This window comes from Cylas formicarius, unplaced genomic scaffold (assembly GCF_029955315.1).
Source record: "Cylas formicarius isolate icCylForm1 unplaced genomic scaffold, icCylForm1.1 PGA_scaffold_7__23_contigs__length_41026272, whole genome shotgun sequence".
Lineage (NCBI taxonomy): Eukaryota > Metazoa > Arthropoda > Insecta > Coleoptera > Brentidae > Cylas > Cylas formicarius.
The window spans coordinates 39,506,586-39,794,943 of record NW_026844352.1 but is presented as its reverse complement, the minus strand read 5'-3'; the positions used below and the strand labels follow the sequence as shown (position 1 = coordinate 39,794,943).

Below are 288,358 nucleotides of genomic sequence, written 5' to 3'. Positions count from 1 at the left end.
ATATATATATATATATATATATATATATATATATATATATATATATATATATATATATGTATATGTATATATATATATATATATATATATATATATATATATATATATATATATATATATATATATATATATATATATATATATATATATATATATATATATATATATATATATATATATATATATATATATATATATATATATATATATATATATATATATATATATATATATTGGAAGCCATCGAGATTAACAAAATGAGACATTCAACGATCAATTAGATTTAAATACCTCTCCATTATTAAACTTAAATTCTCACAACAACATTAATTAAGGTTTTATTGTCATTTTTCGGTATATATTGTAGCAGGTAGTTTGTAAATATTACATTTGATAAAGACACGGTGTTGTCGAAACAATTCTCAAGTGACTATATATATATATGTAATTTCGTGAAAATCTCAGCTTTTAGTTCTTATTTATTTCATTACGATTCGGATTACCGACAGGATCGATTTCGCGCTGGTAATTTAGTTTTCCGGGTTTCTCGCTATCGCAATAAGCATAGCGTCCGATCGTTTCTTATAATTAACTCAACTCCCCGGCAAATTGGCTGCGACGCCCTCTAGAGAGACGATTTGTATGTTGTTTGCTGACGTTTGAGATTGATCGTCTGAAGAAAATTACGTTCTAACAGTTCGATATTGCTATTTGATGATTCTTAGGAGCAGCAAAATACAAGCTAAACACACTAATATAACGATAAACCAATGTTTGACGTGATATAAGTTTTTTTAGTCATAAATACACATAGCGTTATGTGTTGGTCAATTGACTACTTCCTAATTAACTATTCAAATTCGATCAGAATATCTACAATTCCATCATTATATATTTTACAATAAATTGTTTTAATAATTTATAATTATTATTGTACTCTCAGAAAAAATCACATTGTAATAAATCAACTCTTTTCCACCATTACACCAATCGAAGTACAACATTTTCGGCACTCTTGAAAGCATGTTGACATTGATTTGTTTATAAATTATCAGTTTGGTCACTTTAAAACATCGACGACTTTCTTTTTCCCTGTATTTAATGTGTTGCGTATTTGTTTTAAACGGAATCATGTTCAAAACAAGTTATTGCTTGCTTATGGTAAACGGATGTTGATGTCTTATAATAATAAAAATCTTGTATTTGAAGTGCCTCAACGTTTTATTAAAAAGCATTTATTTATTTATCAAAATTGATGTTTTAAGTAGAAAACTTTTGTAATGACATTAAAACTGTTGACATTAGCTACCAATAATTGAAATATTATATGGTTATCATGATTATTAGAATATATTAATCACAGCTATTTAAAATGCTTATAAACTACTACACTTTTACTTACTGTTTACTCTGAAAATGGGAGGATTTATTTCTCCTTGATTTCTATCAGTCTCTTTAAGGTTGTTAATAGTATATAATGCAACAAGTGCGGTAAACGGCATTTGACTCACAAGTTTATTTGACACGAGCGGAGCGAGTGTTTAATAAACGAGTGAGTTAAAAAGTTTACCGAACGTGTTGCATACTATACTTTTTCTACGACCGTTAGTTTTAGGGTACATTTTCGCAAAACAACACGGAATATATTCACTGGCATGACTGTCAGAATTGACAAACGTCAAAATTCAAAGCGTGGGAAATATCTCCGAAACGCAACTGACGTGGTAAAGCGTCGCTTCCCGCGCTCTAGATCGGTGCGTAATTACATATTTTACAGACGGGAGTAGAAAAAATTTTTTCAAGTTCTCAAATCTTTGAATTCGAAATGTTAGCAGAGAAACAACGAAATAACATTAATTTTTCGTAAAATACGATAATTTAGACGAAGATCATCAGTAACATGATACTCACTAGACGGTTTGAACCTTGTCGAGTCCCACCCGCATTTCTCCCGATTATACAGCAACCATTTGCACGTTTTCCAAGGCCCGAAGTAGCCTTTCTCTGAATCGGAACCATCTGGAAATATAATAAATATTTATAAAATTTAAAGTAACTACTTGGAGAGGAAATTCAAAAAACCACCCATGCTGACAACTAGGGGAGTGAAACGTTATGAAATATGGCAAAAAGCTCGGCCTCAATAATCAAAGCCCGGAGAATAATTCATGCTTAAAGCCTGCCATGCACTACGAGGCATGTCCGGCAAATTAAAATCAAATTAATTCAACATGGATTCTATTCTATCCGAAAAAATCCAAGTATTTTTTGCAGGACATTAGAAGATTCTGCAGGAATTATAAAGTCACAGGTCCAAACGATCTTAAAAAAAGAAACACACACAAATTCAAGCGATTTCACTTTCATCTGGGGCAAGATGTTTTATCATTGAATTTTTGAATATTTTCATATACATTGGATACTCGTTATACCTTCCATTAACGACGTTAAAAAACGAACACCCGGTACGTTTATAAAAAATGTCGAAACCTTAAATCAAAGTCGAACGGATCGAAGTGAACATTTCGATCTCTGAGGGGAAAACAAAACGCGGCTGCCCACGAAACTTTTCCAATTACCTGTGTGTTGCCGAAACGAAGTGTGGGCAACAGCGTCGACGAGTCATTACGTCAATCGACCTTTTAACACTCGCTAATTGGTTTTAACCGGCTACCGAAAGTTCGGTTTGCCTCTGACGGAAAAGGGCACCGCGATAACACTTAAAATAATAGTAACAATAATAAGTTCCAATTCGGACATTAAAAATTTCGGCCGCCAGGGGGCGTAATGAATGCTAAACGCGATTTTCTGCAAAAATTTCTTATATTAATGACACTTAGAGCGGACGCTGTTTTAAAGCTGAGAAAACCATCCATCCTAAAACCAATGCGAGAAGCAAATTCGAACTATATAATGACCGATATCTCCTTACAGCAACGTTAAAGGAAAATATACAAGGAAATATGAAACAAACATGTGAACTAGGGAATATAAACTGAGAAACGCGGATACAGCTATGAAATGTAAACAAAGGGCTGTCAAAAGAGTTAGAATAATAAATTAAAACACAGAAAAAGCTATGGAAGCAGTACATAAAAAATAGTAGAAAAGAACAATATGAGAGACACAAGGTAAAAAGAAAACAAAGGAAAGAGAGAATCGTAAGCGTAATGGAAGAAAATAAATCGAGAAATGAGAAATTATTCCTTGAAGTACTAAAATCCTTTGGAACAGAGACAAGATATGACGAGTTGCAAATTAAACACAAAAAAGAACTTGAAAAAATTGTTGGGTGGAAGTGAAGAACAATTGGAAGACAAAATAGAAGTAATTTATGAACTAATCAAAACTAATATTTTTATTTTTAATTTTCAATGAATGTTATGGGCGTATAATTTAAAAAACAAAACGATATTTAACGAAATAAACATAATTGGACATTCTGAATAAACAATAATTTAGATACATAATACCAAATCCCTTAAATCTGTGAATTTAGTTTTTACTAATCAAAGCTAATAATTTTCATTTCTAATTTTAAATAAAAGAAGATTCACATTATACGGATTAAATGGAAACGATATTTAACAAAGGTAAAAGGTATTTGTTTTATCTTGAAAATGTTTTGCGTCCCCTAGATCAATAAATAAGCAAAATAAATTCTCTCCTTTTATTCTGTTAGAATTTTTTTCAACGTTTTAAGAGCAAAAAGTTTTGCACATTGAAAATCATCGAATCTGTTCTGAGAATGTACAGCAAAAAAGTGGAGTATTAGAGTCCTACAATTTTACAAATCGCCCTGTATATTTTAAAATAATTTTAAATTGTTTATTTTATTTTTTATTATTATTTATTTTATAACTTTTTATTTAACATTTTTCTCAAAAGCAAATAATAAACGACTGACAAACTATTTGGACACAATGTATAAACAATAATTTAGATACATAATAGCAAACCCGTCTAATAAAATTAAATAAAGAGGAATCACATTATAAGTGTATAATTTTAAAATGGAAACGAAATTTAACAAAGGTAAAAGGTATTTCTTTTCTTTTGACAATGTTTTGCATTCCCTAGATCGATAACCAAGCAAAATAAATTCTCTCATTTCCTCACATTGAAAATCATCGAATCTGTTCTGAGTTTGTACAGCAAAGAGAGTCCCACCAGTTTTTTTTATTATTATTTATTTTATTTATTTCTTAACATTGTTTATTTAACATTTTTCTCAAAAATAAATAACTATGACAAATTATTTGGACATTCTGTATAAACGATAATTTAGATACATAATAGCAAACCCCTGAAATATGTGAAATTAGTTTTTACTCGCTAATAATTTTCATTTCTAGTTTTATATAAAAGAAGATTCACATTATAAGTGTATTATTTTAAAAAGAAAAGGATATTTAATAAGGGAAAAAGATATTTTTTTTAATCTTCACAGTGTGTGCTAGGTCTATAACTGTGCAAAATAAATTCTCTCATTTTTTTCCAACGTTTTATCCCACATATTTATGAATCGCACTGTATATTTTAAAATAATTTTCTTTTAGTCTCATCTATAGATTTTGCATTTAACAGTTTTCTCCAAACCAAATAATACATTATTTTGACAAACTATTTGGTCACCCTGTATAAACAAAGATTTAGATACATAATAACAAACGATCTACAGTTCCACATACTTATGAATCGGCCTTTTTAAATTGTTTCTTTTGGTCTGATCCATAACTTTTGTATTCAACATTCTTCTGCGTCAGGAACAACAGAACTTTTCCAGAAATCCGAAAGTATATATAAATGTTTTCGGAAACCGAATATCCTGGATTTAATAACTCGGCTCGTATGTCCAATTTGAAACTTTAAACTTACTGGCAGTGCGAAATTTCACCCCCGGCGACCGATATTTCACTTGCTTTCGGGATGCGAAAGAAAAACGAATAAGTCACCCCTTATGATCACATCTTTACCGATCCCGATCGCCCATTTGGTTACCACTTGGGTTTCTGTTGGATTAGTTATCGTGCTAACTGGTCAAACAATTTTTGGTTAGGAATAATTATTTTGCCATAACGGGTTGCCGAAAAGTACCGAAAAGCTTAAATGTCTCCAATACAATGTTCCTCAAAACCTAAAAAACTTGGCAAATGAGTAAGATCACGTCAAGTGGACCCCCCATTTACCACATTTATATTTATTTTTTATAGGTACTTATGATGGAAAATTGACCCCTCAAACGATTTTTTAAAATTTTGATTTTAACAAACTTTTTTTTTATAATTAAAATTTTAAGCGCTTTTAATTAAAAAACGGATTAAAAATCCATATACATATTAATATATTAATTAAGAATATATTAACGAATTAAATAAATTTTTATTTATTTATTGAAGATTTTATCAGAGATAATTTAAAACAATAATACAAAATATTATTATAAAACAACTTTTATTATTACTTATGTTATTTTATCATAATTATTATTAATAAAAATTTTTTAACAATGATACAAGGAATACTATCAATTTTTTTAATTATTTTTACCAAACAGCGTAAATTTTGAAAAAAATTATCAACTTTAAATTTTTAAAACTGTTATGGTCTATATTTATTTTTTCTAGGTAATTTAGTAAATTATAATTTTTAAATTTACTAGTCAACAGCGAAAAAGAAAAACCGCATAATAACAAAATAATTTCAGAAGTCATTCCAGTCTATTCGTGACGTAAGTTTATACGCAAAGCATGAAATAATTATTAAAAATAAAAACAGAAGTGATGTTGAGTTGTGTTTTCTTAGTTAATATTTTAGTATTATAATTTTTAATTGTAATAATAATATTTTCTGTGATTTAAAATGGGCCTAGTGAATTATGAAATTATGTGATTAAAAAATTAATTTTAATTATTATTTAAATGTAATTTTGCCAATAAAAATGATTTTGGTGTTGATGCTGATTGGACTGTTTTCGCTACGTCTCATTTCATTATTACAAATTTATCTATTACGGTTGATTTTTAATACATTTTTTAATTAAAAGTGCTTAAAATTTTAAAAAATCGTTTGAGGGATCAATTTTCCATCATAAGTACTTATAAAAAATATATATATAGATTAAATTTTTATGATCAAGTGGTAAATGGGGGGGTCCACTTGACGCGATCCTACTCAAATACAACATTTTTTACCAAATATTCTTTACACAGTGTATTCACGTCAATAGTGAAGAGAAAACTAAATTTTCCGATTAGGTTTTTATCATTTTCTGGCGTTCGTTAAAGAGATATAATATAATAAACAAGATGGCGTCGAGGGATTTTATTAGATCGTTCATCCTGTATAATCAACAGATAACAATTTGGGGTTACGTTCAGATACAAAACTTCATTATTCCTCGTCACCGACTTTGTTAAGCTATGTGACCTGCCCCTTTCTCTTTAGGATGCGACAATAAATTGTTTCCCTAGTAACCCTACAACCTTGTTACATTCAAAAATGTGAATAATGCCTTTTTAGCTGTTAGTTTTGTTAGAGAGATAGGTTTAGGTTTTTTTTCCTCTAGGTAAACAAAAAAACAGAATGTAGAGTTGGTTTTTTTTTCGAAGTGACGTATAAAACAAAACACTATCAATTTTCTGACATGCAATATTTTTAAAAATGGAACACCCTGTGTATTATACATGTATGTAACACACTTTATATTTTAGCCCACTCACACAAAATGGGAAATATTTATATAATTTCAAAGAGTGCCGTGGATGACTGCAACTACAATAATTATCTACATATTAAAGTAGAACAAAAACACTAAAAATGACAAGCTACACTAAAGTAAAAATTTCCCATACACGTTGCCTCTTAACTGATCGATTGATTCTGAAATCCTTTCCCGAAATTCCACAAAATTCATAACAGTTAGGTGGGGGCTGTTGGCTGGCCAAACCATAGATAGATAGATAGATGATAGATCATTGTTCGTAGCAAGTCATGCAAAGGAAAAAAAAATTAAATATATGCTAACATAAAATTATATATAACGTCTTAATATACTAAATCTAGACATACAATGTATATAGCTTCACAATAAAACCTAACAGGACAACAAATAAAAAATAAATTTATATGCATATAGCACAGAACAATCCTTAAAATACAATTAATGCACAACGCCCCGCAACACGTCATTACCGATGTTTTCTTCAAAAAAATCACCAACGCTATAATAGCCCTTACTTAGAGGAAAACTTTTAATTGTATATTTAAAATGCTTTTCGTTTAAAAGATTGTGGCCATGCGTTATAAAGTTTTATATAAGGAGAGTTTTGTTTTGATTTCTGCAACCTGTGTCTCGGAAGCACGAGATTATTTGCACTCCGGGTGTCATACCTCAAATCAAAACCCCTCGGCAGAGTGTATCTCAAGAACACTTTGAACACATGAAACCGTCATTATTTTATATTTAATAAACAATGGCTTACAGTGTTCGTTAAAATTTGAATTTGTAATTGTAGTGCCTTTTTTTGCATCCTAAATATTTTAATGGCATAAGAGGAGTTACAACACGGTATGGTGGCATAGTTTATACGCGAGTATATATATATATATATATATATATATATATATATATATATATATATATATATATATATATATATATATATATATATATATATATATATATATATATATATATATAGTAAGTAAGTGGACTTCAATACAAAATACAAACTCACCATTCTGCGAAGTTGACGCAAAAGAAAATGAATATTTGAAAGATTTTTACTTAGCGCGCCAATGTGTGCTGACCAATTCAGAGTGTCGTCCAAGGTAACGCCCAGAATCTTGCATCCCTTGCCACATGTTCACCTACTGCTACTAGGCACTAATAAATTCTTCTTTAGCTTCATTAAGTTACAGATTATTTGCCGAAAACCATGCTTTGGCTTTAGATAAAGTATATGTTTCAATATTACTGAGGGTATACTCTCAAATATCATTTATGTATATAATAAAAAGGAGGGGTCCCAGAACGGAGCCCTGCTGTACTCCAAACTCAACACAAGCCAAATCAAACTTATTATTCTCTACGCTTACAAACTCTGGTCCATCTGTTAAATAGGACTTAAAAAGTTTGAGTGGAACACCACGCACTCCATAAAATTTAAGCTTGCTCAAGAGAATCTGATGAGAAAGCATTTGAGAGGTCGCACTGTGAAATCATTAAGTGTTCCCCCTTTCCAGGCCCCCGACCATGTCCTCTACCACCCTCATCAAAGCTCTAGAAGAACTTGTTTCTGAAACCAAACTGGGCAGAGTCAAGTAATTGATTTACCTCACCAAATTTATATAGCTCTCTTCTAACAGGATTTTAAAAACTTTAAAGAAAACAACAATGACCATCTGAGGGTCTCCGTTTTTAAATATTGGCGTTACTTTAGAAATTTCAAAATTACTTGGGAATATTCCTTCAGTAAAACACCAATTTATCCAACTAGTCAAAGGTTCCATCAAAATATCCGCGGTCTCCTTGAGTATTGTTCATTATTGATGAAAAAACTTCTTCGGGGGTTCGTACGAAACAAATAAAAAAAACAATCGGTGCCCTCAAACCCTTTAAAAAACAAGAGCTGCCCAATGTTGAATTTGGAAGATTTTGTATGATTTTATTCGCAATTCCACTAATACTTATAGTTCCCTATCTAACCCCTGGGATATTCCATGTTAAGAAAAATTTTAACTTGCACACATGAGAGGAGGGGCACCGTCTTGCTGCCATATAATCAGCGCTGATAAATCTTCTATATATTGTTCTATTTGGTGCCCTAAGAGTTGCAAATGATTATCTCCAGGTAACTTTTGATGTATAAATATTGGACCCGAAATATGTCCAACTATGACTCCACACCATACATTAATTAATTGGTACCCCTGGGTTTTTATTTAAGTATTTGTCTAGGATTATTTAAAGACCAATATGGTGTATTTTATCTATTATAACCTTTTCTTGTAGTGTTTTTCAAAAAATTATTATTCTCATTATGTCTATATAAAAAATTAAAACAAACTGCATCCTCGTTTGACATTGTTCCGCACTTAGTTTTTGAGTTTTACATATTTTTATTTGTCAGTCAGGGCACTCTTTGAAATCATATAAAAATTTTCTATTTTTGCGGATTTGTCAAAATCATGGGAACCAAAATATAAAAGTGTGTTTCATCATTGTAATCGGAATAAGATATTCTATTAAACACATATAATATATATTATCTACGCAAGCCCAATCTGTAGATCGAGGCGTACCGCAAGGTACAGTCCTTGGCCCTGTTTTATTTATCCTTTTTATCAATGAACTTTCTGCTCACCTGCCTAGTTTGGGTCAGAGTTCGCTGACGACTGTTATCAAACTATCAATACAGAATATTACTCTATGGTATTCCGTTTTGGGGAAATTCAAGTCATGCGACATCTGTTTTCAAATCCCAAAAACCAGTCCTAAGGGGTATTGTTGGAGTGTCGCCGGATAGTTCGTGCAGGCCCGTCTTCCGGGAGTTTAAAATACTGCCTTTAGCGTGTATATTCATATTAGAAGTTTGATTATGGGTTTATAAAAATAAAAATACCTTACAAAAAAAAGGATATCTCCACGACTATAATACACGTAACAAAGACTGTTTCTCTATAAAAAAAAATAGACTATAATTTTCAAAAAAATATTTTATTATTAGAGTCTACAATAGACTGTCCCGAGAGCTAAAGAGCCGCAGTATAGTAACCTTTCTTAAATCCAAACTAAAGTTTTTCCTGCTAAAAACCTGTTTTATATGTCACTTAGAAAAAACTTTTAGTTTTTTTATTTATTACATTTTATTATTATTTATTCGGGAATTTAGTGATGCGTCTTCTGTTTTTGTTTTTTTTTTAAGGATAAGTCTGGAAATTACCCGAATAAAGTATTTTTATTGTTAGTATTAGACAAACCGGTTTCGTGATATGCGTCTGTTTGCTGGAATAAAGTTCTGGTAAATGTCGGATATTTTTATCGGAGATGGTTTTGAAATGTACGCGAACTCTGTCCAACGCAACTATAACTGTACCTCGAATTCGAACAATCGTCGATCACAATGCATGAGCGTCCCACTCGTGGAATTTGCCAGGCGTGACGTCTGACAGTCGCGGTGTTGCCAACTGACTCCAATAACAATGATACACGGCTCAAAGAGACCAAAGGAACAAACTTACTTAACCTAGTTTCGAAAGGCGTGGAGTAATAAAAAAATTGATAATAATAAATTAATAAAAATAATTTTAATATAGGCGGCGATGAACTAAACATATGAATCTCATTTTCAACTGAGATTTAATTGTGTAAATATCTCTAGAGAAGTTAGTATATTAAGTGTCTAGATAAAACTGACACATATAGAATTGAGAGAGTACAAAAAAACTATTTGCAGTCAATTTATGGTATAAGAAAATATTATCCAGTCTCACACAAACTACAGGATGCTAAGTGGTTGAATATGCAGAATAGGCGTAGACTACACTTCTTGTAACTCACATGTAAGATAAATAAGCAATAAAAAGCAATAAATGCACTATATTTTTGATCGTATTAAACTAAGTTTCCGAGAGAAATGCAAATGGCGAGTGCACCGAGAACCGGTACGTACAACTTTAACGGCGAATAGGTGGCAACAGCGCTTCCAGCCAACGCTCACTTCGCGTGAGATCCGAGCGCCGATTCAAGGCAGACAACTTACGAATAAAATATAAAATAGGAATGCGCTTTTGCCCGTTTCTGTTCCGATTGCGCTTAAAATGCATATCGAAACTATTTATAAAAGGAAGCCTTGGTTACGAAAGCGATTACCTTGTTGGTTATTTGTTTCGGTGGACGAAGCGTATGAAAATTGCATCGAAACGCCGGAGCTTGTGTTCGAAGATCGTAAGCCCGGCGGACCTACGTCATTTTATCGCGGTTGAAATTTTGAAGATGAATAGTATAATATATGTATACAAAGGTATGAAAAATAGCAATACGCATATGTGTTCTGTAATATTTAATTATTTTATATACATATTTTAACATCTACTTAGGAACATTTTGAACAACGACGTAGGATCATTTTTAAGTTGACGATATGATCCGTCTGTAAGAATATCTTGAATCTTTTCCTGATATTCATTTGTGTCCATGATCACGGTAGCATTTCCTTATCTGGATTACGATGTCTGGATTGGATTTTAGAGATTTTAGGGTAATGCGTTCAGGCTTTTGATTTTTTAAGAATTTTTCAGTTTCAGTCAAGCTCCGAAGAAGCCAACGGGATGATTGGCGAAACGTCAGCAAGTTCGACTCAGTAAAAACCGACACGGGAGGAATCCAGAAGTTTTGTAAAAAGTATTACAGTAACCTGTAGAAGTTTCTTTGAAAAATTACTCTCAATAATATTTATAAGCGGCGTCTTTGCTACTAAGCGTATTAATTATAATTGATGTCGAATTTTAGGCGGCGTTATGATAAAATTTAATGAAATTGGCTCCGGGAAAAATTACCCGCTTAATTGGATTAAGCATAACGCGCGGAGCCGGGAAATTAATGGAGTTTTTTTTTTTTTGGAAAACTTTCCTCGTAACAATGGACGTGCCCCGGATTTCGCGTGTTTTCCACAACACAAAATTCCGCGGAGTCCGAAGCGATAAATAACAAACGAGTGTGAAATTAGGAAGCGGAATGTGGATTGAGATTTAATACATTTATTCACTTGTTGATAAATGAACGCAACTCATATTTTATAAAATCATTTTTCAGACCAACACAAACGTAAAAATATTACTACAAGTGAAAAGTAATACGCGACTGCAACGTGTCGGACTCGCTCGAGTCTCGTCGGCTTCGCCTCCGTCTCGTCGTCCGCCATCTTTTCAGCCTTGTTTTGGTTGGCGGTATAAGGCATACGGCATACATTTTGTGTGCTGCGGTTACTGTTTTCAGTGCTTTCATTTCAGTTATTTTTTTGTTGTATTATTATTACTAAAGAACTAATAATTAATGTAAGCAAAGCTTTATGAACCATTGTTGGGTGGTCTACTAAAATCATGCCTTGTTTTTTATTATTTTGCTAGGTCAGTGAACTTGCAATGAAATTCAATTGGTTGGGCACGAAGAAAAAGGAGAAATGTTCAAAATTAAAATTGGAGAAATTAAGACCTGGAAATTAGGTATTATGTTTTTTAAAAGTAAATATGACGCAAATGTAATATAAATAAAGTATAAGAAATATAATTTTATAAAATACATATTATGGTGATTGCTTAGTTGACACTTTTTTAAGGATTGATTGCTGGACCGAGTTAAGATAAAACTAACTTTTTTGTAACCCATATACGTTTTAGATAACATATTTTTTTTCGTTTCGTATTTTATTGCTTATTTTTTGAAAACAAAAATAAAATCCGTTTTCTTTTCATGTCTTTTGAGCAGTTAAATTTAGGTACATGTGTTTTATCGGTTGAATAGAAAAAAAATCGCTACTTCCGAGGCAGAGTACTCTTCCGCAATTTACAGTTTTCTATAACGATGTAATGGTCTATAATTTTTAAGAAGCTTCGTATTGTCGGTCTTGCGGTTTCCTTCGTAAACAGTTTTATCCTTTGTGCAAACGACGGCCGTGGAAAAATCCCGGGAAAGATGGCTTTTATTAAAGACGGCCCCTTTGTGAACGACGTCCGCTATGCCCTCGTCTAAGACGTTTCGTGGAAATTAGGTTTTTGTGGGCGAGTCACTCTCCAAAGTGAAAAATGACATGGATTCGGAAACACTAAGTTGTCTGCAATTAAAAAATAAGTTTTTTCAGAAATAATAATAACAAAATTATTATTATTATTATTAAAAAAATAAACTGTTTATGAAAAAGTAAGTAGTCGGCACCTAAAAAATAAGTCTTTACAAAAATATATACTGCTTCGCAAAAAGTAAGTACTTTGCAAGTAAAAATTATTTTTTTCCAAAAATAATAAAATAAACTGTTTTCGAAAAAGCAAGTAGTCTGCAACTAAAAATTATTTTTTAAAAGAATTAATAACTATAATAATAACCACAATAATTATAATAATAATAATAATAAAATAAAACGTTTTCGCAAAAAGTAATTATTCTGAAAGTAAAAATTGTTTTTTTTAAATAAATAAAATAAATATATTGAATAATTTTTCCTGAAGAATAAATAATAAATGAAATTTTTGGAAAATTGCCGTACTAGTTGACGCAGTAAATGATATAAGTGTGGTGATCATTTATAAAGCCCTCGTTTAATTTTTTTATTTTATTTTTTATTTATATTATGATTATTATTTATTAAGCTATTTGCAAAATATATTTTTTAAGGAACACCCTGCATATTGTACGCTTAACAAACTCTCTTAAAAATTCTGCAAATTTATAATACGTTCTATATTCAAATATAAAGCAACATTCAAAAATGCTCAAATGTTTTCATCAAAAAGCAAAATTTTTGTTTAGAACCGACACAACAACATTAATTAATGTTTTATGGTCATGGTAGTTTGTAAATATTACATTTGAAAAAGACACGGTGTTTGTCGAAACAATAGTCACGTGGAAATATATAATTTCGTGAAAATCTGAACTTTTATTTCTTATTTATTTCGTTAAATGGATTTTCATGAAGTAAAAGTCACCTCAGTTCAATTTTTCCAAAATATTGTATTTTTGATTCTGCGTATACCCCTTAAAATATCTATAATCAGTTAGACCTGCATTGACTGTTATAAAGAAACGACAACTATTTTTTCCATTTCACCGAAACTGACGTCTTTTAACTCCTGAAAACGTAAGTCGATTTGGCCAAAACCAACGAACTTCCATTTACGTTATTTACGCATTTTGCCTTTGGCCAAACCGTAATCAAAAAACAACACGGGCGTTTCGCCGTAATTATGTTTAATGACAATTAACCGCACACTCGCAACTTGGCATTCCACGGCCATTTTTAATACCAGTTCGCGACGTCATAGCAATCGCTGACTCATCACAAACTGCACCACAACTACCTGTTTCACCGCCACGCGCAATTAGCACGGAAATGTTTTGATTCTGAGTTCTTGCCGGACAAGTTTTTAACCAATTATTTATTTAAACAAAAAGCAAGCGAAAAAAGGATGAGACTTTTGCACTGTAGTGATGTATAAGAATTTTATTTAATCGCTCCTTTACTCTGTCCTGAGAGAAAAAAGTTAAATACAAAAATTGATGTTTTAATACACTTGAAAACTGAAATGGGTTTTTTTTAGTGACTAAGTGGAAGTAGTTAATATTTAATGCTCCGACGTGTCTGTGGTGAAATAGTATATTATGCAACAACTGCGGTAAACGGCATTTGACTCACGAGTTTATCTGACATGAGCGGGGCGAGTGTTTAATAAACGAGTGACTTAAAACTCTGCTCAAAAACAGAAAATGTGCCAACTTTATTATGCATAATGTCGGAAAAGTTAAAGACGAAAATTCATTTCTCATTTCACGGTAACCAAATAGCCTTTGTTTTTTTTTTGCTCTTCAACAAAGGGCACTACAAAGTTTTATTTCAAAAATCATCGAACCACGTGAAACGAGAAACGTCATTTTAAATGTAACTTTGGTTTTTAAATATTTTGGCAAAGTATGTCATTAACACACCATAGTATATTATGCAACAACTGCGGTAAACGGCATTTGACTCACGAGTTTATTTGACACGAGCGGAGCGAGTGTTTAATAAACGAGTGACTTAAAACTCTGCTCAAAAACAGAAAATGTGCCAACTTTATTATGCATAATGTCGGAAAAGTTAAAGACGAAAATTCATTTCTCATTTCAGGGTAACCAAATAGCCTTTGTTTTTTTTTGCTCTTCAATAAAGGGCACTACAAAGTTTTATTTCAAAAATCATCGAACCACGTGAAACGAGAAACGTCATTTTAAATGTAACTTTGGTTTTTAAATATTTTGGCAAAGTATGTCATTAACACACCATAGTATATTATGCAACAAGTGCGGTAAACGGCATTTGACTCACGAGTTTATTTGACACGAGCGGAGCGAGCTTTTAATACACGAGTGACTTAAAAAGTTTACCGAACGTGTTGCACATTTTCGTAAAACAACACGAATACATTCACTGATATGACTGTCAGAATTGACAAACGTCAAAATTAAAAGCGTGGGAAATATCTCCGAAATCATCCGTGGCTCGGATTTATGGGAAACGAAACTGACGCGGTAAAGTGACGCTTCCCGCACGCTAGTAGTATATAATTTATAATTTAATTCTGCATCGTTTCATGTATATAGCTTTTTAATTTGAATTACTTAAATTAAATTTAAAATCAAGAAGTGTTGCGAGTAAATAGAACTTATAACTAATTACAAAACGAATTCTGCATAACCTCCATCTTAATTCTTTCTACCTCTCGCCGAATGATCATTTTTAAGTCTGGAGTACTATTACACCTAGTACATGGAAAACGTTAATTTAAGTTTCATGAATTTCTGAGAAACAAGTAGAAAATTCCGATTAAGTCAGAATTTTAGGATTACTGAGATAAGTGTCCCGCATGGGAAATGTAAATCCCAACATTTGATTTGAAGTTCTCTCATTGCTATTACCAAAATTGTTATTTTTTAATAATAGTTTTTATTGTTCTCCGTACCTTTTGATTTTTAAGTATTTATTTAAAAAAAAGATTGAACCCTGAACTATTTATTGGCAAATAAGTCAAAAACCTAGAGTGTTAGCGAAAAATTGAAAATTCTTTCAGATTGAAGAATGTCCATTTTTTATTCGCAATGTCCCTTACTAGTGAGTCAGAAATTCTGACTTGTTTTTCAGAAATTCTTACCTATGTGTCAGAAATTCTGACTGTCTGTCAACAGTTTGACATGTTTCTTCGAAATTCTGACTTATGCGAGAAATGTTGACTTGTCTCTCCGAAATTTTAACTTAACCTGGGACGAATACTCAGAATTTTCGTTTGCCATATATTCGGAGATCAAGTTCTTTCTATTCAAGATGTCCTATATAAAAGTCTACTAACAAAATTTTTTTCTCATAGAAGCGTAAAAATATCTATATAGTTTAACAAAAAATATATATTTGCGCTTCTGTATAATATGGGCGGGCTATCTTGGATATGTTTTTTGTTATGTTGGTACACACCCAGATAGCACACAATATCCCCAGTATATCCGTCAATGTCCCATTCAAGTCGCATGTCGAGGATATTCTTAGGACATACCTTAGCATATATACTAGGAATGTACTGTAAAATACATCCCAGGGATATCCTCTGAACGGATAGCTTGCGGATTTACTGTACACGATATACCACAGATGTCCTCTAAATAGATGAGGATATCCCATTGGGCCATAATGGGAACATTCAAATAGAAACCTAGAAGTTAAATTCTGAACAATGAGAAAGAAAATACTTAGTTTTTTTCGATTTGCTACAGAAAATACGTATTCATTTAGGAAAAAAAATTACAAAAACGTAAAAATAATATATTTGTTTATAAGATTTGACAACAGTGCTCGGCTGCAACTAATGACGCAAGTACTTGCGATCGTGCCGTGCCGGACTCGTTCGAGTCTCGTCGGTTTCTCCTCCGTCTCGTCGTCCGCCATCTTTTCAGCCATGTTTTTGTTGGCGGTATACGGTATACGGCGTCTATTTTGAGTATTTTGTGTGCTATGCTTACTGCTTTCAGTACTTTTATTTCAGGTATTTTTATGTGGTATTATTATTACTGAAGAACTAATAATTGATGTAAGTAAAGCTTTATGGTAATATATAACATAAGATTTGATAAATTCTAAGCTGAACGAACCATTGTTGTGTAGTCTACCAACATCATGCCTTGTTTTTTATTATTTTGCTAGGTCAATGAGATGAGATGAGATGAGATATCAGAACAAGCTCTGACCCAGCTGATTTCAAATGAACTTGCAATGAAATTTTATTAGTTGGGCATGAAGAAAAAGGAAAAATTTTCAAAATTAAAATTGGCCAAATGAATACTTGGTAAGTAGGTATTAAATTAAATTAAATTAAATTAAATTAAATGTAATGTAAATAAAGTATAAGAAATATAATTTAATAAAATATACTGACTTATTGAAACCTATATACCTATATTATACGTTTTAGATTACATATCTTTTTTGATTCTACACTTCTTTTCGTATTTTTATTTTATTTATTTTATTTTTGACAACAAAAATAAAATCCACTTTCTCTTCATGTTTTTTGAGCAGTTACATTTAGGCATACAAAACTAAACTAATTTTTTATTTAAGCAAGCAATGTTAGAAAAAATAGTCCAGTTAGTATATTTTTTTCTTAAAATGGATGTCAGAATTCGCCCCCAAAAACAAAGGTATTAATTTTAGGAATAACCCTGCATAATTACAATTTTCACATTAAAATGGTGGTTGGGTTAATTCATGAAGACGTGTTTCCTATTTTTTAAGCCTTGTTTCCACGGCCATAGTAGGTACCATCACGAGCAAAAAAAACTAGGAAAATTTTTAGGTAGTAGTAGGCTTTTCCTGTCAAACTGAAAAGTAATATTTGTTCTAGTTTCTTTTTGAGCGCGAGAGTACCTACTCTCATTAAAGAGATCTTACCAATGAGAGTTTAATGAGTTTTGTATTTAATGAAATGAAATAAATAAATGTATACGTACCTACATCATAGTGGAGATTCGCATCTAAGATCACTTTCATGAGAGTACTAGCAGCGTCAAGTCAAGCCTTTACGTAAAAGGGGGATGTAGGGATTTTTTTAAACATATAAGATACCAGTCTCGTTCTTTTTATTTATTTTGTTATAAAGTGCAGATATATAAAACCTGTCTTTCTCAAAACTTTTTTTTTTCAGATGCGGATAAGATGGCAAACACACCACAAACATCAAAAGAATGCGAGAATTCAATAGCTGTTTGGCTGAAAAGAGCTACTTTCACCAAACAATGACAGAAAACCTGTCAAATATTAGTTATTCTTTTTGAGTTTAGTTCAAGATATAGTATCTTACTCTTTATTTCAGATACTTTAGGTTAGGTAGTTGTATATTTTTACTATATTATATACCAACAATTTTTTCATATTTGCAATAGAAAAAAATGTGTATAAAATGTGTTTTAACAACATTATCAATCGGCAGTCCTTTACCATCAAAAGCAAAATTGAAGATTTTATATTAATTGGGAAAGACTTGTGCATTTCAAATATCGATTATTATTTCAGTGATGACTTCACCAACCATACCCAATAAGTTAATTCCATCACACGCAAGTACCAAATACTGAGATAGAATCTTTGTAGTCGTACAACCAATTGGACTAATGGACTTTACCTTTCCAGTATTTCTCTTAGGCTGTTGGAAATAATATTAATTTTGATGAACAAAGAAATACTTTTTGATAAAACTTAAGTCACCTTAGTGTTTGAACACACCTCGTATTGAAGGAGATTTGTGAATATAATTTTATGACACTTTATAACGAAAGAAACGAAACTGCTGATTTGTGATCAGCTGGGGCCCCCACAGTTAAGAGTGCAAAATGGTCAAGTACGGTTAATAGAAGAACAACTACACGCCTTATGTTTCTTTCATAAAGTTTAGGGAAAATGTGAGTCCTTTCGCAAAAAAAAAAGAAAATAAAAAAAGGTACTTGCAGAGCTCTTGTCTAAATACTACTGAGTGTTAAAAATGAAAATATTGCGTTTTTTTACAATTTTACAATTTTTTTTTAAATATTTTTTGGTGAGTTCTTCTTTGTGCTTTTCATCTTGCACAGACTCGATATCCATAAGTTATAAATTTTCTCTTTACTTTTCGTTTTCTCCGATAACTGTAGTTTGTTTTCGTTGATATGTATATCCTCTTAATATAATTATAGTTTACTTTATAACAATTACACTGATCGGCCCCGGAGAAAAACAAATTCAAAATGGGCGAGCGGAAACACCTGAGTTGGAAAATTTTACAATACTTTTAAGTCCGCAACACCTGCGTACTCGCATAGGAAACGGGAAGAGGCAATCGGAAATACTAATTGTGCTTTTCCGACGACACATCGAAAAAGTAGAACAGCGCGTATCTCGACGAAAAATCAATTTCTTTCCACTCTTTGGAACGAGAACGGGAAACGTATCGATCCGCCTTTGTGTTGGACTAATGCTGACGTAACGCGCGGGTGTGTTTTGTTTATTTCGTTTCATTCATTTCCAGAACCGATGGAAATTGAATTAGCCGATACAACAATTTACATCGATGTTCCATAAAGAAAAATATATTTTTTTTAATTCAGGCTACTTGGGTTTTTCCGGTTTGAAAAAAAATATTTCATTTTATTAAAAGTATATATTTGTGAATGTGATTTTTTTTTGAAATTTTAGCAGCTTGGTTTCACCCATCGATCTGTATTTTTTCGCCAGTCGTATTGAAATAATAGGGTTAGAACTAATATCGGTACATCAGATTTGGATAACGTTACTTCGGGAGTGGCACAGGGTTCAATTCTTGGACCTCTGTTGTACACATTCATGTGCTGATGATATCCAGCCGTAACACACATTTAAATCAATTCTTGGTGCTATAAAATTGGAGAACGCTTATCTGTAATGCCTTTAGCTTTATAAGAATTATATTAAGTTCGTTTCTAGTAGTTAGGATAAAATTTAAGGTACAAAAGTCCGTGCCCTAAATAAATTAATATTTTACTAAAAATGAATTTCTGGACTCTTATTATACCTTATTCAGTTAGCTTAAGCTTGACTTAGCGCCTGAGATGTGTAACTATATTAGTTTGCATTGGTATTAAGTAATTTTGTCTAGATCTTGTACAATCATTTAAAATATCTCGATACAGACTGTTATTATTCACAATTTCACAAGTTTTCTGGCCCTTCAAGCTGACAAGCTTTCTGATGATATTAAAAATGGTTTTCGTCGTGAATTCCTCCACTGTCTAATATACCTGATGTTTGAATTGACGAGTAAAATTTAGGGTCTAGATTTTATTTTTTCAAGATTTCATGTCCAAAATGTAGCTTATTTCCTGCTAATTTAAGGTATATTGTAGACTTGTTCTTTCATCTTCGCAGATTGGCGTTGGTTCATTGTGATAGTACGTTGTTGAGTCTCGTATGTTCATAAATTTGAACCTCAGCGCCTGATGTATTATACCAGCAACTCTGTTACGTCTGTAGGGTTTTGGGCGGTAATACAAGGCATCCAGCCAGAAGGTGATCAAAATACTCTCTCTTCTCTAGACACATACGACATCTATCATTCAAGCAGGATCTCTGTTCTGTCTACCCTTGATCTTGCAATGCGGTTATAAAGCCTTCTGTTTCGAGGAATAAACTTCCCGTTCTTACATGTGTCGAAGACGCAGTAGTGTCCATCTCCTCGCTCTCCAGCGATAAACAGTAGTCCTAGATGATACATTAACCCATATTATACCAAGCATAACAAAAATAAAAAATTACTTCAATCAACTGTATGGAAAATTGTGAATAATCCCATTTCAGCGAGGCGATGCTGACATTTTCTCGAGTGTAGATGAGAGTGATCAAGATATAATACGGTGTAAAATTTATCAGTTATACGAGGAACAAAGCGTAGATCTCTTAATTAGGAGTCTTGAAAAAGACCTTATGGAAGTGTATTCAACACATGGGTTTTAGAATTAAAAAAATTGACAAAAGGCAAGTTTTGATGGAATCTTATAGAATTCGGCAATGGCGACTGGAATATCTAGAAAAAAATAGGATTTGTAGAGAACAATAAAGGCCAATTATTGGATGAAACCTGGTTCGACACTTATGATACCCCGGAAAAGGGTTGGGTTGACTCAACTGAAAGTGTAAAACAAACGGGCCATCAAAAAGAGGTAAAAGAATAACTTTTTTCCATGCGGGCTCTAAAGATGGTTGAATTCCAAATGGACTTTCTATGTCTGCGAAAAATATTAAAGATTCTTCTCTGGATTACCATGAAGACACCACCGCTGATTTATTTGAAAGTTGGTTTAAAAACATTCCTCCTAATAGCATAATTGTAATGGACAATGGAAGTTATCATAGTAGACAGTTGACCAAAACCCCTTCCTTGTGTGACACAAAAGCAACAATCCAAAACTACATGTATAATAACGACATTTATTTTCACGAAGATTATACCAAAAAGCAATTAATTGAGGTTCTACAAAGCTTGAACCTACAAGAGGAATACGTCTGTGATAATTATGCAAAAAATCTAGGGCACACAGTTTTGAGGCTTCCATCTTACCACTGTATATTTAATCCCATTGAACATGTTTGGCACCAACTGAAATCTGCCATTCGTAGTAACAATATTTTTCCCAGTGTTAACTCCAATGTTCTCAAACTTATAGAAACCACAGTTTTTAACATCCCTCCACAAAGTTGGGCAAATTCTGTTAAACATAGAAAAAGCAGAACAATCGTATATCCATATTGGAAATAATATAGAACAAATAATAATTAGAACAGGCGATAGTGATACTGATATATTATGTGAAAAAATTTAATTAATTTAAGTAGGTAATAAAAATAATTTGTAATTTTATTTTAGATTTAAACATAAATACATACATAAATAAATATTGTTTAGTATCTCTTTTAACAAAACCCAAAATAATTAAATTCTAAGCAAATCACGGACCAGTTCGGTCATATTTCATTCTCACAGCTTGCCCGGGTCTTTCCGTAATTCGTATCAGTTAGTCACTTTCCCATATCTATGAACAGACTTTAGATGGGACTTTTCTATCCCTGACGGAGAGAAGAACCACGTTTGGTTCCGAAGGTCTTTTACGAGAGTTGGCCGGAAGCATTGAAAATTTGCCGAATTTTTTCTTCTAAAACGTCTCGTTTTACCACGCCGATTTCATCGCGAGGATAAAAGTGAATAACGGTTCCGTGAAAGTCTGTAAGAACAGACGAACAACGGGTACGGTAACAACCGTTCGTTACATCGCTGCGTAAAATCCGATTTGACTGGTCGGGAACCCGCGAAGGAACATTGTTAAACGGGAAAAAAAAAACGAACGGCATCTTCAGGGCAGCGAGTGCACTGTACTCTGATAATGTAATAATAAATGTAATTTATTACAATCATAACATGAAAAATAACTAAATTAAAAAAAAAGAAAGATAATAATAAAAATAAAATAAATAAATCGATAGGATAGTGGAACACAAATAATAATAATAATAAATATTGTAATAATAAATATTGTATTGTCAATATACAATATTGATATTTTTCAAAACAAATTAAATAGCTACTCTACTGAGCCGCTAAAGAACTACTTATATAATTGGTAAATTGCGCACTATTTATTGAAATAAAAAATAGATAAACAACAAATAAAATATGAAAAATCCCTGCAAAATCGGGAGAACCATAACTCTACTACACGCTACAGAAAATGCAATCTAAGATAAAGAATTTGATAACTCAATATAATCCCTTGCTAATAACATAATTAGTAAGACGTTATTTGGAAAACTGTATTTGTAACAAATTATCTTTGTACCTTTTTTTAAATGAATATAAATTTAAGCTACTGAATTCCGGTGACAAAGAATTATAAACACGAATTGCGTTGAATGTGAAAGATCTACGAAACAAGGCACTCTGATGACGTGGCATCGTTGGTCTGTATCTGTATCTTACATTCACAGAATGGATAGTACTCCTAGGAGTAAGCCGCTCTCTCAGCAAAGTGGGTGAATCGAGGTTATGGATAATTTTCATTACGAATATGTTGAAATGAAGAGCTCTTCTTTGTTCCACTTTAAATCAATTAAGTTGCAGCAGATAAATGGTCATATTTTCGAAGACCCATAATAAAACGAACTCAAGCATTCTGCAACCTTTGAATACAGCGCTTACACTCGTTATCGATAAAAAAACGATATACTACATCACAGTAGTTAAAATGTGAGAGAACGAGTGACTCACATAATTGTTTCCTTAGTATAAAATTTAAAATATGCCCGTTACTAGATAAGATTTTTAATGAGAAATATGCCTTTTCAAAGATATTTTCTAAATAATCACGAAATCTTAGATCACAATGTATGATCACCCTCAAAGTCGTTGCTGAATCGACACCGGAAAATTTAATATTATCTACTTATCTAGCTTAACTTTAGTTTTATTTCCAAATATCATTAAATGCGAAGTTCACTAATCCTGTAAAGATCTTGATTTATAAACACCTCTGTATCCATGCTACTATTAAAATCAAAACAGCAATACAAAATGGAACCTTGCGGCACCCCAGCGAAAATTTCCATTTCTTTCTAATATCTGCTATCACAGTATATTTTCTGATATCGATTTGAATAATCGTTCACGATCGGCAATAGTATATTACGCGACAAGCGCGGTAAACGGCATTTGACTCACGAGTTTATTTGACACGAGCGGAGCGCAGCGGAGCGAGTTTTTAATAAACGAGTTACTTTTTCTACGACCGTTAGTTTTTGGGTACATTTTCCCAAAACAACACAAATACATTCACTGACATGACCGTCAGATTTATCTCCGAAAACATCCGATCGCTCCCAAATCCGTGCGGTAAAATCCCGGAAATGTCCGAAGTGACTCGGATCCGTGGGAAACGAAACTGACGTGGTAAAATGTCGCTTCCTGCACGCTAGATCGGTGGGTAATTAGGCATTTTACAGACGGGAGTAGAAAAAATTCTTTAACCAGCAGAAGACGAAGATCAAGTGGAATAACATTTATTTCAGGCATTTTTTTCGATTATATACGGGGTTTTCAAATTATAAGTAAAAATCTAAAAGACCTAAAAAATTATTCTTTTACAGAGTAAATTATTAGCCGCAAATCAAAAATCGTAATTAACATTGCTAACATGCGGCGCACTGCATGGTTTCAGAAAAAACTTATTTTCTCGAAAACCATTTACTATTTTCAAAAAATTCTTGGACCAGGAAACGTGGAAGATCCAGGGCTATAACTTCTACTCCGAACATTGTTTGAATCATATACAGGGTGTGTCGTTTATGAGCAAAAAATTTTAAAGATCCTAAAAATTTCCGTTTTTGTGGGTAAATTGTTGGCGATAAATGAAAAACCGCAAAGATAATTTAAGGATAATTTTATTTGAATAGTATCGTAAGCTGTGTCGAGAGAGAGTTTCAGGTTTCGTCAATTATACAGGACGCGCGAGATATAAGTTAAAAAACTAATTAATCTTAAATTCAACGACAGATTCGTCAACCGATGTCTCTGTTGATGGAACAAAATGTTCTTTGAAGTGCTTGCCCAAATAATCTGATGGACTAAGAGTTTGGTCATTTAGAACGTTTTCATGCAAAAAAAAATTGTAAAAATCGTTCTCTTCTAAATACGCAACAAAAAAAAGGTATTTTGGCGTTAAACTGTTGTGACCAATACTCTTGGATATCAGATAAGGTTATTGTACCCATATTTAGAACAACCCCAATAAATGTGGTAAATTCTGTTACTGTAGTATCTCCACGTGTGCCATGAAAAAGAGCATGAAACATTACCAGGTTGTGTTATGTTCCCGTTTCCTTCACAGCTGCTTGAACTTGATGGTAGAGGTTTGGTTCTCTGTCTTTGAGTAACTATAATATCACTACCACTACTAGAGTCACTTTAGTCACTAATATTATCACTATTCAGGCGCGTCAATATAAAATTCATCGTCGCTACTTCGCAATCTATTTTCAACTTGATCTCGTAAAGATTTCTTGGGAATTTGAATTTTATACAAAAATAAATATCATGTTATCTTTTATTTTTACGTGAACATGTCATCAACGAAGGTTCAAGAAAGCGATTTAGAAATATTAGAATTGAGCGTAGCTCATGACAGACCGGCCAACCTGATGTAGTGATAAGACATGGTGCAAAGGGTTAAAAAGTCGACCACGGGATTTTCCTTGTAAGCTGGCCTTTCTCCGATCTTTAAGAGTCGCCGAGAGTGGAATTCCCTCGTGGGCCGTTAAATACTTAAATATTCAACGGTATTTAATAGCAGCAGGACAACGCGATTGTAACATTATGACTGCCTAGTTTGCATTGGACTACTTTTACAATAAACGAACGTATGGGAATACGAAACCATTATCCGCACAGGAAGTGAGCGTACAGGGTGGCCGTCGCAGTATCCGACACGCTTGGTCTATTGCGTCTGAGATAAGTGGAAGTAATAAGAAAGAAAGAATCATATTAATATTATTAAGGAACCGGTGGTATTAGCGAATTTTATGAACAACTTTTTTATAGAAGCTGTTGACAATATTAAAGAAGCCATCTAACATGCACAAAAATTCATTTCTAGATGCAATTGGAAGCTTTCCTGAAAGTATGTGCGTTAGACCTTTCTCTCAAGAGGAAATATCGAACTTAATAAAAATAAAATAAAAAACAAAAATTCTTGCCTTGTGCCTTTTGTAATATTCAAAAAGTGTAACGACTATATCCTGAGTCCATTGACCTCCCTGATAAATGATGATTAACAAAGGGAGAACAGGTAGATCCACCCAATTATTCATTCTATTCATTTTGGGAGCACGCTATCAACTCTATTGAGTCTGGAGAGCGCCCTGCTGGGATATTTTGTGATCTTAGCAGGGTGTTTGACTGTATAAACCACGAAATTCTTTTCAATTGGATGGAACAATACGGAATTCGTGGAATAGCTCTGACCGTTCTTAACAAATCGTAGGCAGCTTGTTCAAATAAAGCAAGTCCAATCTGTAGATAGAGGCGTACCTCAAGGTACAGTGCAGGATTACCTATTGTCAGCACCATTGGTTCTCCAACATATTCCCTAGCGAAATGTCTGCCTCCTACACGTAAAACTGATAATATTCTCATCTTAATGTTTCTCTAGAGGTATTAATCCATTTGTCCCTATGATTGGTATTGTCACATCCAGGAACGCTTATTTATGTGTAAAGGAAAGATATATGACTTCAAAAGTTAACAAAAGCGGTACATATATTTGTATCACATGTTCAAGTAAATCCAAAATAGTAAAAAAAAATATTTTGGATTTGTATTGCCATTTTTGTTAAGTCTATAGCATATAGATTAAATCGCAGAAAACGTACATTGGAAATACCCTTCTTTGATGTAATAAATAAAAAAAATATTCAGTTTGCCATAGTTTCGTTCAACTTATCCATAGATGAACAAATGGTACCTTACTTTGACCGCCATTCCTGCAAAATATTTATAAGGGTTAAGCCAGTTCGTTTTTGCTTCAAGTTTTGGTGCCTTTGTTCATCTGAAAGGTACCTATTTTATTCACTTCCATCTTACATCTTATGTGCCCTAAAACATTATTTAATGTTTTTTCCTAGTGGTTCGTTTACGCACCAGTATTTTTTTGTACGTTTCGAGTTTTTATTTTTTTTTGACACATGTAATGTATTCTTAAGTGCAACAAAATAAATAATTTCAGAGCAAAAATGTATTTTTTTATTTTTTTATGGTTATGATAATATGGATTATCGCAAAATACAATTCACCACAACCTCCCAAAGCAACACCACACTTGCTACTATCATACTACTAGCAAATCAGAAGTTCTTAAGAAGTGTGTCCAAAAATATCTCAACATCTTCGATGCTGAGAGACAAGACAAAAAATATCAAGGCTCAGAGAACATGAAAGATTCTTGAGACAACAACAACTAAACTGGATAAAACTGGATAAATTTCGAGGCGAGCTCCTCCCATCTCAGAATCTCCAGCATTGGAAAGTAATGTCATTAAATTTTGCACAGTTTGAAGACTTTTAGCGCATCTTTTAAAGACTTCAGTATCGCTACAGTACGCAATACAACGAGCAGCTGTCGAGCAGAACCGACTAGTTTGGCGCCATTTTTCCGACCTGTGCGAGCAACTCACCGTACAGCGTGTCAAAGTAGCCCCACATAGGTATCCCGACTGCGGTGGCACCCACGACGAAGCAAACGAATCCCAGTACCGCCACGCATGTCGAATACAAAGGCTTTGCATCTGCCATGTCACGTCTTCATCCTCACAAAGCGACGCACAAACCGGACAATAAACTAACGACTAGACCGCGCATGATTCCTCGCACAAAAACAAAACTCCTCAAAATCGATGGACACTGACTAGGAAACGCGATTTTTTCAGCTTACATCGCCGCTACGTGGCTACGTCCTAAGTCGCATTAATAAACTAAAGGCTTGTGTCGCGTCGAAACCACCTTTGGAGAGGTGTGCCGCCGCGTAGCGTTGTGGTGGGGCCCACTTTCCACGCGGAGAGCGGAGCTGTTTCGCCATATGCCGTTGACTCGCTCGGAACACGTTTTGAAGCTACGCACACGTGGTCTATCAACGAAAGCGTTATTTTTTTTTCACGCCGGTGGATCCCAACAGTATTTAGACCGATTCGGACGGCCACGTATCTGGCTTTGACGGATTGGTGGCTTTTACTCGAAAATCCATTTAACAAAATAAATAAGAAATAAAAGTTCAGATTTCCACGAAATTATATATATTCACGTGACAATTGTTTCGACAACACCGTGTCTTTACCAAATATAATATTTACAAACTACCGAAAAATGACAATAAAACCTTAAGCAATGTTGTGAGAATTTGGGTTGAATAAACGAGAGATATACATTTGAATGTCTCGTTTTGTTAATCTCCATGTCTTCCTATAAATTTAATTTTCTACTTTTCGTGGCCGCATGTAAAATATCAAAATCAAGGTCAAAAATGTGTTTTTCTGTGTTTAAGTCTGTAGCATAATTAGAATCTAGACTATTGTTTTTAAAGATCTACCTGTTTGTCCAATATAAATTTTAGGACATGATCCGCATTTCAAAATTCGTTTTATTGTTTTTTTAAAAAATTCCTATTGTGTTGTTAGTTCTGAAAGCTATTTTTAACCAACATTTTAACAAATATTTTGATACTTTTTCACTGGGTTCTCCTATGTATCTAACTGTTTTAAATTATCCGTGTTCTGTATTAGGTTTCGGATGAATAGAGTTTTCTGTTGTCTCGATTTGTTTTTTATTTATAATTTTATCGATAATGGACGGACTGTAGCCGTTGTTCAGTGCAATTTGTTTAATGATATTCAGTTCTTTGTTGTAATTTTCTGTTGAGAGTGGCGTATTAAGAAGCCTGTGTATAAAAGAGTGAAATGCAGCCGTTTTGTGTGTATAAAGGTGATTTGAGCTGTTATGTATGACTGTGTCCGTATGTGAAGGTTTATGGTAAATGGAAAAATCTAATTTGTTTCGCGTTTTCGTAATAGTTAAGTCTAAAAAATTAATAAAATTATCCTTTTCAATCTAGATAGTGAATTATCTAATGAGTTACTGTAATTTAATTGCCTATCCATAACCATAACCATAAACCATAAAAAAATTTTACTTAAAGGATGTTCTTGTATGATAATTTCCCAATTATCTATAAAAATCTCGGCTAACAAAGGACTAAGTGGGTTTCCCATAATCAAACCTTCCTTAGAGATGTAAAGTTGTCCATCAAATTCAAAATAATTTTGGTCTAAAGATACTATTAAGCAATGTAATAAATCTTGTTTCACGTGTTTCCCAGTAACAGTGGAATCTACTAAATCTATCACATCCATAGATGGAATACTGGGAAATAAGTTTTGTACATCAAAAGACAATAATGTTGCCTTAGAAGGGATTTTGGTATCTTTAATTGTGTTGATTAATTTAAAATAATTTTGTATTGCAAATTTTGATTTAAAATCTATGTGGAACTTTAAAATATTTATTAATTTTGTCTAAGAAACTAACCAAAACTAATGAACAAAGCAAGAAAATGACATCATCCACGTATCTATACCACCATAGAAAACTTTTACTTAAAGGATGTTCTAGTATGATATTTTTCAAATTATCCATAAAAATCTCTGCTAACAAAGGACTAAGTGGGTTTCCCATAATCAAACCTTCCTTTAAATTCAAAATAATTTGGTCTTAAGATACTATTAAGACCTTTATTACATATTTTTGTATGAAGTTTTCTTTTTATAATCGACCCAAAAACGGTCCCTTTTAATATCTACATTCAATTACAAAACAACCTGTATAAGAAAAATTAAAGCACTTATTACTCGTAGCACGTGGAAGTTTCTTTGTAAAGGTGTAATTTCTTATATGATTGTTTTCTGACGAAACATCCGCCGCATCGGTGAATTAATTATCTACCTACGTGACTTATTATCACCCTATCAGACGCCAAATTCCAAGCTGGAACAAGAACGCGTCCCGAGGATTGTTTCGGGAAAAGGTCGGCTTTTGTTTTATTTCCATTGCCGGGGCCACATGGGAATTCGTCCCGGCATCTGGTAAACGGAATTTTGGAACGTAATAATTAAAAGTTGAGGCGCCGGATCCCCCGAAATTCCCTTCTATTATTATCAAACTAATTAAATTCTAAAACAATCCCAAACACGCGAGGGCGCCCTTCTAATCTAGTTTTCATTGATTACGTACCAGGATTTGTTTGTCCCTGGTCGATATGACACAAGTTAACTATACAGTGGGTCCTATTTAAGATGAAGACGCTCCTACATTTTATTAACTTCCGAAACTTTAGGTAATAATCTTGTTGCATTGTACGTGAATGACCACCCTTGGATAATCACATTCCAAACCAATTGGTCACTTTCTTACATCTATGAACAGACCATAACTATTGGAGTGAGGTAGGTTTGGATATCTTCTGTCGTTGTTTCCGGATGTAGTTTCGTGACATGAAAGCTAACAGGCCTCTCGGCAGCCTGTAGTTTGCATTTGCTCGTATCATTCAGACTTCCTGCCAGAGGTCTTTTTTCAGACGATGTAGTTCTACTCGATCGCCTTGAAGTATTACCGTCTAGTCCGGCAACAGTTAAAGCGCTGTGGATGTCTATCGCGACATCGCTTTTGGTGACAAATTCGGGACAATGCAACGAGATTTTTATTTTTAAAAAAATGTTTAAAATCAAGAAAATATTTTTTTTTAGAAATTAAAAGGAATTAAGAGGAATCAGTGGCGTACCATCAACGCCTGCCAAAATATACACTGAAATCTTGTTTGTGCCACTTAAAATTCGAAAGTTACTGTTGTTTCCGCTCGAACCGGAAGTGCAACCAGTGATTGACATATTGCCAAAAATTCCCACTTTCTTGAGTCACCCGGTATATAGAGAAAAGGATCGGGCCTAATATTGATCCCTGCGGAACGCCTTTATTGGGATACAATAATAATAATAATATGTATTTATTTCTGCATATCCATACTTTATACAAATAACAGTTTTCTTTTACAAAACGAACAGTGTTCGAAGTGTTTTCGGAGCGCGAGCATTGAAGATGCCAAGTGAGATTTTGGCGAAACGTCTGCAGGATTCCATATATATATATATATATATATATATATATATATATATATATATATATATATATATATATATATATATATATATATATATATATATATATATATATATATATATATATATATATATATATATATATATATATATATACAGGGTTTTTCACTTAAAACTCCGCACGCCAATAACTCCAAAACGAAAAGAAATATTTAATTTATGTAAAAAGTAGTCAAAGTGTGGGGTCAAGTAGATATTTCCTAAAGTTTAAAAAAATTGACGCCTGCAAAGAGCTGGGCGTCGCGACGCGTCGAGAAATTATTCGATTGCAAAGACTTTGGAAATACGCGCATACAAAAGTACATATTATTTAAAAACTTTTTTGTCATTTACTCAAACTTATTTACTTTACCCCTTTCTAAGTTATACCGATTTAAAGTAAACATTTCTTAATTAATAAAAAATGTGATTAACGCTTATTTTTACAAGTATGCCATGAATGTTAGTTACTATGGCAACCATTGTTATCGCCGTTGTTTTAAGTGCAATTACAAACAATAGATTTCAACTATTTTAGTATGATTTTATTTATTATTTTTTATCGATTTAGTTCTGATAACATGATAAATAAATGAAAAAACAGTAAAATACCTACAAGTTAATAACCAAAATTATTATTGCAATTAACTACATAATAAGACATTTCAAAAATTTTGTTCAAAATTATGTCCATCTGCTCGAACACAACTATTAAAAACTTTTAACAGATGAGCTTGGGTCACTTGTAGGAGAGTCCTTCTTGTGATAGCGGCACACGCTGCACTAATTTTGTTAATGAGATCAGCCATATCTTCGATAGGTTCTTCATAGATAACGTTTTTTAGGTAGCCCCAAAGAAAATAATCTGGTGGTGTAATGTCCGGGGACCTCGCCGGCCACCTTACCGGTCCATTAGTACCAAACCATCTATTGGGATATTCTCGGTTCAAATACCTCGTTACTATTTGGGCATTATGTGCAGGCGCTCCATCCTGCTGTAGCCACATATTCATTCTAGTGTCAAGAGGCACTTCTTCTAATAGTTCCGGAAGTGTAGTTCGAAGAAATCTTAAATAGCGATCTGCATTTAAAGTTCCTTTGTAAAAGTAAGGTCCAATAAGGAATCCATTTAATATGCCGCACCAAACATTGACACTAAAAATTCGTTGGTTACCTCTTTCTGTAATCCAACGAGGATGGTTTTCGGACCAAAAACGACAGTTGTGTCTATTAACGATTCCATTATTTTGAAATCGACTTTCGTCGCTCCATAAAATTTTCGAGAGAAAACTTGCATCTTGGCTATACAAATCGGACAATGTCGCTAAGTAATACATTCTTCTGGCATAATCGCCTGGTTCTAGTATATGAACTAGTTTACTTTTGTACGGGTGAAAAGAGTTTCTATGTAGAATTCTCCACGAAGAACTTATGGTAACACCGGTATTTTCTTTTATCTCTGATAGGGATATCTTGGGGTTATTATCAATCTGCTGAATTACAGCAGCAGTATTTTCATCATTTGTAGCCGTCCTGTTCCTATCTCTTTTAGGTTTTATGATGCTGCCATATTCTCTTAAGTTTTTACATAAACTTGAAAAGGTTTTTGCATCGGGGACTCTTCTATGCGGATAACGCCTTGCGTAAACTCTTTTTACTTCTCTACAATTGCATCTGCATTCTCCAAACACCAGTAACATGTCTACTTTTTCCTCATTGCTAAATTGCACCATTTTCACATAATAATTCTTAGTTTTTTTTTAAACCGAACAAATTTGGATATTTCTTGTGACAAAATGTGACAATTTTTTGATACAGCAATAACAACTTACGTTTGTAATTGCACTTAAAACAACTGCGATAACAATGGTTGCCATAGTAACTAACACTCGTAGCATACTTGTAAAAACGGGTAAAGTAAATAAGTTTGAGTAAATAACAAAAAAGTTCTTAAATAATACGTACTTTTGTATGCACGTATTTCCAAAGTCTCTGCAATCGAATAATCTTTCGACGCGTCGCGACGCCCAGCTCTTTGCAGGCGTCAATTTTTTTAAACTTTAGGAAATATCTACTTGACCCCACACTTTGACTACTTTTTACATAAATTAAATATTTCTTTTCGTTTTGGAGTTATTGGAGTGCGGAGTTTTAAGTGAAAAACCCTGTATATATATATATATATATATATATATATATATATATATATATATATATATATATATATATATATATATATATATATATATATATATATATATATATATATATATATATATATATATATATATATATATATATATATATATATATATATATATATATATATATATATATATATATATATATATATATATATATATTTTCACGTATTGATTCACGGATGGAAAAATGTGATGACACTATATTCCGGGATATCATCCGTTCGCTCGTTGAACTCCGACTGGAATCCTGCAAATCCTGCATCCGACTGGAATCCTGCAGACGTTTCGCCAAAATCTCACTTGGCATCTTCAATGCTCGCGCTCCGAAAACACTTCGAACACTCACACACAGTGCATCAAAAGTCGTTATCAGCAGAGAATTTCGTGTTTCTCTATTAAAAGTTGCTGTAATGAAATCGTCCTGTTTCATTATTTGCCGAACAAGGTGTAGGAAGAAATGAAACTCAGCGCGTTTTAGGCCAATTGATATATTAATCTAGATATAATATTGACAAGATCCTGAACGACGTACATGTTCGTCACACACAGATGTCAAAATTACAACAGTTACGTCGTATACCCTAGAAACTAAGTGTATGAAATATGTTTAAGTCGGACTTGCGGACCTACTGGGGGCTTGGCTGGAAAAAGGCCGCCAGTAGGAGAGCAGCCGAGACTGGCTATGCCTCTAACGTATGGACAGCTCCGCGATGGATAATAACTTGGCCAATTTCCGCGCCTGAGTCCGAGACGTTCCGTTCCGACGATCTTCCAATGCTGGAGGATCGTCCGAACTAGCGGTCTCATCCGAAGTGATCCGTCGAGACGATGGTACCAAAGCACTACACTTTAGGTCGATCGAAAATAACTATCTGGTTGGGGAGGTGCTCCGGTACCATCGCCAGGTGGTCTGGTTTTACGTCTTAGCGGTCGTATTATCCCCATTTCTGAAACAGTCCCATCCGCTGGCATCGACAGTTCGCCCCCCAAAGGTTACACCTACAAGAGCTGTTGTAACAGCAATCGTTGGGTCGGTGGTCGCAGTTGCCACCCCTTCTGACACATGCGCGTCTGAAAAGGTAAATTATGGAAGAAGAAGAAGAACGTCTGCAAATGGAAACCAGAAGTCACAACCACATCCAGACGGCCATCAAGAGGGGGCCCAGCAAGTTTATTATCTCTCGTTGGTTGGAGAACAAGGTGAATACGAAATCGGATCGAAGGTGTTGGGAGAGGAAACGTGGTGAATCTTCGGGTTTGAAGTTATATTTCTTAAGGAAGGACAACAGTGCCAAGTGTGGGATTACTTTCAGCCTCGTTGCCATTGGAAGGTTTTTGATGGAATGCTTAGTATCTTTAAGGTGGAAATTATTAGACAGAAGAGAAAAGGTAAGGGTGTTTTAATTCTAGGTTCAGTGACTCGTGTTGAGATAGCTATAGAGCTCTGTAAACAAGAGAGTTGATAACCGATGATTTTTGGCACCAAGGTCTAATTTTCTATGGATAAGAATATCTAAGAATGGAAGGTTGTTATTAGTTTCCAATTCAATGGTAGAACGTATGGTAGAGTGTATACAGTTATAAGGTATAAGAAAAACTACTAAGGTATCTTCACTGACCACACATCAAAAGTTCTAAAGAAGTATAACGTCAAAACCAGATTTAGCACAAAAGACAAAATTTCATTTGAGACGCCAGGAGTTTAGAGCATTCCATGCATATGCGGCAAAGAATACATTGGAGAGACCGGACGAAAAATATCAACTAGGCTCAAAGAACACGAAAGAGCCATACGACTAAGACAAATAAACTCATCAGCTGTTGCCGAACACAATCACGAAACCGGAAGGACAACAGTGGCAAGCGTGGGATTGCTTGTGGTTTGTGATGGATCGCTTAATATCTCCCATATGGTAATTATTAGAGAGAAGAATAGATATGAGGTATAAGATAATTTTACTGATATTTCCGCTTAATTATGACTGGGCCTCCCTCGAACACATCACTACAACATTCACACGTTTATAGTGCAATACTGTGTATTTTCTTAATACGAGGCACGTTCAAAAAGAAAGGTGACTTTTGTAATTAGGCGTTCGATCTTCGATGTATTTTTTGTTATGTTGGTACACATGTCCTTAACATATGTTCACAGTTTTCAAAATTTACTCTTTTTTTGTTCGACAAAAGTGTCAGACGTGTTTTGTATGGTCTGCTGTCAAAAAAAAAATTAGTTGTGTAAAAGCAAGCAACAAAACACTTAAAATGTTGATAACGGCATATGGTGAATCTGCTTGGAGCAAAAAAAGTGTAAAATCGTTGAAGAAGTGAATGAAATGATGTGGAGATATCGATAATGATCAATAATGATCCTGATATCCTCAAAAAGCTCATAATTGGTGACGAATCATAGGTAAATCGTTATGGCGTCGAAGCCAAAGTTCAGTCTTCTCAATGGAAGATTCCAGAATATTCCTTGAATATAGTGGCGTAGTACGTCAAGAGTTGTTACCACAAGGTATTACGGTCAAGAAAGAGTATCATCTTGAAGTTATGCGTGGGAAAGCAATTAATAAATTTTACATCACGGTAATGCACATGCTCAGTCTTTTTGGCAAAAAAATAACCAGAACAATGCTTCAGCCGCCATATTCACCGGATATGGCCCACTGCAACTTTTTCCTGTTCTCAAAACTCACGAAACCCATGGGTTTTGGAAAGATGTTTGGAACGATTGATTAGATAAAGAGTAAAAGAACGCTAGAAGTACTTAAGGCTATACCAGAAGTGCTTCGAGGACTACAACTTTTTTGTAAAACTTAAAGGTCATCTTACTTTTTGAACACCCCTCGTATAACTAGGATTTTTTGTGCGTGCCAGAACGTCGACTACAAATCAAATCGTATCGCTCTACATACCGAACGCAAACACTCAAAATATTTAACGATGTCATCTTCAAGATCGATCTGAAATAAGGATGGCACCGTTTCAGTGCTCATTTAGCCTCGCTTAGCTAGAAAATAACACAACCAAAAAGGGCAAGGAAAATGAACACGGAAAACCCAAAAAAGAAATTGGCACATTTGAGTATCATTTTGAAATAAGCAGAAGAATGAGCTCAAAAAAAAGATCAACTAGACATGCAAAAATTATTGGAAAATAAAAATATATACAAAGAAAAAATAAAATAATATAAACTAATAACAACTTATGTCTGGAATCCGTAATATTCTGTGCAGAAACAACAGGTAGACCTATTGACTAATCCTTTAATTTCTTGAATAAAATTAAATCTCCAAATGATCTGTATGATTCGATTACTACTTGCCTTTGGTCTAAAACTTACCTGGAGACGCACATTCAAAAGATCACGCTTAGGACAACAATTGCACTAGGTAGATGCAGAACAATGTGTGGAAAGAACTGGGACTTAAACCCAAAAATGAGCAGTAGTGAGACCAATGTTAGCGTATGGGGCGATTGTCTGGTGGACAAGAACCATGCAGGGGGAGGCGATAAGCCGGCTGAGTAGCGTGCAAAGGCTAGCTAGTCTGTGCGCTACGGGCGCCATGAGCACAACGCCCACTGCAGCGCTGGAGGTCCTACTGAACATCCCACCAATACAGATCTATATACAAGGGGAAGCAAGATCCTCAGTATATATATTACCGCAAGGCCAGTCCCCAATAATTGCTGGACATAGCACGAAACATAGCAAGCTTTACTTGGAGGTAAGGGCGGACAATGTCCTAGGGCTGCCTACGGACAGCACAACCCCTAAGTATTGCTTCGTTAACCACTACAGGACTCAAATCCCAGAGAAGACTGGGAAAACGGGCCACCAATCCAGGCAGAAATAACCTGGTATGCTGATGGCTCAAAAACTCAAGAAGGAGTAGGAGCCGGAATATATGAACCCAGGACGAAAAGGAAAATCTTTATTCCAGTCAAGAGGAGATGCATTCGAAAGCTGAGCATTATCCTAAAGAACAAAAAAAAATATCGACGGTACCTAAAGGACAGAGTTTTAACCCATTTCACTCGCATAAAATAAAAGAAACACAAACAGCTTACGCTAGGCATGAAATTAAAAATAAAAGAACAAACACATAGATTAGCAACCACAGATATAAGCTGAAATGGAGATTTTCCGGGCACAACGTTAGAAACGATGATGAAAGGTACATAGGTACAAAAAACATAGCAAGGGATCGAGAAGAATGGATACAATTAGGGGAGGTATAAATTCATTATTTGACGAAAGAGACTGAGTGTAATTATTATTATTCTTCTTCTTCTTCTCTCTTTCACTTTGAAATTTTTCATTTACTTATTAATGTTATGGCAAATATCGGGTTTTATTTAAAAAAAAAAAGTCCTTGAAGATGACGCCGTTTGATTTTGCGGTTCCAATCACATCGATGTGGTCATAACAAACGTTAAACTCAGCGAAAACGAACGTGGTGAAAGTGCGTGCAACAATTCTGTCATTTTGCATACTTCTGAGCGGGTCGAAGATAACCGTCGATGTCGTTCTCGCTGTAATCGTTCTCGGTGGCTTGCGGATAGCCCGAATCTGCAAAAAAAGAAAGAACGTCACTGTCCCGGCGCATCCGCCACAAAACTAACAAGATCGCTTTCGAAAAATCGTCGCTGCTGTCGCAAGTTGTAGCGCGTAGCGCGAAGCAGTTTTTTATTATAAAAGGAAAGACCTTCGCGGTTTCGTGCGGTAAAGGGACGCATTGTTTTTCTATCGTGCTCCTGCGGACCACTATGGAACTTTCGCAAAATCGATGTAATTTAATTGCGCATGCACCCTGTATAAAATGTCCATCACAACTTGTCGAACTTCAAAGTTACAGCAAACATCGGTAAATATTAAAATTAGTACAAATAATAGCGTTGTCGTAGGATATTTTTTCAAATATCTCGCGCCCTGTATAATTGACGAAACCTGAAACTCTCTCACGACACGGTTTACGATACTGTTCAAATAAAATTATCCCATCTTTAACGGTTTATCATTTATCGCCAATGATTTACTTACAAAAACAGAAATTTTTAGGATATTTTAGATTTTTTGACAATAAACGACACACCCTGTATATGATGAAATCATTGTTTGAAGTAGAGGTTGGAGCGCTGGATTTTCCACGTTTCCTGGTTCAAGCATTTTTTGAAAATAGTAAACGGTTTTCGCGGGCGCCGTAATAATCGATGACGTCATCGCGTCTTCACAGCCCACGAAATAAAGATTTCAATATGGATTTTTTCAAATATCCCGAGCAGCGTATGTGATAGACGAAAGCGAGGTTGGCCTTTGTCAAAATTTACCAAAGTTAAATGCCGGATTATGTCGTCAAAACTGTATATGGAAGGGCGAACTCTACCTTTCAACAACGTAAGTATTTCCTGTCGCTAAACTTGAACCATCTCATTTTTATGAACCAGCAGCGCAAGTTCCTGAAAATTATTAATTACGTAGATACTTATTATGTCAATGCTTTTCGGTATTTCTGGAAGCATCAAAACCCATCATGAAGTTAAAATTTATGCGCCGCAGATATGAAAAAAGTTTGAAACTTTTCCTCTTTCCAAATGAATTTGTGGCTCTTCTTCTTTGCGCTTAAACTCGATAATCTATATAACTTTTTCGCGTTATTTGGATCGAAAAAATCCATTCATTTTAATAATTACTTTTCCTCTCTTATAGGATGCGTTTTGTATTCAATGAATTATTTTGAACGTGACTTGGATAATTTCTGGATTCTCTAGGAACAGTTAAAAAAAATGGTTTTGCGGAGTGTGCCAGTCTTATTTTTAAATTAGGCTGCAAATCGTAGCCATCTTCTGACCCCTTAACAGAGGTAAAACAAGTTTTAGAATTCTACCCACGTAAATCGTTGTCCAATATCAGTGAACCTTTATTAATAACAATCCCAGATAGCACACAATATCCACAGTAAATCCGGTCAATGTCCCATTCAAGTCGCATGTTCCGGGACATGTCGAGAATATTCTTAGGATATACGTTAGCATATATACTAAGAATATACTGTAAAATACATTCCAGGAATATCCTCTGAACGGATAGCTTGCGGATTTACTGTACACGATATACCACAGATATCCTCTAAATAGTGGGAACATTAGAATAGAAATAAGGGATAAAAGAAGTTCAAATATGAACAACTGAGAAGTAAAATACTCAGATTTTTTAGATTTGTGGTGTTTTGGGAGACATTTTATTGGCAACGTTTTTGCGCGCGTCCATATCAACGTCAGCGTTGGCAAGTTCTAAATAAAAAACGGAATCAAACTTTCAAATTCAAATTGTTTTTATTATTTGTTGACACGAACGACACGACAAACGCTTTTTTAATAAAAATACCACAGAAAATACGGATTCATCTAAGTATAAAAATTATGAAGACATACATTTTTTTAAAAGATCCCATTTGGCAACACTGTTCGGCTGCAACCAATGACGCAACTACTAGCGGTCGCGCCGTGCCGGACTCGTTCGAGTCTGGTCGGCTTCTCTTCCGCCTCGTTGTCCGCCATCTTTTCAGCCTTGTTTTTGATGGCGGTATACGGTATCCGGCGTCTATTTTGAGTATTTTGTGTGCTGTGATTTCGTTTCAGGTATTTTTTTGTGGTATTATTATTACTGAAGAACTAATAATTAATGTAAGTAAAGCTTTATGGTAATATACAACATAAGATTTGACAAATTCTAGACTGAACGAACCATTGTTGGGTAGTCTACTAAAATCATGCCTTGTTTTTTATTATTTTGCTAAGTCAATGATATACCAAGAAAACCTGTCAAATAGTTATTCTTTTAGAGGTTAGTTCAAGATATAGTATCTTACTCTATATTTAAGATACTTGCTCTATATTTTTGTTATATTATATACCTATCATACAAAAATGTGTATAAAGTGTGTTTTATTAATGGTATCAATCGGCAGTCCTTTACTTTTACCATCAAAAGCAAAATTAAAGATTAAATATTAATTTTTGTAGTCGTACAACCAATTGAACTACTGAACCATTACCTTTCCAGTATTTCTCATAGGTTGTTGAAAACAACCTAGTAAGTAAGGTATATCTATATAAGATCTATAGCCTCACAGTCGGATATACTAACGACGTCTCAACTTGTATAACTGGATATCCTTAGTATATCCTAACAAACATCCTACGAACATACGTATCTGATACTGTGGAGATGTTTTAAGGATGTCCCTTAGCTGAAGCAGTATATCCCTAGGATATATGCTATGTCCCGTCAGATATCCCGAGTACGTCCTCGTGCTGTTTGGAATGGGCAATGAAAAACATTTTGTTTAAACTGTATCGTAAATTATGTGGAAAGAGAGTTTCAGGTTTCGCCTATTATACAGGGTAGTCGAGATATTTGAAAAAATATGAGAAAGTTTGAAAAAGTTTGCCGTAAGTTTGAAGTTCGGTGAGACGTGAAAGTCGCTTTATACAGGGTGCGTGCACAATTGGAACAAGAATAATCGGATTTGGATTTTGTCTGTTCTCTGCTCTCCGACGAAGTTTCATAAAAACGCGAATAACTTCAAACTTGAGCTATGCTCGTGAAATTTGGGTTGATTTAAAAAGCCCACGGGGCTCATTAGCTTATGAGAAATGAAAAGAAAAACGTTTACACATATTGTACATATTTTCCACATATTGTAGATATCTTAAACTTGCAGCTATCAACTTCAGATCTGACAGGGATATAGAAGTCTATACCCTCACTTAAATTTTAAAAGCTGAGCACCATTAAAATGTGGAAAGTATTTCTAAAAAATTTTTGAAAAATTTTTTTTCGCCTAGTTTGGCTTTCACAAAGAACTTATTTTCTCCGAACAAAGCGAAAAATCCGAGACACTTTTATTTAAGCATGTTTTCGATTGTATAAAGTGTTTTTCAATTATGGACAAAAATCTAAAAGATCCTGAAAATTGTTCTTTTCGTTAGGAAATTATTAAAAAATTAAAATTATTTAAATTACCAAAATTCGTGAAAAATATGGCAATTTTATTAATACAGTCTAATAGACAGCTTCGAGAGCTATAATTCTTATATTTATGGTTTTCGCCTGTGACACACGGTTCTAGCGATATTTGAAAAAAATCGCACTCAATCTAGACGTCATTTACTATTACAAAATACTGCATGGTTGTAGAAAATAAGTATTTTCTCGAAAACGATTTACTCTATTAAAAAAAATTATAATTTTTACTTGTGTCATTTTTTGGATTATGGATAAAAAAAACATTTTTGTAGGTAAATTGTTAGCCTTAAATGAAAAACTCTTAAACATGGGCAAATTTGTTTTAAAAAGTGTCGTAAATTGTGTTGAGAGATAGAGAGAGAGAGAGTTTCAGGTTTCGTCTACAACTTATACAAGGTGGACGAAATATATGAAAAAATATGACTGAAAATTACTGGTATAATTTTTTTTATTTTCGAAAGTTTGCCGTAACTTGGAAGGAAGAGCACAATAAAATTACATCGATTTCGCGAAAGTTCCCAGAGAATTCCCATTGGTACACAAATGATCAGTATGATTTTTAGATTTTCGACTGTTTTTTCAACATTGCTATGAAACACGATAAGTAATCGAAATTTGCAGCTATCGTCTTGAAATTTGACACACTTATGGAACCTGGCTCCGTAGCGAAACCTATTGAAACTGAGGTAGATAGGAGGTCGGGAAGTATTTTTTAAAATTTGCACAGCAAATATCGAAAAAATTCTTGAACCAAAAGACGAGCGAAATCTAGACCAAAAGCTTTTATTTTTGATGATTTTTTAGGAATGTACAGGGTACGTCGGTGATTTTGAAAATAACTGAAAATTGGGCTCCCTTTATAATGATAATTCACTACAACTAGAAGGCTGTGATTCAATTGTCAATTTCTTTTACAAAAATGTCAAATTGGCAGCTATCGATTACAAATTTGACGGAGCTCAACACTAGAAATCGAGCACAGTCAAATTTCACCAAGCATTCTTTTAAAAATTTAGATTTTTTTTGGGTTAATTTGGCTTCTAGAAAAAAAATATTTTCTCGAAAACCGTTAACACAGTCGTCAAAATTTTTTAACCAGGAGACGCGGAAGATTGGGCACTGTAACTTTTATTTGAAGCACTTTTTCGATTATACACTGGGTTTTACCATGTAAAAATTGTTTGTTGGTTCTCTGTTCTATGATGTCTGTTCTCAGATCTCTCTTCTCTGTCGACGCTCCATAAAAATGTGAATAACTTCCGAACTTCGGCTCCTTTTAAACCACTGGACACATGTTTGTGACAAATGGAAGCGATCAGATATTGGCGTCCTTCATTTTTGTTGCGATTTTCGTCCGTTTTTTGTACATCGCTATCAAAACACGATAAGTGTCCGAGATTTGAAGCAATCAAAATTATAACAAATATAGAGTTTAGTTCCGCAACGAAGCCTATTGAAACTGGGGTGGGCTGAGGGGTCTGGAAGAAAAAAACGAGAAGACGCGGAAGATTCGGCTCGACAAAATTTTATTGCTGAAAAATTTTCAAAAATATGCAGGGTACGCCGCAAATTCAAAAAAACTGAAAGACTGTACTTCGGGTGCCAGTTTCTTTTGCATGACAATGTGGTCCACATAAACAGCCAAAAATTTTTGCATTTAAGGTTTTCACCTGTTGCGCAGGGTGTTCAAGATATTAAGTGCTATATACGAAAATTAACAGGTGTCTTAAATTTGCAGCCACCGACTTCAGATTTGGCAGAAGGGTAGAAGTTCACACCCGCATTTCACCTGTTGAAAAAGGACTTACTCAAGTCTCGCAAAGTATTTTTTTTAATTTTGTTTTTTTTTTGGTATATTTTGCCTTCCAGAAAAAAAATGTTTTTTGGAAAACTATTAACCCGATCGGCAAAATTTGTGAACCAGCAAATGCGGGAGATCCGGGACCACAACTTTTATTTCATTTTCATTTTTCCATTATATACAGGGTTTATCAATTATAGACAATCTAAAAGACCCTAAAATTAGTTCTTATATTACCAATTGGTTTAAACTGTGTTATAGGCCACATCGAGAGCTACAATTTTTGAGTTTACAGTTGTCGTCTATCACATACGCTGTTCGAGATATTTGAAAAAATCGAAATAAAAATCACCATTTCTCGCCCTTAATCTAGACGCGATGACGTCATTTACCAAAACAAGTATTTTCTTGAAAACCGTTGACTCTATTGAAAAAAAAATCATATACCAGGAAACGTCGGAGATCCAGAGCTATAAACTCTACTTCGTACATTGTTTGAATTATATACAGGGTGTGTTGATTATGGGCAAAAAAATCTAAGACATCCTAAAAATTCCCGTTTTTGTGCGTTAATTATTGCGGATAAATGAAAAACTGTTAAAGATGCGACAATTAGATTTGAACAATATCGTAAACTGTGTGGAGAAAGAGTTTCAGGTTTCGTCAATTAATTATACAGGCCGCGCGAGATATTGGAAAAAATATATCGACATCGCTGTTATTTGTACAAATTTTAATATTTAACAAAGTTGGCTGAAACTTTGAAGTTCGGCGAAGCTTGAAAGACACTTTATACAGGGTGTATGCACAATAAAATTACATCGATTTTGCGAAAGTTCCATAGTGGTCCGCAGGGGCACGATAGAAAAACGATGCTTCGCTCTAGTACAAGAAACCGCGAAGCTCTTTCTTTTTAAAATAAAAAGCTGCTTGGCATTAGGCGCTACGAACTTGCCTCTACCAGCTTCGAAATAAATCTTTTTTTGGTATGTTTCTGGTTATTTTCAAACGGAAACATGGTTGAATATGTCTGATCTGCATTGAGGACCTTCGATTTTCTAACTTCACGCCCAAGTTCAATAGTATCTCTTTCTATTGCGAGAACGTGTCCTTAACCAACCGAAACGTCAAATGACAAACAAAACAAACGAGAATCGGTAACTCACCATCCTCGAACAGAGGGGGAGAGATTGAAGAGACGTTCGTCAGCAGCTCTACCAAAATCAGCACGCAAGACGCCAGCAAGAGCCAGCCGCACCTCATCTCGTCGGGAAGACGGCCAAAAGCAAACTAAAACAACTTGTAGCTGGCGGACAAATGAGCGACGCCACCGTCGACTCGTCTCTTCGAGAGCATGCGTCCATATACACGGCCACCCACGACTTTAATCGCCCTTTTTGTGTCACTCGAACGCGTCTGGATAATTATTATCCGCCCCGAAGTGACACGCGGGGTCGCGTTATTCATTTGTTTATTTAAGAAAAAAAAAACAAAACCGACGAAAATAAATAACGACTAAGATTTTCACGAAATTATATATTTTTACATGACAATTGTTTCGGATAAATAGAGTTTACTGTTGTCTGGATTTGTTTTTTATTTATAATTTAACCTATAATGGACGGATTGTAGCCGTTGTTCAGTGCAATTTGTTTAATGATATTGAGTTCTTTGTTGTAATTTTCTGTTGAGTGGCGTATGAAGAAGTCTGTGTATAAAAGAGTGAAATGCAGCAATTTTGTGTGCATAATTTGTCCGTATGAGAAGGTTTATGATGAATGGAAAAATCTAATTTGTTTTGCGTTTTCGTAATAGTTAACTCTAAAAAATTAATAGGGTTATCCTGTTCAATCTCGATAGTGAAATTTATACGTATCTATACCATAGAAAACTTTTATTTAAAGGATGTTCTAAGTGGATGATATCTTTGCTTGCTATGTTGGAAAGAACAGACAATTGAATCCTTTTTTAAATTACATTAACTCATTACATAATCGTATAAATTTCACTGTCGAGTTTGAACAGGATAACTCTATTAACATTGTTAAAAAAAAATTAAAAAATCGTTTGATGGATCAATTTTCCATCATAAGTGCTTATAAAAAATATATATAGATTAATTTTTTATGATCAGGTGGTAAATGGGGTTGATTACGTAACTACACAACTGCTCTGACTGGAGTAAACCTACACGATTTCGCAAATCTAAGGTAACCAAGGTCCATAAAATGCACGAGATACGACAATTATCACAGGTCGATCTTTCATTCCATCGGTGAATTTCAATTCGAGATAGTTCGAGACACGTGGGGTCTTGCAGTTATCGGCGAAATAGTTTTGTGTGACGTAATATTCGATGAAGGTATGGAGAAACTTACGCGATACCGGAAACTGGCACACATGTAACGGGAGTTGGGAGTCGATTGCGAACCACAACTTTTGTTTCAGGGTTGGGAAGTTCAAAAGCTTTTAAATTAAAACGTGTCGTAACTCGCGTGTCGGGTAAAAAATTGAGCGAAATTGAAGTAGGAGGGATTCTTTTTACTTTTTACGTTGGCAGGGTAAGGCAGGTGTAATGAAAGGTAAGGTGTAAAATATTTATTTTCCCAAAGACAACTGCAAAATGGTATGAGAGTAATCAAAATACACGAAAAAAAAATTCGTCCAAACGTTTCGGATAACAACAATTTATTTAAACTTTTGTCTCTTAACCAACCTAAAATTCGATAAATTGTTAGACCAGGGAAGTCAAACTCGCGGCCCGCGGGCCGCATGCGGCCCACTACGAACATTTTTGCGGCCCGGCCAATATATCCGCAAATAATAATAAATACGTGTGAGTAGCGTCCGACGATAGCCGACGATAGCCGAAAGTAGCCAAACACATGGTCTCAGTTCTCTGAACATAGTTTTGTACGATATACATGAATTAGTGCAGGTAATCGGAATAATTTTGTTTTAATATTAATTATAACTTAATTCATAGTACTCTCATTTATTTATACCGTTATTCCGTTTCTCTGGTAAGTTAATGTTAACATTCATATTTTATTAATTTATATATTTTTTTTATACATTTTATTAAAATGTATTATTTTTTCTTAACAACAGCGTATTTATTCCAGCCCATTGTATTCAGTATGTCTGTATTAAAACCAAGTGGTAGTAAAATTAAACGAAAAATCATTGACGAACATAGGATATTCCAAGAAAGAATTTAAGTAATCAGATTAAAGCAAAAGCATCTAATTTCGACAGTCTCTCCATTGCCTGTGACGAGAGCACGGACATTAGTGGCAAAGCTCAATTAGCAGTGTTTCTTCGTTCTTGTGACAAGAATTTTAACATTTTTGAGGAATTACTGGAATTAATACCGATGCCTGGTACTACCACAGGACGAGATATATTTACTTGCGTTTTTGAACTTCTGCAGAAATACGAGCTACCTTTGGCAAAATTAAATTCTGTCGCTACAGATGGCGCTCCATCAATGACCGGGAAAAACAAGGGCTTGGTCGCATTACTAAGAAAAAAAATTAGTGAAATTCACGGTTCAAACATTCATCATTGTATTATACATCAAGAAGTTCTATGCACGAAGGTAATAAACATGGAGAATGTTTTATCATATATAAAAAAAGATCTCGAGGCTTAAATCAGCGTCAATTCACTGCTTTCTTAAGCGACTTAGTGAATATTCGGGTTTGTCCTACTATACCGAGGTACGTTGGTTATCTTGCTCCAAGATTCTCAAACAATTCTGGGATTTGAAAGAAAAAGACGTAAGTTTACTTTCCGATCCAATATGGATACAAGATTTATCTTTCTTAGTTGATATAACCAAACACTTAACCGATTTAAATTTATCGTTACAAGGGAAAGATCATATTATTACGAAAATGTTTGACATAATTAACAAAAATGAAGATTTGACACACTTCCCGACGTGCAGCATGAACAAAACGAGTTTAGATGAGACTTGTTCGTATCAAAAATACGCAGAAAAAATTGCAAATTTAATAGCTGAATTTGAAATGAGGTTTAACGATTCTAGTTAACTCGAAATTTTTATTGTTTTCTTCGATTTTCTCATAGACTCAGTACCAAGCCATATGCAAATGGAGGTGATCGAGATTCAATGCGACGCAAATTTGAAAGAAAATTTCATTCAAGTGGGCGTGCCTGAATTTTACAAATATTTACCAGCCAGATTTGAAAATACTCGAAAATTCGCATACGAAATTATTTCCATGTTTGGTAGTACTTATCGGTGCGAGCAGTTATTTTCAGTCATGAAAGGTAATAAGTCTCCTATTAGAAACCGTATCAATGATGCTCACCTTGGGTCAGTGTTGAAAGTTATCACTGCAAACACAATTTCTCCAGAAATAGGAAAGATAATTGCAGAGAAGAGATGTCGAGTGTCAGGACGTAAACATTAAATTTTTCTTTTTCGTTTAAAAAAAAAACAATATATATATATATATATATATATATATATATATATATATATATATATATATATATATATATATATATATATATATATATATATATATATATATATACAGGGTTTTTCACTTAAAACTCCGCACACCAATAACTCCAAAACGAAAAGAAATATTTAATTTATGTAAAAAGTAGTCAAAGTGTGGGGTGAAGTAGATATTTCCTAAAGTTTAAAAAATTCGACGCCTGCAAAGAGCTGGGCGTCGCGACGCGTCGAAAAATTATTCGATTGCAGAGACTTTGGAAATACGAGCATACAAAAGTACATATTATTTAAAAACTTTTTTGTTATTTACTCAAATTTATTTACGTTACCCGTTTCTAAGTTATACCGATTTAAAGTAAACATTTCTTGATTAATAAAAAATGTGATTAACGCTTATTTTTACAAGTATGCCATGAATGTTAGTTACTATGGCAACCATTGTTATCGCAGTTGTTTTAAGTGCAATTACAAACAATAGATTTCAACTATTTTAGTATGATTTTATTTATTATTTTTTATCGATTTAGTTCTGATAACATGATAAATAAATGAAAAAACAGTAAAATACCTACAAGTTAATAACCAAAATTATTATTGCAATTAACTACATAATAAGACATTTCAACAATTTTTTTCAAAATTATGTGCATCTGCTCGAACACAACTATCAAAAACTTTTAACAGATGAGCTTGGGTCACTTGTAGGAGAGTCCTTCTTGTGATAGCGGCACACGCTGCACTAATTTTGTTAATGAGATCAGCCATATCTTCGATAGGTTCTTCATAGATAACGTTTTTTAGGTAGCCCCAAAGAAAATAATCTGGTGGTGTAATGTCCGGGGACCTCGCCGGCCACCTTACCGGTCCATTAGTACCAAACCATCTATTGGGATATTCTCGGTTCAAATACCTCGTTACTATTTGGGCATTATGTGCAGGCGCTCCATCCTGCTGTAGCCACATATTCATTCTAGTGTCAAGAGGCACTTCTTCTAATAGTTCCGGAAGTGTAGTTCGAAGAAATCTTAAATAGCTATCTGCATTTAAAGTTCCTTCGTAAAAGTACGGTCCAATAAGGAATCCATTTAATATGCCGCACCAAACATTGATACTAAAAATTCGTTGGTTACCTCTTTCTGTAATCCAACGAAGATGGTTTTCGGACCAAAAACGACAGTTGTGTCTATTAACGATTCCATTATTTTGAAATCGACTTTCGTCGCTCCATAAAATTTTCGAGAGAAAATTTGCATCTTGGCTATACAAATCGGACAATGTCGCTAAGAAATACATTCTTCTAGCATAATCGCCTGGTTCTAATTTATGAACTATTTTACTTTTGTACCGGTGAAAAGAGTTTCTACGTAGAATTCTCCACGAAGAACTTATGGTAACACCGGTATTTTGTTTTATCTCTGATAGGGATATCTTGGGGTTATTATCAACCTGCTGAATTACAGCAGCAGTATTTTCATCATTTGTAGCCGTCCTGTTCCTATTTCTTTTAGGTTTTATGAAGCCTTGGTTTGATAACGGAGAACGGAAAACAGAAAAAAAAATGTTTTTTTTTTCGACGCTGATGATTTCTATACCGGTTGCGGTCTCCTAGGACCTACCGATGTCGAGATATAAGTTTCGTTGCCAAGCGAAAAATAGATAAAACCGAATTTTTCGAAAGTATACAAGAAGAGAACGGGATGAATGAAGTTATAGATAGTATTCCTTAAAGTTATTGTGTACCTTCTTTGGCCGACCACTAAGTATAGTCTGGCGTGCAAAGTTAAACCCTAAACACTTCGGAAAACCCTTTGGGACACAAAAGTCTTATTTCAACTTGACATCTAGTTCACGAGATCTTAAACGCCCCGTATATTGATCAGTTAGATGAACTAAACTTGGAGCAATTTTCTTCCGACTACTAAAATTAGATTCCGCTATTGTGTTGCTGCCTCATTAAGCTAACGAAGTTAATACCGTTTGCGAGTTGACGTCTTGGAGAACAAATTAGTTCGTGCGCGTCTCCTTAATCGAATTAAAATCAACTCAAATAAGTCGCGCTTAAACGGGTCTCAGGTTGATACGTTAAGCGACCAACCTAGTCTATCAAATCCTTAAGCATCGTGTCACCTGTACTTACCTGTAAGTCTATCTCGCATATCCCGGGACGGACTAAGACAAATTAAGCGGGGATTTGATCGTAGTTCCCCCAAAATGCGACGGGATTTAGAATGTTTAATGGAAAATCGACCGTTCTGTTTTACGTTACTTGACAAAGGTGATCCTATTTGATGCATTCGCAGTATAGTGTGCCTCAATCTTCAACCCTCCCCAATGAAACTTTTACGATGTTATTACCTATTGTTATTGGCTAAAACCATTAAAAACAAATTTATTCTGACTTGAATGACAAGGCGGAGGTGGGCCAGGTATACGAGGTTAGCGCCAAAATTTCCCGGCCTGACATAGATGCAGCTCCGGCGAAAAAAAAAATTAAGTCTTGCGTCGAATAGTTTTTTATGGACAGCATTTTAAAAATGTCGCAAATAACGCAAATTGAGTATAGAGCAGTCATAAAGTTTTTGACAAAAGAAGGGTTAGCACCTACAATTATTAAAGACATACTGAATGGTGTGTACAGCCAAAGTTCTCCTTCTTCTTCTGTAGTGAAAGAATGGTGTCGAGTGTGTGCGGTCTGTCTTGGAACTCTGTGGGTCGGAACCGAAGCCTGTGAGAGAAACTATTGTAACGAGAGATGACCCTCTATCGAAAAAAGAATCAATGGAGTGGCGTCGTAAGTGTGATGCACCTCCAAGAAAATTCAGAGTTTGCCAGTCAACAAAAAAGGTGATGGCCGCGATCTTTTGGGATAGTGAAGGAATTCTTTTGATAGATTTTAAAGAAACTAATACCACTGTCAATGGTAAATATTACGCAACATTATTACATAAATTGCGAGACTGCATACGCGTAAAACGTCGAGGAAAACTGACCAGAGGCACGAAAATGCACCTGTCCATACTGCTGGTGTTGCACAAGCGGCCATTTTAGACTGTAGGTTCCAACAGATAGATCATCCTCCCTGTAGTCCAGATATGGCCCCCAGCGACTATTATTTGTTTGGCTATTTGAAAAAGGACTTACGTGGACGGCGGTATATATCCCGCTGCCCTCGTAATTAAACAGTTCTTTTTTGCTATGCACTTTGGTTTTTAGTTTTGAAGTATTTATTTCTAATATTACATTATAATATTATCCCTAGGGTGCAATACAATACAATACAATACAATAAATACACTTCTCATATACATATACACGTTCAGGCGACTGGTCTTCAGGCGGACTGTTCAGTTCGAACTGACAGGCCTGCCGTATCGTGTATAGCCGGCTTTTCCCGTAACGACTCCAGGACCGTCCTAGGAATTTATCTACCAAGACTAACAAGCAGGATATAAGCGTGTTTTCAATCTTTTCCACCAAGCACACATGTACATAAAAAAATTACTACAAAGCAATAATTCATTACGTTCTATGACACTTGTTATTTTCGAAAATCAAATTTTTCGAAAGTATCTACTCTCTTATAAAAATTTTATATCTTGGCAACGGTAGGTCCTACGGGATCGTCATTGGTACAGAAATGATCACCGTTGAAAAAAAAATTTTTTGTCTGTTTGTCCGTTCTCCGTTCTCGTATTTTGATTTTTCCTGAATAACTTTCGAACCGTTGGAGCTACAGAATTGAAATTTGCCCCCCACCCCCCCTTTTAAGCCAACACTAGGCACATAGGCTTATAAGAAATGGCGCTGATCCGACGCCGGTATCCATCTTCTTTTCGCGATTTTGAACTGTTTTTTGGACTTTGCTATGGAACACGATAAGTGTCCGAAATTTGAAATAATCGGCTTCATACATTGCACAACATTGCAGATATGTTTCGTTTTTAATCTTATCCGCTTGGAAAATCCCAGTAATAACTAATGAATGGTTCAAAAATGTGCGATTTTATGCTGGAAAAATAGAGAATATTCACTTCATGTACAACAACTAAAAATATTTGCTAAAGCTTCATTTTATGCAAAATATGTAATTTCCTTATATCGTTAATCTAATTATTTCATTCTAGAACGGGTATATCCAAAATATTGAGTTGATATTCCTAATAATAAAAAAGATTCTTTGCATTTAAAAAATAGTAGTTATAAATTTAATAAAAAATACCATACAAACGTACCAATTGAAAGATGGAATACATTATAAAGTTAACGACTCTTGCCATACAAAACAACATAAATATAATCAACCTTAATTACGATAGTGAAACAGATTTAGATTTAATATAATGTCATTGTTTTTTTAGTGTAATTTAATAAGATTATACTCACCTAAATAGACAAAAAACATTATTATCACCAAAATGGACTGGAATGGAATAGAAGGAAACGAAAATACATAATAAAAACACATAAAAAAATAATCAAATAACCGAGGCGGGACCCCAGATGTTCCCCGCTAATAACCGTAACTCACGTGGCTTAAACTTTGCAAAGAAAATACGACTTGTTGGAAAGTTTTACGACCTACGTCGCAAACTTTCAACAATGGCGGAGTTTACCAACTTTTTCATATGTCACTATCTATAAAAAAAGGGAAAATTAATCAGTTACGTAGTCTTTCCGAATGGCCACGTTGTTCGTGTTTTTCGCGTTCTTTCTTCTCGAATCGTCGCTCGCTATGGAAAGCCCGGCGAAGCTAAATATGAAACAGGGCTTGGCGATGAACCAGGTGCTGGGAATTTACGCCATAACCAACGCCACCAACGATTTGTGTAGGAAGCAATCCGCGGGATTTGCTCGAGCATTGCGTGCCTTCGAACCGTGGGCTTTGAAAAGTAAGAATCGCGTATCCCGGTGAAAAAAGTGTATGTTGTCGGTTATTGATTTAATGAATCCTTCTCAGATGCTATACTAAAAAAAACCCAAGTACAATCGATGTACGAAAAGCATTAGCAATAGCATTGTCGTCAATATTCTCAAAAATTTTGGAGGAAGCTTTCTATAAAAGGCTGTTGGAAGTTTTAGAGAATGTAAACTTATCAACACATGATGCAATTGTGCCTCTATATAATAAAATACTAAGTAATTTAGATAATAATTAACCAACGACTTGTCTTCTTTTCGATCAAAAAAGAGCTTTTTATTCTTGGCAACGCTCTAGGATGGTGTGCAAAAAGTTGTCTAAAAACAAAACAAACAAAAGAAATTCTCTTCTAGTGACGACATGACTTCCAGTGGCGTTCCGCAGGGTACTATATTGGGGCCTCTATTATTTATTATCATTATCAATGTCATAGTTTCCTGTGATCGGATAATAATTATCAATCACTATTTGGTGATGACAAAGCTGTGGTTTCCTGCGGTGCCGACATAGAGGATCTCTCTAAGAACTCTAATGAGGCGGTGGCAGGTATTGTTGAATATTTGTTGTTGTTGATAAACTAAATTGATTCATTTCTCACTAAGAGGCATAGAAAAGAGCATCTTAGTTAAGTGTAATAATAAAACGATCGAGGAGAGGCGGAATGCGAAATTCTTGGGAGTTTATATCGATTCGGGTCTTTCTTGGTCTCATCATTCTCAAAAAATTATCCACACACCTGTTTTGTCATTTGGCAACTTAGAAGAAGGGTCGAATATAGCCTTTTATTGCTATATTATTATTCGTATATTCAGTCCTGTTTAAATTATACTATTACTAATGGTTTTCAGACCTATCCCATCATCCACCTGAGGATAGTTGGTGGACAACTCGTAAATATTGGTTTTCTTTTACTCTCCATACCTTTTCCTTATTTAAAGTCAAAAAGTCAGTACCTTCCCTATGAAATTTGAATATTCATTTAGTCCTCTAAGAGGGTTTTTTGCATTTCAGTGTTTGATTCCTCGTCTAAATTGCAATCGGGGATACTCTACGGGAACCTTTTCGAATTCGGCAGCTTCCGGCAGTGCTTGGAGATAGACGAGACGACAAGATTCGGCTCCATCGCCGGAAAGCACTGCACCTTGAAGGTCTATCCGGACACTCGCCTGATCAAAAAGATCCTCTCTTACAGAAACATATCGGAAAGAGTAAACTAAGAGACTGGTGTTTTGATTGGTGAGCTGATCGACCGCGAATGTTCCAGAGGTGGAGGATAATCAGCGGCTTGGTGCAAAACGCCACATTGGATTGGTCGGTGTGCATTCCAGAGGCGTGTGGGGTTGATGACGTGTTGTCCCATTTCCGAAAGTTGATCGAAGTGTTAACTGAAGGTTTGAACGTGACTGTTGGTTTGACAGAAGGAAACTGTTACACAAAATGCGACTGGGCGTCAATCAGCGGCACGGAAATCAGCATTTTGTAAGTCATTTTATCTCGGTAACTAGCAAAGTGCATTTTTTCCAATAATATCGTCTTAATGGGGCCTCCAACTCAACTAACATGGTCATTGCTTTTCAACCACTGAGGACTCGTCTTCTTCTGTCTAGACTACGGCAAGCTCTAATTCCTCTGATACGGAGACGGTAGCGAAAATTATTACCCACGTATTATTGATTCGGGTTATCGAATGCGAATTGATAGCTTATAGTTTTTTATTACAAATCCCGAAATATAAAAGCTAGCCTTTGTATATTATTAGCTCTATGGAAGTTTGATTCAAAAAATTAATTTTGGCAGTTGTTAGATATATGGAAAATTCTTACCAGACCGTGATGGATTTGCAGATTGATTGTAGTGCAGATATGTACTTAAAACCCCTCTTTTTGGGACAAATAAATGGTTTCCGCTCTTGATTTCGAGTTGATTATAGTCAAAACCTGCACTTTCATAACTTAGCAGACTGAAATATACATTAAAACTGCAGATGACTACTTAAAAACCCACTTTCTTGGATTGACAGTAGGATTTTCTTCCATTATTCGATTACAGTCAAAATCAGCTTTTTCGACTCATATCATACCCAAAAACCGCATCAAAACTGCAAATATCAGCTTAAACTATCATTTTTTGTTCCAAACAGTTACCTTTTTTTGTCGATATGATTCAAATACTAGTCAAAATTGGCGTCTTCGGGCATTAGAATAACGCAAACCTTTATAAACCATTAGATGTCGACGTAAAACCCACTTTCTGAGTCATATAGTTGCCAATTTCGATAAAATCCCTGTCAGAACCTGCTTTTTCGCCTCTTATTGGGTTTTTGGACTTTGGAAGAGGTTTTGAGCCTGTCAATAGGGATACTTCAATAAACAAATTAGGAAAAATGGATATAAAGCCCTAAATTGGTTCAAATCTTGTGTGCGTCCATCTTGGTGAAGCATGGGGTACCCCTGTTTAGAGCCATTATTGTCTCTTCTGTAAGTAAATGAGATCTAAATCTGAACTTAGTTTCTAGGTTTCTAGGACTATTTTCACAATTGCTTTTTAATCATTCACGAGACAAAATTGCTTGTGGGAATTGTGAATAAAAGCGGCCCCAGTATGGAACCTTGCGGCGCACAGCAACTGATTGACCTAAATTAAGATAGCAGTGGTCATCAATAATCTTTTCTAGAAGTTCACATAGGTAGTGTAAAATATGAAGTTAAACGGTGATTAACTTTTAAGCATGGGATTTGGCGTGTATGCCCTGACTGTGGGAGTCATAACGACATACGATTTTCGTTTTCCAACCGATGGTAGGTATATATTACCAGCGATGTGTCCAAAGTTATGGAAATTTAACTATAATTTTTATTATTTTGTTATTCTGAGTCAATATTACCAAGCAGCTGGTTACTTTTTGCAAATGGATTAAAAACAATAATCACTAGGAGCAAAATCCGGGCCATAAGGTGGTTGCGGAACCAATTTCCATCGTAAATTGTCCAAAGCATCTTTGATTTTCGGTGTGTCGTCTTACGATATCCAATTGCAGTTGCTGATGCATCTGTCGCATTAATTAATCCTTAAACCCACATTACAGTAAGCCTTTCCAACATTAATCCATGTTAGTACCTCAATAACCACCGCCATCTCATTCTGCAACTAGCACGACAAATACTTTTTAACAACTGAAGACTCTATTATCTACCACAAGCCCTAGTTCTTCTAATATGGAGACAGTAATCAAAATTATTAACCACATATTGATTAACAGCTCCTTTCTTTACAATACTTTTGCATTGTACCCTAGTATCAGACGTATTGAGTTTCTGCTCTCATCCCAAAAGCCTAGGCATCCAGCTAAAGCCCGTTTGAAACCCACTCATAGACAGTACTTTCAGATTTTGCAGACTCACCAAATACTCCCATCAAACGCTCAGTAATTACAGAAGTTGTCCCACGTTCATTTCACAAAAAGAAAATTATTGCTGATAGTAAGATGGCAACATTTCCAGAACTTTGGAAACATCACTGGCATATAAAAATTTCAGGGCTAATTACGATCTTTTTTCTCGCGTTCTAGAAAACAATAACTACGTTGTCAAGACATTTTCCGCTAGGCAGAACACCAAACGGATATTCGCCAGAGCAAAAGGTGTTTTTTATTTTTTAATTACAATAAATTACAAAAATTAAATTAGGTATAAGTTAGTTATTTCTTGCTCTCAGATGACGCAGATGTATTTTTAGGCACCTCCGACCTAGATTGTATACACGGAATAAGGGTCATGAGCACTTGTTACGTAATTATAGGGCACCGATTTCTTATGGTGATGTTTTACCCTGTGATCAACAGTCTGCATATTATTGAGGTACGTGTTGTGTCCAATCAACTGCAGCCGCATACGGGGTGTTGTATGATGACGTGGGATCAATTTATGAGAGAATCGGTAATGAAATGACAAGGTATAAAATACTTGCCCTGCAACAGGGGGCCTTTATTCAAGAGACAGTGACAAAGGTTGCAGAGTTAACATATCAAATCAATGTCACTTTAAATATAAAGTTTCGTCACTAACAATTCAAATCCCTAAATACTTTTTGGAGAGAATGCCTCTATTGCCTGTGAATGGTTCCAGCTATTTCCATCAATGGCACGAAAGGTAGTCTCTTAAATATAGACTTTAAAATATTCCTGTCTTCCCAATAAGACACATTTTTACATTTTAACTGAATGACAGATTAAGCACAATTTATATGAGGACATATCATTCAATATATCTTAAACATGATAAGTTAGAATTTCTGAAAAAGAACTCAGAATTTCTGGCAAAGAAGTTACGATTTCTGAAAAAATATTAATAATTTTTCTGGAAAATAAGCTGGAGTTTATGATTTAAGTTAAATAAAATTTCTGGAAAATAAGTTATAATTTCTGAGTTTCTAGAAAATAATTCAGTTTTTCAAAAAATCTTGACTTATTTTTAATAAATTATTACTTATTTTTCAGAAATTCTCACCCAACTCAGAAATTCCGACTTGCTTTCCAGATATATTTGTTAAAATCAGAAATTCTGGCTTTTTTTCTAGAAATTATGAATTATTTCTCAAAATTTATAACTTAACTCGAAATGTCTGACTTGCTTTCCAAAAATTATTACTTAACTCAGAAATTTTGACATATTTTCCAGAGTTTATTACTTATTCCTCAGAAACTTTTACTTAACTCAGAAATTCAGACCTATTTCCCAGAAATTCTGATTTGTTTTCCCGAAATTGTTAATTATTTTTCTAAAAGTTTGACTTAACTCTGAAAATTTTACTTATTTCTCAGAAATTAATACTTATTTTTCAGAAATATTCACCTAAATCAGAAATTCAGATGTTTTTAAGAAATTCTTACTTATTTAACAAAAATCCTCATTTATGTTAGAAATTCTAAACTATCTTATGAATTAAAATTATGACTTTACTCTAAAATTCTGACTTATTTTTCAGAAAGTTTACCTTAAATCAGAAAATTTGACCTATTTTCCAGAAATTCTGATTTGTTTTGCTGAAATTTTGACTTCACTTAGAAATCCTGACTTATTTTTCAGAAATTGGTAATTATTTTTCAGAAAGTTTGACTTAACTCTGAAAACCTTAATTATTTTTCAGAAATTATTACTTATTTTTCACAAAGCTTTACTTAAATCAGAAATTCAGATGTTTTTGAGAAATTCTTATTTGTTTAACAAAAATTCTAATTTAAGTTAGAAATTATGAACTGTCTTATGAATTGAAATTATGGATTTCAGAAAGTTTGCTTTAATTCAGAAAATTTGACCTATTTTCCAGAAATTCTGATTTGTTTCCTGAAATTGTGCCTTCACTTAGAAATCCTGACTTATCTTCCAAAAATTGTTTGACTTAACTCTGAAAATCTTAATTATTTTTCAGAAATTATGATTTCATTTTCAGAAAGATTCACTTAAATCAGAAATTCAGATGTTTTTGAGGAATTATTACTTGTTTAACAAAAATTCTGATTTAAGTGAGAAATTCTGAATTGTCTTATGAATTGAAATTATGGCTTTACTCTAAAATTCTGACTTATTTTTCAGAAAGTTTGGCTTAATTCAGAAAATTTGACTTATATTCCAGAAATTCTTTCTTGTTTCTAGGAAATTCTGATTTAAGTTAGACATTCTGACTTGTTTCCCAGAATTTCAATAATTTAACATCATCAAAAAAATGTTTGTACTTTGTACTTACCCATTGTAGTTTTATAATACCTTCATTCCAAATATTACTTCATCTAATGGGCTTAACTCAGGAGACCGAGCTGGCCAATTTGGGTGGGAGATAATCCGAAAGAAGAATAATACGAACAAAAAATTAGGTTTTCCATACGGACCGCTTAAAACATAATACAAGTGTACGTTTAAAATAATCTCTATTATCACAGAGTGTAAACTTCCTCTAGATGTACCGAACATCATAGTAATGAGCATCCGATTTTCAAGTGGGTACTGTATTACCGAAGCACGGCCATCACCGGAGGAACATTATGCGTGGACACGTTCTTCATGATCAGCGGCACCCTGGTCAGTTTGGGTTACTTCACCCAAGCGTCCAAAGGAAGTACGAACTGGTTGGTCTTTTACCTCTACCGCTACCTTCGTATCAGCGTTCCACTGGCAATCGTGGTACTGTGGTACGCCACCCTGATGCACCTCTTCGGCTCCGGTCCCTTATGGAACGACATGTTGCAACAGGTTCAAAAGCCGTGCCAGGAATATTGGTGGGCCACTATCACCCACGTGCAAAACTACGTGCACCCATTTCCGTTGGTACGTACCAATACATTTTGTACTATTGACATTATGCTATGTTGTAATAATATTAACGCATGTTAATTTTGGCGAGAGAGATTATATTTAGAAAATGAACTAGTATAAGACAGTATGAAATGGTATGAAATGAAACATGCATGTATGAGTCTCTTAGGAATGAGCATTAAAACATGTGTGTGGTCTAAGAATAGGCGAAAAAGGGTAGGACCATAGAAAATTAATTAAATGACTCCCCTTCACCCCCCCCCCCCAACGTTATAAAATGGTGTTTGCGACTTGCGCTGATGTCTGTATGTTATCGCTTGTAACATACGATTCTATGATTTGGGACAGAAAGGGAAATTAATTTAGTTATATTTTTTATAAATTCACTCTTTTACAGACTTTTTTGGAATACGCATCTTTTAAGCTCATTTCTTAGCTATGGACAGAGACCACAAAAATTAGTTGAACTCTATTAAGCAAGTAAAATAATGATTAACAAAAAAAAAGTTAGTTGAATTTATTAAGTAAGTAAAATAATTATTAACAATACTATAATAATAATAAGCAGATGCAAAGCTTCAGAAAAAAAAACGTTTATTTGTATTGCGCATCTTATGATAACATCCCTCTAGGAAGTATTGCGAAATTAACGAATTAAGACTTTATGCAGGATGCTCGGCATATAGTAAAATGGATATTTATTTACTAACAAATTACCAGTTTCTTTCGCATGTTCCTGAAATTTACATTCGTTTATCGAAAAAGCTGATGATATATGATTGTATAACTTTAAACTCTTGCGAACAAAACTTGTAGTACTATCAAGTCTCCATACAAAGCTATGTATTAATCCACTCTGTACAACGGATTTCTCACTTTCTATACCGAAAAAAAAAGTAAATACAGCGAGCATGGCGATGATAAAGTTGCTTTAATTCTTCCCGAACAGAAAAGTGATGTGGGACGTCGATACGGACTTACACCGTCGACTATATCCACGATTTGGAAGTGCAAAGTGACCAATTGCTTTTGAATGGGATTATCCAAGATCATTCTTATTTCGTGTGCAATACATCGTGTGTTGAATCGTGTGTGAATTATGCAAAATATGTCCGAGTCCAGTGTATCTCGGGAGATGCTCCCGCCCAAATGTAGAAAACACTATTCTATTGAAACTAAGGAAGTTATAAAGAATGTTTATTTGACTCTCATTGAACGTGGTGCCAGCAAGCAAGCAAGCATCTTTAGAAGGAGCCGCCGCATTGACGAAAATTCCAACATCAACTGTATGGAAAATTGTGAATAATCCCATTTCAGGAGGCTTGAAAAAGATGAAACCGGTGTTAAATGTGGCAGAACTACCTTATGGAAGTGATGGGTTTTAGATATAAAAAAATTGACAAAAGGCAAGTTTCCATGGAATCTTTTAGAATTCGGAAATGGCGACTGGAATATCTAGAAAAAATAAGGATTTACAGAGAACAACAAAGGCCAATTATTTACTTGGATGAAACCTGGTTCGACACTTATAATACCCCGGAAAAGGGTTGGGTTGACTCAACTGATAAGCCTAAAACAAACGCCCCATCATTTTGCATGCTGGCTCTGAAGATGGTTGGATTCCAAATGGACTTTCTCTGTCTGCGAAAAATATTAAAGATTCTTCTCTGGATTACCATGAAGACGCCACCGCTGATTTATTTGAAAGTTCGTTTAAAAACAAACTAGTTCCAAATATTCCTCCTAATACCGTCATTGTAATGGACAATGCAAGTTATCACAGTAGACAGTTGACTAAAACCCCTTCCTCATGTGACACAAAAGCAACAATCCAAAACTACATGTGTAATAACGACATTTATTTTCACGAAGATTATACCAAAAAGCAATTAATTGAGGTTCTACAAAGCTTGAACCTACAAAAGGAATACGTCTGTGATAGTTGTGCAAAAAAACTAGGGCATACAGTTTTAAGGCTTCCACCTTACCACTGTATATTGAATCCCATTGAACATGTGCCATTCGTCGTAACAATGTTTTCCCCGTGTTAACTCCAATGTCCTCAAACTTATAGAAACCCAAGTTTTTAACATCCCTCCACAAATTTGGGCAAATTCTGTTAAACATATAGAAAAAGTAGAGCAATCGTATATCCATAATAATTAGAACAGGCGATGATAGCTATAGTGATACTGATATATTATGTGAATAATTTTAAGTAATTTAAGTAGTTAATAAAAATTATTTGTAATTTTATTTTAGATTTAAACATAAATACATACATAGACAAATAAATATTGTTTAGTATCATTCCTAACAAAACCCCAAATAATTAAATTCTAAGCAAAGTACGGACCTGTTCGGCCATATTTCATTCTTACAACTTGCCCGGGTCCTTCGTTAATTCGTATCAGTTAGTCACTTTCTTATACCTATGAACAGACTTTAACCAGTACTTTCTTCTGATGGATATTCAAACCCTTTATACACACCTTTCAGTAAGACGTCAGCGTTGATATTAATTTTTCCAAAGAAACTTCCACGTGTAATACTATTTAGAAATCGAACAGGATGATGTTGGTCCTAGAAAGAAAAGTAGATGTTTGTGATTTATGCATTGTGCCGTATTAAATTAACATAGGACAACAAATATAAATGAATTCAGAAGAAGTCCATTTTAATTTCGACGCAAATGTAGTGTCACTTAGGCTCTGAAGAAGCCAGCAAGACGACCGGCGAAACGTCGGCAAAAGAATTGCAGATAGTAACTGGAATGCAATATGTCGGAAAACGAGCAGTTTTTTTCTTTTGCAGTGTATGGTGCAGGCGTGGTATCTGACTTGCGACATGCAATATTACTTTTTGTCCCCCGCTGTCCTGTTACCGCTGGACAAGTTTCCGATGCTGGGATACGCGAATCTAGCTTTGATTTATTCGATATCGATAGCGGTGAATTTTTATTTGGCTTGGATCAATAAGTACAACGGAGGCGTTCCTATAACGTGAGGCCATTTTGCATTATTTTGCCATTACTTATATAGTTGAGTAAGATCACGTCACCCAAATGATTTTTTTTAATTTTGATTTTAACATTTTTTTATAAGGAAAATTTTTAGGACTTTTAATTAAAAAAAAATTTTCAGCATCCATGGTCAAATGTCTATACTTTGAGAATATATTAACGACTTCAAATTATTTGTTTAATTTCGTATTATTAACTAACTTTTAAGTAAACAAATGAAAATTTAACTGATTTCTCGTTAAAAAAGATCATGTTTTTTTTATCGGTCGCACGCTTTACCCATTTAAGTTTAAATTCCGGAAGAAAATTTCACTGCTCGTCATTAGTTTAAACAAAATGAATTTATTTATGACAGCCCACCGGGCGCCGAGCGCTGTGTAGGTTGCAGGTTGCAGGTTTTATCAGTGATAATTTAAAATAATAACACAAAAGATAATTATAAAACAAATTTTATTATCATTTATGTTATTTCATTATAAATATTCTTAATAATTTTTTTAACAATGTTATAAAGAATACTATCAATTTCCTTTTATTATTTTTACCAAACAGCGTAAATTTAGAAAAAAAATCAACTTCAAATTTTTAAAACTGTTATGGTCTATATTTATTTTGTCTAGGCAATTTAGTAAATGATTATTTTTAAATTTACTGGTCAACACTCCATTTTTAGTTAACAAAAGAAAAACGCTCCGTTACGATTTTCATTTGTTTTTCGCGTATCCTAGTAAATAACAAAATCATTTCAGAACTCATTCCTGTCTATTCGTGACATAAATTTATACGCAAAGCATGAAATAATTATTAAAAATAAAAGCTGAAGTGTTGTTGAGTTGTGTTTTTTAGTTAATATTTTAGTATTATTATTTTTAATTGTAATAATAATATTTTCTGCGATTTAAAATGGGCCGAGTGAATTATGAAATTGTGTGATTAAAAAATTAGTTTTAATTATTATTTAAATATAATTTTGCCAATTTAGTTGATCATAAAAATGATTTTGGTGTTGACGCTGATTGGACTTTTTTCGCTACGTCTCATGGCAAAGGAGCGTGTGATGGCTTAGCAGGGAGTGTAAAAAGACAAGCTTATCGTGCTAGTCTCCAAACCGGTATTTATTTGCGTATCAATTGATCTTGTGAACATCTTAATATCTATTTTCTGCGGATATTTAAACCGCTTAAATTATATTGTCGATTTCGATTTCCAAACATTTTTTTTCACATGTCTTTAATCTTTAAATTTTAGAAACGTACACACAAGTTTTGTATAAACCGATTCTATTTATATTTATACACGCTTCTGTACATTTTTTAAATCTCTCTTTGTATTTTTTTTTTGTATTATTGGTTTGTATTTTTATTTTTAAGTTATAGCGTCGTCGATATCAACTCTTCAAAATTCTAACCACGTTGTTTTTTAGAAATCACCTGTTCTCGACTAAATTTTTTCAACATTATTATATAAGTCCGCATACCAGGGTATCGCCCTACCTGATCGGCTTGGGATTGGGCTACGCCCTACACAAAACGCGGGACAAGCGTTTGAAAATTAGCACCGGAATGGCTCTCGTTGGCTGGTCATTATGTTTTGCGACGATGCTAGCGTCGCTCGTAGGTGAGTTCGGTACCTTTTTAATTTTTTTTAATATTTCCTTATTTTAAATGGATTAGTATTTCTCTAAAATCCATTTCTCTGTCTATTTCTTATTGGGTTGTTCGGAAAGTCATTTCATTTTTTTTGGGGAACATGAAAGACAGTTTTCGTATAATGAATAAATATTTTATTAAATTATATATTGGCCATTCTGGTCACACCCTTTGCCATCTTTCTGGCAGTAACATAATTCCCCTCTCATAAAAGTTTTGGTCCTTGCTGGCAAAAAACTGGTTCAGGTGGTTTTTGACATCTTCATTTGAGGTAAAGGTTTTGCCATCCAAAAAATTTTGCGGGGACCGGAACAAATAGTAGTCGGAAGGCGCCAGATCTGGAGAATACGGTGGATGTTCCAGTACGTCCCATTCAAGCTGTAAAAGTTTTTGGCGAGTGACCAAACTTGTGTGAGGTCTCGCATTATCCTGGTGGAACACTGCACCCTTCCTGTTGATTAATTCGGGCCTCTTCTCTTTAAGTGAATCATTCAATTTGTCCAGTTGATGACAATAAACTTCTGAATTAATCGTTGTATTGTCCGGCAAAAGCTCAAAAAAAAACGATTCCTTTGACATCCCACCAAACGGAGAGCATCACCTTTTTTTGGTGAATGTTGGGTTTTGACACGCTTTGAGCCGGTTCATCTTTTCCGCTCCATGACCTCTTGCGTTTAACATCGTTGTATACAACCCATTTTTCGTCCGCTTCAAAAATGGATCATTTTCTTGACGTTTGAGGAGCGAATCACACACGTCAACGCGACGACACAAATTTCGCTCCGTAAGGACATGGGGCACCCATACATCGAGCTTCGAGGTTAAGCCCATACCTTTCAAATGGCCATAAACAGTCGAATTCGACAAATTTAATCTCTCCCCGATCTCTCGTATGGTTATTCGCCGATTTGCATCAACTAATGCCTTTATCGCATCTTTGTCAGCTTCGACCGGCCTTCCAGACCGTGGTGCATCTTCGACATCAAAATTGCCGGATCGAAATTTTGCAAACCAGTTCTGGCACTGGCGTACTGTTAACACGCCTTCTCCATACACATCCGTCAATTTTTTTCTCGCTTGGACAGCATTTTTACCTTTTCTGAAGTAAAAAAGTAAAATATGACGAAAATGCTGCTTATTGCTCTCCATATTTAAAAGGTCACCAACCAAAAACTACTGCGTAGAATTAATAGGACTTTTTCACACACAAGCCTTGCAATATCAGCTCTCAAGACATATAATGGTTATGCGGCTTAAGTGTGAAGTTGGTTTCGAAAAAACGTAATTAAGTCCTCCGACGGGAAAAAACGAAATGACTTTCCGAACAACCTTATACTTGTTTCGAGCAAAAGCATGGTTCCTACGAGTTTTCTTTCTGTATATTCTTAATTTTGCAATTACAAACTTCTCGTCTCCCTTTCTGGTCTCATATTCAATAAATATAAAATTTTTAATTTTCTGGGATTCATTTACTGGTTGGAAATGTAATTGTGGCGATTTAGGAACAATACTTACTTATAAAATTTAATTTTCGAAGAGCCTTTTGCTCATAAAAAGTAAAAGAGAGAGAGAGAGAGAGAGAGAAAACTTGGTCCATATTTTCGATTATTTGTTTGTATTTGCTGTGAAAAGATTTATAAATAAGTTTATGTTCTGGCTTTTTAGTTCTATCAGCAATGGTTTCTATCGCTGTTAACTTATTTCTCAATTGTTTTGTTATTAAATATTTACTATTATTTTATATTTATATATAGTGAAAACTCCCTATAGCGAAACTCTGCATAACTTAAAACTCTGCATAAAGAACAAAACTTGTTCAAAGCTATCTATTAATCCACTCTGTATAACGTATTTCTCACTCTCTAGACCGAAAGAATAAATGGCACATTAGGTAACAAAGTAAGGAATGTACACCGTCGACTGTATCCACGATTTGGTAGTGCAAAGAAAAAATCATTCAGGCTGAAGCGGCAGGCAGTTCTAAGAAAGCCCAAATTTGAAAAATTTGGATCGGGCAATGTTGCATTGGTTCCAACAGCAACGTCTTAAAAAAATGTACCACTCTCTGGACCTATCGTAAACCTAAAAGCAGAAAAGTTTGCTGAACAGCTCGGCGGTATCGATTTCAAAGCTTCGGAATCATGGTTGGGGAAGTTCAAACAGAGACATGGTATAAATTATGGACAGATAAGGGGCGAAGCCCGGATGTCGACAGAAACGTCACTAATGATTGGCTGGAGAAGACGTGGCCAAAACTAGCAGAAACTAGTATTTTTTACAAAAGGACGCCAGATTAAAAATCCTAAATTTCAGTCTGTGGGTGGAAAACTTTCTAAAGAACGTATAACTGTGTTAGTAGCTGCAATATGAGTGAGAAAGAAGAAAGAAAGCTAGTCGTGATTGGAAAACCAATTAACCCACGATGTTTTAAGAACAGCAAGCATTTGCCTGTCACTTACAAGGCCAACGAAATGGGATGCAGAATTAAAAGGGGGGAAGATATTACTTCTCTTAGATAACTGGGTGAGGAAGAGCACCAAGAGGAAGAAGAAGATGAAGAAGTAGATCTGGGACCACCACCAACCATTCAACAAGCCCTATATTCAGTTAAGCTGCTCTCGAAGAAATGGTGAAATACAAGCCAATGTACGGGATGCGTATTGGCATACTAAAAAAATTCAAAAGAAAATGACCGATTATTTGAGACATTAAATAGTTATATTAAATGTTCCTAATATGCACATATGCGTCTTTTTATTTTTCAAGTGCCTATAACTCTCTATAAGGAAAAAAAGCAGTCCCTTCAATTTCGCTATACCTTGAGTGCTATTTGACTCGCATATTGGCAGGTTGTCACGTGTTTTTCGTGGAAGAACATGACTACGACAGGATCGAGAGTTCTTTGTTCTTGGCCGTTTCCAGATCGTCATGGACCCTCGGAGTACTCTGGATGGTATGGGCCTGCGTTAACGGCTCCGGAGGTGACATTATCTTGAGGAATTTCCTCATTTTTTCGTACACTGAGTTCCGCGTTTTCAGGACCGATCAATTACGTGTTATCGCTTCACGTTTTTCGCGTGGTTGGCAGGATCAGCTACGGAATGTACCTGCTACACATGCTGCTGCAATTTACGATGAGCGGGGCTGCAAAAATGCCCGGCTACTTTTCCGACTTCTACGCGGTGATCAAGCGTGGGGCCTCGAACTGGGTTCAAGAATTTTAGTCATCCACTGTTTCAGATATTCGCAGCGTTGGGTGATGTGTGCGTCATGCTCTTTGCAGGATTCCTGTTTACGATTTTGTTCGAATCGCCGCTACATCAGACGTTGATGTACGCATTGAAACGAAGTAAGTGAGTCCAAAAGGGGTATAAAATAAATTAATTAATATTGATATGAAATGATATTAACATATGCAAATGTATTTTTAGACAATATTTCCAGGAAATCTCAAAAACATGCCCGACACACTGGATTTGCTTATCGGGATTATGTAGCTTATAGGGTAGTATGTAGATAAAGTAAATCTGTGAAGAAGAAGAAAATGGAAGGTTGAAACACATTTCGATGATTATCATATAAAAAAAAATTACTAGAAAAGCAAATTTTTAAGTGAGGTACTTTTTGTTCGAATAATTGCTCGAATTATTTGTTTTATTCTGTTATTACAGTTTTGATCGATGCAACGTATTACTAATTTGTTTATATGTAATTTGCAATAGCTTTATTGTTGTTCAACATTTAAAAAATCAATGTAATTGATTTAAAAATGCAAACGCATACGAATTACAGCGGTTCTTCTTCTTCTTCTCTTCTTTTAGCAGTCCCAAATGAGTTAACATTAGGGTAGTGTCTCCATCATTGGAGTTTTTGGTAGCAATGGATACCATATTTCCGTTACTTTTATATAAGGGGTGTTTTTTTTTATGTATAGAACTTTAAGTTGCAATAAAACAACGATGGATTATTCGATTGACATGAATTTTGTTTATTCGAAAGATAATCTTGTGGCATTACATTTTAAATATGATTTCTGGCCACTGCTGGCGCGGATGTAGTCCAACCTGGACGCCCAATTTTCGATGACTTTTTCCAACATTTGCGGCCGTATATCGGCAATAACACGGCGAATATTGTTTTCCAATTGGTCAAGCGTTTATGGCTTATCCGCATAAACTTTACCCCACAGAAAGTAGTCTAGCGGTGTTAAATCACAAGATCTTGGAGGCCAATTTACAGGTCCAAAACGTAAAATTAGGCGGACACCAAACGTGTCCTTCGATAAATCGATTGTGGCACGAGCTGTGTGACATGTTGCGCCGTCTTGTTGAAACCACATCTCCTGGACATCATGGTTATTCAATTCAGCAAAGAAAGAGTTAGTAACCATAGCTCTATACCGTTTTTGAAGAAGTACGGACCAATGATTTCACCAGCCCATAAAGCGCAGCAAACAGTCAGTTTTTCTGGATGTAACGGTGTTTCGACATACACTTGAGGATTAGCTTCGCTCCAAATGCGGCAGTTTTGTGTTTTGGGCCCATTCGACGAATCTACGCCTTACCTGATGATCATTTGGCTTCAATTCTTGCACGAGTTGGATTTTGTAAGCACGTAAACCAAGATCCTTCCGCAAAATCTTCCATAAAGTGGATGGACACAGACCCCATTCATTCTCCTCAATGCTACGCTCTAGAGCAGCAATAGCTTCTTTTGTACGCACCGTACGGCGTCTCCGGGGATGCGAGTTATCAATAAGAGTTAACGTGGTGCGAAAACTTTCCATGGTTCATCGAATTAACTGCTCTGATGGACGATTTTGTCGACGATAAAATGGACGTAGTGCGCTATACGTATTCCGCACAGAACCATTATTTTCAAAATAAAATTGGCACCATTTGCAAGCGTTGTTCAGGCGTGAGTCTATTCATAATGAATTGCCAAACAAAACTGAGAATAAGTCACTTGACAGCTGTTAAATCGGTCGCCATCTTGAACATTAATGCCAACTTAAAGTTCGAAAAAAATCACCCATTATAATTATGCAAAATAAAATTGCCATAGTCCTTTTAATTTTTAACCAAAGCAATGTTTCCTATAGAACCAAATTCCGCCTTCGGTATTACTATACAGGGCCAAGTCAAAAAGTTATCGGAGCATACTTTTTTTAATGTTACACCCTGTATATCTGCAGACATAAAATTTATCTTTTTTTACATCTTCTAAAATATATAATAGCATGGTTTGGCACATTTTCATAGTCCTTCGAATAGCTTTAAGAGGAATCATTGGTCTCATTTGCATATTTAGAAAGGATAAATGAAGTACTTCTCGAAGTTTTACTATGTTGTTGTATCCTGTTTTGTATACTCCATTTTGTTTATAGCCCCACAAAGAAAAATGTAAAATTCGAAGATCGGGAAACCACGAAGGCCATCTAACAGGTCCTTTCCATCATTGAGGAAGGTTGTTATTAAGGAATCATTAAAGACTTTTGGTTACTTAAAATTTACTTAAAATTTTATTTTGAAAAATGAGACAAAAAATACTGCCTTCCGGATGCACCAAAATGTTAAACGTCTGTGTTTTTCGTTTTTGGAAAGTTTCACCATTGAAATGGCGTCACTGAAGGAAAACGAAAAAAGAAAAACTCCAAAATACGCATCTAGAATGCAATCGATATGTGTTTTATTCTTTTACAGACGGAGACAGCGACGTAGCAAAAGTGAAACCCCTTCAGAGAGCGATTGCAAAGTCTAATGGTTGGCATCCTTAATATCCAAGGTAATAAAAAAAGCTAATAAAACTGACAATTTCATCTGTATTACTACTGAATAAACGTATGCAACTTTTATCGGCATTTTCAGTCACTTCGTTACCAAATGCTGTGCTGGAAAATCGTTTCCGAATAGGTCGAATTTGTTTATTAGTTAAAAATATTTCCGTTTTGAAGGTTATTTTTGATTTCTGATTAGTTTTTTTTAATTTAATTTTACACGGTATGGATTAACACTTGAATAATAACAATTATCGGCCTCTATTACAGAAGTTTACTCTTTGTTGATAAACGCAAACTAGAAGTTCTTGGTGTAGTTTCAAATGGGGGATTTTTTTGTGAAAACTAGTATTTATTTTACAAAATTTAAAATATTTTAAAAACTGTTAGGTTTTGGCTATGCAATAGAGAATTTTTACAGGATTCAAAACAAAAATTTGAAAATAGGGCGTTCCCTTCTTCTTCTTCTTCTTTTGTATTTGCTAACATTTTCTCATAAGCTTTGAAACCCTTGAAAATGAACTCTATTATATACTCATCCTGTACAGGGTTATTCATTATATTTTGACACCCACCAGATGGAAAGCAAAGTGTAAATACAAACGATTTTTGCTCTATTCTCTATTATGCAAATGTCAGAAAAAACAAACGAAAATCCCAAGCTGTCAAAATGACAATTGACTTAAATCGTAGATCTTTTTTTCCTGATATCAAAAACATATAGTTTATTGACATTTCATTTAGCCGTTTTCGAGATATTTCAGGTTAAAAATAATTATCATTCGATTTTCTAGACAATAGCCATATTGTTTAAAAATGGTCAAGTCTGCCTAGATAGCAACGATATTATCTATGTGTGCAATTGTTTTGACAATATTCTACTTGTGACACCTACTCAATTAACTAATCGTTAATTACTGATATTTATATTGTTTCAATAATATAATTTTTTTATTCATTTCAAATATCTTAAGTTATTTAACTTACGCTGTAGAACTTTAGTTTTGATTAGATGAAAAAAGTAGAACATCGTTAAAACAATTGCAAACGTTGCTATCAAGGCAGACTTGACCATTTTTAAACAATATGACTATTGTCCAGAAATTGAAAGACCATTGATTTTAAACTGATATATCTATGTCAGTTATATGCCTTTGGAACCAGGAAAATAAGATCTACGTTTTAAGCTGATAATATATAGGACATTCCATAAAAAAATAGATTTTTCTGTCATTTTGACAGCTTGTGATGATCGTTTTTTTCTGACATTTGCATAAGATAGCAAAGCAAAAATCTTCAAACTTTTGTATCTACAGTTTTTTTTTCTATCTAACAAAATTGACCTGTAGGCACGCCTGGCACTTACCGTAACTCCAAGAAATTAAATTAAATCTCAATAAACTCTTAAAAAACGGGTCGTGTGTAAAACGTTTTTAATCGGCAATTTTAATTGGCGTTACAACGCGGTTTGCGCGGGTATCTTCTACTCAAATTCTTTAAAATCAAATCGTATTGTCTTCTGTTTATCTCGACGAACCTGCTACGCCACTGGGCGTAATACGAGTTGCTCTTTTTTATGCCGGGCCAGTGAACGAGGAAGGCACCGTCCAACACTACAAACTTGTAACCCTGAAGGCACAACTCGAGCATCTGAAATTGAGAAATTTCGGCGAGTGTCGGCGACGACGCAGGACAAATAAAGTCTGTTCATAGATATAAGAAAGTGACTAATAGGAATTAAGGAAAGACCCGGGCAAGCTGTAAAAATGAAATATGGCCGAACAGGTCCGTACTTTGCGTAGAATTTAATTATTTGGGGTTTTGTTAGGAAAGATACTAGACAATATTTATTTATTTATGTATGTATTTAGGTTTAAATCTAAAATAAAATTACAAATTATTTTTATTACCTACTTAAATTATTTAAGATTATTCACATAATATATCAGTATCACTATCGCTATCATCACCTGTTCTAATTATTATTTGTTCTATATTATTTGCAATATGGAAATACGATTGTTCTGCTTTTTCTATATGTTTAACAGAATTTGCCCAACTTTGTGGAGGGATGTTAAAGACTTCGGTTTCTATAAGTTTAAGGACATTGGAGTTAACACGGGGAAAAACATTGTTAAGACGAATGGCAGATTTCAGTTGGTGCCAAACATGTTCAATGGGATTAAATATACAGTGGTAAAGTGGAAGCCTTAAAACTGTATGCCCTAGATGTTTTGCATAATTATCACAGACGTATTCCTTTTGTAGGTTCAAGCTTTGTAGAACCTCAATTAATTGCTTTTTGTTATAATCTTCGTGAAAATAGATGTCATTATTACACATATAGTTTTGGATTGTTGCTTTTGTGCCACATGAGAAAGGGGTTTTAGTCAACTGTCTACTGTGATAACTTGCATTGTCCATTACAATGACGCTATTAGGAGGAATGTTTGGAACTAGTTTGTTTTTAAACCAACTTTCAAATAAATCAGCGGTGGTGTCTTCATAGTAATCCGGAGAAGAATCTTTAATATATTTCGCAGACAGAGAAAGTCCAACTTAAACTAAGTAGTATACCGAATCAAAGAATATTAAATACAGGTAGGTATAAAATTATTTTCTATTACGGACCACCCTTGGATAATCCCATTCAAAAGCAATTGGTCACTTTCTTATATCTATGAAGAGACCATACCTGCGGCATTTTATCCTGGAAGCCTTCCCAGGAGAGGGCCTCGTTATAGAAGGGTTCGCTTTTTGTGCCGATATAAACGGGTTCCCATCTGTGGTAGGGCGTCTCCCTTTTCACTGAAAGAAACGGCTAAAACGTAATTAATGAGTTGCTTGTGATCGCCGCGTGAGATAACCTGCGACTTCATATCATTAAGTCAAAAGCTCATAGCCCATAGCTCGAGTCAAAAGCGTCACCAAGAAGCGGCAACGTCGCAGCTTTAACCCATTTTGTCCCAGCGGTCCGTTCGCTTGTTGAACTCTGAGTGGAATCCTGCAGACGTTTCGTCTCACGTCTCACTTGGCATCTTCAATGCTCGCGCTCCGAAAACACTTCGAACACTGGGAGGTTATCGACGGTGCGTGCGGTATTTATGCCCTGCGCCGGAGATGGTAACGGTGCTGCTTGTGCAATTTTTTTCAGTTCTTCATCCCTGTTCCTCTCGTTTGTGAGCCTGAAGGACCGAGCAATCAATGTATTTGCCACTGCCTGTATCTGTGATGGGTGGTGATGAGATTTAGCGTTCAGATATCCATCTATCTAGTGTGTGTTGGTTTTCTATAGACAGTGTGTTCCAAATGTCCATCTTCGGTCCTTGTGATGTGCACATCTAAAAAGGGCAGACTGTTATCCTCTTCAAGTTCTATTGTAAATTGAATCCTTGGGTGAATGGAATTCAGATGATCTAGGAATTTCAAAAGCTCCTCCTTGTCAAAAAGCCATACAACAAATACGTCATCAACGTATCTTGTCCATAGTTTTGGCTTCAGATTTGCCTTCTTTATTGCTTTCTTTTCGAAGTAAATCATGAAGAGGTTGGCAATCACAGGTGAGAGAGATGATTCCATTGCTGCTCCATCTATTTGTCGGTAAATTTTCCCGTTGTACATAAATTAAGCGTTTTTCACGCAATGTCTTGACAGATCCATTATGTACGGCGGAAGATCTTCGTTTTCTTCTATAAGCAAGAGTGCCTCTTCTACCGGAATGCTCGGGTAGAGGGATTTGACATCGAAACTTGCCATAATGTCGTCCTTGTCCATCCTGAGAGAACCTAAAATCTGAGTGAAATGTTCTGAGTTTTTAACATAGGAGTCTGCCTTTTCCGCTATGGGCTGAAGTGCACTGGCCAGATGTTTTTCCAGCTTGCATAATGGTGAGTTAAAGGCGCTTACGATTGGACGCAGGGGTACCCCGTCCTTATGGATCTTTGGGAGCCCGTAGAGTTTTGGGCAACGACTCGATTTTTCCCTCGGAATAAGTTTCTTCTTTGTATCCTCGTTTATTGATGAATCGAGAATTTTGGACTTAGTTGTTTTTTCCAAATATGTCGTAGGATCTCTGGTGACTAGTTTGTATATTGGGTCGTTCAAAATATCCTCCAATTTTGCATTATAATCCGACGTATTCATGACGACAGTGGCATTTCCTTTGTCTGCTGGCATTATTAGAATATCTTCGTTTTTGTTTAGAGCGCGAGCATTAAAGATGCCAAGTGAGATTTTGGCGAAACGTCTGCAGGATTCCAGTCAGAGTTCAACAAGCGAACGGATGATATCCCGGAATATAATGTCATCACATTTTTCCATCCGTGAATCAATACGTGAAAATATATATATATATATATATATATATATATATATATATATATATATATATATATATATATATATATATATATATATATATATATATATATATATATTAGTACCTGTCTTCGACAAAACGGATACCAAAGGCGCACCATCAGCAAGGCAATCAGTAAACAACAACAGCCGCAGCAGAGTGTGCAGGACGAGACCCAACGAAGATCGATCGCTGTCCTGCCATACATCAAGGGGGTTACTGACAAAATCGGCCGAATATTACGGAAAAACGACATATCAACGGCATACAAACCTGACCATACTATCGGAGCAATACTAAGAAACCCAAAACAAAAAATTACTCTGGAAAACCAAGGAGTATACAGTGTAGCATGCGGATCGTGCAGCCTGACGTATGTGGGACAGACCAACAGAAGGATTTCAGCCAGGCTCGAGGAACATCGTTTAGCCATAAGAAACAAACAAACAACATCTGCTTTGTTTCAGCACCAACATCAGACAGGCCATAAAATTGATTTCGGCACTTGCAAACAAATAGCTAATATTCCTGATTTTAGGACTAGGATTATACGAGAGGCCATCGAAATAGAAAAGTCCGGACACCTCCATACGAGAGACGACGCTCTGCATTTATCCAACACGTGGAGAACGATAATCAAACAGCAGAGCGATGCGCAGCAGCCAACGGGGACATCGCAACTACGATCGGGCGAAATTAACAACGCGACAATTCAGGGGGCGGAGCCACCTCCCCCCACGCACAAGCAGCACCGTTACCATCTCCGGCGCAGAGTATAAATACCGCACGCACCGCCGAGAACCCCCCAGTGTTCGAAGTGTTTTCGGAGCGTGAGCATTGAAGATGCCAATTGAGATTCGCATAATCACGGTCACCTCATGATTGTGCATGCTAATAAAGCCCGAAGGAGATGTGGAATCTGCCGCAGCCACACAATTTACGTTTTTGATAAATGTAATGTGCATTTACATACTTTATGTTTTGTAAAATATTACCAAATATGAAACCGGGCGTTACCAGTGGTGCGCTCCCGCACCATAAAATATTATGCGTTTTTTTTGTATCAAATCAGGTTCTATTTGGAACACAATCTACTTTTTTTAGTTGTTTTCTGTCAAATTTGAACTTTCGTATGTATATTTTTGTATAAATTATATGTTACATCTTATGTGCCCCAAAACATTATTTATTGTTTTTTCCCAGTGGTTCGTTTACGCACCAGTATTTTTTTGTACGTTTCGAGTTTTTATTTTTTTTTTTTGACACATGTAATGTATTCTTAAGTGCAACAAAATAAATAATTTCAGAGGAAGAAAGTATTTTTTATGCTTGGGACAATATGGGTTAAAAAACTACCAACTAACCAAATTTTCATGACAAACCAATCAATCAAAACAGAACACGTTCGTTCCTTCATAAATAAAGCGTTTCGACATGATACTGAATAAAATTGGAATAATTATGTCCAACACGTCATGGCAAAAAACCGAAAAGGAAATACGGCCGACTGAGAGCGACAAAGTAAAAATGTTAAAATAAAATTGCTGAACTATAACATAAGACTCTAAACTGTATTCTCAGTATGACTTGAACTGTACCAAAGTTATCAAAAGTTAAAATCAAATCTTACAGAATTTATCATTTTCAGTGGCAATTTTTCTTCAATAAATTTAAATTAAAAAATAATTATTATTGGTAGATTTTCATTTGAAAAAAAAACATTTTTAAAATTTCACGTTGCTTTTTTAATTAAATTTTTTGGCATAATTCTCTAGTCCTTGGTGTTTAAATAATAATGATATAAATAAATATAAATAAAAATTCAGTAATTGACATTGAAAAAATTTCAGTTCAATTGCAATTTAAATAAAGTCTTTTCAATAAATATTTTAGTATTTAGTTAATTTAAACTTCTTTGCTCGTATCTTCAGAAAGTTAACGGTGTAGCGCAAATGTTTATAACAAAAAATTGTAAACATTTCGTATTACAATAAGTATAATAAGTAATAAGTAATTACACAGTGTGCCCAAATTGGATAGTGCAATAAGGTCCTTGTTTTTAATTTAAGCAATGGAAAATCATATTGTTTTATTGCCAAAGCGACTTCCACCAGCTACTGTAATACTATTTACAAAACTTCTGGATTGTTCCTCCGCATATTGGGCCATGGAAACCCTAGGTGTTTGACTAATTAGATTTTTTTTGTAACGCCAATAAATTTTACTTAATAATAATAAAAACACATCAATAAAAAGAAAATTATTACGAACTTTAATACAATGTAAATATTATACGGGGTGTTCACAAAAAAAACTCTATATTTACAAACAGTTTTAAATAAAATCGGGAAAACGGTTTAATAACACTACACAAAATGTTGAAACATTTTGAAATAATTATATTTAGGTAAATAAAAAAAAATTATACAGGGTATCCCATAAGTAACAATTCAACAGAAAAAAGTTATTTATTTAATATCGATTAAAACAAAATATTGTTATCGCATTTTTTAAAATATTTAAGTTTGTTTGCTTGAAAGAAACGAATTAAAACAATAACAGGGTTTTTATACATCTAAAGTATCACTCACTTAATCACTTTGCTCTGTTTTTCTTACAATTTCTGCTATAGTCATAGCCCTGAAAAAGTTTGCATTTAAGGTTTTGATTTATAGTTACTCTTAGTGTCAAAAGAGCATGACAATCAATAGTAAACAAAAGTTAGGACAGAAATAATAACAATGTCTGACATGAATTAAACTTAAGTTCCACCGTCGCTCTCTAAAAAAAAAGAAAACAAATTTATTAATATTATAACGAAAAACATTTTTCTCCGTTCTTTCAAAATTATTTTTATAAAATAAAGCAGGTATAGTATCAACAGCATCCCTAAATTGTGCTAAAATTTTAACATATTGCTTAATAAATTACATATTTTTTTGGGCTTTTTTTAACATGACTCACAACACAACAACAGTACCGATCCAGTCATGGCGCTACAATCTACTTTCCACTGAAGATGGCTGCCGCAGTAGCAGCTGAAAGCTTTTGTAGCAAAACCAACGGACCACGGCCTAACAGAACGAAAAAATCTCACAGATTACGACGCCGGTCGTGAAAGCCTACGCAATTCCACTCACAATTAGATTTTCTGTCGAAACTTCTAAGTTTGCAGAAGTTAAAAAGTACTATGTCGATGTTCCTGTTAATTGTGTGATGTGTGCTGTGATGTGATGAGTCATGATTAGCCATCCAGCCTTTCTTTAATAATTGTAGGTACTAACCCCTCTTTTGTCAAAAACTTTGACAGCTCTACACTCAATTTGCGTTATTTCCGACATTTTTTCCGAAACGTCTTGTTTAAAATGCTGTCAATAAAAAACTATTTGACGCGAGATTTCAATTTTTTTTTTCGCAGCCTACTAAGATATATATTTAAAAGAAGACAAAGTTTTATCGTGACACTGGAGCTGTCAATCTGGGAAATTTTGGCGCTAACCTCGTATGTGTTGCAGACACTGATAATTTGACAACTGTACCGTGTGATCTAATATAATTAGTGCTGCCACCTACACTACGGACATAGAAATAAAACACTGTCTATTAATTAGGATAAAAATTTTGAGAAATTATGTAGATAAAAAATTATTAGAAGCTATTTGTGAAACGTTCAAAATTTAGTATATTGTAAATGGCTGTAATTAATCTTCTTTTAATGATAATCATACTTTGTTATACGGTTTTGGAAAGCTTAAAGACTCAACTTTAACAATATGAAAAAAACAGGTACACAGTAAAATACGAGCCAGTTTCGGCGAATAGACGAAACTTTTTATTGTACTGTACATTATTGCATTCGTAATTAGAACTTCCATTTGAAAGGTGAAAAAATAACTTTCTTTTTTTTTACATCAGAGAAAATGAAAACGAAATCGGCAAATAATATTACAGTTAGCTGTGGAAGTGGCTTTGAAAAATTGTTAGTTAATTTACTACCTCGATCGCGTCGCCAGGATCGGATTCCATCCATACCTCCAAGCCTGGAAACCTCTGGCAATGGTTGCAAATATGGCGATGAAAATACGTGGCCCTCTCGGCGGTCAGCAACAATTTCAGTTCTTCCTTAGTGCGCGGAACGGTTTCGGTCGATTCGACTTCAAATATGGGAACTACGTAGACCCTTTTGTCGCATCTGCCAGTCGGACATTTCGACTGTTCTATCATGTTCATGAATCGTCTGGCTAATTCTAAAATGAACTGCGTTTATTTTAATCGTTTCTTCTTTCGTCATAATTCCCAACTTAAGCAGGAATTTTTAAAAAGCACGTCAGGATTTCCGAGTAAATCGGATTCTCAGATATATTCTGATGGTTTGACTGCCAGAGTCAGTAATTCTTACTTGTTTCTCAGAAAATGTGAATAGTTTTTCAGAAATTCCGATTTGTCATTTGCGGTTTTTGAGAAACAATTCAGTTCTTCTGAAAAACAAGTCAGAATTTCTCAGCTGAGTTAGAATTTATAGAAAACAACTTTTGAAAAACACGTTAGAACATCTGACACAAGACTCTCGAAAAAATCAGATATACAGGGTGATTTAGAAGGAATGGAAAATCTGTGAACTGGGTGCACTGGTCGCCAAAATGTTGTGAATGAGAACTTTAAACTTATTTTCCAGTAACTCTGACGTAACTCAGAAATTCTGACGTTTTCCAGAAGTACTGATAGGTTTTTTTAGAAATCAGTTATTAGAATTTGGTTTAATAAGACAAAATTAGGTCCTAATGAGAATTTTGTGCTTAAATCAGAATTTCTCAAATAGAAGTATGAGTTTTTGGACGCGTCTTAACGGACAGTGCCAAATGATACCTCGGGTATACGGGGTGACTGATTAAGCACGGGCAATCTCTAAACCGGAAGCATTGAGAAATTATAAGTCACAAATTGTTAGATATCTTTCAAAAATTCTCACCTAACTCAGAATTTCTAAATTAATTTCCGAAATTTTTGACTCAAAATTCCTCTGGTATTTTGTGACTTATACATGTTTTAGTTTATTGAATCAAATTTTCAATCAAATCCTGACAAACGATAAATGAGATATACAGGGTGAACCAGAAACAATGCATATAGAAATTCTGATTTAGATCAGAAATTCTGACTTATTTTAAACTTTTTTTTTAATTCTGACTTGTATAGATTTTAGCTTATTAAGGCGAAGAATAAATCGGAATTTATAATTTAAGCCAGAATTTTTGGAAAACAAGTTATTATTTCTGAAACACAAGTCAGAATTTCTTAATTAAACCAGGATTTCTGATAAAGAAATCAGAACATTTGACATAAATCTCTCGCAAGGGATCGCCAATCGATAAATCAGATATACAGGGTGATTCAGAAACAATCCACTTAAAAATTCTGATTTATCTCAGAAATTATAACTGATTTTTCAATCATTCATCATTCATTCATCATATCTTGAACCTTTTTTTGAAATTCTGACTTGAATAGATTTTAGTTTATTAGAATTTTTGAAAAACAAGTCATTATTTCTAAAAAATATATTATAAAATATTTGTCATAAATCTCTCGTAAAGGATCGCCAATCGATTAATCAGATATACAGGGTGATTCATAAACAACCCATTTAGAAATTCTGATTTAGCACAGAAATTATAACTCATTTTTCATTCTTTCTGATGTCATTCAATTCAATTGAATTTATTTTGAACGTTTTTTTTTTTAATTCTGACTTGTACAGATTTTAGTTTATTTCGGCGAAGAATAAATCGGAATTTATAATTTAAGTCAGAATTTTTGAAAAACGCGTTATTATTTCTGAAAACCAAGTAAGAATATCTGGTGAGGGACTATACATCAAACCATTATGATTGAGAAATTCTGAATTAGCCCAGTAATTCTGCCTTGAGTTAGAAATACAAATTGAGAATTTAATTTTAATACGTAAAATTTATAATGGAATTGGAATGAAAAAAATTGTTCTACAAAAACGTCTTATTAGGGATTACATATTTTCAATTACTTTTTTTAATTCTGTACAAGACCCAACTAATCAACTTTTGAAAAAAAAACAACCAGACGAGCTGAGCTTTACCTTTGCTGGGCATCAGTTCCACGTCGGACACCATCACGTAATCGCTGACGGACGCTGACCTCGCTACGTTTCGACACACATTGACCGGGTACCAACTGTCATTGGTGCGAATCAACGGCGGGGGTTCGGTTTTTTTTGGCGACCCTCCGATGATGTCGCAACTCGTGGGCGGCCCTTTGTTGAAGGATAACGTCGACTTGAACGTCACATTTTTACGGAAAACGAAATGCAACGAAACCCTGGACATGGCGGGAACGCAATAGCAATAGTGAATCAGTTGTCTGATGATAGATCGAAGGTCTCCATCTGGCACGTAGGCTGCTACGCTTACAAGACCGTCCCAATACCTAAAACCGAACGTTGGTGTGGAAACAGAACAAAAAAAAATGTTTAAAATCTTGGACTGAACTTAAAAATAAATTAAATGAACTGGAAATTACGGAGAGGCTGAAAGACTTATTCAATTTTTCCTTTCATTCTCTTTTCGTCGTTTTTGAATATTGCCTTGCTTTTTTCAGTGTCAATTTTTTTCTTTGTTTTTCTACAGTTATTCTTTTTGATTTGTTTAAAAATGTCAGTTGTGTCTGCGCTCGTATAAAAATTATGTATCTCGGTAACGGTAAGTCCTATGGGATTTCTGTTGGTACATAAATGATCACAGTCGAAAAACAAAAATTTTTTTTTGTCTGTTTGTCCGTTCTCCGTTCTCTGTTCTCCATTCTCGTCTTTTTGTTTTTCCAGAATAACTTTCGTTGGAGCTACAAAATTGAAACTTGCCACCTTTTTAAGCACATAAGCTTATAAGAAATGGCCCAGATCTGACGCCGGTATCCATATTTTTTTCGCGATTTTCCACTATTTTTTGGACCGTGCTATGAAACACGATAAGTGTCCGAAATTCGACTTCATATTTGTCATATATGTGCAGCTTTGCCCCGTGACGGAACCTATTGAAAACGGGGGGACTGGGGGGTCGGGTAGTATTCTAAAAAAAAATAAAAATCGCGCGTGCAAGGGTCTACAAAAAACATCATTTTTCAAAAAAATTCTTGAACCAGAAGAAGCAGAAGATACGGCTCTATAAACTTTCATTCGTGTCAATTTTTCAAAAGTATACAGGGTGCGGCGCAAATTCAAAAAAACTGAAACTGATTGGTATAACTGATTCAGATCTCGCTTTCTTTTATATTGCGATTTAGCCCGCATAGACAGCAAAAACTTTTGTATTTAAGGGTTTCACCTATTGTACAGGGTGTTCTCGATATTCCGTGCTAAATGAGAAATGCGTTAGGTGTCCTAAATTTGATATCAACTTCAAATTTGGCAGAGAAGTAAAAGTCCGTGTCCACATTTAAACTGTAGAAATTGGGCGCAATCAAATATTACCAAGTATTTTTTAAATATATTTGATTTTTTTTTTTTTTTGGTAATTTTAGCTTCCAGAAAAATATGTTTTCCACCATAATCATTCATCCGAGTTGCAAAATTCTTTAACCGGCCGACGCAGAAGATCCAGTGCAATAACATTTATTTCAAGAATTTTTTCGATTTTATACAGGGTTTTCAAATTATAAGCAAAAATCTAAAAGACGTAGAAAATTGCTTTTTTACAGAGTAAATTATTACCCGCAAATCAAAAATCGTAAAAAATATGGCTAATTGGTTCAAACGGTGTCATAGGCCGCATCAAGAGCTACAATTTTTGTATTTGCGGTTTTCGTCTTTCACATACGTTGCTGGGGATATTTGAAAAAATCCATATTGAAATCGCTATTTCGGGGGCTGTCAAGACGCCATGACGTCATGATTATTACGGCGCAGTGCATGGTTTCAGAAAAAACTTATTTTCTCGAAAACCATTTACTCCATTGGAAAAATTCTTGAACCAGGACCCGTGGAAAATCCAGGGCTATAACCTCTACTTCGTACAATGTTTGTATCATATACAGCGTGTGTCATTTATGGGCAAAAAATCTAAAATATGCTAAAAATTACCGTTTTTGTGGCTAAATTATTGGCGATAAATGAAAAACCGTTAAAGATGAGAACCGTGTCGTGAGAGTTTCAAGTTTCGTCAATTATACAGGGCGCGAGATATTTGAAAAAATATCCTACGACAACGCTATTATTTGTGCAAATTTTGATATTTACCGATGTTTGCTGTAATTTTGAAGTTCGACGAGATGTGAAGGACATTTTATACAGGGTGAATGCACAATTAAATTGCATCGATTTTTGCGAAAGTTCCATTGTGGTCCACAGGAGCACGATAGAAAAACAATGCGTCCCTTTACCACACGCACTACGCGCTACGGACTTGCCCCGCCCAGTGACCCAAAACGTAATTGGAAAATCGGCTAGCCCACGATGTTTTAAGAACATCAAGCAATTGCCGGTCACTTACAAGGCAAACAAGTCTGCGTGGATGATATCGCAAATTTTTGAAGAGGAAATATGGAAATGGCATGCAAAATTAAAGGGGAGGAAAATATTACTTCTCTAAGATAACTGCCCTGTACATCCCCATATTCTAAATCTACGGAATTCACATTTCTTCCAACCAAAACGACAAGTGTATTACAACCGATGGACCAGAGCGTAATAAAAAGTCTTAAGAGTCGATACAGGAAAAACATTTTAATGGAAATGATCGAGTCCGAAGACAAATTTTCCATTAATATGACAGATGCAGTCAACTTTATTAGTAAAACTTGGAAAGAGGTGACAGCAGAAACAATTCAACACTCCTATCGTCATGCAGAACTTATTATTGAGACAGAATGCGAACAATTACGTTTACAAGTAAGGAGTTTATGGTGATAGATCAGGATTTGCCTACAACTGCAGACTTGACAGAGGAAGCCATATTACAACAAGCAAGAAAGGGTAAGGAAGAGCACCAAGAGAAAGAAGAAGATGAAGAAATTGATCTGGGACCACCACCAACCATTCAACAAGAGAAATTTTTTATGTATCATGGGGAAGATGTCCCTCTCGAAGAAATGGTGAAAATACAACCCAAATTACGAGATGCGTATTGACATACTAAAAAAATTCAAAAGAAAATGAGCGATTATTTGAAACATTAAATGTAGTTCTTAAATATTTATATAAAATATTCCTAAGTAGATGTTAAAATATGTATATAAAATAATTAAATATTACAAAACACATGTGCGTATTGTTATTTTCCAAATGCCTATAACTGTTTATAACGAAAAAAAGGCAGTCCCTTCAATTTCGCTATATAAAGTGTCGACTGTCGATCCAGAAGATTTGAAAATAGTAACTCCGCAGTTGATGTGGGGTTTTAGCATGTACTTTGATGTACATGTACATGTAGATTGCTCGGGATAATTTGGTCTTTTGTTTCTTATCGTTACTCTTTCTTAGCATATCACTTAAGGGCTTGTTAATCTCATCTATTCTGTAGGCTTGAAGATTAAAGTGTTGTTCTCCATGTTTTCATAAGGTGTTTCAGTACATTGGCAAGCTGACTGTTGATTTTATATTATCAAAGGAACCCCAAACTCAACGACTTGCAAGTAACATCCCTGTCGGAATTTAATAATTGTCATTTTATTATTATTCGTGAGATACCGCGGTCCCCACTATTAGAAAATTCATATTTCACATAATACGCACACATTTCCGCACCACTTATCAGGTAATGTACTTGATGAATTTTTTTTAAGTGGTTTCCCCAGTAGTTATACTCCACGATCTATTGTAATTAAGAAAATTTGATCAGATCGTATCCTACTGATTGAAAGTATGGTAATATTGATAATTTTCAAAATGGTTGTTGCCACAGATAATTGTCTACTTCTACTTCAATTATTTCTTCATCTTCATTTTCTTTTCTTTGCAGAATCTCTGTCCGCTGTTCTAAGAAAAGGGATGCATCAATTGTCTCTTCATTAGAATCATATAATAATTTCAGCTTCTACTTCAAATATCTATAATGCCATCAACTTCATCAACGAAACGAATTCCATTTGTAAAGATGTCGTGTGGAGAAGAGTAAATCATTGTAAATACTTCTTGGCATTTTGGATATTCAGTCAAACTTTGTGATTGTACTTGGGCTTTCAAAAAGTAAATAGTAGCAGTATCAACAAATCAATATCTTCTTTATCTCGTTTACTTTCTTCAAAAATAGGAAGGTATACGTTCCTCCACACTGGAACAATGACGTAGCTAGCAGATGTTACTCAAGGTTACAAACAAAGGAACTGAAAGTACAGTAGTTTATTTTTAAATACTTTTTTAATTTTAATTCTGTAGTTCCTTATTTGACATTTCATATACAATGGTATAATACAATATTGGCTTGGCTTTAACTTACTTACCTAAGTACTTCCGTTAAGTAGCTTAAGAAATTGGTAGTAAGATGCGTGGCGTAAGTGACGGCGGGTAATTCAGGCGATGAAGAAGATTCCACTACGTGGTACAATGCGCGGAAAGGACTAGATGCTCCTAATTCGGGACTGCCGTACGTATCCCCATCGAAGAAAATGAAATCTTCGGGTAAGCCGTAGTTGAACTTGCAGTGACTCGCGTTGGACGGTACTAAGTACCTTAGGTACGCTGCAAATGCGATCCGACGGTTAAAGTGACACTTAAGTAGAAGGTATTTTGAATAAAGTCGGAAAAAAATGTCTTTATAGGTTTTAAGATTTAAGCTGAATTTATTTTGTGCCAATGCCGCATTTTGAAGACCTTCAACTCTTATACCCCAATATTAGTTTTAAGGCCTTACTTATGCGTGCACTTTTAAAATTTAAGATGGCCGACGAATACATTTGCACAGTGTATCCCATTTTGAACACTTTTTCGGGGTATATGTGCCACTTTTACATTCTAGAAAATAGTCTCCAACTTAAACACAACAGTTGTAGGTATAACATTATGTTAGTATTAGTATATTAGTAGAACGGACTATATTAAGTTGAAAATTATTACATATTTAAATAATTTAATTTCAAAGTATTGAGTTTCCTGTATGTTAGTAATTGTTCACTTGGATATTATTTTTATTAGACTAATCATGGAATACTGCTACAAACAAAGTAAAATATGGAAAAAAACTAAATTTGGAGCTCAACTTTCGAAACAACTTTACACGAACGTTTTTTTAAGCTCTTCAATAACTTGTAAAACAACCGAGACACGAGGGTGGCCCCAAAATCGAAACCCATGACAATTTTGTTGGCGGAATCTCAAATTTCAAAAAAAAAAAGAGCACCGCAACTTTCTATGTGAAAAAATAACCGAGGGACCCATAAAAGGGCCCAAAATGGGATAGCCGGTATATTATTCTTCCAGAATCAACCCTTCATATGGTTTTCAATAATAAATCCAAATCACACTAGTATCTAACACAAATAGTCAATATTTAACAATACAACTAATACAAATTCCATGCACACACTGCTATTTATTAATTTTATTAAATTGTTATTATTAAATTTACTGATTTATTAATTTAAATTTTTTAGCCAAAAGGGGCTTAGAACCGTCATTGTTATACTACTTTTTGCGTAAACATGGGGAAAAATGGAAACATCACTACAAGCTATGATTAATTTTTTTTTTGGGTCGTTTCAGGTTTTCTGGAAGGCATTAATTAGAATTTAGGTTGCTATGGTCTGTTCATAGATATAAGAAAGTGACCAATTCCTTTTGAATGGGATTATCCAAGGGTGGTCATTAACATACAATGCAACGAGATTATTACCTAAAGTTTCGGAATTTAAATTCAGGTAAAATTGTGGTCCGTAATAGAAAATAATTTTATACCTACCTGTGTTTAATATTCTTTGGTTTGGTATACTACTTAGTTTAAGTTTATTAGTAATCATTCTTATTTCGTGTGTAATACAGCGTGTGTTGAATCGTGTGCGAATTATGCAAAATATTTGCGAGTCTAGGGTACCTCAGGAGATGCTCCCGCCCAAATGCAGAAAACACTATTCTATTGAGACTAAGGAAGTTATAAACAATGTTTATTTGACTTTCATTAAACGTGGTGCCAGCAAGCAAGCATCTTTAGAAGGAACGCCCACATTGACGAAAATTCCAACATTAACTGTATGGAAAATTGTGAATAATGCCATTTCAGCGAGGAAAAAAACAAGCGATGCTGACATTTTCTCGAGTGTAGATGAAAGTGATCAAGATATAATACGGCGTAAAATTTACCAGTTATACGAGGAGCAATTAGATATCTTAATTAGGAGGCTTGAAAAATATGAAACCGGTGTTAAATGTGGCAGAACTATCTTATGGAAATTTAGTCAACACATGGGTTTTAGATTTAAAAAAATTGACAAAAGCAAGTTTTAATGCAATCTTTTAGAATTCGGAAATGACGACTGGAATATTTTGAAAATATTAAGATTTACAGAGAACAACAAAGGCCAATTATTTACTTGGATGAAACCTAGTTCGACACTTATGATACTCCGGAAAAGGGTACGGTTGACTCAACTGATAAGTGTAAAACAAACGCACCATCAAAAAGAGGTAAAAGAATAACTATTTTGCATGCTGGCTCTAAAAATGGTTCAATTCCAAATGGACTTTCTCTGTCTGCGAAAAATATTAAAGATTCTTCTCTGGATTACCATGAAGGCACCGCCGCTGATTTATTTGAAAGTTGGTTTAAAAACAAACTAGTGCCAAACATTCCTCCTAACAGCGTCATTGTAATGGACAATGCAAGTTATCACAGTAGACAGTTGACTAATACCTTACCAACAATCCAAAACTACATGTATAATGACGACATTTATGTTCACGAAGATTATACCAAAAAGTAATTAATTGAGGTTCTACAAAGCTTGAACCTACCAAAGGAATACGTCTGTGATAATTATGCAAAAAATCTACAGCCTACAGTTTTAAGGCTTCCACTTTACCACTGTATATTTAATCCCATTGAACATGTTTGGCACCAACTGAAATCTGCCATTCGTCGTAACAATGTTTTTCCCCGTGTTAACTCCAATGTCCTCAAACTTATAGAAACCGAAGTATTTAAGATCCCTCCACAAAGTTGGGCAAATACTGTTAAACATATAGAAAAAGTAGAGTATATCCATAATAATTAGAACAGGCGATGATAGCTATAGTGATACTCATATATTATGTGAATAATTTTAAGTAATTTCAGTAGGTAATAAAAATAATTTATAATTTTATTTTATATTTAAACATAAATACAAACACAAATAAATAAATATTGTTTAGTATCTTTCCTAACAAAACCCCAAATAATAAAATTCTAAGCAAAGTACTGACCTATTCGGCCATATTTCATTCTTACAGCTTGCCCGGGACTTTCCTTAATTCGTATCAGTTAGTCATTTTCTTATATCTATGAACAGACTTTAGAGAGTGTACTACTGTCCAAGTAAGGTCTCTTCGTGTCAGTTACCTCCCGGCAAGTTGTCCCGGCCGTCGTCGTCGTATGTTCCGAGTGACAGGCCGAAATGTTTCGCGTTGAACTGGTAACCGAAAAAAATCAAGAGGATGCAGCACGTCAGCACGGCGGAAAAGCATCGTTTTTGGTTCCTGGGCCCGACGACCATCGAAATACTCGTTATTTATCTAAAATCCGAGAAAAATGAAACGCTTTCGCGCATGCAGTTGATAAGAAACACATTGCAACAAAGTTATTACAAAAGGCGAGCGAATAAGAATAAGATAAATTATCTCCGCACTAACAATAATTTTGAAAATTTGGTTTTGAAAATTAACGTAAACACGCCTACGGCACTGCAAAAAATAGCTTTCAGAACTAACAATACAATAGGAAAATTTTTAAAAAACAATAAAACGAAGTGTCCAAAACCTCAGGTTGAAATACCGATCATGTCCTAAAACTTATATTGAACAAACAGGTAGATCCTTCAAGAAACGCATTAACGAACATAAAAGAGCTTTTAAAAACAATAGTCTAGATTCTAATTATGCTACACACTTAAACACAAAAAAATACATTTTTGACGACAGTTTTGATATTGGCTACTTAAAAACCCAATTTCTTGGATTGATGGTAGGTTTTTCTTCCTCATTTCTACAGATTCCAGTCGAAATCGGCTCTTCCGACATATATCTTATCTAAATCCGCATCAAAACAGCAGAAATCAGCTTATACTATCATCCACCCACCCAAAACTACCTTAAAAAAGCAGATATGTACTTGAAACCCCTCTTGTTGGGACAAATAAACCATTGATTTCGAGTAGATTATAGTCAAAACCTGCATTTTCGTAACTTAGCAGACTGAAATATACATCAAAACTGCAGATGAATACTTAAAAACCCACTTTTTTGGATTGATAGTAGGTTTTTTTTTTCCTTTATTCAAACAGATTCTAATCAACATCACACACCTATCACACTTATCACACAGCCACAAAAAGTAGAAAATTAAATTTATTGGAAGCCATGGAGATTAACAAAATGAGACATCAAATGTATTGCTTAACGATCAATTAGATTTAAATACCTCTCCTTTATTGAACTTAAATTCTCACAACAACATTAATTAAGTTTTATTGTCATTTTTCGGGATATATAGTAGCAGGTAGTTTGTAAATATTACATTTGTTAAAGACACGGATTGTCGAAACAATTGCCATGTGAATATATATAATTTCGTGATAATCTGAACTTATTTATGTTGTTAAATGGATTTTCATTAAGTAAAAGCCACCTCAGTTCGACTTAACCATCGTTTGATTTTTAAATTCGGATTTAGTTCTTGTAATGATACAAATAATGTTTAAATGAACCGAGATCGTCATTTTAATTAATCAGGTTTAAATTTACGAGGCCCAAATTATCAAATGTCACAATAAAATTGACTTTCGACAGTTTCAAAATTGTCGGCCCGCGTTATTACTCACGTGACATGTTTAATTGCGTCGGAGACCCGGCCATCCACGATGATAATTCAATCTTCCGACAACGGAGCCATACTGACGTTTGGTTTACGCGAAACTTAACCGATTAACCGCGATTGCGTGGACCGAGTCCGACCAGGGCCAACTGCGCCCCAATGCGGAGTTTGGGTACGATCAATAAATTTATGCACTGCCACTAGAGGGGTCGCTGCAGGCGACGTTATTTTGTTTCGTTCTTCTTCATTCCAAGAATAATGGCTTGGACAATAATTCAACCACCAACGTTGCTTACTAATATGTCAAACATAAACATATTTTTATTTGTCAGTCAGGGCACTCATTGAAATTATATAAAAATATAAAATTTTTGCCTACTCGTCAAAAACGAGTGGACTAAAATATAAACATATAATCGGAATAAGATATTCTATTAAACACATATATAATATACAGGGTGTTCCATTAAAAAAAACATGTACGCTTATATGTCAGAAAATTGACAGCGTTTTGTTTTATACGTCACTTGGCTATTAATCCTAGATTTTTTTTTTGTTTACCCTGATATCTCTAAAAACAAACTAGTTACAGCCAACTAAAATGTTATCAAGATAAACTAAACGCACGGTACAGGGTACGAGTGAAACTGAGCATAAAATTACAGCGATGAAATACGTACGTTCAACTGCATGTCAAAGAAGAACCTTATCAAGTAAGGACGCGACTGAGATGTATGTCCGACATGATGATGTTATCAAAATTTTCATGACTTGCTTAGTTTTTAAAATACAGAGTGATTTGGGAAATTTAAAATTCTGGGGCACCACCCGTATCTCGGGTATCCTAAGAAATATTTTTACGTAAAATTCAGTGGCGTAGTTAGTTTTTTTCTTCTAAATGGTTTCGTCTTTTTGAAAAAATATAAAGGTTGGTTAGCCTTGGTATAGGCTTCTCAAAATGGCACCTGGGGGTGCTGGCGGGTCGGGGAGTATTTTTAAAAATTTAAAAATTGCATTTGCATGGTATCCGGAAAAAAGTTATATACGACCGAATAAATTTTTGAACCAAAAGACGTGCGAATCCAGACCAAAAACCTTTATTCTTTTTTACAATGTACAACGTGCAAAAAACTGAAAATTGGCCTTTTTTATAATGATAATCGACCGTAACTAGAGGGCATTGATTCAGTTGTCAGTTTCTTTCACATATTCAAAAACGTAATTTAGTATAGAAGTTAAAGTCTATTCCCATATCTAAACTGTAAAGACTGGGAGCAATCAAGTTTCGGCAAGTATTGTTTATAAATTTTTGAAGAAATTTCTTTTGGGTCATCCTGGCTTCCAGACAAAACTTATTTTTTCGAAAACTGTTAACCCGATCCCCAAATTACTTTAACCAGGAGACGCAGAATAACTTTTATTTTAAGCATTTTTACAATTACGCACAATGTTTTTCAATTATGCACAAAAATTTGTAGACCCTGAAAATTGTTATTTTCCAGAGTAAATTATTAAACGCAAATCAAAATTCTGAAAAAACATGGCTAATCGATTCAGACCGTGTTATTTACTTATTTATTTATATGTCACAGGCCATTCAACAGGCAGACTCAGCTACTCAATTACAGAATGGCACAATATAGGCTTATCTCTACAGTGAAAGCAAAGCTTGGATTTAGGTAAATTATAACTACGATCTAAAGAAGTTTATATTTAACACCGGTTTCATCTTTATCAAGCCTCCTAATTCAGATATCTAATGTAGGCACGCTTTGTTCGTCGTATAACTGGTAAATTTTAAGCCTAATAATATCTTGATCACTTTCATCTACACTCGAGAAAATGTCAGCATCGCTTCTTTTTTTCCTCACTGAAATGGGATTATTCACAATTTTCCATACAGTTGATGTTGGAATTTTCGTCGACGTGGCCGTTCCTTCTAAAGTTGCTTGCTTGCTGCCACCACGTTCAATGAGAGTCAAATAAACATTGTTTATAACTTCCTTAGTCTCAATAGAATAGTGTTTTCTACATTTGGGAGGGAGCAACTCCTGAGATACACTAGACTCGTACATATTTTGCATAATTCGCACACGATTCAACACACGCTGTATTACGCACGAAATAAGAATGATTACTAATAAACTTAAACTAAGTAGTATACCAAACCAAAGAATATTAAACACAGGCAGGTATAAAATTATTTTCTATTACGGACCACAATTTTACTTGAATGGAAATTCCGAAACCCTTGGATAATCCCATTCAAAAGCAATTGGTCACTTTCTTATATCTATGAACAGACCATAACGCTTTTTCGCTGCCACAAAACGTGCCTAGTGGTGTTCCCCAGGGATCGGTGCTGGGACTAGTGCTATTCTTAGTGTATACCGTGGATTTGCTCTCCAGCATGGAATACTATTTCCAAGTGGTGTTCAATTTAGCTATCGCCGCTGAATGCTCAAAAGTGGTCTGCGCTGCATGTTGGCAAGAACAATTCGGGTTTGAACTATTATATCAATAGAAATGTTGTGTCAAGCGTGACAGTAACTGCGTGGTCTGTACATGTATCAAATATTGCAAAGAAAGCAAACTGCGCGTTATTTTTGTTAAAAAAGGATTTTAAAAATCCTAGTCCTCCCATCGCTTGCATACTTTTCACCACTTACATTCGCCCCATCCTGGAATTTGCTTCCCCAGTCTACCAATATTAAGTCAGCGTCGGCGATCGAGGTGATCTCATTCAAATGTATATTCAAATGTATATATGTATATCCATTTAAAATAAGAACACATCGCCTGCATTTTATAAGCAACAGGACTTTCGATTATTGGAACAGATGTTGTGTGTGCGCCGAATAACTCAATATTTATTATATATATGTATAACACTCTCGTGCTGCTATCAATGTGCATAAGGGGTTCTCCTCTACACTTAATTTTTTGTAATAATAATAATAATAATATGCGATTTTATGCTCGAAAAATAGAAAACACAACTGAAAATATGTACTAAAGCTTCATTTTATGCGAAATATGTAATTTTTTTATATCGTTAATGTAATTATTTCATTCTAAAACGGGCATATTCAAAATATTGGGTTGATATTCCTAATAATATAAAAGATGTTTTTTTATATAAAATCCCAACTTTAATTATAAATTCTAGAATATTACTTATATATCTCTCAAATAGCTTACTATTTTTTGAGCTTTTTTTGTATTTCACGTATTTTTCTCATCTTATTATTATTCGTGTTTCGCATTGTTATTATTTTTTATTTGTTTCAATAAATGATTTCCCCTCCCCCCCCCCCCCCACCTTTTGGTAGTCTGTTGAGAGGGGAAGCTTTAAGGATCCGTTGGAACACTGAAACAAAATAACTCGCGATTAAATAATTTATTAAGTTAAACCGTATAAATAACCCTATGCTATTTGAAAATTCGCATCGAATGTATTCTAATTGATTGTTTCGTTAAAACCGGGCAGTTTAGAAACCGTCAGTATCTTGCACTGCGGTATGATCTTGTACTTCTTGTAGAACCGGCCAAGGATCTTCTTGTACTCGCGCATATTGTCCCTGACGAACGGTATCCGCCATTCCTCGTCGACAATCTTCGTCTTTTTCATGCCTGGCCAGTGGACCAAGAAACAACCGTCCAACACTGTGTAATCGTAATCCCTCAGGCACATTTCCAACGACTAGAAAATTATGATCGGCTGTAATTGTTTTATTGTTATTGTTTTATTATGTTATTTTTAACTAATCAAAACCAACCAAAAAAAAAAAGAAATTTTATGTATTTTTAGTGTTATTTAAAGAGATGTAAACAATAAAGGCCTCTCTCTGCAGCATTTATTTGAGACGAATACAACACAATACATTGTATCAATCGCAAAAAAATATGGTGGCGTCAAAATAATTTTGTTGCCATTGGTTTTCTCAAAAGTCTTTAATTTTTAACTTTTTTTCGAATTTATCTGTTATGGCTTCCAATATCTCCACGATACACATTTTTATCTTGGATACACCATAGAGAAATCGTTTCATTAAGTTTTCTACACATTCTGGTTATGCATAATGAACAAATTCATTAAAACAGGAAAATTAATTATGGCCTTAATTTCAAAAAACAAAAAAATTAGGTATAGGGACGTGATACATATTTCGAAAGGGAAATTTTAGTGAAAAAGATGCACTTTTTACTATTTTTGTATATTGTATGATATAGAAATAATATCCACACCAAACATTTAAGCGATGTTTTGGTCGAAAAATAGAGAAAATAAATGTTTTTCTTAGATATGTCTGTGGAATATCGCTGCTTATGAAACTAACCAAATTTTGAGAACATTCAATGTAAGCGTCATAAACGTGCAAGGTACCATCAATCATGAAACACCCTATATATTTTTAAATGTTAGACGCTCCCCAATGGAAGTTATTCTGATTATAACTACTTATAGCAAAATATTAATTTTAATAATAAGATAATAAAAATAAATTAAGAAAACACTTAATTAAACATTTAAGTTAAACAGCAGTTACGAATTATTTGTAACGAATGCTAGAGCGTTTTAAATGTATGTTCTCTAAAAACACAAGGTGACCTTCAAATGACTTTAAGATAAGCGAATATTTTAAGCACAACTGACTCAAACAACCAAATATTATACAAAAGTTATTATTATTTTTTCAATAAGTACCGGCTAAGAGCCCTTTGACACAAAATCAATTTGTCCTTAAGACGACCTTGAAATAAATGCGCCTTTTTTTAAATACTTTAAAGTTATCAGTTTTTTTAAACAATATACAAAAGTTTTTAATTTTTGGCCAATAAGTAGCAGGGAGCTCTTTGACACAAAATTAATTTGACCTTAAGACGATCTTGAATTAAAGAGGTCTTTCTTCAAACACTTTAGAGTTATAGTTATAGTTATTAATTTGTTTAAACAATACACAAGGTGATTAATTTTTTTCAATAACGAAATCCTTCAAATAAAGACCAATTTGACCCTAAGACGACCTTGAAATAAGGTCGCTTTTTCTTAAACATTTAAACATAAACAACAGTTATTAGTTTTTTCAAACAATGCGCATGTTGTTAATTTTTTTGCAATAAGTGCTAGCGAAATCATTAAAACCAAACCTTGAATTAAAAGCGCCTTTTTTAAACAAATTAATGTTAAACAAGTTGTTAATTTTTTCAAAAAATATACAAAAGTTTTTAATTTTTTTCCAATAAGTACCAGCGAGCTTTTTAAAACAAAACCAATTTGACCTTAAGACGACCTTGAATTAAAGGCGTCTTTCTTCAAACACTTCAGAGTTATAGTTATAGTTATTATTTTTTTAAACAATACACCAGGTGATTAATTTTTTTCAATAAGTACTAACGAAATCCTTAAAATTAGGACCAATTTGACCTTGAAATAAAGTAGCCTTTTCTTAAACACTTTAAACTTAAATAAGAGTTATTAGTGTATTCAAACAATGTGCAAGTTGTTAATTTTTTTCCAATAAGTGCTAGCGAAATCATTAAAACAAAACCTTGAATTAAAAGCGCCTTTTTTAAACACATTAAAGTTAAACAAGTTATTAATTTTTTCAAAAAATATACAAAAGTTGTTAATTTTTTGCCAATAAGTACCAGCGAGCTGTTTAAAACAAAATCGATTTGACCTTAAGATGACCTTGAATTAAATGCACCTTTTTTTAAAGTTATTAGTTTTTACAAACAATATACAAAAGTTGTTAATTTTTGTCCAATAAGTACCAGCGACCTTTTTGACACAAAATTAATTTGACCTTAAGACGCCCTTGAATTTAAGGCGTCTTTCTTCAAACACTTTAGAGTTATAGTTATAGTTATTAATTTTTTTGAACAATACAGAAGGTGATTAATTTTTTTCCAATAAGTACTAACGAAATCCTTAAAATAAAGACCAATTTGACCTTAAGACGACCTTGAAATAAAGGCGCCTTTTCTTTTAACTTTTTACATTTTAAACTTAAACAACAGTTACTAGTTTTTTCAAACAATGAGCAAATTGTTAATTTTTTCAAATAAGTACTAACGAAATCATTAAAACAAAACCTTGAACTATAAGCGCCTTTTTTTAAACACATCATCACGCAGAATCAATGATTTTAAAACGATGCAATATAACATGGACGCCGACAACTTAAACGAACGTACTTTGAAAAAAATGCAGACTTTTGGCTCCCTCTATTGGGAAAAGATGGAAGAAACGGAATTACCTGCGGCATTTTGTCCTGCAGTCCGTCCCACGACAATTTTTCGTTGTACAATGGTTCAGCGTTGGTCCCTATGAAGATGGGCTCCCACCTATGGTACGGGAACCTCCTTTTCACCGTATAAAACGGCTTAATTGTCTTTCCCGAATCCGACATGACCCATTTCTCTATGGCGGGAAACTTTTGGCAGTGTTCGCACACCATTCCGTGGAAGTATACGGCCTTCCTGTCCGCTAGCAGTCGTATCAACTCGTTTTTAGTCCGCGGTACCCGCTCGGTCTCCTCCACTTCGAAAATGGGTACCACGAACACTTCGCCGGTGTTGTTTTTGTGGTACTTATCCACCATTTGGAGGAACCTACGAGCCAGGTCTGAAAGTAATAAATGATAAAACTATCATACTTCCTCCTGCGTCGGTTTTTGTTGACTCGAACTTGCTGACGTTTCCCCAATCATCCCGTTGGCTTCTTCAGAGCCGGAATGAAACTGTTGTGAATCATAGATGACGTAGGATCTTTTTTAAGTTGACGGTATGATCCGTCTTTAAGAGTGTCTTGAATATTTTCCTGATATTCTTTTGTGTCCATGACTACCGTAAGGTTTCAAATCGAATTTCGTTAGCTGTTTGAGATGGCAGTTTGTTTAGGATAGGCTCGACATTTGAAATGATTTGCTCTTTTGGGATAATACGTGGGGCAAGGACGAAGTTGGAACCGTTTCCGAAAGTTGATGATACATGATATGTTTATTACTGTTTTTGGTAGTTGACAAGAGTTTGATGTTTTTCCTAGAGTGGACGTTAGTTTTTCAAATTTCTCAACGTGATTTTGAGTAGAAGATAAACACACACAAACACTTGCCACTGTGGTCCTTCCTTACATTGAAAACATCACTGACCACATATCGAAAGTTCTAAAGAAGTGTAACATTAAAACCAGATTTAGAACGTGTCCAAAAATCTCTCAACATCTTCGGCCCGTCAAAGACAAAATTCCATTTGAGATGCCAGAAGTTTACCGCATTGCACACATATTCGGCAAAGAAACATTGGAGCGACTACGAAAAATATCAACTAGACTCAAAGAACACGAAAGAGCTTTACGACCAAGACAAATAAACTCATCAGCTGTTCTGCATGTAATCAGTTCTTCTACCAAACCCGAGAGTCTATAGAAATCTATAAACAACCTAACAATCTTCACCGCGACTCAGGTCTCCTGTCACCAATATGGGAATCGGTCATCCGAGACGGTGTTTATGTCCCTCATTTAGCTCCGCCCCCCCTCAAATAGAGTAAAATACGAGACAGTTTCGATCAAACTTTGAAGAGGCCAACAGGATAATTGGCGAAACGTCAGCAAGTTCGACTCAGCAAAAACAGACGCAGGAGGAATCCAGAAGTTTTGTAAAAAGTATTACAGTAGAATGTGGAAGTTTCTTTGAAAAAAAAAATATATATGTATTTTAGCTCTCCAAAGAAAAATGGATCAGTTTAATAATAAAAAATACTGGGAAAAAGAGAATAAACTTGATATAACCAAGGATCATTTTCTGGTAGTATGATATATGTTTTTTAATTTTACGATTGTTGTTTGCGGTATTGTTTAAATTTTTATTGCACGGGACATACTTTATTTAACAATTTTTTTTTCCTGTAGATTTATACCCCCGAAATATCATCACATAGAAAATAAGTAGCATGTTTGCCCCTTTTCGCCCCTGGGGAGATCTTGAGATGACAAATTTAAAGGTTTCCAAACAAACCGAAAAAAAAATAGTTCCACCAGTGTACGAGAGATGTCGCGTATTAATAGCTCAGGTTTGCGGGGATATAAATCTATTTTTGAGTATGGGCGTATGGTCTGCCTTAATCTTCGTCGTGTTGGCTTTCCTCCGCAATTGTGGAAGTAACCTCCGACGGTAATAAAGCTCGGGTCCTATAGTTGTTAACGGACAGGACATTAGGGACGGACAATCAAAGGATTTTTTGTTTATTTAGGTGAAAGAACAATGTTATTAAATATACACAATAAATTCATAGCTGAGAATATCCATATATCCTTACATTTTTATTCTAAATATCTAATTCTGTTTCAGTATCAGATTCGTCATTGAGATTAATTATAATAGAGTTAATGTTGTTTCCTATAGAAATGTAATTTTGCAATTTTTATAATGTGCCCTCAATTGGTATGGTATATATGGTAGTTACATTTCTTATCAAATTTATAATAATTAGTTTATTTGAAACAAACTTATATAAATTTATTTAGCTCGTAGTTATTATTTATTTAACTCTAACCTTTGTTTTCATTTTAGATATAAGAGATTTATTGCTCAGCTTGCCGATTTTGTTAAATATTATATATAGTACCACTCTGCAATTGGGTAGTTGTATCTGCCCGTTGAATGTAAAATATAAATAAATAAATATTTTCCTTTTTATTAGGTTCAATTCACTATTGTCTATACCGTGAGTGTGAAAATCGCAGTTTCACATATATTTCGAAACCCACAGTAAAAAAATTAAAAGGCCACAAATGGTCGACACTCAAGGAATGTATCAGAAACACCTGCGTTGTCACCTTGTCGTTAGTCTGTAATCACATCGTTAGTTAAAATTTTATTGGGGAGGATCCTTCGAAAAGCCAACACTATGAAGATTGAAACAGACTATACCTATTTCCTAACTTCAAAAAATGGTTCGGCGTTAAAAGATTTGAAACCGACAAAACTGGTATAAAAGAAAAAATTATGAAAAATGGTCCCCTCGTAAGATACTGACGGAATTGTCGTTCAAAATCCCCAATACTTAAGTTCTAAGCAAAGTACGGACCTGTTCGGCCATATTTCATTCTTACAGCTTGCCCGGGTCTTTCCTTAATTCGTATCAATCTATGAACAGACTATAGATGACCTGAGACGACTATTAGGTCGTCAATTGTCAAGAAGCAAGGTGCCTCCACTTATTAACAAAATGGTGCTTACCCTTGCTGGGCATCAACTGTATATCCGATACCATCACGAACTTGGTCAGCGAACTATTCCTTGCCACGTTCCGGCAGACGTTAACCGGATAGACCACGGTGTCGTCAAAATCCCTGTGGGTTTTGATCTTCGACGAGTCTTGAATTAGACAATCATCCGGTCGGGTAAAGTATACGTCTTTCTTCGACATCGGTATTCCTTTATGGTAAATCAGATGGATAGAGACTCTAGCCATCCCGGGCACGCAGTAACAGTACTGGTTGATCTGCTCAAGGAACATGGCGACGTCCAGATCAGGCACGAACGCGGAAAGGCTCACCAAACCGTCCCAGTATCTGAAGCAGAACTTCCCTAATCGTCACTATCGCGCCATTTTCTCAGGAAACAACAACCTCAACAGTTCGGGAATGTAGTACGCAAAGTTGGCCGTCACGTGACTCGCGTACGTCACCATCGGCACCCCGTCGAAGTGCCACGCCTCCGTGACGTTGTGGATGATCCTGTAGGGTCCGGCCCTGCCTATTTCGGGGGAAAACCCGATGTGTCTCGCTTTGTACTTCAAGTCGTACGGCAGGCCGTAGTTGAACTTGCAGTAGCTTTTATTCGTTTGTTTCACCGGAGGGATAGACCTCAGAAATGCTGAAACATTTGTCAAAGAAACTTCCGTAAACATTTTTCGGGTTCCTACTGCGAAACTGACTAGCACTCTGCTGGAGCAGATTTCGAAACCAGTAAAGGTAGAAACATGAGTCTAATGTTAAAGTTATTATTACTACAGTAAAGTTAAAAGAGCAAGAGCAGAAGGTCAACTTTATTGACGGCGGCCTCCCAGTTCTCCAGACCTCACTCCTTGTGATTTCACACTGTAAATCAAGATTTAACGAGTGATTTGTAGCTTTAATTCTAAAGAATAAAATAACCGTTTTTGCTAAGATTATATCGAAGAATTGATGGTGAACTTTAGAGCATTAAGTTGTTTCAAATGGACCGCCTGTCTAAATAGTAAAATTGAATGGAAAGAAACTTCTTCAGCAGTCGAATTCGTAATGCAGGATCTTTATTGCTATTAATGACAATTTTCAGTTTGAAAAAATTCGAAGATATTTATTTTTAAATGAAGAAAAATTGAAGAAATAGAATTTGACAAAAGATTCAAAAGTTTTAACAGAAATTGAAAGGGAACGATTATTGCTTTTAAAAGAAAATAAAGTTTTTTCTTCTTTTTTTTGTTCGCTTATGAAATACATGCAAAGTGTAGTGTACAGCGTTTTCATATGGACGATATGGGACGCCGAATAACTATTCATCATCAACAGCTTGTTATTGGGTTAAAAGGTGCCAGACGTGTTCACTTAGGTGCACCTGGATGCCGTAATGCGTTGGGAAATAGTATTCCACCTATTCATATTTAAGGGAAAGCTATTAAAGCCTGAATGGAAAGAAAACCTACCACCAGGTGCCCTAGTTAAAATGGTCGAGAAAGGGTAACATGACCAATGATCTGGGACAACACTACTGGACCAAGAAGTTCTTAGGTCTTGGGCGGCACATCCAGATCGTCGTTTGTAGAGTTTAGAGTTCAGAGTTATTTGAAACTGCTTTTTAATTATAATCTTATCAAAGAGGGGTCGTCACCATTGTTAAAAGCTATTTGTTTTATAATTTTTTTTTTAATTTTCTGTAGAAAGTGGTATCAAAGTATACGATATGATCCCACCGAATCATATCAAAAACAAATGAACACAATAATTAGCGATTCATCACTTTTTAATGACAAGAATAAATACCAACTAATAATCATGAACCCTCAAACTCCAAAGTTATATTCTTTAATTAAATTACACAATTGCAAAAAGCAAAAAACTAAATTTGATAGAAGATTAACAAAATGAGATATTCGAATTTATTACTTAATGACCAATTGGATTTAAATGCGTCTCCGTTGTTAAATTTCAATTTATAACCCTATATCCCTGTACTACCTGCAATTATATATGTGTCGGAATATAGTCACACTTTGTATTTGATAAAGGCACATAAAGTATTAAAAACTGTGAAAATCTCAACACCACCACTGGTTTTATACTGTGAAATAAAACTTTGTTATTTATGGGAAAAAAATAGTTGGTCACCTTAGTAACATAAAGCAAATCAGAAGCAGTCTAGCACTCACGACAGAGTATCTGCACACGACCTGCAATTTTTTTTTCAACCATCGATTGGTCTAAAATCATTAACGACACTCTTATGAAAGGGTATCACTTCGGCTTGCTTCCAAGAGCCGCGAAACCCCGCCCCCAAATACCGGGAAAATGAATGGTATAGGACCAAATGGTTTTGTCAATACGTCAATACCTCCAGGCATCTTCTCGTCGATTATCCTACTCGTAGTGACCTCGACGTACTCGTTTTCGGTATAGTCCTGTTCCACATCGACGATATCCTTCTCGCTTCTAGGGTACAGCGTGATATATCCGACGTAACCGGTCCTTTGTGAGATTCCCTTCCTGCTCACCATCATCAGGAACAACGTCACCACGATTCCCGCGAAGCATAGTTTGAAAAGGCGCGACGTTCGTACGATAACCATTGCATATTTGATGCCGGCAGACTGACGAAAACCGAAAAAATATGCGAGAACGATGTGAAATGATAAAGGAATTTACTTAATCTCTTGTTTGCTCTGGCCGCCGTATGGAGATATGGTGGAACTGGGATTACGATTTTTTCGGTACCGATATCTTATCGAAAAGGTGCCGGTAAACCAACCATCTCTCACGTCGACGGCGTTTCGTAAATTATAACGAGATTACACACATTGCAGCCGAGTGAACTGCAGCAGATGTGAAACGAGAAGTAGAAAGAAAAGGTACTGAAGAATTACTAAATGAAAACTGGCTGAATAATTTAGAACTGAAAATAATTTCGGAGGTAAAGTCTGTTCATAGATATAAGAAAGTGACCAATTGTTTTTGAATGGGATTATCCAAGGGTGGCCATTAACAAGATTATTACCTAAAGTTTCGGAATTTAAATTCAGGTAAAATTGTGGCCCGTACTAGAAAATAATTTTATACCTACCTGTGTTTAATATTCTTTGGTTTGGTATACTACTTAGTTTAAGTTTATTAGTAATCATTCTTATTTCGTGCGAAATACAGCGTGTGTTGAATCGTGTGCGAATTATGCAAAATATGTGCGAGTCTAGGGTATCTCAGGAGATGCTCCCGCCCAAATGTAGAAAATACTATTTTATTGAGACTAAGGAAGTTATAGACAATGTATATTTGACTCTCATTGAACGTGGTGCTAGCAAGCAAGCATCTTTAGAAAAAAAGACCACATTGACAAAAATTCCAACATCAACTGTATGGAAAAATGTGAATAATCCCATTTCAGCCAGGAATAAAAGAAGCGATGGTGACATTTTCTCGAGTATAGATGAAAGTGATCAATATATAATACGGCCTAAAATTTACCAGTTATACGAGGAACAAAGCGTACCTACATTAGATATCTTGATTAGGAGGCTTGAAAAAAATGAAACCGGTGTTAAATATGGCAGGACTACCTTATGGAAGTGTATTCAACAAAACGGTTTTAGATTTAGAAAAATTGACAAAGGGCAAGTTTTAATGGAATATTTTAGAATTCGGAAATCGAGACTGCAATATCTAGAAAAAATTAGGATTTACAGAGAACAACAAAGGCCAATAATTATTTACTTGCATGAAACCTGGTCCGACACTTATGATACCCCGGAAAAGGGTTGGGTTGACTCAACTGATAAGTGTAAAACAAACGCGCCATCAAAAAGAGGTAAAAGAATAACTATTTTGCATGCTGGCTCTAAAGATGGTTGGATTTCAAATGGACTTTCTCTGTCTGCGAAAAATATTTAAGATTTTTTTTGGATTACTATGAAGACACCACCGCTGATTTATTTGAAAATTGGTTTAAAAACAAACTAGTTCCAAACATTCCTCCTAATAGCGTAATTGTAATGGACAAGGCAAGTTATCACAGTAGACAGTTGACTAAAACCCCTTCCTCATGTGACACAAAAGCAACAAACCAAAACTACATGTATAATAATGACATTTATTTTCACGAAGATTATACCAAAAAGCAATTAATTGAGGTTCTACAAAGCTTGAACCTACAAAAGGAATCCGTCTGTGATAATTATGCAAAAAATCTAGGGCATACAGTTTTAAGGCCACCACTGTGTATTTAATCCCATGTTTAGCACCAACTGAAATCTACCATTCGTCGTACCAATGTTTTTCCCCGTGTTAACTCCAATGTCCTCAAACTTATAGAAACCTAAGTTGCAAATTGCAAATAACATAGAACAAATAATAATTTGAACATCCCTCCACAAATTTGGGCAAATTCTGTTAAACATATAGAAAAAGTAGAGCAATCGTATATCCATAATAATTAGAACAGGCGATGATAGCGATAGTGATACTGATACATTATGTGGATCATTTTAACTAATTTATGTAAGTAATAAAAATAATTTCTAATTTATGTAAGTAATAAAAATAATTTGCAATTTTATTTTAGATTAAAACATAAATAAATAAATATTGTTTAGTATATTTCCTAAGAAAACCCCAAATAATTAAATTCTAAGCAAAGTACGGACCTGTTCAGCCATATTTCATTCTTACAGCTTGCCCGGGTTTTTCCTTAATTCGTACCAGTTAGTCACTTTCTTATATCTATGAACAGACTTTACAATAAATGAGTGAACCGCTTTGTTCAAAACCTGATGTTCTTGGACCAGACCAGATTCGCTTGTCCTTGCAAACACTGCTTCTTGTATTCACCTTTTATTAATGGAAAAACCGATTGTTCTGTTTATATTAAAATGTATGTGAAGCCATTTTAGGGTTCCTTTGTGACAACGCTAAGATTTTTTTTTATTTGACGGTGACAGTATTAGAAATAGGGAACCAATGAAATTTTGCATGACAACGATATGGTGGCCTATCAGTTTTTTATGAAACCAGCCGTACATAAATTTAACACTAGGTAGGAATAACTTCGGTGTAAATATCAGTAGTTCTAAAGTTTCATTTAGATCGCCGAAAAATAGACGACAATCTACCTGCAGAAATAAAAAGAAGTTTTAAGTCAAAATTAAAAATTTACTTGACTTTTCAGAAATACGAAATACGTTGAACTTATTTTGAAATACTTACCTTCAAACAAGTGCAGATTCGATCTTGTTTTGTTTGCAAAAAATGCCGTTAAATCGTGGCCATTAAATCGAAAACTTAAAATTATACGTAGATTTTATGAAAATAATAACATACCTCAAGAAAAAAAGAAGAAGAATATTTAAAATCTTGGAACCGCCATTGAAACCGCTAGCAATTATATCGACTCTTCAGAAATACTTTGAAGCTCAATTTTAATATCTGTAATACCATATATAAAGTCGATTTAACATAACCAGCCATTTTTGACGTATTTTGTTGTAATGTATTTTTGTATTTTGATGACGTCACAAAAAGCTAAAGTCGATTTAAGATAACCAGCCATTTTGACATATTTTGTTGTATTAAATTTTTGTATTTTGATAAGATAATGTACTGGTATTTTGTATTTATGTTGTACTTATACAATACAACAGCAGTATTTACACGAGTGATACTGTTTGACCACCAATCATGTCAGACTTAAGCCCTCTGGACATCTCAATGTACTCGAAGGACTTGATACACACTTCAAAAGTTCCAAATTCAAATCCACAAATCCAAAATTTCATTTCAAGTTTTTTGAATTTTTTGAATGACTGAACTGTCGCAGCTTGAGAGATTAAAAGTTTTACGAGGGAATAAAAATTTAATACTCCTTGACTCCCAATAAATGACAACAATAAAGTACAAATCTCGAGCGTCTCGTACAAAAGATAAGGCTACTTATAATTAAGTCAATGAAACATTTAATGACATCTGATTTGAGTGTACGGAAGATATAATTTTCAATTTCAAAATACGACAATAGTAATTTTCAAGCACAAAAGCCATATTGGAAATCAAAAATCAAAGACCCACCGAAAATAACCAAGAAGTTGTGAAGCAAAGAATATTGGAAGAAATAAGGAGTGTTATGAAAAAGTTTTTGAAATACAGTCGAAAATCTACATAGCGAATTTGAAGGGACTTCTTTTTTTTATAGGTATACATATTTAACATCTACATTTTATATAAATATTTAAGAACTACATTTAATGTTTCAAATAATCGGTCATTTTCTTTTGAATTTTTTTAAAAAATTTGCCATGTCATCCATGCAGACTTGTTTGCCTTGTAAGTGGCCGACAAATGGTCGGATGTTCTTAAAACATCGTGGTCCCACTCATATTGGCAGCTACTAATACTGTTATACGTCCTTTAGAAAGTTTTCCACCCACACACTTTTCGCTTCGAAATTTAAGAGTTTTATCTGGCGTCATTTTGTAAACAATACTAGTTTCGTCAGCATTAAAAATGTAGTCAGCAGGGTACTTTTCTACTAGTTTTCGCCACGTCTTCTCCAGCCAATCGTTAGTGACGTTTCTCGCAACATCACGGGCTTCGCCACTTATCTGTCCATAATTTATACCATGTCTCTGTTTGAACTTCCCCAACGATCATTCCGAAGCCTTTGAATCGATAATGCCAAGCTGTTCAGCAAACTGCTTTTAGTTTTAAGATAGGTCCAGAGGGTGAGACATTTTTAAGAGGTTGCTGTTGGAACCACTGCAACATTGCCCGATCCAAATCTTTAAATTTTGGCTCTCTTAGTTTTTTACTAGAACCAGCTACCGCTTCAGCCTGAATGATTTTTTCTTTGCACTTCCAAATCGTGGATACAGTCGACGGTGTAAGTCCGTATCGACATCCCACATCACTTTTTTTCTGCCCGTTTTATCTCCCGAATTAAAGCAACTTGCGACGTACATTCCTTACTTTGTTACCTGGTGTGCCCTTTTTTCGTTATATTCGCTATACAGAGTGAATTAATCAATAGCTTTGTGTGGAGACCTAATAGTACACCAAATTTTGTTGGTAATACAGGATTTTACGTTATGCTTTTATATATAATTTTTTTATATAATTTCTATAATAAATTTTTAATTTCTAAATATAAAGCCATTTTTTTTATCCCCCCGTATACGTAAATATGGCATTGTACAGAACATTCTAGTTATACAACTTTTGTGTTACACTTTTTTTCTGAAATCTCAAGAGAAAAAGTAAGAGAAAGAGGTGAACTTTAATAATGGACCACCCTGTACAATTCGCCAGATCTAGTCAAATATTTTGTGCGCAATCTCATGAAATTTTAATTTTTTAAAAAGTTTAATTTGCTTGCTACGTAAATTAAGTTCTAGAGAATTAAATCTGCGTACACAAGGTTTTATGAGTATTTGCGTTTCCATCGGGGGAAAATCTCTTTCTGTGACGTTCTATCTAAATTTACTGTATGGTTTGCTCGAAGCAAATCTTACATACATAAAAATATTCTCTGTATTTAAATCGGTCGAAATATAAGTGATGACGCTGGATTGGCGGCCATTTTTATATCGGTGAACAAATCTTTTGATGCAAACGTGATGCAAATATGCACAGAATATTATTCTTATGTTTTGAAATATACGTAAAAAAAAACATTATCACGAATTAAATGAGAGACGAAAGAAAGAGAAGAGACTAGAGAAATTTAATAAGCGAAGGCTAAAGATTTTTTTTCATACATTTTGTTATTTATTTTATAATGCGGGACGAACTAGAGTTTATGTTCAAAAATCTTGGATAGCGAATAAAAAACATACGGTCTTCAATAAACGACAAACTGTAGCAATGACCACATAAGCAAATATCAATCATTAACACAGCAGAATCCTTATCTTCGAATAAATAACGATTATTTCAGACCATGGCATGGTATACGTGTTGTGTGTGTGTGTTGTTTTGGAAAGTTTTCTCGACAGAATTCGATAATGGCCGAACGCCCTTAGCAAACTTGATCAACGTTGTTATAAACCAAAGAAGAAGATTAGTTCTATGCGTTCTTGGCGAAATTTATTTGTGCTGGAAATGTAATGGTAATTTTCTATTCTTATGAGCGAAGGAAACCCCACTTTAGGAAATTAAGTTTTTTTAATACAAATTATAAAAAAAATATTTTTTTGCCTTTTAAGAATTAATTTGTTAGCCGCAGTCAGTTTCGCTCAGTTAAAATAACATTACACCATGAGGTAAGAGCGTAACATATGGTTGCGGATTAAATACGAATTCTTTTCTTTTTTAGCGCCAAAGTGACTTTTAAGATTACCCTGACGTCGGACCCAAAATTACCCTATAAGATGTGAGTAGGGGATAGAATTAACAATATTTCAAATTTCTTAGTTGTGGAAGTTTCTGTCATGTGTGGCATCCTTATAATCATTGAGATCAATTTTTTTGTTTTGTTGGCAGATCTCAGGCAAGCATCTGATAGAAACTACCAAAACGGGAAACCATGAACGAAACATTTTCAAAAATCCAACAAGTTATAACAACATTTCAAAATTTCACGTCAATATACAATAACAATGTGTGGGTTAGAGATGCTGACGCGGATTCCATCAAGTCCGCATTCAAGCTTGGGCATTTTATAGAAAGGGTTTTGGAATCCTTGGAAGCCAACCAATGCGGGGGTCAATTTTCGGATTTGTTGAACCAGTGGTTTTCTCAAAAGCAAGAAAGGGCTTATGATGTGGAATTTTTTACCAAAGCTAATGATAGGCTACTGGAGAAAATATTCTGTTATGCTAACGTTTCAGAATCGACTTTAGATATATCCATCCGTATATACAGTTCTTTTTATCCAAAGTCAAGATTCAAGATGTTTTTACAACACATTTTGTTGCGTAGCAGTTCGGTACTGGCTATTCAAGAATTTGTTACGAATTGCGTCGGCTTCCCTGAAAATTTTGAGGAAACGATTATAATAAAAACATGGACTAATTATTTGGTCTCTGGAAGAAAAGAAGCGGTCATTTCAGAAATTAGGGGTTACTTGTCCTTGTATAAAGTTGATGCCATGCTGCCGACCGTTATGAAAATGTTGTCATTGAATGGCCTCTCCGAATCGGAAAGGTCAACCCAAAAAATGATACTAGAGTGCACTTTGGAAAAAATGAACGATAGGAGTATACTGTCGAAAACATTTTGGCTCTCAATGTTTAAAAATCTAACCCCCGTATCCATACTAAACGTTTGCGTTGTTCATAAGGAATTTCTGGAATCGATTTTTAGCTTTTTGGAATACGTGGGCAGTATGATACGAGTAGAACCTGGCAAAAGTGTCTTTGAGTGGAAAACCATGGAAGGTGTATCGTTTTGCCCTGAAATCGGTGGTAGCGATATAGTGCCCTTGTTAAAGCTAATGTTTAAGCCCGGTTCCGATTTACGCCATTACGTGGGCGAGGCCATTCAAAAGGCGAAAATCAATTCTAGTTTATTATTCTGGGAAGCTGTATCGCAGGAAATCTCCCAATAAACTGTGCAATTTCAGCCTGAACGTGCCCGAGCAGACTCCCTTCACTGCTGTGCTAAAATTCGCAGCCGAGGAATTTAAAGTACCTCCGGCGACATCAGCGATCATAACCGACGATGGTATAGGGATAAATCCGCAACAGACAGCTGGTAGTAGTCATTCGCAAAAATAAAATTGCAGTCACTAATTTTATTCTTATTTCAGGTAACGTTTTTCTGAAACATGGTTCAGAACTCAGGCTCATTCCCAGAGATAGAGTCGGCGGATTACTGTGTTGGATATGATTATTAATAGTCGGGCTTTTTATGTCAGGGGTGTGTGTTATAGGTTATAAAATTTAAATTAAGCTAATAAATATCTTTTTGTACATACCATTAAGTATTTAAAATTTTAATTTTTAGTAGTTTTATTTTTTAGATATATATTTTTTTAAGTTATACATTATTGTACTACTCTGATCTGTAATATAAAGATCCTATTTGCAAAAGAATGAGCCAAATATTAATATCAGATAATTAATTGGAAGTGCCTTAGAAGTTTCTTTAATCATATAATATTGTCTTGGATAATTTTTTCAAATTGTTCAAATGTTTACGTTTATCTATGCGTCACATGACCATTACAAACCAATCAGAATGTAGTATCTGTGAGAAATATGTTAGTGATCCATAAGATCATCGCCAAAGTATTCTCGGACTAGACAGTTAGTTATTCCTCATAAAAATATACCGGATGTTCAAAAATGAACGTCACAGACCTCCATTTATTTTTTATTAAACGCACGTGAAGGTTAATCATATTCTTATGGCTACCTTTATGCAACAGGACACGGGAAAGGAAAATAGGTTGGAAAAACTTCAATCTATTTTTTATTTAGATACTATATATGAAATTTTAATATAAAGGGAATACGAAAATATAAAAATATCATACACGGCCGTAGAAAACAAATTAAAACATACAAAAGTGAGTATTTGAGCATAAAATCAAAGGGGGATGAGCAAATGCGAACAAGTCCCGACAATTATGGCATCTCTTACGTGTTATCGGAATTATTTTTCATCCCGACGGAAAACGAAATGGCAGTGAGCTCATACTCCGAGTTTTCCTTATAACTACGTTTACTTAAAGCACGTTCCAATGACTAGAAGTCAAATAACATTAAATAAAAACACAAACCGAACGATCACTACGATTATTGAAAAGCACATGTGACTATACTACCACCTAATATATTCTACATAAAATGGTCCAACTCATAAGGTTACCCACCATTATTCCCAAGCACATGTACGACTATGGACTATAAAAAAAATATATTTGATTCAAACGGGAAATCCAGGAAATGGGTAGGTGAGGCAAATAAGGCCCAGAATTCGATCCCACGATAATATTGAACAATAATAACCTGCAGTGATCATAATTTAGTTGCTTCTACTTGCTATACGCGCCTGCAGGTGGCGTTCGGTGTAAAAATTCCCAACTTTCGGGAATTACCATATTTCTAGACTGCCTATTGGCGTTTGTTTACTAAATTTTGTTTTTTCTTGTAGTACAGGTAAGTAAATATTTGCCGCATAACCAAAATGAATAATAAATAAGTCTCGAGCTGCTTATATACTGTTCGAGGGGACGGAGCAAAGAAGTAAGTAGTGTCAACCGCAACCCAGATGTCATTTAGCTCCGCCCCCCTCAAACAATATATAAGCAGGCACAGAGTAACATGCGAGCAAGTTTCAGTTTAAGTCCTGAAGAATGATTGGCGAAACATTGTTTATATACAGTGTGTAAAGGTCCAAAAAAATCGGTATTATTCGTTTTACGACCGAAAGTCCTCCTGAGATGTGATAAATCAGGTGTGTAATAAATTAGGAAACTATGAAAACGCTCCAGAAATTAAAAAAAAAACAGAGTTGTTTATAAACTAGCAGAGAGATTAAAAACGAATTTTAAAAGTAAAAATTCGAATATTAAAAAAAAAATCGAGGTGTCGGTTTTAGATTTTAAGAAAGCATCTTCTAAAAGCTCCTTCTGGACCAGGACATAGATAGCTTTTGCAGTAAGCTAAACAGAACGTTCTTCGCGATATAAACGATTAGGGCGGGATCAGTAATTACTTTTTCCTACTCTGTTTCATAATAATATTGTAAACTGAAGACGAGATAATGATTCCCGTGTTTACACAGCAAAAGATTAACTTTAATATTAACTTTTAATCACACTTCATTCGCCATTTATCAAAATTTAACGTAGCTAGACCCATCTTTTTGGTCTTTGACAGAGAGGCTTCACATTTGGCCTACGGCATTGTAGAAGCACCGCTATCCCTTCCCAGCAATACAACTAAAAACTCAGACCGTTAGACAAGTGTCAGCAAACTAATCTTTTGAATCTCATTAGGATCGACAATCCATTAGTCCACAGCAAAAAAAAAATGCTCAAAGATATGAGAAAATGCGCAATACTGCCTCAGACCCGTTAAGACATCGAAATATGGTTAGATGACATACATTTCATCAGACATTCAGTCAGTTTAGTTTCCGAGAAATAAAAATTAATCTCTCCTTAACCGGGCCTTATTTGTCGCACAATGGAATATTATGTTTAAGTCCATTAATAAAAGCTAAATATTATTGCCTCGCTTTGGCGAATACACGGTAGTTTTCATTCTTAGTTTAATTGCACTAAAAAAAAATGCCTGCGATACCTGCCGACTTCCACGAACGTGTGTATAAAAATCCGTTTAAAAAATTGCTAAAAAAAAGTCTCAATCTAGCCATTCTTTTTCGTCCACTCCTTCCATGTCGTCTTGCTCGAGCTTCAAATTGATCTCTAACCTGTCGCTTACCGATTTCTGAATCTAAAATACGTCGCGTATGGAGTTTGAAGGAAACCAACCGAGACGGCGGTCCACTCACCTCTTCCTGCTTATTTTTCACTTGACTGCTGAGCTCCGCGTTCCACCCTAATCTGTTGTGGGGCTGAGCGGAAGAGATGAATGGTGTCGATTGCGATTTATTGATTGTTCTCTCTTGTTTAGTGTGATTTTGGGATTCTGACACTGCAATTTTTTAAAAATATTACGATTCGTGACAATTTTCGGAAACTTTTTGATTTTCGCGACGCAACGAACGAAAGAGAATTTTTTGATATACCTATAAAGATTTATTAACGTAGGTAGCCAGTTTTTTCGTTTTTTTTTTTTAATTTTTTGTTTATGATAACGTTGTTCAAATATCATCATTTGATTTTAATTTTAATCGTTAAAACTGCAAATGTGTTGAACTGAGGTGGCTTCTACTTGATGAAAATCCTTTTATCAAAATAAATAAGAACTAAAAGTTCACATTTTCACGAAATTATATATTTTTACATGACAATTGTTTCGACAACACAGTGTCCTTATCAAATGTAATATTTACAAACTAGCTGCTACTATATATACCGAAAAATTACAATAAAACCTTAATTAATGCTGTTGTGAGAATTTAAATTCATTAAAGGAGAGGTATTTAAATCTAATTGATCGTTAAGCAATACATTTGGATGTCTCATTTTGTTAATCTTCATGGCTTCCAATAAATTTAATTTTCTATTTTTTGTGGTTGTATGTAAAATATCAAAATTGTCGTCAAAAATGTGTTTTACTGTGTTTAAGTGTGTAGTATAATTAGAATCTAGACTAGACTATTTTTGACGACAATTTTGATATTTTACATACAACCACAAAAAATAGAAAATTAAATTTATTGGAAGCAATGGAGATTAACAAAATGAAACATTCAAATGTATTGCTTAACGGTCAATTAGATTGAACTATTATTGAACTTAAACTCTCACAACATTAATTAAGACACGGTTTTGTTGAAACAACTGTCATATAAAAATACATAATTTCGTGAAAATCTGAACTTCTAGTTCTTATTTAGTTTGGCAAATTTGTTATTATTTTATAGAGTTTTGATTAAATCTGTATTTGTCAGGTACAACGGATAATAAAGTATGTTTTACTGTTATGTAACTTTTACAAATGTATTATGTATGATATGGGGTTCGCCATTTGCCCGTCACTTTTTAATTGACTAGTCAAAAAACATTTTAAATAACATCTTGCAATTGTAGAGTGTTATCTACCACTAATAATATGTATTTTATGTTAAATTATTATGCGTTTGTGATGTCCAATCCCATTAATAATTCAACTTTACCCGCACAATATAAAAAAAATAATTATAAATTTCATTGTATTCTTCAAATTATTTCGGTCAATTAACTCATCAAATTTACACTGTTCAAAAAACGGATAAAAATCGCGAAAAACAAGATGGACGCCGGCGCGCGTCGCGGCCATTTTGAATCGACCTATCGCCCTCGTAGAGCATTAAAAAAGGAACGAATCTCGATCCCGTAACTCGAACCGTTCAAAAGTTATTGCCGTAAAAGCTAAAGCACAGAGAACGGACGTCGGGGACCAGAGAACAGACTAGGGAGAACGGAGAACGGACAACAGAGACCAGAGAAAAAAAATTAACTAGAGAAACTATCAGGCGGTCAATATTACAAAACGTGCTGAATATAACTTCGGCAATTTTATTAAGGCATTTAATTTGTTCATTAAATTGTTCGAAATATTATGGCCGTCAACGAAGATTTTGGAAATGTTGAAAAATTGTAGTGCGTCGTCAAAATACGGATGAAGCTTCCGAGCTGTATTTGTACAGGTATAAGGGATAAAAAGGAATGTTTTACTGTTATGTAACTTTTACAAATGTATCATGTATGATATGGGGCTGGCCATTTGGCAGTCACTTTTTAATTGACTAGTCAAAAAACGTTTTAAATAACATCTTGCAATTGTAGAGTGTTATCTACCATTATTTAATAATATGTATTTTACGTTAAATTATTATGCGTTTGTGATATTCAATTTACGAGGACTATCCGAATATGACACTTAGCGATTCGTGGAATCCCAATAATAATTCAACTCCACACGCACAATACAAAAAAATAATTATAAATTTCATTGTATTTTAAAAATTATTTCGGTCAATTAACTGGTCAAATTTACACTGTTCAAGGAACAGATGGAAATCGCGAAAAACAAGACCGTTCAAAAGTTATTACCGTAAAACCTAAAGAACAGAGAACAGACAACTACTTACTGCAATCCATGTCGTCCGGTTTTAAACTTATTCTCCGCGCGGGCTTTTCGGTACCGTCGAACCACTCGTCGCCGGTGTAGAGGGGTTCCCAGGCGACTCGAGTAGGGGGGAAAAGGTCGTCCTGGAACAGTTCCGTCCTGATACGGGGAACCGTGAAGGAGAGCGGCTCGATCGAATTATTCGTCAGCCTTAAAGCTTTGGCGAATTCGACGTTGGCGACGTCGCATACGTTCTTTGACAAAAAGGACAAGCCCTGGTGTAGCGAATTGCACTTGTGGTGACTCAGTGGACATACGAAGGGCGCCTCGTCGGTTATTTCGAACGTGTAGATCGTCATATCGCCCTGAATACGAAAAAATTACAAATTAACACGTTTCCAACGCGGGTCTTTTTAATACAATTATGAAAATTGTGCCTCTTTAAACAGAGGATTAAAGGATTATAAGAATAATTTTCTTTTTTTTGTGAGAATAGTTAATCGGTCAGTCCTGAGACCCTTCTGAACTTTCTTTGATTAAAAGCTCGGGATTTTGGATTTCTGACACGTTTTCCGTCTCAGTTTCAATTAAGCTTCCAAGGAGCCAATAGGATTAGCGAAACGTCAGCAAGTTCGACTCAGCAAAAACCGACGCAAGAGAAATCTAGAAGATCACTGGTTAAAAGAGTTGGGTGTTTGTGGGCTTGTATAACCCAAATACTTCTTAAAATAGTTCACATAAGTATTATTATATTACATTTTAAAATATTGAAAACCTTATTTAAAAAAGATCACATTGCACGTATACAAAAGCGAGTATAATACGAACAAAAATATAGTTCATTTATTGCTTTGACGTTTTCTGTACTTTACAAGCAATTCTACACTTGCCACTGGGGTCCTTCCTTACATTCAAAACATCACTGACCACATACCAAAAGTTCTACAGAAGTATAACGTCAAAACCAGATTTACCACTTGATCAAAGATAACATTCCATTTGAGATACCAGCAGTTTACAGCATTCCATGCATATGCGGCAAAAATATCAACTAGACTCAAAGAACACGAAAAAACCTTACGACTAAGACAAATAAACTCATCAGCTGTTGCCGAACACACTCACGAAACCGGACATAAAATTTTATTCGATAAAACTAAAAATCCGACAGTCTATAGAAATCTATAGACAACCTAACAATCTTTACCGCGATACAGGTCTCTACCGAGACGGTGTTCATGCCCCTCCTGTAGCTCCGCCCCCCTCAAACAATATATAAGCAGGTACAGAGTAAAATACGAGCCAGTTTCAGTCAAGCTCTGAAGAAGCCAACAGAATGATTGGCGAAACGTCAGCAAGTTCGACTCAGCAAAAACCGACGCAGGAGGAATCCAGAAGTTTTGGAAAAAGTATTACAGTAGCCTGTGGAAGTTCTTTGAAAAATTAATAATGTATCTGTATTATCCTGAGGAAGATCGTTAATAAAACAAAGAGGAGGGCTCGATTCCAATGTTTCGTAATTTTTTTTTACTAAGATTTGATGATTTACTCGATCAAATGCCTTTGAAAAGTCTGTATAAATGACATGTAGATACTATGTAGAAATGTAATGAAATAGGACGTATTAAATTGATATCTTGTATTAAGTTTTTAATTGGCCGGCGCTTGTTAGTGTAGGAAAGTAAATATTCCTAAATAAACGCACTATATTTCTGGTCCAAGTATAAGTATACTAGACCCCCAAATAAAAATCACAAAGGCAAAATTTTTCACAATATAACATCATATAATCTGGCAATCGACTCACCCTCCCGGTGACGAACAACGTCGAACTGTCTTCGTCGTAGAACGGAATCAAGATGGCCGGCGACACGTCCAATCCTATCGTGTTGACCGGACTTAAGTCGCTGACCTTATAGACCGTGATCTGTCGCTCGGAAACCTTGTCGAAACCGGTGACGACTAGGAAACGATCGTCCAAAGCCCATACCGCCCTCGCTCCCCTACTACCCTCCGGTCCTTTGCCTTCCCTTATGGCGGCCCCGCCCCGTCTGGGATCGAAAATCCGCACCTTGCCGTCTTTCGAGACCGTGGCGCAGCGATCGCCGCCACTCGACCAACAGAAACAGAAAATGTGCTCCGCGTGACCCGTCAGCGTGATTTTATTGGTCCGATTGGCGAGATCCCATATTTTTATCGTCAAATCGTACGAGCCTGAAAAATGTCCAATCAATAATAGGTATCTTCACCATGTTCACGAATTTATATCAAAACTCTTTATTGGCTTATTGGTTTTCGCGCTTGACTTACGGCAGATTATAGTCAAAACAGGCATTTTCATTAACTTAGCGGACTGAAATCTATATTAAAACTGAAGATAACTACTTAAAAACCCACTTTCTTCGATTGATAGTAGCTTTTTCTTCCTCATTTCAAACAGATTCCAGTCAAAATCAGTTACCTTTTCGTGTCAATATCTTTGGAATCGGCGTCATCGTGCTTTATAGTAACGAAAACCTTAATAAACAAACCATTAGATTTCGACGTAAAACCCTGAGTCAAATAGTTGCCGAATCTGCTTTTTCGCCTCTTATTGCATCGAAACCTGACTTAGAAATGCAGATAGGTACTGAAAACCCCTCCTTTTGGGACAAATAATTGGTCTTCGCTCTTGATTTCGAGCAGATTATAGTCAATGTATTACCTTTTATATTTCGGGATTTGTAATAAAAAACTATAAGCTACCAATAAATATGACTGTAGTGTTTCTCAAAATATTCACCCTGATAATCAATAGATTTTTGCATTCGATAAAACCAATCATCAAAGCACATTTCCCACATCGAGTGGGGCACCTCCAAAATATGCTTTTTATAAGCATCAATCGCTTCTTCTGGTGCCAAAAATCGTCGCCCACGTAATTTATTCTTAATGTGTGGGAATAAAAAGATGTCATTAGGTGCTAAATCAGGACTATATGGCGGACGGCTTATCAAATCGACGTTTTTAATGCTCAAAAAGTTCTTGTTATTTCTTTTCTTTTTATTTCAAGACAAACACATGGTCGTGTACCATTCAAAATTGACTGTTTTACCTTTCACAAGAGGAACACTTGCAACGTGGCCAGTTTCCCTAAAAAAACATTTGTTTCTTTTGTGGGTTTTGGCTGACCCACACAGTCGACTGCTGCTTCATATGCACAGATCCATGATTCCTCACCTGTCACGATATTATAGACCTGGTTGGAAGCATAATCAATATAGTATTTCCAAGGAATTTTTTTCTTTGATGTAACCTACATTCTATAGACTTAACAAAAATGGCAATACAAATCCAAAATATTTTTTTTTACTACTTTGTATTTACTTAAAAGTTTGTTTTGTCTATCTGTATTTTCCGCTTCGGGATACGCAGTGACATTGTAGTCCCTAGATGTATAATGCACTATAACGAAAACAACGATATAAATAATTTTTTTAACAAAAGATTAAGTTGATATTGCCATTGGATAATAAGTGCATTTAAAGCTAACCATGAGGGGATAAGAATATAACTGTTTTTGACACATCCGACGACATTTGGCGACATCGCATCTTACTCGGTTCTAAAGTAGAGGTTCCAAGCATTTTATCAAGGTATATAACTTGCGGATTATCGAGAGGTAAAGCATTTGCAAGTTTACATGTATTAACGTTTAAAAAAAAAACTAAAAGAGGAGCAATGGTGGGCCATTCCAAAAAAATAAAATAGAAGAAATATATATTAATTACATTAATAATTCTAAATATTAAAAATACATACCTTGAAGCGCAATATCCATTATTTTCACAGTTTTTAGTGCAAAACTATATAAATCACTGACGAAGTTCTCACTTTGACGAACGAACTAGTTAATACCGGATTTTCTTTTATAATAATCAGAATTAGACATTTCTGAGAAACTTAACGAGTTTTTAGGGCAAAATAAAATTACGACCTTTTTGGGTACACGTGTTTTAGAATGCAGGTTCCGGGAAGGCCTTGTTTCAATTTGTAAATAATGAAAATACTGACACAACAAAAGGATTTCGATCTCCGGCAGCAGCACCAGCTCGCCTTACCTGATGCCAGAACATTAGAGGCGGTGGGATGGAACTTGATGAAGTAGATTTTGTCAGAGTGGGCGACAAATTCCGTGTCGGGCTGATTCGTGGGTACGGTGAGACCGTTTTCCGGAACTGTCCACAGTTTGATGACGCCGTCGTCGCACGCCACTGCCAAACGACGTCCGTCGAACGGGTCCCAACAAAAGTCCATTACGTTATTGCCGTGTACCAATGCCGGTATCACGCCGTCCGGAATTTTACCGGTCTTGCTCAGCTCGAATATGGCTATTTTACCGCCCGCCCCGCTCAGAGGCACGGCCACCCTCTCCGGATTGGCTAAAGTTTTGATTAGTTTTTTTTTTTTTAATAAGCGTCAACGAAATATCCAGAGGCAACCAGACAAATCCGATTAAAAAAAAAAGAACGCTACTACTTTGCAAGGTCATACCATGCACTGACATACCATCAAAAAATCAAATAGTTTTGTCAAACTTTCACGTTAATAGGCTCCTTTCTTAATCAATTAAAATACTTAATAAGACTTCCCCATAAATAAGAGAAACATTCTAAATTTTATATTTCATCATCATCCTGACGGTGCCTTCAGGTGGGCGGAGCTAGAGGTGGGGCACGAATATTACCCCGGATGGCCGATTCCCATATTGTTTGGTAGCTTATGGATGTGATATACGAGGGTGGGGTGAAGAGTTTCTGACCAAGAAAAACGACGTTTTTTTTTTGCTTTATTTTTGTCATCCCGATCAGCACTAATACATTTCTTGAATTAAGGTGGCCTTTACTTGATGAAAATCCATTTAATAAAATAAATAACAACTAAAAGTTCAGATTTTCACCAAATTATATATATTCACATGACAATTATTTCGACAACATAGTCTCTTTATCAAATGTAATATTTACAAACTACCTGCTACAATATATAACGAAAAATGACAATGTTGTGAGAATTTAAGTTTAATAATGGAGAGGTATTTGAATCTAATTGATCGTTAAGCAATACATTTCAACGTCTTATTTCGTTAATCTCCATGGCTGCCAATAAATTTAATTTTCTAGTTTTTGTGCCAGCATGTAAAATATCAAAATTGTCTAGACTATTGTTTTTAAACGCTCTTTTATGTTCGTTAATGCGTTCGGTAAGCAATACATTTGAATGTCTCACGACTTCCAAGTTAATTTTCTACTTTTTGTGGCTGTATGTAAAATAACAAAATTGCCGTCAAAAATGTGTTTTTCTGTGTTTAAGTGTGTAGCATAATTAGAATCTAGACTATTGTTTTTAAACGCTCTTTTATGTTCGTTAATGTGTTTCTTGAAGGATCTACCTGTTTGTCCAATATAAATTTTAGGACAAGATCCTCATTTCAACCTGTAGACACCTGATTTTTGAGATTTTGGGACACATCGTTTTATTGTTTTTTTAAAAATCTTCCTATTTTATTGTTAGTTCTGAAAGCTATTTTTTTAAACCACATTTTGAAAAATGTTTTGAAACTGTTTCATTGGGTTCTCCTAGGTGTGTAATTGTTTTAAATTGTTCGTGTTCTGTATTGGGTTTCGGATAAATAGAGTTTACTGTTGTCTGGATTTGTTTTTTATTTATAATTTTATCGATAATGGGCGGATTGTAGCCGTTGTTCAGTGCAATTTGTTTAATGATATTAAGTTCTTTGTTGTAATTTCTGTTGAGTGTGGCGTATTAAGAAGTCTGACTGTGTCCGTGTGTGAAGGTTTATGGTAAATGGAAAATTCTAATTTGTTTTGCATTTTCGAAATAGTTAAGTCTAAAAAATTAATAAAGTTATCCTGTTCAATCTCGGTAATGGATTTTATACGATTATGTAATGAGTTAATGTAATTTAAAAAGGAATTCAATTGTCTGTCCGTTCCAACAAAGCAAGCAAAGACATCATCCACGTATCTATACCACCATAGAAAACTTTTACTTAAAGGATGTTCTCGTATGATATTTTGCAAATTATCAATAAAAATCTCGCCTAACAAAGAACTAAACAGTCTAATTCTCTTTTAATGTACGAGTGTTGTAAGTTAAAGTTGAAACCTGTTGTACACTAGTAGTCTTGTTTATGTAATTGAACTAAAGAATATAATTTCGGCGGTTGTGGATTTATAATTATTAATAAATACTCTAATAGCAACATTAATTAAGGTTTTATTGTCATTTTTCGGTATATATAGTAGCAGGTACTTTGTAAATATTACATTGGATAAAGACATACTTGTCGGAACTTTTACTTTTTTTTTTAATACGTTTCTCATAATAGTATTCTAATTTGGTTGGGGGCTAAGCCTTGCGACATCAATGGCATCAATCGCGATAAAACAAAATTTTTTTCTTCACCAAATGAGGTCGTTCAATTTGCATCACGTGCTTCAAATGCAAACGCAATAACCGTGTGCAGTATTGACCGGCGATAGTCTCACCCTTTTCAAGGTAATCAATGTATATAATTCCTCCAGCATCCCAAGAAACAGCAGAGTTGGGTCCCCTTTTGCACCAAACCGTTGTGACTGTTCTTTATTTCCGTGAGTGTAGTGATGGACCCAAGCCTCATCAAAATATTGACTCATTTTTGACCTGTGAGCGAGGCTCGACCCATTTTAAAGTCAGAAACCCCATTGCTTAATTACAATAATAATAACAATCTGTATTGTCCAACACATTAACATCCATTTAGAAGACAATTTCATCTTAAAAACTATAAACTATAAAAAGTCTTCAATTATATTCACTCCAGCAAGATAATAGCGAAACATACGATCGATTATAGTGTTTCAAATTTATGTTTAATTAATGCGATAAAAAAACGTCCATATCATTACAGAAGTAGTTTTTGATAAAAAAAAGGTTCTTGGAGTTACTAGGTGAATAATGCATTAATAGTCGAATATTCCACGCCTCCTAGCGTGGAATCCATCTCTTCTTTAATTTGTTTTGATGTAAAACCTTTCAAATGGATATAAGTATTTGTACTGTAGGGCGACCTTTTGGTCCAAAAATCCATAGAAATCTATAAGCAACTCACCGTTACTCACGTCTTTACCTTTCATCGATATAGGAATCGATCATCTCAAGCAATGTCCACGCCCCCTCATTTAGCTCCGCCCCCCCTCAAACCATATATAAGTAGGTAGCTACAGAGTTTTGTGTTTTACCAATCATCTTGTTGGCTTCATCAGAGTTAAGCCGAAGCTCTTTCAGGACGATTGGTGAAACGTCAGCCAGTTCGATTCATAAACGACAGCAAATGACATTTTGAAGTGTTTCCCGTCACTTTTCAATGACTTGTCGGGTACGCTATGGATATAATGTGTCATTATTCGCACTCACCGTGAAAACCGTCACATTCGCCGGGTATCTGGCGACTCAGGTTACGAATATTTTCTATATGGAACGACTTATGGGCGGCGGTTCCCTTCAAGTGCCTAAACTTCGACACACGTCCGAATACCGTGGAAGTCCTTTTGGTTGTCGGCGCGGGTTCCTGCCTCTTGACGCCCTGATCCAGCGACTGTTGCTTGGTGAAAGAAGCGCTCTTCCTCTTGCCGCCCTCTTTGGACGCTTCCTCGATGTTTTTCTGATTTTTTAAGGTCTCCTTCGTCCTCAACATCACCGGCGACGTACCCTTTTCCGTTATCGGCTCCTGTTGCGGCTGCGGCGAGTGCTCGTACAATTTTCGACGCTCCGCGATGCTGCTACGCTGAGTCGAACCTCTGTCGAACGAGTCGCTATCCTCGTCGTTTTCTTTCGAAGACGACCTGACCTCGAACAATTTCCTCCTTTCCGCCGTACTAGGCGTTTTCGGGACGTAACCTTGTTCGAGCAAAACCAAATTTCAAATTCGGTTGAAAATTCCGCAATTTTATTTGAATTTTTTCTTGGCTTTAATTTAAAAAGGAAAAAATCGAAAATAAATGGCACTTTAACACTGCAACTTTTTCTCCTGACCAAAAATACTGACACCTAATTATTTTGAAGAATTTTATAATGGCATATCTTACTTATATTTTATTTAATTTTAATGATTGTTTCTACGAATGATGGAACAATTTATTAAGATTTCGCAAATTTAAATAAAATTTTCATTAATAGTAAAAATCCTATTTTTTTAAAGGGCACTATAACATTAAATATGTCTGATTTTTCCAAAAAATATGTCAAATATATGCTTTTTTCTACCATCTATGTAACTTAATGCCCTTTATTTTTTACATATATTGTTTACTGAAAATCAAGGAAAGAATAGTCAAACAACGCAAAAAAATACATAAAAATAATAATACTTAATGAGGAGTATTTATTAACATCAGCTAACAATAAATTAGTGATTTATATATCTATATACTTATACCTAACCTATATTATGGTAAAAACTATTTAGTTTTACAATCAAATCTATGGTTATTATTATTGTACCAACTGACAATTAAATTTTCTATGGTTAATTTTTGTCTTTTATGGCTTAATATGCTTGTGTACTTGGAGAACGTCTTTTCGACGTCGACCAAATAATGTAAATCATTATCAACCGTCGCATCTAATTGTAAAATTTTTGAAATTTTAAGTAACTTTTTTTCAACAAACGTTCGCACTCTTCTACTATTGAAATTGACTCTAACAAAGACATTTGTTCGGTCTGTATTTTATGCGAAATATGTAACATTTTTATATTGTTAATCTAATTATTTCATTCTAAAACGGTCATATCCAAAATATTGGGTCGATATTCCTAATACTATAAAAAGATGTTTTTTACATAAAATCCTAATGAGTAAGATCACGTCCAGTGGACCCCTCATTTACCACTTATTAGTACCTATGATGGAAAATTGATCCCCCCACGATTTTTTAAAATTTTGATTTTAACAACATTTTTTTATAATGAAAATTTTAAGCAATTTTGATTTAAAAATGGATTAAAAATCAACCGTGATTAATAGATAAAAAAAGTTCTCTTAAAATTAAAATACTCGCCAATTTCATTATTACAAACCATTGGAAAATTTTTCACTAGAATGTAGGCTCGTTTCAGAGGATGAAAAAAAGTATTTATTTAAAAAATAATAATAATAAATGACGACAAATTTACAATTTCATTATTTAACCTTGTTTGCTCTATTCAGTATGTTATGATTGTTAATATTGTTAAAAAAATTATGAATAATAATTATAACAAAATAACATAAATAATAATAAAATTTGTTTTATAATAATAGCTTGTATTATTATTTTAAATTATCACTGATAAAACGTTCAATGCAGTTGGAGACGCTCGACCCCCGGCGCGCTGTCATAAATAAATTCATTTTGTTTAAATGACGAGCAGTGAAATTTCCTTCCGGAATCTTAAACTTAAAAGCACATGACCGATAAAAGAAAACATGATCTTTTTTACCAAGAAATCAGTAAAATTTTCATTTGACCATGGATGCTGAAAATTTGATAAATTTATCTCTTCCGGTTGATTTTTAATCCATTTTTTAAATTAAAAGTGCTTAAAATTTTCATTATAAAAAAAAAAGTTAAAATAAAAATTTTAAAAAATCGTTCGAGTGATCAATTTTCCATCATAAGCATTTATAAAAAAAGCTATATAGATTATTTTTTTATGATCAAGTCTTATGATCAAAAAACCTTCAAAAAATGTTAATAAAAATCTCTAACCTTACAAATAAAAAAATTATAGAGGGTTTTTAGAAACGCACATTTTTAAGAATCACCCTGTAGCTCAGAAACGCTTTGACATATCACGATGCGGTTTTTAATTTTCGACTTCTCTCTATGCTGCGAATGCTTAAAGGCATAGAGACCCTTCGAATTTGAGTGATAAATTCGAGGTAAGGCCCTGTGCCCTTCTTAACTGTCATTCATATGTTTATACCTGTCTTTAAGGTGTCATTCGTTTCCTTCTACCCCGTCATAAGGGTCAAAAATCACCAAAGTATAAGATTAAAAAAATTGTATAAAGTACCAAAGAGGTCAATAAAAATATAATTAACTTACCGGAATCCACATTGATTTCATCCTCTGCAGATGCAAAAGTCGACAAACTGTTGTCTTTGTCGATTTTGCAAGCGTCGGCGCCGTCAGAAGAATCAACTTTTTTAAAAATCGGAATTTCTTCTTCCTCCTCCTTAGTCTCGATGACACCATTGGGTGGAACGATAGGCCCACTTGGTACCCCAGGTACCGAAAATATTTTACTAAAACTGTTCTCCGTGTCGTTCAGTTTCGGAGGTGTGAACGGTTTGGGACCGAGTCTCGGCTAAAAGGGAAGAATTATTGTCCCATTAATGCATATCCGTGACAGTGCGATCGATACGAAAGGTCACCCAAAATAAACTAAAGATTTTCTTTTTTAATAAAGCAAATATTTGCGATATAAGTCAGAATTTCTAAAAAACTGATCAAAATTTCTGAATGCAATCAGCATTTCTAAGAAAATAAGTAAGAATTTCTGGAAAATAAGTCACAATTACTAAGCTAAGCCAGAATCCCTGGGAAAAATGCAAGAATTTCTAAATAGTTCATCAGAACTTCTAAGTTAAGTCAGAATTTATTCTGGAAAATAAGTCAGCATTTCTGAGTTAAGTCAAAATTTCTGAAAAACAAGAATGTTTGGAAAATAAGTCGGAATATCTGATTTAGATCAGAATTTAACGAAAAAGAAGTCTGAATTTTTGGAAAACAATTCAAAATTTTTGAATTAATTTCTAAGAAAACAAAGTAAGAATTTATAAAAATAGGTAAGAATTTTTGTCAAATAAGTCAGAATTCCTGGAAAACAAGTCAGAATTTCTGAACAATGACTCAATTGAATAACAAGTCAGCATTTCTGAGTTAAGTGAAAATTTACTGAAAGTAAGTCATAATTTCTGAAAAGCAAGTCAGAATTATCGAATTAAGTAAGAATTTCTGGAAAACAAGTCAGAATTTCTGAACAATGACTCAATTGAATAATAAGTCAGCATTTCTGAGTTAAGTCAAAATTTACGGAAAGTAAGTCATAATTTCTGAAAAGCAAGTCAGAATTTTTGAATTAATTAAGAATTTCTGGAAAAAAAATTTGGGAGTTTTAAAAAACAGGTAACATCATTTCTGTGTTCTGTCAGAATTTAAGGAAAATAAATCAGAATTTACGAAAAACAAGTCACGATTTTTAAACTAAGACATAATTTTTCAAAAACAAAACAGAATTTTTGGAAAACAAATCAGAATTTCTGAAAAAAAAGTTATAGTTTCTGAGCGAAGTCAACATTGTTAGAAAATAAGTCAGAACATATGAAAAATAAATCAGAATTTCTAAAATACCACTCGAAATGCCTGACATAATTTTTGTTGGTTAAAAAAAAGTTAAAATTTTATTCTGAATTTTCTTATTAAGCAAACCATACCCAAAAAGTCAACCCAATCTTAAACCTAAAATAGGATAATTTCGACCGAAAAGAAATATCACTTTTAATGAGTATGTGGGAAAATCAATGGCCTATTTACACAATTTTAAGAAAGGAAACACTCCATCCATATCATTACATCCCGTTTCAGCAGTTATTGCCTCAAGATTTACCAGCTCGTCTGCAATTCGCTCAATTTCTAAAAAATATGCTATAACTAAACTTCCTTGTGGGATTTTGAGAATCCACACATGCGTTTTCGGGATGAGTTTTTGGTGAACATTTGCGTAAGTTGGGTGTAATATCTGATTTGTTCCTTGGCCCTCTGGAATTACAGATCAATGTAACTTCCTTCCACGCCATTTAGACATATGATGAGCAGTACCTTCATCGATTGATTGAAGGATTTGGTATACGCTGAATACTCTTAGAAATAATAGAGAAGAATTCCAACATTGGATTTGAAGTTTTTTTTTATTAGCATGACGAATTTTTTTTTCTCTTTTCTACCAAAAATTGAATAGTCATTTGATTTTAATCACGTTTCAACTCGAAACTCTGATTGCACTCATAATATTTTAATGTCTAGTTCTTACGTCAGGACTTATCTAAATTTTATTTTTGGGTGCCTTCCGGCGCTTGCGCACATCCTTCATGCAGTTCTAACTACCTAAATACGAAAAAATAACGAAAATTCTGCGTCTCGGGTGCCAGCAAAACAAAATTCACAAAATGGAGCCACACAGTTCAACACCAAATAACCTTGTATCCGCCGGTCACCGCGTTTGGGTTCACGGAAGTGACCACGGGAGTGCAACTGTTGCCCCTGGGCCTAGCCACCGGTTTGGGAGGCTCCTCTAGCGGCTCCGTAATGGATCCTGTTCTTGAAGCGCGAGGCAGTGGTTTCGGCGGGACAGCCTAGCGATCGTTATACATATAATAACCACCATAGTTTCTTTTCTGTAGTTATAGAACTTAAATTTAATACCGCAGTAGCATGGTCGGCAGTCAGTCGAAAAGAAAAACCGTTCCGCGCGACACCGATATAAATTGCAGCGTTATTAATTTCTGAAACGACCGCCAGGGGGTGTAATTGCCATTGCATTGTAAAGAAAAAAGTGATAAAGCTACATTACGAAGTTTGATATATGATTTGGCGTCCTTAATGATAAATTGCGGTTCTAATTGGTTACTTATGCACATTTAATGGCAAGCGGCAATGAATTATTAAAAAATTATTGATATTAACAACAAATCCTCCTTTATAAGAAATGGACATTGCACAAAATATTAAATTCTTTTCGAGTGTTTCTCCTTGCTGATAAGGATCAATCACCTTCCAAATTTGTTATAGTCTATCTCAATCTTCATCGCTCGGACTGAGGTGGCTTTTACTTGATGAAAATCCATCCAGATTACCGTAACACCGTGCCTTATATACTTATACTTAGACACTTATATATAAAAACGGGTAGTAATAGATTTGTTAATTACAGGTATAGTGTTATAAATTTAAATTTAACAACAGAGACGTATTTAAATCCACTTGGTTAAGTAATAAATTCGAATATCTCATTTTGTTAATCTCTATAGCTTTGTGAATGATTATGTAAAATATCAAAATTACCGTCAAAGTTGGGCATTTTCGAATCTGAATGAATGGCATAGTTAGAATCCGAACTTTTATTTTTATACTTGTAGATTCCGGATTTTTGAGTTTTTCGTAATTTAGTTTTATCGTTTTTTTGGTGTTTTCAGTTTTAAAGGGAATATTAATACCAAATTTAGATGTTTTTTTGTTTTCGGAGCTTAATATGGGATATATACAGTTCAGAGTTATTTGAAACTGCTTTTTAGTTATAATCTTATCTATCAGAGAGGGATCGTAACCATTGTTAAAAGTTATTTGTTTTATAATATTTCATTCTTTTTAAAAAATTTCTGTAGAAAGTGGTACTTTAAGTAGTCTGTTGATAAAAACACAAGAGGCAGACATTTTGTCTGTGTAAAGGTGATTTGAGTCATTATGTATTATTGTGTCCGTGTGCGAGGGTTTATGGTGAATGGAAAAATCTAATTTGATCTGTAGTTTAGTCATATAGTTGAATAGAATATGCACAAAAATCTCTGCCACCGTTGTACTTACAATGCCACTAACTTCTTCATCCACAGAAAGTAGCCAAGGGTTTATCCGCAATAAACAAAAATAGATTGGCAATTGAGAGTGCTGGAAAATTAACTTCAGTTCACCATAACTTAAACCTATTTAATAATAGTTTGAAAAACCTTTTGGCTCCCTCAGTTAATCCATTTAGGGGTTACGAAGAAGATTCTATTTTTTTTTAACTAACCGTTTAAGTTTCTCATGCTCCTGTTCCTGTCAGTTATATGATAAGTGTTCGCTGTTACTTTATTTACATCTTTTATCACCATAATAATAAGGTCCTGATAATGTACCGGTTGTATATCCTCAGAGATGTTCTAGTAGTGTAAGCACTATATTGTCGGATATGATGATTGAAGCACTAGAAAATGGTAAATTACCAGAACAGTGGAAATCCTCTATTGTAACACCATTACACAAGAAAGGCGATAAGCACATAGAAAGCAATTATAGGTCAATTAGCTTAACATGTCATTTATGTTAATGTATAGAGAAAATTATTGTAGCTAAGTTAACGCCTTTAGTTTTAAACAATAATACAATATACCTCGGAGATCAACTATCACGAACTTAACAAAATGCTTAGATGACTCGACGAAAAGCTACCATAAAAATCAACAAGTTGATGTAATTTATTTAGATTTCGAAAAGGCTTTTGACAAACTTCGTGATTAGAGGAAATCTACTACGTCTTATTTCATTCATTCATTCATTTCTGAAAGATAAGGTGCTTAGTGGTGTTCCACAGGGATCAGTTCTTGGCCCCTTGCTTTTTCCAATTTATGTAAGCGACATAAGCGAAAACATCAAAACTTCAATCACACACACTGTTTGCAGGTGATACAAAACTCTATGCGAATCCTACTGAAAACTATGACGACCTTCAGAAAGACCTAACTATGAAGAAGAACGGAAATACCTTGGAATTACGATAACTTCCAACTTGAAACGGACGACACATATTTCAAAAGTACTGAAACAGGTTAATTCTTTGGTGTTTTGTGTGAAAAAGGCCTTTCTGAATAGGCCATAGTAAAACTTTATAAGTCTTTCATTAGTCCCGAATTGGAATATCGTCAGACAATACGGGATCCCTACTTTATTAAAGACATTGAAATGCCGGAGCGCGTTTAAAGAAGAATAATAAAACTTCCAATCCATTTGTCTAATGATTCCTATGAGGGAAAGACTTGTAGATCTGAAGGAAAGACGATTATGTGGCGATCTAATTGAGACTTACAAGATAAAACAAAACTATTACTCACGTGAACTGAACATCTTTCAAAATGACAAGAATAGCCATCTACGGGTCACTCTAACAAATTAACCAAAGAAATGACTGCCAAACTGCGGAGAAAAAACTGCCTGTGCAACAGAGTGGTGTATACTTGGAACTCCCTGTCGGAAGACGCTGTGTTAATCCTTCCAAAAACAAATTGGACAGAGAATTGCACCGTCTAATGAGAGTAGATACTCATTAAAATCAATAACTCTTTATCTTCCTTTTTCTTTTTGGTAAGAATCTTTTTCTTTTTTGTGATATCATTGAAGATACACTATATACATACATATACAGTCGAAACTCTATGTGGTGAAATTGAAGGACCTACTTTTTTTGGAATATGGGGATGTGCAGAGCAGTTATTTAAGAGAAGTAATATTTTCCTCCCCTTCAATTCCGCATGCCATTTCCGTATCTCCTCTTCAAAAATTCGCGATGTCATCCATGCAGACTTGTTTGCCTTGCAAGTGACCGGCAAATGCTTGATGTTCTTAAAACATCGTGGGTTAGTTGATTTTCCAATCGCGACTAGCTTTCTTTTTTCTCTCTCACTCATATTGGCAGCTACGAACACTGTTATACGTTCTTTAGAAAGTTTTCCGCCCACACACTTTTCCCTTCGAAATTTAAAAGTACTATCTGGCGCCATTTTGTAAAAAATACCAGTTTCGTTAGAATTAAAAATGTCCTCAGCAGGGTACTTTTCTGACAGTGTTGCCACGTCTTCTCCAGTCAATCGTTAGTGACGTTTCTGTCGACATCATGGGCTTCGCCACTTCTCTGTCCATAATTTGTACTCTGTTTGAAATTCCCCGATCATCCCTCGAAGCCTTGAAATCGATAATGCCAAGCTGTTCAGCAAACTTTGTTGCTTTTAGTTTTACGATAGGTCCAGAGAGTGGTACATTTTTTTAAGACGTTACTGTTGGAACCACTGCAACATTGCCCGATCCAAATCTTCAAATTTGGCTTTGTTAGTTTTTTATTAGAATTGCCTGCCGCATCAGCCTGAATGATTTGCACTTCCAAATCCTGGATACAGTCGACGGAGTAAGTCCGTATCGACGTCCCACATCACTTTTCTTTTCTCCCCGTTTTATCTCCCGAATTAAAGCAACTTTGTCATCTGGAGATAAAATTGTTCGCTTACTCGCCTTGCTCGCCGTATTCACTAAGTCAAATTAGGGGGGATTCAAACAACTTTTATACATACCGATAAAGAGGCATTAAAATAATCGCTTATTACGAGAAAAACACTTGGGACGACCAAGTTCTCGGTAATTATATTATTAGGGTAAGGAATTCTGAGTAGGTAAGAGACTCTATTACTTTGTTACCTGATGTGCCCTTTTTTCTTTCGGTATAGAAAATGAAAAATTCGTTGTACAGAGCGGATTAAAACATAGCTTTGTATGGAGACCTAATAGTACAAAAAATTTTGTTTGCAATACAGAGTTTTAGGTTATACAGAGTTTCGCTATAGGGAGTTTTCACTGTACTAAGACATTTCATTGGCAAAACTGAAACTTCTGTCCAATATATATATCAAGGATTTTTTTTATATAATTTATATACACAGTAGATTAGACATTGTAAATTGTATTCATCAACCTCATCGGGTTAGCCGCTTGTTGTTGTAAATAAATAAATACATAAATAAAATAAAAAATAAATGTTTAAAAAAGTGTTATAAATAAAAAATGTTTTATTTTAGAAGGAAGATCCACTAAACTCTTAAATGACATAAATGAGGGTCCTACGAGATGAACTTTTGTTTTTAATATTTTTTTTTTTTTTATTACTTAATCTACAATTGAGGGCAGAGCCTAAGTTTTACCTTACCTTGTGATTCTCTTCTACGATTGGTCTAGCGACGTCAACGTTCGCGATTTCTTCCTTCCTGATGATACTGTTTTTCGGTTCGCTGTCCTTTTCCAAAGTCTTGACAATATTCCTGATGGGATGCCTTTCCTCTTGAACCGCAGACGGATTTACCTTCTCAACAGCCGGCTCTTTGTTGGCTCTATTTTTGTAGAGTTCTTTTAACTCTGCCAAAGGACCGCGATGAACCGTCAGCGGTTCCCCGCCCTTAATCCTTTTGGCCGGATCTAAGCTGATTTTCGGAAGAGGCATGTTGACACCGGCCAACCACTCGGACGCTATTAATTCCGTCCGAAAACCGGGCGTTTCGGGAAACAAATCCACATGAAAATCCCTGAAAATCCGCTTCGACGTAAAATTTACCCTAAAAGGAAATTTTCAACCAACCGATATGTTTTCCTTGGCACCTGGTAAGTGACGGGTATGACGGACGAACTGGTCAGCTGCAGGATCCGGTTCACTTCGCCCTGCATCACGTTTAGAGCCCTCTTGGGCACGAGACATGCCCCTTTGGTCTGTTCGCCGGAATGACGTATACCTTCCACAAGGAAGGGCTCCTTATCGGTCACTTCCATGTAACCTATGGTATTATCTCCCTTGCCGGCCAAAAACAACATTCCGGTGTCGGCATCATACAGAGGCATCAGTATCCCCGTTGAACAATCCAGTTCCAGCACTTTTTCAGGCTCCTTAAAGTTTCTTAAGTCCCTGATCAGTATTTGTCTCAGTCTTTGTGCATTGAAACCTGAGGTCAGTATTCGATCTTGGTTTCCTAACCACACTAAGCGGGAATCTTTTATACTCTGGTGGCCGTCGGCTTGTTTAACACAAGGAACGTTCGCTCTAGGATCGAAGATCCTAACCTAGAAAATACCATAGTAAATTTTTCAACTTAAAGCTACCGACAAGTTCCCCACCTGTTTGTCCTTGCAGGATGTTCCTAGCAGGGTGCCATCCTGTTTCCAGCTAACCGACTGGATCACTTCGTCGTGATCGGAGTTCGAAAACGACTCTGTTTCCGATATCAAGTCCCACAAAGTCAAAGTGGTAAAAGATGAGGAATGTAATAGAAAATCGGCGGTAGGATGGAAGCCGACAGTCTCAACACGGCGTTGCTTGTGAGAAAAAATACACTGTGCATTGCTAACAGACTCCTAAAAAAAATTCTACTTTAATACCCAATGTTAGCGTAGACCATGAAATCCACCACAGTGTTTAATATACAAAGTACACGGTTTTTTACATTTTTTACAATCAACAAAAAGTGTAAAAAAGTTACAAAAAACAACTAAATTATATTGATTGTTTCATAATTGAATTAATAAAAATTTTATCTTATTGGTAAGAATATTAAACATTTTTTTTAGCAATTAGTTCAAATTACTGGTATGTATTAAATTAAACTTAACTAAATTATTAAAATAAATAAAAGGAAAATGAAAATTTGCCACCAGCCTCAAACAAGTTCACAACAAAATCTCCCTTTATGGGGAGAAAACCTAACAATCTTATTAATTTTTTAATAACAATCCACGTGCAATATCCAAATCATTACCTTTTTTAAATACTTTTAAATCCCTACCTGTTTTATACTAAAAACCTCCAAAGCTGTTTTAAAACTTGCAATTAAATTTATTTATTAAACATTTGCAATTCCCTTCCTATTGATAAGATAAGAGTTTAAAAAAATGGAAGAATAGCATTCATCAGATCTTGTTGTGCGAAGTGTGCACCTAATGGCTGATAGGGAGTACAGTGAATGTAAATATCATGAAGAGACAGTACTTTACAGGCAAAGAACAAATGCATAGAAACTAAATTAAAAGAAGTTGGTCATAAACAAATAAAACTGCTCACTGTTAAACCTTCAGAGGGAATGTGCCAAATCTTAACTAAGCAGTCTTGAGATCCAGTGGCTAGCATTCCATCGTCAAACGGGGAAAAATCCATATCAGTCACGGTATCGGAATGTGCGTGTAGCAAAGGCATTAGTTTGCCTTTTCGGCCGCAGTCGTCCAAAGGCAAAACGGCCAAGCTCGAGCCTACGTGGTCCCAGTTGAAGGCCATAAATTTGGCCGAGGCTTTAATGTTATTCCCATAGGTTTGATATGACCCCACGCTAATATCACGAACGTAAGTTTCCGGTTTTGGCACAATTGGTGTGGCGTTCTTGTACTTGGAAGCCTTAAATCTCCACGCCATATTTCGGCGTTACGGTTTGTGCTTGATACAACTAAAACTTAAAACGGGTTTCGAGGGTAAATATGACGAAACGCCCAGTATAATGTTGCACTTACTTTCCGGGATAAGGAGGAAATTAATGCGGCTACTATTAAGTGGAAAAAAACGCCCACTTACTACACTACAATAGAACCGACACTCACCACCTTTCTCTCATTTTCTTCCACTGATTTGTCCACCCTTTTGACCAAAGAACACAGGTTCTTCTTTATTATTTTTAAACAATTGCAAATGGGTAGCCAGGGTCAATTGCCCATGCCGAAAATAGGTAACAAATGGAGATGTTTATAACAATATTTTTGAAATAGATGACAGTAATCGAATCAAAAGTAATTAAATTACTGGTTTTCACAGCGTCCGTAATGTTTAATGGCCATTTGGTAGACGGGAATGTCAAGTTTTTAAGAGTTGACTATCCGTGATGCCAACGTCTATTTCCTTTGGTCTATGACATTTTTTGTTTTGGCGCTGCTTCGAGTTACAATGAGTATTTTAGAACGGAAAACAGCGAAAGTCAATGAGCCTGCGTACGTTAAGGATTTTTCAGAATATGGAAAAATATATCAGATACTTTGCTCGCCATTCGAGTGGACGAAAGAGATTATATTAGTGGCTTTTGAACATAGGATTCTTTTAACCAAATCTACCTTGCAAGTAAACAAGCTCCATGTTACAATGTAAATTGTTGTAAGAACATGGTAGGTTTTTTAGGAATCCTTGCAGGTAACCAAACTTGCAGAGTTTGGTCACCCAGCCCGATGCACATGCCTAAGTCTTTCACCTAATACATCGCTTAATGTGGTACCCAATGAAGTTTTATTTTGTTCCGGAGCGGCTGATTATAAAATTCGAGTCTTTCAAGGTGACCTGCAGGATAAAAGCGTGTGTCGAGTAAGTAACACAGTTTTTGCTTTAATATACTGTTGCGATTTTCCCATACAGGTCCTGAGTGGACACACCAGCTACATCAACGATGTCTCGTTCAATACAGAAAACAAATATCTAGCTTCAGGCAGTGATGATAACACTGCTAGAGTATGGTACGTTGGAAAGTATAACCTAAAACTGACTTTGCATTTGAGCTCGGCTGTAGTTGCCGTGGCATGGCACGCAGCTGACGCCAGAAAACTGCTCGTGGGGGAAAAAATTGGTTTAATAAAATTTTACAATGTGGAATCGGAGACTCCGATTTTGTCATTGGATTTTGCAAAGTCCCTAACTTCGGTGCATTGGTGTCCGAGCGAAAGCCTAGTGTTGGCATCGCTGCAGCTCGGTGAAGTGCTATTTTGGGATCTGAGCAAACCATGGTAAGTAGTTTTGAACCAAAAGTGACCAGATTAACTTTCTTGCTCTTTTCAGTTTACCACAGCAGAGCAATTTAGTGTTTTCGGAGAACGGGGGTCAAGTCAGATTTTCTCCGCACGAAGAACTTTATGCAACGGTAAATAGTTTGGAGGGTTCATTAAAAGTTTTTCATATCAAGACGCAGACCATCAAACTGAGCGTTTCTGTCTGTCTTCCGACAAATATTCAATGGCATTACCATTACCCACTGATTTGTGTCGGAGATGATTCGAAATTGTGTTTCTGGAAGGTTAATTAAAATTAGTTAATAAACTGTTATCAGTTAATTGCCTTTTGCCCCTTTTATATCACTTATCAAGGGTGTTTTATAATTCTTAAATGTTTTGTACTCAACTTACTTCAATCACAAAAGATAGGAGAGATAAAATGTTAAGGTAAGTATTATCAAATTTAATTTCGGATTTATCAGGCATTAAATTTGATCATAATATACAAATTAGTTTTATGGGATAAGAATGTTAAAAATTAAAAACAAAGGGCAAGATAACTACTAAATAAATAATTCCCCAGCTTTAATGTGGATAACATCATAAACTATTCAGAATAAGTCTATAATGGTTTTTAACACTTTAGCATCGCAGAAAATTGAATTGGATTGAAAAAAATTATGTATACAGGAATAAGAGCAACTGATTCACTCATGAAGAGAGATAGAACATCCAGAAACCCCGCGATTGCCACATACTCAACTCATTCAACGGGAACTAGCCACATTTTGAGAAAATAATGCCATAACAATCATGCATTTCGAATGTTGAATGCCGCTAGGTCATTGGTTAAAAACAAAATTTTAAGTTCCTCTATTACTGGTATAGACAGAGCTTCGGCGTCTCTAGTAAATATATGATGTAACTAATCGAAAACAAAGCAAAAACGGTTGCATGTTCCAGCTGACAGCGGTGTTGCCAATAGTTGGGAAGGTAATAAATATAAGCACTACTACGTTAGAAATGCCAACCAAAAAAAAAATTAATTAAGTTCGCTACTATTAAGATTTTAGTAATGAAAAACTAGAAACCTTTGGTTAGAGCGTACTAAAGCAAGTCTAGTTTTAAGTTCTGTGCACGATGAAAATAACAACCAGCAAATACGAATATCACAAAACAGAAGTCGTTTAATTGTATTCAGAGGAAATGTCACCAAAAGAAGTTTGGTTATTCAATAGATTGTGCGGAGGTCCGAATTCTGTAGAAAATGACAATAAATATTGTAAAATTTGTTGTTTGAAATAAACCGCCTTTGTTTTGAAGTGATCGTTTTAAATTAATTTCGACCAACTTCTATACTACGCATTATTCGCAACATATGATCGCGAAGCCGGGTATCAGTTTTTAAGCATATGGATTAGATTAGTTTTGTCTGTTAGTAGCTAGTGTTTTTTTCGCTGGTGCGTGTGAATTTTATCGTTTTTGCAAAACAAAAAAGTTTCGGGCGAGTACTTGCTAGGAGAATGAGAAACATCGAAATTAAAGCTAAGGTTGGAGACATGGTCCGCCTGATTGAAAAAGCGAAAAAGCTAGCGGGATCGGAGGGAACTCTGATCAAACAGCACGATACGTTTTACAATGCGCCGAACGGCAGACTTAAACTTCGGAGAATGGAACAAGTAATAAGTAGATTGCCATTTTCAAGTCGCGTTATTGGTAATGTTGGCGGTTACAGGGTGCGGAAATAATTTATTACCATCGGCCGGATGTAGAAGGGCCCAAGTTGAGTTCTTACGAAAAATCCGCGGTGGCTAGTGAAAATGTCGAAAGCCTTCACAGGGTGTTAGACAAGGCTTTGGGTTCAAAGGTCCATGTTAAGAAAACCAGATATTTGTATATCGTAGGTCAGACGAGGGTTCACATTGACCACGTGGAAGGGCTTGGAGATTTTATGGAATTAGAGGTTTGTGATTCTAAAGCATCTCTATTTTTGTCATTGAATTTGTGATTTCCAGTGTATGTTGAATGATGACCAATCTCTTGATGATGGTCAAAAGATTGTTCAGAATATTATGAACAGCTTGGGGATCGCTGAATCAGATCTATTGAGTGGTGCCTATGCAGATATGCTTCAAAATCCTGTTCAGTAATTTTTTTACCTTTAATTTTTTTTTATTAAAAAAGTTATATCCAGGTGATTGTATATTTTTACATATTGGTCCACCCAATAGAAAAGACCCGGATTAAATATTACAATATTCAAACATTTTTGTTTTCTTCCTGGGCCATACCAAGGGAAATAAAACTGACACAGGTAAGACTACTGCTAAACGAGCGCCATCTATCGCTGTCAATCCTAAAAAACTTCTCGCCTGCTTTGCTCCCGAATTGTTTCTTCTTGAAGCAAATATGAAAAAAATGAGAATCAACATGCTCGAGATTTAAAATTTCGTTTTTAACCAACGACCTTGACAACCAACATAATTTTGAATGCAGCATTTTTATAAAATATCATTAAATGTTCTCGGAAAACGGGCGGATCCGCAGTGGGGTCACTATATTATCTATATGCAGGTAAATTATTTAAACTAGTTTTACGTTTGAAGGGCCTACTAAAGACATGTCGATAGTTTCGGGAGCTAAGTTCGCCGGCTGGCTAGACGTTACTTCGATGTCAAGATTGTACATAAAATTAAGTTCTGATCTAGTTTGTATGTAACTATGGCGAAAATTACCATAACATCGATAAACCTCAGAGGGCTATGAAATAAGGTTATAGAGATAATGTAGTGGCCCTACTACTGTAAAAATGTATGCGAAGAGATCTTACATGCGTGCGCTCAAATTGCACTTAGAAACATGCACTTCGCGCCATTTGCTTTCTAAATAACGATATTCACGCACTTAGTTTCGCTTAAAGATTTTATGGGTTCTGGACATATTTTGAGAAAATACTTCCGCAAAAATACCGCATTCACACGGCGGCCATCTTGGTAGTTGAATGCCGGAAGATCGTTGTTTAAAAACAAAATTTTAAGTCTTGGGCATAATGAATGGAACTTTAAAAAAAATGCATAGTTTTTCCAGTTCTACGGAAGTTCATATGCCATTTAAAGCAATACTCAACCCTGCAGAACATTTGTTGCACCAAGTAAAATCAAATTTAAGAGTGGCAAATGTTACAGCCATAATAAATGTAATAAAAAAAGGAATTAATGATTTTCCTGTAAATTTCAAAAATTCAAGATTCTCAATTCTGCAGTTTTGTGGGTCACGAGTCCGGGAGAGAAACAATTTAATTTTGAACAAAATCGTACAGAATTATTGATAATTTCTGTGTATTTAGTGCCATCGTATTTCCTGTATGTAATAATGTAAAAAACATAATATATATAAAGTTTATATTTTTAAAACAAATCAAGTTCGATTTTGATGGTCTGCCCTACTCTGCCGACTACTATACAGTGGGGCAAAGTATGTCACATGGTCATGGATCAAGTACGGCAATGATGTCGATGTACGTTTAGAATGTATTCCATCTGTTAATCCGTAAACATACGTCAAATATCAGTTTCTTTTAGGTGTATTCTCATTGGTTTAGTTGAATGGTTATTTGTAACAATGAATCGATCCCGAAAGTCGGATTAGAGGAAAGTCCGTGACAAAAACGAAAAGGCAAGAACTTTTTAAGATTTATTTACAATCGACTCGCTTATCTTTAAGTGGAATCTTAATTCTTCTTTTTTAACCGCCGAATTTCCGCGTCTTCTTCCACACCGTCGCTCACCTCGGTCTTCCTATCGTTTTTCGTCGAATCAGTATTACTATCACTTCGAATTACCTCCTTACCTTCCAAAATTAATCTAATCGCATCGAGAGTGGCGCTTTGTTCCTTGTGGAGATGCGCTTTCGAACCTAACAACAAATTTCATTTCGCTTCAAATAAAATACGAAATCGGTAACATGTATTTTATTAACGGAATCGGCGTCATACTTTAGCCTTAAAAATTCTATAGAGCGCCACGGGAATTATCCGAAAAGGGCCTGTTTTATTTTTGCCAAAATTCCCTCTTTCTCTTCTGAATGTTTCGATTGGGCCTCTGACCCAGCGAACGGCATTTCTCCTTTCTCTCCTGTCGAGAAACAAAAACAGAAGCTCGTCAATGCGCCCAATTGAAACATTCAAAAATCGTATCGGTTTGGTTATGATTTTTCGAACTCACCGTCTGTTCTTTGGGCGATCCCAAATATCTGGCCCGGAGTGTCTTTCTCGAGTTCCGCGTACGCTATGGCCAGGACTTTCTGTTTTTCGTCCAACTTTTGGGGCACCTTGATTTTCAGCATCACGTAGTGATCCCCGTTGCCGTATCCGTTCACTTTTTTCATGCCCTTTCCGGACAGTCTAATTCGAGTGTGCGACGAAGTTCCCGGTTTTATCTGCATGTACATAACCTATTAACATCTGCTCCTTGTTAATTGTTCGAGGTTACCTGGAGGACGTGGTCCTCATACAGTCCTTGAATCCTAATGGAACCTCCCAATAAAGCTTGCGCAACGGATATTTCCGCTTCTGTGTGAACATCGGAACCGTCCCTTTTGAAGTAATCAGACTTGTCCACCCTAAAGGTAACGAACAGTTCTTTGTTGCCCAACGACATTCTCACAGTTTGACCATCCTCGATACCTGAAAATCCCGCCTAAATTATACTACGTCATTATTTAAACAAATTAATGAAAACTGACCCGCGGGGACCGGTATGGTGACGGTTCTCCTCTGCACCGTCGAGCCCTTGCCCTCGCACTCTATGCATTTGTGTTTGATGTACATCCTAGTGCCCTGACAATACCGACACGTTGACCTCATGATAAAAGGTCCCGTGGTGATGTTCTCCATGCCGGTACCATTGCAGAAGGTACATTTAGTCGCTTTGGTACCGAGCTCGCACCTACTGCCGTTACACTTGGGACAAGTGTCTACAACATTAATAGTGACATCTTTGTTGGTGCCCCGCGCCGCCTGACTAAAAGATATCCTTAAAACCACTTCCTGAGCTTCGCCGAAACCGTATCTCGACTCGGCAAAGTCCTCGAACGGAGAAGAGCCTTTGCCGAAACCAGCCTCGCCGAAAATTTTTCTAAACAACTCCTCGGGATCGATTGTGGACTGGTAAGACCAGGACTGGCTGAACCCTTGAGGTCCCGATGCCCTACCGGCGTTTGCGCCCGCGCCCATTTGTTCCGCAGTAGAGCCCCACGTGTCATATTGCTTGCGTTTAGTATCGTCGCTCAGAATCTAAATAATATCTTTCCTAGTCGGGCCCCTTTTAAAAGAAAGGACAACAAATGTACCTCATAAGCCTCGGAAGCTTCTTGAAACTTTCTCTGTGCTTCTGGGTCGTTCTTGTTTACGTCCGGGTGGTACTTTTTAGCAAGTTTGTAATACGCTTTCTTAACGTCCGATGCGGATGCATTTTTGCCTACTCCTAGTATTTCGTAATAGTCACGTCTTGCGTTTAGATTCGAACCGGTATGAAACGTTCTATGACTAGCTACCAAGCCTAGAACGTACGAACGAAATAGATCTCGGGCTAGCGGAACTGCGAACAAAATCGAGGTTAAATAACTTACTTTGTTGAGGATAATTCAGGAAGGACACATCGCAAGCTCGTAGATTTGGATAATGTTGGTAGAATCGCGTCGTCCTCCCAATTTGTGGGACAACAAATACGGAAAAGTGCCTGTTATTTAATTTAGCTACGATATTTCGCGTCGCGGCCATCCTACATGTTCCGAATTCCGTATTGTTAAATTGACAGATTAACCCTTAAGATGATAAAATTGTCGTTTTGGAAAATATACTGTGACCACAGACTGCTAATCTATCCAGCACAACTTAAAAAATGCTGCAACCTTCTGGAATAAGTGTTCAAAAATGCTAACAAAAACTGTAATAAAACAAGCGAATAAAGACACTATATTTTTGCATATAATTTATCCACTTAACACTAGGCTAAAGTGGCTAAGGTTAGAAAATGCCTTTTTTCTACTCCCATCTATAAAATATCTAATTACGCACCGATCTAGCGTGCGCTTTACCACGTCAGTTACGTTTCCAACAAATCCGAGCCACTTCGGACATTTCCGGGATTTTACCGCACGGGTTTGGGAGCAATCAGATGTTTTCGGAGATATTTCCCACGCTTTGAATTTTGATGTTTGTCAATTCTGATAGTCATGTCAGTGAATGTATTCGTGTTTTTCGATAATGTACCCAAAAACTAACGGTCGTAGAAAAAGTATACTATGCAACACGTTCGTTAAACTTTTTAAGTCACTCGTTTATTAAAAACTCACTCCGCTCGTGTCAAATAAACTCGTGAGTCAAATGCCGTTTACCGCACTTGTTGCATATTATACTATTTTCTAGTCCCGTGTATAAAATACCTAATTACGGACCGATCCAGCGTGCGGGAAGCGACGCTTTACGACGTCAGTTTCGTTTCCCACGAATCCGAGCCACTTCGGACATTTGCGGGATTTTGTCGCACGGGTTTGGGAGCAATCGGATCTTTTCGGAGATATTTCCCAAGCTTTGAATTTTGACGTTTGTCAATTCTGACGGTCGTATCAGTGAATGTATTTGTGTTGTTTTGCGAAAATGTAAATAACCAAAAACTAACGGCCGTGGAAAAAGTATAGTATGCAGCACGGTATTAAAAACTCGCTCCGCTGCACTCCTCTCGTGTTAAATAAATTCGTGTGTCAAAGCCGTTTACCGCACTTGTTGCATAATATACTAATTAACCACTTCTCTTTGTTTATTTAGTAACTAATCTCGACTGACCTAACGTATTATATATTTTTAAACTTTGATTTAATTAACGATCGGCATCGTTACATAACGACTTTTTGGGGGATAACCCAGTTGAAATGAGGCAGAGGATGGCTCAGTTGGCAAAGCCAACTAGACTTGCAGTAGGTTGTGTGTTCGATTCCCACTATGAATATTCTGTGTCAGTTTTTAATACCTGCTTGTAAGTTGCTTGCTTGATAAAGTACTGGCACAAAAAAAAACCGTTAAAATGCAAAATTGTGGCAAGTGGCTTCTATTTTTCCGGTACCTTTTTTGATCTTAGCATCATATGTTTTCTGTCGACCATAGTGATTTATCTATGGTATGAACACATTGTGTTTTTGTATGTTATTGCTAACAATACATTTTTGTCTAAGGAGAAAATGTCCAAAATAGTAAACCCTTAGCATAAATAACATTGCATTTGTTTCGTACATTTCAAACAATTCGATCGCCATACTAGAAATGACTTGAATAGCAGTTATAATGTGGGAAGAGCAGTCGATGGGGTCCCAAACTTTGGAAATTTTGAGACAAGGAGTTTGGGCGTCGATAACAGGGGGCTGGTTTTACGACCCGAGTCAAGATGTATTCAGCAACACGGCTCACTTATATATTTGGATGTTTCTATTGTGCCTACCCTTTTCGATATATGTAGTAAGTTGATCTAGTATATTTGGTCCGTTTATAAGTGAAATTATTTGTGTAATAAATTAATTTTAGTATCTGCCGCCGAACAAAGCTGTATGGTACGTTTATTGTTCTTTGGTTGCCATCGCATTTGCGTTCGTTAAGTTTGCCAACTATTATTTGCATCACGTCTACGATACCAAAGAATGTGTCAGGGAGTTTACGTCCGCAAATGGCCAAAAAAGGTAAAAATAGTTTCTTAATGCCGCAGAGTATAATGTAAATTTTGCAAGTGATGATTAAACAAGTTTCTGATGGTTTTTGCATACAATAGAAAGAATAAAAGTAATCACGCTACAACTCTATAAATAGGTTTTTTGATTAGAAATGGAGTATAGTTGACAAATTAAACTAAATGTTTTTGTTATTTGCACACTAGTGAAGTTTATAATTTGTGTATTATACAATAAAATGGATATAGCAATTATTGTTCATAAATTTTTTAACAGCAATTTAATTATTAAAATATAAATTTTCTGTACTGAAGTAGCAGTAAAAGGCTTATTAAGATTTAGTTTCAAATAAACGCAAGTTGATAGTTCAAATGTCGTAGGCTCTTTAAAGTCAAATAAGCCTATTTAAAAATTTGTAAATGGTTTTCAAAAAAATACTTGCTTTCTGAAACCATGCAGTACTTGGTAATAGTAAATGACGTCATCGCGTCTAGATTGAGGGCGAGAAATGACGATTTTCATTTAGATTTTTGCAAATATCTCGAACAGCGTATGAGATAGACGAAAACCTGGATGCCAAAATAACCACAAAAAAAAATTAAAAAATTAAAAAAAAAACTTCGCGTTATTTTATTGCTCCCAATTTAAAGAGTCTGAATGCGGGTCCAGACTTCAACTTCTCTCCCAAGTCTGAAGTCGGTACCTGCAAATTTGGAGTACTTATTATGTTTTTTAATATTGCACGGAATATCGCGAACACCGTGTACAATACTTAAAAACCGTAAATACAAAAGTTTAAGCTGTCTGTATGGGCTATATCGTCATGTAAAAGAAACTGACATCTAAAACACAGATTTGCAATTTTCACTAATAGGGGGACCCATTTTTCAGTTTTTTTTTTAATTTGCGGCGCACCCTCTATATTTTTGAAAAAATTTCTAGAATAAAAGTTTATCGGGTCGTTTCCTTTGCGTCTTCTGGTTCAAGAATTTTTTCGGTCTTGCAAACCGTGCGATTTTTTTTTTAATATTTCCCAACCCCCCAGCCCCCCTATTTTCTATAGGTTCCGTCACGGGGCAAAGCCGCATATATGTGCCAAATATGAAGTCGATCACTTCAAATTTCGGAGGCTTATCGTGTTGCATAGCAAGGTCCAAAAACCAGTCGAAAATCGCGAAAAAATGATGGATACCGGCGTCGGATCATTTCTTATAAACTTATGTGCTTCGTGGAGGGTTAAAAACAATGCAAATTTCAATTTCGTAGCTCCAGCGGTTGGAAAGTTATCCAGGAAAAACCAAAAGACGAGAACGGAAAACGGACAGACAAAAAAATTTGTTTTTTTCGACGGTGATCATTTCTGTACCAACGGCGATCCCATAGAACCTACCGTTACCGAGATATAAAATTTTTAAACGAGCTCAGATACTTTCGAAAAATTCGATTTCATCGATTTTCGAAAGTAACAAGTGCGTGATAAAGTCCTGTTTCATGAGTAACTTCAGTTCGGTCCAGTTTACTATAAACAACTGCGGTGTCATCAGCAGGTGGCTATGATATTTTTGTACAAAAGTACGCATACAAACATCGACGATCTATCAGCGGCCATGTTGTTCGTTGAAAGCCGCAAGGCCTTATGGGTCCTACGACAGAATTTGTCATTGGTTAAATACGAAATTTTAAATCTCGCGCGTGCGCACGATGAATGGACCTTCTTAAAACAAAATTTACATAGTTTCTTCATAAGTACTGTCAGCATAAGCAGGGCCTCTATAGTTCTAGTAGTTATTAATTAAAATAAAAAAAAAATTGGTTGTACTGACTACGGAATTTGCCGTTAAATTTCAGGGAGGAAGAGGGCATCGAACTGCAAGATCTGTCCTCCAAAAGCAGCAACAAAACCGTCGATTTAGCGAACATTGCTTTTGTGCTGAGGTAAAATGGGCGCAAAACGTTCCTGACGTTTTCAACACTTGTTTTATTTAAGTAATAGGACCGATACGGATATCGAACTGCAGGACATGTCCGGTAGGACGGGGCAAAATCAACCCTCGTCTTCCTTGCCCGGCTTCGATGAAGTTAGAATCATACCCAGCACCGATAGCCTGGAATCCACCGAACTGCACCCGCTGGACACTGTTGTCGATTGCGAGAAAAAGTTTCCCGGCACCATAGGTACTTTTTTGCAACCATCGGTGGCTTACACGCGTCTATAACGTTTCATTTCAGACCTAAAAGTTGAAGTTCATAGGAAAAACTCTTCGGAGAGCAGCGAAGCCGGTATAGCGACTCTGGAAACTAACACGTCAGAGAGGCACAAAGAGCCGGTTTCGGTTGCCGATTCCTGCGATCAGGATAACGTTCTTCCTGGTGGCGCGGGCAGGAGGCATTCCAATTTTGCGGGCAGCAGCCCGAACTTCTTGCCCGTGACCGCCGAAACGGATATCAAAGCGACCGGTTCGTTGGAATTGGCTTACGTCGATATGAACCCGAACCAAGCTTTGACCTCTGAAAACTTCTTTAAGAGGGTGAGAAGGTTCAAGTCCGCCGCCCTGGAGGTTTGTTGTCCTCCGCCCACGTTACAAGCCCATCCCAACAGCTTGGAGGTAATAGGATGCAAGAACGGGAAAAATCCGCTGCCGCCCCCGAGCACTAGCTTGGTGAGGAATCAGCATTTGAATTTGTGCCCCTATTACGGCTCGGAGATCGTGTATCCCATAGCGGAACAATCGGACGAGCATCAGACCTCGCACGGTCCGGACACTGACGTAGAGTCCGTCACTCACGTTTCTGATTCGGACTATGAAGAAAACAATCAAGGTGGGTGGACAAAAAAAAAACGATTGTTTTTTTGATCTGACACACAAAAACTAGTTGCTAGTTATGGTCTGTTCACAGATATAAGAAAGTGACCAATTGCTTTTGAATGGGATTATCCATGGGTAGTCATTAAGATTAAGATTATCACCTAAAGTTTCGGAATTTAAATTCAGGTAAAATTGTGGTCTGTAATAGAAAATAATTTTATACCTGCCTGTGTTTAATATTCTTTGGTTTGGTATACTGCTTAGTTTTTTTTTTTTTTTTTTTTTTTTTTTAATTTAGTTTATTAGTAACCATTCTTATTTCGTGTGTAATACAGCGTGTGTTGAATCGTGTGCGACTTATGCAAAATATGTTCGAGTCTAGTGTATATCAGGAGATGCTCCCGCCCAAATGTAGAAAACACTATTCTATTGAGGAAGTTATAGACAATGTTTATTTGACTCTCATTGAACGGCCACATTGACGAAAATTCCAACATCACCTGCATGGAAAATTGTGAATAATCCCATTTCAGCGAGGAAAAAAAGAAGCGACGCTGACATTTTCTCGAGTGCAGATGAAAGTGATCAAAATATAATACGGCGTAAAATTTACCAGTTATACGAGGAATAAAGCGTGTCTACATTAGATATCTTAATTAGGAGGCTTGAAAAAGATGAAACGGGTGTTAAATGTGGCAGAACTACCTTATGGAAGTGGGTTTTAGATTTAAAAAAAAATGACAAAAGGCAAGTTTTAATGGAATCTTTTAGAATTCGGAAATGGCCACTGGAAAATCTAGAAAAAATTTGGATTTGCAGAGAACAACAAAGGCCAATTATTTACTTGGATGAAACCTGGTTCGACCCTTATGATACCCCGGAAAAGGGTTGGCTTGGCTCAACTGATAAGTGTAAAACAAACGCGCCATCAAAAAGAGGTAAAAGAATTATTACTTTGCATGCTGGCTCTAAAGATGGTTGATTCCAAATGGACTTTCTCTTTCTGCAAAAAAGATTAAAGATTCTTCTCTGGATTACCATGAAGACCCAACCTCTGGTTTATTTGAAAGTTGGTTTAAAAACAAACTAGTTCCAAACATTCATCCTAATAGCGTCATTGTAATGGACAAGGCAAGTTATCATAGTAAACGGTTGACTAAAACCCCTTCCTCATGTGACACAAAAGCAACAATCCAAAACTACATGTATAATAACGACATTTATTTTATCAAAGATGTTAGGATTTCACGGCCAGAAACTACATTATTAAATATTTCCGGGCTTTTGAGCCGTGGTCCCGAGATTAAACTCGACGTTTCGTCTACAACTGCGGTAGACATTTTCAAGAGCGGCGATGCGGTAACGGTCGAAGTGTTCTTCCGTACTGCTCTCCGATGACTGGTTGGTTGACCGGAAGATCTGCCGTATTTAAGCGCGTTGTAGTGGGCGTGACCTCGGTGGCGGGCTTGGGTTGAGCTTGTCTGGGTAAACACGTTGTTTTGTTGATGACCTGAGTCCATGTTTTACTGATATTGAGACCTTCTTCTTTTCTATTGAAATTATTCTGATGTTTTTGAATTTCAATAGCTTCTCTGAAAAGACGTGGATAAAAATGTGGCGTTTTGTCCAGTACCTGCGTGTCTTTGAACATGATACGATGGTCACCTTTGTAAAAAGCATGTTCTGCCACTGCTGATTTTTTCGTGTGTCCAAGCCGGCAGTTCCTTTTATGTTCCTTTAGCCTTGTTTCAATGCTTCTCTTTGTGGTACCTATATATACCGAGCCACAGGAACACGGAATGCGGTATATCCCTGGTGAAGAAAAGGCGTCCCTTGTATCCTTGGCAGACCTGAGGCTTTGTCTGATTGTAGTCGTTGGTTTAAAGGCGACCCGAACGTTGTGTCGTTCTAAATGTTTACCGATCCTGTCTGTGACGTTCTTAATAAAAGGAAATGATACATTCCCTTGAGGTTCCTTTGTCGTATCTCTTGTCTTAGATCTTCTATTTTTCATAGCTTTTTGTATTTCAGAGGTGGTATATCCGTTATTTTTCAGGGAATCGGTCAAGTGATTAATCTCTTCACGTAGGTACTTGGGTTCGCTAATCCGATTAGCCCTTGTCATTAAGGTTTTTATTACCCCCATTTTCTGTCTCGGATGGTGATTATATATTTTGTTCAGGTAACGTTCCGTGTGAGTGGGTTTTCGATAAACTTTATGACCCAATTTTCCATTTGGTCGCCTTTCTACCTGCACATCTAAGAATGCCAACCTACCGTCCTTTTCTGTCTCCATGGTAAATTTTATTTTATTGTTAATGGAATTGAGATGCGCCAAGAAGATTTGAAGCTCCTTTTCGCCGTGGCTCCATATTACAAATGTGTCGTCCACGTAGCGGAACCAACACTTGGGCTTCTTTTGGGCAGTATTTAATGCCTGCTGTTCAAACTTTTCCATGAAAAAATTTGCTATGACCGGGCTTAATGGGCTTCCCATGGCTACACCGTCAACTTGTTCAAGGGAATGTATCATTTCCTTTTATTAAGAACGTCACAGACAGGATCGGTAAACATTTAGAACGACACAACGTTCGGGTCGCCTTTAAACCAACGACTACAATCAGACAAAGCCTCAGGTCTGCCAAGGATACAAGGGACGCCTTTTCTTCACCAGGGATATACCGCATTCCGTGTTCCTGTGGCTCGGTATATATAGGTACCACAAAGAGAAGCATTGAAACAAGGCTAAAGGAACATAAAAGGAACTGCCGGCTTGGACACACGAAAAAATCAGCAGTGGCAGAACATGCTTTTTACAAAGGTGACCATCGTATCATGTTCAAAGACACGCAGGTACTGGACAAAACACCACATTTTTATCCACGTCTTTTCAGAGAAGCTATTGAAATTCAAAAACATCAGAATAATTTCAATAGAAAAGAAGAAGGTCTCAATATCAGTAAAACATGGACTCAGGTCATCAACAAAACAACGTGTTTACCCAGACAAGCTCAACCCAAGCCCGCCACCGAGGTCACGCCCACTACAACGCGCTTAAATACGGCAGATCTTCCGGTCAACCAACGAGTCATCGGAGAGCAGTACGGAAGAACACTTCGACCGTTACCGCAACGCCGCTCTTGAAAATGTCTACCGCAGTTGTAGACGAAACGTCGAGTTTAATCTCGGGACCACGGCTCAAAAGCCCGGAAATATTTAATAATGACATTTATTTTCACGAAGATTATACCAACAAGCTACTGTTCAGGTTCTACAAAGCTTGAACCTACAAAAGGATGATAATTATGCAATAAATCTAGGACATTAGTTTACCACTGTATATTTAATTCCATTGAACATGTTTGGCACCAACTGAAATCTGCCATTCGACGTAACGATGTTTTTCCCCGTGTTAACTCCAATATCCTTAAACTTATAGAAACCGAAGTTTTTAACATCCCTCCACAAAGTTGGGCACATTCTGTTAAACATATAGAAAAAGCAGAACAATCATATATCCATATTGCAAATAATATGATGATAGCGATAGTGATACTGATATATCATGTGGATAATTTTAAGTAATTTAAGTAGGTAATAAAAATAATTTGTAATTTTATTTTCGGCCATATTTCATTCTTACAGCTTGCCCGGGTCTTTCCTTAATTCGTATCAGTTAGTCACTTTCTTATATCTATGAACAGACTGTACCTCAAAGTTATATTTAACTTTTAGACTCACATTTCGTGAATCCGACTTTATTTACATTTTCAATGGGGGTTAGACCATTAAGTTCATAAAAACAAACTGTTTGCGCCGATTTACGGGCAAAAATTCGGGAAAAAAAATAGCTATAGCGCTTAGAGAAGCAAAACGCTGAAATATTTGCAGAAGGACGCAGGTACAGAGTAAAATGCGAGCCAGTTTCAGTCAAGCTCTGAAGAAGCCAACAGGATGATTGGCAAAAAACCGACGCAAAGTAAAAAGTCCGTGGAAGTTTCTTTGAAAAAAAAATAAAAAATAGGATCACCACCTTTAAAAATTGCAAAAAAGAAGATGAAACCAATAAAAAAATGTTCATTTATAATAGGATAAAATATTGTCAATTATTAATAGAATAACTACAGGAAAAGTTTAAATAACTGTAAAATCGAAAGAAAATTTAAATCAGAAGCACTTGCTGACAATATGTTACTGTGCCTTAAGTTCTGTTTATAAACCGCTGGTTATTCTGTGCCAGGCTTCTGTATAACTTATTATGTTGTTTCGGCTACCACTGAAGGTTAAATATCTGTTGGTGCTGCTGTAGTTCTACCTAGGAAAGAACTTATTATTTTGACCTTCCAAAGAACGTGTAACAGTATTGGGTTGTTCGGAGTCATTTCGTTTTTTTTGGGGAACATGAAAGACAGTTTTCGTATAATGAATAAATATTTTATTAAATTATATATTGGCCATTCTGGTCCAACACCTTTTGCCATCTTTCTGGCAGTAACATAATTCCCCTCTCATAAAAGTTTTGGTCCTTGCTGGCAAAAAACTGGTTCAGGTGGTTTTTGACATCTTCATTTGAGGTAAAGGTTTTGATATCCAAAAAATTTTGCAAGGACCGGAACAAATAGTAGTCGGAAGGCGCCAGATCTGGAGAATATGGTGGATGTTGCAGTACGTCCCATTCAAGTTGTAAAAGTTTTTGGCGAGTGGTGGAACACTACACCCTTCCTGTTGATTAATTCGGGCCTCTTCTCTTTAAGTGAATCATTCAATTTGTCCAGTTGATGACAATAGACTTCTGAATTAATCGTTGTATTGTCCGGCAAAAGCTCAAAAAAAAACGATTCCTTTGACATCCCACCAAACGGAGAGCATCACCTTTTTTTGGTGAATGTTGGCTTTTGACACGCTTTGAGCCGGTTCATCTTTTCTGCTCCATCACCTCTTGCGTTTAACATTGTTGTATACAACCCATTTTTCGTCCCCAGTAATAATCCGCTTCAAAAATGGATCATTTTCTTGACGTTTGAGGAGCGAATCACACACGTCAACGCGACGACACAAATTTCGCTCCGTAAGGACATGGGGCACCCACACATCGAGCTTCGAGGTTAAGCCCATGCCATTCAAATGGCGATAAACAGTCGAATTCGACAAATGTAATCTCTCACCGATCTCTCGTGTGGTTATTCGCCGATTTGCATCAACTAATGCCTTTATCGCATCTTTGTCAGCTTCGACCGGCCTTCCAGACCGTGGTGCATCTTGGACATCAAAATTGCCGGATCGAAATTTTGCAAACCAGTTCTGGAACTGGCGTATTGTTAACACGCCTTCTCCATACACATCCGTTAATTTTTTTCTCGCTTGGACAGCATTTTTACCTTTTCTGAAGTAAAAAAGTAAAATATGACGAAAATACTGCTTATTGCTCTCCATATTTAAAAGGGCACCAACCAAAAACTACTGCGTAGAATTAATAGAACTTTTTCACACACAAGCCTTGCAATATCAGCTCTCAAGACATATAATGGTTATGCGGCTTAAGTGTGAAGTTGGTTTCGAAAAAACGTAATTAAGTGATCTGACGGGAAAAAACGAAATGACTTTCCGAACAACCTTATAGCTGCCAATATGAGTGCGAGAGAAAAAAGAAAGCTAGTCGTGATTGGAAAATCATCTAACCCACGATGTTTTAACAACATCAAGCATTTGCCGGTCACTTACAAGGCAAACAAGTCCGCATGGATGACATCGCAAATTTTTTAAGAGGAGATACGGAAAAGAGATGCAGAATTAAAGGGGAGGAAAATATTACTTCTCTTAGATAACTTTCCTGCACATCCCCATATTCCAAATCTACCAAAACCAGAACGTAATAAAAAATCTTAAGAGTGGATACAGGAAAAACATTTTAATGGAAATGATCGAGTCCGAAGAGAAATTTTCCATTAATATGCTAGATGCGGTTAATTTTATTAGTAAAGCTTGGAAAAATGTGACAACCAAAACAATTCAACACTCTTATCGTGAATGGATAAACCAGTTTCAAACAACAATTACGTTTACAAGTGAGGAGTTGCAAGATTTTATGGTTATAGATCAGGATTTGCCTACAACAGCAGACTTGACAGAGGAAGCCATATTACAACAAGCAAGAAAGGGTGAGGAAGAGCACCAAGAGGAAGAAGTTGATCTGGGACCGCCACCAACGATTCAACAAGCCCTATATTGAGTTAAGCTGCTAGAGAAATTTCGTATCATGGGGAAGATGCCCCTCCCGAAGAAATGGTGAAAATACAAGCCAAAGTACGAGATGCTTATTGACATACCAAAATTATTAAGTCGATGTTAAAATATGTATAAAAAATAATTAAATATTACCGAACACATATGCAAGAAAGCAGCCCGCCCCTTCAATTTCGCTATATAGAGTTTCGACTGTAATTTTAATCCTATCATTGGCTGTTGGTGTTGCGTATTATGTATTTTGTTTAATGTTTATTTGGTAAATATATTATTATTATTATTTTGAAGCACCATGGTGCCTTGTGCAGCAATATAAGGCAGTGTGAGGGCATGGGAGGGAATTATAGGGAGTAGGAGTCATTATATGCCAAAATATTTTTACCATAGCGATGTTTTCTCTATGGTATTTCGTAATTTTAGCCAGTCGATCGCCTCTTCTGTGTGTCAAGTTTAAAAAAACCACCGACGTGCCTTACACCGATGACCAGCAAACCGAGGACGGCACCGTGGAACAGGGGGTATCGAAAAGCGTGCTCGATATGGCCAGCACGTCGTTCATCAGTGCCGAATTTGATGAGGGAAAACAGTCGGGCGGTAATCGGGAAATCGGCATTGTGAGAAAGAAAAACGTGAAAAAGAATAAAAGAAGGAGGACCAATATCAAGGCTGAGGAGGCGTTGAATTGCTCCAGCTTGGCGGAACTGGACCTCGAATGGTTGTTCGAAAATGAGGGCAACAAATTGACGAATCGAAAAGGTGATTTTTTGAGGTTACGAGACGACGTGGCAGCGTCATTGATTTAATTCCAGAACCCTTGAGGAAGGATCGATCAGGTACCGTGTCCATATCCCTGGAGCAGGACGTGAGCAAAGTTTTGCACGAAACTTTGCCGGTGAACAGCGGCCCCAACTTGTCTCGAAAGAAATCCCTGACCAATTCGAGGGATTTGGAGAGGAAAACGCCCAAGAGTGAGTCGGAAAAATGCAGGGCTTGCAGCAGGTAAACCCCGTTTTTAACGGTTTGTTTTACGGAAAATTAATCTTCGAGTTTCGAAAATTTAAAACTAGGTTCCTTCAAAAATTTCTAATGTTTTTTGTTTAATTCGAAGGCCATCGAAGGCCCAATGATCTAGTGAAAACCGTACCTCGATATAAAAAAATAAATAAGAACTAAAAGTTCAGATTTTCACGAAATTATATATATTCACATGGCAATTGTTCCGACAATAACTTAACAGACACAACATTTTCTAAAAATGAATTTGAATTTCTGGAAAAAGCTCAACTTTAACTTCAGCACTCAAACATTAATAGAGAATTAGACTGTTTAGTTCTTTCAGAATATATTTCAAAAACCAACAATTTTCTTAAACCAATGTATCAAACACGATCCAACCGGGTTATATCAAAATAGTTATAAAAATTATATTATATTCTTTAGTTAAATTACATAAGCAAGATATGCCCATTAGACCAGCCATTTCTTATGTAAATATTTTAAAGTTTCACACAATTTGCAATAAAAAATTCTTTTCAATTAACCAAAATTATTTTGAATTTAACGGACAGATTTACATCTCTAAGGAAGGTTTGATTACTAATAAAGTTGACTGCATCTAGCATTAAAAGGTTTTTCCTGTATCGACTCTTAAGACTTTTTATTACACTTATTGTTTTTTTCTGGGGATGTGCAGGGCAGTTATCTAAGAGAAGTAATATACGTATCTCCTCATCAAAAATTTGCGATGTCATCCACATAGACTTGACGTTTGATGACGCTTGATGTTCTTAAAACATCGTGGGTTAGTTGATTTTCCAATCACGACCAGCTTTCTTTTTTCTCTCCCACTCATGTTGGCAACTACCAACACTGTTATACGTTCTTTAGAAAGTTTTCCACCCACACACTTTTCGCTTCGAAATTTAAGAGTTTTATATGGCGTCATTTTGTAAAAAATACCAGTTTCGTCAGCATTAAAAATGTCGTCAGCAGGGTACTTTTCTGACAGTGTTGCCACGGCTTAAATGAAACTGGCGCTCTGTATCTGCTTATATATCGTTTGAGGGGGGCGGAGCTGAAGGGGGGGAATAAATATCGTCTCTCAAATTGATGATTTCAAGGACTCTTTGGTTCTTTAGAGATATTTTTTGTTGTAGTCTCAAGGCTCTTTCATGTACTTTGAGCATTTGATTTTTTTTTCGTAATGTCCCTATAAGCCACCCTAGCGAAGTTAGTCGCGACTCAGGCCTTTAACTTTCACCAATATCGCAATCCAGACAAGCGTGCCAGTTTTGGTTAGGCTCTGAAGAAGCCGACGGGAAGATCGACGAAACTTTTTATTTATTCCTGCAATTTTGCTTCGTGCAGATCCAAGGCCGACGTTGTCGATGCGAAAAGTAAATCTTTAAAGGAGAACAAGGTGACGCAAACGGTGCCGATTAAAGACAGCGTTAGTCTGGAAGACTTGGACGCGATTCCCACGTCATCGTTTAAGATAACCAAATCGAACACGCCCCGCAAAGGATCTCAAAAGTCGTACCTGTGTAAAAACGAGGAAGCGTCCTCTAGCGGCTCGAACAACGAGCTCAGCACATTATTGCCGCCTACCGCGCCGCCTCTTTTGTCGGCGCTGTTGAACTCTAAAAAAGACGGTCCATCTACTAGTTCGTTTCAAGGTGAGTGTGTGTTTGTGGCCATTTTTATACAATCCAATGCCTACGATCTTAAAACTCTTATTTTTATTATTGATCATGAATTGCGATTCACTAACCACGTCTATTAGAACGAATGAAATCTATAAACCCAAGATACAAAACGAATACTAGAGTTACAGAATTTTTTTCTCAGGCTTATTTATGGTATTCGAAAAAAATCACAAAGTTGGTCATATTTTAGAATTTAATAATTTTCTCAATATGTTCGACAGAAAAAAAATTAATTTAGGAAATATTTATGCGCGTTTCTGTTTGCAGAACGGTCTAGTGCCTTATAGGTTAACAAATTAATATTTAAATATGTTGTATAAACTTTAGTGAAAAGAAATTTTAGTTCCTTTATTAATAACAATTGATCCTAAATGCTTTTGTAATTGGATACGTCTCAACTATTACAAAAAAAAAAAACAACATACAATATTAATATTTTTCAACGAAAAGCAAAACAGATAGCTCACAAGCGGCTCAGTCTAGCTTTAAGTAGCTACTCTACTGAACCGCTAAAGAACTATTTATATAATTAATAACTTGCGCACCATTTATTGAAATAAAAAATGGACGAACAACAATTAAAATATGAAAAATACCTGCAAAATCGGAAGAACAACATAACTCTACTAAAATGTACTTGAAGATAAAGAATTTGATAATAACATAATTAGCAACGGATTATTAGGAAAACTGTATTTGTAACAAATGATCTTTATACCTTTTTTTAAATGAATATAAATTTTCATTATTGAATTCCTGTGGCAAAGAATTATAAACACGGCTTGCGTTGAATGTGAAAGATCCACGAAACAAGGCACTCTGATGACGTGGCATCGTTAGTCTGTGCCTGTATCTTACATTCACAGAATGGATAGTACTCCTAGGAGTAAGCCGCTCTCTCAGCAAAGTGGGTGAATCGAGGTTATGGATAATTTTCATAACGAATATGTTGAAATGAAGAGCTCTTCTTTGTTCCATTTTCAGCCAGTTAAGTCGACTTTGAATACGGCACTTACACTCGTTATCAATAAAAAAAACATACACTACATCACTGTAGTTAAAATGTGAGAGAACAAGCGACTCACAAAAGTGTTTCTTTAGTCTAAAATTTAAAATATCCCTGTTACTATATAAGATTTTTAGTGAGAAATATGCCTTTTGACAGATTTTTGCAATAAAAAATTCTTTTGAATTAATGCACAAAATTCCTTCTAACGCAACATGATGTACAAAACTTATTTCCCAGTATGGGAGTGACAGATTTAGTAGATTTCACCCTAACTCGGAAACTCGGGTTTACCCATTGGCGAAACAAGATTTATTAGATTGCTTAATAGTATCTTTAGACCAAAATTATTTTGAATTTCATGGACAGATTTACATCTCTAAGGAAGGTTTGATTATGGGAAACCCACTTAGTCCTTTGTTAGCTGAGATTTTTATGGATAATTTGGAAAATATCATACTAGAACATCAGTTTTCTATTGTCTATTTTCTATTTTCTATGTCCTTGCTTCCTTTGTTGGAACGAACAGACAGTTGAACTCTTTTAAATTACATTAACTCATTACATAATCGTATACAATTCTCCATCGAGAATGAACGGGATAACTCGATTAATTTTTTAGACTTAACTATTACGAAAACGCAAAAAAAAAAAGATTTTTCCATTTATCATAAACCTTCACACACGGACACAGTCATACATAACAGCTCAAATCACCCTTATGCACACAAAATGGCTGCATTTCACTCTTTGATGCGCAGACTTCTCAATACGCCACTCTCAACAGAAAATTACAACAAAGAACTTAATATCATTACCCAAATTGCACTGAACAACGGCTACAACCACTGCTGGCGTTCTACTTGAAAAACTTCACGCTTGACTACACCCGACTCCGTCATGGATGAGCGCCGTCGCCTAGTATACAAACCTTGTAGCCTTAGAATTAAGTTTAGTTTATACTTGATAACAACTGTCCGAAACGTTGTATAAGTTAAAAATAAAGACAATGGGAGTTCGACATTCTTTTAGTATTCCAAGAGCACTCTTTATTATTATTATTATTATTATTTTTGTTTAATAAAAAAAAAATAGTTCCAAAATGTCTCGCGCGCCCGGTCATTTTGTTATCGCCTATCCCAGATAACGCGACGCCGCAACAGAGCCAAAGGCCGCGACCGAGAAGAACGAGGGTGTCCAGGAAACGGTCTGCGGCGAAGAGAGACAACGCGATCGCCACCTCCTTGTCCGCCGGGTACGGCACCCACAGCGCCAAAAATTTCAACGACACCAGCGACGGGGCGGTGCACTGTTTCACGGACGAGCACGGCAATTTCGTCACTTACACGTTCGGCGACAAAGGGACTTCGCGTACGGGCAGCACCGATTCCCTCGGCAGCAGTTCCGTGTCCACCATAGTGGACACGATGCGCCTGAGCAGCGTGGACTTTACGGCGGACCACCGAACCGCGGCGTCCGCGTCAAACAACTACGACCCGGTTACGGCTACGGATTTCATCGCGAAACTGGACGACGACCCTCCGAAGAACCATTTCAGGTTCTATTTACGAGACTTTTGGATTCGTCCTGCGTCGGTTGTTGGCTACTTGAGAGCCATACCTGAAACTGGCTGTACTTTGTACATGCTTATATACCGTTTGAAGGGGGCGGGGCTAAGGGAGGGGCGTGAGCGCGTCGTCTCGGTTACCGATTCCTGTATTAGTCACAGGTAAAGACTTCTGAGGACGATAGTGGCAAATGTGCTATTTATTAGAAGGTTGTGGTAAAGTGTATTTTGTGACGCAACAGAAATTATCAATTTTAATTAATTCTGGGTTCTGAGTTAGTTTTACGGTTCTGTAAACAAGAGAAGTTCTCTCGGATAGGTTTGTATCATTCCTTAGTCTAGCCTCGACAATACTTAATGATTCCTCCAAGGGCACGTTGGTATATAGACTTTCAACGTCAAAGCTAATAAACTTGTCTGAAGGATCTAGTTTCACGTTTTTTAGAATATCTACCGAGTGCCCGGAGTTTTTTGCAAACGAAGAAGTTCTACCTACAAGTGGCTGGACGATTTGAAGTAGAAATCTACTTAAGCTGCTGGTTGCAGAATCTCTTGAACTAGTGATCGGTCTGAGTGGTAGTTTGGTGTGATGCGGAGTTAACGTGGTTCTAATGTTATAGCGTCTGTATTTATGGAGAGACCAGTAGATTTTTCTTTCAATCATCTTGGTAGGGTCACTAGACAGTAGTTTGTATTTTCCTTTAGTAAGCTTCTCCTCGATTTTTTGATCATATTCCTGCGTATTCATTATAACTGTAGCGTTTTCCTTATCTGCTGGGAGGATCTTGATGTTTCTATCCTTTTGCAAGTTCTTAATGGCTTCTTGTTCCTCTTTGGTTATATTCCTCGTCTGTTTTCTTGTTTTCTCAACAACTGTCCTAACTTTCCACCGTAGTTCATCTGCTTCGGGTCCTTCCAGTCGTACCATTTCTATGGAGCTTATAATATCCATCGTTGGTGCCCTTTGGGGGGCAAGGGCGAAGTTGAGTCATTTGTTTTTCAGTACTGGAAAGATTTCTTGAAGGCAGATTTACTATTGTTCGCTTTACTCCTTTTGTGTTGTCTGGTTGTTGGCGTTTTGCAAATCTAATCTATATTGGTCACTTCTGAGATGGGGGGGGTCCATGATGTTTTGAATGAAAAGAAGGACGTGGTGAAGTGTATTTTGTGACGCAACGCTTAATATCGTTAATGCGGAAATTATCAATTTTAATTAATTGTGGGTTCTGAGTTGGTTTTACGGTTCCGTAAACAAGAGAATTGATAATCGATGATTTTTGGGCCGGAGGATGATGTCACAGTGCAGTAAGAATGACCCAATCTAGAGTCTGATTTTTTTATCGATAAGAATATCTCTAAGAATTGGAGGGCTTTCTTTTCAAAGGCTTCTAGCTGTTCCCGCCGTTTGTTCAAAAATTTGACCGTTATAACGAAAGCTATTTTTTTTTTAAAGAAGAATGAAATAGACACCTATCTACTCGCTGGCTGATGCAGCACAGAAAATTGAATATTGTTCGGTAATAAATCCTCCCAACAACCAAGAATCTTAGTGAAGCTCGTTTGAATCAATCAGCAAGTAGTTACATAAACTTAAATGACAAACAGAAGTAATAAAATCAAGCACCAATTGTGATCGCCTCTGGTTTAGCTCACTAATGTTATGTAACAAAACTAAATACTTTTTTCCAAACTCCATTTAGAGCCTCATAAAGTTGCATTCATTATTGATTATAATAATAATAGCACTTTATTTCCAACAGGTAACATGACCCAATTACAATTATCCGAAAATAGAGACGACAAAACCGATTAACCCAGCAAAGTAAGCTCTTACATGGTCATAGCACAAAAAACGTAATATTTCAAAATATTAATGTTAATTAGATATTGGAGACGGAGGTTTTAAGCCGCAAATTTCCGTTTGCTTTAAATAATTCTAAATCCAGAACCCAATTGTGAAATTAAACAACTGATTTTAATGTAAAAATTAGTTTTGGTTAGTTTTGTCCAAAATCTCAAAAATCAGGTGTCTACAGGTTGAAATGCGGATCTTGTCCTAAAATTTGTATCAGACAAAGAAATCAATCAATCAATCAATCAAGAAACGCATTAACCAATATAAAAGACCGTTTAAAAACAATAGTCAAGATTCTAATTATGCTGGAAGACTGTGAGTTTTCTTGGAGGTGCTTCACCCTTACGACGCCACTTCATTGATTCTTTTTTCGATAGAGAAGAAGATAGTCTCATCTCCCGTCACAATAGTTTCTATGGCAGGCTTCGGTTCCGACCCACAGAGTTCCAAAAAAGACCGCGCACACTCGATACGGCGTTGTTTTTGAATAGCCGAAAGGTTTTTGGGAACCCATCTTGCACTAACCTTATGCATATCTAAATAATCATGCAGGATTCGACTAATACTTGTATTACCACCTCTTCCACAATCGCACCAATATCTTCCGTTATGACCCCCACTGGTCGACCAGTTCTTGAATCATCTTCAAGGGACTCCTGCCCCATTCGAAAACGTTTTGCCCATTCTTTCACTACAGAATACGAAGGAAAACTTTGGCCGTACACACCATTCAGCCTGTCTTTAATAATTGTAGGTGCTAACCATTTTCTTGTCAAAAACTTTATGACTGCTCCATACTCAATCTGCGTTATGTGCGACATTTTTTCGGACGGGTCTTGTTTAAAATGCTGTCAATAAAAAACTATTTGACGCAAAGACAAAAGAAGACAAAAGTTTTATCGTGATACTGGAGCTGCATCTATGTTAGGCCGGGAAATTTTCGCGCTAACCTCGTACATAACCAGATTTTAAGAAAGAAACAAAGAGCCTTAAAACTACGAAAAATCGCGCCCCGCCCCTAGCTCCGCCCCCTCTCACTCAGACAACAGCCGACGCAGGAAGATTCGTATTGTAGTAGCCTTCCAGGAAAAATAAAATTCGCTCCAGGTTCATCAGGGTGAGCAATCGCGAGCCGACCGTCAAAACTAAGACGTACTATAAGGTGAAGGTGTTGCCGCGGATCTTGCTGAAAGTGACCATGGACCGTTTGAAGCTGCTCGCGTTGCTCGACCGCAACCTTACGTTGGGCGAGACCGGCGTTTCGTTCGCGCTAGGCGTCACGGTTGCCGTGCTGGGGGCGGTCCTGCTTCACCTCGACCTCTACAAAGACCTGCTCGCGTTCCTCTTCTGCTTCGTGATCGCCGGCTGCCAGTACTCGTTGCTCAAGAGCGTCCAGCCGGACGCGGCGTCTCCTACCCACGGTTTCAACCGTCTCGTGGCCTACTCTAGACCCGTCTACTTTTGTTTGTTCTGCGCCATCGTCCTCGTTTTACATCACCACGCTCTCTCGTTGCCCAGGGACTTTTTCGCCACGTTCCTCCTGTTTTTCCCGTTCATTTTCTCGCTGGGTTTGTTCCCGCAGATCGACACGTTCGCGTCGTATCTCCTCGAGCAAATCGACGTGCACTTATACGGCGGGAACGCCTCCTGCAGTCTAGTCGCGGCCGCTTACTGCGTCGCCCGTTCCACGTTCTCGGTCGTATTGCTCGCCGGTTTGGCCTACAGCGGTCTGAGCGAGAGCAAAACGTCGCGGCATCTCCTCTTTTCGATATTCTGCGCGTGTCTGGTGCCCGCGTGTTACCATTTGAGTCGCTGCGCTAGCGACCCCGCCCACGTGTGGGACCTTATCAAGACGCACATGTGGTTGCCCGACGTCTATGGCGAGGCGGTCGCCGAAAAGGACGACGTCGAAGATCGCCCCGCGACTAAGGAGGATTACGTCGATCCCCTGCCTGCGAAAATCAAGGAGACCCTGAACGGACGCTTGAAAAACGACGCGGTTACGTGCGCGGTGATGTGCGTCGCGGTATTCGCGATACACGCCAGTACCGTGTTCTCTGTCCTGCAGCCCGAGCTGAACACGGTTCTGTGGTCCGTGGTGGGCGGTCTGGGCTTCGTGCTGCACTACGTCGTGCCGCAGATGCGCAAGCAGCTGCCGTGGGTGTGCGTGGCCCGGCCCATTTTCAGATCGCACGAGTACACCCAGTACCAGATCAGGCAGGCCGCCAGGATTATGTGGTTCGAACGGGTATGGTCTGTTCGTAGATATAAGAAAGCCGACTAACTGATACGAATTAAGGAAAGACCCGGGCAAGCTGTAAGAATGAAATATGGCCGAACAGGACCGTCCTTTACTTAGAATTTAATTATTTGGGGTTTTGTTAGGAAAGATACTTAACAATATTTATTTATTTATGTATGCATTTATGTTTAAATCTTAAATGAAATTTATTACCTACTTGAATTACTTAAAATTATTCACATGATATATCAGTATCACTATCGCCATCATCGCCTGTTCTAATTATTATACAGTCGAAAATCGCGAAAAAATGGATGGATACCGGCATCGGATCAAGGCCATTTCTTATCAGCTTATGTGTCTCGTGTAGGGCCAAAAAGGAGGCAAATTTCAATTTTGTAGCTTAAACGGTTCGCAAGTTATTCAGGAAAACCCAAAAGTTATCATTTCTGTACCAACGGCGATCCCATAGGACCTACCGTTTACCGAGATATAAAATTTTTATACGAACGCAGATGCTTTCGAAAAAGTCGATTTCGTCGATTTTCGAAAGTAACGAGCAACAAAAACTAACGCTTATTTCGAGTACATCAAATACTAGCGGGACGTTACTCTTTCAGGTATACGTGTATCTTTGTTTCTTCGAGCGGAACATCCTGTACCCGTTGGTGGCGCTTTCGGCGTTAACCGGGGATTCTCCGAAAATCGCACGCAAATACGGCACCACCCTGGGCTCGTTCGTGACGGTGATCTGCGCGATGAAACTGCTCAGGAGCTCGTATTCCGACCAAAGTTCCCAATACCTAATCGTCAGTTTTGCCGCGTTGTTTTTCAATTACGACTACGCCGGTTTAGTGGACGTGTTCCTAATTCAGTATTTCTTGATGAGCATCGCGTATCACAAGGTTTCGGAGTTCCTGCTCAAGGTAAGACCGGCTAAAAGCAACAGGAATTTTGATTGGAATCAAGTGTTCGAAAATTGCGCTGAGGTGGCTTTTACTTGATGAAAATCCATTTTTCAAAATAAATAAGAACTACAAGTGCAGATTTTCACGAAATTATATATTTTTACATGACAATTGTTTCGACAACACAGTGTCCTTATCAAATGTAATATTTACAAACTATCTGTTACTATCAAACTCTTGACTGGAACCTTCGGCACTGCACTAACACACAATAACGCGTTTTACCACAAACCGAAACTCAATTTTGGCAAGTTGGCATCTTCAGGAGAAGATTAAAACTAGACTTAATAGAACAAATGTTCTCTATATATATATACACATCGGGAAGTGGGAGGGGGAATTACGCACTGTTCACGCAACCAATCAGCGTGTATAATGGGCTAAATGGGATTGGACCTCTGTCCTTGTTCAGTACCTTATTCCCTCTCTTAACAATTTCTAAGCTTTCGTAGGCATCTAATTTTCTACTATTATTTACATGTTTAAGTAATTTTAAATTACTTATATCTACCTTATGATTATTGTTGAACATATGTTAGATAGATACTTCCAAGACCTGCGGCCCTGAAGACTGTATCAAGTCCACTTGTATATTGGGGAGAGAAAGGAATTGAGACTACTTTTAAATTTTCCTTATCAGCTTGAAAAGTCGTTGATTTTTGAATCATAAAGTAGATATAAGTAATTTAAAATTAGTTAAACATGTAAATAATAGTAGAAAATTAGATGCCTACGAAGGCTTAGAAATTGTTAAGAGGCACTGAACAAGGACAGAGGTCCAATCCCATTTAGCGCATTATACGCGCTGATTAGTTGCGTGAACACAGAGTGTGAGGCAGTGAGGGGGGAGGGGGGGGGGGAGAGACGGAGATAGGGAGAGAGTTAATGTAATTTAAAAAAGAATTTAATTGTCTGTCCGTTCCAACAAAGCAAACAATGGCATCATGCACGTATCTATACCACCATAAAAAACTTTTACTTAAAGGATGTTCTAGTATGATATTTTCCAAATTATACGTAAAAATCTCGGCTAACAAAGGACTGAGTAGGTTTCCCATAATCAAACCTTCTTTAGGGATGTAAATCTGTCCATTAAATTCAAAATAATTTTGGTCTAAAGATACTATTAAGCAATCTAATAAATCTTGTTTCACCAATGGACTAATATGTTTCCGAGTTAGGGTGAAATCTACTAAATCTATCACGTCTATAGGTGGAATACTGGGAAATAAATTTTGTACAAAACAAATTTGCACTGAACAACGGCTACAATCCGTCTATTATAGAAAAAATTATAAATAAAAAACGAATCCAGACAACAGTAAACTTTATTTATCCGAGACCTAATACAGAACACAGGAGAACCTAGTGAAAAAGTTTCAAAACATTTGTCAAAATGATGTTGTAAAAATAGCTTTCAGAACTAACAACACAATAGCATGCATTTTATACGATTATGTAATGATTGAATGTAATTTAAAAATGAATTCAATTGTCTGTCCTTTCCAACACAGACTTCTTAATACGCCACTCTCAACAGAAAATTACAACAAAGAAGTTAATATCATTAAACAAATTGCACTGAACAACGGCTACAATTCGTAAATTATAGATAAAATTATAAATAAAAAACAAATCCAGACAACAGCAAACTCTATAGAAATACTGAATCAGTGTCTACCACCTTCAAGCAAAAGCAAACTCTATTTATCCGAATCCTTACATACATACATAGGAGAACCTAGTGAAAAAGTTTGACATTTGTCAAAATGTGGTTGAAAAATAGCTTTCAGAACTGACAACACAATGCGAAAATTAAAAAAAAAAACAATAAAACGATATGTCCAAAATCTCAAAAATCATGTGTCTACAGGTTGAAATGCGAATCTTGTCCAAAAATTTATATTCAAGAAACGCATTAACGAACATTAAAGAGCGTTTAAAAACAATAGTCTAGATTCTAATTATCCTACGCAAACACAGAAAATTTATATTAAATAGTATTATTATAGTAAATATTACATTTGATTGTCGAAACAATTATCATGACAAAATATATAATTTCGTGAAAATCTGAACTTTTAGTTCTTATTTATTTTGAATCAAGTTTTCCCGCGCTTTTCAGATCCAGTTCGTTATAACGTACATCGCGCCCTGGCAGATAACCTGGGGCTCCGCCTTCCACGCGTTCGCGCAGCCATTTTCCGTGCCCCATTCGGCCATGTTGTTCCTCCAGGCGGTGTTGTCTGCCGCGTTCTCCACCCCCCTGGCCCCGTTCCTGGGCAGCGCCATTTTCCTAACCTCTTACGTGAGGCCCGTGAAGTTTTGGGAGAGGGATTACAATACGCGAAGGGTCGACCATTCGAACACGCCCCTGTCGTCTCACCTGGACAGGAACTTGGGAGCGGACGACAATAATCTGAATTCGATATTCTACGAGCACCTGACCAGATCGTTGCAACGGTCGTTGTGCGGCGATCTGGCCCTGGGACGTTGGGGACCGGTCGATCAGGGCGACGTCTTCGTCATGGCTTCCGATTACCTCAACTGTTTGGTACACATTGTCGAAACGGGCAACGGTCTGACGACGTTCCAGATGCGCGGACTGGAGTTCAGAGGCACCTATTGCCAACAGAGGGAGGTGGAGGCCATCACCGAAGGCGTGGAGGAGAACGACGGTGAGTTTTGTGGGTCCACGTGAATATGTTCCATTCGACAGCAATGTCTACACGTCTACACTAGGGTGCTTCGTTTTTAATCGATATATTTTGTTCTCTGTGGTAGCACCCGTTTCTTCTAAAGATGCTTGCTTGCTGGCACCACGTTCAATGAGAGTCAAATAAACATAATATAACATAACATATATAGTATAACTTAATATAACTTCCTTAGTCTCAATAGAATAGTGTCTTCTACATTTGGGCAGGAGCATCTCCTGAGATACACTAGACTCGCATATATTTTGCATAATTCGCAATGAGGTTCATTTTGAGCACCACCATATGGAAGTGAATAAAATAGGTACCCATCAGATGAACAAAGGCACCAAAACTTGAAGCAAAAACGAACTGGCTTACCCCTTATCAATATTTTGCAGGAATGGCAGCCAATGTAAGGTACTATTTGTTCATCTATGGATAAGTTGAACGAAAGTATGCCAAACTGAAGATTTTTTTTATTACACCAACAGATTATTGTCAGATAAGTGTAAGTTTTGGTTTATCAATTTGAATCTATTGCAGCTCATACAATTTTTTATAAGATCAATTCCTTTGTCTTTATCAGTAGAAGAATAATGCTAAATATGTGGCAATGAATGATAACCTGAGAACAATAAAATGCCTACAAAATTTAAAAGTTCATTTGTTCAATATGTTCATTATGTTCTGTAAACATTTTTTTACGTTATTTTACAATACATAAGAGTACGTAAATCCAAATAATACTTACGACTTCCTTTGTTATTGTCCTCATCCATCACGATCTCCTCCATAGTCGTCTGAGTCAAATACCTCGGAAATGCCATATTTTACGAACTGTAACGTTCACTGTACACGGCATAAACTAATACTAAAGAACACGCTAATCGTTGGGTGTTTTTTCTACATGCGCTGACTTGTCTAGACTTGCAATAACAACGTTTCTTTCACAGATAAAACCAGTGGTGCATTCACGCACCAGTAAATATAGACTATAGACTTAACAAAAATGGCAATACAAATCCACAATATATTTTTTTACTATTTTTGGATGTGATACAAATTTATGTACCGCTTTTGTGAAGTTTTGAAGTTATAAGATCTTTCTTTTACACATAAATTAATGATGTCTACGGTTTTATGTCCTTTAGTAGTGATAATAATAAAATTTCCAAATGGATGTGCAAAAATATTTCCTGGATGTGACAAAAAAAATCATAGAATAGGTGGTGCATTAACGCACCACTGGGACAAATTGGATTTTTCGACGTGGAGAATTTTTTTTTTGGGGAAAAACACGTGTATAGCTTTTGTGGAGCATAAAATTTGCTTACATTCTCCCCGACCAACAGCTTTTAAGTTCTAGAGCTGTGAAAATAAATGTTCATTGTAATTGATATCGAATCATTTCTAAATTAGAATTTATTATTTTTTCATTAAATAGCAATTAATTATAAACAAAAGAACGCTTTGTTTGAGTTATTATATGATTCAAGTTTCTAATTCGCAAAATTATTTTGGAATCAAATAGAGAAAAATAAATTTCAATTAATAATTATTATAAAATCGAATCTCAAGTAAATTAAATTCAAATTTTTGTTTATATTTCATTATTCTAGTTTTGGTTAGTAATTACCAACTAATGAGGAAGTTCTGAGTTTATTGATGTACAATTATAAATCTCATGGTAAACCACTGAATCGAAGTTTAAAAATTGCTATCAACGAAGTGAATATTGTTCAGAATAAAACGAAAATCCCACTGATGCAAGTATGAAACATTGTTGAAAAGTTACGAAATTTATATAATAAATAAAGTTAAGGAAAATGATTTTAAACTTTTGTCAAAAAAAACTATTTGACAACGGCAAGTTTGATTTATCAACAATTTGTAAATAGTAACTGTTTTTCATATCTTAACAAACAAATAGTTGTCCATCTTTCGTCAATTTTTATATACATCACCCCGCTTAGAATCTAATTCGGTTCGGTTATTAAGAAGGATGCTGTTGCTGCGACACCGGCCATTTGCCCAACATGCTCAGCATCAACGCCGCTTTCAGTCAAAGATGGCTGGCGTGGGAGGTGACGTCTTCGAAGTACATACTGGAGGGGTACAGCATATCTGACAACAGTGTGGCGTCGATGTTGCAGGTCTTCGAGTTCCGCAGGGTCCTCATATCTTACTACGTAAAGGTAAACTGTATTTCAAAATATGTCGTATTGGAAATGAGTTACAACCTTCATACGTATTATTACTTAAGGATATCGCCTTTAAGGCGAATAAGGACAATTATAGAGCAGTGACCTTGTTCTGAGATTTTTGCAAAATTTGATAAAAAGCTTGCTACACTAGACTTGTTCTATGTAAGTTCAATAAATTTTTCAGTTCAGCTTTTCTGGTAGCTATCAAAAAGGCGGTGGTAATACAATTGTATAAAAAGAACTGTAAAGAAAGGATAGACATTTATAAAGCAGTGACCTTGCTCTCAGTTTTTTTCAGAATTTTTGAGAAACCTTATTACATTAGACTTGTTAAGTTTCTATGTAAGTTCACTAAATTGTTTCAGTTCAGCTTTTCCAATAACTGTCAACAAGGCAGTTTTAAGGCCAATGTATAAAAAGAACGGTAAAGAAAGGATATACAATTGTATAGCAGTGACATTGCTCTCAATTTTTTTCAGAATTTATGAAAAAGCTTGTTACACTGGACTAAGAGTTCAACAACTAATTTTAGTTCAGCTTTTCTAGTAGCTATCAAAATGGCGGTTGTAAGGCCATTCCATAAAAATAACGATAAAGCAAGGACAGCCAATTGTAGAGCAGTGACCTTGCTTTCAGTTGTTTTCAGAATTTATGAAAAATCTTGTTACACTAGACTTACTAAGTTCCTAAGAGTTCAATAACTTATTTCAGTTCAGCTTTTCAAGTAGTAAAAAAAAACGGTACAAAAGAATAGACAATTATACAGAGTGACCTTTGCTCTCAGTTTTCTGCTAAAATTTATAGAAAAGATTGTTACGCTATACTTATTGAGTTTCTAAGTAAGTTCGAAAACTTATTTCAGTTCAGCTTTTCCAATAACTGTCAACAAGGCAGTTTTAAGGCCAATGTATAAAAAGAACGATAAAGAAAGGATATACAATTGTATAGCAGTGACATTGCTCTCAATTTTTTTCAGAATTTATTGTTACACTGAACTAAGAGTTCAACAACTAATTTTAGTTCAGCTTTTCTAATAGCTATCAAAATGGCGGTTGTAAGGCCATTCCATAAAAATAACGATAAAGCAAGGACAGCCAATTGTAGAGCAGTGACCTTGCTTTCAGTTGTTTTCAGAATTTATGAAAAATCTTGTTACACTAGACTTATTAAGTTCCTAAGAGTTCAATAACTTATTTCAGTTCAGCTTTTCAAGTAGTAAAAAAAAACGGTACAAAAGAATAGACAATTATACAGAGTGACCTTTGCTCTCAGTTTTCTGCTGAAATTTATAGAAAATATTGTTACGCTATACTTGTTGAGTTTCTAAGTAAGTTCGAAAACTTATTTCAATTCAGCTTTTCCAATAACTGTCAACAAGGCAGTTTTAAGGCCAATGTATAAAAAGAACGATAAAGAAAGGATATACAATTGTATAGCAGTGACATTGCTCTCAATTTTTTTCAGAATTTATTGTTACACTGAACTAAGAGTTCAACAACTAATTTTAGTTCAGCTTTTCTAATAGCTATCAAAATGGCGGTTGTAAGGCCATTCCATAAAAATAACGATAAAGCAAGGACAGCCAATTGTAGAGCAGTGACCTTGCTTTCAGTTGTTTTCAGAATTTATGAAAAATCTTGTTACACTAGACTTATTAAGTTCCTAAGAGTTCAATAACTTATTTCAGTTCAGCTTTTCAAGTAGTAAAAAAAAACGGTACAAAAGAATAGACAATTATACAGAGTGACCTTTGCTCTCAGTTTTCTGCTGAAATTTATAGAAAATATTGTTACGCTATACTTGTTGAGTTTCTAAGTAAGTTCGAAAACTTATTTCAATTCAGCTTTTCCAATAACTGTCAACAAGGCAGTTTTAAGGCCAATGTATAAAAAGAACGATAAAGAAAGGATATACAATTGTATAGCAGTGACATTGCTCTCAATTTTTTTCAGAATTTATGAAAAAGCTTGTTACACTGAACTAAGAGTTCAACAACTAATTTTAGTTCAGCTTTTCTAATAGCTATCAAAATGGCGGTTGTAAGGCCATTCCATAAAAATAACGATAAAGCAAGGACAGCCAATTGTAGAGCAGTGACCTTGCTTTCAGTTGTTTTCAGAATTTATGAAAAATCTTGTTACACTAGGCTTATTAAGTTCCTAAGAGTTCAATAACTTATTTCAGTTCAGCTTTTCAAGTAGTAAAAAAAAACGGTACAAAAGAATAGACAATTATACAGAGTGACCTTTGCTCTCAGTTTTCTGCTGAAATTTATAGAAAATATTGTTACGCTATACTTATTGAGTTTCTAAGTAAGTTCGAAAACTTATTTTAGTTCAGCTTTTCCAATAACTGTCAACAAGGCAGTTTTAAGGCCAATGTATAAAAAGAACGATAAAGAAAGGATATACAATTGTATAGCAGTGACATTGCTCTCAATTTTTTTCAGAATTTATTGTTACACTGAACTAAGAGTTCAACAACTAATTTTAGTTCAGCTTTTCTAATAGCTATCAAAATGGCGGTTGTAAGGCCATTCCATAAAAATAACGATAAAGCAAGGACAGCCAATTGTAGAGCAGTGACCTTGCTTTCAGTTGTTTTCAGAATTTATGAAAAATCTTGTTACACTAGACTTATTAAGTTCCTAAGAGTTCAATAACTTATTTCAGTTCAGCTTTTCAAGTAGTAAAAAAAAACGGTACAAAAGAATAGACAATTATACAGAGTGACCTTTGCTCTCAGTTTTCTGCTGAAATTTATAGAAAATATTGTTACGCTATACTTGTTGAGTTTCTAAGTAAGTTCGAAAACTTATTTCAATTCAGCTTTTCCAATAACTGTCAACAAGGCAGTTTTAAGGCCAATGTATAAAAAGAACGATAAAGAAAGGATATACAATTGTATAGCAGTGACATTGCTCTCAATTTTTTTCAGAATTTATGAAAAAGCTTGTTACACTGAACTAAGAGTTCAACAACTAATTTTAGTTCAGCTTTTCTAATAGCTATCAAAATGGCGGTTGTAAGGCCATTCCATAAAAATAACGATAAAGCAAGGACAGCCAATTGTAGAGCAGTGACCTTGCTTTCAGTTGTTTTCAGAATTTATGAAAAATCTTGTTACACTAGGCTTATTAAGTTCCTAAGAGTTCAATAACTTATTTCAGTTCAGCTTTTCAAGTAGTAAAAAAAAACGGTACAAAAGAATAGACAATTATACAGAGTGACCTTTGCTCTCAGTTTTCTGCTGAAATTTATAGAAAATATTGTTACGCTATACTTATTGAGTTTCTAAGTAAGTTCGAAAACTTATTTTAGTTCAGCTTTTCCAATAACTGTCAACAAGGCAGTTTTAAGGCCAATGTATAAAAAGAACGGTAAAGAAAGGATATACAATTGTATAGCAGTGACATTGCTCTCAATTTTTTTCAGAATTTATGAAAAAGCTTGTTACACTGGACTAAGAGTTCAACAACTAATTTTAGTTCAGCTTTTCTAGTAGCTATCAAAATGGCGGTTGTAAGGCCATTCCATAAAAATAACGATAAAGCAAGGACAGCCAATTGTAGAGCAGTGACCTTGCTTTCAGTTGTTTTCAGAATTTATGAAAAATCTTGTTACACTAGGCTTATTAAGTTCCTAAGAGTTCAATAACTTATTTCAGTTCAGCTTTTCAAGTAGTAAAAAAAAACGGTACAAAAGAATAGACAATTATACAGAGTGACCTTTGCTCTCAGTTTTCTGCTGAAATTTATAGAAAATATTGTTACGCTATACTTATTGAGTTTCTAAGTAAGTTCGAAAACTTATTTCAATTCAGCTTTTCCAATAACTGTCAACAAGGCAGTTTTAAGGCCAATGTATAAAAAGAACGACAACGAAAAGATAGACAATTATAGGGAGTGACCTTAATCTCAATTTTTCTTTCAGAATTTATTCAAAAGCTTGTTAAACTAGACTTATTGAGTTTCTAATAGTTCAGTAACTAACTTTAGTTCAGCTTTTTGCGTAGCTCTCAAGATGGCAGTTGTAAGGCCATTATATAAAAAGAAAAAGAAAGAAAGGATAGACAGTTGTATAGCAGTGACCTTGCTCTCAGTTTTTTTCAGAATTTATGAAACAGCTTGTTACATTAGACTTAATAAGTTTGTAAGAGTTGAATAACTTATTTCAGTTCAGCTTTTCCATTAGCTCTGAAGAAGGCATTTGTAAAGCCAATATATAAAAAGAACGATAATAGATAGACGATTACAGAGAGTGGCCTTAATATCAGTTTTTTTCAGAATTTATTAAAAAGCTTGTTACACTAGACTTATTGGGGTTCTAATAGTTCATTAACTTATTTCAGTTCAGCTTTTCCAATAACTGTCAAGGATTCAGTTGTAAGGCCAATATATCAAAAAGAACGTTAAAGACGCGATAGACAATTATAGAGACCTAAATCTCAGGTTTTTTTCAGAATTTATTAAAAAGCTTGTTAAAGTAGACTTATTGAGTTTCTAATAGTTCAGTAACTTATTTTAGTTCAGTTTTTCCAATAACCTTTGAGAAGGAAGTTGTAAGGCCACTAGATAAAAAGAACGATAAAAAAAGGAAAAGTTAAGAGCAAAAAGCGCCCTCCCTGGTATTTATGTGTCCTCCAAACTAGAGAAAACATATTTTATGCGTTATATCTTTTTTAATACATTGAAAATGGAGATTTCTGGCGTAAACAATGGTCTTTCGGACCACAGTGCCACTGTCTAAACATAACGAATATTGGCAAAGGGCACATGATTTTGCCAAACACGCAACTTTATGCTTATAATACCAACAAAAACTTTGTAACTCCTATAAACGATAAAAGTAATAGCAAAATAAGCCCTCTCTGGTATTTGTATACCTATGGAGGAACTAGGGAAAACATGTTTTATGCTTTATCTCTTGTTTGTTGAAAATTGAGACTTTCGGCGTCTAAACTGTCTAAACCACTATCTAAACATAATGAAAAAGGAGCAAGGAGTTTACGCCGGACCGAACTATAGCGCGTTTAATAATAAAACCTTGAGCTGTAAAAAATCGTTTCACGGTTCACGGTGTACTCGTCCGCGTGTGTTGTAGAGTATCATTTTTTACACCGTACGCTCGGACAAGCTGGAGGACTGGCTGAATTCCGAGATAATCAGCAAAACCCTGCGCTCGATCTGGAAACCGAACTTCGTCGACCTCGATCCGTTTTTCAATTACAAAATCGACGAAGACTACGACGTGCAGCACAACGGCATGACCAAAGCGATGTTCTTGCACGTGCACGGCGACTGGATCCGCTATTGTCTGGAGAAGAGGGGCAAGGTGGTGATGAAGCAGCGCGTCATCCTGCTGTGTTTCGCGCTGAGCCTGCTGGGCCGCAGGGCACTCGGCGCCGTCTCTCAGAACGTCGTGTCGAGCGTAGAGTTCTTCCTCTACGGTCTGCACGCCCTGTTCAAGGGAGATTTTCGAATCACCTGCGCGAGAGACGAATGGGTGTTTACGGACATGGACCTGTTAAGGACTGTGGTCGCCCCGGCGGTCAGGATGTCCCTGAAACTTCACCAGGACCATTTCATGTCGCCGGACGAGTACGACGTGCTTCCCGCCCTTTACGACGCGATCTGCAAGCACGAACAGGAGTTGGTGATCTCGCACGAGGGCGACCCCGCGTGGCGGAACGCCGTACTGAGCGGCACGCCCAGTTTATTGGCGCTGAGGTGAGTTTTTCGTTGTTTTGTTCTCCGTTCTCCGTTGTCTGTTCTCTGTTCCATGTCGACGCTTCATAAAATCGTTTCAGCTGGGGTTATCTAAGGGTGGTCGGAATTTAAGTTCACGTGAAATTGTGGTCCGTAATAGAAAATAATTTTATACCTACCTGTTTAATATTCTTTGGTTTGGTATACTACTTAGTTTAAGTTTATTAGTAATCATTCTTATTTCGTGCGTAATACGGCGTGTGTTGAATCGTGTGCGAATTATGCAAAATATATGCGAGTATAGTGTATCTCGGGAGATGCTCCCGCCCAAATGCAGAAAACACTATTCTATTGAGACCAAGGAAGACCCATTTCAGCGAGGAAAAAAGAGAAGCGAGTGTAGATGAAAGTGATCAAGATATAATACGGCGTAAAATTTACCAGTTATACGAGGAACAAAGCGTGTCTACATTAGATATCTTAATTAGGAGGCTTGAAAAAGATGAAACTTATGGAAGTGTATTCAACACATGGGTTTTAGATTTAAAAATGTCTTAGAATTCAGAAATGGCGACTGGAATATTTATAAAAAATTACAATTATTTATTTACTTGGATGAAACCTGGTTCGACACTTATGATACCCCGGAAAAGGGTTGGGTTGACTCAACTGATAAGTGTAAACCAAACGCGCCATCAAAAGGAGGTAAAAGAATAACTATTTTGCATGCTGGCTCTAAAGATGGTTGGATTCCAAATGGACTTTCTCTCTCTGCGAAAAATATTAAAGATTCTTCTCCGGATTACCATGAAGACACCATCGTTGATTTATTTCAAAGTTGGTTTAAAAACAAACTAGGTCCAAACATTTCTCCTGATAGCGTCATTGTAATGGACAATGCAAATTATCACAGTAGGTAGTTGACTAAAATCCCTTCCTCATGTGACACAAATCCAAATCTACATGTATAATAACGACATTTATTTTCACGAAGATTATACAAAAAATCAATTAATTGAGGTTCTACAAAGCTCGAACCTATAAAGGAATACGTCTTTGATAATTATGATAATTATGTATATTTAATCCCAATGAACATGTTTGGCACCAACTGAAATCTGCCATTCGTCGTAACAATGTTTTTCCCCCCGTTAACTCCAATGTCCTCAAATAGAAACCGAAGTTGGGAAAATTCTGTTAAACATATAGAAAAAGCAGAATAATCATATATCCATATTGAAAATAATATAGAACAAATAATAATTAGAACAGGCGATGATAGCGATAGTGATATTGATATATTATGTGAATAATCTTAAGTAATTTAAGTAGGTAATAAAAATAATTTGTAATTTTATTTTAGATTTGAACATAAATACATACATAAATAAATAAATATTTCTTTATTATCTTTCTTAACAAAACCCCAAATAATTAAATACTAAGCAAAAGTACGGACCTGTTCGGCCATATGTCATTTTGACAGCTTGCCCGGGTCTTTCCTTAATTCGTATCAGTTAGTCACTTTCTTATATCTGAACAGACTTTAGCTATGGTATTACAGACGTTTCTTCCTGTTTGTTGGGTTTACCCAGTAACAACGTAACACGTTATATTTTGAGACACACCGTACATCCATAACCATACTTTTTCAGGCACGTGTTCGACGAAGGCAACGACGAGTATAAAATAATAATGTTAAACAAACGCTACCTGACCTTTCGGGTGATCAAAGTAAACAAGGAGTGCGTGAGGGGTCTGTGGGCGGGGCAGCAACAGGAATTGGTGTACCTGAGGAACCGGAATCCGGAACGTGGCAGTATACAGAACGCCAAGCAAGCGCTCCGGAACATCATCAATTCTTCGTGCGATCAGCCGATCGGATACCCCATCTACGTATCTCCGTTAACCACGAGCTACGTCGAAACCAACGAGCAGTACTGCTCGTTGGTCGGCGGTTCCGTCACGTTGAAAAAGATTCGGAATTTCATCTTAGACCTGTTCAGGAGGTGAGCGAACTTGTGACCTTCGAAAAGAACCCGTCACTTTTCTTGTACAGGGTGGTTCAAATTCGAGGGGCCACTCTCTCTCTGTTCTCGAGGGGCTTTAAGCATTTGCAGCATAGTTAGCCGAAAACTAACGTGCACGTTATGGGCTCGATTTTCGAGGAAAGTCAAAAACCGCATCGTGATATATCAAAGCGTTTTTGAGCTACAGGGTGATTCACAAAAATGTGCGATTTTAAAGGCCCTCTATAACTTTTTTAATTGTAAGAATAGAGTTTTGGGAAAAAACATTTTTTAAAGTTCTTTAAAGGGGACACCCCCAATTTTTCTAAAAAATCAGTTTTCTAATAAAATTTCCTATTTTTATTAAACAGTTTAAAAGATACATATACTATTACACATATATTGTTAAATATAGATAACCTCCTACACTTGTCATTTAGGATTTTACTCCGTGGAAGATATTTTTCGGTAGTGTTTAATTGCGGTTTAATTAATACGATGTAGGCGATTCAAATTTGTAATGCAAGTTATTATCTTTTCCCTTTTTAACGGCGTTGATTATTTTTATAATTTCACGGCAGCATAGTCAAGATAAAGGTAGGGGAGAGGGTGGGACAAGGAGGCATACCTCAAAAATTAAGGAACATATTTTTTTTTAGTTATTATAGTTATAAATTTTGGTTATTTGTACATTTTCGGCACCATTGGTAAAATTCCAAAAAAAGCTATTCCGTATTATTATAACCGAATCGTGATTAATTAATTGAAAGTGTTATTTTTTTGGATAATTTTATGGATTTACCCTAAAATAAATACCAATAACAAATTTTTGCAATCGAAAGAAAAATAGTTACCAATCCGTAACGTTTTTTTTTTTAATAATTGCTTTTTAATAAATAATTATAATTATTATTAACTACAAATTACAAAAGACGAAGTGTTTGGAAGAATGGGCAAGGAACTCGAAATACTCTTTACTACTAGAAAACCGCAAACTTGAAAAGCCGATACAAGAAGAATTATTACACTTGCTTCAAAAAAATTTTTTTTTAGCTCTTACCCTCTTAATGTTTCTTTTTAATATAAAAAAAATATTTACCAAAGATGAGCTTTGTAATTCAACTCTAAGGGGTCGCTATTTTTATTTTAGTTTCAGATTTAATTAACAGGGGAAAATTTTCATCTTTAAAGCTCTCAGTAATTTCAATTATCAGTAAAATGGCTGAAGAGAAAATTGATTTAGTTGGTTTTTCATATAAAAAATTAAGCAAACGAAAATTACCGAGTATAAGAAATATTTTACAATTATTTTTCTACAAGCATACGGATTCTAACCTCACAATTCGACAGTGTTTTGATGAAGCGATTCGTGATGTTATGAAAGTTTGGAAACCTGCTGGTATTCCCGCTAACGCTGTTACTAAAATCATGAAAGTTTATCGAGAGTGGGAACTTTTGAAAAAAATAAAATAAAATAAATAAAACTCAGAAACAAAAAATTACGGAGCGTACATTTAAAAATCGCCTTGAGAATTTGTTTGATATATATAATCAAAATTCAGCACATTCTTGAACACAAACTCAGTCTAAATATTTAAATGAAGAATGGAAAACGTCAAATCGACATAGTATTTTTTTAACTTCCGCAAACTTAGAAGAAATTACGACAGTGTTGCGTTAGAAGGGATTTTGACATCCTTAATTTAGTTGACGCATTAACAAACATAAAAGAGCGTTTAAAAACAATAGTCTAGATTCTAATTATGCTACACACTTAAACACAGAAAAACACATTTTCGACGACAATTTCGATATTTTACATACAGCCACAAAAAGTAGAAAATTAAATTTACTGAAAGCCATGGAGATTAACAAAATGAGACATTGAAATGTATTGCTTAACGATTAATGAGATTTAAATACTTCTCCATTATTAAACTTAAATTCTCACAATAACATTAATTAAGGTTTTATTGTCATTTTTCGGTATATATAGTAGCAGGTAGTTTGTAAACATTACATTTGATAAAGACAAGGTGTTGTCGAAACAATTGTCACTTGAAAATATATAATTTCGTGAAAATAATTATAATTGAAATTTGGCAAAGTTTCGTTAAAGTTGGTCGAAAATAAATCGACTCGATGGTTAAAAGCCACAAAAAATAATAAAAAGCTTACATATGGTTTGAAGTGGGCGGAGCTAAAGGAGGGGCGTGAACGTTGTCTCCCCTCCCATAAGTCAGTGAGGGGTGCTTACTCGTCTATTAACCGTTTGACAGAATCCGCAAGAGATGCGTCGAGGGATGCTCCAGTGGCGCCTCTAACCGTGAAGAGATCGGTATGGGTCACGAGGGAATCTACGCTATGAATTCGGTTACGCTGCCATCTGTCGGTGGCAATCAGCCCGACAGCATGGGCAGACGTTCGGGAATGAGCAGGACGAATTTGGGCGGAAACCGCGGCAGTTTCGCGTCGGTCGGCAAACCCACCAGCTCGACGCTGGTGAGCCTGGCGAGTCTGTTCAAAGAGCGAGACGAGCGGGCGGTATCTCAAGCACCGGACGCGACCGCCAGGACGGACGAGCGCTTGGGAGACGCCGTCGACGGCGGCGACAAAGATTTGATAGCTCTCAGAGTGAAAGTAAGATGGCGTGACGTTGGAGTGACGTACGGGCAGGGTCTATTTAGGATGCTCCTATACCTACTTAGTCCTATGCATCTTTTCACTTTGTGTAAAGCAAAAACTTGCAAAATCTAGTTTTACTGCTACTAACGCGAATGATTAAGGTTTTTCTCCCTTTTTAAAGAGTTTTAGGAAGTTTTTTCAGCCTCGCAGGTCGGCCATGTTATAACATCCACAGATAAATTGATGTGATAGCTCTCAGAGTGAAAGTAAGATGGCGCGACGTTCGAGTGAAGTACGGGGAGGGTCTATTTAAGATGCTCCTATACCCACTCTTATACGACAACAATCTGTTCACTTTGTGTGTTGTGTGCTTATCAAATCTAGTTTCACTGCCACTAACACGAACAGTACGGTTTTTATCCCTTTTTAATGAGTTTTAGGAAGTTGTTTCAACCTCAAAAGACGTGCTAGTACTTGAATGCCGAAGACGCGAACCTCCTAGGTCTTACCGTTTCCGAAATCCCCGCCCCACTTCTACCCCAAAATAAAACTAACTTATAACCGATAGGTTTTAGTACTGTAGTACTAGTAGTACCAATTTTAACGTGTGTTTAATGCCCGGAAAATCATTTTGCCTAAAATGACTCTCAATATATATGCTTTTCAGATAAATTGATTTGATACCTCCCACAGTGAAAGTAAGATCTCGCGACGTACAAGGCGGTCTATTTAAGATGCTCCTATACAATAACAATCTTTTCAATTGTGTAAAGCAAAAACCAGGAAAAATTAGAGATTTAGGTTTTGTTGCCCTGCCAAATTAAGTTTTACCGCTACTAACAAGAATGGTAGAGTTTTCCTCCCCTTTTAAATAGTTTTGTACCGTTTCCGGTAATAGTTCTTCTCAAAAAAGGGAGGAAAACTTTACCATTCGTGTCAGTGGTAATAAAACTAGGTTTAATTAATTAATTAATTAAAGATTAATTAATAAGTAATTAATTAATAATAATAATCTTGTTATATTGTGTGTTAATGACCACCCTGATGATAATCCGTTCAAAAGCAATTGGTCACTTTCTTATATCTATGAATACACCATACCTCTACCATTCATATTAGTAAACTAGGTCTAGCAGCATAACAAAAACGAAATTTGTTTTTTGTTTTTTCTTCAGACAAAGTGAAAGGATTGTTTTATTGTAAATAATTATACAATTAAAACGCTGTCACTTTACAAATACAGCATAATTGTTTATTTGTCTCTACCGTTATCATTTAACACAATAGTAATGATTAATGAGACCGAAAAGCAATAAAAACATTTAGCCTTTGCAACTTGCAATGAGAGTTTGTAACTGACTAACACCCTTTTTAGTTGCCGAGGAACTTTATCAATTTTATTGGGAAAAATTTTAATTGCTTTCAAAGTGTTTTAATTTTGAAAAAAAATATATGAGTTTGCTCCATTTTCATGGTGTCAGTAAAAAAAAAACGCCTGATTCCGCTGGTGTAAGTGATTGAATTTTAGATCTGTGATCCTAACCTAGTCTACGATTGCATTAACTTGGGTAGAAGGATAGACGTGTCGTGGCCTACTGAATATATGCGATGTCGAGGAGGCCGATCGTACTGGAAAGACTGGCTGCCGGAGGTGGGAATGGAAGGGCCGGTATCTATCATTTTGTTGAGTATTAAGGCCCGGGTTTACTTCGGGGTAATTTTAGGTCGTCCACAAGTGGGTTCCGTGTCATCGAGACCCGAACAAAAGATCCCACGTGGATAGAACGATTCTGCTGATGCAAATCGACGATAAATTCGTACCGATCGCGGAGAGCGGGGTCCAGATCCTGGGGCCCGACGTATAGCCTTCGATGCTCGGTGGCCGAGAGACCGGTTAACAAATTGGATAGTTTTTAAACACGTTGTACATAAAAAGCTTCTTAAAGGAAAATGAGAACGTTCGAAACTGATGCCTTAACAAAGTAATAGACTGATTTTTTTATGTTATGTAGATATGCCCTTTTTTCGAGCAATGTTATTTATACTTCTGATTTGTATAGTATTAAAGTCATTAAAGGATTTGTTACACAGAATTTTGTTTACTAATTTCCGGGACACTCTGTGTACGAGATTTTCTTTTAAAAACGCACTATTATGGGACTATTATATTAACCATCTCAAAACTTTTCTGATACAAATTTTAATACTTTGTCCGTTCCGCAAAAGAAACCGTCGTTCTGTGATTTCAAATGAGTCGTACCAATCTTGATTCTAAAGGTTTGGCCACACGTATTCATGACTCGTACGAGACGTTTGCGTGTTGATAGTTAGAACGAGACATAAGCCCACACTGTTCCGGGGTACATACGACTTGCGTGTAGAGTTCAAATTTGAAAAAGAAAAATATGGGTACACAGCAACTGGAAAAGCAGATGCAGAGAAGGCGAATTTATCACATTGTACCCACATTTCATGAACTTTTTGAAACGCTACAAAGCCATATAAGTAAAAAAGAAGACACGTTTTGGAGATCTTCAATTCAAAGATTGGATTCTGTGGTGGAGCATTGCACGCGGCGGTTTAACCTCCGTTCGCTCCCGACAGAATCCCTTGTATTCGTCCTCAAAAGTTTGATATCGGTTTCCACTGTGTGGACTTAGTGTTGTTAGTGTTCAGTGCATGTTTTAAAGTTATAATCGTCGTCGGCCCCGTCGTTTTTCCCCGTTCACGCCGATATGGAGGCCGGATGGGCCGGGATGGTCCGTGGTGGAAGCGGGGGGGGTGTCGGTTTTTTTTTTGGTATCGGTCAAATTTGTTTTTTTGCTAGTTGAGCAAATATTGGTTATATGTCTTCTTTGTACGTGTTGGTCAATGACCAAAACCGAAGATCCTCGACGGAAGTCGGCAATGGGCGAATGATCCTAGCAGTCATGCCCAACATTTTTTTGTGAAACGCATACTTGAACTTGAATTCAAAGATTATAGAAATTTTACGTATTCAACGATCTATATAATATGTAAAAAATGCATTTATTTTCCACAAAAGATACAAATTAAAATTTATTTACTTAACCTAAAAAAATACAACAAAAAAAATTCAGCTAACTTAACTACTTATGTTGAGATAGAACTGGAAAGGTTTGTTCTAAAAAAACAGTCAAACCAACACACGCGTTAGCCTGTGCTCAGTCGGGTTGTGTCCTATACTGATTACGGTAATTATTGCTGCGAATATGGTAGTGAAGGGGATTGAGGCTGAAGAGGTGTGAGACAATATCCTTCTGAAGGTGCCGCTAAGTTATCTCGATCGCAGGGCTGGTGTGATTGCGAAGACGGTGCTGAATGGAGAGGTTTGAAAGAATACTCTCGGGGTGAGTTCAAGTTATCGTGAGGATGAAGCTGATCCAGATAGTACAATTTCTATTTGGCTTGCCATTAACTGCCTAATTTCTAGATCTTGAACAATACTAAATATTTTTGATTTACCATCATCAACATGATGAGACAGTTCAGACGGAGATAGTTGGTTAGCATTCTCAGGTTTTTTTCTTGTAAAATATATTGCATCCGCTGGAATGATGGACTCTCTGCAACAGTACATTTCTTTTCCATCTTTTTCCTTTTCGGTTGTGTTGGATGAACGAATGGTTCTTTAGAGCAATTGATGTTACTATGGGACACATTTACTTCTTGATTTGAAGTGTTTGGGATAGTTCTCTCATCTTCCACAATATTTTCAATTTCTTGGGATTCTTCTTCTTCGAAAATAGGAAAGTTCAAAGAAAAATACCAGACATTGAGAAATACAAAATTATGCTGGAAGTAACATAATTATTGAAATCGGCAACAGCTAAACTTAAAAGTAACAAAAAAAAGAATGTTTAGTACCTGGTATTTTTTTTCTTTCAATCTTATACATTTTCCCGTTGTTTTTCAGGCATGTTTCATATAACTTTTTTGCAGTGGTTTTTTAATTTTGTTGTTTGTGGGATTACACGATTAATAAAAAAAGTGTTTACACATTATTTTAACCGATAATTTATTTCACCTTGCCGGTTATTTACATATCTTCTGCTATTTTGCGCCAAATTATCTCTCGGAGATCCGTGTTTTTATATTTTGCGTCTTTTAGATCGTACAGTGTGGGGTACTTCATCACCTCTTCTAACAACCTCTCTACATTCATTTTTTTTTTTGTGAAAAGCTACTAAATATCTACTATACTATACACGCAGAACCGCTCACGAAATCGGCACGAAAAAAATAAACTGAACTCGTTCGCGTTCGTTCCGCACTCGCGTTGTTTATGTGTGGCCAAACGCGTTTAGACCTGTGGAATTACTAAAAAATGAACATCATGCGAATTTCGTGCGACAGTCGTCACGTGCTCGTCTCGTTCATGTGAGGCCAGAACTTTAATCTGTGCGAACGCAAACAAAGAGAAAATTATCGAATCAGATCGTTTTCGCCCAAGAGAACGTAAACCTAATAGGATTGCCCAATCCTATTATCCAATTATCGATCGCACGTGGTCGCTTGTGACGTAAGCAAAGTGATCTAACGGTTTTTGTGTATTGTGTCAATGCATTTGAAGGCGTATTAAACCGTTGAATTTTGTGTTCTTTGAACAATTAAAATAATTTAAACTAGTGAGTAGTGTGCTTATGTTTGTCTTAATTGTATTTCTGTAAAAAAAACTTGGACAAAACAGTGTTTTTAAGCTTTAACAAATACTTTAAAATTGTATGTGCTTGAGTGGCGAGAACTGAGAAAAACAGTAGTTTTAACCTTAAACAAAGACTTAAAAGTTTTGTGTTCGTGCTGCTTATTAGCAGTTAGTTAGGAGGTAAATATTACACATAATAATATAGGTAAAGGTAAGAAATACATTTCTTTTACCTTTTTTAGTGGGATAAGTTGCATAAAAAAATGGTTAGGTATGCCTGGAACGAGATGTGCCATGTATAACAACTATTTTGATGAAAAAAGTTCTCGAAAATGTAGTTTTTATCGCTTTCCCAAAGGGAAAGATCTAGTATCTCGAACTATTCGGAACAAGTGGATAGCTCGATGTAAAAGAGAGGACCAACAAAAAAACAGATAACCCCAATTTAGGAGATTATACTTATAAAATTACCACAGATTACAGCATTCCCTTTTGGGTACTACAGTTATCATGCGGGGACCTTATAAAGCCTTCTGATCATTTTCAAAAAGGGCGAGGGATGGTAAAAAACTTAGCAAAAAAATATTTAAAACAGAAAAAGAATTACCATTTAGTTTAATTAGAGATTTTTGTAGTAAGCTCAGAACGATAATTCGTATGAACTTTTTTTCTTTGTTACTTTTTAATTGGGTGGTTCACCTCAATTAGGATATTCACCCATTTTCCGGCATCCGCCGAGAAAAATTAACCGATAACAATTTTTCACGCACAAAACACTCAAGGGTACCCCGCTGGGAATCGAACCCACAACCTCCGGGGCAAGTTCGAGTTGGCAGGTCAACGCCTTACCAACCGAGCCATGGTCCATCCTATGAACTTCTAAAATTTAAAAGCAAAATATAACGTTAGTCTAAAAAGAAAATCTTTGCAATACCCGCAAAAAAAATTAGAAAGTATGGTAAAATTTTAAAACGAAGATTTAAGTATATGTATTTTTTATATTATGTACATACGAGGGTACATATAAATACATATTATTTACCTACCACCTATAAATGGTTGTTATGGATGCCTAATATATTTTTTGTTTTTTAATATATTCTGTAATGTAACCATAAATAGGGATTTCTAATTTATAAGTATTTGTTGATTTTTGTATATTTAAAAAGGTGGAATGCCGTAAAACACGTAGTTTTACAAGTAAATCGTTTTGTTCGCTAGTTTTATATATTTATGTGTAACAATATTTAATTAATATATGTATTTCAAGATAATACATATATTATTAATTACCAATACCAATGAAAACCTGCGAACTACCTTTTAGTTTTTTCGCGATTCGTAACCCTTCGTAACAGACACTTCGCAGTCGTCAAAGACAACTAAATGTCTGGATGCGCACAACACCACGAATTGGTCCCTGATAAATTTCTTCTTCTTTCCGATAGGGAAATTTTCTTAGGTCAGTCGAAGGTTATATTCCAACATAATCGTCCCTATGGCGTCATAATTCACAAATCACCATATTTCCATGCAAAACATATTTTTGTATCTTGATTGGACCAAATTTACGTTGTATTCAGAGTTTCTGACTATTGTACAGGATGCGCGTGATTTATGACGAAACAAATGAGCGCGTTACGATTTTGAAAATCAATTGAAACTCTGAAGTTTTGATACTTTTCCTCTAAACCGCAACTGATCGAGTGAATAGGTAGACAGACAAACACGAAATTTTCGAAACTGTATTTTTAATTATCACATGACTTAGAAACGTACAAAGTGTAGAATAAGTTGCAAATGATTTTTTTTTTTCGTTACTCAGTCATTCTGGCACTCTTTCTTAAACTATAGGTGCGATGAAGATAAAAAAATAGATAAAATAATATAAATAGTTTTTATGTACATTGTACAGACTAGGTTGAATACCTATGAAACCATCCATTGCAGTACGGCGGTGTCTTTGCCCCCGATAGATACCGCCCTGGTATCGTCGTACAAGAAATTCACCGCGGTGACGTAGCTGCTATGGCCGCCGTAAGAATGACAAAGCGACTGAAATGGGGAAATTTACCTTCAGATTTTTAGAAAATTTGGCAATCCTGCGGTTTAAGTAAGCGAGGTGCTTCGTTGCAAAATTTACCGTTGTGGTTTCGGTCATAACTATTTGTTCATTTCCAATATTTTCCGAAGCTTTGTTACTATTGTACCGGGCGTTCAATTTATCTTGATAACATTTTAATTGGCTGTAACTTTTTTGCTTTTAGAGATACCAAGGTAAACAAAAGAACAAAATGGAGGGTTAGTAGCCAAGTGACAAATAAAACAAAACACTATCAATTTTCTGACATATGACACACTTCACATTTTTCTCCACTCAATTTTAAAAAATTGGTAAACATAAATACTGTGCATTTGGTTTATTAAAAAAAAAAAAGAGTACTTCTAAAAACTTGCATTTTTCTTGTCTTTTGTTATCAAAACCCTCTGGTATTTCTTTTACACTTACACCCACTCGGTTCCGATTCTCCCTCTGAAGAGAGAGTTTGGTGTTGATTAGTTTTAATTTTATTCGGTGTATAGTCATAACAACTGATTTCCGCGAAATAAACACTTTTTTTCGGTAAAATCGCTACATAGAGTTGTTGCAATACGAAAATATATTCAGCATTAATTTTTAACCGCAATTTTAACGTTTTACATCATTTCCCGGTTATATCGAAGACGTTTGGCAATGCCGTTCAGATGTGTGTCATTGGGCGACCACAGTTAAAATTGCTCAAAAACGAAAGACGTAATGAACGAATAACAATTGCGACACGGAACGTCTCGGGTTCAAACCCAATAGAGTTACAATTTTTTTCCCCTGTTTTCGATATTTACTTTTATGCATAAATTTTGTAAATAACTGTAACTAAGAGTTTTCCGTGAACAAACATTTATTTTTCCAAGTAAATTTTTCAAATTTGGTTTCAAGCCATAATTTGTCTTCGTTAAATATAAATCATTATGGGAAATGTATTCTGTCTTGTCCTAGAGAAAGTTTTCTTTCTTCCTTTTTGGATTTCACGGACATTTTACAGATTTTCGAATAATTTCTGCAACTTTCGCTGAGTTTGAGAATTAAACCAAAAATTATTAAAAATTAAAACATAAAAAAAATACCATGGCTTGGCTCAAACGGACAATATCCTAACAATAAATAAATTTTTAAGATTGACTATTTCTCTTAATCATCAGGTTTGGAGAAAATTTATTTACCTTAAAAGTGAAATATATACGAGGTAATTGTGTAACGTACTCAAAAAAAAAACTAAATTAACAAAAATTGCAGCTGGGGACACCATTCATAGACAATTAAAAAAAAATAACTTAATAATTACATATTGCATTTTTTTTTACTTTAACTGGCTTGTTTATTTAAATGTGCTTTAAATAAAAAAATTATATGTATTTTTTTAGTTAGCTAAATTTGTATATAAGTACAAAAAACAAAAAAGACGGAAACCGCATTGTAAGCTGCATTAAATTAGAAAAAGTACAAAAAACAAAAAAGATATTATTGATAGCAATAAAACAAACTCTAAAGAAATGTGGAAAAAATTAAAAACGCTACTTCCAAATAAAAAAGGTATTGTTCCCGATGAGTTGCAGTCTGGCCAGCGAACTGTTTCATTTAAGCGAGTCATAGCTAATGAATTTAATAGGTATTTTACAGACAGTGTTAAAAATATTTTTAGTGGCATTCCGCCATCCCAGGCTGTGAATGATATCACCGATAATATACCAACTTATGGAGAAATAGATCAGTTTAATACCATAACTATGCAGGACCTTAAAAAAATAATAAGAGAATTAAAAAATGTGATCTCCAAGAGTGTATTGATTGATGCCTGCGCAGTTGTTGGAAATCGATTGTTGGACAGTGCGAACATCTCCGTTACGAGTGGAATTTTTCCGGAAGCATGAAAGACTTCAATGGTGATCCCTTTACAGAAGGTTCCCAACACCAATCTATGTCAAGAATTTAGGCCGATTAATATCGTTCCAGTTTATGAGAAGGTTCTTGAGGTTGTGGTGAAACACCAGCTGCAAAGTTATTATGACGTAAACAATATTTCAGTCGGGCTTTCGCTCCAAACATTTCATGAGGGTCTTGGAGGATGGTAAATTTGTGTTGCCGTTTTGTACAAAACGTGCATTAAGGGAACAGCGTATAAAATGACTTTGATCGTATTTAACAGATAGGGTACAAAAAAAAAGAAATATAAAAATTGCATATCTGATTGCATAACCGTAGAACATGGTGTTCCACAGGGGACAGTTTTGGGACCATTATTGTTTCTTATGTATATAAACGATATTGTAAATATTTTACACGAAACTAAAGTGGTATTATTTGCAGATGACACTATGATTTTTATTGTGGGCGAAAATGTGGATGAAATGCAAAGAAAAAGGAATGCTGATCTGAAGAAGGCTTCTGAATGGCTGTGCATAAACACGGACAAGTCAAAAATTTGTATTTTTGGAAAACGACATAAATTTTGGTGTAAACATTTATATTAACAAAAAATTAATTCATGAAAACGAAATTAAATATCTGGGTGTTATATTTGATTCAAATTCAAACATGCCGATTACATAATGCATAAATTTTCTAAAAAGATTAATTTTATATCTAAAATAGGGAAAAATTTATCAATCGACACCAAAATCTCATTGTATAACAGCCTAGCTGCTCCCCCCCCATTTAGAATTTAATTCCACGGGTATAAATTATAAATTAGAGCAATTGCAGATTCTTCAAAGTGGGGCCACGAGAAATATACTAAAGTGTAACAGATATACGCCAATTCAAAGCATGTCGAGTGTTCTTAATTTCTTGTATGTAAAACAAAAAGTAATGTTTAATGTCCACGTATTTATTTTTAAAATTAGACAGCAATTATGTTTGTGAAAAAGTTACCCATCTCATAGACATTCATTCTTACAATACAGGAAATTGTGGTAATTTTATGTTGAGAGAATGTTATTCTAGTCACGTACAAAACTCTATATTACATAAAGGCCTAAACCACTTTAACATTTTACCGCGTAAAAACTGTGATGCCCTTAATAAATTTAAAAGACCTCTAAGACCCCATGCATTTTCGAAATTCTGATTTCTCTGTGCTTAGCTTTTGGTTATATTATATTATATTTTGCATATTTTATGTAGCATAATGCTAAATAAAGATCATATATATAATATTATTCTAGTCAGTCAATAACTTCGTAACGTCAACTTCTTTTAAATACTACGTTACCAACTGTATGACGTTGGCCTATATAAATATACATAAACTGCAGGATCGTCGATAAATTAAGAAAACTATACCTTTGGTTGGGTGACCGGATAACCGTAAAGCTTGACTTTACCGAAGTCGTCACCGGTGATGACGAGTTTCGAGCTGTTGCTGCGACGGCAATAGTTCACGTTAGGGCCGTCTGCGTTTTCGGGCCAAATCCCCAGCGTCGTGAACGTCACGGGACAATTGTTGGTGGCCCATTCGACATCCCTCAGCAGGTTGGATTGGGGTATTTGCCGACAAGTGCCCGCATTCCCTGCAATACGTATATGCACAACAACCCTTGCTTCAAAGCGGTTATAAAAATTACGTACAAAATAACAACTCGAAGTCCGCCGAGTTACTCCGTAGGGTTTGGTTATCCGTCGACCAATCCAGGTGAATTACGCAGCTCGAATGGCCCTGCAATTACAAAGTTGACGTCATTTACGTCACCTCACTAGATTATAACATCATAACTCATAATTTTGTTTCAAAATAGAGGACGATGTTCGAAAGTGATTGTAAAATTTAAAAAACCGAACGAAAACACAACACCTTTACGTCACCATATTGTTCGAACCTCCTGATCTGTACCGGCCAATCACAATCGATCGTCCCCTTTGACAGTTCAACCAATCAAAACGATGCACACACGCAGCAGGCGATTTAAATTTGAAAATATAAGTTACGTTTAGGACGTGAAATATTTAGGTAAAGAATGAAATTTTGATATTTAACCCTAAAACTTTGCATGCATTTGACTTTGAAAATGTTGTATTAGTAAGTTTAAATCAGTAAGTTAAATATCAGCTAGATCACTTTAAATAGTATTCAACAAAATCTTTATATATTTATATATAAAATGTTTTTTTTTAATTAATTATTCAGAAACCTTTTCCAGATTTTGATATAACACTTTTTTTCTCTAATCTGATTTGTTTTCGTGATACAGGGTTAAACTTTTCATAAAAAATAGTTTTTTTTATTAATTATTAAAAAAAACGACCTTGTTATAAAACTTTTTCTCCTAACTTGATTTGTTATCGGATTTATAAAAAAAAAAAAAAAAACGTGAACTGAGGTGGCTTTTACTTGATGAAAATCCATTTATTAAAATAAATAAGAACTAAAAGCTCAGATTTTCAGGATTTTTTTTCAAAGACACGGTGCTGTCGAAACAATTGTCATGTAAAAATATATAATTTCGTGAAAATCTGAACTTTTAATTCTTATTTACTTATTAAAAAAAAAAAAAGATTTTTATTCAAAAACAGTTTTAGGATTTTGATATGACTTTTTTTCCATAAACATATATATTAACGTGATCCCTTTTCGAGATACGGTGCATTAAAATTTTTATAAAAAAATTGTTATTTTTCACTAATTATTGAAAAAACAATTTTTTCAATTTTGTTATGTCAGTTAAAAAAAAAACGTATTTTCTTTATTGATTATTCAAAAACGTTTTTTTTTTAAATTTTGATGTAACACTTTTTTTCCCCATCAACACTTGTTCAAACTTGATTGCTTTGCGAGATACTGGGTGTCAAAATTTTTACAAAAAAAATCTTCAAATTTTTTCCGATTTTGATAAAATTTGATATTTTTATTTATAGTACTAAGGGGCCTTTTTTCATGTAATTAGAAAAATTATGCTGTTTCGGTATACGTTGCTAGACCAGTTAAAACAATAACTAAAAATCCAAGGAGATAAAAAAATGGTATTCAAAAAATGAGAAAATATTAAACATACTAAAAAATCCTAGGTTTATTGTATCTATCTGTTGTATTTTTTGCTACTCGCTATAACTTCCCACAATTCCACTGTCAGTCATGAATGAATATTTCACATAACCTTAAATAAATATATTCAGAATATATTTAGTTAAACAAAAATTAGATCATTACAAACAAGCATAATTCAGACTTATAGTTACGGTTATGTTTATCATTGTTTTAAAAATTTTGGTTCATTTAGCTGGCGAGTTAACTTGACTTCCATGATGATGTTTATGAAAAAACTTTCCCTATATATAAGGCACACTTGACTATTGCGACTTTCAATCGGTAAGTTATCCAAAGTTCAAACTAACCGAGCATTTTCCAATTCGACTGAACTTCGTGCCGGCGTTCGATACTTGGTAGATGTAAATCTGGCTATCTCGGGATCCCAACGCGACCATTGATCCGTCGGGCGAGAAACTAATCACGTGGATGGGTTCCGAGCCGTCCGTATGGTAGCCCAACAGCTCGCGAGATTGCGCGTCGAATATCATCCATTTTCCGGAAACGCAGCCCACGAGTATGCATGATCCATCCGGCGAAAAAGCCACGCTCTGACCCGCTTCCTACAAATTGTACACATAAAAAATTGTTTTTTTTTTTGGGGATGGTTCATATGTATAAACTCATATTTTGTTTGACCTCGTTTGTATATATCCCTTTTGTCAAATAAATATCACTAACAGGAATGTATTTGCCCACGTCACGGTATGGTGGCGCTGTTTTACAAGTGACCATAGAACTACTAGCACTATTTTATTAAGTGGGCACTTTTAGGACACTCGCCCATTGCGGTCGGCGGTCCAGGAATCGTCACAGAACTAATAAAAATTCTCGTCTTCCTTGAAATGACATATGGGTAAGGATAATGGACCAAAGATATCAAAATTGTTAGTTGGTGCAACCATTTTCTTCACCCGTCAATGCCTAATCTATTATCATTTCCTATCTAGTCTAGAAAAACTAAGAAGATGCGAATTTTATCATTATATAACCAACCACACAAGGACAATTTTGCTGTTTTGTATAATTTCCTGGTTAAATCGAATATATATGCAGTTTGGCAACACTGTGCGACTAGATGACATCTCCGAAATACGTCAAACTGGGTAGCTATGAGAGCTAAACACGGGCTGATCAACGAAAAGCCAAAAAATGAGAATGGACATAACCTGCAACATGTAAATATAACACATTGGGAGTCTAAAAGTTTTGAAAATCCAACATACATGAACGAACTGAATTACAAGTTTGCCAGATGAGCAAAGTTTAAAATGGTGGAATATCAACTTCCACAGTAAAACCAATGGATAATTTTGGGACGTGTGTATTTTTTTTTACAGTAAAGTGATCATTTATGAGTGAATCGTAGAAAAATATTTTTTAACAGCATGTCACAACTAAATTTGTTTTTGGTCAATAAAAGTTCAAAATTAGGAACCTGCGATGCATATACAGAGGAGTCACGGAACATTCCATCGATATTTATATATACCATGTCGAAGGTCGGTCGGGGGTTTCTAGGCACGTTATGAATGAATTGATGGGCAAACTCACCCCAATATCTTTGCTCCATAATATACTATGCGACATCGATTCCCACAGCTGCAGTACGCGATCATAACCCGCTGTCGCAAATTGGGGTATCGACGGATGAACGGCGAGGCCCCACAAATCATCGGTGTGGCCCAGTATGATCGGTTGGAACCCTAATTCTAGAGTTCCGCACAGAATACAGTTTCTGGTGGTTCCGATCAGAAGTTGACCTCCCCTACCCTCCGAGACTACCCTGATTCCGCCGAAATGCGCTTCGATCTGAGGAAAAAAAACAATACCATTCAAACAAACAAACCCATATAGCTATCAGGGACGGAAAGAGGTCCTGCCTAATGTTTATAACACGGGAACTTATCAAGCAACTATGAAAAGCCATATGGGCTATTATATCCTCGAAACTGGTGTTATTGTGCGTTAATCCAAAAATCTGTGTCTTTCGATAATTTTTTTGAGGTATGAAGATTTTAACCATTTTTCACAATCTTTACAGATTACTTACTACTAAAGTGAAAATTTAACTAAGCCTTGCACATATTTTTTTATAAAAGTCTTCATGATTATAACGACATAAAAGTGGAAAAATGAACGTTTTCATCCAGTACTTAGTGAAAGTTAAAAATCTCGTATATTTTTTTTGGAAACAAAATGTTTACTAGGACTTTCACATATATTTTTGTAAAAATCTCGACGATTCACCACAGGTTGTACAATCGAGTGAAATAAAAGAGCAAAAGTCAAAAATCGAATGTTTTCAGCAGATATTTGGTGAATTTTTACATCTGTAATGTTTTTTTTTTTTTAGAAAAAAAAAATATTTACTTGGGACTTTCACATATACTTTTATAAAAGTTTTCAGTCAGTAAACGTAATTACGATTCTAGTGCAATAAAAGCGAACAATTGAATGTTTTCAGTTGGTGAAAGTTAAAATATGTATCGTTTTTTTAGAAAACTAAATATTTACTTGGACTTTCACATATACTATTATAAAAGTTTTGAAGTTCAGTAAAAATATTCACGATTCTAGTGCAATAAAAGTGAACAATTGCAAGTTTTGAACCAATACTCGGTAGAAGTTAAAATCTGTAATATTTTTTTAAAAAAATAAAATAAAATATTCGCTGGGACTTTCACATATATTTTTATAAACGCCTTCATGGTTTACTACAGATTGCACTATCGAGTGAAATCAAAGTGCGAAAGCGAAAAATGGAATGTTTTCAGCCTATATTTTGGTGAAATTTAAAACCTATTTTTTTTATAGAAAACCCATTGTTTACCAGGACTTCACATATATTTTTATAAAAGTCTTCACCGCTCGCCACAGTTTATACTATCGAGTGAAATAAAAATGACAATGTGAGAAATTTGATGTTTTCAGTCGATACGACGAATACAAAACTAGGACTTTCACATATAAACGTAAACTAACGTTAGTTATCAATTTTTCCTAGTAAACATTTTGTTTAAAAGAAAAAAAACATGACGAAAATGCTTCGAGAGTTTACGATTATTCAATATTAATATATGTGATAATTTACTCAAAGCTGTTGATAATAATAATCTTATTTTGGCGGTCTTCTTGGATTTTAGGAGAGCTTTCGAAACTATCGATAGGTTTACGTTAAGAAAAATGGAAAAGCAAGACATACGAGGTTCAGTTTTAAATTGGTTCGGATCTTATTTGTATAACAGAACCCAAAAATTTAGATTTAAAAATAGTGTGTCTGATACTGTCGATATAATGAACGGAGTGCCGCAAGGCACTGTATTGGGGCCTCTATTATTCTTATTGTATATTAATGTCAGTTAATGTTATACATAGTTGGTAGTGACATAGATCAGATGAAATGTAGTATTAACAGTGATTTGAACCGAATATATGGATGGTTATGTAAACACAAACTTAATATTAACACGTCAAAATCTAAAATTTGTATTTTAGGGAAAAAACAAAAATTGAGTACTGCTAATATAGAAAACATAAAAATTGAAATAAATAATGACATGCTAGTACAGAAAAATAAAATTAAGTACCTTGGAGTCATTTTAGACTCAGAACTAACGCTACGACCGCATGCTGATTATGTAATGAGAAAATTTTCACAAAAAGTCAGATTTATATGTAGAATAGGCCATAGCCTTTCCATGTACATCAAATACCTTTTATCTCCACACTCTTGTATAACTTACCGAACTATAAGATAAATGAGTTTCAAGTAATTCAAAATAGACCATTAAGATCGATTCTTAAAGTGAAACAAATACACTCCTGTAAGCCTGATGTCAAATGTTGTTAATGTCATGACGGTTAAACAAGGAATTATTTATGATGCAAATATTTTTATGTCCAAGTAATATGCTTTAACAGCGTGCATATTTACTATACGAGAAAACTTTAAAACTATGTTGAGGGACTATGTGATGTCTAGATTTTAAGTATAAATCTCTGCTTCATCTTAATTTTGCCTATATGTTGATTTCTGGTTATAGTTGTGTTGTTTGTTCGTTTTGTTTGTTCATGCATTTCGTAAAACTTTGTAAACAATTGTTTTTGCATGTAGCATCAAAAGCTAATAAAGAAATATTATTATTATTATTATATCTAACTTTTTTCCACGTTTTAACCAATTTTTTTTAATTCGATTTATCGACGACGGATTTTTGGCAGAGATTTTCCGTTTTTTTCGGTCATACCTCGCCCGACAGTCCCGTGCGTGACAAATTGCTATCGAATTCATGCAGTCGGCCATCTTTGCCGCCTCCGGTTATTACGCAGCCGTCTCTTAGCACGCAAATCGAAAAGATGCCACCCTCGTGGACGTTCTTGATGAATTTGCATATGGTGTTAGTGCCACGTCCCCAAATTTCGAGGTTGCCGTTCGAATCGCCTGCAAATCGAACAAGATTGCTTTCGAAAAATCGTCACTGGGCGGGGCAAGCTCGTAGCGCGTAGCGCGAAGCAGCTTTTTATTATAAAACTTCGCGATTTAGTGTGGTAAAGAGACGCATTGTTTTTCTATAGTGTTCCTGCCGACCACTATGGAACTTTCGCAAAATTGATGGAATTTTATTGTGCATACACTCCGTATAAAGTGTCTTTCAAGTCTCGTCGAACTTCAAAATTAGGGCAAACTTTGTTAAATATTAAAGTTTAATAATTGACGAAGAGAGTTACACTCTCTCTCGACACACTTGACGATACTGTTCAAATCGAATTATCGCATCTTTCTCAGTTTTTCATGTATCCCCAATAACCGACAAAAACAGAATGTTTAAAGATTTTCTTGCCCACAAACGACACACCCTGTATATAATTCAGGCAATGTTCGAAATGGAGGTTATAGCCCTGGACCTCCCACGCTTCCTGGTATATGATTTTTTCCAATAGAGTTAAGTGGTTTTCAAGAAAATACTCGTTTTTCTGAAACCGTGCAGAACGTGGTAGTAGTAAATGACGTCTTCGCGTCTAGATTGACGGCGAGAAATGGTGATTTTCATACGGATTTTTTCAAATATCTCGAAAAGCGTATGTTATAGACGAAAACCGTAAATACAAAAATTGTAGCTCTCGATGTGACCTATAACACTGTTTAAACCAATGGGCCATATTTTTTACGAATATTGATTTACGGCTACTAATTTAATAAAATAGAAAACTTCTGTTGATAATGAAAAAAATGCCTGAAACCGATAGAGTTAATAGTTTCCGAGAAATTTTTTTTTCTCTCCAAATATACTAAAAAAAAATTCTAATTTTTTAAAAAAATACTTTGCGAGATTTGATAGATGAATTACGGATGTGGACTTCTACCCTTCTGCCAAATCTGACGTCGATAGCTACAAATTTCAGATTCCTGTTAATTTTTGCATATAGCACTTAATATCTTGAACACCCTGTACAACAGATGAAAACCTAAACTACAAAAATTTTAGTTGTTGTTACCAATTTACAAGTTTTACAAGTTTTGACAAATAGAAAGGTATCTCAGTGATAAAAAAGTATGTTTATTTTGTGAAAACTATCAGTTTTTTGTCAGAAAATAAAAGACAATATTGGAAAAAAACATTTACGTTTTATATTTTTATTCAAATTCAATATCTACTAGTTTACACGTTTTCCAGGTTTTGATAAATAGAGAAGTATCCTTGTGATAAAAAAGTATGCTTATTTTGCGAAAACTATCATTTTTTTCTCAGAAAATAAAAGACAATATTGGAAAAAAATATTTACGTTTTATATGTTTATTCAAATGGTTGGTAAATATTCCAATTTACAGGTTTTCCAAGTTTTGACAAATAGAAGTTATCCCGGTGATAAAAAAGTATTTACATTTTATGTAATATATTTGTTCAAATTCAATATCTACCAGTTTACAGGTTTTCCAAATTTTGATAAACAGATAAGTATCCTTGTGATAAAAACACAGTAAAAGTTTTTTGAAAACCTACGATTTTTTGCCAGCAAATAAATATTTATATTTCATGTTGTTATTCAAATGATATGTTATTTTTTAAACATCGATCATATATTATAATTTTTTTTTAAATAATCTAAATAATTCCAAATATTCGAATATCCAATGTGACCGAAGGTTATTTTCAGTGGCGTGCGTAGGGAAACCAAACATTTTAAAGGATCGAGAAGACGATGGGCGTTAACTTACCAGTTATCGTTTCTCCCGTTTGCAAAAACGCGATGCAGGTCACGTATTTCGGCTTGTCTCTGGTTTCGAACACTCCCATTCGTTTGTAAAGGGTCCCGCCTACGTCTAACGACCAGAAAGCGATGTGAGACTTGCCGCAGGTCACGACGGTGTTCTTATCTAACGGATGGAACTCGACCGACACTACGGTGTCGACTGAACTCTTGGTTTCCGTTATTTTGTAACCGTTCTCGCCTTTGGTCCAATCCCAAACGGATATGTTGTGATCGGGCGCGTCATCGATGGCTACGAGCAAACTTCCTCCATCGGCTTTGGAGAAACAGACGCTACAAACCGACAAGGCGAAATCGTTCATACCGATCACGGCCTGCGTGTGGAGCGATACAGAGTTCCACACCCTGATATGCGCCTGCAATATGGAATTAACGTTATGGGGTGGTAAGTTATTTGGTGTTACGTTGTACCCTCGCGTTGGATTTTTCGTCTGCTACGCACTGGCCAGTGGCTACGAGCATTTTGTTCGGATGTATGGCCAGGCTGCAAGTAAAAACAAAAACTTGAAATTTTAATTCAATGTTTTTGTACAACTTCTGGACTTCCAGATATATTTTGGATATCCTTTAAATATTCGCCGTCCAATTTCTAGTCCTTCCATCTGGCGACTAACGTTTTGATAAGGAAGTTTGACGTTTTGAGGTTAGGTTTACTCAGTTAGGTTTTGGCGAAAGAGTGATGTTTGTGTTTTTTGTGACCAATTAAAAAAAAAATGTGACGGTTAAAAACGGAGTAATTTCGTGAAATATTTATTTCATGCGTCTCCCTTAAGCTCCGCCCCCTTCAAGCAATATATAAGCAGATATAGAGTACAACGCGAGCCAGTTTCAGTTAAACTCTGAGGAAGCCGAAACGACAGTAAGTTTGATCCAAAAGAATCATAAATAATATTACAGTGATCTGTGGAAGTTTCTTTGAAAAATCATATCTTTGCTATTATATGGGTTCAAACACCGACAGCGAAAATTTGTTGCAATGGAAGAAAGAAATTTCAAGCAACTTGGAGGAAAATAGTGTGAAGTTATCTATTTGATTGACATATTAAAAATTTACTAATTTGGGCTTTTCCACTCTAAGCTAACAAATGGAGTCACTGTAACAGTGCAGCTGCATAAGCGCCTTTATTTTGCAACCTTGAAATTCCCAAATTTAAATTAACGAAGAAAAACAAATCTCTATAACCTCTCCCTGATAAAAAAAAATATAATTTTAAAAATATATATTTTCTCTCTTGTTATTACTTTTACAGTCTGGAAGAATGTTTAAGACATGATTTTAATATGGAGTAGAATATTTAAAATATCTATCGTGTTTATCAGAATTTTTAAAAAAATTTTTAATGTTTTTTGTTATATACTTTTTATTTGATATTTCTTTGCTATCTATATTCTTTTTTCGATTTGGTACAATGCACCTGTATACATCTAAATTGGCAAATTAAAGTCAGACCGACATAGTCACAATCTCTTGAAAACAAGTCTCATGCTAGATTAATTCTCAATATTGCACATCTATTGAGAATGACGTAAATATAATATATATTTTTTAATAAATCAATTTAAAACACAAGCCGGAACTAGTGCATGTTTTATATATGAAGTGAGGAAACATATGTTTTCTTTTTAGATTATTTGACAAATTGAAAAGAACAATATGTAAATTATTACCTATACACTTTTAACCAAAATTTTCAGTTACAACGAACTAAAACTTAACACAATGTACTAGAATAATAAACATTATGGGTATTAAAAATCTGGCGAAAGCGCCAGGTATTGAACAACAAAATACGCGTAATTGAAATAGGCGCCGCCACTGTTTCACCTACACGATAAGGAATGCGTATCGCACAATGACGTCTCTTCTCCGTCGGCACAGACTCTACGTCACCGCATTGAACTAATATGCAGGCACAGAGTTCGTACTGCTAGAAGTCTGACTAGAATAAATTCTAGAGTTGTTGAATATCGATCAGGGAAAAATAGAGGACTGGGTTTTTGAACTACCAGACTCATTTACAGTAAAGCTCTCAAAAACTTATTTTTTTTTATACTAATACTGAAAACGTTATTTTCAAGGTTAGGTGTTAGATTTATTGCAAGATTAAAATACAAACTGTTGATGAGTATTTCAATGAAAGCTCTTTGGTATAGTAAACTTTATTGAGATTATTGTTGTTGCAAATTAAAGACTGTTCAGAATGTACCAGTATTCAAAATTCTGAACGATAGAACTGTAAAGAACTTAGAAATGCGATTTGCTCTGTTGAAGAGTTACTTAGCATTAATTTTGAGACCTTTCAAGTGTTAAATTCAATTCAATGAAAGCTCTTTGGTATAGTAAAGTCTATATAGATGTGGGAGTAACCATATAAGGAACAAAAAATCAGAGAAAAATATAATTAAGATATCAAACACACCACCAGATAGTGAGCATGTTGCCAAATACTGACCTCTTAATGTCGCTCGTATGTTCTAAATAATGTCTTTGGTGTTGCTCCTCTACATTGTAGAGTACTACCACTGACGCGACGAAATATACCATTTCGCCAGTCGGCAGAAAGTACAAGTTGGATCTGCAGTCTCGACCCCTGTATCCGTAGACCCAGTCGAGCCTTAACCTTTGACCTGGCGCTGTGGACACCTAAAAAAAATATAACTATTAGCCGCTAAAAACAGAAGCTGTGTGTTTTACAAGAAACAGGATCAGGTGAAAGCATCAAAGAAGACGAAAAAATGTGGGACTTTGACCACTTGATCGATCGGACCGCTGATCAGTTAAAAGTCAAGAGGAGATGACAGTTCCTCAGATGACAAATCATTAATTTCTAAAATAATAAGGGAACAATGAGAGTAACTTATTTATACAGGGTGTTAAATAAATGAATAAACTAACAATTTAAATTTTCAAATATACATGGCGATTCGTAAATACATATTTTAAAGAACCTCACTCTCTGCCGTACTTCTTTGGAATAGTTCTTAACATATTTTGCAATCACCGCTCTAAAAAGTCCATTGCCCATTCACTGGATTTTCAAATAAATAAGGCCCTACAAAGCGATATCCTATTATACCACCCTAATGTTTAAAGGTCATTTTTCCTAACTTGTGTTATCACAAAATGGGGTCTATTGTTTGCAAAACCATTCATTCAATTATCTTGCTCAAAAATTCTTTCGTGTGCCCATTTGGGTTTTCTGCGAATCTAAGTAATAATTGAAATTCACTTCCAGTTCAAGTAAAACTATTCATCGAATTCTCAAGAGTTCCTTTAGAGTGTTAATGGGAGTAATTAGTATAATATCAACGGTGTAAAATGTTTTTGATATTTTTACGTAAAAAACGACATACCTTGGTGATTTCGTAGTCGTCGGCCAAGTTGCTGGGCGCGTACAAGGTAACGATCCGACCCTTGAAGAACATTTTCAGCGTTCTTTCTTCGGCGTTGTAGGTAGCGTCTCGGGTTCTACATCAAAAACACATTTAAAACGCGCAAATGACAAATAATTGCGATCACCACGCGTACCCGTGCTTGTAATTAGGTGCTGATGTGCCGCTACTCGATTTGAACAAATTCAAAAACGACTTTGTGGAGAATCTAAGCGAAAAACAACATAAAATCAAGACTACAACAAAAAGTAATAAATACAGGATGTCGCGAAATTTGCGAGTCAAACTATAACGTCCAACGGAGTCCCCGGCCCTGGTTTTTCGTTAAATTTCCCAAACAGGTTGTATTTTGGTACGAGAAAAATCCTCAAATTGCATTAAGACCCCTGGCAGATATCAACAATACGCCTAAAACCGTTGTAAGACTACTGATATGATGTTTCAGTCTCTTCACATCACTATTACCCAGTTTTGTGACATAAGTAAATGATTTGATCGAAGAATCAACCTCCAACATAGTTTTTCGATCAATGATTCATAAGTAATAATCAACACGCTCAAAAACAAAGCAAACTTACAAATATCTTATTAGTTTCAGAAAACAAAAAATATTCCAAATTATTAAGCTATTCTTCTGTTTCAACCTGGAAATCAAAATTAATTAGAACAATATCTTTACTGAACACTTCAATTCAAAGCCCAAGATTACTAACTGCCTTAAAAAGATAAATAAAAATCTAACCCTATCACTTACATAAATTAAGAAAGATTTATAAAAGTGACACCCTAAAACAGAAGCTATTAGTTATCTCCTTCGGAGTGCAGTTCATACTGATGAATGAATGTCCAATCTTTCCTAGGGCTCTTCCAAATGGATATTGACTTTTTTCAATTAACTTTTTAAAATGTTATCTAAGAGTTTTTGCGAATAAAAATCTATCATAGAGTAAAACCGCAAATCCTCCCCTTAATATCATTAATCACGCCAATACACTTATCCGTCAAAAATTACCATGCGAACAAACAACGAAATATTATTTAATATACGATTATTATATCATTATCGTCTCACGTGGGGCTCCTTTAAGTGTTAAACATTATTTCCTCTTAAGACGAGGGGTTAATTAGTTTATAATTAAAACTATTATTAACTTCCTTGATATTTGACACAGACAAAAGAAAACTTTTTTTCTTCTTCTTCTTCTATTTAAAATAGAAAGTGCCCAAATTACCAAGTCGCAGTGTAAACGATGATCACTACAAAGATAAAAACTTTTTTAAGACTTTTGTACTGAGGCGTTTATAATTGTCATAGACTATTAAAATATTAACGCATAGAATGTGTTTAGAATTTCTGTTTTAATGTTCCGTGAACCTAATATGCAAACATTCATAGCATGTTTTTATTTAATAAAAGAACATTTTAAGTTTTTCCTACGTATATATTGTCCTGTTTGGGTTATTTTTAGGGACTGCGGCTTCGTTAGAGAGCGTTTCTCGACATATATTATGGAAAGCTAGGGCTTATTTTGGACGTGTTGTAAGCCGTTATAGTGTGACCCACTAATTTCGGGATTTGCCTGTGTAAGCAACGTACTTGGAGCTCGGCGAAGCGTGGACGCCCGATTGAGTAAAATCGCCGGTCGAACTCCATCTCTTGTGGAGGGAGGTAGGATTCGTGGACACTATGTTTGTGGTGCTGGTGGTGCTTATGACCGACACCGGACGACGGCCATTGAGGGGCTGTGGTGTGGCGCGTGGTGACGGTGACGGTATGGGGCTGACGCTATTCGAGCTTTGACTGTCACTGTGCAAGCTGCCGGTCGATTGATAATGTACCGCCCGTCGCTGGGGTAGAGATGATCCCGCATACCTAACAATATCTTTTATTTATTTTTTTAAAGTCTTTATGTGAGCTTATATTTTATTGTACATAGAAATTAGAAAAAAAATAACCATAAACGAAAGGAGAATCCTACGAAAGCTGCTACAGGTTATGTCTTTAAGAGGAGGTGGGACATTATTATACATCGCAATAGCGTTATAAATAAAGCTACAATTCAGATGATACTAACAATATCCTTTACAATGTTTTCAGTTCGGAGCCAAAAAATGGTTTATTTTTTTTGTAATTATTTTAGTAAGATTTCGTGTTTGTAAATTAATAACAATTTAAATTTCGTCTTCTATCAAAAATCTAAAATAAAAATTTTGCTATTCAAATGACGATTTCTTAATCTTAATAATTTTTAAACTTTTGAAAGTTAATTCGAAGAATCAAAAGAATTAATAAATGAAAATTAGTACAATAACAAAAACCAAATTCAAAAAATCCAAATTTTCCTAGCATCCTTTCATTTACACAGAATGAGCAAGAGGTACAGAAACAAGAACGCATCTGTTGTGAAAATGAACAGCTTTAAGGCTTCTCCTGCGTTTCAAAATAATCGATAACATTAATTGCGTAATGATCTCTGCGAGGAATTTTTTTTTAAGTTTCAGAGGCTGTAGAAACTAACTTAAAAGCGATATGCAACTCTAAATACAAGATTTGTATAGAATATTATTATTAAAAGGGCCACTGTGCGGGAAAAAAAAGTGCTAAAAATATATTCGTCTTAAATGACCTTAGCATTCTGCTTTAGATTTGTATTAAGCGCGAAAACAAATATAATCATTAAAACAAAAATAGAGAGAAAGGGATCAGAGAAAGACACAATTAGCGGTGCGTTTTAATTGATTAATGGCGAAGATAAATGAGTTTCCGTTTCATTATTGCATTTCATTACGCATACAAAAAAAAACATTAGCCGTCGCGGACGGCCGAGTTTCTCTCGGGTTTTTTTATCTAATTCAAGGCAATTATCAGTCCCATTCATCCGAGCGAAGTTTTCGCCAGAATTATTTTATTAATAATTGCGTTTGTTACTGTTCAACGTATACCTTTCGGAACGTGGCGGCTAGTTTTATTTATACACGTATAATTTGCATGCTGCAACGCGCCGGATAAGTTATAATTATGTGCTACGGGAGCGGTGCCGCCGTCACATATTCGTCTTGCTTGAATGATTGAAAAGAAAAGCAGGAAACCGACGACTGGAAAGTGGAAGCGAAAACGACACCTTTCGAAAATACGAGGGCGGGCCGATAAGTGCCAAAGCCTCCCAATTAAAGTTTTAGAAATAACTTAAAGAAACTATTTATAAGTGATTTATAAAAAAACTCTAAGTTTTATAACAGTTTTTATAGTTTTATAAGAAGCGTTTTATAAGACATGCAATTTTATAACATTGACTTTCAACTAATATTGTAGTGTTTCAATTTTTATAAGTTGTGCAATAAATATCCAAATTATTTTAGGTTTTATAACATTGCACGCCAACTAATATTTTTCGAATATTTTTAACAAAACCTAAGTTTTAATAGTTTTATAAGAAGTGCTACAAGTTTTATAAGACGTGCAACAAATATCCAAATTAATTTTTATAACCTGCATCCCAATTAAAAATGTTTGTGTCAGCTTAAGGTAAATAAGTAATTTACTTTAAGTTTTATATAACAGATTTTAGAGTTTTATATTTAGTGTTACAAGTTTTAAGTAATTTATGAGAAACTCTAGGTTTTATATAACAGATTTTAGAGTTTTATAATAAGTGTTACAATTTTTATAAGTCGTGCAATAATTATCCAAAATACTTTAAGTTTTATAACATTGCGTTCTAACTAATATTTTTCGCACCTCAAGGTTTTATTAGAAGGTAACCTGGTAAACCCTGGGTCTCATAACAGTTTTTATAAGTCATGCAATAAATATTCAAATTAAGTTTTATAACATTGCATTCCAACTAATATTTTTCGCACTTTAAGGTTTTATTATAAGGTAGCCTGGTAAACCCTGGGTCTTATAACAGTTTTTATAGTTTTATACGAAGTGTTACAATTTTTATAAGTTGTTCAATAAATATCCAAATTATTTTTGGTTTTGTAGCATTGCACCACAACTAATATTTTTCGCAGTTTAAGGTCTGATAAGGTAATGATTATTTTTAAGAAATCCTAAGTTTTATAGCAGTTTTCTTAGTTTTATAAGAAGTACTACAATACATCACTTTAAGTTGTTTTTTTAGAACACATTGCATCCCAATTAATATTTTTCACAGCTCAAGGATTTCTTTTAATGTAGCGAATATTTCTAACAGGTTTATGGGATACCTTTAGCTTTTATAACAGTTTGTATAGTTTTGTTGTAATTTGCTTTACGTTTGATAACAGCGCATCTGAACTAATATTTTTTTCAGTTTAAGGTTTTATGTTAAGATGACTAATGAGATACCTTAGCTTTTATAACAGTTTTTGTAGTTTTATAAGATATCACTTATAAAATTTCTGTAAGTTTTATAATATTGTAATCCACTAGCACTTTTTAGCGTTATTATAATGTAAGAATATTTATAAGGGATTATAAGAAATACGAGCTTTTAGACCTTTATAAGAAATTACGTTGAGGAAAAGAGAAGACTGATTCTCATTCTCTAAGTCCTATATAAGATTGTTTCGTTCTTAGGGATTTCTCTGGATTTTATTTATATGCAAGAATTTTAGTTTGGTCGAATAAGATTTGATGTTCGGTTTCATGATTGTGTTCGGCAACTAATTGTCATTGTCTTTAAGCTATTTCATGTTCTTTTAGTCTAGTTTATATTTTTCGTCTTGTTTCTCTAATGCAAAAGGAAATTATACAAGGATAGAACCGTCAATGGCGAGTACTTTTATAAGACAAAGAAAAAACCTGCGCGTTCGTCGCATCAGCTAATATTCACGAATTAATGTTGGAAATGCTTACTCATCCACCTTATTCGCCCAACTTGACCCCTAGAGACTATGCACTGGCCCAAAAATTGGCTTGGAGGAGAATAACCACAGAGTTATTATTGCTGTGAATTAATGCCTCTCTGTATAGTATGTTGAAAAACAAAGAACAAATATACCAAAACATGTTGTTTTCATCGTCAGGCTCGGAACTTATCAGCCCACCCTCGTAAGTTGCAGAATGCTTTACCTTCGGTTAAGGTCGACCTTCGAGGTGGAATAACTTTGAGGCTTCTGCCTCAGCAGGTCCTTGGCTGAGCCGTTTATCTTGATCGGGGTTCCCATGGAGGAAGTGGCGGTTTGCTGAGTGAGTCTGATGCCCTCCAGGACGCTGAGCCTGCGCAGGACTTCCGCCAATGTGGCCTGAGTAAAAATTAAACCGTATTAATTGCCATCTAATTAAATACAAACTTGATGAAATGATTAAGAAGAGAACTGGGTAATGTGTGTTTTATTGCTATCGTATGTTATGGTATCGTAATGCCTTTAGTGAGAGCCGCTTGTAAAATATTTGCACTACGATAACATTTTATGCCTGTTCTATATACACTTGAACAAGAATATTTGCATTTCGACGAGCCTATATACCGAACGTCAACATGCCTCGACCAAATAACCATTTAAGCGTATGACTCCCAGAACATTTAACGAAATACGGAAATATTTTGCGAAACTCCCGGATAAAAAATGCTGCAGAAGTCAGACGAATTGACCAACTGTAATAAAATGAATAATAAAATGAAAGGGAAGACAAGGAAATAAATAATTCCATAAAGCAGCTGTCATTTGATTTTGACTTGATTGCCTAGACCATGAAATTATCTTTTACTGAGACGCTGAAAGTAAAGAGAAATCACTGAAAATTAAAAGTGGAACGTGGCTTGGGAAACATGGTTACTTAAGTGTGACCGGTCACCTGAGAGATATGTTCTGAGTCGTTTCTGAGCTGCCCGTTTGCCTCCATAATAAATAATACGTCAGATTATGGCAAAACACCTTAGTAAAACCATAAAAGAACCCTGCAGTTAAGGTTCGTCACTCTCCTTATGGGAAGCAACAAGAAGACCTCAAAGGCCTGACAAAGAAAAAGCCGAAGTTTCCTCTATTCATAAACTGTTTCAACCTTTCTCCTCTGAGTTAATTAAGGAAGAGGAAAATAAAGTAACCAAATCACTCCTTTCAACTGAATTAAGAAAGATATCAACATAAAAAAAGCACCTGGTTATGACTCGATCTCTGGAAATGTATTACAAGAACTTTCTGATAAAAGTTGCGAACTGATACTCGGTATTATGATTCCCAAACCAGGGAAAGGGCTAGAACACCTCTTCTGATACAGGTCTAGAAGCTTACTACTTATTCTAATTTAGATCTAACAAATGCGTAGTACAAAGTCTTTAAAGTTTCTAAATCTGTTACGTGTTGAAAGAAAGTTTAGGGTCAAAAGTAACACTTAGATTAACAAAAGTAGCTGGGCGCTGAAGTACGATGGCATTGATTTGGTAATTATGTCTGATATTTCTTTTAAGTGACATAACACTTGACGGGCTTTAACGACAGATTTTGGCAGTCCTGAATAATATCAATTTTGCAGAACAACTTTAGATCGTCAGCGTATACAAAGCAATTAACATCAACACTTTCGACGATGTCGTTAATAAAAGTATTAAATAGGAGGGGGCCTAAATTGCTGCCTTGCGGAACACCGGATGTTACGACATATTCTACAGACTTCAGTCCACCAAATACAACAAACTGGCGCCGATAGTTTAGATAAGATGAAAGCAAATTGATTAGAGTCAATGATAAACCGTAATCATTTTAAACGCCTTCGAAAAATCGGTATAGACAACATCAGTTTGAGATGGCAAGACTAGATTTTCAGCTATAACTTGGGGGATATTTACCAGACCGCCCTTTCATAAAACCATGTTGCAAATGGGTCTAACTCTGGGTCTAAGATTTCAGCATTTAAGATGTCAGTAGGACCATCTAATAGTCTATCATTGTAGAACATTAACTTCGTTAAAATTTTGAAGTGTTTGGATTTAAAACGAGAACACAGCATCGACGATTGAAATGAAGTCAGTTTCGAGGCTTATGGAGCGGGACAATCAATTGTAATGAAACTTTGGTCGCTTGGAGTGTTGATTTACTGACCTTGAGGCAAACGAGCTCATCGCCCTGCTCCAGAACCTTTCTCTCCAAGTCGGCAATTCTCCCGGCGACATCTTGGTTCTCCAATTCTAGCATTTCATCTGAAAATAAAAAAAAACGGCCATGAGCTATGGCAAGATTTCTATCCGCGACACGATAAATCCGCGTAATTTACTTTGATTCCGCGAGATGCGCCACTGATTTTTCGCCAATATCGGTATGTGGGTGGGCGCCATTGAAGATGGTGTTTACGAGGCGATCTGCTTCGGAAAGTCGTATTACGTCATCGCTATTAGGCGAGAACTTTGACACTGAAGTATAACCCACTATTTTCGGCAAGGTTCGCGTTTGTTTCTAACGATTTGTCGCCATTGTCGGCGAGCGGACGCGATGGTCTAGTAATTGTCACCCGGACATTGTTTCGCTGGGGGCTAAGTCTGAGGAGTAGGAAGGTTGCTTGGCTAATTTGGTTATGCCACCTTAAACGTAGATTCGTCAAACTCTTCAAAATACTGATATACAGCTTCGATAACTTCTTCATTGCTGTTAGATCTTTTGCCAGGTCTTTTTTCAAGTTAGGAAATGCGTAATAGTCCCTGGGGGCTAGGTCTGGGGAATAGGTTGCTTGGCTAATTTGGTTATGTCAGCTTAAACGTAGATTCGTCAAACTCTTCAAAATACTGATATACAGCGTCGATAACTTCTTCATTGCTCTTAGATCTTTTATCGCCAGGCCTTTTTTGAGGTTGGGAAATGCGTAATAGTCCCTGGAGGCTAAGTCTGAGGATTAGGAAGGTTGCTTGGCTAATTTGGTTATGCCATCCTAAACGTAGATTCGCCAAACACTTCAAAATACTGCTTCACAGTTTCTTCATTGCTCTTAGATCTTTTACCGCCAAGCCCTTTTTATTAGAAAACACTAATAATCGCTTTTGGAGGTATAGTCTGTTCATAGATATACGAAAGTGACCAATTGCTTTTGAATAGGGTGGTCATTACCACACAATGCAACAAGATCATTACCTAAAGTTTCGGAATTTAAATTCAGATAAAATTGTGGTCCGTAATAGAAAATAATTTTATACCTACCTGTCTTTAATATTCTTTGGTTTGGTATACTACTTAGTTTAAGTTTATTAGTAGTCATTCTTATTTGGTGTGCAATACATCGTGTGTTGAATCGTGTGTGAATTATGCAAAATATGTCCGTGTATCTCGGGAGATGCTCCCGCCCAAATGAAGAAAACACAATTCTATTGAGACTAAGGAAGTTATAAACAATGTTTATTTGGCTCTCATTGAACGTGGTGCCAGCAAGCAAGCATCTTTAGAAGAAACGGCCATATTGACGAAAATTCCAACATCAACTGTATGGAAAATTGTGAATAATCCTATTTCAGCGAGGAAAAACAAGAAGCGATGCTGACATTTTCTCGAGTGTAGATGAGAGTGATCAAGATATAATACGGTGTAAAATTTACCAGTTATACGAGGAACAAAGCGTAGATCTCTTAATTAGGAGTCTTGAAAAAGATGAAACCGGTGTAAATGTGGCAGAACTACCTTATGGAAGTGTATTCACACAAACTTTTAGAATTCGGAAATGGCGACTGGAATATCTAGAAAAAAATTAGGATTTACAAAGAACAACAAAGGCCAATTATTTACTTGGATGAAACCTGGTTCGACACTTATGATACCCCGGAAAAGGGTTGGGTTGACTCAACTGATAAGTGTAAAACAAACGCGCCATCAAAAAGAGGTAAAAGAATAACTGTTTTGCATGCTGGCTCTAAAGATGGTTGGATTCCAAATGGGTTTTCTCTGTCTGCAAAAAATATTAAAGATTCTTCTCTGGATTACGATGAAGACAACACCGCTGATTTATTTGAAAGTTGGTTTAAAAACAAACTAGTTCCAAACATCCCTCCTAATAGCGTAATTGTAATGGACAATGCAAGTTATCACAGTAGACAGTTGACTAAAACTCCTTCCTCAGGTGACACAAAAGCAACAATCCAAAACTACATGTATAATAACGACATTTATTTTCACGAAGCTACAAAACTTGAACCTACAAAAGGCATAGGTCTGTGATAATTATGCAAAAAATCTAGGGCATACAGTTTTAAGGCTTCCAGCTTACCACTGTACATTTAACCCCATTGAACATGTTTGGCACCAACTGAAATCTGCAATTCGTCGTAACAATGTTTTTCCCCGTGTTAACTCCAATGACCTCAAACTTACATGAAATACATAAAAAATCTACTATCAGCGTCAAACCAAGCCTTTATGTAAAAGGCGGATATAGGGATTTTTTAAATTTGTTTTTTAAACATATAAGATTCTTATTTTTTATTTTTCTTTTTTTTTTTTCGTTTTACTTTATCCTTTTTATAAAGTACAGATATAAAACCTGTCTTTCTCAAAACTAAAATATTTTCAAGTGCGGATTAGAAGGCTTACACATAACAAACATCAAAAGAATGTGAGAATTCAGTTGCTTGGCTGAGAAAAGCTACTTTCATCAAAGAATGACAGAAAACCTGTCGAATATTTTTTAGGGTTTAGTTCAAGACATAGTATCTTACTCTATTTTTAAGATACTTTAGGTTAGATATTATATACCTACAATTTTTTCATATCTACAGTATAAAAAAATCAGATGTGTATAAAATGTGTCTTATTAATGGTATCAATCGGCAGTCCTTCACGCGCAAGTACGAAATGATGGTATAGAATTTTTGTAGTCATATAACGAATTGGACTACTGGACATTACCTTTCCAACATTTCTCATAGACTGTTGGAAATAAAATAATAATTAAGTAAGGTTCACTGGTATATCTATATACGATCCTATATCCTCACAGTCCTAACGTCTCAACTAGTATAACTGGATTTCCTAAGAAGCATCCTACGGACGAACGTGTCTGATATACCGTGGAAGTTCCAATTAGTAACGTCGTATATACTTGAGACCTCTTAAGGATGTCCCTTAGCTGAAACAGTATATCCCTAGGATATACGAGGAGGTACCCAAAAAAAATCGGAATCATCTTTTATAAATTATATATTGTTTTGAAAATCCCAGCAGTGTGTCCACGTTTCGGAACATTTTTTATATTCATCTTTGGCTGTAGCCGACAGCTCATCCCTCGTTTTTTTCTTGATCTCTTTCAATGTTGTCAAATCGCTGTCCTTTCATGTCCCTTTTCATATGTGGAAATAAGAAGTCACACGGAGCAAGATCAGGCGAGCAAGATGCATGGGACAGAGGAACCATGCCATTTTTAACCAAAAACTGCTTAACAGAAATGGCTTTGTGTGCGGGTGCGTGGAGAAAGAACCAGTCCCCCGTCCGCCACAAATCGCAATCTTCTTAAAACTTCCAGATAAAAAGCTTGATTAACGGTCTCACCTGGTGAAACGAACTCTGCATGAACTACGCCGTTGATGTCGAAAAAGCAAATCAGCATCGTCTTGATGTTTGATTTGACCTGATGACATTTTTTTGGACGGGGAGACAGTGACGTCTTTCATTGGCTGGACTGTTGCTTCGTTTCTGGACCGTAACCATAGCACCATGACTCACCAGTAATGATCTTTGAGAGAAAATCTGGATCCGTTTCAAGCTGTTGATTCAAAGCACGACATGTTTCAACTCGATGTTCTTTTTGCATGTCAGTCAGAACACGAGGAACAAATTTGGCAGCAACTCTTTTCGTTCCCAAATCTTCGGTTAAAATTCGCCGAACCGTGCTCCAAGACAACCCACTAATCTTGATAATTGTTCAATTGTCTGTCGACGGTCTGTGAGCACAAACTCTCGAATCTTTTCAATATTTTCGTCGATTCGAGCAGTTGATGGACGTCCAGAACGAGGTCGATCATCAATTGACTCGTCGCCATTTTTGAAGCGAACAAACCACTGGTACACTTGAGTTATTCCCATCGCATCGTCTTTATAAGCTGTTTTTAACATTGAAACAGTTTCAGCAGCACTTTTACCGAGCAGAAAACAAAATTTCACAACTGCACGTTGTTCTTTTAAACTTGCCATCGCAAAACATATAAAAAAAAACTATATAAGCTCTGCGCGCGGTACGCCCTCGTATACATCCTTGTGCTATTTGGGTTCATCAGGTGCACTACTGGCGATTTTTGAAAAATAATTTACACCATTGGTCAACCGTTAGAAGTCAATTATAAAGCATATATAAATCAATAAATTTATAAATGAAAAAATTGAATTATGTTATATAAATTATTATAATTATAATATATAAAGCTTTCTCTTTTTTCTTTTTTCAATATTAACAGCACCGTGTTGCCATGGCCAAATAGTCTTAGTACTAAAAGTAATAAAAATAAATGACATTTTCCCGTAACTTTCCATTACCCTCGACAGCCTATACGATATACTTAGGGACAGAGTATACGAAAAAAAGCTGAGCGCGTTAAATGCTACGACTTACGGTGCGAATTGGCGAGCGAATTTTTCAATGCGATTTTGTAGTAATCCATGACGTTTGCGTCCATCATTTTCGCGATTCGGCACTAATCCCACGGGACCCTATGCGGGGCCGCATTTTTTTTTTTCGTTTGTGATCGGACGCGTAGCGGATCGACCCTAGTCTATTTTCGGTCAATTTCGTACGGGCTGGCGATAGTGAGGCGACAAAGGCCAACAAACAAACTGGTGACCGAGTTTATTATGCGTATTTGGATTTGGTCAATTATCCGATTTATTCGTTCGTTATTTGGTCGTAATCGTTTTAATTGCTACGCCAACAGCAACGATCCCGTTTATTCGAAACGTTTTTAAGGTAGGACACGGTTCGGATGAACAAAATAAGATATTTTGTGCCTCCGTTTTTAAACCTACCCTAAGAAGAGGGTAGCAGCGCTAGGTAGGACAAATACACATAAAAAATAAATAAACAAATACCTAGTACGATCTGTGCAAATAGAGGGCCTTACACTTTGGAAATAGTATACATTACTTAAATATTTAATGATAATAATACTTCACGCGGGTGCGTGGAAAAGGTATTGTTTAGAAATTTAAGAGACTGATCCAATGCATTACATGTTTCCAGAGGTGTGAGCAGGCCTTTAAATCTGAAATTTAAATTTATTAAAATTAAAAAGATAGCGTGGAGACTTCAATCTTATAATTTTGTGATGAAGATTACATTTATATATTCATATTAAGCCATCGGACTTCCTTCAGTTTATGACCAACAGGTCTGCAGCGTTTAATTCCAAACATGAATCTTAGACAGTATTTCTGGATTTCGTTCTGAGGCAGCCGCTGTCAGACATGGGCCATAGACGACATCACAGTGGTTAGAAGAAGATAAAACTATCGAATCACACCGGACCTTTTTTAATGATTGTTTTAAAATATTTTTAGAACCATATAAGCAATTTAAGTGAGCAATGGATTTTTTAATACATCGTGTAACGTGACCATTAAATCCTAGCTTACTGTCGAGCATAAGCTCAAGGTTTTTTTGCTTCCGTTTTCAGAGGAATGCACACAATCGATATTTTTATTTCAACTAGGTCCACGGGTCTACCAAAGAACATTGCTATAGATTTTTTTTGGATTTAGATGGAGTGAATGTTCTAGGGACACCCTGTTAATGATTTCTAGATCATTATTTATGATTTGACAGCCTTCCAAAATTTTATCTCCCGAAAATGAGTGTAATATCTGCATACATTTGGGTTTTGCAATGCTGTATAAAACTAGGAAACGCGGACGTATATACAGGGTGCGCCAAAAAGGTAGGCAGGATTTCAAATAGTGGTTGTTCAGTTTGTAAAACCGGCAACACTGTGTACGCACTCGCGTTAGGCAGACAATAGTAAGCAATTTGGAGTTATCGACATGGCTTGGAGCGGAGTGCATCGTGCTTTCGTTGTCGAGGAGTTTATTAGAAATGGGGAATCTGTAATGGCGACGCAGCGCGCCTTTCGTAATCAGTTTGATGTTGGTCGGCTTAACGGAAAATCTACTGGTCGATCAAGGACAGTAAGAACACCGGAAAATGTCAATGCAGTAAGAGTTTTCGTACAACAGTCTCCAAGGCGTTCAGCTCGTAAGCATGCAGCTGCTTTGGGAATTCCCGATACAAGTATTCGAAGAATTTTACACAACTCACTCCAAATCCATCCGTACAAAATGATGTTAGTGCAGGAATTAAGCGCAAGAGATATTCTTCGAAACATTCCCAGAGGCGCTGTATTCATGTCTAGCGATGAAGCTCACTTTCACCTCTCGGGTACCGTAAATAAGCAAAATTTCCGTTATTGGTCAGCAAATAGTCCACAGGAACTTCATGAGCGACCTCGTCACAGTATAAAAGTCACCGTCTGGTGTGCAATCTCGGAGTTCGGCGTGTGGGGTCCTTACTTTTTCGAAGATGGAATAACGGTAACAGTCAACGGAGATCGATATTTTGATATGCTTAACAATTTCCTGCGTCCAAAAGTGAACGAGTCCAACAACGATCAAAGAAAACATCTTTGGTTCCAACAGGATGGTGCTATATCGCACACAACGCGTCGTTCACTAAATCTTCTTAGAGAAATGTTCGTAAACAAAATGGTGTCGTCTTTACGGGGTGATCTTGGTGATAAAACAAGAAATTGCCTCAATTTCCCCAGAAATGATCCATCGGGTAATGATGCGCTTCTGCGAGAACCTACAAGAGTGCATCGACAATAATGGCCGTCATTTAAAAGACATCATTTTTAAAAAATAACGTCCCTAGATGGCATAAAATGTACATTTCAAAAATAATTTCAAAAAATGTTTGCTCTCTGTACTTTGGTTTTTTATTAACATCCCAAATAGTACCTGTCATTTTGCCGCACCCTGTATACAGTATAAAATTGGCCCCAGAACGGAGCCTTGAGGTACCCCAGATGTTATAGCACGACAGTCTGATTGCTGTCGATTTAGAATCACTTTTTGTGTACGAGCTTGTAAGTAGTTCCCCATAAATTCGACAACACTCTCATCAAGCCCTACGTACTTTAGTATAGTTAATTAGGTATCAAACGCCTTAGAGTAATCCGACATGACCAAGATGGTACATTTGTGTACATGGTACACATCAGTAACGTTTAGGAGAGCAGTTGCGCAACTGTGTCCCTTCCTGAAGCCAGACTGAGTTTCGGGAAGAATACTATTTTTCTCCAAATGATCGATCAGTTGCGTTTTAACGACATTTTCCAGAATTTTGGGAAACTACAGACAAAATGCTAATAGGACGCAATTCACTATAACTTGTGGGACTTTTAGACTTTTAGAAAAAGGCACAATAACGGAATTATTGATGCAAAAATTAACGATGTGGCAGATATATTTAAGAATAAATGGACAACAAAAGATTAGAAAGTTCACACGTAAACCATCTGCTCCGACTGCTCTGGACTTATCATACTTGTAAAATTTCCGAAAGTTTTATATTGTTCAAAATCAACGACATTTTTAGTTCGTTTATATTTGATTTTAGCTTTATTTCGGGTTTTTATAAGTAGTTTAATGTTGTCTGTTATCAACAAAGTTTAAAATAAATACATTACCAACTAACCAAAATTACATTAAATTATTAAACTTATTTTGTTTTTCATATCTATATGCTTTAGAACACTAGAAAAACGCGACGATGACAACAGCCGGGAACACAACACAACCAAGCTGCGCATGTGCATGTTACAACGCTGTATTTACGCTTCCGCGCCAACTCAGTTGCTTTGCGGAGAAAGTCACATTTAATTTCATAAAAGTCAATTCATTTAAAAATCATGCCTATCATGTTCATGTCATAGGTATGTATATAATATGCTATAAAAAATGACGCGATAGAACAAAAATATGACGCTTTTTGGAAAAAGGGCCCTCAAAAATATACAAATAAGCAAACAACATCAAAATCACGTTACATCCGTGTAATTTCTGATAAAATATAATTTCTTCCTAATAACGCAGATTCCATGCAATTATGAAAGTGATTTTTAGAATTTTCAAACTTAAAGGCTCTATATCCGCGACCCTTATATCAGTCCAAGCTTCATTGCCATCCAAAAATTACGCAGGGAAAACAAAATAGAGCATTTTTTAATTTTGATTTTAATTTTTAAAGAATCTTCTGAATTCTACTGCAATGCTATTTGTTAAAAAAACAGTAACTTCGCCCGTCTCTATGCGAAACCGCGGTGAATCCCAGGCGCGCTCAAACACTACCGCCCCAACGGTGTTCTAAAAATAGATTGGCTAGTACAGTCTGGTCAATACCGGGAACGCGACGCTAGATTGGCTCTTGAACGTTTACAAATTTTATGTATCATTCTTTAAGTTGTTTGTGAATTCACGTGTGTCATTTTCTGTTTTCCACCATTACATTTTAAATTTAAACATTAGGGAACACTGTTAATGTTTCAAATAATCAGTCATTTTCTTTTGAATTTTTTTAGTATGCCAATACGCATCTCGTATTTTGGTTTGTATTTGATGATGATACATAAAAAAATTCTCTATCAGCTTAACTAAATATAGGGCTTGTTGAATGGTTGGTGGTGGTCCCAGATCAACTTCTTCATCTTCTTTTCCTCACCTTTCCTTGCTTGCTTAAATCGCTTGTTTTATGAAGGGTCACGGCCCACTTAATTGGTCCGTGATAAGGAAAACGTTCATTGCACGCCACTGGCTAGTTATGTCACACATCCGCAGCGAAAAATCTCCCACCTACGTGACCGCACTGCTGATGCTCCGACAAGTTATCCTTGGTCAACTACGTTAGCAAATTTACACGCATATAAAAGAGATATAATTAGACAAAATTATCGAGGAGAGCTTCATTTCCATAAAGTAATATAATATTGACACAAAACGTTTCCCAGCTCGTATGTGATTATGCAACGGCAACGTATTATTTTAATCCGACGGGATGGTAGTCGATTTACATGACATATGACTTCCACATTTTTAACTAATAGTTTGTTATTCTCGTTGCTCAAAACACTTAGGAGCTAAAAACAGGAACTACTCAGGAAACGGTTTTTCATTTGGTCCTCCCGAATAGAGTGAGTGAAGCAGGGAGAGATTTTTCCTAACTCTTTATAGCCCGCAGTACACATCCATAACGTGAATACCAAGAGTAACCAGGATAATGTTTTCATAAAGATATAATGCACCGTTCCACTAAAACGGCAATTTTCGGGGTCTTTTGGAATTTTTTACCCATAATTGACACACCCTGTACATAATTGAAAAATTCAGCAAATGGAGGTTACAGCACTGGATCTTCCACGTTCAATTTTTCCAAAATAGTGAATGGTTTTCGAGAAACTAAGTTTTTTCGGAAAAACATATTTTTCTGGAAGCTTAAATTACCAAAAAAAATTTTTTTTTAAACATTTTTAAAAAATACTTGCTAAAATTTGATTGTACCCAATTTCTATTGTTTAAATGTGGACACGGACTTTTACTTCTCTGCTAAATTTGAAGTTGATATCTGCAAATTTAGGACGAGCCTATATGTACAGGGTGGTTCGTTTAAGAGGGGCCTATACCTCATTTTGAAACCTACGGTGTTACAACAAATTTAAACACAAAATGACCTTTTTTTTAATTTTCCTAATCGCCCCTTTTTTATATACAGGGCGGTAAAACAAAGTTACATTTTTTTTTTAAAGAACACCCTGCATTTTTTTGCATTTTGGGATAGTCCTTCCAACACACGGTGCATCACAGACCCATACATATGTTTTCAATTATTCTTATAGTAAATCTAATGCTCTACGAAAAAGGTCTCGTGCGGTTTATCGATTACCCGAAGCATTTTGAAGATATTGGGATCCCCATGGGTACTTGCATAACTAATTTTTAATGAATATTTTCAATTTTATATACATACATTTTGTACTCTGTGCTAAATATTTTAAGATTTATTTATTTTCGACTTCGCAAATACTAGCTGTATTTATATGTGGTCAATAAACGTCATTAAGCTTCATATTCCTACGGCTCAGCGGACTTCTACCGGATATTCTGCTGCATAAAAACAAAGAACATTTCGTACATTTTCTCAGTAGAACGGCTTGGGAACTCGCTACGTGCCCCTTATTTGTTTATAATAATGTTCCCATAGAACAAAAAAAAGCAACCGTACAAACTCGATATCGATGCTGGTATAGTTTGTCTCAAAGTATATCGCTGGTCCGGATTGATAGGGCATCAGGGAAGGACTTTTAACGTATGGGATTTGGAATCGGCATTTTGCCGCATCCATATGATGGCGATAAAGTCCAGTCGGATCGATTGTGCAGTTATGTATAGTGACATAATAAAAATGATCCGCACACCTTAGCGAAACAAATTTTGATATTATCATATATGACATGTCTGCTCTAATCAGAATTTACCACTACGTGGACTCGCTTACCAACTTGACTTTAGTCGATCTCGAGACAGACAAAAAAGAAGGTGACGTTTAAATTTTATCAAAAAGTATTTATTCAAAGTAATCCATCCCAGATATAATAGACTCGAAGCACTTTCTGGTATATTGGGTTCTTCAAGCGATTTTCTCTTTATCTCCTTGATCGTTCCAAACCTCTTTCATGGGTTTCTCAAAAATCGCAGGGGGCCATATCCGGTGAACATGGTGGCTGAAGTATGATTTCGGTTTTGTTTTTGGCCAAAAATTTAGACACAGCAACGATGAGTAAACAGGTGCATTATCGTGATGCAAAATTCCAAGGTATGGTCTGTTCATAGATATAAGAAAGTGACCAATTGCTTTTGAATGGGATTATCCAAGGGTGGTCAAGGTCATTGCAACAATTTTAATTCACATAAAATTGTGGTCCGTAATAGAAAATAATTTTATACCTACCTGTGTTTAAGATTCTTTGGTTTGGTATACTACATAGTTTAAGTTTATTAGTAATCATTCTTATTTCGTGTGTAATACAGCGTGTGTTGAGTCGTGTGCGGTAATAAGTCCTGCATGACGACTCTATTAATTACAAGTAGGCCTACATTACTTACTTTGTTACCTAATGTGCCCTTTTTTCTTTCAGTATAGAGAGTGGATTAATACACAGCTTTGTATGGAGACCTAATAGTACAACAAATTTTGTTCGTAATACAGAGTTTTTAAGTTATACAGAGTTTCGCTATAGGGAGTTGTCACTGTATTTCTATGTTTGCGACCTTAAGCGATTATCGAAATTCCCCATCCGTTCGTAGCATCGCGAATTGGGATCAATGGCACACGACGACTTGTTACTTCAAGCCGGCTAAAATTCGAAGTCGATGAACTCGAAAGATCAATTGTCCGCGGAAGCGAAGAATTCGCAGAACTATGCAGATTCCCGTGCGAACGAGAGAAAGTAACGGAGAGGCGAAACCTTACGCACGATAAAACACGTCACGTAGGAATTGAAACGCTAAATGGTAGCCTCGTTGGGGGTTCCACACGGAACCATGCTTGGCCCCGTACTTTTTCTACTTGAACATGAATCAAACGCTATCAAGGGTTTCCACTAGATCACGCGCGAGTCTTCTAATTCACGGAGACTGTGCGTCTGAGGTCGGTCGCTCGCTCACAGCATTGTGCTTATTATTAAAGTCCTTGAACACTGCCAAGACCGATTACACGAAGGTGTGTGTTGTGCGTGTTCAAAACATACGGTAACTTTAAAGTTTTATCGCAAAATATTTATTTATTGAACTTTACTTGATGAAAATCCATTTAACAAAATAAATAAGAACTAAAAGTGCAGATTTTCACGAAATTATATATTTTTACATGACAATTGTTTTGAAAACACCGTGTCTTTATCCTCACCTCACCATAAAATCTTACAACTCCTCACTTGTAAACGTAATTGTTGTTTGAAACCACTTTATCCACTCGCTTAGTGGATGATCGATCACCTTCCAATTCCTGTTCGCATTCTGTCTCGGTAATAAGTCCCGCATGACGATAGGAGTGTTGAATTGTTTCTGCTGTCACCCCTTTCCAAGCTTTACTAATAAAGTTGACCGCTTCTATCATATTAATGGAAAATTTGTCTTTGGACTCTTGTTGTTTTGAAGAAATGGCAATTCAATATTCCGTAGATTTGGAACATAGAGATGTGAGATATTTTCCTCCCCCGTGCAGACTTGTTTGCCTTGCAAGTAACCGGAAAATGCTTGATGTTCTTAAAACACCGTGGGTCAGTTGATTTTCCAATCACGACTAGCTTTCTTTTTTCTCTCCCACTCATACTGGCAGCTACTAACACTAAATTTTCCACATAATCAAAATTAATGTTGTCCTTTTCGAAGTAATCCGTATGCCGTTGGCAACATTTGAATTGTTTTGCAGCACTGTATTCCATTTTTTAAACAAAATTTTATAAAAATTCTTTGTTGCCAGGGAAAACTATATCCAACTATTTACCTTGTCAATGTTTGTACCTCTGTAAAGGGTTTGTAATCTGCAGGTGTATTCACGGTGGCTATCTTGGCCAGATCATTCTTCGCTATAAAATATTCATTGTTTGCACATTACAAGGGTTTCAAATTCAAATCGTAATTGTAATACACTCGTGTAATGCCTGATTTGTACTGAGAACGTCAAAGGTAAACACTAAGACAAAACATCGAAAGTCACTAAAGGTCACTAAGGTCACCGAAGATAAGTGCAGGAAGAAAAGAAACTGCAATAAATGATGGAGAAGTAATCAAAACAGGTCAAACGAGCCCTTCTAGGTAAAGATCTTGACACTGAAATGATAATAGATAGTGATGGTGATACTATCAGCATTATAGTCATATGTATAAGACAATGTACATTGGAATATTAGAAATTGTAAGAGATACAGTGGCGCTCAAATGGAAAAACAGTATCGTATGCATATGGCAAAATATTGGGTTGTTCGGAAAGTCATTTCGTTTTTTTTTGGGGAACATGAAAGACAGTTTTCGTATAATGAATAAATATTTTATTAAATTATATATTGGCCATTCTGGTCCAACACCTTTTGCCATCTTTCTGGCAGTAACATAATTCCCCTCTCATAAAAGTTTTGGTCCTTGCTGGCAAAAAACTGGTTCATGTGGTTTTTGACATCTTCATTTGAGGTAAAGGTTTTGCCATCCAAAAAATTTTGCAGGGACCGGAACAAATAGTAGTCGGAAGGCGCCAGATCTGGAGAATATGGTGGATGTTGCAGTAGGTCCCATTCAAGCTGTAAAAATTTTTGGCGAGTGACCAAACTTGTGTAAGGTCTCGCATTATCCTGGTGGAACACTACACCCTTCCTGTTGATTAATTCGGGCCTTTTCTCTTTAAGTGAATCATTCAATTTGTCCAGTTGATGTCAATAGACTTCTGAATTAATCGTTGTATTGTCCGGCAAAAGCTCAAAAAAAAAACGATTCCTTTGACATCCCACCAAACGGAGAGCATCACCTTTTTTTGGTGAATGTTGGCTTTTGACACGCTTTGAGCCGGTTCATCTTTTCTGCTCCACGACCTCTTGCGTTTAACATCGTTGTATACAACCCATTTTTCGTCCCCAGTAATAATCCGCTTCAAAAATGGATCATTTTCTTGACGTTTGAGGAGCGAATCACACACGTCAACGCGACGACACAAATTTCGCTCCGTAAGGACATGGGGCACCCACACATCGACCTTCGAGGTTAAGCCCATGCCTTTCAAATGGCCATAAACAGTCGAATTCGACAAATTGAATCTCTCACCGATCTCTCGTGTGGTTATTCGCCGATTTGCATCAACTAATGCCTTTATCGCATCTTTGTCAGCTTCGACCGGCCTTCCAGACCGTGGTGCATCTTCGACATCAAAATTGCCGGATCGAAATTTTGCAAACCAGTTCTGGCACTGGCGTACTGTTAACACGCCTTCTCCATACACATCCGTCAATTTTTTTCTCGCTTGGACAACATTTTTACCTTTTCTGAAGTAAAAAAGTAAAATATGACGAAAATGCTGCTTATTGCTCTCCATATTTAAAAGGGCACCAACCAAAAACTACTGCGTAGAATTAATAGAACTTTTTCACACTCAAGCCTTGCAATATCAACTCTCAAGACATATAATGGTTATGCGGCTTAAGTGTGAAGTTGGTTTCGAAAAAACGTAATTAAGTCCTCTGACGGGAAAAAACGAAATGACTTTCCGAACAACCTTATATAATCCAGCTTTGCTTTATTTTAAATACATGCCCCTGCGTAGATGCAGGGTAAAAAATAAAATGTTCGTTTTTGGAGCTGAAACGTTCTTATTTTGCAGGATATGGCAATGCTGAAAATAGCCTGAAAAAATTTAGGCCTCCTATGTTGATAACGGCCCAAGTCATATACAAGTAATATCAAGTATCAAGGCAACATAAAAATTACCTACTTTTGGTTCGTTCGTTAGTATCCCGTAATAAACTACGTTCCTCTATCTACTGTGCAGTGGTAGAATTTCGATACACTAGCAAGCAAAATTTATTGTACAGTGGCGCCGAAAACAAAATTTATTTTTAACGCAAAACTTCGCTTTTTCAAGGTACTTACGGCTTTCGTCTGGACTAGCCATGGAATCGCCATTCAAGTGCATTTTTCTACCTCAACCTCAACACGTCTGCAAATGCTACGGTCGCTATATCCTGTAGAAACAACGAAAAAGAAAAACTATAAGTCAATATCATAGGCCAACATTTTTTAAACATTCGACAAAATTGAAGACTTTTGATACATATTTTCTAAAATAAAATAAGATGCTGTAAAAAGCATTTAATTAAATTTAATACTTTGCTTATAATTCTTTTTTTAAGTTAACAAAAAAAATAAGATTTACCGATTTATTTAACTGTTTTATGTTAACATTTATTAACTAAAAAAAATAGCTGTATTTGTTATAAATTTTTTATAAACAGTTTCCTTTTACAATTTCATCTGTCTCTCTACAAATTAACAAACAACTTTTCTAATATAAGAATTTCATTGTTTATTATATTAACAATTTGTTATAAACAAATTGTTAACTTTTCTTTTTTTGCCGAAAGTATTAAAAATCACAAAAATACAACTTTTAAATTGTTTTGTTGGTAATGGCATTTGTTTATAAAAATTAGAGATTGTTTTGGTATTTTTCAAAAGGCAATTTTGTTCTTTTATATAACAATAACTATAACAATTTTTTCCCAAATCTTTGGAACTTTTCTACTTAAAGATACCTTGTTACTGTTCTGTTTTCTAATTTTTAAAACTTTCCGAAAAAAATAAATAAAGAAAAGTTAAAAAACTTTTAAACATGAAAAAAAGCGTTTATAAACAATTAAAATTTATTATTAGAAAAAAACATGTTTTTTCTTAAATCGCAAATGACAGTTCTTCATGGAGTAGTAAAAAAAATAAAAATTGAAATACCCCATTTGGTTATAAAAAAACTTATAAACAAATGGCGCCAAAAATTGCCTTTTAGTTATAAAAACGTTTTTATTGCAACTTACGAACTAAAAATTATTAGTTTAGGACCTATAAGAAAAAAACTAAACACCATTTTTTACAATCTTTAATTGTTTATAACTTTTGAAAATTTAGTTTTAGTAATATTACATACGTCATTTTAAAATCATTAACTGGACTATATATATATATATATATATATATATATATATATATATATATATATATATATATATATATATATATATATATATATATATATATATATATATATATATATATATATATATATATATATATATATATATATATATATATATATATATATATATATATATATATATATATATATATATATATATATATATATATATATATATATATATATATATATATATATATACATATATATTATTGTTTATTTGTCTTAGTCGTAAGGCTCTTTCGTGCTCTTTGAGCCTAGTTGAGATTTTCCGTCCGGTCTCTCCAATTGACGGACCGAAGTGGTAAATTTGGTTTTGACGATATAGCTCTTTAGAACTTTTGGTGTAGTGTTTTAGTTTAAGGAAGGACCACAGTGGCAAGTGTAGGATTGCTTTCGGCATCATTAATATTGGAAGGTTGTGGTGAAGTGTATTTTGTGATGGAGCGAAGAGATAAGGTGTTTTAATTCTGTTTTCAGTGACTCGGGCTGAGAGAGTTTTACGGCACTGTAAACAAGAGAGTTGATAACCGATGATTTTGGACCGGATGGTGATGTGACCATGCATTAAGGTATCGGTCTGTATGCGTAGGTTTTCTGTAAACACAATGACCCAATGTTACGTCTGATTTTCTATTGATAAGAATATCTAAAAATGGAAGGTTTGTAAAAAGTAATAGAAACCAAAATTGAAAATTTTTCAAAATGCAAAACGGCAATTAATTTAGCATCAAATTGCAACAACTTTGCCTATGTTTAACCGAATCTGTATCCCAATGACGAGCGTCGTATTGGACTCATCTTGCAAGTACCGTCCGTTTGATTAACACGGGGACATCCGATACAGCGTTTATCGGCCTGGTATGGCGTCGGAATTAGGCACGGCGCATAAAAATTTAAACCGAAGAGACGTGGCTCGGCTGAAAATGGTTCGATCGATTATAATTAATTATATTTGAATCGGAACGTTCAGTAGCGAATTTTCGTGGTCGCCATGGTAGCCGTAAAGGTATTTGATATTCAATCGAGGTCCGAAATGGTTCGTGACGTCGTTTCTTTTCGCATTTTTCTCGATTAGGGTCACAATTTATCACGGTAACGCCGCATTTAAAACAAACCGAACTTGGTATGGTATGTCCCGAAGTATATCGCATTGATTTTTGTGTTTCAAATCACAGAGAAGAATTTATGTCCAATATTTTCTTAGTAAAGAAACCGGGCCAGTCTTACTCAAAAAAATCCTCAAATTTTATTAGAACAACGCATCTTAAGTTACTAATATTATACAGCAAAATAAGTTTCATTTCGATTTTATATTCAGAACCTTTCTATTGTTTTTTGTTATTGGACGAGTTGTATTTGTGGTTAATTATGAGAAGAGTATATTGTGCCTTCGTAAAGGTGGTTAGTTTTGGTTAGTTTGGTAAGATAATCTTATAATCTTATAATATGCCCACTATACAGGTTGTCAAATAGTGTCTCAAATTAATATATATTATTTTACAGAAAAATGTTAAGTACAAAAGTTATAGATGAGACCAAAAGAAACAATTTGAAATTATTTTCAAATATACAGGGTGTTAAAAAACGATTCCTTGTGTGATTTTCCTTTTATAACTTTTATATCACTTACGAAATTTTTATCGAATTTGGTGAACACCTTTTAATTATTGTGAGGCGGTTTTTGACACAAAAGCTTTATTTTTAATTTTACCAGTGGCGTCCGTACGGGGTTTGGACTGAATATTTTTGAAGAAAAAAAAATGGCACGGCACTGCTTTTTCCGAAAATTATTTTCTAAATTCATTCATTCGTGAACAAAACAGTGAAAAACTTGAACGTAAAAAGTCCAAAGACACGAATGTCAACTTTGGAAAAAAAAATTGAAAAAGTATTGCACCCTAGGGATGATATTAAAATGCAATATTATTATAGCTGATAGTTCCAGAAAAAAAAACAGTTAAAACTAAGAACCAAAGTGCATAGCAAAAAAGAACTGTTTAATTAAGTGTGAGTATTCGCTAGTAATGGGTGTTTTTCGATGTATAGAACTTTAGGTTGGCATTACTGTTCAAGATGGTGACCGATTTAACAGCTGTCAAGTGATTTATTCTCAGTTTGGTTTGGCAATTCATCACGAATAGACTCACGCCTGAACAACGCTTGCAAATAGTGCAATTTTATTTCGAAAATAATGGTTCTGTGCGGAATACGTATCGCGCACTACGTCCATTTTATCGTCGACATAATAGTCCATCAGAGCAGTTAATTCGATTAACCATGGAACGTTTTCGCTCCACGTTTACTCTTATTGATAACTCGCATCCCCAGAGACGCCGTACGGTGCGTACAGAAGAAGCTATTGCTGTTGAAGAGCGTAGCATTGAGGAAGACCCGAATGAGTCCATTCGCCATTGAGCACAGGAATTGGAACTGTGTCCATCCACTTTATGGAAGATTTTGCGGAAGCATCTTGGTTTACGTGCTTACAAAATCCAACTCGTGCAAGAATTGAAGTCAAACGATCATCAAGTAAGGTGTAGATTCGTTGAATGGGCCCAAAACGAGATTGCCGTTGTTTCCGCTTTTCATGAGCGAATTTTGTTTAGCGATGAAGCGCACTTCTAGTTGAATGGCTACGTCAACAAACAAAACTGCCGCATTTGGAGCGAAGCTAATCCTCAAGTGTATGTCGAAACATCGTTACATCCAGAAAAACTGACTGTTTGGTGCGCTTTATGGGCTGGTAGAATCATTGGTCATCAGTTACAGTCAATGGTGATCGGTATAGACCTATGATTACTAACTCTTTCATTCCTGAATTGAATAACCATGATGTCCAGTAAATGTGGTTTCAACACGACGGCGCAACAGGTCACACAGCGCCTGCCACGATCGATTTATTGAAAGACACGTTTGGTGTCCGCCTAATTTCACGTTTTCGACCTGTGAATTGGTCTCCAAGATCTTGTGATTTAACACCGCTAGACTACTTTCTGTGGAGCTATATAAAGTCATTGGTCTATGCGGAAGACAACATTCGCCGTGTTATTGCCGATATACGGCCACAAATGTTGGAAAAAATCACCGAAAATTGGACGTCCAGATTGGACTACATCCGTGCCAGCCGTGGCGGTCATATGCCAGAAATCATATTTAAAATGTAATGCCACAAGATTATCTTTCGGATAAATAAAATTCATGTCAATCGAATAACCCATCGTTGTTTTATTGCAACTTAAAGTTCTATACATCGAAAAAAAACACCCATTATATATGTTACCGGCAAAGTATAAAATCAAGGCATTTTGTATAAAACCTAGGTACTTTATAAAATAACTAATGATTTCGGGCAATGTAAGCAAATTTTTGTTTATTTAAATATTTTTTTTATACTTTGCCTAGACATTTCATGGACTAACTAGGAAAAGTGTTAAATGAAAAATAAAATAAAAGTATTTATTATTCTTTACTTTATTACCGAAATGTTTAACCTGACAAAGGAAACAGGAACATAACAAACATCGCTAGAATGTGTTTTCAAATCTACTGAAATGTTTGTTAATCTTTAATTTAACGAAGGAGCATAACAACAATTTTTCGAATATTATAATATAAAAATATTTATTATTCTTAACCCTAATTACAGTCCAATAAACTTAGACGGTCTGATAGGGGGTGCAATTTTTGAAAAAAAAAATCGTATTTTTGGAAAATCGATGTAATTTGATTGTGCATGCACCCTGTATAAAATGTCCTTCACATCTCGTCGAACTTCAAAGTTACAGCAAACATTATCTAAGTGGTTCGTTACTTGATGGACCCCATTCTCTGCCTACCTTAAAAAGTCTTACTTTTACTTTTACTCACTTAAAGCCTTAAAAAGTCCCAAACATTTAAAGTCCATTTTCCTGACTGTGTGTAAAATGGGGTCTGTTTTTTCATCGTGTTCTTGATGAAATTGTATATGATAAGGACGCATCTTATTCAGAACTCTTAGAAATTATTAAGTCTTTGGACATTTCTCGTCCACTTACAAGTGACACTAAATAATTCATCATTCTGATTGAAAGTGTAATGATGGCCCTAGCATTGAGCCTTCAGGAACGGCCACAGCAAGCAACGTGTTCATTGTGGCAGTGACCATAGAGACAGACGTACGCATTTCTGCCCGTTTGGATCTAAAATCTATTTTTCCGATAGTGCCTGCAACTCTGACAGTTCGAATACCATTCAAATAAGCTCGAAACTTGAAGTGCCTTGCGTATTATCTCGGTACAGTAGCATTAGCGTAATTATCAAACCTCGCGGATTTTATGGCATCACCATTTAATTAAGGAACGCCGTGTACTTAGACAGATACTAATCAATATTTAAGAGAGATCCGGGATTAGATTTTTTTTTGTTGCACGTCATAGTCCTAAATCCCTCGTCTATTTTTCGATATCGGGAAAGTAGATTACAGCATTAATCACGTATGCAATAAAATCAAGCCAAAGACAAAAATAGAACAAATAAACAATATCTGTTTGTCATGAAACCCTTCTTCACAAACTTAAAAGCTATGGGCTACGAGGCAAAGTTTACAATCTATTAAACAACTACCTATGTAATAGAAAACAACGGTGTATTGATGGTAACGAGAGATGATCAGTAAGGTTTGGGGTACCCCAAGGCACTGCCCTAGGACCGCTCCTTTTTAAACGATATGTTGGATATCCAGTTTGCAGGCAAAATAATAAATTTTGCGGACGATTTTAAAAAGCTAAAAAACTGGTACCAACATAACAATTGATAATTTACTTAAGAGCACTTCCGACAAACTTTACGTATTTAAAAGATTCCCTTTCGAAAACTTAATGGTTAATCGAAATTATTTATGGTAAAGATAGATGCTATTCAACAAAAACTTCGTTTTCGGATTGCAAACTTGTGGCTATGGGTCACGAAATTTAAAAACTCTATTATTATTTATTAATTAAAAAAATGAAGAATTAATATAACCCTCCAATGGTTACTAACGAAACACATGGCCAAAGAAGTCTGAAGAAAATGCTGCCTCAAACATCAAAAATATTATTATTATTGTTTATAACATTTATTTATTATTATTTACATAACATTTTCAATTTAATCACGCACGATAAAAAATTATACTTTGCATTTCTTATGTATAATATATAAATGTATGTGTAAAATATATAAGATAAAAATTTATATTTTGAATTTTTTATGTATCTGATAAAATAAACGTTTGTATTATTATTATTATTATTGGAGATATTGAAGACTTTTAGAGACGCGGTTGGTTAAAATCGAGAAAAGTACGTGAGGCGGTTTGAGTCTAAACACTCATACAAAAGGCCCGTGAGTAAGTAAAAGTCAAAACTTTGAGACATTAAAACCAGTATCACTTTTTAAACCGCCGTTGATAGACCTTGGAGTGAGGCCGGTTAATAAATCGCAAATAATAATGTTAAGGTTAAAATAACGCCGCATATGGTCAAAATATTAAAGGACACGGGCAACGTGGTCTGAAATTCTATTAATTTTAATCTCGCTTAGACATATTCGAAAAACTGAATCGCAAATTTAAACGTTTTTTAGAACGTATATAATTCAAAAGTGATATTTATTATAATCTCAGTCTTTGATTTAACTTTTTTTCTAAAAAAAATGGATAGCGCGTGTGACTAAGCTCCTGTGAAAAATAGTACGGGGTAGATTAAAAAGAAGTCATCTGTTTTTTTTTTGCACACGGTACGAAAGAAATACAAATAAAGTGCTATTTTTTACTGCTTAAAACACGAAATCTTGAAAACAAATGTTGATTTCAATTTCTCAGCGCAGAATGTAAACAAACACTTTTTATGACGGACATAAGGAAATACAGGGTATTAATAATATTTACATTATCGTTTTTGCAGTTTTGGTAACGGCTAATAAAGCTTCATTCTTCCCCACGTTATTGTCTCATTTGCCACCTGGCTTGTTGTCCAACAATACCTATTTCCCATAATTTTTTTTTGTTTATATTCTATGCTAATAAATTACGTTTCCTATGTGTGTGAACCCATAGTCCCACCATTATGATTGTTCTCTGATTTAGGTTATCTTGCAAGAACAATGTCCAAACCAACAGGTGTCTGTTGATTATATACTGTGGTAGTGCTTCAGATTTAATCACCTCTGACGTACTTCTCAAAGTAAGAAAAGTGATGACTTCCGAACACAGGATATCAATAATAAGTGGGCATTCTGTAAAATAACCAAAAATATCTTTTCTTATTTCGACAAGCACGCCACAATTACGAACCTTAATGGGTGATAACGGGACTAAAATCTAAAACGCCACACTTTACTCTTTAAGAATTTCATGTTACAAAAAAAAAACAAAACTCTATTTTTAAGGTGAGCAAAAACTTTTCGGCGTAACTTTCACTTGGCTACTCCGTCCCTGGACATAGTGTACACAAAGCACAGGCTATTTTTCCTCAAACAGTTAAACCAAAACCTCGTTGTTACCCAAAAACATCGCGATATTCAATTTCTAGAATTACCAATTATCTCATGCCATTGTTATCTAACTTGTGGTGTTTGATTGATTATGCCTGATTTGTTTTTTTTTATTTCACGCGTCTCTTCTGTGCTCAACCGAAACGCGATTTTAAAATGCATCGAACGCCTTATTATTCACAATTTAACGTATCAGCCAAACGCGACGGTGTCGTAACGACCCGAGCGGCAATTGTTTTGCTCGCGAAAACAACTTTCGTGTGCGTATACTTACATCACTGATGCGCTTCGTTTCTTCGCGTTAGGCGTATCTATTACGTGAACGATTCAAATCCGTCAAACGGACGAGTACATTTTAAAACCCTCACACACTGACCGAAAACATTTATAGCGTACGCCAAAACACGTAACCGTCAGAACCAAACTGTCGGTAAAGTTGTTCAGAGTCATTTTCACAGTCGGTTCGCAGGTGAACGTTGAAGCTTCTCCCACCACTTCCTCTTTACCTGCCGTGGCCGTTCGTTTATTCGGCGCTTTCCGTCCTTCTCTGCGCCGCGCGACTAGAAAGAGACGGCGATGACTTTCCTATTCGACTGCTGTCGCGTTCAGATAAAAATGAAAACATCGACTGTTATTGCGGGGACAGTGGTTCGCGATGGAAGTCCGCGTCACGCATTATAATTGGTCGATTAGCGGCGAAGCCGTTGCGAGTAGAGTGTAGATCCAAGAATTTCCTCTCTCCCAAAAAGTAATTCCATCCTATAGAATTACGCTGGTTTTAAATAACATAGTACTTATACTAAACTTGCGTGCGGCCCGCTGTAAATTTTTACTTTAGTATAGTTTGTTTCTAGAAACTATGCATCAAACTAACCAAAAAATAAAAAATTTCGGAATTTAAATTCAGGTAAAATTGTGGTCCGTAATTGAAAATAATTTACATACCTACCTGTGTTTAATATTCTTTGGCTTGGTATACTACTTAGGTTAAGTTTATTAGTAATCATTCTTATTTCGTGCGTAATACAGCGTGTTGAATCGTGTGCGAATTATGCAAAATATGTGCGAGTCTAGTGTATCTCAGGAGATGCTCCCGTCCAAACGCAGAAAACACTATTCTATTGAGACTAACGAAGTTATAAACAATGTTTATTTGACTCTCATTGAACGTGGGGCCCGTAAGCAAGCATCTTTAGAAGAAACAGCCACATTGACGAAAATTCCAACATCAACTGTATGGAAAATTGTGAATAATTCTATTTCAGCGAGGAAAAAAAGGAGGGATGCTGACATTTTCTCCAGTGTAGGTGAAAGTGATCAAGATATAATACGGCGTAAAATTTACCAGTTATACGAGGAACAAAGCGTGCTTACATTAGATATCTTAATTAGGCGGCTTGAAAAAGATGAAACCGGTGTTAAATGTGGAAGTGTATTCAACACATGGGTTTTAGATTTAAAAAAAGGCACAGGCAAAAGTCAAGTTTTAATGGAATCTTTTAGAATTCGGAATTGGCGACTGGAACATCTAGAAAAATTAGGATTTACAGAGAACAACAAAAGTCAATTATTTACTTGGATGAAACCTGGCTCGACACTTATGATACCCCGGAAAAGGGTTGGGTTGACTCAACTGATAAGTGTAAAACAAACGCGCCATCAAAAAGCATGCTGGTTGCATTCCAAATGGACTCTCTCTGTCTGCGAAAAATATTAAAGATTCCTCTCTGGATTACCACGCTGATTTATTTGAAACTTGGCTTAAAAACAAACTAGTTCCAAACATTCCTCCTAATAGCGTAATTGTAATGGACAATGCAAGTTATCACAGTAGACAGTTAACTAAAACCCCTTCCTCATGTGACACAAAAGCAACAATCCAAAACTACATGTAGAATAACGAGATTTATTTTCACGAAAAAAGCAATTAATTGAGGTTCTACAAAGCTTGAACCTACATACAGTTTTAAGGCTTCCACCTTACCACTGTATATTTAATCCCATTGAACATGTTTGGCAGCAACTGAAATCTGCCATTCGTCGTAACAATGTTTTTCCCCGTGTTAACTCCATGTCCTTAAACTTATAGAAACCGAAGTTTTTAACACCCCTCCACAAAGTTTGGGCCAATTCTGTTAAACATATAGAAAAAACAGAACAATCGTATTGCAAATAATACAGAACAAATAATAATTGGAACAGGCGATGATAGCGATAGTGATACTGATATATTATGTGAATAATTTGAAGTAATTTGAGTAGGTAATATAATTTGTAATTTTATTTTAGATTTAAACATAAATACATACATAAATAAATAAATATTGTTTAGTATCTTTCCTAACAAAACTGTCTTATATCTATGAACAGACTTCATGAGTTTAAATTTGTCAAGAGTGCTGATCTTATATATGTAAACAAATGAAACATGTTCATACCGCAGTTGTAGTGACAGTGACAAACTTGTTGTGGACTTAAATTAATCGCCTTTGCAACTGCAATTATAGTATTATCCGTTTTTAACCATTTGGATTGTGTTTAATTGTGTTAGCTTGATGCATCCTACACCGCAAAAAGGCGTCAAGTTATCTCTTTAATCGAGAGTTTACTTCGCCAACGAGCTCTTGCTCGATAAATGGATATGACACTTTGCTAAGTGGCCTGAAACAGACAGAAGGTGAATTACAACGGCTTGTGATGTGGGTGGGTGAGTGGCTATTAGTCAGTGGACAAAGAGAAGAAGACTGAAGGAACATAACCTGACCCGATGGCCATATGATCCTAGCAATCGTGGCCAACAGAAGTAAAAGAAGAAGAAGAAGAACTTAACCAAAAAACAACTTACTCCAGCTCATCGATAAGCACTCATCTGATTGGACATTGTTTTGTTCTCAGATGAGACCAGAATATGCCTTTTTGCTAGTGACCGACGAAAACAAGTGTTTAGCGAAGTGCAGGAGGGCGATTTGCAGAATGCGAAATTGATTAGATCTATGCCTAATCGAGGAAGAGATGTTACTTGGGCAAGAGGGGATCATACCCATTGTTAAAAAATAAGAATCGAGTCGCTAATTGTCATTAACCCTATTTGATTTTAGTAATAGAAAAAAACCAATTGACTCGTGCAGTTATTTTACAGAAATGAATTTTAATCAATTTCAACGGCAAACGGCATTTTTTTTTATCTGATCGGTAGATTCTAAAATAAAAAAATGAAATTGAAATTTTATTTACATTTTAGCAATAATCCCTAACCTAAACGTATACACTGGTGTATACAGATACGTAAAAAATTTTCCGAAACCCACCAGACTTGGGCCAAAACGATTTTATTCCACCAAAAACTAAAATTTTCCTCACGAGGCTTTACTGACATAAACTTCTGAATCTCTAGTTTATTTCTGATTTTCATTCTACATTACAGACGACAACGAACATAACCAACTTTAGACAAAAATAAAAACCTATTCCCCACGATCTTAAGCTTCTTGTATTGCCCTTTTCGTGCGGTTGACATATACTGAAAATTACGAAAGATGATAGTTACGTCATATCATAAATTGTATGAACTAATAAATGGACGTACTTGATGACGGCAGGGGGTGGTAGTTAAGGTTAATGTTTATTTGAATTATTTTTAGTTTTTTTACATTTCGCGATTTTATTGCACTCTGTAGTATTACGTCTCATAATTTGGCAATAATTAGACACCATTAAAATTAAAATAAAACAAAAGTAAGTTTTACTACTAAAAGAACCACAGTTCACAAAACAAAACATAGTTGTATTTAACAAATATAACAGTTTTCCAAAGAAACTTCCACAGGCCACTGTAATACTTTTTACAAAACTTCTGGATTCCTCCTGCGTCGGTTTTTAGTTAAGAGTTAACACGGCGAAAAACATTGTTACGACGAATGGCAGATTTCAGTTGGCGCCAAACATGTTCAATGGGATTAAATATACAGTGGTAAGGTGGAAGCCTTAAAACTGTATGCCCTAGATTTTTTGCATAATTATCACAGACGTATTCCTTTGGTAGGTTCAAGCTTTGTAGAACCTCAATTAATTGCTTTTTGGTATAATCTTCGTGAAAATAAATGTCGTTATTATACATGTAGTTTTCGATTGTTGCTTTTGTGTCACATGAGGAAGGGGTTTTAGTCAACTGTCTACTGTGACAACTTGCATTGTCCATTACAATGACGTTATTAGGAGGAATGTTTGGAACTCGTTTGTTTTTAAACCAACTTTCAAATAAATCAGCGGTGGTGTCTTTCTTCATGGTAATCCCGGGAAGTATCTTTAATATTTGTCGCAGACAGAGAAAGTCCATTTGGAATGCAACCATCTTTAGAGCCAGCATGTAAAATAGTTATTCTTTTACCTCTTTTTGATGGCGCGTTTGTTTTACACAGTAAAATACGAGGCAGTTTCAGTCAAGCCTTGAAGAAGCCAACAGGATGATTGGCGAAACATCAGCAAGTTCGACTCAGCAAAAACCGACGCAGGAGGAATCTAGAAGTTTTGTAAAAAGAGCGCTAGAGCTGACTGCAATTATATATTAGTTAATGGTGCATGCGCCGGGTACCGCCACGGCAAAACAATCGGAACCATGTTTCTTTTTCACCAAGAAAATAGGTAAAAACCCGTTTCTGGACAAAGTTTATGTTATCGCTTGGCAAAGTTTTTTTACTTATAAGAAAAATTGCTTTTTTCCGTTTTTTAAATGCAATTTTGCAAATAATGAAAATTGAGGAATTAAGTCCGGGGATCGCGCTGGCTGAGTACAAGAATCCAAGTACCTTCCTTTGCAGATGATATCCATTATAATATTTTCAAGTAGGTACGGGCTAAATTGGTTTGTTTTGCTTGAATTTTTTTTTATAAAATAAGCACTTCACAATAATCTTGAGTATTTTATATCAGATAAATTTTACAATAAGCGACGTAACACAATTCGAATTGGATAGTTACTTTTAGCATATTTTGTGGAAATGGGGACTCTTAAACTGCTGTGTGTGACAGTTCTGATGCACCAAATATGCGTAAGTGACATTAAAAGAAAAATTGCTGCTCTTTAATTTTCTATTTCTACCAAAAAAAAAAAGTTGATCACTGGGATAGTGATAGACCTTCCGGATGGCAAAGTGGAAGGGACTACAAGCACCAGTAGAGCTGGAACAACGTTCAGCTCCTTCCTGGCTATGAGGTATGCCGAACCGCCGATAGAGGAGTTGCGTTTCGAGGTAAAATGCTTGCGAAAATTATAAAAAAAAAACCATACAAGTTGTTATCATAATTCCCAGCTCGCGCGACCGGTAAAACAATGGAATGGTGTCTACGACGCAACAGCGGAAAAGCACACGTGTTACCAAGTGAATCAGGACAGCGAAAAGGAGAACGAAGATTGCTTGTTCATCAACGTTTTCACACCAAAGGTTAAGTTTTATTCGGTTAAAAGTTTATCACACTGCTTTTGACCGATTTCCATAGCAACGCAACTGAAATTGACCCGTTGCCATGGTGATCTGTCGAGAAACACGTTTTGATTGGTTAAAAACTGTTGGGATGGAATTTGCTGTTTTGGGTATTTCAGATGTTTCTTTCAGTTTGTGTTTGCTATAGGCGGTTTTAAGGGCAAACCATTCGTTAAAAATATTTACATATATACGTGTTGGGGAATCAGTGACTGTCCAATTCCGACTATGTTATGTCGTTTATTGTAAAGTTTATCTAATATGAAATACTCAAGATTGTTGTGGAGTGCAATTTTTTTTACTGAAAAACTGCCAAGCAAAACAAACCAATTTAACCCATAACTACTTGAAAAGGTTTTAATGGTTATCAGCTGCGATGCGATGCTTGTCAACTCAGCATTTAAAAACATTTTTTTTTCAATATTTAGATTTTTCTAAAAAAATACTAGTTTTCACATTTGTTTGGTATCAACGTTAGCCGAAGGTGACATAAAAATATATGACGCGTCATTTCAATTAGATGCTATATCGTGATCAAAATAAACGATTATATTTGGATCATTTTAAATAAAAAAAAAATCGATTTCCTTAAATGACACCCCATGTATGTTATTATTTTTTCTGAAAGACCTAACCTACTCTTATTAAATACGTCACATACTTATTTTTACTACTTAATAATTTGATAACTTTATTGGTGCTGTAGATAATAATAATAATAATAATAATAATAATCTTTTCTGTGATCGGACCTATGCTAATCTGTCTCTTACCCTGTGAGGTCGACCTGTAAGAGATAAATTTCTGAAATTTTCAGCATCCATGGTCAAATGAAAATTTAACTGATTGCTTGGTAAAAAAGATCATGTTTTCTTTTATCGGTCACGTGCTTTTAAGTTTAAGATTCCGGAAGGAAATTTCACTGTTCGTCATTTAAACAAAATGAATTTATTTATGACGGCGCGCCGGGCGCCGAGCGCCGTGGAAGCGCCGCGCTGCCCGGCGTCTCGAACTGCATTGAAGCTTTTATCAGTGATAATTTAAAATAATAACACAAAATATTATTATAAAACAAATTTCATTATCATTTATGTCATTTTATTATAGCTATTAATAATAAAATTTTATTTTTTTAATAATATTAACACTCATAACATACTGAATAGAACAAACGAGCTTAAATAATTAAATTGTAAATTGAAAATATACGTTATTACCAAAACCTCCGAGAGTTTTCTTGCCGTCGGCTGGTAACTTCAACTGGTAACACAAAATTTTGTTACCCTGCGTTGTCAGGACCTTCAGGCAAATGTCGAAGCCGACATACCGGTGCTGGTGTTCATCCACGGTGGCGGCTTCATCAGCGGAGCCGGTTACATCATCGAAGGTGGAGTCGGTCCTAATTTCTTCATGGACTCCAATGTCATCTTGGTCGCTTTCAACTATAGGTTAGGGCCGTTCGGTAAGTCCATGAAACCCAGCCCAAAATCACCACTCCTTACAAAAACCTCCTTTCAGGTTTTCTTTCCTCTGGTGACGAAGTGATACCGGGAAATTTAGGACTGAAGGACCAGGTACTTGCTTTGAAGTGGGTCCAATCCAACATTGGCTACTTCGGCGGCGATAAGGATAAAGTAACCATATTCGGGCAGAGCGCTGGTTCAGCCGCGGTGTCTTATCACTTACTCAGCCCTCAGTCGCAGGGTTTGTTCAGGGGGGCGATATTGGAAAGCGGCACCGCACTGGATCCCTGGGCTTACCAGCGGGATCAAGTCGATTTGTCGTTTTTGACCGCCGCCCGCATAGATCTACAGTTCGAGACGAATAGGAACTCTACTGATTTGCTGGCGTTCATGAAGAACGTTTCGGCGACTGATATCGATCAAGCGTCTTACGTTTTGTCCCAAATTTTAGTAAGTGGGTGAAAACTTCCTATAGCGAAAATCCGTATAATGTAAAACTCCGTATTACGAACAAAATTTGTTGTATTAATCCACTCTGTATAACGAATTTCTCACTCTACACCGAAAGAAAAAAGGGCACATCAGGTAACAAAGTAAGGAATGTAGGCCGACTTACCTTTTCAGAAATCCTTACCCCAATAATCTAATTACCGAGAACCTGGCCGTCCTAAGTGTTTTTCTTGCGATTATGTTAATGCCTTTATCGGTATATGTAAAAGCACACTATTGTTTCAATCAGTTCTCATCTGACTTAGTGAATACGGCGAGCATGGCGAGTAAGCAAAAAATTGTGTCTCTAGATGAATAAAGTTGCTTTAATTCGGGAGATTGAACGGTGAGAAAAGAAAAGTGACGTGGGACGTCGATAAGGACTTACGACGTCGACTGTATCCAAGATTTGGAAGTGCAAAGAAAAAAATCATGCAGACTGACGCGGCAGGTCTGGTAAAAAACTTAGAAAGCCAAAATCTGAAGATTTGGTTAGTTTTGGAGTGGAGATATTGATGTGGGATGCAGAAATAAAGTTGAGGAAAATATTACTTCTCTTAGATAACTGCCCTGCACATCCCCATATTCCAAATCTACGGAATATTGAGTTGACACTTCTTCCAGCCAAAGCAACGAGTGTATGACAGCCGATGGGCCAGAGCGCAACGAAAAGTCTTTAGAGTTGATACGGGACATTTTAATGGAAATGATCGGATCCGAAGACAAATTTTCCATGCTGGATGCAGTCAACTTTATTAGTGAAGCTTGGAAAGAGGTGGCAGCACTATTATCATCATGCAGAACTTATGGAAGATGATCAGCTACAATGCGAGTGGATAAAGCAGATTCAAACAACAATTACGTTTACAAGTGAGGAGTTGCAAGATAGATCAGGATTTGCCTACAACGGCAGATTTGACAGAGGAAGCCATATTACAACAAGCAAGAAAGGGCGAGGAAGAGCACCAAGAGGAAGAAGAAGATGAAGAAGTTAATCTGGGACTCCCACCAACCATTCAACAAGCCCTATATTCAGTTAAGCTGCTAGGGAAACTTTTTATGGGGAAGATGCCCCTCTTGAAGAAAGGGTGAAAATACGAGCTAAAGTAAGAGATGCGTATTAGCATACTCAAAAATTCAATAGAAAATGACCGATTGTTTGAAAAATTAAGTGTAGTTCTTAAATATTTAGATAAAATCTTCCTCATTAGATGTTAAAATATGTATATTAAATATTACAGAACACATATGCGTTTTGTTGTTTTTCAAGTGCCTCTAACTCTTCATAACTACAATTCTTTATAATAAAAAAAAACAGTCAAGTAAAAGTAAAAAGCAAAGTATTTTGGGAAAAAAATCAATAGAAAATCGCAATTTCGCTACTTTTCCAGTCACAGTTTTCTTCTCAATGAGCCTTATGACTAAGGAGTGGAAAATTTTTTAAAATATACTAATTGAACAAAAAATTCAAATATATATGAATTAATTAATGTTATCTTTCTATTCTTTATTATTAAAGCAGGTTTTCAAAAATCCTATAATTTTTTACCTATACCACAGGCCTATTTAAAATATATATAAATGAATCAAACAGAAAAATGGTTTAAATTAACAAACCATTCTTTTTTCGATTTTTCGAAAATAAAATATATTTTTTTAATATCTGTAATACCACTTCAGAAATTTTAATGGCATTTGGCACACGCGTACTATGTAGGCAATATTTAGTGTACCACATTTTTTTTAAAATACACCAGTGCGGGGAGTACGTGGATGATACGCCACTAATTTCTCTTGAAATAAAAATTATTTTTTACTTTTAAGTGAAAACCAGGCGACGGACTAAAAGAAAATTAAGATATCAAATCTGATCATAAATCAATGCAAATGTCATTACGAGGGGTACCCAAAAAAAACCGGAATCATTTTTAATTAACTATATGTTGTTTTGAAAATCACAGAACGACCTTATCCCATTCAAAATACTCTCCATTACAACTAATACATTTTTTATATTCATCTTTGGCTATAGCCGACAGCTCATCCCTCGTTTTTTTCTTGACCTCTTCAATGTTGTCGAATCGCTGTCCTTTCATGTCCCTTTTCATACGTGGAAATAAGAAGAAGTCACACGGAGCGAGATCAGGCGAGTAAGGTGCATGGGGTAGAGGCACCATGCCATTTTTAGCCAAAAACTGCTTAACAGAAATAGCTGTGTGTGCAGGTGCATTACCGTGGTGAAAGAACCAGTCCCCTGTCCGCCACAAATCGGGTCTTTTTTGTCGAATACCGTCTTCTTAAAACTTCCAGATAAAAAGATTGATTAACGGTCTCACCTGGTGGAACGAACTCTGCACGAAATACGTCGTTGATGTCGAAAAAGCAAATCAGCATCGTCTTGATGTTTGATTTGACCTGATGACATTTTTTTGGACGGGGAGACAGTGACGTCTTTCATTGACTGGACTGTTGCTTCGTTTCTGGACCGTAACCATAGCACCATGACTCGTCACCAGTAACGATCTTTGAAAGAAAATCTGGATCCGTCTCAAGCTGTTGATTCAAAGCACGACATGTTTCAATTCGATATTCTTTTTGCATGTCAGTCAGAACACGAGCAACAAACTTGGCAGCAACTCTTTTCATTCTCAAATCTTCGGTTAAAATTCGCTGCTCCAAGACAACCCATTAATCTTTGATAATTGTTCAATTGTCTGTCGACGGTCTGTGAGCACAAACTCTCGAATCTTGTCAATATTTTCATCGATTCGAGCAGTTGATGGACGTCCAGAACGAGGTCGATCATCAATTGACTCGTCGCCATTTTTGAAGCGAACAAACCACTGGTACACTTGAGTTTTTCCCATCGCATCGTCTTTATAAGCTGTTTTTAACATTGAAACAGTTGCAGCAGCACTTTTACCGAGCAGGAAACAAAATTTCACAACTGCACGTTGTTCTTTTAAACTTGCCATGGGTACGCCTCGTATTTTCTTTAAGGATATCAGTGGCGTGCCACTTACTGTCTATGTTTTGAGATATAGAACAAAACACTACAAATAAATAAATGGAACACCCTGTATATTATATGTGTGTTTAATAGAATATCTTATTCCGATTACAAAGACGTAACACGCTTGATACTTTAGTCCATTCGTTTTTGACAAATCGGCAAAAATAGGAAAATTTATTACTAGAGTATATGAAGATACAGGTATTCCTCAGTCAGTTTTGAAAGAACTGACTGACTGCAACAACAATAGTTATTTATAAATGAAGTAGAACAAAAACATAAAAAATGAAGAGACATAACTAAAGTAAAAAAATCTTTAACTATTCTAAATACCACCATTTTCCTGAACACATCTCTCATACACTCTAATTGTAAAATGTATAATGCATTTACTAACGTTTCTATATTGATTGATTGATGTTTTATGTGTCTGGCCAATTAATAGTTTCGCCGTTCCCTATTCAACTCGTGGGATATCCATGTTAAGACAATTTTTAACTTGCACAACATTGTGTTGCCATATAAAAAGCGCTGATATATTTCTATATATTGTTTTAGTTGGTGCTCTAAGAGTTGCAAGTAATGATCTCCAGTTATGTTTTGATCTATAAATATCCTAAAATATGCTCAGTTATTACACCAAACCATACATTAATTGATCGGTACCCCTGGGTTTTTGTTTCGTATATTTGTCTAGGATTACAACCCTTTCTTGTAGTGAACGAACTTTCATCAGTCCATAAAATGTTTTTCAAAAAATTACTATTCTCATCATTTCTATTTAAAAAATCCAATGAGAACTGCATCCTTCTCTGACGTTGTTTACAAATACGTCAAACACAAACATATTTTTATTTGTCAGTCATGGCACTCTTTGAAATTATATAAAAATTTCCTATTTTTGTCAGCCAATTAAAATGTTATCAAAATTAATTAACGCTAGGCTACAAAAATAAAATAGTATTGTATTTCTCTATTTACAAGGAGTTTGTGTTTCGCTACCAACTAAGTTCCATATTTTAAATGGGCCTCCGTGTGTGTGTGTGTGTGTGTGTGCTTAAGAAATTTATTTTTTATTAGTCTAGAAACTGCGTTACATTAACATTGTCTTTCCTTAGGAAACGTCAGCGAACGTTCAAATTTCCAAAGGGTTCTTTTACGCGCCTGTCATCGAAATTGAACACCCTGACGCGTTTCTATCCGGCAGAATGTACGAGTTGTTCGAAAGCGGCAATTTCAATAAGGTTCCGGTCATAATAGGCATCAATTCCGACGAATCTTTGGGATTGTTGGAAAACGGAGGTACGTAGAACTAAAAACACACAGCCAAAAAAATGTCTGCACTCGTCCGTCATCATTGTTGCTTGCGCAGGAGTAAACGCAGCGTCAAAAAGTGGATACCAAGAACCTTTGCTTTAGATCGAATACCATTTTTTTTAAGTCCAGTGTCAAATTTCATGCATAATTCAGAAGCCTAAAAGGTGGAAATTTAATTTTGAAACAAACCGGTAAGTACCAGCAAAGTTGTTAAATTTCGGGCAGTAAATGAAACTTGGAGAAACTTTAATTTTTATTGGATATGGAGAAAAAAAGACAGCTTAAGAAGAAGTTTGTTATTTATTAAATCAAAATCTATAGGTAGACAACACAAGGTTGAATATTTAATTGGAAGTGCATCTTGTGAAGTTGTCATATTTTTTAATATTGTAAGAAAATCTGAACTAAGCTTTTTTCATTTGTGTTTCATCGTCAGTTATAAAGCCACGTTTTGTTTAAATTGTAAGGTAAAGAAACAAAATTATGTTGGAGTACAAATAATCCCCGATTAATGAGAGAAAATTGTTGGCCTTTATTTCTTCAAAATAACTTAATATGAATATATAACATATAAATATTACATAAATTATAGAAAACTAAAAAAATATATCAGGAACGAAAAAAAAAGAAAAATCCAGTAAAACAAATGTTTGAGAAGGTAATTAAAGAGACATTATTCCAGTTCATTTATTTATTTTGTAGAGATACAAAATGCAATATATACACAAATACTAAAAAAGGAGAGAATGTCCAAAAGAAAAAAAAATAATCAGAGAAAAAATCAAATTTAAAGTAACATTTGTATGTATTTTATATTATGTAGACATACAAATACAATACATGCATAAATATAAAAAAGGAGATAATGTCAAAAAAATATAAAAATAAAAAAAAAATTACACCTAAGATTTGCTTGTTTCAATATAAAATTTAAAGAAACATTTCTGTTTGAAAATTTTTATGTTATATAGGTCTGTTTGTATTGTTGTATTGTTATGTAGACTTTGTATTTTATACAAATAATGCATCTGTGGCAGGGTAAATTTATGACATGTGATCCCGCAAAACTTGAAAGTTTTAGGGAGAATTTTCATTTGTTTATTTTGTAGAGATACAAAATACAATACATGCATAAATACAGAGAAAGTCGAAATTAAAAAAACAATTAAAGAAAGATTTACACTCGAGATTTGCTTGTTTCAGAATATAATTTAAAGAAACTTGTCTGTGTTTGAAAATTTTTGTATGTTATATAGGTTTGTTTGTATTGTTGTATTGTTATGTCGACTTTGTATATTATACAAATAATGCAGCTGTGGCAGGGTAAATGAATGAAATGTAAGGGTTTTAGGGAGAATTTTCATTTGTTTATTTTGTAGATACACAAAATGTGTCGTATTCTTTTGAATTCAATGCTGTTCCGTTAAAAAAAAGGAATAACTGTGTACCATTTTTTATATTATTTTCAGATCGTCTATACGAAATATTTCAAGATTACGACGATCTGCCGAGAATCTTGACACCGCACGATCTGCATTTGGATTATGCGACCGAAAATACGGTTGGGCATTTGATTAAAGATTTCTACGCAGGCAACGACACGTTCAAGGATAATTTGGCTCTTGGCATTCACGTAAGATTGTTTTGTACAGCTCGAGCGACATAACGGTTGATGTTGGTGTTGCCAACATTACTAATCCTGTCAATTAAATTCTTGAGATATTGCATATGTTTCTTCTTCTTTTTCTTCTTCTTATATTAGACCTTCGGCCTCCTGCAGTCGTATGTGGACTGTCAGCTCTTTCCATATTTTAAAGGGCTTTCCTAGTGGCCTAGACTCTGCTGGTATTGAGTCTCTATGTGTAACTATGTGTAACGCTTAAGAACACATTTAAAATCTTTCAAAAATGTATTAAATTATATTTTGGAACTATTTAACAAAAAGAGACAAATACTATTAACGGTTTTCTAAAGAATAAGGAGTACTTAGAACCTAACCATATCAATTTCAATGATGTTTCAATGCAGTTGAGAAAAAAGTGGAAAAATGCCTTTAGACCCAATTTCCCGTATACTCTTGAATTTGGTGACAGCGAAAGAAAAATATAGTTTTCCCAGTGGTTTATTTTTATATTTTTATTTTCATTTAATTGAAAATATGTGAAAACGGACGCTAAAAAGTCCTGAATTTCTGTTATTAAATATGGTCCTTGTGATTTTTTTTTATTTAAGGCATTTTATTTCTTTCTACATTCGAGAATCTGAAATTTTATGGCTTGGAATCAATAAAAAAAAAACGATTTTTTAAATGGTACAATTTATTGAAATATTTCGGAACAATTAGTATTTATTTTACACTTATAGATTTAATTGTGCTATTGTTTAAAGATTTAATAATATTTAGTCTTTTTTATCATTGTCGTTGAAATTTGTATAATTAAAAAACAAACTTTATTTGCTATATATATATATATATATATATATATATATATATATATATATATATATATATATATATATATATATATATATATATATATATATATATATATATATATATATATATACATATAACACTAAAACTTTTTGAAAATTTTAAGAGCATTTCTAATTTTTTATTTACTTTAATAGTTTTTTTAATTATGAAAGAATATAAAGAGTTTCGGCATGACATATATATGACAGAATATATCTGAAATATTTGTTTAAAATCTGAGGTACCAATTTTGTCTATCGCTACTTAACGAATGTCGATCCCCGCGTTTTCAACATTCCGTTGCCCGGTCTGTGTTAAAAAAAACAAAGAAATAAATTGCAGTTTCATTCCGCGCACGATTTTGATAAGGCCTCGATCAAACAAGCCGAGCTGCAGTCTCAGTACGTCCCTGTTTACTTCTACGAGTTCACCTACAGCGGTCCGATGGGCAATAACAACGATAAACTGGCAGGTAGATAATTTCGTCTCTCCAAAATCGTTTTTTCACCCTCGACCTGCGCTCAGGTACTGGAAATGTGACGCACGCTGAGGAACTCAACTACATGTTCAGCAAGTGGTACAGTACGGAAATTCCGGACAATACGGACCTGACTTATTTTCCGCAAGAGGACAGGAACGTCCACTACTACTTCATGACGCTGTGGTCCAACTTCGTTAAATATTTGTAAGCGTTGCTATTCTACCTTTACACGTGACAAAAGTAAGCCTTCTTTCGTTGAAATTACTCTATTTTCGAACGCTTAACGCTTAAGTTCCGCGTCATATACGAGGGCAGCGTCAAGATTTCCCGGCCTGAATATGAAAGAAACAAAGTGGAGTAACAATTTTTTATTATTTTTCTAAATAATCCCCCTTAACTTCAATACACTTACTACATCTTTTTATTAACAACTCAATCCCTTTAAAAAAATATTCTTTTGGTTTGTCGGCAAAATGAGCTAAAACAGCCTCTCAAAAGAATTCCTTCACAATCCCAAAAGATCGTGGCCATCACCTTTTTTGTTGACTGACAGACTCTGAATTTTCTTGGAGGTGCTTCACCCTTACGACGCCACACCATTGATTCTTTTTCGATAGTTTCATCTCCCGTCACAATAGTTTCTATCACAGGCTCCGGTTCCGACCCACACGCACACTCGACACGGCGTAGTTTTTGATTAGCCGAATGATGATCATGCAGGACTCGACGAACACTTGTATCAGAAAGCTTAGTAATTTCTGAGATTTCCTTGACCTTTAAACGTCGATCACTCAATAGCACCTTTTAGACAATCGCAACAATATCTTCCGTTATAACCTCCACTGGTCGACCAGTTCTTGAATCATCTTCGAGGGACTCCTGCCCCACTCGAGAACGTTTTGCCCATTCTTTCACTACAGAATACGAAGGAGAGCTTTGGCTTAGGTGCTAACCCTTCTTTTGTCAAAAACTTTATGACTGCTCTATAATCAATTTGCGCACACATCTTGTTTAATTTTTTTTTTCGCAGCTTACTAAGATATATATTTAAAAGAAGACAAAGTTTCATCGTGATACTGGAACTGCATCTATGTCAGGCCGTAAACCGTAAATGATTATCGGGGCCTATTAAGAAGAGAACTATACGCCCTAACATAACAAATAATCTCCCATTCTTAGATATTCTCATCATAAACATAGACGTAGCCTTGGTCAACCTTGGGTTATCAATTCACTTGTTCCACAATTTAAACATTTTACATCTGCTCTTCTGTCTAATAATTTGCACATTGGAAATATTAAGCGTTCCATCACTAAATACACTTCACCACAACCTTCCAATAGCAATGAGGCCGAAAGCAGTCCTAAAATACTGTTACTGTTGGCTGTTGTCATCACATGTCACAACTTCTTAAGAAATATAACGTCAAACCCAGATTTAACTCTTGTCCTTTTGGGATAGTAGGAATTTACAGCATTCCACGCATACCAGGCGATAAATATCAACCAGACTCAAAAAACATGAAAGAGTTTTAAGACTACTACAAATCAACTCATCAATAGTTGCCGAACACAATCACGAAATCGTTTTCGATAAAATTCTTCTTCTTGGAACGAAAAATCCGAGAATCTATAGAAATCTATATGCAATCTAACAATCTCAACCAGGAGCCAGTAGGTACAGACTAAAATGAGAGCCAGTTTCAGTTAAGAGGCCAACAAGATTATCGGCGAAACGTCAGCAAGTTGAAATGTGGATTTATTAATATAGTATTTGCATATATTTTCAGAAATCCGACTCCCGGAAATGACGAAGTGCTTCAAAACGTTAAGTGGGCGGCCGTCGATCCAACTCAGTTTAAATTCCTGAATATCGGAAAGGATCTGGTGATGACGTCGGGTTATCCGAAGAGCGATTCTTACGTTTTTTGGCAAAACATTTTCGACCAATACGCGGTCAAACCGCTGGATACGTTTTAATAAAAAAACAAATAAATAGAATTTTATTAGCTATTGTTTCATTCCCAGTCAACTTCAGCTTCAACATTTTTGCCCAAAAAATGTTTACCATACTATGAAAATATTGCTTTATCCTTCGAAATAGGATAGGAAACTTGCTCAAAAAATAAAATCATTTAAACGGTAAGATTTTTTTTATGATATACAGGGTGTTTCAGTTATATACAAAAATCTAATAGAGCCTCAAAATTGTTCTTTTCGGGAGTAGATTATCAGCCGTAACTGAAAATTCATAACAAAATAGGGCTAACGGGTTTAAATAGCACTGCAGTTCTCATCAAGAGCTCCAATTTGGAAAAGAAAATCCTAATTTTCTCTCGTCTTTTTGTCCATTGGATTTCTTTTAGGATTCCCGGAACTAGCATTCGACGAAATAGGATTTAAACCTTTCAGGTATTTGATTCTTATCGGTAATATTTTTCCCATTTAATCGAACAAAATTAATTAATATAATAAAATTAATCAGATGAAATTAAATTTATCAATTAATGAATACATCATAATCAATATTAGTAGATCATCTATTCTTTAATATCCTTGACAAATCTATATATTAGGCAAAAAATGCAATTCCCTAGCTATTTTTATACTTTTTTGTAGAGTTTTATTTTTTACAGTTTTAGTTCCATCAGTTAAAATTTAATTGGAACCTTTATTAATTTTTTTTTCACCCACCCATCTTTTTTATACGACCTTTTTTGCTCTGACCTTATTTATTTTGTTGTACTTAAGAATACATCACATGTGTAGAAAAAAATAAAAACTCGAAACATACAAAAAAATACAAAAATATTAAATAATGTTTTGGGGCACATAAGATGTAACATATAATTTATTCATAAATATACAAAAGAAAGTTCAAATTCGACAGAAAACAACTAAAAGTAGATTGTTTTCCAAATAGAACCTGATTTGATACAAAAAAAAAAACGCATGATATTTTATGGTGCGTGAGCGCACCATTACACTTATTACAAAAGTAAATTGTGTGGCTGTGGCAGGTTCTACATCTCCTTCGGGCTTTATTAGCATGAACAGTCATGAGGTGACATTGATTCTCATAACGCACTTGATCTATCAGTTTTTAAAAGTCCCAAAGCAACGTAAGATTTAAAATAAAATCAAGCAGTCGTTTGCAGGAAGCATACGTCTTCTTTTGAATTCCGGGGTTTCATTCATCTGACGGGTCCCATTCAGATTCAGTAGTTGATGGATTACAGGACCGTTGAAGAACAAACTATATCAGTTGATTCCCCAAACTCTTGTAGATTTATGTTATCGTTATGCTACAATACATAAGAATAAGTAAATGCAAATAATACTTACGACTATCATTGTTATTGTCCTCGGCCATCACGATCTCCTCCATAGCCGCCTCTAATTCCTTTTGCGTCAAATACCTGGGACAAAAGAGGTTAAGAGAATTTTAAATATTCCTGTAAACATTTTTATAAAGACTTCGACATATCGCAGAAAAGTCCAAAGATTTCGGATGTATTATTAATTGCTTCATGAATGTGACAGGCAGCTTGGTCCAGTGCCTTTTGAGCATACATTTTCCATCGACATCCATTATGCACGTTTTTAATTAAGTTTTTACTTTCACGATCTGAAGTAAGCCTTTATGGAAGCAGCAAAAACCTTTGCGAAGTGAGCGATGCAAGTCTATAATTTTGGATCTCCAACATTACCAACTTTTTATAAAACGAGTGCTAGTTTTGCAACTTGTAAAATATCGGGATTTAGTCCCCCTGGGATAACTTTGTTTAATAAGGGCGGATAACTTACGCAGATATCTCCAAAATGATATTTCTTGGCAAATCTTCTACACTTCGCTATCTTTTTTTGCATACTCTTTTTTATCTCGTCTTTTTACTCCTTAGGTCCCTTCGGCGAAAAAGATTCTATAGCTATACGTTAATTTGATTTGTTTCACGTCATATTGGGCCAAGAACTCTGTTAATTCCTTTGCTAGTTGCCGATTTTTTTCGCAATTCATGATATAAAAGTGTCAGTTTTATCGGCAACTCTAATAATAATATTGGAGATAGCTTGGGCTCGGTTAGGAAATTTATCGAGTGTAAGGTACAGAGTGATATAGTACGGACAACAAAATTTTAATCTATATTAATGAATTGATAACAACCTAACATTAACATTAAAACTCACATTATATAAGGAGATTAAGGGCACTTAAATTGTAGTATCGAGTCTAATTTTCTATCGAGCAAAGCTCTCCAGAAATGGCATTGCTCCGACGTATCTACGTGTGTCTTTTGTTTTGTTCGTGTTTTTACTTTTGGGCAAGTATTTTAATTTATTTATTTTAACATTTTAAGAAATGAAATCAACGAGCTCATAACGGATATAAAAGAAGTAATGCAAGCATGGAAACAATTCTTTGAAAACCTGTTAAACATAGATACAGTAACTGGAAACACGAAGAAGGTATACCAAAGTGCGGAGGAGCATGTGCCAGAACCCACGCTAGAGGAGATTAAAAGGGCAATAAACCAATTAAAGAATAACAAGGCCCCGGGTGAGGACTCCATTACGGCGGAATGCATAAAATATGGAGGGGAACATCTAGATACTGCCATACTAGAGCTGTTGAAAAACATATGGAAAACAGAAGCCCTACCAAAGGAGTGGAAGGAGGGTACCATCGTCCCCATTCATAAGAAAGCAGACCAGATGGCTTGTAAAAACTATAGAGGAATAACCCTGCTAAATATAACATACAAGGTTCTGTCAAATGTACTAAGAGGACGCATATCCCCATACGCAGAAGACAACTTAGGGGACTACCAATGCGGGTTTCGACCCAAGAGATCAACAACAGATCAAATATTCACCATAAGACAGCTCCTAGAGAAAAGCTGGGAGTTTAACAGAGAGGTTCACCAACTGTTCGTAGATTTCCGCCAAGCATATGATAGCATCACCAGGGAAAGTGTCTGGCAAGCGTTGGAAGGCATAGGGGTACCAAAAAAGATCATAAGGCTAACCAAGATATGCATAGAAAACTCTAAAGCCAAAGTTAGGGTAGGAAAGAACAACACCGAGGCTTTCTCCATTAACAATGGCCTAAAACAGGGCGATGGACTTTCACCATTGCTTTTCAACATAGTGCTGGACATGGCCATCAAAGAAGCGAATATTGGCTTGGAAATATTTACAAATAAGGGCCCAGAATTGATTTTGGCATATGCCGATGACATTGATACGGTAGGAAGCAGTACGATTAAAACAAAAGAATTGTTCATGAATATAGAGAAGGAGACCAAGAAGGTAGGACTCATGATCAACGAGGACAAGACCAAATATATGTGGGCCGGACGGAGAGCAGGAAGGGGCAGAATAGGACAGAACATAACCATGGACACCCACAATTTTGAATGCGTAAACCAATTTCAGTACCTAGGAGCAGTTATAACTTCGGATAACGATATCACCAGCGAAATAAAAGCAAGAATACAAAAGGGCAATAAATGTTTTTTCGCCTTGCAGAACCTGTTTAAGTCCCGACTGATATCTAGGAACTCAAAACTACGGATATATTCGGCAGTAATCAAGCCAATCGTAATGTATGGCTCGGAAACATGGACAATGACAAAGCAGAACGAACTAGTGTTAAGACGCTTTGAACGAAGGATGTTGCGGAAAATCTTTGGACCAACAATAGATGAGAGAACGGGTCAATATCGAATAAGAACGAATGCGGAGCTTAACGACATGTACAAAAGACCGAGTTTAGTAAACGAAATAAAAGCACAAAGGCTCAGGTGGGCTGGACACGTGCAGAGATCGCCGAATGAACGTCTTGTAAAGAAGAAAACCCAGCAGGAAAGAGACCCTTAGGAAGACCAAGGCTCAGATGGAGGGACAATATCGAAGAGGATGTAAAAATCTTGGGAGTACGGAACTGGAAGGAGGTTGTGTTGGACAGGGACAGATGGAGACGAGTCGTAGATGCAGCTAAGACCCACGAAGGGTTGTGACGCTACGGGAAAAAAAAAAGCATAAGTATCTAAAACAACTGAAGCAAGAGACTGTAATCAAAATATGTGTAGCCTAAAACGTAGTATAACGTAGTATAATATGTCATATACAAATTCTATTTCCTTCTTCTTTCCACTAAAGCTAAGCATAAAAAACATTTAATAATAATAAAAATCATAATAATAATTTCACTGCATCAACTGGAGCAGACTTACTGAAAATTTGTGTAGTATGAAACAGAATTACTTTGCATTTTATATTCAAATTTTACTTGCTACTAAAACTAAGCACAAAACATTTATCGGTATCAAGGTGTACATTGTTTTTTATAGTCCAGTGCAGTGTGGCTTTAAGTTTTAAACAGTAGATGGGATTTTTAATTGAATTGAATTGAATGTATTGCATAACGATCAGTTAGATTTAAATACCTCTCCTTTATTGAACTTAAATTCTCACAACATTAATTAAGGTTTTATGGTCATTTTTCGGTATATATAGTAGCAGGTAGTTGGTAAATATTACATTTGATACGATGTTGTCGAAACAATTGTGATCTAAAAATATATAATTTCGTGAAAATCTGAACTTTTAGTTCTTATTTATTTTGATAAATGGATTTTCATCAAGTAAAAACCACCTCGAGGGTGCATGAAACTCACACTTAAAATCTATTTCATATCTGCAGCACGCCGATGGTATTATCATCGAGCTTCCGAACGGAAAAGTCGAGGGTATAACGAAGGTTACGAGAGCTGGAACGACTTTCCACGAGTTTCTAGCCCTCCGTTACGCTCAACCTCCAGTTGGGCCATTGAGGTTTAAAGTAAGTGCTATAATATTGCTTCGCTGCTACTTGTTTTCGAAGAGCTCATTGTTTCGGAGGAAAACTATGAAACTTTGATTTTATTGTGCACGCACCCTGTATAAAGTCTCTTTCGCGTCTTAAAGTCACAGCAAACTTTGCTAAAAATAAAAATTTTTGCTATTAAGAGGAATTCTAATGTATATCAATATTATCCAATACATTAAAGACTTCATAATTGACTAAGCTGACGAATAGGTGTATATCCAAGGGTATTTTTCCCAACTCCTTGAAGTTGTCCAGAATGATTACAGTTTTCCGGCCCAGTTTGGGTTTAGACGTGGTAAATCGACTTGTGGAGCGATTAGTAGAGTTCTTGATCAGGTTTACGCAGCTTTTGAAAGCACAGAGTACTCCGGCACAGTCCTAAGTGATCTTTCGAAAGCGTTTGACTGTGTCCGGCATCCTGTTCTTCTGAGTAAATTGCAGTGGTATGGTGTGGATCCCTCATCGGTTGGATTGCTTCAAAGTTGTTTTTTCAACAGGAGCCAGATCGTGGTCCTGAATGGAAAATCATCACAAATTAGAATTGTCAATCATGGGGTACCCCAAGGATCCATTATGGTCCCTCTTCTATTCTTGATCTATATAAACGATCTCCCTGAGTATGTTGCTGACGTAGTTTGTACATTGTTCGCTGATGATACTACCTTGGTGATACTACTACTTGGTGCACATGATGGAGGGGGCACAGTCTGGAGCTAGTGATTGGTTTCATGCTAACAAACTTAACCTCAATGAATGAAAAACACAACAAATTATATTTTGTTTACGCAATCCATTACATGTGAACTGTCTTGGGGTTCTGCTTGATCAGAAATTGACGTTCGAGCAGCATATTATTGGTCTTTGTGAGAAGCTCTCCTGGTTTGGGGTCGATCCTCACATACCGAAAGAGTGTTTTCCTGGAGGCGAGCCAACAGGGCGCTGACGCAGTTGAAATTTAGGGATGACGTAAGAGCAAAGTTTAAAGATCTCCAAATATTAACTGTTCCATTTATTCGGCATTAAAGTATACTAAAAGCAACCAGGATTAATATCCCCTTGATATTAATGTTTGCCAGAAATGATATGTTGATTAACTACTCAAGAATTGCAAATACTAGAAATTCAATCTATTGCCTCTAGCGGCATAGAACTGTGGGAGAGACAATTCTCTATTAAGATTGGATGGGGCCTATTTGATGACTTTTTTACCAATTTTAATAATGGTGGGCGTTTTTTGTGTTATGTCGCGGTGCCTTTATAATTATACATATATTATATATATATATATATATATATATATATATATATATATATATATATATATATATACATATATATATATATATATATATATATATATATATATATATATATATATATATATATATATATATATATATATATATATATATATATATATATATATATATATATATATATATATATATATATATATATATATATATATATATATATATAGATTTTGCTTAATGTTTTTGCTGACTTGTGTAAAACCGTAGTGTTGTTAACGTCAATAAATAAATTATAAAATTAAATTAAATTATCTATGATAGACGGAATCTATAAATACGAAAATTTTAGCTCTCGACACAGTTGACGATACTGTTTAAACCAAATTATCCGAGTTTCCTCTGTTTATTGCTAATATTTTACCCAAAAAAACGTAAATTTTCGGGATCGTTTGGATTTTTTCAAAATAATCGCCACACCCTGTACATAATCCAAAAAATGCCCGAAGTAGAAGCCATAGTCCTGGATCTCCCATGTTTTTTCTTCTGGTGAATGAATTTTTCCAGTAGAAACTTCCAAAATTTTTGATGTTGGCACGGGCTTCTACTTCCCTGCCAAATATCAAGTCGATAGCTGCAAATTTGAAGCGCCTATTATCCAGTTATGGCCCATTTTGTTTTAAAGAAGAACGCAGATTTTGGATTTTTGCAAATTACCGACGCACCCTGTAAATTGTTTGTTTGTTTAAAAAAAAGGTGCCATCAACTACAGTTGCTCGCTTCTATATGGAGTGCAGTCGGAAACAGAGGACAGACAATTTGTTTTTGACGATTTCATCGATTTTGCGAAAGTAATAAATATAGAAGTTGCGTATTTCAGCCGCCTCTGCCGCTAGAACCTTGGACTGACGTCTACAATGCCACCGAAGAAAGGAATATCTGCTATCAAGTCCAGTTCAATAAACCAACGGAAAACGAAGACTGCTTGTTTCTTAACGTCTTTACACCCAAGGTAACTAACTATAGTCGGTACGATTTGTGATGGCGTAGTTTTCATTAAATGCCAGACAGAATGGAGTAGATTGTTCATCTTTCTATGTATAGTTCGCCCAACAATATACCGTTTTTACGAGTTTCATTATTATTAGTCCATGTTTATTATAAATACGAATGAAGGAGTAAATTTAGCTATAAAACAATGTCCCCCCCACATTAATAATTAATTCTGTTACTAGTCGACTTCAATAAACATTTTCCTCTTCGAATACATGTTCTACACATTTTTTCCAAATAGAGGCAGATATTTTTTCTACTTCACTTCTAATTAATTCTGTTGCCCCAAAACTGAATTTTTTACTGTTGTTTCTTCTTAAACTGAGAGGACGGGCATCTTTGAATCCATTTCCAGCTTGACCACATCCATCAAAACTTGTCTCTTATCGATTTTTTGGTAATAAAAACCATTTCTTCGTAGAACAATCATCACTATCAACCGTCTCACTATTCCGATTTTACAAACCCCCACAAATTAACCAATAGCAGACTGAGTAAACATCCATTATAAGTCAATTATCTACAGAGATTTTGTATTGTTTTTCTAGGAAACCATTTTAGAGTCATTATGTTAAACCATTAAATTGGAAATAAGTTTAAACTTGCACGTGTGTATTTAATTTAAAAGATCAACCTATCTAATCTATCTAAATCGAGCTACTTTAGGTAGTAACTGTTTTAGGAAGATTTATAAAAAACACCTAATATGTTTAATCAAAGAAAATTCCTTAGTCTTAAAACACAACAGTGCACAGTTCTTGTCCTCTAACACCTTAAATACTAAAAACCATTAAAGGTTGTCAAAACGGTATATCGTTAGGCGAGCTTTAATAATAGATCAGGGTCTTTCTTAATGATATGATAAGTAGGTAAAAAAATTATAATAATTTGCATGCCATGCAATAAAAATTAATCAATACCACAAAATATATCATTCAAGATTACATATACAACTAAACCATAGTTAGTTTGTATTTACGTTTAAACGTTTTCATCATCAGAGCCAAAAGTGGAACTGCTACTTCCAGAAAATGATCCTTCGTTATATCAAGTTTATTCTCATTTCCCAGTATTTTTTATTATATTTTCTGTTATACAACTGACCCATTTTTCTTTGGAGAGCTGCCTTTCAAACAGATACTGCTGCAGTTTCATGGTGCCTGACATCACTTACAATATTTTTATTAAAAAATATTTCGCACTGAGCCCACATCATACAATGGTAAGGAGGCAATCTTAAATCTTGGTGAGCTATTTCAGCGATCAGTTTGTCTGTGGTATACGGTAAGTTTGTTTTGTAATTTTTGACAATTTTGCATTTGGTACACTTTCACTAAATCTAGGATGATATCGTCCATTGTCCATAATAATTAAAGACTGTTTTGTCGAGAAAACAATCTATCTGTATCGATTGCATGAAACCGTAGACAAAGGTAGAACACTGGCAGGTAGGTGGGTAGGAGCAGGTATACTTCGAGCAAAAATATATTGCTTTTCCAACCGACCCCGTGATTAATTTTGCCTACCGCAGCCACTTCTAGAACACCCTGCCGAGAAGACCCTTACCCGTAACCATTCCAGAGAAATTCTTGAAACATCTACATAAAAAAACTCGTAAAAATTATTAATATACATTATTAATATACAAAATATTAAATCTAATAATAATAAAGTAACAGTCACTTTAAAAATCATCACTATCGCTACTGTCGTCACCTAGTTGTATGATCAACTCCCTTTTTTCTCAGTTAGACCAGCTTTGTACTGATATTTTAGCTACTTCTTTCCGAATTACGTTTATGGTACTATCACTAAATTTTGGTGCAGTATTATTTCTTACATGAGCTTTCAACTGAGCCAAATCATCTCTGTAGGGTCAAATATCCAATGATACCGGGGTAATCTCAGGATTTCATGTCCGCTTTGTTGTGCTATCGAATCGATTTTGTAGTCTTCATTAAAATGTTTAATTTTTAATATTTCCAAAAGTTGTTGAATCTTTTACCTTTTTGACAGATAAATGCAACATATTTTTGGTCGTATTATAAAACACTGAGGCACGTTCGTGCCATCGCAAATCAAATCGGCTGAAGTTGTCATGGTTTATGGCCAATGCTTAATGGTTCTTTAGGATATAGCTTCGAGCAACGAGCCAGATCTTCCGGTTATGATTTATATTCACGGCGGGGGTTTCGTAATAGGATCAGGCCTGATCGATGATGGGGGCACCGGTCCTGACTTCTTCATGAACTATGACGTCATTCTTGTCTCCATTAACTACCGTCTGGGACCGTTTGGTTGTTAATTCACCTCTTTCTATAGACTTTCCACTCAATTCCTGCATTCTAGGGTTCCTATCCACTGGAGATTTGGTTATCCCCGGAAACCTAGGCCTGAAAGATCAGGTCATGGCTTTGAAGTGGGTGCAGGAGAATATCGCGTATTTCGGAGGCGATCCCGACAAAGTAACCATTTTTGGACAGAGCGCAGGGGCCGCATCAGTGTCTTACCAACTGCTGAGTCCCACGTCAGCAGGTTTTGTGTCATACTTTTCAAAAAAGTTTTTTCAATGACGGTCTAATTTCGTAGGGTTGTACAGAGCGGCTATCTTGGACAGCGGCTCCGCTCTGTGTCCCTGGGCATATCAGAGGTCACAAGTGGAGATATCCTACGAGACTGCGGCATTGATTGATCCCAGGTTCGAGACCAATCGAAACTCGAGTGATTTATTGACGTTCCTGAAAGATGTAGATGCCAGTAAGATCGATGAGGCATCGGCTGCACTGTCGATTACATTGGTAAGGCACTGATATTAACACACTAGATTTGTCACTAATTCGAGAAAGACTGTTCGGAAGTTAATTTTTGTTACATACGGACATGCATTTTTTATTTCATATTTCGTCATTTAGAAAAATACGCGTGACTAAAGAACTACGTCGCACAATTGGAAATAATTCTTAGAGATATGGACACCATGTGCCAAATAAAAGTTTCTTGGAATCCACTGAAGGCTTAAAATATTATAATTTTGTTGATACAGCGTTTCCCAAAAGTGTCCCCTCCGACATCCACTTTGATATTTTATTTGTTAATAAAGGTTACTTAAGAAATTCCTATTCAAATTTTGCGTAGTTTAGGCATAAATTGAGGTTATGTGTTTTTTTTATATTTTGATTGATCCATATAAAATTGTGTGGTGACGCTACTGATTAAGTTTGTAATTTATCTTATATTGAAATATTTCTTACTTTTTGAGATATTCAAGGTTCAAGACAACACCCGGATAAATTCTTGTAGAATTAATGGACACCCTGTATTGTTAGCAATAAGGAATTTCTTAAGAGAGTGACCTTTATTTTAACCCAGGTGTCCAAAAATGTCAGTATATATCGGGTGTTCCATTTAAAATAACAAAGTTGATGCATGCCACTTTTGGGACACCCTATATGAACAAAATTATAATATCTTAAATCTTCAGGAGGGTCAAAGAAACTAATGTACGGAACTTTTTTTCGTATCTCCTCTGGGTGTCCAGATAGTATAATGGATCGTTTTATTTGGCACACGGTGTACGTATTAATTATTATATCTAAAAAATGAACTTGGTGTCGACACCCTGTATATTTTCTTTTTAGTGGAAAAAAATGCAACAAAATAGAGTTCTCCACTCTCAATAACCCAAATACATGCATGTAATAAAATTCAAACTTTTTTTGAGACACAGCCCCACAACGTTTGCAGTTTTCTCACACACCTGTTCTCGCGGACGCTTTTAAAATTTAGTTTACTTTTTATTTGCTTTCATGGACGTTTCAAACCTTTCAATTCCAGTTGCACACTTCCCCTACTCTTGCGTCTGTACTTTCAGGGCAACTCAGGCAATGTGGAAATTTCCAAGGGCTTCTTCTACGCTCCGGTGGTGGAAGCCGACCACGAAGGTGCCTTTCTCACGGAACTGATGTACGAATCGTTCGAAAACGGCAGATTTAACAGAGTACCCATCCTGATGGGACTGGTGGCGGAAGAATCTTTAATGAATATAGGCAACGGTAAGCTGGCATCCGTAAGAATATGCTGACTTTCATCCCCTTCGTCTCCCCGTTCAGAATATCTATCAGATCTATTCCGGGATTACGACCAACACCCGACGTACCTGGTACCATTCGACATGCACATCTCAAACCAGGACGATCTGAGGGCGGTCGGATACGAATTGATAAACTTTTACGGAGGGGATGTGGGATTTGAGAACGACACGTTAAGAGGAATCCAGGTATGGTATGTCTCTAAGTACCGCAACGAAACACCTAACCAGTCTGTATTAAAGTCTTATCACTATAGATGGAATGCTAAATCGTCTATTACAAAATCCCCCGGCATTGGTTCTTCGACAACATTCACTGGCAAAATATATGGCTTCTAGATTAAAACCCTTTACAGGGAAAACTGATAGTATCCTGCTTAATTCCTTTCACTTCAATGAATAATTAACAATCATTACAGGGTAATTTTACTTCAGTCTAATTCTCTATTAATGTTCGAGTGCTGTAAGTTAAATTTGAAACCTTTACCTTTACACTAATGTCATTTGTATCCCTTTTTGTTTCTTCTTTTGGTGAATGACATAAATCATCATTTGAAGTGAGACTATTCACCTTTTGCAGATGATTTAAAAATATACCGCTGTATACAATCAGTTGATGATTGTGAAGTGCTACAAAGGGACATTAATTCGCTGTTGATTGCGCATCTCTCATGTGAAGGGTGTGTATTGAATAGAGTGCAAATAATAAAGGATTTCGATATCATTGCGGAGGAGCGTTTTGAGAGGCACTTTGAGGATGCCATTAGCAAGGATAACCGCATCTTGGGTCTGGTGTTACAGTTCATATGTCCGATCCATCTTGGAGTATGGATAAACAGTCTTTTTATGAAATTCATAACGAATTGAGGCTGTGCAGAACAAGTTTTTTAAAGTATTTTAGGTATAGGATGGGCCAGGGCAGTTTTCAAATGGATGCCATTAAACTTGGGGTGGAGGGAGGCTTTATGGATTGTCTCTCGTGTGATTCTCTCTTCTAGGGAATTGTCCTCTATACAGGCTTTAGGAAGTCTTAAGTTCAAATGCAATTAAAAAAATGTGATGTAATTTAACTGAATAAGCTGGGCATAGTGTTTTAAGTCTTCCTCCATATCATTGCATGTTTAACCCTATAGAGTGTTAGCGGAACCAAGTAAAACTAAAGGTCAGAGCAGAAAGACCCAGTGTTATAAATTTGGTAAAAAATGTAATTAACACACATTATAAAAATTGATGGCTCTTACATTTCTACACAAAACAACATAAATCCTATTATAATTAACCTCAATGGCGACTCTGATATAGAAGCAGAACTAGATTTAGACAGTTAGAATAAAAATGTAATTATATACAGCTATGAATTTATTGTTTAGATTTACTGTCTTTTTTTGTTGTAATTTAATAAGATTATCACCTAAATAAACAAAAAAGCATTATTACTACAACATTTGAGGGTCTATCCCTTTAATACCTAACTTCCACAAATGGGAGCAAAAGCCAGGACGATGAAGATTGAGGCAGACTAGATATTTTTTTTATCCTTAATTAGTAATGTTTCAAATAGCGTGCCATCTGAATGAAATGTTATTTTCTTTTTGTTTAAGTTACCATTAGGTTCTTAAGACACGTACGCTCGTCCAAAAAGTTCTCATCTTCGATCCTTTCATGCACCAAAAATTCTACACTTGTATCTTCATAATAGCCCAATCTACAGTCCTTAATGTTGCTCTAATCCAGCGTGAGTTCCAGTTCCCTTTTCCACAGTGGGAAACACATTCCTTATTCTTTTTATTTTTCCCGCAGTTCCACAGCGGAAACGACTTCGACAAGGCCATCGTGAAGCAAGCGGAATTGCAGTCGACTTATACTCCAACGTACTTTTACGAATTCGCTTATGTCGGAATCATGGGCAATAATCCCTCGCAAACGCTGCCTGGTAAGATGTTTCACCGCTGTCCTGGTCAAAAAGTAACCTCAATTTTACAGGATCAGCTAACGTCACCCACAGCGAGGAGCTGTACTACCTCTTCAGTAGATACTACAACGAAAACATCACCGATAACACCAACTTGACATATTTCCCAGTAGACGATCAGAACGTTCAACGCAGAATGATAACCCTGTGGACTAACTTTGGAAAATACCTGTGAGTTCATAACTTACGCCGAAAGTCTCCATTTTTAATGTATTAAACAAGAAGTTGAAAGTTATCCTTTTCCCATGCCAAGCGTTGTACTGAAAACTTCAAAAGGTATCCAATTCTTTGCTAGCAACATCCAACTTTCAATTGTTTATTATTGTTATCCACAGTCTTCCATAAAAGCAAGCATTTGTTTTGGAAAACTGTCATTTGTTTGCTCGTTTCTGAGGAAAAGTGCATTAAAGGCTATAGGGTGTGATAACTTTTTGATCTGGCCCTGTATACTAATTCCCAAGGTGGAAGTGAGCTCTATTGGGAAAGTTATAGAAGACGAAGTGTCTGAAAATTTGTTTAACGGCATGTTTGATTTCACGTAAAACTACCCAGCTCTTTTTTTCTGTTCTCTGTTCTCTGAGTCTCCGTAAAGGGCCTTCGGGCAGCTTTTGGAGGTTTATAACATTCGAACAGTTGATAGAATTTTTAACCCAGCAGACGCGTGAGATTTGAGGTAATAACCCAAATATCCGGTCGACCCAAAACTGTACAGGGTGTCATTGTTATGAGCGAACAACTGAAACTTGTCATTCTTGAAAATAAAATATTCTCCGTAACTGAAAACCCGTGACAAACGGTGCCGTTTGGTTTGAGTGGTTTTTCAGGTTACCTCGAGGGCCACAATTTTTGAATTTTCCTTTTTTGTCTATCATACAGGGTGCGCGAGATACCGGCTAGAAAGTATTTGGATTCGGAGATCTTGTATAATACTATGGCTTAATTTGGAACTTTTCCAGTAATCCGACACCGGAGAAAGACGAGGTGTTACAAAATGTGACCTGGCCCACAGTTCAACCGGATTCTTTCCAGTATTTGTATATCGGGAAGGACCTCGAAGTGAAGAGTGACGCTCCCAAGAACTACGAAATCACATTCTGGCAGTACCTGTACGATAGTTACGCGATACGTCCTTACGATACGTACTGATTTTATTCGTCTAAATAAAACTACAATAGAATAATTGTTTTTTTTTTCTTGCGAAGAAAATATTACATCGGAATCACATCAGATAAGGCAAAATAAACGTCAACGTCTTTAGTAAACAAAATACTTCAGTACTATCCGATTCCTTATCGCAGTTTATTTAACTCGCAACTTAAAAATGGTTGTGTAAACAAAATACTTACTACGACATCGATCGGAATACTTAAGAACCTTTACTTCGGTAATGAAAGCTTACAGAAACTTTACAAGGTGCTTCAACTTAGGAATGAGTGTAATAGTAACGTTTTAATTTTGTGATGCTGTAGCTGGAGAAGTATCAAGTATTTTAACATAATTTTCATATTTTATTTATGATGAATATAAGACTTATTTGTAAAATATAACAAAAATCAGGTTTCAAGTAGTAGTATGAACTGATTATAAGTCAGATATTAATATTAAAAATAAACCTATATAATGCTGAGGTTTCATCCAGTTGTACCAAGAAGTATTAATACCTTTCTTTAAAGGTCTATATATAGAACGATCCAAGAGTTGGTAAGAATAAAGGAGTGGAAACGAAAGTACCACAATGCCATAATGTCATTATCTTTACAAGAATCTGGAACCTGTATGGAAATGTGAGAAGAATGATTGTCGAGCTAGAGTAAAACTTTGTATTATTAACTGTATATTATAAAAAGTCCATCTCTGGTAAAATGATCCTGGAATCGAATCCGATGACAATTAACATCAACCTTTGACACATTATCCAAGTTCAAATTAACATTTGAAGAATTAAAACTTCTTGCTCGAGAAAGGCTTGTTGGTTGTGCACACCCAATTGATAGTTGAGGATTTCTTTTCATGAAGGAGGGTAACTAATTTTCACTGACACACAATAACGCGTTTTACCACAAACCGTGACGCGCGTTTCGCCAACCAAGTTGGCATCTTCAGGAGAAGATTAAAACTGTGTGTTAGTGCAGTGCCGAAGGTTCCAGTCAAGAGTTTGATCATTTTCACTGGTTCCTTTATTTTATACTTAACTGCTGATAAATATGCAAGTTTTCGAATCTTTTTTTCTATTTACGATGTATTGTATCATTAACTGTTCTTGCTGCAGATGGGAAATTCTATAAATCAAATTTTTTGGTAGCTGCTCGAATAAATTAATTTTCTCTAAACAGTCAGAACAAGTATTACAGATACATATAAATATACACATATTATTTCAATGCTCAGTTAATCACATAAATAAAAGCCATTTAGAAACTCTGCTTAAATTATATACTAACTTCAAAGCTTAACAATAGCTAACGAGACCAGAGATTGTCGAAAATTGTCAGTATTTCCACGCCTGTCTTCTAGTCTTCTTTCCGAAATATATCAACTCTCTTTTCCTACCTTCATTTGAATTGTCCTTTTTGAATCATATTAACTCCATAGACGAAAAAAAGAAGTTTGGAAGTCAAATCGTTCACGTATCGAGAACAGATACGTATGTTATCCTCCAACTCACATTCAAGCCAATCAACGCCGTTATCCATAAGTAACACTTAATTTTTTTATCACAACGACTGTTATTAACAATAATGATAAAGTTACGAATCCGCATTTAGCCGCTAACTTTGGAATCGCGAAACTGGAGCGGAGATGACGAGGATCCAAATACTCTGCGCGATTTTCGCGTTTTTGGTAATGCTATTTCGTTTAGTCGATGAGCGGGACGTGTTTATAAATGGCATTTTAGTCACACTCCGGTGGCCAATACGTTGGGGAGCAGGTGATTGTTCAAACGGCCAATGGACAAATCAAAGGCGTTACCCAGCAGACGAGGAACGGAAGCTTTTATAACTCGTTTTTGGGCATCAGATACGCCCAAGCCCCCGTGGGAGAATTGAGGTTCCAGGTGAGAAGCTTCAAATTGTAAACGCAGTGTACCTTATTTTTTAAAGGCCTAGTTATGCAATAACATATCTCTTCTACTTAAATAATTCTTAAACCCGCTTAGTCAGAAGGAAATATTTGCATTAATCTTAAATAAGATCTTCTCATCTTAGTTGAAAAATGCTTCTCTGGACGTATTTCTTATAGATATTCTTATTCAAAAAAATCAGAACTAACGTTGTATACAGAAAACCTACTATGATTGACCCTAATGCATTGTCACATCACCATCAGACCCAGACCTTTATAACTTTTCTATTTACGATTTCCTCTTTTAAAATCAATTTTTATACGATGTTGTAAATTTGAAAATATAAGAGTAAATAGAAAATAGAAATCCTTTCAGATGTCTATTTTATCAGCTGGACGTCCATGTTATGTTAATTTACTTTTAATGGAATACATCAGTGAGTTCGAGATTATAAAACAAAACTAAAATATCGATAGCGATGTATCGATAATTAACAGTATCAAATTCGCATTTGAAATGGGCCCGATGCGGACGTTGTTGGGGTTCAAATCTGCCTTTGTTCTCTCTCTGCTGAAAAAGTGGTATAGGTTGTTCGGACATTTCCTGAACTAAATATGGATAACTGAAAAGGAACTTTACACATTTCAATGAATTTCGAGTAATTAAAAACGGCTTTCCTTGGGTTATCAATCTTGTGTTGAGTGAAATGTGGGGTGAATTCTGGATATTTTATGTATTTTATTTATAGCAAAGATGTCAAACTTATTACATCAAGGATACTTATACATTCTAACATTAAGAATACGGTACAACCATATTCTTATATCGAAAGTATGTTATAGTTGGACCAGAAATATAGTGCTTTTACAACCGACCCCTACTGTTTATTGCTCCAAAACTGCAGCCCCTTATAGAACACCTACACTAACAAGCGCGATATAATTATATTCTTCTAGGGTTTATAAGCGTCGTTGATTATACGCCTAATTAGATCTGCGTGTCGTGAAGTACCAGCATCTTCTCTAAATTTCCTCTTGACTATCTCATTTGCAACAATTTTTCTTACAGCTGACCTCGGAACTTTTTTTAGTTTTGCTTTTGTTGCTGCTCCTACTTCCCCTTCTGAATTTATTATTAAATTGTAGACATTCAAACTAATTTGTTTAGCATTCGAAGACAAATGGATCCGTTTTTTATTTACTGAAGTGGTTCGTCTTCGAAATTGTCATTAGGTTCGACTACCATCTCCAATCCTGAGTTATTTTCCATGTTTTCTTCTAACAGGAGAACATCTGCTTCGTTCCACGGTCTCCACATTTTAACGCGTTAAAGGACAGGAACCTTCAAAAAATGTTTAATTGTAAGATTCTAATCAATATTTATCTGTATTCCATCGCGAATAAATATAAATAGAAAAACTATGTAGAAGACACAAAAATATAAGAAGAAGAATGCTGTTAATCGACGGGCACACAAGACAAAAATTATTATTTTGAACCCTTTGAATTATACAGTGAAAACAGCCTCGCAGGATCAAGGCTCGAGAATCAGGTACATAAATACGTACTTATTGGAAGGATCACAGTCAAAGACCACCGTAATATATACGAAGATATTGCAATTTATATTAAACTCTGATGTCACCTGATGTTAAAATAAACGCTTCTACTTATTCGAAAATACCCCTCAGCATCAATGCTTAATCAAATTTCAAACGGTCCATTTACGTTTGAAATAAAAAGTTCAAGTTTCTACAAATATTCGTTACGGTCCGTCTCAGAATAAACATCTGTTGTCCGAAGGTCTAAACGTCAAAGCAATAAATGCACTATATTCTTGGTCGTACTATACGTTTTGTCGTTGTTTTTAAAATAGGAATATCGTTTCTACTTCTAAAATTATAAATCATCAATTTAGGAGGCAAATAAAGAGATGCTGCAATCTCAAAAGCAGAATTAGTAATTCCGAAATAAAAATTTGAAACATTTTAAAACCTGACTGTTTACTACTCGAAAATTGAAAAATACTAAAAGAAGTCATACTTAATTGCAGCCTCCAAAGGCTGTCGAGCCTTGGGACGACGTCTTCGATGCAACATACGAAAAAGGCATATGTTACCAGGTCACTTTGGACAGCGACCTCGAAACCGAGGACTGCTTAATGTTGAACCTTTTTACTCCGGCGGTAACCGTTAACGTTGTTACTCAAAAACGAAACCTTTAAACGATCATTTGGTGTACAGGTCAACGATCCAAATGCCAAACTGCCGGTCTTGGTGTTCATCCATGGCGGTGGTTTCGTCGAAGGCACCGGCATATTGGAATGGGGAGTGGGGCCGAATTTCTTCATCGACTACAACACGATCATGATTGCAATCAACTACAGAGTCGGACCGTTTGGTAATACGTGTGCTGTGGTGTCGGATTTTCTCTATGGTAAGCGTTGCAGGTTTCATCTCAACCGGAGATGAAGTGGTACCGGGCAATAACGGCATGAAGGATCAAGTACTGGCGCTGCAGTGGGTGCAGCGGAACGTGCAGTATTTCGGAGGAGATCCCAACAAAGTCACCATCTTCGGTCAAAGTGCGGGAGCTGCCTCGGTTTCGTATTTGCTCTTGAGTCCCAAATCAGTGGGTATGTCCGAAAGTCATATGGTTACGAGTCTTTTGATATTTTTTATAAAACTTCTGGATTCTTCCTGCGTCGGTTTTTGTTGATTTTTGGACTAGTGGGAAATCTGGTTTTGACTTTTGATATGTTGTCAGTGACGTTTTGTGTGGGATTGCTTTCTGTTTCATTGCTATTGCAAGGTTGTGGCGAAGTACATTTTGTGTGAAAATTATTAGAGAGTGTTTTCTACTTCATATCGCCTCCGGAAGTTTACTAGCATCATGGCAATCCTGAACTTGGAAAAACCGCTGCTCTGAAAAGATCTGCGGAAGACATGTTAAACCATACTCGCAGATTCCGCGGCCAGGATATTCTTCTTCCAATTAATCTTCTGCCCACAATCTTCCCCTGGATTGTCAAGTGATGCAGCTCATACTTTGGACCCCGCATTATGTGCCCCAGATAGACGATCTTTCTCCTTTTCACTTCTTTCAAAACCTCTAACTCCTTGTTCATCCTGATAATCATTTCTGTGCATTATTCTATAGGTCCACATCTCAAATGCCTCTATTTTTCTTTCATACACTCTGTTCAGTGTTCAAGTTTCTACGTCATAGTACAGCACTGGGAATACATGCGTACTGTGAGATCTAGGCTCGGGTCGCGGCTACAGAGCATCTTTTTCATTTTGACAAATGCGGATCTTGATTTCGGAACAGTAATCGACGGTACGGGTGATATTTGTACCCAGATAAGCCTCCTGATTAAAGTAAAGGTTGACAATGATCCAGGTTTTTCTGATTTAGCACTTCTATTAACTGGTTATGCCTCACTTTATCAAACGAATTGTTGTAATCTATGAAGCAGGCGTAAACTTCCTGATTGACATCGAGACAGCGTTGTATGAGGATATTGTACGCAAATAATGCGAGTTCTGTAACCGTTTCTAAAACCGAACTGGGTAAAGTCTGCTCATAGATATAAGAAAGTGACTAACTGATGCGAATTAAGGAAAGACCCGGGCAAGCTGTAAGAATGAAATATGGCCGAACAGGTCCGTACTTTGCTTAGAATTTAATTATTTGGGGTTTTGTTAGGAAAGATACTAAACAATATTTATTTATTTATGTTTAAATCTAAAATAAAATTACAAATTATTTTTATTACCTACTTAAATTACTTTAAATTATTCACGTAATATATCAGTATCACTATCGCTATCATCGCCTGTTCTAATTATTATTTGTTCTATATTATTTGCAATATGGATATACGATCGTTCTGCTTTTTCTATATGTTTAACAGAATTTGCCCATCTTTGTGGAGGGATGTTAAAAACTTCGGTTTCTATAAGTTCGAGGACATTGGAGTTAACACGGGGAAAAACATTGTTACGACGAATGGCAGATTTCAGTTGGCGCCAAACATGTTCAATGAGATTAAATATACAGTGGTAAGGTGGTGGAAAACTGTATGCCCTAGATTTTTTGCATGATTATCACAGGTAGTTTCGAGCTTTGTAGAACCTCAGTTAATTGCTTTTTGGTATAATCTTCGCGAAAATAAATATCTTTATTATACATTTAGTTTTGGATTGTTGCTTTTGTGTCACATGAGGAAGGGGTTTTAGTCAACCGTCTACTGTGAAAACTTGAATTGTCCATTACAATGGCGCTTTTAGGAGGAACATTTGGAACTAGCTTGTTCTTAAACCAACTTTCAAATAAATCAGCGGCGGTGTCTTCATGGTAATCCAGAGAAGAATCTTTAATATTTTTCGCAGACAGAGAAAGTCCATTTGGAATAAAACCATCTTTAGAACCAGCATGCAAAATAGTTATTCTTTTACCTTTTTTTGATGGCGCGTTTGTTTTATATTTATCAGTTGAGTCAACCCAACCCTTTTCCGGGGTATCATAAGTGTCGAACCAGGTTTCATCCAAGTAAATAATTGGCCTCTGTTGTTCTTTGTAAATCCTAATTTGTTCTAGATATTCCACTAGCCAAACTTGCCTTTTGTCAATTGTTTTAAGTCTAAACCCCATGTGTTGAATACACTTCCATAAGGTAGTTTTGCCATATTTAACACCGGTTTCATCTTTTTCAAGCCTCCTAATTAAGATATCTAATGTAGGCACGCTTTGTTCCTCGTAAATTTCACGCCGTTTTATATCTTGATCACTTTCATCTTCCCTCGAGAAAATGTCAGCATCGCTTCTTTTTTTCCTCGCTGAAATGGGATTATTCACAATTTTCCATACATTCGATCTTGGAATTTTCGTCAATTGTGGCCGTCTCTTCTAAAGATGCTTGCTTGCTGGCACCACGTTCAATGAGAGTCAAATAAACATTGATTATAACTTCCTTAGTCTCAATCGAATAGTGTTTTCTACATTTGGACGGGAGCATCTCCTGAGATACACTAGACTCGCACATATTTTGCATAATTCGCACACGATTCAACACACGCTGTATTACACACTAATAAACTTAAACTAAGTAGTATACCAAACCAAAGAATATTAAATACAGGCAGGTATAAAATTTATTTTGTATTACGGACCACAATTTTACCTGAATTTAAATTCCGAAACTTTTTATGTTTTCTATATTAACAGTACTCAATTTTTGTTTTTTCCCAAAAATACAAAATTTTAAAATCTTTAACAACTAATTCAATAAAACAAAATATAAATAAATAAAAAATAATAAAATAAAGGGGTCTCTTTTAAATGGTCTTTAAGATTGAGTTGTGTCGAGTTGGTAACTCTTAATTACTTGACACGAAACTACATCATAACTTATAATTGAAAGCCGTTTTCAATTACAAGTAAAAATAAAACCACTTTCAACAATTCGGTGTTCTGTTATTCCAGGCTTATACAGGGCAGCGATTTGTGAAAGCGGTTCCGCGTTGAGTCCATGGGCGTACCAAAGGGACCAGATTAATATCACTTACATGACGGCCGGATATCTAAACGCAGACTTCAAAGAATCCAGAAATTCAACTGCCTTATTAGCGTTTCTGCAGAGCGTCTCAGCTACCGAGCTCGATCAAGCTTCAGTTAACGTTACCAAAAAGCTGGTAAGTACGAAAAGGTTAAAGGTTAAGGCAAATAAAAACACTACCCACTATTAATATTTTTTAACAACAAAATTGTCCGTTAATAAGTAGTAACAACCTTTTTGAAAAAAACTGGAACAAGTTGTTGAAAGTGTCCTCTACCTTGAAGGATACATGCAGAATTTACGTACTTCATATTCGTACTTCTATTTTTTGAAGTATTTTAATAAAACAGATCGATTAATACTTAATTAAGATATAATGATGATAATAATTTTCTACATATTAACGATATGATCATGCAGAGAAGAGGCTTTTATTTTTTTGATTTATTTTTGGATTGAAAAAAGATTGTAAGAACAATTTTTATTTTAAGAGAATAAGTGGCGTACCATGAATGACTAACAAATAGTGCCTCTTGATAAAAAAATATATATATATTTTATTTTTGTCTGTATCTCAGAAGTAAAGAAGCTTTGAACATATGTTCATATGCAGTTTTCTTCTTAAAACGGACCCAAAAAATATTGATATTCAATTATAAAACACCCTGTGTAGTGGAAAAAAAGTTAAACTTTTGTTTATACTTACAAATTAGATTTAAATACCTCTCCTTTAAATTCTCACAACATTAATTAACATTTTATGGTCATTTTTCGATATATATAGTAGCAGGTAGTTGGTAAATATTACATTTGATAAAGACACGGTGTTGTCGAAACAATTGTCATGTCATATTATATAATTTTTTTTTGCGTAATTTGCGTAATTTAATTCAAGAATATAATATTGGAGGTTGAGGGTTCATGAATATTAGTCTACAAGTTGAAATGTGGACCTTGTCCCAAAATTTATATCGGACAAACATGTAGAGCATTAACGAACATAAAAGGGCCTGTAAAAATAGAAGTTCGGATTCTAACTATGCCATTCAATTAAATTCAGAAATGCCCAACTCGTTGAAAAAGCAATAAACTAAACTTAACGACCAATTTGATTTAAATGCGTCTCCGTTGTTAAATTGAAATTTATAAACCTATACCCGTAATTAAAAATCAGTTACTACCTGTTTTTACATATAAGTATCGGAGCATAGTCATATATTGTATTTGATAAAGCCAACACAGCTGTCATAAAGAATTAAAAACTGTGATAATCTGAATTTTTTTTGTTCTAACTTAATTTGTATTATTTATCAATTTAACAAATAGCCTTTTGCTTTTACTGGGAATACCTGATATCGTAGGTAATTCTATAAATCTATTTATATATAAGAAGGCGGCGATAAAGTACCTAATAAACTTGGATTTGGTAATAAAATACAGTAAATATTATTGAAAAAATGCATGTTTTTCCTGCTCCTTGCTGATTGGTGACATTTTGTGGAAAAAACAAGGATGCAAAAAGATATCTTTCATTTGACATATTTAACCGAGCATCGCGGTTATCGCAAAGCTCATATGATATATGATATCTACGTCGAATTCCACAAATAAGCCGGAGACAGGAATTTCGCACTGCTTGAATTCTACGTTTGTCATTAAAGTCAATGCGAGGCCCGTAAACGGCATTGCCAGAGTTATATTTTGACATGTGTGTCTTAAAACGCATATTACTGTCGTAAGGTTACGAGCTGAAGATGCTGGATGTATTATGCAGATGGTAAAGTAATAATAATATTTATTGAAAAAACATCCTTTTCCAAAAGAAATCATTTTACAGTAAAGGACTTATAGTGGGGAAAATACTGCCCTAAATTAACTCACAACTACTACTAGTGGTTAGTTATAGACTTTTTTATTTTTTTTTTACATTTTATTCATTCGATTGTGTAACACTTGTATTGTTTTCTTTAACTTTTTTAAAAGTTTTTTTTTACTTTATTGTCGACATTGAGATCTTTCCGTTCATTAGGTAATTCATTAAAATATTTTACTGGATAATACGCATAGCTTCTTTGTTCATTTGATTTTGTATGTATTTAATTTTTAATTCACTATAGTGATACACTACCGAATTCGCTGCAAACGCTTGTTGATACTTCGTGGTCTATCTGCATCTTGTTCTTTTACTCCAATACTTTATAGAATACGCTTCTGAAGCAGACCCGGCGGGTCAAACGATGAAATGTAGAGACCTCCCCAGCCTATGATTGCGTACAACACCATGGAAAAGTATTCCTAGATATATACTACTGGCAACTCTTTTCAGTTTATTTGGTTGTTGATAGTTCGGGTCATGGTTTTGCTGTTATTGGTATAACACGACCAAAAGTATAGTGCATTTATTACTTCGATGTTTTAAGTATTTTACAGTACCTTAACCGCAGACCTTCGCAGGACTCTGGTAAAACCTATCCCAACAGATTTTTATTCTGCAAAAACTTGAGATTTTTCTTTAAAACGTAAATGGACGGTTTTATGTTTGATAGAGCATTGGTGCGGTGTATAAGAAGGAATGACACTGCGTCAAAATTTAGTGATAGTACCATAAACGTAATTCGGCAAAAGGTAGCAAAAATATCAGTAAGAAACGAGTAATGACTTGATCATTGAACTAGGTGACGCGATAGCGATGATTTTTTAAGTGACTGCTACTTTGTTATTATTATATTAATTATTTTGTATTTTATTAATAATACTATGTAAAAATGTAATGAAATAGGACGTAATAAATTGTTACTTTGTACTAATTTTTGTATGTACATGTTTCAAGACTTGCTTGTTTGCGTAGGTGGATAAATTCCTAGTACGATCCTGGAATGGTTACGGTTAAGTGTCTACTCGATTTGGAGCAATAAACAGTAGGCAAAGTGAGTCGCGGGTCGGTTGTAAAATAACTACATTCCTGGTCTAAGTATACTGCAGTATCTTGCAAAACCAACAAATCATTTATGTATAAGATGAACAATATCGGTTCAAGTATTGAGCCCAGAATTACTACAACATTTGTTTTAACTGGCTGACTTTTAATGCCAATTACCCTTACACCTTGGCGTCAATCTTTCAGATTACTTACTTTCAAGATCAAACTTACATCCCTTATTCCCATATTCTTCAATTTGGACACTAGTATATAGTGATGAACTGTATCAAAAGCTTCAGTGTAGTCTAAAAATACCACAACTGTTGCTAAGCTGAGAGTTAAGTTTCATAGATAAATAAAAAATGAATGAAAGTTAATGTGTTGTGTTTATTAACTAAGTTGCATAACCTGATAAAAATAAATTTTTCTTAGAGCTAGAGCGATTGTCTATCTTCATGCCTATTTTTAGCAGCCCTCACTGCTCGTTTTTAACCATTTCTCCTCGAATTTTTCGAAAGTATCTGCACTCGTCTGCAAATTTTTTATCTCGGTAAAGGTAGGTCTTATGGGATCGCCGTTGATAGAGAAATGATCACCGTCGAAAAAAAAATTTTTTTTTGTCTGTCCGTTCTCCGTTCTCGTCTTTTGGTTTTTCCTGAATAACTTTGGAACCGTTGGGGCTATAAGAAATGGCCCTGATCCGAAGCCAGTATCCATCTTTTTTTCGCGATTTTCGACTGTTTTTTGGACATTGCTATGAAACAGGATAAGTGTCCGAAATTTGAAGTAATCGACTTCATATTTGGCACATATATGCAGCTTTGCCGCGTGATGGAACCTATTGAAAATGGGGGGCTGGGGGGTCGGGAAGTATTCTAAAAAAATAAAAAAAGTGTCCGAAATTTGCAGATATCAACTTCAAATTTAGCAGAGAAGTAAAAGTGCGTGTCCACATTTAAACTGTAACTGTAAACAAGTATATTTGAAATACATTTCATTTTTTTTTACGCGCTACGAACTTGCCCCGCCCAGTGAAGATTTTTCTACAGCTATCTCGTTATTTTTAGATTTTGTTGATTTTTGACTTTTATGCCTACATTTATACGTGATAGCTTATTGATATCTTGAGTTCTCTTTATAAAAATTTCATTATTAGGTGTTCTGCAATTTGTTGCCAATTTTCAGACACAAATAATTTCGAGAATGTGTTCTTATTGATTTCAGATTTTTTTTGAAGTTTGTACTTTATATTATTGCCATAAACGGAAACGAAAACATCATCACAATTCCCAATGCAATATGTAAAAGTATTCCTCATAGATTCATAACCATTTTGCAATAGGTAGTAGAAGTATTGTTTAGTTTTATTATTAAACTCAATAATATCTAACCTATCATCCATTAATACATGATTTGTAACGTTAAATTGTTCGTTTACCTTTTGACAGCCTTTTTCATTTATTTTTGATCTGTTCCATCTTTTACATTTTCTATCTCAATAAGCAGGACACTGAGGAAAAAAATGTTTGGCGAAAATACATTATACAGAGTGGTCACAAATGACCATCAAAAAATTTTTTTTTCTAATTAAAAAAACTAATTTTTTAAGAAATGAAAAGAAATTTCAATTGTTGCCAGGACAAAAATACGTAATTCTAATTTGACATTTAGTTGCCACCAACATGAAAATTTTATTTCTAGTAGTATTTCTCTTTTTTCCTCAGTATTATTGAAATAACCGAAGATCTCCTCTCGGAATTTGGTCTCAATTTTCTATTCGAAATGTTATTATCTTGAATTGGATGTATCACACCCAACCTTTCACTTTCGTTGGTTCCAGAGTACCACAGGCAACTTTCAGCTCTCCAAAGGTTTCTATTATACGCCTGTTCTGGAGCCAGAACATGGCGGCGCCTTCCTTACTAGACGTATGTACGAGAGTTTCGAAAATGGCGAATTCATCAGGGTCCCCACTTTGATCGGCATCAATTCGGAGGAATCGATTTTTATGCTGAACCGTAAGTAATAATGATATAGTAATACTCGACTTTAATACGAAAAAAAGTTTCTTTGGCTCTACTGAAAATTTAAAATATTTTGGTGATACAGAGTGTCCCCCGACATAAACTTTGTTATTTTAAATAGAACACCCTATATATTTCGACGTTTTTGAAATCCCCGGTTAAAATTTTGCATAGTTTATGCAGAAATTGAGGTTATGTGACTAAGGAGATGATGCACCACTCAATCAGTTTAACAGATCCGCTTCAGCTTATACAGGGTGAATTTGGCGAATTCGATTAACAAAATCTCAAGATTTTCATAGGGAACACTCCATATTTTCATTCAGATATCAATTCTAGCACAAAAAATAAGGTAAACTTGTAATTTATCTTATATTTAAATATTACTTAATTTTTGAGATATTCGAGGGTTAACATAACACCCCTATAAATTCTTGGTGAATTTAAAACTGCAAATATTAGGTCACTTATTGGTAATATTAGGATTTTTTTAAATAGTAAAGACATGATGTTACTTCTTTTAAAGGTTTAAGGTGTAGGCGCAAAGCTAACTAAACAAGGTAAAAAATTTGAATAAATAAAATTATAAAACAAACGTATCTCCGTATAATTTTCTACTGTTCCCAATACAATAACTGGAATCACAAATTCACAATTACGCAATTTATGCCGAGTAACAGAAACCAATAAATAAATAAATTAAAAAGAAGAAAAAAATTAATTCAATGAATATTTTCGCAGGAGTCCTGCATAGAACCCTCAAAGAGTACGACAACGATCACAAGCTGATGGTCCCCTTCGACATGCACATTGCAGACGAAGCTGTCAAACAGAAGGTCGGGGATTTGATTAAACAGAACTACACTCCAGACATCGCGTGGGAATATAACAAACCCCGAGGGATCAACGTAAGTAGCCGACCTTGGCACGGAGGTAGCTGGGCAAAAAGGATATTGGAGGAAGCAGATGGCTAGAAAATGCCATTGAAATTAAAATTCGCCGATAGTAGTAATGAATTCGTCTCGAAATTATTCAACATATTTAATTAATAATAATACATACCTAAACCTAATGGTTTTTGCAATATTTTTTTTCTGAAAAACCTACAACTTGTATTAAGTATGTTATATATCTATTTTCAATGCATCGAGATTTATTTTAACTTTTACAATACTATTTTATTTATTTATATTATATTATTATACCAACAATCAACAATATCAATGGTGGAAGTTATAACGTTCAGTTCATCATTCTGAATATCGGTATTTTGGACCAGTTTCACGTAGAATCTTTTCTTTTGTATATTTCGTTTTAGCTTTCGCCAGATGGCAATGATCAGATTCATTAACCTTTGGCATTAAGACTATGTCGATTTAATTAGATTTCGTTAGTTTGAGGCTTTGATCTATTTGTTTGTAAAATTCTTCTATGTCTTGTAATTTTTCTAATTGTCTAATTTGCCAGCTGTTTGGTTTGCGCAGCAGCTGGAGCACGGAAGGTCTTTCGAACTGTCGAACTTGCTAACGTTTCGCCAATCATCCTCTTCGCTTCTTCAGTGCTTAACTAAAACTGTTAACGGTTAGATAACTTAACCTCCAAGATCATTTGTTTATTTGAATTCTCTTCCAGTTTTATCCAAACCATTTTATCTCTAAAGGGATGTTATTGTTAACGGTTTAACTTGAACTTCAGTTTTTCAACTAAGGAGATTAAGATGAGTTATTGTTATATGAAAACCATGTTACAGAAAATTATATATATATATATATATATATATATATATATATATATATATATATATATATATATATATATATATATATATATATATATATATATATATATATATATATATATATATATATATATATATATATATATATATATATATATATATATATATATATATATATATATATATATATATATATATATATATATATATATATATATATATATATATATATATGTATATATATATATATATATACGGAGTTCAATAAGCGAACGGATGATATCCCGGAATATAGTGTCATCACATTTTTCCATCCGTGAATCAATACGTGAATATATATATATATATATATATATATATATATATATATATATATATATATATATATATATATATATATATATATATATATATATATATATATATATATATATATATATATATATATATATATATATATATATATATATATATATATATATATATATATATATATATATATATAAATTATTTACAAAATTCTTTGCAATTTTTAATTCAAGTTCCACTCCAACCAAGACTTCGACAAGTCCATCATAAAGCAAGCGGAATTGCAAGCTCCCTACGTTCCGGTGTATTTCTACGAATTTACATATCACGGCGAGATGAACAATAACCACAGGGTACTGAACGGTAAGCGAAACCAGCTTACAAGGGAAAAAAAATGTATTGACGTCAATTCGATTTCCGAAATCAGGTTCGACCGGTGTGGCCCACGGCGACGAGCAGAACTACATCTTCAACAGGTGGTTTAGTCAGGAAATTCCCGACAATACCGACCTGAGCGTTTTCCCGGAGGCTGACGTCAGAGTGCACGACAGATTCATGACATTGTGGACAAATTTCGCCAGGGAACTGTACGTACTTTCTCGCTTTCATTCGTTTAAGTTTTATTTATGACACTGATTTTTTTACAGTAAATCTAAATGCTTTTACATTGGGCTCCAGTACTTTTTTGTTGGTCAATCTTTTCACCCGTTTAGTCTTCTGTAAAGTCATATTTCGTATCATATATTTGCTCATGACTCCATTACATAGACGTGTATAGAAACAAATATAGCACCTAAGGAGTCTGATTTTGATGCCCATGTTGCGACTGTGACCTTTAAACAATTTTAACATTTGATTGAAGGCTTCTCTCGCTTTCTTTTTGCCTTTTTTGGTTGCCTCTGGTCAGGACTTCATTCCATAGAAGAGTATAGAAAAAAATATAGCACTTAAGGAGTCTGATTTTGATGCCCATGTTGAGACTCTGACCTTTAAATAATTTTGCCATTTGACTGAAGGCTTCCTTTGCTTTCTCTATTACAATTCTAATTTCTTGCGAGTGAATGCTCATTAATTATGGTTCCCGATTGGGGTCTGTTGATTGCTTCTAGTGAGCTGTTCATGCTATCGGTAAATATAACATTGTTGTTGATTGCGTCGGTTTACTATACTGATTGTAATTCTCAGATCTTTATCATCCATTACCATGTCTCTTAAAACCTCCATCATCTTTTCGTGCTTCATTTTATCTAAGGCATTTTGATGGGCATTACTCTTAGTTACTCTTTCTTCGCACATTTATTATATTCACTGATGGATGATTTTATGGATCACCTTTAGACAATGGTTCGTTGGTCACCACATGTTTCGGCTCCCTGTTTCTTTGGTAGTACTATAAATTCTTTTAGTGTGATAATAGCGGCTCTAGCCTCTCTTTTTTCAGATAATAATTCTTCTATGGACTTTTTCCAAGTCTGCTTGATGTGTTCTCTATCTACAATACATCTTCTTTCTTCAATTTTCTTACTGAGTATTCCTGCAACTTTTCTTACTCTCGTACTCTGTATTTCTCTCTCAATGCTTTTGTGTATTGTGAGATTGTTCTTTTGCTTTCTTCTTTGTTTATTTGTTCTTCAGTGGTAATAATCGACTCCTCATTTTGTCTGTACTTACAATTGATCTCCTCTCTTATTTGCTCTCTTACTGTGTTATTTTTAAGTATCCTAAGATTATATTTCGGTTGTTTAGTTTTTTGCATAACCTTGAACTTCGTTCGAAACTTTCTGTAAAGCTGTTTTTATATCTCCGATTTACCAAAATACATTTTATCTAGTTTCGAATGATGGTGTCTTCTCCATCATCCGTGGGAGATGCCCAGGTATCCAGTCGTCTAGCTGGTAACTTATAAAAGCTATTCGCTATTACTAGCTTTTCTCCTCTTTTATTTCTAACACCAAGTCCATAAGGTCCAATGTCTTCCCTTCCTTGGCATTAAAATCAATATAAGGAGTGCCGCATTCAGCTTCAGGAGCATGATCCTTTCGTTTAAAGGGACAAAATTGGTGACGTAACTGGAAATGTCTCTTCTAACAATACTTCCCACGCCATGTTCGAATATACTCTGTAGTTTTCGATGTCGCGTTAGCTAGAGTCATCACCATAATCTCTATATTCAGTCTTTGCGTCTCTTTCAAGGCGTTGTGCCAAGTGTTTTTGTCCCTACCAAAACATTACTCAGTATATTTTAATTTTAAATGGTCTAAATTTTGCGGACTTTCGATATTAAACATTCCCAGAGGAAAAAGTCCGGTGGAGTAATATCTGGAGGTCTCGCAGGCAATTCTATTGATCCCTTTCTACTAATAGATTCTCCCGGAAATCCCGTATTGTTTAGTTAATCTCGTTATTTTAGAAATCCAACGCCCGTACAAGACGAGGTTCTTCAGAATATAATTTGGCCCACCGTTCAGCCTGGTCAGTTCAGATTTTTGGAGATAAGCAATGATCTGATCATCAGGAACGAGCCACCGAAGAACGAAATGTACGCGTTCTGGAACGAACTTTACGAGACTTACGCTACCAAGCCGTACGACACATTTTAAGTGAACGTTTTGCAAGTATATATTAAAATCGACAATCCGGATGCTTTTATTTGTTACCCTTGTTTCTTTACCCCCCGGTCCTTCACCGTGAAATCTATAAGAACGTTAACAAAATACTTGGTTCAAATAGGTTAAGCTCATTTTGGGCATAAGTATATACTCAATTTCTAAAGTATCTTTTAACAAAGTGAATTGATTTGTCTGATTATTGGCATTATATACCTGTCCTGTTTAATCTTGTCCCAGTTTTATATTGATAAAAATGGAGATATTCGTAATGTAAAATTTGTAGCTCCCAAATATCGGCTCCCCTGTACATTCTATAGCAAAGTTGTAATACATCTTTTTGAAGGGGCCGGTATGATTAACTCATTAGCCATGGACAAGTCTGCCTTGATAGCAACCATATTATCTATGTTTGTAATTGTTTTAGCAATGTCCTACTTTTGAAAACTAATCAAAACTAAAGATCTGCAGAGTAAGTTAAATAACTTAAGATATTTCAAATGGGTTATAATGTTCATCGGTTAAATTTTGCACTGGTAGGAACTTATACGGGTGAAACTTTATGATATTTTAGCATTCGTTGAATTTTACTATAGAACTTTCCGGATAACTTTTTAACGTCAAGTATAGAATATTCAGGATTTCCTAAAAAATATGAAATATAAAAATTATAAAAGTAGATCTCAAAGTTATGATGACAAGTATCGTAATAGTAATAGTAATAGTAATATATCCTATTTCGGTCCTCAAATTGTTTACTTACATTTTTAATTGAAGGAACTCATCTACCCGGATATATTACGTCCGCTTGAATAACATAATTGTATTATTTTGATTAGTTATCATCAAATAAAGAGAACCAAAAATTTCAAATACTTAGGTTTCATAATATCTCAAAAAGGGACAACAGAGGAAGAAATGAACAGTAGACTAGGCCAGACGCGAAACTGTATCAGACAACTAAATCCAATACTCTGGGATAGACACATCACTCGACACACCAAATCACATATATTTAACACCATAGTACAGAGCGTAATGACATACGGCGCGGAAAACTGGGTGATCAACAAAAAATACTAAAGTAAAATACAGGCCACTGAAATGGAATACTGGAGGAGAAGTTGTAGAATTTCGAGAATAGACAAAGTAACAAACGAGGAGATCAGGCAGCGAATGGGCGTCAAGAAAGATACCTTAACATTGATTGAAGATAAGAGATTGGTATGGTATGGGCATGTAAGAAGAACGGACAGGAATAGGTGGATACACAAGATAACAGAATGGAGCCCCATAGGTAGATGAATCTATGGAAAAAAGAGGTATCGCAGATGAATGACAAGACAGAGATGGATGGAGGCGTAGGTTGAGAGAAGGGAGACAGCGACAGCTGTAAAAAACCCTATATATATATATATATATATATATATATATATATATATATATATATATATATATATATATATATATATATATATATATATATATATACATATATATATATATATATATATATATATATATATATATATATATATATATATATATATATATATATATATATATATATATATATATATATATATATATATATATATATATATATATATATATATATATATATATATATATATATATATATATATATATATATATATATATATATATATATATATATATATATATATATATATGTATATATGATTAGTTATCAAAAATAGAACATTGTTAAAACAATTGCATACATAGATAATATGGTTGCTATCAAGGTTGACTTGACCATTTTGTCCAGAAATCGAATAATAATTATTTTTAAACTGAAATATCTCGAAAACGGCTAAATGAAATGTCAATAAACTGTTTTTGAAATCAGGAAAAAAAGGTCTACGATTTAAGCTGATAGTATATAGGGCATTCCATTTTTTAAAGAAAGATGTTGCTGTCATTGTGACAGCTTGCTGACAGCTTGCGATGGTCGGTTGTTTTTTCTGACATTTGCATAAGATAATAGAGCAAAAATCTTCAAACTTTTGTATTTACACTATTTTTTCTGTTTCTGAACGCTGTCATCAAAAGAATGTATGGGCAGGCATAAGGACTATTAAAGGGGGTAAACAGTGATTTACCTGCAAATATATGTAATGTTGAGGATATAAATACTTTACACTTTACACTTCACTTTATAAAGTCTGTTCCCGATTTACAAATAGAGGAAATAGTTCAATCCCACGTACTTTTTCTTTTACCCCTGTAGCTGAAACTGATTTATATTTCCACAATCAATTTATGTATTCCCCATATTTTGCCTCAAATTGGAAATCCAACAACCTTAGGCAATATTCGCCCCATCAGTATTTTACTAACTTTTCAAAAATCTTCGAAAAGGTTATATCTGAGCAGATGCAGTTTCACTTAGGTAATAACAAGGTTATCCCCGTTACTCAATCAGGATGTAAAGCTGGACATAGTTGTACTATAGCTCAACTACATATAACCGATGATTTATTTAGGTCTACAGATGAAGACAAGCTGACACTACTAACCCTTTTAGACTATTCGAAAGCGTTTGATACCTTAATCATCAAATTTTTATTTCAAAGTTAAATTTTGTTGGTTTGTCAGAAGAATCTTTTAGCTTCATACCTACAACACCGATCTCAAGCGGTAACATATAATGTTCTTCATTCATAAATGTTACTAAAGGTATACCTCAGGGATCAATTTTAGGACCGCCTTTCTTAATTGTATATGGCTCCCGTTTTAGAAAATTTCTGTTGTCAAGTTGTCATCATTATTATGCAGGCGATACACAAATTTACCTTACTTTTTTTCCCGGTGAATCTAAGCAAGCCGTTGCAGCCCTAAACTGCATGACATGACCATAGTTTATGAGCATTTACAATTAAATGCTAGCAAATCCGCAGTAATCATTTTTGACCGAAAGGGTGAGAGGGAGAGATTTTTATTGGGTTGCCATGCTGTGGAGATTAATAATAAAAAAATTAAGTTTTGTGACTTGGTGAGAAACTTAGGAATGATAATGGACAAGTATTTGACATTTTCAGAGCATATTTCTAAATGTTTACAAAAGGCGTATTTAACGTTAAAACATAGAACAATGCTGTGTGAGTCTCTGGTTTTGTCACGACTAAGTTAGCACTTTCGAAAATCGATGGAATCGAATTTTCGAAAGTATCTGCGCTCGTATAAAAATTTTATATCTCGATAACGGTAGGTCCTATGGGATCGCCGTTGCTACAGAAATGATCACAGTGGAAAAATATTTTTGGTATATCTTTGTCCGTTCTCCGTTCTCGTCTTTTGGTTTTTCCTGAATAACTTTCGAACCGTTGGAGCTACAAAATTGAAATATCCCTACTTTTTAATCCTCCACGAGGCACATAGGCTTATAAGAAATGGCCCTGATCCGACGCCGGTATCCATCTTTTTTCGCGATTTTCGACTGTTTTTTGGACATGGCTATGAAATACGACAAGGGTCCGAAATTTGAAGGGATCAACTTAAAATTTGACAGCTGTATAGCCGGTTTTCGTACCCATCGATCCTTCGATAGTCGAGCTCATACTGACGACAGACTTCGAGCATTTCACGGCGCATTTCGAGGAGTTCCACCACCAGAACATCCTGAGTGCGAACCTGATCAACATGCAAGGCGAACCTTGGCGTCAGCTGCGTCGGAAGTTGACGCCCGTGTTCTCCTCCAGTAAATTGAGGATGATGTTTGAGGTAGTGGTGGAAAAGGCCGACGACCTCGCGGCTTTAGTGGACCGAGAGGTGGACCAAGATAGCGTCGACATCAAAGACGTATCGGCGAGGTATTCGGATTCGAATGTAACACCTTGAACGAGCACGATACGGACTTTCGAGAGTACGAGGAGTTTATCTTCACGTCCAGTACCGACACTAAAAGCTTGCTTCAAGTCGTGCCGGAAGCTCTAGCGGGCGAAAGCTCGCGCGTCTCTGCGGACGCCAAAGTGTTGCAGGATTTCTTCACTGGAATCGTGAAAGACACCATCGAATACCGCGAGAAGAACAATATCTTCAAGAAGGACTTCATGCACCTCATGATCCATCTGAAGAATAGAGGATATTTGAGCGCCGACAGGAAACTCCTCAAAACGGAGGAGGGAATGGGGGCGGACAGCCTCACGGAGTTTGAGGTGGCCGACCAATGCCTGTTCTCTTTCCTGGCCGGATATGAGACCTCAGCTACCACCATGGCGTACGCCATCTACGAGCTCACTCAAAACCCCGAAGCTCAGGTGAAAATAAGGGAGGAAGTGGACCGGGTTTTGAGGAACCACGGAGGAAAGTTGACCTACGACGCCGTTGCGGTTATGAAATGCACCGAACGTGTCATTCAAGGTAAATATACAGGGCGTTTCGAAATGAATGAAATTCGAAAAACTGGTGTTTCTAATCAGGACTGATCCAACGGTTACCTAAGCAAAGTTGAGACATTTACGTTTTTTCCTAAGTCACTACACTGTCCTATTTGAAACGGAAAGGGTAAAGTCTATTCATAGATATAAGAAAGTGACTAACTGATACGAATTAAGGAAAAGCCCGGGCAAGCTGTAAGAATGAAATATGGCCGAACGTGTCCGTACTTTGCTTAGAATTTAATTATTTGGGGTTTTATTAGGAAAGATACTAAACAATATTTATTTATTTATGTATGTATTTATGTTTAAATCTAAAATAAAATTACAAATTATTTTTATTACCTACTTAAATTACTTAAAATTATTCACATAATATATCAGTATATTATTTGCAATATGGATATACGATTGTTCTGCTTTTTCTATATGTTTAACAGAATTTGCTCAACTTTGTGGAGGGATGTTAAAAACTTCTCTTTCTATAAGTTTGAGGACATTGGAGTTAACACGGGGAAAAACTTTGTTACAACGAAACATGTTCAATGGGATTAAATATACACTGGTAAGGTGGAAGCCTTAAAACTGTATGCCCTAGATTTTTTGCATAATTATCACAGATGTATTCCTTTTGTAGGTTCAAGCTTTGTAAAACCTCAATTAATTGCTTTTTGGTATAATCTTCGTGAAAATAAATGTCGTTATTATACATGCAGTTTTGGATTGTTGCTTTTGTGTTACATGTGGAAGGGGTTTTAGTCAACTGTCTACTGGGATAACTTGCATTGCCCATTACAATGACGCTATTAGGAGGAATATTTGGAACTAATTTGTTTTTAAACCAACTTTAAAATAAATCAGCGGTGGTGCCTTCATGGTAATCCAGAGAAGAATCTTTAATATTTTTCGCAGACTGAGAAAGTCCATTTGGAATCCAACCATCTTTAGAGCCAGCATGCAAAATAGTTATTCTTTTACCTCTTTTTGATGGCGCGTTTGTTTTACACTTATCAGTTGAGTCAACCCAACCCTTTTCCGGGGTATCATAAGTGTCGAACCAGGTTTCATCCAAGTAAATAATTGGCCTTTGTTGTTCTCTGTAAATCCTAATTTTTTCTAGATATTCTAACCAAACTTGCCTTTGGTCAATTTTTTAAAATCTAAAACCCATGTGTTGAATACACTTCCATAAGATAGTTCTGCCACATTTAACACCGGTTTCATCTTTTTCAAGCCTCCTAATCAAGATATCTAATGCAGGCACTCTTTGTTCCTCGTATAACTGGTAAATTTTACGTCGTATTATAACTTGATCACTTTCATCTACACTCGAGAAAATGTCACCATCGCTTCTTTTTCTCCTCGCTGAGATGGGATTTTCCATACAGTTGATGTTGGAATTTTCGTCAATGTGTCCGTTTCTTCCTAAGATGCTTGCTTGCTGGCACCACGTTCAATAAGAGTCAAATAAACATTGTCCATAACTTCCTTAGTCTCAATAAAATAGTATTTTCTACATTTGGGCGGGAGCATCTCCTGAGATACACTAGACTCGCACATCTTTTGCATAATTCGCACACGATTCAACACACGCTGTATTACACACGAAATAAGAATGATTACTAATAAATTATTATATAAAATATTTTTTTTTACCTGAATTTAAATTCCCAAAACTTTAGGTAATAATCTTTAGGATAATCCCATTCTAAAGCAATTGGTCACTTTCTTATATGTATGAACAGACCATACCCGTTTTCGAGAAACCTCTATGGATTTAACCAGTTGCGGCATAGTTAGTCCAAAAGAGAGAAGTCGAAAACTAAGACCGCATCATGATTTGTCAAAGCGTTTCTACAAACCCTATGTAAAGATAGATATTTATATTAAAAACATTTGTTGAAGATTTTTTAAGGGCAAATCTTCCCGTTTCACCGATTTTGTCTTAAAGACTTTAATTCACGAGATATAACACAAAGTTACATTTTTTAAAAATAAAATACCCCAATTTTTTAAAAAATAGTTTTCCAATAAAATTTCCTGTCAAACAATGTCCCATACACTATTTTTATGAAGTAGTTAAAAAGAAAAGAACTAAAAGTCCAGATTTTCACGAAATTATGTATTTTTACATAATTGTTTTGGTAACAGCGTGTCTGTACCAAATGTAATATTGAGAATCTGAACTTTTAGTTCTTATTTATTTTGATAAATCGATTTTCATCAAGTAAAAGCCACCTTAGGTCAATTTTTGAAAGAAGCGGAAATTGGTTTCTTGGCTATTTGGTATTTCAAATTGCTTCTACGTTGCCGAATATGTTCCCAAAACATTTGGTTTTTTAACAAATGTCTGCAAAATAAGGTTTTTCTCAAGTTTATAAAATTAAAAACCAACAACAAAAGTTCCGCGGTAAGGAAAGCCCAGATCCAAGGCCAGGCGAAATGGATGAACTAAGAACGAAGACACGAGTACAGAAAACGGGATACAAACAACGTTTATGTAAAGGTAATAGACTCTGAATTGTCTCATAGACTTAATCCCCTAGAATTTGACACATCTGATTATAGAGTTCGAATAGACATTTCACAGACATAATATTTTATAAAAATGAAGTTGAATTTCTGGAAAAAGTTTCAACTTTAACTTACACCACTCGTACATTAATAGAGAATTAAACTGTTTAAAGATCGATTGTGAATTAGCAATTAAGGACATTAACGATTCTAATTTAAACAAACATGTAGCTAATAACAACCAGTCGTGTCTTATTTAACAGCTCCAGCAGTTAAACTCTCAATAAAATTAGTAAATATTTTAAAGTTCCATACAGATTTTAAACCAAAATTTGCAGCAAAAAATTCGTTTGAATTAATCAACAAAATTAAAGATATCAAAATCCCACACCATTGTCTTTTGATGTACAAAACCCTACCTCGGAAACAGGTTAACCCATTGTTGAAACAAGATTTATTAGATTGCTTAATAGTATCTTTAGACCAAAATAATTTTGAATTTAATAGACACATTTACATCCCTAAGGAATGTTTGATTATGGCAAACCCACTTAGTCCTTCGTTAGCCGAGATTTTTATGGCTAATTTGGAAAATATCATACTAGAACATCCTTTAAGTAAAAGTTTTCTATGGTGGTATAAATACGTGGATGATGTCTTTGCTTGTTTTGTTGGAACGGACAGACAATTGAATTCCTTTTTGAATTACATTAACTCATTACATAATCGTATAAAATTCACTATCGAGATTGAACAGGATAGCTCTATTAATTTTTTAGACTTAACTATTAAGAAAACGCAAAACAATTTTTCCATTTATCATAAACCTTCACACACGGATACAGTCATACATACCACCTCAAATCACCCTTGTACATACAAAATGGCTGCATTTGACTCTTTTACTTCTTCTTAATACGCCACTCTCAACAGAAAATTACAACAAAGAACTTAATAGCATTAAACAAATTGCACTGAACAACGGCTACAATCCTTCCATTATAGATAAAATTATAAATAAAAAATAAATCCAGACAACAGTAAACTCTATTTATCCGAAACCTAATACCGAACAAGAACAATTTAAAACAATTACAAACATAGGAGAACCTAGTGAGAAAGTTTCAAAATATTTGTCAAAATGTGGTTTAAAAATAGCTTTCAGAACTAACAACACAATAGGAATATTTTTTAAAAAACAATAAAACCAAATGCCCAAAATCTCAACAATCAGGTGTCTACAGGTTGAAATGCGGATCTTGTCCTAAAATTTATATTGGACAAACAGGTAGATCCTTCAAGAAACGCATTAACGAACATAAAAGATCGTTTAAAAACAACAAAAAAAGATTCTAATTATGCTACACACTTAAACACGGAAAAACACATTTTTGACGACAATTTTGATATTTACTTACAGCCACAAACGATCAATTACATTTAAATACCTCTCCGTTATTGATTTAAATGCTCGCAACAACATTAATTAAGGTTTTATGGTCATTTTTCGGTATATGTAAAGTAGCAGGTAGTTTGCAAATATTACATTTGATAATGACACGATGTTGTCCAAACAATTGTCATGTAAAAATATATAATTTCTTGAAAATCTGAACTTTTAGTTCTTATTTATTTTGATATATGGATTTTCATCAAGTAAAAGCTACCTCAGTTCAATAGTTAAAAAGATATCTGCAATTTTTAAGAACTACCATAGTAGGCTGTGCTTAACTCTGGCCTATGCAGTTTTACGCTATCTATTTAGGTAACTATGATCAGATAAAAACAATTGCCATGATGCACAAGTCCCACTGTCAAAACGAGCGTCGTCGTCAAGCTATAGAAATGTTTGGAAAGTGCGATATGATAAAATGTTATATTGAAAGTAACGAAAATCGACAGACGGCTTTAAATCTATATTTCCAGAGATGTTCGGCATGAAGGCAACCTACCGCACATTTTTGAGAATCACCCGGTAGCTCAAAAACGTCTTGACATATCACGATGCGGTTTTCAGTTTTTGACTTCCCTCGAAAATCAAGCCAGTAACATGCGTTTTGAGGCCCCTCCAATTTGGGCCACCCTATACAAGATCATTGACGTGTCCCAAATCCACACGTTCTTATTTCACTATAAATTGTTCTATCCTGTCGCGTCTAATTCAGTCCGATGAATGCGAGCCACCTTAATGTAGCCTCCGTATTATATTTATCAGCCGTATTTATTATCTGACGCTCCCGCGCGAGAGACTAGTCGAAAATGTCTGCGTTGCTAGTAGCAACCGTAGTGCTAAGCGGCGTATATTTGCTGTTTAAATTATGCTCCGATTATTTACACGGCTATTGGGAAAGGCGCGGAGTGCCCCAGCTCGATCCTGAACCCGTATACGGAGACTTGAAGGGACTCCTAAAAAATTACGAGACCAGACAAGACGTGTTCCTCGACATCTACACCAAATTCAAGCGAAAGAACGCCAAGTACGGAGGAGTGTATCTCATGTACAAGCCGGTCTTCGTACCAATCGATCCTTCGATAGTCAAGCTCATACTGACATCAGACTTTGAGCATTTCACAGCGCATTCCAAGGAGTTGCAACACGAGAACATCCTGAGCGCTAACCTGTTCAACCTGCAAGGCGAACCTTGGCGTCAGTTGCGAAGGAAGTTGACGCCCGTGTTCACTTCCGGCAAGATGAAGATGATGTTTCAGGTAGTGGTGGAAAAAGCCGACGGCCTAGAGGCTGCAGTGGACCGAGAAGTGGGCAAAGATGGCGTCGACATCAAAGACATATTGGCCAGGTTCACCACCGACATTATCGGAAGCTGCGCCTTCGGCATCGAATGTAACACTTTGATCGATCCTAACGCGGAAATTAGAAAGTACGGGGAAGTCCTTTTCACTCCCATTACCGACACCAAAAGCTTGTTTCGAGTGGTGGCGGAAGCTCTAGCGGACGAAAGCTCCAGTGTTCCGCCGGGCGCCAAAATAGTGGAGGATTTCTTCACTAAAATGGTAAAAGACACCATCGAATACCGGGAGAAGAACAACGTCTTCAAGAAGGACTTCATGCACCTCATGATCCAGCTGAAGAACCGGGGATATTTGAGCGACGACGGGAAACTCCTCAAAACGGAGGAGGGTATGGGTGCGGATAGCCTCACGGAGTTTGAGGTGATCGCTCAATGTCTGTTCTTCTTCCTGGCGGGATTCGAAACAGCCGCTACCACCACGGCGTACGCTCTGTACGAGCTCACTCAAAGACCCGAAACCCAATTGAAAATAAGGGAGGAGGTGGACCGCGTTTTGAGGAACCACGGAGGGAAGTTGACCTACGACGCCGTTGCGGATATGAAATACACCGAAAAAGTAATTCGAGGTAAATATACAGGGTAGTTTGTCGAAACAGGAACTATTTGACTTAAATTTCTAGTTCCTAGTTGCTTTCGAACAATGTCCTAGGAGACCCCCATCGGTACAGAAATAATCCGGGAAAAAAAAAAGTTTCTTTTCAATGTCCTTTCGATCTCCGTTTCTCTGTAGACGCCAATAAAAAACAAGATTGCTTTCGAAAAATCGACGCTGGGCGGGCAAGTTCGTAAGGCGGAGTGCGAAGCAACTTATTATTTAAAAAAAAAAAGGCGTTTCGCGGTTTCTCGAAAATTATATGACAAAAATAAACACTGACAGTGATTTATACCATCCAACACAGAACTTGAAGCCACTGGTTCAGTATGGAATAAAAACCAAGGTCACGTGGAATCCCAATTCAGTTTTTTCATTGACTAAGCGAAGATGATACTGACAAAGACACTTGGCAACCTCATAATGGGGTCACTTTTCATCCCAGATAATGTTGACGCCGAAATATATTCATAAACGAAATCGATGTCCGCTAATAAGTGAAGCGATTGAAAATGATCTCCAACATAACAACAATAAAGACCTACGCTGTTTTTGTGAGGGAATTTTTAAATAATAGATATGAATGGTTCCAGATTTAAACATTTTTTTTATGGGGTCACTTAAATAGTAAATTGTCCATAACTAGACCAAGACGTCTGCAACAGCTGCGAGAAAGAACAGCAGATGGGTACAGAAGAATAATCCCGGAAAGAAGGTGATCGCTACTTATAAAAAAAAGTTTGAAAAAAAAAAGATTTTTGTTTCTTCTATTATAACTTTTGAAGCAGAACATCAATAACCTACATGAATTGATTTCCACATTTAAGCCCATTAAACTCAAGCTCTTCTTAACCAAACCAAGAACTCTGCAACAGCAGAGTGAAAGAACAGTTGATGAATACAGGAGAATAATCCCAGAAATCTCTTACAAAATGTCAGAATAGCCTTTGACCATAGGCTCTATTACTGCATTCTTTTAACTTTTGAAGCACAACATTAATAACCTAGACTTCCAGCAAGAGGGTATGGTCTGTTCATAGATATAAGAAAATGACCCACAAGATTATTACCTAAAGTTTCGGAATTTAAATTCAGATAAAATTGTGGTCCGTAATAGAAAATAATTTTATACCTACCTGTGTTTAATATTCTTTGGTCTAGTATATTACCTAGTTTAAGTTTATTAGTAATCATTCGTATTTTGTGTGTAATACAGCGTGTGTTGAATCGTGTGCGAATATGTGCGAGTCTAGTGTATCCCAGGAGATGCTCCCGCCCAAATGTAGAAAACACTATTCTATTGCATTTTTAGAAGAAGCGGCCACATTGACGAAAATTCCAACATCAACTGTATGGAAAATTGTGAATAATCCCATTTCAGCGAGGAAAAAAAGAAGTGATGCTGCATTTCCTCGAGTGTAGATGAAAGTGATCAAGATATAATACGGCGTAAAATTTACCAGTTATACGAGGAACAAAGCGTGCCTACATTAGATATCTTAATTAGGAGGCTTGAAAAAGATGAAACCTGTGTTAAATGGGGCAGAACTACCTTATGGAAGTGTATTCAACACATGGGGTTTAGATTTTAAAAAAAATGACAAAAGGCAAGTTTTAATGGAATCTTTTAGAATTCGGAAATGGCGACTGGAATATCTAGAAAAAATTGGGATTTACAGGGAACAACAAAGGCCAATTATTCACTTGAATGAAACCTGGTTCGACACTTATGATACCCCGGAAAAGGGTTGGGTAGACTCAACTGATAATTGTAAAACAAACGCGCCATCAAAAAGAGGTAAAAGAATAACTATTTTGCATGCTGGCTCTAAAGATGGTTGGATTCCAAATGGACTTTCTCTGTCTGCGAAAAATATTAAAGATTCTTCTCTGGATTATCATGAAGACACCACCGCTGTTTTATTTGAAAGTTGTTTTAAAAACAAACTAGTTTCAAACATTCCTCCTAACAGCGTCATTGTAATGGACAATGCAAGTTATCACAGTAGACAGTTGACTAAAACGCCTTCCACATGTGACACAAAAGCAACAATCCAAAACTGCATGTATAATAACGACATTTATTTTCACGAAGATTATACCAAAAAGCAATTAATTGAGGTTCCACAAAGCTTGAACCTACAAAGGAATACGTCTGTGATAATTATGCAAAAAATCTAGGGCATACAGTTTCAAGGTTTTTAACATCCCTCCACAAAGTTGGGCAAATTCTGTTAAACATATAGAAAAAGCAGAACAATCGTATATCCATATTGCAAATAATATAAAACAAATAATAATTAGAACAGGCGATGATAGCGATAGTGATATTACGTAAATAATTTTAAGGAATTTAAGTAATTAATAAAAATAATTTATAATTTTATTTCAGATTTAAACATAAATACATAAATAAATAAATATTTCTTTATTATCTTTCTTAACAAAACCCCAAATAATTAAATTCTAAGCAAAGTACAGACCTTTTCGGTCATATTTTATTCTTACAGCTTGCCCGGGTCTTTCCTTAATTCGTATCAGTTAGTCACTCTCTTATATCTATGAACAGCCTTTACCCCTCCAGATTTAGACGCATTAAACTTTTTTATTGGGATATTTAAAAAATAAACTGTTCCTGACTGCACTAGAAAAATGTCAGAAGAGCCTTTGAATATGATAAATATGAATAACTATGAATAAATTGTCAATAAAGTTTACACATTTTGCCTTTGCCTTAAAGGCATAACAAAGACCCATACAAACTCAAATACATCCAACAGATGCAAGTTTTTTTGAGCCCGGCTCGTCGAAAATTGTGAAGCAATGGAAAAGTACCTTTATTTTGAAAATATCGAGCCTTATCAAATATCGATCATATCACCTGTTCTTTTTATATAATTATCTCGTATTACCACTACGATTTCCATACAAAGATTATCTAGGATATCCTTGTTGATTGATTGATTTGTAAATAGTTCGATATATTAAGAAATAATAATGGCGTGCATATTTTCAACTGTGTTTGTAGAAGCGCTGAGGCTTCATCCACCAGTAGCAGTTCTGCCGAGGATGTGCACCAAGAACTACACAATACCCGGTACCCACGTGGAAATAGAAAAAGGAACGATGATAGAAATTTCTGTACTGGGACTGCAGACGGATCCCGATTTTTTCCCCGATCCGGACAAATTCATCCCGGAAAGGTTTGACGACCAGAACAAATCCAACATAGTAGATTACACCTATCTACCTTTTGGCGAAGGACCCAGGATATGCTTGGGTAATTGCAAAAATTTTATTACAGCATTACGACCCCAGTTTGTTTTTTTTTTCACCGTAAACAGTGTCTCAATAATTCTTGGTTGGTATCTTAATAAAAAAAATAATTTTTTATCTATGGGAATCATCTCATAAACTTAAACTTAGAATTAAACACTGCTGCATTTTCTGAAGTTGAAGTTGAAGTTGAGTTGAAGTTCACATGGTAAAAGCTTTCCTCAAATTGAAGGTCTTCAAATTTCGTACCGCGTAAAAATAATTAAAACTTTGCATACTCAAATATACATAGTAATATTTTCAAAGGAAAACAGTATCTGTATGTACGTTAGGTCAGTAAGTAACATGTTTCGTCCTCCTAGGGCATCATCAGATCTAACAAATACGTATTAAAATAAATAAACATTTTAGGCAACACAAATATTTTATTATTTTTCTCAGTATTACGATCCAAATTTGTTGTAATTTAGGTCTCCATACAAACCTATGTATTAATCCACTCTTTATACCGAAAGAAAAAAGGGCACATCAGGTAACAAAGTAAGGAATGTAGGCCGACTTGTCTCTTATCTACTCAGAATTCATTACACTAATAATCTAATTACCGAGAATCTGGTCGTCCTAATAGGTATGTATAAAAACACACCAAATGGTGAGAATACAAGCCAAAGTAGGGGATGCGTATTGGCATACTAAAAAAATTCAAAAGAAAATGACCGATTATTTGAAACATTAAATGTAGTTCTTAAATATTTATATAAAATGTCCCTAAGCAGTCCCTTCAATTTCGTTATATAGAGTTTCGACGGTATATTTATTGTCGGATGTCTTGGATGTCATCCTACGTTCAAGTTTTTAAATTATAACTTGTATTTTCACATGATTAAGATAAAGCGACCCCATTTTATTTTTGTAACATTTGATGGCAATTTATTATACAAACATAGATCTAACTTTTTCGGGTAGGATAATTATGATAAAAGAAATTTAGCCTCAGCCTGTCCTTGCGTCTATATGCAGGGTACCTAATTTTGGGCATTTTTATGATGGATCTCGGTTATTTTTTAAGATAGAAAGTTGCGAGTTACGCGACG

The 288,358-nt window shown here is 35.3% G+C and overlaps 16 protein-coding genes across 25 annotated transcripts in view; 9 read left to right on the top strand and 7 right to left on the bottom strand.

Moving 5' to 3' along the window:
- Positions 1-27,342, bottom strand: part of LOC132704503 (uncharacterized) — a 35,084-nt gene extending 7,742 nt beyond the window's left edge. Inside the window, exons 1-2 of the mRNA XM_060674524.1 lie at positions 27,024-27,342; positions 1,912-2,019 (exon numbers count right to left, since the gene is read on the bottom strand). Coding sequence (XP_060530507.1) covers positions 1,912-2,019; positions 27,024-27,141 — 226 coding nt within the window. The 5' untranslated portion in view covers positions 27,142-27,342. The remainder of the gene's footprint in view (positions 1-1,911; positions 2,020-27,023) is intronic.
- Positions 27,343-33,235: 5,893 nt separating this feature from the next.
- Positions 33,236-43,893, bottom strand: LOC132704577 (U8-agatoxin-Ao1a-like). 2 transcript variants are annotated; one of them, XM_060674664.1, is made up of 3 exons: positions 43,755-43,893; positions 37,253-37,328; positions 33,236-33,859 (listed from the first exon to the last, which is right to left on the bottom strand). In XM_060674664.1, the coding sequence occupies exons 1-3, from the start codon at positions 43,849-43,851 to the stop codon at positions 33,688-33,690; spliced, it is 345 nt and encodes a 114-aa protein (XP_060530647.1). In that variant the 5' UTR covers positions 43,852-43,893; the 3' UTR covers positions 33,236-33,687. The 2 variants fall into 2 exon arrangements, with proteins under 2 accessions (XP_060530647.1, XP_060530648.1); XM_060674665.1 differs by having other exon boundaries at positions 33,236-33,823.
- Positions 43,894-45,154: 1,261 nt separating this feature from the next.
- On the top strand, positions 45,155-68,832 carry LOC132704874 (nose resistant to fluoxetine protein 6-like). Of its 3 annotated transcripts, none has more exons than XM_060675179.1 (13): positions 45,155-45,170; positions 53,013-53,209; positions 53,266-53,480; positions 54,729-54,799; positions 55,570-55,641; positions 55,737-55,936; positions 57,995-58,321; positions 61,124-61,311; positions 62,755-62,948; positions 65,830-65,961; positions 66,020-66,162; positions 66,221-66,329; positions 68,683-68,832. In XM_060675179.1, the coding sequence occupies exons 1-13, from the start codon at positions 45,164-45,166 to the stop codon at positions 68,754-68,756; spliced, it is 1,929 nt and encodes a 642-aa protein (XP_060531162.1). In that variant the 5' UTR covers positions 45,155-45,163; the 3' UTR covers positions 68,757-68,832. The 3 variants fall into 3 exon arrangements, with proteins under 3 accessions (XP_060531162.1, XP_060531161.1, XP_060531160.1); XM_060675178.1 differs by lacking the exon at positions 45,155-45,170 and adding an exon at positions 51,764-51,972 and having other exon boundaries at positions 55,737-55,858; XM_060675177.1 differs by lacking the exon at positions 45,155-45,170 and adding an exon at positions 51,764-51,972.
- A 912-nt stretch (positions 68,833-69,744) lies between these two features.
- Positions 69,745-88,280, bottom strand: LOC132704875 (beta-1,4-glucuronyltransferase 1-like). Its single transcript, XM_060675180.1, has 7 exons — positions 88,144-88,280; positions 86,667-86,839; positions 83,578-83,815; positions 79,226-79,572; positions 77,110-77,360; positions 71,452-71,577; positions 69,745-70,406 (listed from the first exon to the last, which is right to left on the bottom strand). Exons 2-7 carry the CDS (start codon positions 86,818-86,820, stop codon positions 70,203-70,205), a joined length of 1,320 nt encoding a protein of 439 aa, XP_060531163.1. The 5' UTR covers positions 86,821-86,839; positions 88,144-88,280; the 3' UTR covers positions 69,745-70,202.
- Positions 88,281-91,527: 3,247 nt separating this feature from the next.
- LOC132704788 (beta-1,4-glucuronyltransferase 1-like) lies at positions 91,528-102,290 on the bottom strand. The gene is made up of 6 exons (XM_060675033.1): positions 102,162-102,290; positions 99,740-99,995; positions 97,777-98,023; positions 97,385-97,719; positions 94,400-94,767; positions 91,528-91,839 (listed from the first exon to the last, which is right to left on the bottom strand). Exons 2-6 carry the CDS (start codon positions 99,972-99,974, stop codon positions 91,597-91,599), a joined length of 1,428 nt encoding a protein of 475 aa, XP_060531016.1. The 5' UTR covers positions 99,975-99,995; positions 102,162-102,290; the 3' UTR covers positions 91,528-91,596.
- A 3,154-nt stretch (positions 102,291-105,444) lies between these two features.
- On the top strand, positions 105,445-107,439 carry LOC132704286 (ubiquitin-fold modifier 1). Of its 2 annotated transcripts, XM_060674174.1 has the most exons (4): positions 105,445-105,644; positions 105,698-105,754; positions 106,946-107,076; positions 107,132-107,439. In XM_060674174.1, the coding sequence occupies exons 1-4, from the start codon at positions 105,640-105,642 to the stop codon at positions 107,209-107,211; spliced, it is 273 nt and encodes a 90-aa protein (XP_060530157.1). In that variant the 5' UTR covers positions 105,445-105,639; the 3' UTR covers positions 107,212-107,439. The 2 variants fall into 2 exon arrangements, with proteins under 2 accessions (XP_060530157.1, XP_060530156.1); XM_060674173.1 differs by lacking the exons at positions 106,946-107,076; positions 107,132-107,439 and adding an exon at positions 105,865-106,938.
- Positions 107,440-107,778: 339 nt separating this feature from the next.
- Positions 107,779-131,363, bottom strand: LOC132704285 (coronin-7). 2 transcript variants are annotated; one of them, XM_060674171.1, is made up of 13 exons: positions 131,217-131,363; positions 130,777-131,158; positions 129,837-130,073; positions 129,307-129,782; positions 128,881-129,253; positions 124,355-124,510; positions 122,202-122,463; positions 119,529-120,011; positions 116,171-116,491; positions 113,878-114,284; positions 112,093-112,435; positions 109,846-109,988; positions 107,779-109,787 (listed from the first exon to the last, which is right to left on the bottom strand). In XM_060674171.1, exons 2-13 carry the CDS (start codon positions 131,119-131,121, stop codon positions 109,695-109,697), a joined length of 3,639 nt encoding a protein of 1,212 aa, XP_060530154.1. In that variant the 5' UTR covers positions 131,122-131,158; positions 131,217-131,363; the 3' UTR covers positions 107,779-109,694. The 2 variants fall into 2 exon arrangements, with proteins under 2 accessions (XP_060530154.1, XP_060530155.1); XM_060674172.1 differs by lacking the exon at positions 124,355-124,510.
- Positions 131,364-131,542: 179 nt separating this feature from the next.
- Positions 131,543-132,793, top strand: LOC132704287 (nucleoporin Nup37). The gene is made up of 4 exons (XM_060674175.1): positions 131,543-131,814; positions 131,872-132,051; positions 132,103-132,467; positions 132,520-132,793. The coding sequence occupies exons 1-4, from the start codon at positions 131,608-131,610 to the stop codon at positions 132,761-132,763; spliced, it is 996 nt and encodes a 331-aa protein (XP_060530158.1). The 5' UTR covers positions 131,543-131,607; the 3' UTR covers positions 132,764-132,793.
- A 727-nt stretch (positions 132,794-133,520) lies between these two features.
- On the top strand, positions 133,521-134,711 carry LOC132704932 (adenylate cyclase CyaB). The gene is made up of 3 exons (XM_060675274.1): positions 133,521-134,131; positions 134,188-134,415; positions 134,468-134,711. Exons 1-3 carry the CDS (start codon positions 133,976-133,978, stop codon positions 134,600-134,602), a joined length of 519 nt encoding a protein of 172 aa, XP_060531257.1. The 5' UTR covers positions 133,521-133,975; the 3' UTR covers positions 134,603-134,711.
- A 1,433-nt stretch (positions 134,712-136,144) lies between these two features.
- Positions 136,145-138,306, bottom strand: LOC132704667 (protein tumorous imaginal discs, mitochondrial-like). 3 transcript variants are annotated; one of them, XM_060674829.1, is made up of 7 exons: positions 138,081-138,304; positions 137,802-138,010; positions 137,196-137,745; positions 136,943-137,136; positions 136,676-136,889; positions 136,302-136,367; positions 136,145-136,249 (listed from the first exon to the last, which is right to left on the bottom strand). In XM_060674829.1, exons 1-7 carry the CDS (start codon positions 138,229-138,231, stop codon positions 136,236-136,238), a joined length of 1,398 nt encoding a protein of 465 aa, XP_060530812.1. In that variant the 5' UTR covers positions 138,232-138,304; the 3' UTR covers positions 136,145-136,235. The 3 variants fall into 3 exon arrangements, with proteins under 3 accessions (XP_060530812.1, XP_060530810.1, XP_060530811.1); XM_060674827.1 differs by having other exon boundaries at positions 136,161-136,367; positions 138,081-138,306; XM_060674828.1 differs by lacking the exons at positions 136,145-136,249; positions 136,302-136,367 and adding an exon at positions 136,414-136,585 and having other exon boundaries at positions 138,081-138,302.
- A 1,315-nt stretch (positions 138,307-139,621) lies between these two features.
- Positions 139,622-176,892, top strand: LOC132704303 (pecanex-like protein 1). 3 transcript variants are annotated; one of them, XM_060674203.1, is made up of 18 exons: positions 139,622-139,962; positions 140,029-140,180; positions 142,017-142,103; positions 142,162-142,343; positions 142,398-142,988; positions 149,639-149,974; positions 150,028-150,217; positions 151,586-151,893; positions 154,073-154,487; positions 157,459-158,599; positions 159,214-159,519; positions 161,687-162,239; positions 164,259-164,455; positions 169,567-170,192; positions 171,827-172,180; positions 174,460-174,820; positions 176,334-176,474; positions 176,530-176,892. In XM_060674203.1, the coding sequence occupies exons 1-18, from the start codon at positions 139,792-139,794 to the stop codon at positions 176,668-176,670; spliced, it is 6,252 nt and encodes a 2,083-aa protein (XP_060530186.1). In that variant the 5' UTR covers positions 139,622-139,791; the 3' UTR covers positions 176,671-176,892. The 3 variants fall into 3 exon arrangements, with proteins under 3 accessions (XP_060530186.1, XP_060530185.1, XP_060530184.1); XM_060674202.1 differs by having other exon boundaries at positions 142,156-142,343; positions 164,262-164,455; XM_060674201.1 differs by having other exon boundaries at positions 142,156-142,343.
- Positions 176,893-181,190: 4,298 nt separating this feature from the next.
- LOC132704422 (echinoderm microtubule-associated protein-like 2) lies at positions 181,191-203,574 on the bottom strand. Its single transcript, XM_060674415.1, has 15 exons — positions 203,457-203,574; positions 203,285-203,382; positions 201,315-201,487; positions 197,853-198,128; positions 196,392-196,463; positions 196,217-196,331; positions 195,316-195,506; positions 193,274-193,346; positions 192,810-193,218; positions 190,840-191,033; positions 188,144-188,401; positions 186,898-187,152; positions 185,137-185,224; positions 184,852-185,078; positions 181,191-181,526 (listed from the first exon to the last, which is right to left on the bottom strand). The coding sequence occupies exons 1-15, from the start codon at positions 203,515-203,517 to the stop codon at positions 181,401-181,403; spliced, it is 2,616 nt and encodes an 871-aa protein (XP_060530398.1). The 5' UTR covers positions 203,518-203,574; the 3' UTR covers positions 181,191-181,400.
- A 26,847-nt stretch (positions 203,575-230,421) lies between these two features.
- LOC132705150 (uncharacterized) lies at positions 230,422-256,610 on the top strand. The gene is made up of 21 exons (XM_060675584.1): positions 230,422-230,545; positions 230,609-230,746; positions 230,807-230,938; positions 232,274-232,439; positions 232,496-232,890; positions 237,061-237,244; positions 238,729-238,892; positions 240,078-240,207; positions 240,261-240,420; positions 242,007-242,189; positions 244,451-244,538; positions 246,923-247,060; positions 249,218-249,349; positions 251,522-251,687; positions 251,740-251,925; positions 251,980-252,188; positions 253,262-253,442; positions 253,500-253,666; positions 255,278-255,410; positions 255,461-255,620; positions 256,406-256,610. Exons 1-21 carry the CDS (start codon positions 230,495-230,497, stop codon positions 256,593-256,595), a joined length of 3,453 nt encoding a protein of 1,150 aa, XP_060531567.1. The 5' UTR covers positions 230,422-230,494; the 3' UTR covers positions 256,596-256,610.
- A 1,579-nt stretch (positions 256,611-258,189) lies between these two features.
- On the top strand, positions 258,190-273,699 carry LOC132704425 (venom carboxylesterase-6-like). Its single transcript, XM_060674418.1, has 11 exons — positions 258,190-258,290; positions 258,346-258,504; positions 260,566-260,697; positions 260,756-260,912; positions 260,962-261,147; positions 264,000-264,208; positions 268,833-269,010; positions 269,758-269,924; positions 271,297-271,426; positions 271,491-271,650; positions 273,474-273,699. Exons 1-11 carry the CDS (start codon positions 258,249-258,251, stop codon positions 273,661-273,663), a joined length of 1,710 nt encoding a protein of 569 aa, XP_060530401.1. The 5' UTR covers positions 258,190-258,248; the 3' UTR covers positions 273,664-273,699.
- Positions 273,700-274,773: 1,074 nt separating this feature from the next.
- LOC132705148 (probable cytochrome P450 6a20) lies at positions 274,774-278,146 on the top strand. Its single transcript, XM_060675583.1, has 4 exons — positions 274,774-274,908; positions 277,213-277,505; positions 277,586-278,055; positions 278,115-278,146. The coding sequence occupies exons 1-4, from the start codon at positions 274,774-274,776 to the stop codon at positions 278,144-278,146; spliced, it is 930 nt and encodes a 309-aa protein (XP_060531566.1).
- Positions 278,147-282,765: 4,619 nt separating this feature from the next.
- LOC132705147 (uncharacterized) overlaps positions 282,766-288,358 on the top strand; it is a 20,957-nt gene continuing 15,364 nt past the window's right edge. Inside the window, exons 1-2 of the mRNA XM_060675582.1 lie at positions 282,766-283,962; positions 287,017-287,268. Of these exons, the coding sequence (XP_060531565.1) occupies positions 282,846-283,962; positions 287,017-287,268 (1,369 nt within the window). The 5' untranslated portion in view covers positions 282,766-282,845. The remainder of the gene's footprint in view (positions 283,963-287,016; positions 287,269-288,358) is intronic.

Excerpts from the sequence above, each read along its gene's own strand:
- LOC132705148 (XM_060675583.1), top strand. The coding sequence starts at position 274,774 with ATGGAATACTGGAGGAGAAGTTGTAGAATTTCGAGAATAGACAAAGTA. Across the intron at positions 277,506-277,585 it reads ATCAAAGACGTATCGGCGAG|TACCGACACTAAAAGCTTGC; the intron begins GTATTCGGATTC and ends CTTCACGTCCAG. Across the intron at positions 278,056-278,114 it reads CACCGAACGTGTCATTCAAG|GACTGATCCAACGGTTACCT; the intron begins GTAAATATACAG and ends GTTTCTAATCAG.
- LOC132704875 (XM_060675180.1), bottom strand. The coding sequence starts at position 86,820 with ATGGTCGTCGGGCCCAGGAACCAAAAACGATGCTTTTCCGCCGTGCTG. Across the intron at positions 71,578-77,109 it reads ATCCTGGCGACGCGATCGAG|CCGTTTCTTTCAGTGAAAAG; the intron begins GTAGTAAATTAA and ends ATTACGTTTTAG. Across the intron at positions 70,407-71,451 it reads TCCAGGATAAAATGCCGCAG|ATGCTCGAGTTGTGCCTTCA; the intron begins GTATGGTCTCTT and ends TCTCAATTTCAG.
- LOC132704667 (XM_060674827.1), bottom strand. The coding sequence starts at position 138,231 with ATGGCCGCGACGCGAAATATCGTAGCTAAATTAAATAACAGGCACTTT. Across the intron at positions 138,011-138,080 it reads CCTGAATTATCCTCAACAAA|GCTTGGTAGCTAGTCATAGA; the intron begins GTAAGTTATTTA and ends CGTACGTTCTAG. Across the intron at positions 136,890-136,942 it reads ATGAGGACCACGTCCTCCAG|ATAAAACCGGGAACTTCGTC; the intron begins GTAACCTCGAAC and ends ATGTACATGCAG.
- LOC132705150 (XM_060675584.1), top strand. The coding sequence starts at position 230,495 with ATGGGGACTCTTAAACTGCTGTGTGTGACAGTTCTGATGCACCAAATA. Across the intron at positions 237,245-238,728 it reads GGGATTGTTGGAAAACGGAG|ATCGTCTATACGAAATATTT; the intron begins GTACGTAGAACT and ends TATTATTTTCAG. Across the intron at positions 238,893-240,077 it reads ATTTGGCTCTTGGCATTCAC|TTTCATTCCGCGCACGATTT; the intron begins GTAAGATTGTTT and ends AATAAATTGCAG.
- LOC132704425 (XM_060674418.1), top strand. The coding sequence starts at position 258,249 with ATGACGAGGATCCAAATACTCTGCGCGATTTTCGCGTTTTTG. Across the intron at positions 258,291-258,345 it reads GCGCGATTTTCGCGTTTTTG|TCACACTCCGGTGGCCAATA; the intron begins GTAATGCTATTT and ends ATGGCATTTTAG. Across the intron at positions 264,209-268,832 it reads TTAACGTTACCAAAAAGCTG|AGTACCACAGGCAACTTTCA; the intron begins GTAAGTACGAAA and ends CGTTGGTTCCAG.
- LOC132704788 (XM_060675033.1), bottom strand. The coding sequence starts at position 99,974 with ATGGTTATCGTACGAACGTCGCGCCTTTTCAAACTATGCTTCGCGGGA. Across the intron at positions 97,720-97,776 it reads TACATTCCCGAACTGTTGAG|ATACTGGGACGGTTTGGTGA; the intron begins GTTGTTGTTTCC and ends GTTCTGCTTCAG. Across the intron at positions 91,840-94,399 it reads TGCAGGACAAAATGCCGCAG|TCGTTGGAAATGTGCCTGAG; the intron begins GTAATTCCGTTT and ends ATAATTTTCTAG.
- LOC132704303 (XM_060674201.1), top strand. The coding sequence starts at position 139,792 with ATGTGGGAAGAGCAGTCGATGGGGTCCCAAACTTTGGAAATTTTGAGA. Across the intron at positions 149,975-150,027 it reads CAAATTGACGAATCGAAAAG|AACCCTTGAGGAAGGATCGA; the intron begins GTGATTTTTTGA and ends ATTTAATTCCAG. Across the intron at positions 162,240-164,258 it reads AGGCGTGGAGGAGAACGACG|AAGGATGCTGTTGCTGCGAC; the intron begins GTGAGTTTTGTG and ends TCGGTTATTAAG.
- LOC132704932 (XM_060675274.1), top strand. The coding sequence starts at position 133,976 with ATGAGAAACATCGAAATTAAAGCTAAGGTTGGAGACATGGTCCGCCTG. Across the intron at positions 134,132-134,187 it reads AACTTCGGAGAATGGAACAA|GGTGCGGAAATAATTTATTA; the intron begins GTAATAAGTAGA and ends TGGCGGTTACAG. Across the intron at positions 134,416-134,467 it reads GAGATTTTATGGAATTAGAG|TGTATGTTGAATGATGACCA; the intron begins GTTTGTGATTCT and ends TGTGATTTCCAG.
- LOC132704577 (XM_060674664.1), bottom strand. The coding sequence starts at position 43,851 with ATGAGGTGCGGCTGGCTCTTGCTGGCGTCTTGCGTGCTGATTTTGGTA. Across the intron at positions 37,329-43,754 it reads TCCCCCTCTGTTCGAGGATG|ATTCGGGCTATCCGCAAGCC; the intron begins GTGAGTTACCGA and ends CTTTTTTTGCAG. Across the intron at positions 33,860-37,252 it reads TATCTTCGACCCGCTCAGAA|ACGTTCTTCTTCTTCTTCCA; the intron begins GTATGCAAAATG and ends TTCCATTTGCAG.
- LOC132704874 (XM_060675177.1), top strand. The coding sequence starts at position 51,816 with ATGGAAAGCCCGGCGAAGCTAAATATGAAACAGGGCTTGGCGATGAAC. Across the intron at positions 58,322-61,123 it reads ACGTGCACCCATTTCCGTTG|TGTATGGTGCAGGCGTGGTA; the intron begins GTACGTACCAAT and ends TTTCTTTTGCAG. Across the intron at positions 66,330-68,682 it reads GATGTACGCATTGAAACGAA|ACGGAGACAGCGACGTAGCA; the intron begins GTAAGTGAGTCC and ends ATTCTTTTACAG.
- LOC132704285 (XM_060674171.1), bottom strand. The coding sequence starts at position 131,121 with ATGGCGTGGAGATTTAAGGCTTCCAAGTACAAGAACGCCACACCAATT. Across the intron at positions 120,012-122,201 it reads TGAAATCAATGTGGATTCCG|GTTACGTCCCGAAAACGCCT; the intron begins GTAAGTTAATTA and ends TGCTCGAACAAG. Across the intron at positions 109,788-109,845 it reads TGAAAAATAAGCAGGAAGAG|ATTCAGAAATCGGTAAGCGA; the intron begins GTGAGTGGACCG and ends GACGTATTTTAG.
- LOC132704422 (XM_060674415.1), bottom strand. The coding sequence starts at position 203,517 with ATGGCGCCCACCCACATACCGATATTGGCGAAAAATCAGTGGCGCATC. Across the intron at positions 201,488-203,284 it reads ATGAGCTCGTTTGCCTCAAG|GCCACATTGGCGGAAGTCCT; the intron begins GTCAGTAAATCA and ends ATTTTTACTCAG. Across the intron at positions 196,332-196,391 it reads GCACCTAATTACAAGCACGG|AACCCGAGACGCTACCTACA; the intron begins GTACGCGTGGTG and ends TTTTTGATGTAG.
- LOC132704287 (XM_060674175.1), top strand. The coding sequence starts at position 131,608 with ATGACATTTTTTGTTTTGGCGCTGCTTCGAGTTACAATGAGTATTTTA. Across the intron at positions 131,815-131,871 it reads TAACCAAATCTACCTTGCAA|GAATCCTTGCAGGTAACCAA; the intron begins GTAAACAAGCTC and ends TAGGTTTTTTAG. Across the intron at positions 132,468-132,519 it reads TGGGATCTGAGCAAACCATG|TTTACCACAGCAGAGCAATT; the intron begins GTAAGTAGTTTT and ends TGCTCTTTTCAG.
- LOC132704286 (XM_060674173.1), top strand. The coding sequence starts at position 105,908 with ATGAACGAAACATTTTCAAAAATCCAACAAGTTATAACAACATTTCAA.